This window comes from Oncorhynchus mykiss, chromosome 3, assembly GCF_013265735.2.
Source record: "Oncorhynchus mykiss isolate Arlee chromosome 3, USDA_OmykA_1.1, whole genome shotgun sequence".
NCBI lineage: Eukaryota > Metazoa > Chordata > Actinopteri > Salmoniformes > Salmonidae > Oncorhynchus > Oncorhynchus mykiss.
The window spans coordinates 73,048,817-73,288,474 of record NC_048567.1 but is presented as its reverse complement, the minus strand read 5'-3'; the positions used below and the strand labels follow the sequence as shown (position 1 = coordinate 73,288,474).

Sequence of the window (239,658 nt, the reverse complement as noted above, 5' to 3'; positions counted from 1 at the left end):
TCTTAACACAGCGCACATCCAACCCAGAAGCCAGCCGCACCAATGTGTCGGAGGAAACACCGTGCAACCTTGGTTAGCGTGCACTGCGCCCGGCCCGCCACAGGAGTCGCTGGTGCACGATGAGACAAGGACATCCTTACCGACCAAGCCCTCCCTAACCCGGATGACGCTAGGCCAATTGTGCATCGCCCCATGGACCTCCCGGTCGCGGCCGGTTACGACAGAGCCTGGGCACGAACCCAGAGTCTCTGATGGCACAGATGGCGCTGCAGTACAGCGCCCTTAACCCCTGTGCCACCCGGGAGGCCGAATGAAATATTCTTATTAAATACTTTTTTCTTTACATAGTTGAAAGTGCTGACAACAAAGTCACACAAAAATTATCAATGGAAATCAAATTTATCAACCCATAGAGGTCTGGATTTGGAGTCACACTCAAAATTAAAGTGGAAAACCACACTACAGGCTGATCCAACTTTGATGTAATGTCCTTAAAACAAGTCAAAATGAGGCTCAGTAGTGTGTGTGGCCTCCACGTGTCTATATGACCTCCTTACAACGCTTGGGCATGCTCCTGATGAGGTGGCGGATGGTCTCCCGAGGGATCTCCTCCCAGACCTGGACTAAAGCATTCGCCAACTCCTGGACAGTCTGTGGTGCAACGTGGCGTTGGTGGATGGAGCGAGACATGATGTCCCAGATGTGCTCAATTGGATTCAGGTCTGGGGAACGGGCGGGCCAATCCATAGCATCAATGCCTTCCTCTTGCAGGAACTGCTGACACACTCCAGCCACATGAGGTCTAGCATTGTCTTGCATTAGGAGGAACCCAGAGCCAACCGCACCAGCATATGGTCTCACAAGGGGTCTGAGGATCTCATCTCGGTATCTAATGGCAGTCAGGCTACCTCTGGCGAGCACACCTCTGGCGAGCACAAATAAACGCCACCCCACACCATGACTGACCCACAGCCAAACTGGTCATGCTGGAGGATGTTGCAGGCAGCAGAACGTTCTCCACGGCGTCTCCAGACTCTGTCACGTCTGTCACATGTGCTCAGTGTGAACCTGCTTTCATCTGTGAAGAGCACAGGGCGCCAGTGGCAAATTTGCCAATCTTGGTGTTCTCTGGCAAATGCCAAACGTCCTGCACGGTGTTGGGCTGTAAGCACAACCCCCACCTGTGGACGTCGGGCCCTCTTACCACCCTCATGGAGTCCGTTTCTGACCGTTTGAGCAGACACATGCACATTTGTGGCCTGCTGGAGGTCATTTTGCAGGGCTCTGGCAGTGCTCCTCCTGCTCCTCCTTGCACAAAGGTGGAGGTAGTGGTCCTGCTGCTGGGTTATTGCCCTCCTACGGCCTCCTCCACGTCTCCTGATGTACTGGCCTGTCTCCTGGTAGCGCTGACAGACACAGCAAACCTTCTTGCCACAGCTCGCATTGATGTGCCATCCTGGATGAGCTGCACTACCTGAGCCACTTGTGTGGGTTGTAGTCTCCATCTCATGCTACCACTAGAGTGAAAGCACCGCCAGCATTCAAAAGTGACCAAAACATCAGCCAGGAAGCATAGGAACTGAGAAGTGGTCTGTGGTCCCCACCTGCAGAACCACTCCTTTATTGGGGGTGTCTTGCTAATTGCCTATAATTTCCACCTGTTGTCTATTCCATTTGCACAACAGCATGTGAAATGTATTGTCAATCAGTGTTGCTTCCTAAGTGGACAGTTTGATTTCACAGAAGTGTGATTGACTTGGAGTTACATTGTGTTGTTTAAGTGTTCCTTTGAATTTTTTGAGCAGTGTACATAGTCCGCCGCCCCTTGTCTTACCAGACGCCACTGTTCTATCCTGCCAATAAAGCCTATAACCAGCCAGCTGTATGTTGATAATGTCGTCTTTCAGCCACGACTCCATGAAGCATAAGATATTACAGTTTTGAATGTCCCGTTGATATTTTAATATTCTGTGTAGGTCATCGATTTTATTTTCCAAAGATTGCATGTTTGCTGGTAGAATGGAAGGAAGTGGGGGTTTATACGATCACCTATGAATTCTCAGAAGACAGCCCGCCCCCTGGACCCTTTTTCTTCGCCTTCTGTTCACGCAAATGACGGGGATCTGGGCATTTTTTCCGGGAAAGCAGTATATTATTCATGTCGGGCTCATCGGACTCGTTAAAAAGAAAAAAAGGGTGCTGCCAGTCCATGGCGAGTAATGCATATTCTGATGTCCAGAAGTTATCTTCGGTCATAAGAGATGGTAGCAGCAACATTATGTACAAAATACGTTTAAAAAATAAGTTACAAACAATGTAAAGAAACGAACAAAAAAACACAATTGGTCAGGAATACGTAAAACGTCAGCCTTGTTCTCCGGCGCCATCTTTTATGTACAGATCAGTCAAAAGTTTGGACGAACCTACTCATTCAAGGCTTTTTACTTTGATGTGACTATTTTATATATTTTGATTTGATTAACACTTTTTTGGTTACTACATGATTCCATGTGTTATGTCATAGTTGTGATGTCTTCACTATTATTCTACAATGTAGAAAATAGTATAAATTAAGAAAAATCCTGGAATGAGTAGGTATGTCCAAACTTTTGACTGTACTGTAAGTCTCAATCCAATAATGAATTATCTTTTTCATAAGAGCCTTAGAAGAAACAGATATACGCGATCACTAAATTATACAAAATTGAGATCTCTCATATTTCTTCAGAGATTAACAAAAAACCTACTCTGAGCAAAAGGTTTTTCGTGCAGGCAGTGCTGTAGTAGTTGACCGTCTGACAGCCACATCATCCCACATAGACAGATCCCTCACTGACACACACATTTAAATAACCTTCAATTTCATTCTTTTCAATCAGTTCTTTGTTCCATGTGCAGCTGGGCTGAGCAAAATAAGAACTACATAATCAACATCATAAAAGATGAGTCACACAACAACTCATCGCACCCTCAGCCTAACATCTCACAACCAAGGGACCCTTTCTCCCTCAATCTCCCAATGGAGATATCTTAATGCCTGCACATTAGAATATCTGTGAGTAATGTCTCATCCAGTTTTCATTCCATTTTCCTCAAAGCTGAGCCGTCTGCTTGTTAGTGCTCATTAGGCATGCTCGTTTAGAATTGATTAGATGTACGTTGCATTACATTGCAAGGAGCCTAGGGGTTAAGAGTGTTGGGCCAGCGATGTGGAAAACTGCCATTCTGCCCTTGCGCAATGCAGTTAACCCCAAACAACAACTGCTCCCCGGGTGCCTTGGACATGATTAAGGTAGGCTCCTGCACTCCTCTGATTCAGAGGGGTTGGGTTAAATGCGTAAGACACATTTCAGTTGAATGCCTTCAGTTGTGCAACTGACTAGGTATCCGCCTTCCCCCAATTACAATGGGGAAATGGCACAGTGTGTGATATAAACCCCTAACCCTCTCTACTATTCATTCTTGCTGTTGTGATTGAGATGAATGTGAGAGAGAATGTGTTTTATATTCCACGTGGGAGTTGTAATGTTACATACATAGACCAGTGTTCGCTGGCGAGTCATGCTCCTATTGTACGACATGAAACATATCATAAAGTGGCCTTCATGTGCTCATACAGTGACAGGACAGCGTCAACATCCAATAGATTAGATCCGTTTATGATACCCAGAGATATAGTACACCTTTATGAGCATCATAAACGGACCTCAATGTGTTTTAATGTTATTTATCTGTGATAACAGCTGACTGAACATGTCATTCACATCAAATCACACTTGTTAATAAAGCCCTTTTTATATCAGCAGATGTCACAAAGTGCTTATACAGAAATCTAGCGTAAAACCCCAAACAGCAAGCAATGCAGATGTAGAAGCACGGTGGCTAGGAAAAACTCCCTAGAAAGGCAGGAACCTAGGAAGAAACATAGAGAGGAACCAGGGTCTAAGGGGTGATCAGTTCTCTTCTGCCTGTGCCGGGGGGAGATTATAAGAGTACACGGCCAAGATGTTCAAACGTTCATAGATTGCCAACAGGTCAGCACGCCAGGAATAAATGTAAATTGGCTTTTCATAGCCGGCGATTCAGAGGTCGAGTCAACATGTGCGGTAGAGAGAGAGAAGGGGAGGAAGGGAGAGAGAGAGAGCGTGGAAAACAATAGGTTCAGGACAATGTAGCACTTCCGGTGAACAGGTCAGTGTTCCATAGCTGTAGGCAGAACAGTTGAAACTGGATCAGCAGCACGACCAGGTGGACTGGGGACCGCCAGGAGTCATCAGGCCAGGTAGTCAAGAGACATATTCCTACTAGAGGATGAGATGGGGGGGGGACACTGTCAGGCAATACCCCCGGACAGTGCCAACCAGACAGGGCCAGCCAGGCAGGATATAACACAACCCACTTTGCTAAAACACATTCCCCACACCACTAGAGTGATATTAACAGACCACCAACTCACTACTACAAGGCTGAGTATAGCCCACGAAGATCTCCTCAACCGCTAAAACCTAGGGGGAGCTAAACCGGACAAGTCAGTGACTCAACCCACTCAAGTGATGCACCACTCCTAGGGATAGCATGGAAGAGCACTAGTAAGCCAATGACTCAGCCCCCGTAATAGAGTCAGATAAAGAGAATCCCAGGGGAGAGAGGGGAGCCGGCCAGGCAGAGGCAGCAAGTAGGGGTTCATCACTCCAGTGCCTTGCCAGTCACGTTCGCACCCCTGAGCCAGACTACACTCAATCATAGGACCTACTGAAGAGATGAGTCTTCAGTAAAGACTTAAAGGTCGAGACCGAGTCTGCATCTCTCACATGGGTAGGCAGACCATTACATAAAAAGGGAGCTCTATAGGAGAAAGCCCTGCCCCCAGATGTTTGCTTAGAAATTCTAGGGGCAATAAGGAGGCCTAAGTCTTGTGACCTTAGCGTAAGTGTAGGTATGTACAGCAGGATCAAATCAGAAAGATAGGTAGGAGCAAGTCCATGCAATGCTTTGTAGGTAAGCAGTAAAACCTTCAAATCAGCCCTAGCCTTAACAGGAAGAGGCTAGTAATGGTGTTTTTTTTATTTATTTTTTTATTTTTTTTTATTTCACCTTTATTTAACCAGGTAGGCTAGTTGAGAACAAGTTCTCATTTGCAACTGCGACCTGGCCAAGATAAGGCATAGCAGTGTGAACAGACAACACAGAGTTACACATGGAGTAAACAATTAACAAGTCAATAACACAGTAGAAAAAAGGGGAGTCTATATATACATTGTGTGCAAAAGGCATGAGAAGGTAGGCAAATAATTACAATTATGCAGATTAACACTGGAGTGATAAATGATCAGATGGTTATGTAAAGGTAGAGATAGAGATATTGGTGTGCAAAAGAGCAGAAAAATAAATAAATAAAAACAGTATGGGGATGAGGTAGGTGAAAATGGGTGGGCTATTTACCAATAGACTATGTACAGCTGCAGCGATCGGTTAGCTGCTCAGATAGCAGATGTTTGAAGTTGGTGAGGGAGATAAAAGTCTCCAACTTCAGCGATTTTTGCAATTCGTTCCAATCACAGGCAGCAGAGAACTGGAACGAAAGGCGGCCAAATGAGGTGTTGGCTTTAGGGATGATCAGTGAGATACACCTGCTGGAGCGCGTGCTACGGATGGGTGTTGCCATCGTAACCAGTGAACTGAGATAAGGCGGAGCTTTACCTAGCATGGACTTGTAGATGACCTGGAGCCAGTGGGTCTGGCGACGAATATGTAGCGAGGGCCAGCCGACTAGAGCATACAAGTCGCAGTGGTGGGTGGTATAAGGTGCTTTAGTGACAAAACGGATGGCACTGTGATAAACTGCATCCAGTTTGCTGAGTAGAGTGTTGGACGCAATTTTGTAGATGACATCGCCGAAGTCGAGGATCGGTAGGATAGTCAGTTTTACTAGGGTAAGTTTGGCGGCGTGAGTGAAGGAGGCTTTGTTGCGGAATAGAAAGCCGACTCTTGATTTGATTTTCGATTGGAGATGTTTGATATGGGTCTGGAAGGAGAGTTTAGAGTCTAGCCAGACACCTAGGTACTTATAGATGTCCACATATTCAAGGTCGGAACCATCCAGGGTGGTGATGCTGGTCAGGCGTGCGGGTGCAGGCAGCGAACGGTTGAAAAGCATGCATTTGGTTTTACTAGCGTTTAAGAGCAGTTGGAGGCCACGGAAGGAGTGCTGTATGGCATTGAAGCTCGTTTGGAGGTTAGATAGCACAGTGTCCAAGGACGGGCCGGAAGTATATAGAATGGTGTCGTCTGCGTAGAGGTGGATCAGGGAATCGCCCGCAGCATGAGAAACATCATTGATATATACAGAGAAAAGAGTCGGCCCGAGAATTGAACCCTGTGGCACCCCCATAGAGACTGCCAGAGGACCGGACAGCATGCCCTCCGATTTGACACACTGAACTCTGTCTGCAAAGTAATTGGTGAACCAGGCAAGGCAGTCATCCGAAAAACCGAGGCTACTGAGTCTGCCGATAAGAATACGGTGATTGACAGAGTCGAAAGCCTTGGCAAGGTCTATGAAGACGGCTGCACAGTACTGTCTTTTATCGATGGCGGTTATGATATCGTTTAGTACCTTGAGCGTGGCTGAAGTACACCCGTGACCGGCTCGGAAACCAGATTGCACAGCGGAGAAGGTACGGTGGGATTCAAGATGGTCAGTGATCTGTTTGTTGACTTGGCTTTCGAAGACCTTAGATAGGCAGGGCAGGATGGATATTGGTCTGTAACAGTTTGGGTCCAGGGTGTCGCCCCCTTTGAAGAGGGGGATGACTGCGGCAGCTTTCCAATCCTTGGGGATCTCAGACGATATGAAAGAGAGGTTGAACAGGCTGGTAATAGGGGTTGCGACAATGGCGGCGGATAGTTTCAGGAATAGAGGGTCCAGATTGTCAAGCCCAGCTGATTTGTACGGGTCCAGGTTTTGCAGCTCTTTCAGAACATCTGCTATCTGGATTTGGGTAAAGGAGAACCTGGAGAGGCTTGGGCGAGTAGCTGCGGGGGGGGGGGAGCTGTTGGACGAGGTTGGAGTAGCCAGGCGGAAGGCATGGCCAGCCGTTGAGAAATGCTTGTTGAAGTTTTCGATAATCATGGATTTATCGGTGGTGACCGTGTTACCTAGCCTCAGTGCAGTGGGCAGCTGGGAGGAGGTGCTCTTGTTCTCCATGGACTTCACAGTGTCCCAGAACTTTTTGGAGTTGGAGCTACAAGATGCAAACTTCTGCCTGAAGAAGTTGGCTTTAGCTTTCCTGACTGACTGTGTGTATTGGTTCCTGACTTCCCTGAACAGTTGCATATCGCGGGGACTGTTCGATGTTAGTGCAGTCCGCCACAGGATGTTTTTGTGCTGGTCGAGGGCAGTCAGGTCTGGAGTGAACCAGGGGCTATATCTGTTCTTAGTTCTGCATTTTTTGAACGGAGCATGCTTATCTAAAATGGTGAGGAAGTTACTTTTAAAGAAAGACCAGGCATCCTCAACTGACGGGATGAGGTCAATGTCCTTCCAGGATACCCGGGCCAGGTCGATTAGAAAGGCCTGCTCACAGAAGTGTTTTAGGGAGCGTTTGACAGTGATGAGGTGCAATACAGTGCAATCGGAAAGTATTCAGACCCCTTCACTTTTTCTACAATGTAGAATGGAGTAAAAATAAAGAAAAAACCTGGATTGAGTAGGTGTGTCCAAACCTTTGAATGGTACTGTATATATACTGAAAAAATATATACATGTAACATGTAAAGTGTTGGTCACATGTTTCCTGTTTTGAAATAAAACATCCCATAAATGTCTCTAAAATGTTGTGCTCAAATCTGTTTACATCCCTGTTAGTGAGCATTTCTCCTTCGCCAAGATAATCATTCCACCTAATAGGTGAAGCATATCAAGAAGCTGATTAAACAACATGATAATTACACAGGTGCACCTTGTGCAAGGGACAATAAAATGCAACTCTAACATTTGCAGTTATGTCACACAACACAATGCAACAGATGGCTGAATTTCAGAAAAAAAATCTGGTTCATCCTTGGGAGCAATTTCCAAACACCTGAAGGTACCACGTTCATCTGTACAAACAATAGTACGCACGTACCATGGGACCACGCAGCCATCATACCACTCAGGAAGGAGACGCGTTCTGTCTCTGTTAAGAGAATTATGTTCTCAATGTTCATAACCCAATTCAATTATACTACTCAGTCTGCGACAAAACAGACGGAGGCCCAGCTAAAATAGTCAAAAAGGTTTATTCACGGGAACATTCTAAAGTAAAGAATACAAAACAATTCATTTTATACTGACTTCTCACGCACAGCCATTCACACCACCATACGCACACACATTCACACTAACAGAAGGTATCCTACGCACATACTGTCTCACAGCCCAGCCGACAGAGATTAGGGAGACCTTGTCCTTGAGACGTACTCCCCGTTCTCTCCCAAATCTCTAGTCAGGTCGGCACCGAGCTCAGACAGTCTGTGTTTAAAACACCATGAAGACATAAACATTAGCTACATTGTTTTACCATAATTCTGATTAGAACTACACATTTATTGATTATAATTTTGTACATTCTAATCAATTCCATACAATTATATGGTTTCAGGGTGGAATATTCTAATCATGCAATTAACAGATCAATCCCATTAACAATCCACCCTTAATGACTAAATAACACACACTGATACATCAATTGTATACAAGAATAATCCAGACCAATACATTGCTTATCATATCCTGCCATATGTTACACAATCTATTGTGAGAGATGGATGTACTTTGGTGCGAAAAGTGCAAATCAATCGCAGAACAACAGCAAAGGACCTTGTGAAGATGCTGGAGGAAACAGGTATAAAAGTATCTGTATCCACAGTAAAACGAGTCCTATATCGACATTACCTGAAAGGCCATTCAGCAAGGTAGAAGCCACTGCTCCAAAACCGACATAAAAAAGCCAGACTACGATTTCCAACTGCACATGGGGACAAAGATCGTACTTTTTGGAGAAATGTCCTCTGGTCTGATGAAACAAAAATAGACTGTTTGACCATAACGATCATCGTTATGTTTGGAGGAAAAAGGGGGAGGCTTACAAACCGAGGAACACCATCCCAACCGTGAAGCACGGGGGTGGCAGCATCATGTTGTGGGGGTGCTTTGCTGCATGAGGGACTGGTGCACTTCACAAAATAGATGGCTTCATGAGGGAGGAAAAGTATGTGGATATATTGAAGCAACATCTCAGACATCAGTCAGGAAGTTAAAGCTTGGTCACAAATGTGTCTTCCAAAAGGACAATGACCGCAAGCATACTTCCAAAGTTGTGGCAAAATAGCTTAAGGACAACAAAGTCAAGGTATTGGAGTGGCCATCACAAAGCCCTGACCTCAGTCCTATAGAAAATGTGTGGGTAGAACTGAAAAGTGTGTGCGAGCAAGGAGCCCTACAAACCTGACTGAGTTACACCAGCTCTGCCAGGAGGAATGGGCCAAAATTCTGCCAACTTATTGTGGGAAGCTTGTGGAAGGCTACACAAAACTTTTGACCCAAGTTAAACAACTTTAAGACAATGCTATCAAATACTAATTGAGTGTATGTAAACTTCTGACCCACTGGGAATGTGATGAAAGAAATAAAAGCTGAAATTAATAATTCTCTCTGCTATTATTCTGACATTTCACATTTTTAAAATAAAATACTTTTTTTTCCCTCCAGCATCGTCACAAGGTCCTTTGCTGTTGTTCTGCGATTGATTTGCACTTTTCGCACCAAAGTACGTTCATCTCTAGGACACAGTTCGCGTCTCCTTCCTATGCGGTATGATGGCTGCGTGGTCCCATGGTGTTTATACTTGAGTACTATTGTTTGTACAGATTAACGTTGTACCTTCAGGCGTTTGGAAATTGCTCCCAAGGATGAAGAAGACTTGTGGAGGTCTACAATTTTTTTCTGAGATCTTGGCTGATTTCTTTTGACTTATCCATGTAGTCAAGCAAAGAGGCACCGAGTTTGAAGGTAGGCCTTGAAATACATCCACAGGTACACCTCCAATTGACTCAAATAGTGTCAAATAGCCTATCAGAAGCTTCCAAAGCCATGACATCATTTTCTGGAATTGTCCAAGCTTTTTAAATGCACAGTCAACTTAGTGTATGTAAACTTCTGACCCACTGGAATTGTGATACAGTGAATTATAAGTTAAATAATCTGTCTGTAAACAATTGTTGGAAAAATTAAATGTGTCAAGGATAAAGTAGGACAAAGTAGATGTCCTAACCAACTTGCCAAAACTATAGTTTGTTAACAAGAAATTTGTGGAGTGGTTGAGAAACGGGCTTTAATGCCTCCAAGTGTATGTAAACTTCCGACTTCAACTGTATACAAATACAATCAGTGGTAATAGGGGCCAGGTGTTCGCAATGAAAGATCCAGAGGGATCTGTGACACCTAGAGTTGGCTACCCGGCCAAACTGAGCAATCAGGGGAGAAGGGCCTTGGTCAGCGAGGTGACCAAGAACCCTATGGTCACTCTGACAGAGCTCCAGAGTTGGACAACCATCTCTGCAGCACTCCACCAATTAGGCCTTTATGGTAGAGTGGTCAGATGGAAATCACTCCTCAGTAAAAGGCACAAGACAGCCCGCTTGGAGTTTGCCAAAAGGCCCCTAAAGACTCTCAGACCATGAGGAACAATATTCTCTGGTCTGATGAAACCAAGATTGAACTCTTTGGCCTTAATGCCAAGCTTCACATCTGGAGGAAACCTGGCTCCATCCCTATGGTGAAGCATGGTGGTGGCAGCATCATGCTGTGTGGATGTTTTTCAGAAGCAAGGACTGTGAGACTAGTCAGGATCGAGGCAAAGATGAACGGAGCAAAGTACAGAGAGATCCTTGATGAAAACCTGCTCCAGAGTGCTCAGGACCTCAGACTGGGGTGAAGGTTCACCTTCCAACAGGACAATGATCCTTAGCACACAGCCAAGACAATGCAGGAGTGGCTTCGGGACACGTCTCTAATTGTCCTTGAGTGGCCCAGCCAGAGCCCGGACTTGAACCCGATCTAACATCTGTGGAGAGACCTTAAAATAGTTGCGCAGCAACTCTCCCCATCAAATCTAACAGAGCTTGAGAGGATCTGCAGAGAAGATATGGTGTGCCAAGGTGTGTCAGATATACAGGTGTTCCAAACTTGTAGCATTATACCTAAGAAGACCTGAAGCTGCAAGGTGCTTCAACAAAGTACTGAGTAAAGGGTCTGAATAATTTTTTATAAATGTACAAAAAAATTCTAAAACCCCTTTTTTTTCTTTGTTATTAAGGAGGTTTGCGTGCATATTAACGAGGGAAAAAACGATTTAATCCATTTGAATTATGCCCGGCTCAATCTGCACAGGGCTGAGGGAGCAGGGCCTTTGGTGAAGCTCCACTTTGGTGTTATCCTGCCATTAGCAGCTGTCTACTGGTTCATTACTAACCACACAAATAGACAGATGAGCCGTTCCAGATTTAACCGATCTGATTAATGAGCCCTCTCTCCAGCACTAATGGTAACATACCAGAAAGACGAACTAGCCGGAGAGAGAGAGAGAGAGTCATGTTTTTATTTCCTTCCTCGTCCTTGGAATGTGTGTGTTTCCCCCCCCCCCCCCCCACTCTGACTTTCAGTTCATTCCTGTGATCTACTGTGGGACTCTGTGTTGAGATGGATGTAGACATAACCCTTTAATGACAACTCCTAGATGACATTGCCTGCCATTGTGCCTTTGAGCAAGGCACTTAACCCCCCCACAACAACAGCTCCCCGGGTGCACAGCAGTGGTGGAAAAAGTACAGTACCTAAAAGTAAAGATACCTTAATAGAAAATGAGAAAAGTGAAAGTCACCCAGTAAAATACTACTTGAGTAAAAGTCTAAAAGTATTTGGTTTTAAATATACCTAAGTATCAAAAGTATCAAAAGTAAATGTAATTGCTAAAATATACTTAAGTATCAAAAGTAAAATAAGAAATCATTTAAATGCGGAGGTAACATTTTGGTTGTACAATTGACCAATACATTTATATTATGATATTTAAATACACTACCGGTCGATCGTTTTAGAACACCTACTCATTCAAGGGATTTTCTTTATTTTTACTATTTTCTACATTGTAGAATAATAGTGAAGACATTAAAACCAAGAAGTAAAACATAATTTTTATTTTATTTAACCTATATTTTTTTTAAAAATTGTTCAACTGAACCTTTGTTTAATAAGGTATTTCTGTTCTTTGTTTTTAATACATTTGCAAAAATTTCTAAAAACTGTTTTAGCTTCGTTTTTATAGGGTATTGTGTATAGATTGCTGAGGAAATTGTTTCATTTAATCAACTACAGTGCCTTGCGAAAGTATTCGGCCCCCTTGAACTTTGCGACCTTTTGCCACATTTCAGGCTTCAAACATAAAGATATAAAACTGTATTTTTTTGTGAAGAATCAACAACAAGTGGGACACAATCATGAAGTGGAACGACATTTATTGGATATTTCAAACTTTTTTAACAAATCAAAAACTGAAAAATTGGGCGTGCAAAATTATTCAGCCCCCTTAAGTTAATACTTTGTAGCGCCACCTTTTGCTGCGATTACAGCTGTAAGTTGCTTGGGGTATGTCTCTATCAGTTTTGCACATCGAGAGACTGACATTTTTTCCCATTCCTCCTTGCAAAACAGCTCGAGCTCAGTGAGGTTGGATGGAGACCATTTGTGAACAGCAGTTTTCAGTTCTTTCCACAGATTCTCGATTGGATTCAGGTCTGGACTTTGACTTGGCCATTCTAACACCTGGATATGTTTATTTTTTGAACCATTCCATTGTAGATTTTGCTTTATGTTTTGGATCATTGTCTTGTTGGAAGACAAATCTCCGTCCCAGTCTCAGGTCTTTTGCAGACTCCATCAGGTTTTCCTCCAGAATGGTCCTGTATTTGGCTCCATCCATCTTCCCATCAATTTTAACCATCTTCCCTGTCCCTGCTGAAGAAAAGCAGGCCCAAACCATGATGCTGCCACCACCATGTTTGACAGTGGGGATGGTGTGTTCAGCTGTGTTGCTTTTACGCCAAACATAACGTTTTGCATTGTTGCCAAAAAGTTCAATTTTGGTTTCATCTGACCAGAGCACCTTCTTCCACATGTTTGGTGTGTCTCCCATGTGGCTTGTGGCAAACTTTAAACAACACTTTTTATGGATATCTTTAAGAAATGGCTTTCTTCTTGCCACTCTTCCATAAAGGCCATATTTGTGCAATATACGACTGATTGTTGTCCTATGGACAGAGTCTCCCACCTCAGCTGTAGATCTCTGCAGTTCATCCAGAGTGATCATGGGCCTCTTGGCTGCATCTCTGATCAGTCTTCTCCTTGTATGAGCTGAAAGTTTAGAGGGACGGCCAGGTCTTGGTAGATTTGCAGTGGTCTGACACTCCTTCCATTTCAATATTATCGTTTGCACAGTGCTGCTTGGGATGTTTAAAGCTTGGGAAATCTTTTTGTATCCAAATACGGCTTTAAACTTCTTCACAACACTATCTCGGACCTGTCTGGTGTGTTCCTTGTTTTTCATGATGCTCTCTGCGCTTTTAACTGACCTCTGAGACAATCACAGTGCAGGTGCATTTATACGGAGACTTGATTACACACAGGTGGATTGTATTTATCATCATTAGTCATTTAGGTCAACATTGGATCATTCAGAGATCCTCACTGAACTTTTGGAGAGAGTTTGCTGCACTGAAAGTAAAGGGGCTGAATAATTTTGCACGCCCAATTTTTCAGTTTTTGATTTGTTAAAAAAGTTAGAAATATCCAATAAATGTCGTTCCACTTCATGATTGTGTCCCACTTGTTGTTGATTCTTCACAAAAAAATACAGTTTTATATCTTTATGTTTGAAGCCTGAAATGTGGCAAAAGGTCGCAAAGTTCAAGGGGGCCGAATACTTTCGCAAGGCACTGTATTTAATGAATTTTAGAATAAGACTGTAACGTATCAAAACGTGGAAACGGTGGAAGGGTCTAAATACTTTCCGAGGGCACTGTATGACCTGTCCCCAGTAGAAGACTACAGCCCCTAACATGTATGACGGTACGGTAGGTTTGTTTCTGAGCTGAGGTATTGTTGTTGTCATTCATTTGGTTTTTAAATATATATATATATTGTTAAGCTATTTTCAAAGCTCTAAATTATTTCAGCTTCCTCTGCACTCATGGCAGCTGTTGTAAGTAGGAACAGGTGTCCTTCCGAACTTACAGATGCATTGGTGGCCTTTGGGCAATTCACTTGGTTGAGGACCTCTTTACTGAGTAATTGGTTGTTTTCCATGACTGTGGTTTTGTGTTTGTCTTGGTATATTTCCTGTGCTCCTATGCTGCTAAAATGAGCTTCAGTCAGACTCACATTCCAGCTCAGGCTTCATCCATGTTACGAAGGTAAATATCTTCATTGAGACAATGCTGTAGCATCAATCCATGGGCGAGTCAGTGCCACATGAACATTTTTGCCGGAATCAAAATGGAAGAGAAGTTAACCTGCAAATTGATCAGGCTATGGTGTGAAATGGGCTATTAGATAGAAGTTGAGTCTTTCTATATTCTTTCTTTAGTGTGCTTTTGTGTGCTTATCAATACAATAATTGTACACCCTTTCATTACTAACTTGTGTTGTGTGATATGTATTTGAATATTACTAGTTTTAAAACACAAGAACATTTGGTTAATAAAATATGAAGGGAGAATGAAGGGATGACAACACACTCTACCTCTTCATTCTGTGCCCATAACCAAGTGCTAAAACGGTATACGACTGGGAAACATCCACTTGAACACCCCTCTAACTGGCCATTTCTAGTGGGAAACTCGTCTATCATCCCTGAGCGCAAATGCAACAACAAAACATTATTCATAAAAAGCGGTCTAATAATATAGTTTCTGAACACTATCATTTGTTTACAGTAGATTCGTAGTACACCACTCTGAACAATGATCGAGAGAGACAGCGATGTAAAAATGTGTGTATGATGCCAGTACTTGTGTTCCAAACTGCAAATTGATGCTGTAATCCAACAGACAGTGTAAGTCAAAGCGCTAAGATAGTTGGATTTCGGAATTGATTTGCACATGGTTTGGTTAGTGGAATGAAGATAGAAGAGATGGGAATGGGGTCCGGTGGGGATGGATGCGGGAGGATGTTGCCTGCAGTAAATACAATAGCTGGATAAGGTCAATCAACTGCAGGTCACATCAAACACACAGGATCTGCTCTTTTACAGGAACAATCTGCACTCATGTAAGCTTTATATTTCTTTCTCTCTCCCTCACGCCTGACCTTTTCTTTCTTTCTCTCTTTTTCTCTCTCTTCCTCCTTCCATCTCTCTCTCTCTCTCTCTCTGGCTTTTCAGGATACGGCATGGATGAAAGGATGATTTTGTTGGTGGCCCTAACCTTCCTCTCGCCTTCACCTCACCTATTTCAAAGGCCCTTCAAAAAAAAACACTCCCTCCTTTCTGAGAGCTGAATGTGGTCAGAGGTAGATAGTGTTGTTACTGGGGTACAACAAAATGGCAGATTGAAAACCCTTTGATCACAGAGGCCTATGTTCCTACAGAGACATCTGCCTTTGATGTGTACAGGAATTATTACACTATGTAGTGCCAGTCCTGTACGACCCATAAAACCATTCATGTTAGCTAATGTCTAAATTACAACAGGTTCTAAGGTTTATGAATGGTCTATGAATGGTCATTTTAAAGTTTTATTAATTTTATTTAAAAAATATGTATATTTTGTACTGTACATTAATGTATTTAATTTAAATATGCATTTACTTCAGTGTAAACCCAGATTTTAGATCACGTACTCTTGCCTTTCTCTTGTAATTCTATGAAAAACAAGTGAAATGTATGAAGTTGGATTTAATTTGGACGAATTATGCACAATCACTGCACTGCGTATAGGAGAACATAGCTAAGTCAGTCTGTGTACAGCGTGTACTGGACCAAATACTCATCTGAAATTACAAGTCAACAGTTTTGCATCCTTAAAAGGCTAGGCATCCCACTAGTGGGACAACTTTTGGCTGAAACTTGAGGGCACGCAATTCAAATAAATAATCATAAAAAGTATGGATATTAAACATTTAGGTACATACAAGTGTCTTCTATCGGTTAAAAGCTTAAATTCTTGTTAATCTGTCCGATGTACAGAAGGCTTTACAGCGAAAACATGCCATGCGATTGTTTGAGGACGGCGCCCCAAATCAAAATGTTTTTCCACAGGCACAGGATTCATAAATTCACAAATAGCGATGAAATATTCACTTACTTTTTGAAAATCTGCCTCTGATTTGTCATCCAAAGGGTCCCAGCTATAACATGTAGTGTCGTTTTGTTAGATAAAATCCTTCATTATATCCCAAAAAGTCTGTTTAGTTGGCGCCATCGAGTTGAGTAATCCACACGTTAAACATGCCAAGATAGGAATCCGAAAATGTACCCCTAAACTTTGTTTCAACAAGTCAAAATACATTTCTATTTAATCCTCAGATACCCTCAAATGTAATTAAACTATAATATTTCATTTCGGAAAGAAGTATTTTCAATAGGAAAGCGATATTAGCAGGTGCGCGTCCTCTTCATTGCGCGCATTCATGAATTTCATAGTCTGTGTCCCTGTAGTAAAACTCATATGTCTTACTCGTTTTGAAAGAAACAAGCCTGAAACATTGAACAAAGACTACTGACACCCTGTGGAAGCCATAGGAATTGCGTACTGGGAGCTAGATGTAATTATTTCCCTATACGTTCCATTGGAAGACCATGGGCTCTCAAAAAGAAAAAATGATGGTTGGTTTTTCTTTGGAATTGTGTTATCTATTGTGTTATAGTCTCTTACATTATTTAAAAATGTATTCAAATGTTAGAGTGTTTCCTTTCCAATGGTACCAATTATATGCGTATTCTGGCTTCAGGGCCTGAGCAACAGGTTAAAGTTAACTTTGGGCAAGTCGGCCTCCCGAGTGGCACAGTGGTTAAGGGCGCTGTACTGCAGCGCCAGCTGTGCCATCAGAGTCCCTGGGTTCGTGCCGGCCGCGACCGGTAGGTCCGTGGGGCAACGCACAATTGGCCTAGCGTCGTCCGGGTTAGGGAGGGATTGGTCGGTAGGGATCTCCTTGTCTCATCGCGCACCAGTGACTCCTGTGGCGGGCCGGGCGCAGTGCGCGCTAGCCAAGGTTGCCGGGTGCACGGTGTAGCCGCCGACACATTGGTGCGGTTGGCTTCCGGGTTGGATGCGTGCTGTGTATTCAGCCTTCGTCCCTCCCGAGCCCGTACGGGAGTTGTAGCAATGAGACAAGATAGTAGCTACTACAACAATTGGATACCACGAAAATTGGGGTAAAAAATAAATAAATAAATAAATAAATAAAAACTTTGGGCAAGTCAGGTGGAAATTGAGAAAAATAGACCCTAGAATGAAGATGTTTTTAACAACATTCCTCTAATGCTCTGGAGGGCTAATTAAACAGATTATAACTCCTAACCATGATGATCAATGCACATTTAAAACTCCTCATCCTTGTTTTCAGACTGAATCACATGAAGATGTTAAGACAAATTGCTTCCACGCTTCACAGAATATTGTTCTACGTTGGAAGGCCTCACTTTATATTTCATTATTTTATTTATTTTAAAGATGCTTTTTAGATGATTTTAAGTCCTGTGGAAAGACTATTTCAAAAACGGGATTCAAGCTGCTTAGCAGGAGAAATAGATTTCCAGGGGAAATGGATGTTTGAAGCCTTTGCCATGACAGCAAGATAAACAGTATTTCACAGGATCATGATGATGATTGTCAGTATAATGGAGGTATCTTGATGGAGGCTGTTTGGTGAAGGATGTTTGACGTGACGGTGATGATGATGATGAAGATCATGATGATGATTGTCAATGTAATGGAGACTGCCCTGGTAAGCGTCACCAATAACCTCCTCATGAATGCTGACTCTGGGCTTGCGGGCATCCTCAAACTGCTTGTCTTCAGTGCAGCATTCGACATGGTCAGCCATGCCATTCTGTCCCAGACTGTTTCAGGTCCTATCTCACTGATCGCAACCAGTTTGTAGCCATCGGTTCTAGTAGGTCAGACACAGTTGTGGTCCTGGTGACACTACTGTTTTGTATCTACATGCTGCCACTGGGAAACATCTTGAGGAAACACAGACTGGGCTTTCACTTTTATGCTGACAGCACTCAGTTGTATGTCTCCACAAACACTGTCACTGCTAATAACACTGCACTCCTGGTCAGTTGCCTGCAGGACATCAAAAGCGTGGATGCAGTTGAGTTTCCTGAAGTTAAACTGCAAGAAGGCCGGAGGTCGTACTGATTGGCCCTCGCACCATCATAAACAACAGCAACAGCTACAGCCTCAATACTGATGGTGTCAAGGTCCTCCCCTCCAGGATGTTCAGCTGCTACAGCCTCAATATGGATGGTGTCAACCTGGGTGTGATATTTGACAGTCAGCTCTCGTTTGAGGCACACATCAAGAGTCAAATTTTTCCATCAACGGAACATTACCAGGTTACGACCTATGCAATCACAACCTGCAGCGGAGCCACACATCCACGCCTTTAATCTCATCTGGACTATTGTAATGGACATGTTTGTTGGCGCATCTTCAAAGTTCCTAAACAGGCTACAATATGTCCAAGAACTGTGCTGCACCTGAAGCGATGCACAATTGACCCAACGTCATCCGAGTTAGGGGAGGGTTTGTCCGGCAGGGATGTCATTGTCCCATCGCGCTCTAGCAACTCCTGTGGCGGGCTGGGCGCAGTGCATGGAGCGGGACCGGATGCCGTGCCCGAACTAGGCACCGGTGCAGAGGAAGGCTCCTGCTATGGAGCGGGACTGGACGCCGTGCCTGGACTGGGCACCGGCGCAGAAGAAGGCTCCGGCCTTGGAACTGGACTGGCCACCGGCGCAGAGGAAGGCTCCTTCCCTGGACTGGACACTTTTCCTGGAAGCTCCGGACCGTTGACCCTTGCTGGAGGTTCCCGGACCGGGGACCGTCGCAGGAGGTTCCAGACCGTTGACCATCGCAGAAGGTTCCCGACCGTTGACCGTCGCAGGAGGTTCCGGACCATGGACCGTCACAGGAGGTTCCGGACCGGGGACCATCGCAGGAGGTTCCGGACCATGGACGGTTGCAGGAGGTTCCGGACCGGGGACCGTCGCAGGAGGTTCCGGACCGGGCAACGTCGCAGGAGGTTCCGGACCGTGGACCGTCGCAGGAGGTTCCGGACCGGGGACCGTCGCAGGAGGTTCCGGACCGGGCACCGTCGCAGGAGGTTCCGGACCGGGGACAGTCGCCGGAGGTTCCGGACCGGGGACCGTCGCAGGAGGTTCCGGACCGGGGACCGTTGCCGGCGGTTCTGGACTGGGGACAGTCGCCGGAGGTTCCGGACCGGGGACCGTTGCCGGCGGTTCTGGACTGGGGACTGTTCCACAAATTTTATTCAAAAAGAAACTTAAAACAAAATACGTCAATAAACAAACAACTAAATATGACAACGTGGTGCACATGCACAAACACAAAACAATATCCCACAAACACAGGTGGGAAAAATAGCTACTTAAATATGATCCCCAATTAGAGACAACAATTACCAGCTGCCTCCAATTGGGAATCATACAAAACACCAACATAGAACATATAAACTAGAACACAACACAGCAATTATAAACTAGAATACCCCCTAGTCACGCCCTGACCTACTACACCACAGAGAAACAAGGGCTCTCTATGGTCAGGGCGTGACATTGATTTGGAAAGACACACACCTGTCTATATAAGGTCCCACAGTTGACAGTGCATGTCAGAGCAAAATCCAAGCCATGAGGTCGAAGGAATTGTCTGTAGAAATCCGAGACAGGATTGTGTCGAGGTAGAGATCTGGGGAAGGGTACCAAAACATTTCTGCAGCATTGAAGGTCTTCAGAACACAGTGGCCGCCATCATTTTTAAATGGAAGAAGTTTGGAACCACTAAGACGCTTCCTTTGGCTGCCTGGCCAAACTGAGCAATTGGGGAAGAAGGGCCTTGGTCAGGGGGGTGACAGAGAACTCGATGGTTACTCTGACAGAATCGAGAGTTTCTCTGTGGAGATGAGAGAACCTTCCAGAAAGACAACCACTTCTGCAGCACTCCATCAATTAGGCCTTTATGGTAGTGGCCAGATGGAAGCCACTACTCAGGAAAAGGCACATGACAGCCCAACTTGGAGTTTGCCAAAAGACATCTAAAGACTCTCAGACCATGAGAAACAAGATTCTCTGGTCTGAGGAAACCAAGATTGATGAACTCTTTGACCTGAATGCCAAGCGCCACGTCTGGAGGAAACCTGTCACCATCCCTACGGTGAAGCACGGTCATGGCAGCATCATTCTATTAGGATGTTTTTCAGCGGCTTGGACTAGGAGACCAGTCAGGATGGAAAGATGACTGGAGCAAAGAACGGAGATACTTGATGAAAAACTGCTCTCAGGACCTCAGACTGGGGCGACGGTTCGCCTTCCAACAGGAAAACGAGTCTAAGCACACAGCCAAGACAACGCAGGAGTGGCTTCGGGACAAGTGACTGAATGTCCTTAAGTTGCCCAGCCAGAGCCTGGATTTGAACCCGATCGAACATCTCTGGAGAGACCTGAAAATAGCTGTTCAGCAACGCTCGCCGTCCAACCTGACAGAGCTTGAGAGGATCTGCAGAGGAGAATGGGAGAAACTCCCCAAATAAAGGTGTGCTAAGCTTGCAGCATAGTACTTAAGAAGACTCAAGGCTGTAATTGCTGCCAAAGGTGCATCAACAAGTACTAAGTAAAGAGTCTGAATATTTATGTAGATGTAATATTTCAGTAAAAATAATATAATTATACATTTGCACAAATTTCAAAAAAAATATTTTTGCTTTGTGAGGTATTGAGGTATGAGGTATTGTGTGTAGACTGATGGGGGGGAAATATAATCCATTTTAGAATAAGGCTGTAATGTAACAAAATGTTTAAAAAGTGAAGGGGTCTGAATACTTTCCGAATGCATTGTAACTATAACTCTGGAGTTGAAAATATCACTGTAGGAAATAAAATGGCTTTAGTCATAGATAGGTTTAATTTTTTATCTGTTGAAATAATCGAACCACGGATCATTCATTAAGTGTTATTCTGCAAATATAAATGTACTAGATATGAAGGTTATATAAACACACAGCCTCTCTCTGTGTAGAAGTGATATTCAGAAAACACTTAATCTCATTCTGCTTTGCTGAAGATCTATTCAATGTTTTGACTTCATAGCTAGTTCCTTTTCTTTTTTATGTTCATTGCAATAGACCCAGTGTTAAAACTGGATCACTTTCCACAGAGAACATCACCACCAGACAGTAATGGCTCCTTTAAAAAAGCAGCCACCATGAACTAAAGCAGTTGGTCCCAACCAGGGGTACTAGGACCAGCGTAAGACCCTTACCAGTATAGACAGGGGAAAGAAAATATATTTTATAATGACGCATGGAACAGAGAAGCTCCTTGAATGGGTGTGGACAATTACTCAACTGTGCATAGGTTTATGAATGAGCCACTGTGCATGCGGTGAATGATTCTGTGATCGACATTCTCTGCGTGATTAACACCTAAGGTTAAAGTTCATCATACACTATCGCGATTTGTTTTTTAAATAGAGCAGTTGTAACTTTTGGGTGGTAATATTGTACATGTATAATATCATTATAAGATATGTATGTACGCAAATAAATGCAAAAAATGCCACGTCTTCACTTACAAAATCAGATGTTGAATATGTGCTATCGCGGCAGGCTGCTCAATCAAGGTCAGGAATACTCGATCACCCTGGACAGCTATCGGCCAAGTAGGGGCATAAACTCTGAATTTCGCACAATTTTATCCGGATAAGTTAAACATTAGGAAGATATTATATTTCTTCCTAACTTGTTTTGATTATAAGGTTATTATGTTTTAGAAAACTATGCGGAAGTAATGGTAATGAAAGATAGCAGGTCTCGCTCATCAAGAAATTGCTAATGTTGTGTGTGACCAGGCAGATAGCTAGCTAGCTAATATTCAGTGGTTGTACAGAAATCTACTGTGTGTATTAAGTACATTTTGAATTTAAAGCTGGCGAGGGTTTGCGGCACTGATAATGAAAGTCGTACTACGACCCAGAGAGTAGAATAGCCACAAGTGGCAGTGAGTTTAACGTAGCATACTAAGCTAACTAGCTAACAATTAGCTGTGCTTTTACAGGACAGGAGGTAGCCACGTATGAACCTCTGTCCAGTCGTAGGTGCCTAATTCCTGCTTGTAATATACTAGCTAAAAAGCGTTCCTTTAGCAGGATATATATTAGATTTTCAAAACAAGTCTTAATCTAGAAGGAGCGCGCGTTTTGGTCCATAGTTCTGAAATGTTATAAACCGGAGCCTCGCGTGCTTCCGGGTTCGATGTTGCATTGAGCAGATGATGAAGCGGATCATCTGGGTGATCTCAGGACTAAACAGAAGGATGATGAAGCTACTGGTCGCCCTCGCTTTGATCGCCTACATTGCCTGTGAGTACAGTATGTCTGCAATACTATTGTATCGGCCTACTGTGTTGCAGTTGCCCAGCTCAATCAATACCTCTTGTGTCTGGTTCTCAGTCTCTCGAATCCAACAACAGGCTTTAATGGCAAGACTAACTTTTGTTTACATTGCCAAAATGGCCTGAACAGTAGGCGGTAGTATCCCACTTATACAATAATCAGGATGACAATAATGCTGGTGATGCTAGTTTTGATGATGGTGGTGGTGACTAGTTATGGTGGTAATGACGATGAAGACAATTCAGGTCTAACGGTCTGAATATTTTCTTCCTGAGTGTCTATGCAATGGAGTATGTGTGCAGTGAGTAGGCTAATATGGGTCTCATCTCAAGTCTCTACTGCTGGAAGGTCAATGGGCAGGGTCAGAGCGCTCTCACATGAATAACAATATAGGTCTAATCAATAGAAGGCTATAGGCCTTGTTATTTCCCCTTCATAGCTCTATGACTGGGAGGGTTGTTTGAGGGTGTGAGCAGAGTACACTAGTCCATTCAGTGATAGAACTGCCAGGGATCTAAAGATGCGATATCATCACTATACTTAGGTCCCCGATATGTATTGACATTCTCACAATTCCTTAAACAGGTTAACATCCACAGAAATTAAACTCTACGTTTTAAAATCACCATTGGCCTCATAGCGAAATTCCTGAGCAGTTTCCTTCATCCCCGGCAACTGAGTTGGGAAGGACGCCTGTATCTTTGTAGTGACTGGGTGTATTGAGACACCATCCAAAGTGGAATTAATAACTTCACCATGCTTAAAGGGATATTCAATGTCTGCTTTTTTATTTTTACCCACCTACCAATATGTTCTTTGTGAGGCATTGGAAAACCTCCCTGGTCTTTGTTGTTGAATCTGTTTGAAATTCACTGCTTGACTGAGGGACCTTACCATTGACTGAGGGACCATCTGTATGTATGGGGTACAGAGTTGAGGTTGTCATTCAAAAATCAAGTTAAACACTATTATTGCACACAGAGTGAGTCCATGGAACTTATGTGACTTGTTAAGCAAATGTTTACTTCTGAACTTATTTAGGCTTGCCATAACAAAGGGTTTGAATTCTTATTTACTCAAGATATTTCAGCTTTAAATACTTAATTTAATTTGTTACCATTTAAAAAAACATAATTCCACTTTAACTTTGTATTGTAGTGTGTATAAACCGGTGGCAAAACTATCTTAATTTAATCCATTTAAAAATGAGTCTGTAACACAACAAAATGTGGAACAAGTCAAGGGGTGTGAATACTTTCTGAAGGCTCTGTATATGTACAGTTGAAGTCGTAAGTTTACATGTAATTTTTTTTTTAAATTTCACCTTTAGTTAACCAGGTAGGCTAGTTGAGAACACCTTTATTTAACCAGGTAGGCTAGTTGAGAACAAGTTCTCATTTACAATTGCGACCTGGCCAAGATAACGCATAGCAGTGTGAACAGACAACAACACAGAGTTACACATGGAGTAAACAATAAACAAGTCAATAACATAGTAGAAAAAAAGAATCTATATACATTGTGTGCAAAAGGCATGAGGAGGTAGGCAATAAATAGGCCATAGGAGTGAATAATTACAATTTAGCAGATTAACACTGGAGTGATAAATTATCAGATGGTCATGTACAGGTAGAGATACTGGTGTGCAAAAGAGCAGAAAAGTAAATAAAATAAAAACAGTATGGGGATGAGGTAGGTAAATTGGGTAGGCTGTATACCGATGGACTATGTACAGCTGCAGCGATCGGTCAGCTGCTCAGATAGCAGATGTTTGAAGTTGGTGAGGGAGATAAAAGTCTCCAACTTCAGAGATTTTTGCAATTCGTTCCAGTCGCAGGCAGCAGAGAACTGGAAGGAAAGGCGGCCAAATTAGGTTTTGGCTTTAGGGATGATCAGTGAGATACACCTGCTGGAGCGCGTGCTACGGGTGGGTGTTGCCATCGTGACCAGTGAACTGAGATAAGGCGGAGCTTTACCTAGCATAGACTTGTAGATGACCTGGAGCCAGTGGGTCTGGCGACGAACATGTAGCGAGGGCCAGCCGACTAGAGCATACAGGTCGCAGTGGTGGGTGGTACATACACCTTAGCCAAATACATTTAAACTCAGTTTTTCACAATTCCTGATATTTAATCCTATTAAAAAATTCCCTGTTTTAGGTCAGTTAGGATCACCACTTCATTTTAAGAATAATAGTAGAGAGAAGTATTTCTTTCAGCTTTTATTTCTTTCATCACATTCCCAGTGGGTCAGAAGTTCACATACAAATCGAATCAAAGTTTATTTGTCACGTGTGCCGAATACAACCTTACAGTGAAATGCTTACTTACAGGCTTACTTAAATGCTTACTTACAAAAAAGGTATTAGATGAACAATAGGTAAGTAAAGAAATAAAACAACAGTAAAAAGACAGGCTATATACAGTAGCGAGGCTACATACAGACACCGGTTAGTCAGGCTGATTGAGTTAGTATGTACATGTAGATATGGTTAAAGTGACTATGCATATATGATGAACAGAGAGTAGCAGTAGCGTAAAAGAGGGGTTGGTGGGTGACGGGACACAATGCAGATAGCCCGGTTAGCCATTTTGCGGGAGCACTGGTTGGTCGGCCCAATTGAGGTAGTATGTACATGAATGTATAGTTAAAGTGACTATGCATATATGATAAACAGAGAGTAGCAGCAGCGTAAAAAGAGGGGTTGTGGGGTTCTGAGAAGCCTTTTTATCCTAGACTTGGCACTCCGGTACCGCTTGCCATGTGGTAGTAGAGAGAACAGTCTATGACTGGGGTGACGGGGGTCTTTGACAATTTTTAGGGCCTTCCTCTGACACTGCCTGGTGTAGAGGTCCTGGATGGCAGGCAGCTTAGCCCCTGTGATGTACTGGGCCGTACACACTACCCTCTGTAGTGTCTTCGGCTTGCATGCCTCCCCCTTTTTCTCTAAACATAACGATGGTCATTATGGCCGAACAGTTCTATTTTTGTTTCATCAGACCAGAAGACATTTCTCCAAAATGTATGATTTTTGTCCCCATGTGCAGTTTCAAACCGTAGTCTGGCTTTTCTTTGGCAGTTTTGGAGTAGTGGCTTCTTCCTTGCTGTGCGGCCTTTCAGGTTATGTTGATATAGGACTCGTTTTACTGTGGATATAGATACTTTTGTACCGGTTTCCTCCAGCATCTTCACAAGGACCTTTGCTGTTGTTCTGGGATTGATTTGCACTTTTCGCACCGAAGTACGTTCATCTCTAGGAGACAGAACACGTCTCCTTTCTGAGCGGTATGACGGCTGGGTGGTCCCATGGTGTTTATACTTGCGTACTATTGTTTGTACAGATGAACGCGGTACCTTCAGGCGTTTGGAAATTGCTCCCAAGAATGAACCAGACATTTTGGATGTCTACAATTTTTTTTCTGAGTTGTTGGCTGATTTCTTTTGATTTTTCCCATGATGTCAAGCAAAGAGGCACTGCGTTTGAAGGTAGGCCTTGAAATACATCCACAGGTACACCTCCAATTGACTCAAATGATGTCAATCAGCCTATCAGAAGCTTCTAAAGCCTTACTGCTGTCCCCTGGCCATCATTTTCTGGAATTTTCCAAGCTGTTGTAAGGCACAGTCAACTTAGTGTATGTAAACTTCTGACATCTGATAGGCTGATTGACTATAGTTTGTTATCAAGAAATTTGTGGAGTGGTTGAAAAAATAGTTTTTTTTAATGACTCCAAGTGTATGTAAAGTTCCGACTTCAACTGTACTTTCCAACAAACCAGAGAGAGCGAAAATAGAGATTATAATAGACAAGTAATAAGCAGTCAATAAATACACAATGAGTGTACAACTTGGTACTGTACAGTAATGACAACTTGGCTATATAGACAGCGTACAAGTACCAAGTTGTACACTCATTGTGTATTTATTGACTGCTTATTACTTGTCTATTATATCTCTATTTTCGCTCTCTCTGGTTTGTTGGAAAGTAAGTAAGTAAGAATTTCGCTGTTAGTCTTATTTTTTTATTTTTGTATTTTTTTTTACCCCTTTTTCTCCCCAATTTCGTGGTATCCAATTGTTGTAGTAGCTACTATCTTGTCTCATCGCTACAACTCCCGTACGGGCTCGGATACCTTGGTTAGCGCACACTGCGCCCAGCCCGCCACAGGAGTTGCTGGTGCGCGATGAGACAAGGACACCCCAAGCCCTCCCTAACCCGGGCGACGCTAGGCCAATTGTGCGTCGCCCCACGGACCTCCCGGTCGCGGCCGGTTACGACAGAGCCTGGGCGCGAACCCAGGGACTCTGATGGCACAGCTGCGCCACCCGGGAGGCCCCCCGCTGTTAGTCTTCACCCGTAGTTTCACGATGGACTTGACTAATAATATTTGATTTAATTCTATATGTATTGCGATTCGATACTGCTTCTAATTTGATGTTCCAAACATATTGCTCACTATATGTCTGCTGCAGAGAGACCAAAGAGAGCACAAGGAAATGAGTTTTGATCAGTCATAGAAATGACATCACTACTGGCTGTAGTAGAACGACTTAATGGTGACTTACTATTAAGTTTTAGTTTGGGTCCTACTTTACTGTCCTTACTTAACAAGCCTTTGTCTGAGAATTCTTACTTCTGTTGTGTACTTGTTGTCATCATGCCAATCCTTTCAAGATCATTTAGGAGAGAGATTTTATTGATACTTTTTCCAGAAGTGCCCCAACTCTGTCAATTCTCTTGCCTGTCGCTGCCCTCCTACGCTCCACTCCTCCTATTGATTTTTTTATAGAGTTGACAAAAATCGACACTGACTCGGTCCTCTGCTCCATTCTCTACAAAATGTCAGATGCCAGTCACAGGGCTCTGGAGCAGAGCAGAGACATCCAGGATTGACGAGACACAATCAGGCTGGCTGCTGTCCCCTGGCCAGCTGTTCACCAGGCTGGCTGCTGTCCCCTGGCCAGCTGTTCACCAGGGTGGCTGCTGTCCCCTGGCCAGCTGTTCACCAGGCTGGCTGCTGTCCCCTGGCCAGCTGTTCACCAGGCTGGCTGCTGTCCCCTGGCCAGCTGTTCACCAGGCTGGCTGCTGTCCCCTGGCCAGCTGTTCACCAGGCTGGCTGCTGTCCCCTGGCCAGCTGTTCACCAGGCTGGCTGCTGTCCCCTTGCCAGCTGTTCACCAGGGTGGCTGCTGTCCCCTGGCCAGCTGTTCACCAGGCTGGCTGCTGTCCCCTGGCCAGCTGTTCACCAGGCTGGCTGCTGTCCCCTGGCCAGCTGTTCACCAGGCTGGCTGCTGTCCCCTGGCCAGCTGTTCACCAGGGTGTCTATCTGGTAGAGGGAAGACAGGGATGTAAAGCTAGTTATAGTTTTTCACATATTTTTAGAGATTTGTTTAGTAGCCTTGGAAGCGTAGGGATTCATATTTTGCCTAAAGTAAAAAGTGTGGCAGTATCTGGGTGTTAATTAGGCTTGTTGTTGTTACACTTGCTTTGTTTTTGCCTCTAGGCCTAATGCACGGCTTTGTTCTCCACAGCTCATGTAAAAAAACAACAACTCTGAATTAAGAGAACATTGGAACCCATCTCATTATAATCACATACCCTGGCGTTTTAAATGGATAAAATTGAAAAAACACACAGTCACATTCACAGAAGAAGATTCATTCAATTATTTTCTTTGAAGATTTATTTTCCAATTAGCCACTGAGTGTGTCCTTTGGCAAGTTGCCAGGGTTTTGGAGGGAGAGTAAAGTCCCAGCTGCTCTTAGGACTAGGGCTGGGCAATCCCTTACAAAAAAAGATTGGCATTTTGAAACTGCAGTAAAAGTGCAGTAACTGCAGTTGAGTCGACTGGTATTTTGGACGCAGTAATTTTGCAGTATAACTGCAGTTACACTGCACTCTTACTGCAAACTTTTTTCGTAAGGGTCATTAGGTTAATTTGGTGCAATGAAGCAATGTATCACAAAAATTAAGTTTGCGTTTTTATGATTGTTTAATTCTTTTTGTTCTCGTCTACTTCTGTGCTGTGCAAACTGTGCGCCTTCCCACTCATACACCGATACCAAATTCCTCCCCCTGACACACAACAACATTGACGAAAGTTCACTTCTTCTTCTCTCACAACAAGCAGTTTCAACTTGCTATTTGAGGTTTGGTCCAACAGAAACGGTGATATGGACACCGAAACACATTAAGACATTATTTTACTGTAATAGAGGAGAAGTTAACTTGTCTAACAATACCCTTTTTATGTCTCAACTCCTAAAATGTAGAACAGGGCTGATCCTACTAAAGCGAGAGTGTCAATAACCATGATTGTGGAAAATTAAGGCTCAGTTTCTGTCGCGCACGGTATTGCTGTACCACGTACTAGAGGTCTGCACTACAATGTACTTACCGCTAGCAGCATTTTAGCCACAGACTTATCTGTCTAGCTGTCTAGTCTGTGTTATATAAATGTGCAATGAGCATAAAAATACGCTTTCATATGAGGAATTGGCAATTCGTTTTCGTTCCGAGAATTAAGCATCTTCTTAATCAGGTAGGTCACTAAAATTTCAACATCTATACAAAGTGAACAGGCCGTGTTGTTCGAACAGTTGAAGATGGACAGGAGGGTGTATTCATAACAGTTAGACTGTTCTACCTTGTTAGCAAGCAAATAGATCCCAAAAAATGAAATTAAGAAATATCAGAACAAGCAATGTCAGAGACTGGAATATAAATACATATACACATGTATATAAAACACTTACTGTACAAAACATTAGGAACACCTAATAGGTGTTGGTATGACCTTAATAATTCCATATCATAGTACCCCCTCCTCCCTGTAGACTGTCTCGTCGTTGTTGGTAATCAAGCCTACTACTGTTGTCTGCAAATATGATGATTGAGTTTGAGTCGTACATGCCACGCAGTCATGGGTGAACAGGGAGTACAGGAGGGGGCTGAGCACGCACCCTTGTGGGGCCCTAGTGTTGAGGATCAGCGAAGTGGAGATGTTGTTTCCTACCTTCACAGCCTCGGTGCGGCCTGTCAGGAAGTCCAGGACCCAATTGCACAGGGGGGGTTGAGAACCAGGGCTTCAAGCTTAATGATGAGCTTGGAGGCTACTATGGTGTTGAATGCTGAGCTGTAGTTGATGAACAGCATTCTGCATAGGTATTCCTCTTGTCCAGATGGGAGAGGGCAGTGTGATGGCGATCACATAGTATATGGACCTAATGGGGCGGTAAGCAAATTGAAGTGGGTCTAGGGTGACAGGTAAGTTGGAGGTGATATGAACCTTGACTAGTCTCTCAAAGCACTTCATGATGACAGAAGTGAGTGCTGCAGGGCAATAGTCATTTAGTTCAGTTACAGTGCCTTGCGAAAGTATTCGGCCCCCTTGAACTTTGCGACCTTTTGCCACATTTCAGGCTTCAAACATAAAGATATAAAACTGTATTTTTTTGTGAAGAATCAACAACAAGTGGGACACAATCATGAAGTGGAACGACATTTATTGGATATTTCAAACTTTTTTAACAAATCAAAAACTGAAAAATTGGGCGTGCAAAATTATTCAGCCCCTTTACTTTCAGTGCAGCAAACTCTCGCCAGAAGTTCAGTGAGGATCTCTGAATGATCCAATGTTGACCTAAATGACTAATGATGATAAATACAATCCACCTGTGTGTAATCAAGTCTCCATATAAATGCACCTGCACTGTGATAGTCTCAGAGGTCCGTCAAAAGCGCAGAGAGCATCATGAAGAACAAGGAACACACCAGGCAGGTCCGAGATACTGTTGTGAAGAAGTTTAAAGCTGGATTTGGATACAAAAAGATTTCCCAAGCTTTAAACATCCCAAGGAGCACTGTGCAAGCGATAATATTGAAATGGAAGGAGTATCAGACCACTGCAAATCTACCAAGACCTGGCCGTCCCTCTAAACTTTCAGCTCATACAAGGAGAATACTGATCAGAGATGCAGCCAAGAGGCCCATGATCACTCTGGATGAACTGCAGAGATCTACAGCTGAGGTGGGAGACTCTGTCCATAGGACAACAATCAGTCGTATATTGCACAAATCTGGCCTTTATGGAAGAGTGGCAAGAAGAAAGCCATTTCTTAAAGATATCCATAAAAAGTGTTGTTTAAAGTTTGCCACAAGCCACCTGGGAGACACACCAAACATGTGGAAGAAGGTGCTCTGGTCAGATGAAACCAAAATTTAACTTTTTGGCAACAATGCAAAACGTTATGTTTGGCGTAAAAGCAACTTAGCTGAACACACCATCCCCACTGGCAAACATGGTGGTGGCAGCATCATGGTTTGGGCCTGCTTTTCTTCAGCAGGGACAGGGAAGATGGTTAAAATTGATGGGAAGATGGATGGAGCCAAATACAGGACCATTCTGGAAGAAAACCTGATGGAGTCTGCAAAAGACCTGAGACTGGGACGGAGATTTGTCTTCCAACAAGACAATGATCCAAAACATAAAGCAAAATCTACAATGGAATGGTTCAAAAATTAACATATCCAGGTGTTAGAATGGCCAAGTCAAAGTCCAGACCTGAATCCAATCGAGAATCTGTGGAAAGAACTGAAAACTGCTGTTCACAAATGGTCTCCATCCAACCTCACTGAGCTCGAGCTGTTTTGCAAGGAGGAATGGGAAAAAATGTCAGTCTCTCGATGTGCAAAACTGATAGAGACATACCCCAAGCGATTTACAGCTGTAATCGCAGCAAAAGGTGGCGCTACAAAGTATTAACTTAAGGGGGCTGAATAATTTTGCACGCCCAATTTTTCAGTTTTTGATTTGTTAAAAAAGTTTGAAATATCCAATAAATGTCGTTCCACTTCATGATTGTGTCCCACTTGTTGTTGATTCTTCACAAAAAAATACAGTTTTATATCTTTATGTTTGAAGCCTGAAATGTGGCAAAAGGTCGCAAAGTTCAAGGGGGCCGAATACTTTCGCAAGGCACTGTACCTTTTGCATTCTTGGATACAGGAACAATGGTGGCCATCTTGAAGCATGTGGGGACAACAGACTGGGATAGGGACAGATTGAATATGTCCGTAAACACACCAGCCAGCTGGTCTGCACATGCTCTGAGGACCCGGCTAAGGATGCCGTCTGGGCCGGCAGCCCTGCGAGGGTTAACACGTTTAAATGCCTTTCTCACGTCGGCCACGGAGAAGGAGAGCCCACAGTCCTTGGTAGTGGGCCGCGTCGGTGGCACTGTATTATCCTCAAAGCGGGCAAAGAAGGTGTTTAGTTTGTCTGGAAGCAAGATGTCGGTGTTCGTGATGTGGCTGGTTTTCCTTTTGTAGTCCGTGATTGTCTGAAGGCCCTGCCACATACGTGTCTGAGCCGTTGACTTGCGACTCCACTTTGTCTCTGTACTCACATTGTGCTTGCTTGATTGCCTTGCGGAGGGAATAACTACACTGTTTGTATTCGGCCATATTGCCAGTTGCCTTTCCATGGTTAAATGCGGTGGTACGCGCTTTCAGTTTTGCGCATCTATCCACGGTTTCTGGTTAAGGTAGGTTTTAATAGTCAAAGTGGGTATAACATTTCCTATACACTTTCTTATAAACTCACTCACTGAATTAGCGTATACGTCAATATGATTCCCTGAGGCTACCCGGAACATATCCCAGTCTGCGTGATCAAAACAATCTTGAAGCGTGGATTCCGATTGGTCAGACCAGCATTGACTAGTCCTTAGCACGGGTGCTTCCTATTTGAGTTTCTGCCTATAGGAGCGGAGGAGCAAAATAGAGCCGTGGTCAGATTTGCCAAAAGGAGAGCAGGGGAGGGCCTTGTATGCATCGCGGAAGTTAGAGTAACAGTGGTACAGCATTTTGCCTGCGCGAGTGCTACAGATGATATGCTGATAGAATTTAGGTAGCCTTGTTCTCAAATTAGCTTTGTTCAAGTCCCCAGCTATAGTAAATGCAGCCTCAGGATATATGGTTTCCAGTTTGCATAGACCAGTGAAGTTCCTTGAGGGCTGTTGTGGTATCGGCCTGAGGTGGGTTATACACAGCTGTGACAATAACGGAAGAGAATTCTCTTGGGAGATAATACGGTCGGTATTTGATTGTGAGGAATTCTAGGTCAGGTGAACAAAAGAACTTGAGTTCCTGTATGTTGTTACAATTACACCATGAGTCATTAATCATAAAACACACACCCCCCTCTAGCACTTTCAGAATTACTCACTCCAACAGCCACCCACCCACCCAGTCAGCCAGTGTTCGTGTGAGACAGCTTCTTACTGCCCTTGGGAGTCTCATTCAACAACCCATCGCAAAGGATTTTTCCTCTTTCAATTAAAGACATTGTATGCTTCAATCAATATTTGCTTGCACTCGTTCTGGTTGAATGGGTTGTGAATGTGTGACATCGATCACAATTGAGGGTGTTCCTAAGCCACTTTGATCCAGTTGGCACTACAATGGAAGTGTTTTGTCTTTTATTGTTTTGAGCTCTCTCATGTGCGCGCGCACACACACACACACACACACACACACACCGCTAAGACTTAGGCTAGTCAACGGCTTTGCCCCAGGGTACAAAGTGTGGATTTTCCCTTGGATATCATCTCTCTTGCTCTCTCGCCCTCTCCTACCTCTCCATGTCTCTGCCTTTCCTTTTGAGGCTCTAGTCCATTAGCGTGGAGATCCTGAAGGCCAACTGCTGCTTGTACACTAAGTGGCTGGCTGCGTCAACACATACAGCATAAGCTAGGTTAGCCGCTGGCCATGGTAGAGACTAGAGATGGAGTTAGATCAAGTTCAGGGCCAGCCACTCTACTCCAAGTAGGCCAGATAGATAAGCCCCAGTTGGACGGCAGGTTGGTTGGCAGGAGACACACTTGCCCTGGGTTGTTTATGACTGGAGAGAGAGATGGATAGATGGGTATGGCAGATAAGTATAAGTGACAGTTATTGCTACAGTTTCCTTATTACATCTGGAGTTTGGCTATTTGTAACAGTAGGCTGTTGCTATCTCTCATGTTTCCCTGTTTCCTTCGCTCTGTTTCTCTCTCTCTCTCCTCTCTCTCCCTGCCTGCCTGCCTCAGGCATGCCCTGGCACCAAGACTGGACTAGACTGTGTCTCCTGGTTTTGTGAGGCAGAGAAGCACAAGAGAAGGCTAGAATCGGAGACAGGAGGAGAGCAAACTGCAGGCGAGCTGAATACAGAGTATCCCTGTTCATACGAACAAGGCTATCAAACTGTCACAGGCCACTAGCAGGTCATACTGTAGCAAGGGTGTGTGTGTGTGTGTGCGCCTATATGATACACTCTGAAATTAACAAACCAGAGAAAGAGAGTTGGGGGAGATTTCTCCTTTTTCCTAGACATAATGATTTATTTACAGAGGATTTTGACATCTACCATCTCAGATTTCTGAAATTGTTTCTGTAGTTAGATAAGATTAGCGTTTCTGCAACAATATTTTGATGAAATGTAATTTCATCACTGAGAAATTAAGCTAATTGATTGCACCCAAATTGGCCATTTTAATGAATTGGATTCATATAATCGTAAATAAATATAGTACCTAACATCTGATTTGGACCATAATGAGTCCTAATAATGAGGACATGAGGAGTCCAATTACAGTGGGTAACAGAAGTATTTTCACCCCCCTCAGATTTTTTCACATTTTGTTTTGCGTTACAAAGTAGGATTCAATTAAATTTCATTCTGTTTTTTTTTTCTATTTCTATATATATATATTTTTTACAAAATAATACAAATGATCAAAAATATAGTTGTTGCATACGTATTCACCCCCTTTGTTTAGACAAGCCTATTTTAGTTCTGGAGTAAAATTTGGCTAAACAAATCACATAATAAGTTCCATGGACTCAGTATGAAATAATAGGGGTTAACATGACTTTTTAATGACCACCTCTTCCTCTTTCCCCCATTTATACAACAGCTGTGTAATGTTCCTCAGTCAAGTAGTGGATTTCAAGCACAGATTCAACTACCAAGACCAGGGAGCTTTTTGAAAGCCTCAGAAAGAAGGGCAGTGATTGGTAGATGGGTAACAATAACAAGTCAAGACATTGAATATCTCTTTTAAGCATGGTAAAGTTAATAATGTTGCTGTGGAGGATGTATTAAACCACTCAGATACATCAAAGATACAGTCGTCCTTCTGAACTGAGCTCAGGACTGGAAGGAAAATGCTCAGGGATGTCCATGATGATGATGATGATGATTGGTGATTTTAAAACGGCTACAGAGTTCAATGGCTGGGATGGGAGAAAACAGAATGGATCAACAACATTGTAGGGACTCCACAATAATGACCTAAAAGAGTGAAAAGAATGATAAAAATATGCAAAATCCTGTATGCAACAAGGCACTAAAGTAATACTGCAGGTGAAAAAAGCACAGCAAAGGAATACACTTTTTGCCCTAAATGCAAATTATTGTTATTTTTTTCCTTTTTTCCCTTGAACCTTTATTTAACTAGGTAAGTCAGGAAAGGAAATGCAAACAAATCCTTATGTTTGGGGCATGCTTGACATTGGCATAGAATGGGGAGTCGTTCAAGATAAAAATAAACGGAATAGGGCTAAGCACAGGCAACATCCTAGAGGAAAACCTGGTTCAGTCTGCTTTCCACCAGACACTGGGAGATGAATTCACCTTTCAACAGGACAATAACCTAAAGCACAGGCAACATCCTAGAGGAAACCCTGGTTCAGTCTGCTTTCCACCAGACACTGGGAGATGAATTCACCTTTCAACAGGACAGTAACCTAAAGCACAGGCAACATCCTAGAGGAAAACCTGGTTCAGTCTGCTTTCCACCAGACACTGGGAGATGAATTCACCTTTCAACAGGACAGTAACCTAAAGCACAGGCAACATCCTAGAGGAAAACCTGGTTCAGTCTGCTTTCCACCAGACACTGGGAGATGAATTCACCTTTCAACAGGACAGTAACCTAAAGCACAGGCAACATCCTAGAGGAAAACCTGGTTCAGTCTGCTTTCCACCAGACACTGGGAGATGAATTCACCTTTCAACAGGACAGTAACCTAAAGCACAGGCAACATCCTAGAGGAAACCCTGGTTCAGTCTGCTTTCCACCAGACACTGGGAGATGAATTCACCTTTCAACAGGACAGTAACCTAAAGCACAGGCAACATCCTAGAGGAAAACCTGGTTCAGTCTGCTTTCCACCAGACACTGGGAGATGAATTCACCTTTCAACAGGACAGTAACCTAAAGCACAGGCAACATCCTAGAGGAAACCCTGGTTCAGTCTGCTTTCCACCAGACACTGGGAGATGAATTCACCTTTCAACAGGACAGTAACCTAAAGCACAGGCAACATCCTAGAGGAAAACCTGGTTCAGTCTGCTTTCCACCAGACACTGGGAGATGAATTCACCTTTCAACAGGACAGTAACCTAAAGCACAGGCAACATCCTAGAGGAAACCCTGGTTCAGTCTGCTTTCCACCAGACACTGGGAGATGAATTCACCTTTCAACAGGACAGTAACCTAAAGCACAGGCAACATCCTAGAGGAAACCCTGGTTCAGTCTGCTTTCCACCAGACACTGGGAGATGAATTCACCTTTCAACAGGACAGTAACCTAAAGCACAGGCAACATCCTAGAGGAAACCCTGGTTCAGTCTGCTTTCCACCAGACACTGGGAGATGAATTCACCTTTCAACAGGACAATAACCTAAAGCACAGGCAACATCCTAGAGGAAACCCTGGTTCAGTCTGCTTTCCACCAGACACTGGGAGATGAATTCACCTTTCAACAGGACAGTAACCTAAAGCACAGGCAACATCCTAGAGGAAAACCTGGTTCAGTCTGCTTTCCACCAGACACTGGGAGATGAATTCACCTTTCAACAGGACAGTAACCTAAAGCACAGGCAACATCCTAGAGGAAACCCTGGTTCAGTCTGCTTTCCACCAGACACTGGGAGATGAATTCACCTTTCAACAGGACAGTAACCTAAAGCACAGGCAACATCCTAGAGGAAAACCTGGTTCAGTCTGCTTTCCACCAGACACTGGGAGATGAATTCACCTTTCAACAGGACAGTAACCTAAAGCACAGGCAACATCCTAGAGGAAACCCTGGTTCAGTCTGCTTTCCACCAGACACTGGGAGATGAATTCACCTTTCAACAGGACAGTAACCTAAAGCACAGGCAACATCCTAGAGGAAACCCTGGTTCAGTCTGCTTTCCACCAGACACTGGGAGATGAATTCACCTTTCAACAGGACAGTAACCTAAAGCACAGGCAACATCCTAGAGGAAACCCTGGTTCAGTCTGCTTTCCACCAGACACTGGGAGATGAATTCACCTTTCAACAGGACAATAACCTAAAGCACAGGCAACATCCTAGAGGAAACCCTGGTTCAGTCTGCTTTCCACCAGACACTGGGAGATGAATTCTCCTTTCAACAGGACAGTAACCTAAAGCACAGGCAACATCCTAGAGGAAACCCTGGTTCAGTCTGCTTTCCACCAGACACTGGGAGATGAATTCACCTTTCAACAGGACAGTAACCTAAAGCACAGGCAACATCCTAGAGGAAACCCTGGTTCAGTCTGCTTTCCACCAGACACTGGGAGATGAATTCACCTTTCAACAGGACAGTAACCTAAAGCACAGGCAACATCCTAGAGGAAACCCTGGTTCAGTCTGCTTTCCACCAGACACTGGGAGATGAATTCACCTTTCAACAGGACAGTAACCTAAAGCACAGGCAACATCCTAGAGGAAACCCTGGTTCAGTCTGCTTTCCACCAGACACTGGGAGATGAATTCACCTTTCAACAGGACAATAACCTAAAGCACAGGCAACATCCTAGAGGAAACCCTGGTTCAGTCTGCTTTCCACCAGACACTGGGAGATGAATTCACCTTTCAACAGGACAATAACCTAAAGCACAGGCAACATCCTAGAGGAAACCCTGGTTCAGTCTGCTTTCCACCAGACACTGGGAGATGAATTCACCTTTCAACAGGACAATAACCTAAAGCACAGGCAACATCCTAGAGGAAACCCTGGTTCAGTCTGCTTTCCACCAGACACTGGGAGATGAATTCACCTTTCAACAGGACAGTAACCTAAAGCACAGGCAACATCCTAGAGGAAACCCTGGTTCAGTCTGCTTTCCACCAGACACTGGGAGATGAATTCACCTTTCAACAGGACAGTAACCTAAAGCACAGGCAACATCCTAGAGGAAAACCTGGTTCAGTCTGCTTTCCACCAGACACTGGGAGATGAATTCACCTTTCAACAGGACAGTAACCTAAAGCACAGGCAACATCCTAGAGGAAACCCTGGTTCAGTCTGCTTTCCACCAGACACTGGGAGATGAATTCACCTTTCAACAGGACAGTAACCTAAAGCACAGGCAACATCCTAGAGGAAACCCTGGTTCAGTCTGCTTTCCACCAGACACTGGGAGATGAATTCACCTTTCAACAGGACAGTAACCTAAAGCACAGGCAACATCCTAGAGGAAACCCTGGTTCAGTCTGCTTTCCACCAGACACTGGGAGATGAATTCACCTTTCAACAGGACAATAACCTAAAGCACAGGCAACATCCTAGAGGAAACCCTGGTTCAGTCTGCTTTCCACCAGACACTGGGAGATGAATTCACCTTTCAACAGGACAATAACCTAAAGCACAGGCAACATCCTAGAGGAAACCCTGGTTCAGTCTGCTTTCCACCAGACACTGGGAGATGAATTCACCTTTCAACAGGACAGTAACCTAAAGCACAGGCAACATCCTAGAGGAAACCCTGGTTCAGTCTGCTTTCCACCAGACACTGGGAGATGAATTCACCTTTCAACAGGACAGTAACCTAAAGCACAGGCAACATCCTAGAGGAAAACCTGGTTCAGTCTGCTTTCCACCAGACACTGGGAGATGAATTCACCTTTCAACAGGACAATAACCTAAAGCACAGGCAACATCCTAGAGGAAAACCTGGTTCAGTCTGCTTTCCACCAGACACTGGGAGATGAATTCACCTTTCAACAGGACAGTAACCTAAAGCACAGGCAACATCCTAGAGGAAAACCTGGTTCAGTCTGCTTTCCACCAGACACTGGGAGATGAATTCACCTTTCAACAGGACAGTAACCTAAAGCACAGGCAACATCCTAGAGGAAACCCTGGTTCAGTCTGCTTTCCACCAGACACTGGGAGATGAATTCACCTTTCAACAGGACAGTAACCTAAAGCACAGGCAACATCCTAGAGGAAACCCTGGTTCAGTCTGCTTTCCACCAGACACTGGGAGATGAATTCACCTTTCAACAGGACAGTAATTTACAACACAAGGCCACATCCTAGAGGAAACCCTGGTTCAGTCTGCTTTCCACCAGACACTGGGAGATGAATTCACCTTTCAACAGGACAATAACCTAAAGCACAGGCAACATCCTAGAGGAAACCCTGGTTCAGTCTGCTTTCCACCAGACACTGGGAGATGAATTCACCTTTCAACAGGACAGTAACCTAAAGCACAGGCAACATCCTAGAGGAAACCCTGGTTCAGTCTGCTTTCCACCAGACACTGGGAGATGAATTCACCTTTCAACAGGACAGTAACCTAAAGCACAGGCAACATCCTAGAGGAAACCCTGGTTCAGTCTGCTTTCCACCAGACACTGGGAGATGAATTCACCTTTCAACAGGACAGTAACCTAAAGCACAGGCAACATCCTAGAGGAAACCCTGGTTCAGTCTGCTTTCCACCAGACACTGGGAGATGAATTCACCTTTCAACAGGACAGTAACCTAAAGCACAGGCAACATCCTAGAGGAAAACCTGGTTCAGTCTGCTTTCCACCAGACACTGGGAGATGAATTCACCTTTCAACAGGACAGTAATTTACAACACAAGGCCACATCCTAGAGGAAACCCTGGTTCAGTCTGCTTTCCACCAGACACTGGGAGATGAATTCACATTTCAACAGGACAATAACCTAAAGCACAGGCAACATCCTAGAGGAAACCCTGGTTCAGTCTGCTTTCCACCAGACACTGGGAGATGAATTCACCTTTCAACAGGACAGTAACCTAAAGCACAGGCAACATCCTAGAGGAAACCCTGGTTCAGTCTGCTTTCCACCAGACACTGGGAGATGAATTCACCTTTCAACAGGACAGTAACCTAAAGCACAGGCAACATCCTAGAGGAAACCCTGGTTCAGTCTGCTTTCCACCAGACACTGGGAGATGAATTCACCTTTCAACAGGACAGTAACCTAAAGCACAGGCAACATCCTAGAGGAAAACCTGGTTCAGTCTGCTTTCCACCAGACACTGGGAGATGAATTCACCTTTCAACAGGACAGTAACCTAAAGCACAGGCAACATCCTAGAGGAAACCCTGGTTCAGTCTGCTTTCCACCAGACACTGGGAGATGAATTCACCTTTCAACAGGACAGTAACCTAAAGCACAGGCAACATCCTAGAGGAAACCCTGGTTCAGTCTGCTTTCCACCAGACACTGGGAGATGAATTCACCTTTCAACAGGACAGTAACCTAAAGCACAGGCAACATCCTAGAGGAAACCCTGGTTCAGTCTGCTTTCCACCAGACACTGGGAGATGAATTCACCTTTCAACAGGACAGTCACCTAAAGCACAGGCAACATCCTAGAGGAAACCCTGGTTCAGTCTGCTTTCCACCAGACACTGGGAGATGAATTCACCTTTCAACAGGACAATAACCTAAAGCACAGGCAACATCCTAGAGGAAACCCTGGTTCAGTCTGCTTTCCACCAGACACTGGGAGATGAATTCACCTTTCAACAGGACAATAACCTAAAGCACAGGCAACATCCTAGAGGAAACCCTGGTTCAGTCTGCTTTCCACCAGACACTGGGAGATGAATTCACCTTTCAACAGGACAGTAACCTAAAGCACAGGCAACATCCTAGAGGAAACCCTGGTTCAGTCTGCTTTCCACCAGACACTGGGAGATGAATTCACCTTTCAACAGGACAGTAACCTAAAGCACAGGCAACATCCTAGAGGAAAACCTGGTTCAGTCTGCTTTCCACCAGACACTGGGAGATGAATTCACCTTTCAACAGGACAGTAACCTAAAGCACAGGCAACATCCTAGAGGAAACCCTGGTTCAGTCTGCTTTCCACCAGACACTGGGAGATGAATTCACCTTTCAACAGGACAGTAACCTAAAGCACAGGCAACATCCTAGAGGAAAACCTGGTTCAGTCTGCTTTCCACCAGACACTGGGAGATGAATTCACCTTTCAACAGGACAGTAACCTAAAGCACAGGCAACATCCTAGAGGAAACCCTGGTTCAGTCTGCTTTCCACCAGACACTGGGAGATGAATTCACCTTTCAACAGGACAGTAATTTACAACACAAGGCCACATCTACACTGGTGTTTCTTACCACCAAAGTTACAGATTTGACTTATATCTGCTTAAAAAATCTATTGCTGTCTAGCCATGATCCCCAACAGTTTAGAAACAAACAAGATCAGCATTCCTGCAACATTATCTTGTAGAAATGTATTTTGAACTCGGAGAAACTAAGCTAATTGATTGCACCTCAATTGGCCATTTTAAATGAACGGATTCATTGAATATTCAATAATTATAGTATCGAACATCCGATTTGGACCAAACTTTTTTCCAACAATGAGTAAGACATGAGGAATCCAAATAAGTGGTCAAAACACCACAAACCCCATGCCAATACTACCCCATCAACAGATATATTAGTGTCAGCTCTATATGTTTGACAAGTAGCATGGAGCTGCAGCTCCAAGTATTGTTTCTTTGTCCTATAGTGTATTCAGAGAATTTGGTGCTGGTTTGTATTCCCCTATTCAGAGAGAGTTGTAGACATCTATGTATAGTAATAGGAGAATGTGGACGTACGAAACCACTAAACCAGAACACTAAGCCAACACCATGTTATGGTGTGGAAGGTCATTTTGAAAAGCACCTTTTTTAGTTAATGTTTTCTTCCCCTTCTCTCATCCTTCATTGTAGCTGTCTGGGGAACCTACACCAATATGAGGTACAGTATGCTTTAATGACGATTTCCGTTCTTCATAAAACAAATGCATGGGTACCATGAACTTACTACACTGTCTGTCCCCTCTTTCATGCCATTCCTTTCCTATCCATTCTGTTGTAATCCATTAAACATGTTTCTCTACACGCTTTACTCCCTTCACCCTTAATTGCATTGGATAGACTCAAAACACACTCAACAACCCAGGTCTGTAAGGGAGTTATACTAAGTCTCAACAATCTTTTTTTTACATTAGATGGAATACACCAAAAGCACTTTAAATTATTTTTATCCTGGATACTAGTGTTCATGTTTTGATTCTTATAGCTTGTAATCGGGGTTGGAATTAGACTGTAAACAGAACATGAGTTGGCTTAGCTAGCCAATTAACCATGTTGCATCACTGAGTTGGCTTAGCTAGCCAATTAACCATGTTACATCACTGAGTTGGCTTAGCTAGCCAATTAACCATGTTATATCACTGAGTTGGTTGTTGATGTGAGCAACCAGGTGAGCTACTGTTTGATATATAAATGGACAAAGGAGAGAGAAGAGCAACCATGTAGGACCAGCAGTGCAGATTATATAACTAGGGGTGTAGAAAGCACACTCGGGGATGCACTCTGGGTTTCCCTGTTTTTCTGTCTTCTTATGTTCTCTCTATCTCTGTCTCACTGTGGGTCTCTCGCTCTTTCTCTTTCTCTCAGTCTCTGTCTCCTTCTCCTGATCCATGTGCGTTCATAGCCTTTGTGTGTGTGTGTGTATTATGCGTGTCTGATTCTTAGGTGTGTCTGTGGGTCGGTCCGAAGTCAGGGATGGAAAGTTGCACTGTCATGCCGAGGGGAGGGTGATGTGGGTCTTTCACTGTGATTTGACATGTGCCTGTTGCGGTGATCATCTTACCGCCACCCTGGCAGTCAAGATTCGTGACCGCAGTCAAATTCCATGTGACCGTTGAGTCACGGTGATCTCCTCTTATGCACTCTGGACTTGTGTTGGTAGCACCCAACTTGCTAACGACCGTCAGGTCGCTAATGGCCTGGTACTCAGCGCTCTATTTTCCCTCTAACCACTCTGAAATCAATGGAAATACAATGGAAAATCACATGAAACACTTATCATCAAAACAGTATAATGCTTTTAAAACCCTCACTGTGATGATCAATTTGAAGAGGTTGAAACATAGTTATTGTGGATGTTGTTTCAAAGCCTAACACAGCCGAAATAGACAGCTCTTTCAAAAGTGATGACTAATTCAAACACCCATATGCATGTTAGAGCTTCTGCATAGGCTTATACACTGGGTGTACAAAAGGAATTGTCTGAAGAGCTCCGTTCTCCAGATCTGTGCCACCGACACAATCCTGTCTCGGCGCTCTACGTACAATTCCTTCGACCTCATGGCTTGGTTTTTGCTCTGACATGCACTGTCAACTGTGGGACCTTATATAGACAGGTGTGTGCCTTTCCAAATCATGTCCAATCAATTGAATTTAACACAGGTGGAATCCAATCAAGTTGTAGAAACATCTCAAGGATGATCAATGCAAACAGGATGCACTGAGCTCAATTTGGAGTCATATCAAAGGGTCTGAATACTTACAGTGCCTTGCAAAAGTATTCACACCTTGGCTTTTTTCCTATTTTGTTGCATTACAACCTGTAATTTAAGTGTATTTTTATTTCATGGAATGGACATACACAAAATAGTCCAAACATTTAAATGTCTTGGAATGGCCTAGTCAAAGCCCAGACCTAAATCCAATTGAGAATCTGTGGTATGACTTAAAGATTGCTGTACACCAGCGGAACCCATCCAACTTGAAGGAGCTGGAGCAGTTCTGCATTGATGTGCCAAGCTTATAGAGACATACCCCAAGAGATTTGCAGCTGTAATTGCTGCAAAAGGTGGCTCTACAAACTATTGACTTTGGGGGGTGAATAGTTATGCACGCTCAAGTGTTCTGTTTTTTTGTTGTTGTCTCATTTCTTGTTTGTTTCACAATAAAACATATTTTGCGTGGTAGGCATGTTGTGTAAATCAAATGATACAAACCCCCCCAAAATTATATTTTAATTCCAGGTTGTAAGGGAACAAAATATGAAAAATGCCAAGGGGGGTGAATACTTTTGCAAGCCATTGTATGTAAATAAGTTGAGTACATCGCTTTTGTCATTATGGGGGTATAGTGTATCGATTGCTGATTATTTATGTGGCTGTAACGTAACATAATGTGGAAAAAAGGAGAGAAAGAGGGGGATTGGAGGGAGAGAGAGACGGGGATTGGAGGGAGAGAAAGAGGGGGATTGGAGGGAGAGAAAGAGGGGGATTGGAGGGAGAGAAAGAGGGGGATTGGAGGGAGAGAAAAGGGGGGGATGCAGGGCGAGGAATAAGGGGATGAGGGGGTGGAGGGAGCAAATGATGCAATATAGGGAAGGAGAGGAAGTGGAGGAGTAAAGGGGGGTGGACAGACAGACAACCAGACACAGACAGAAGGGGGAGAGGAGGTGGAGGAGTGGGGGACAGACAGACGGGGGAGAGGAGGTGGGGGACAGACAGACGGGGGAGAGGAGGTGGAGGAGTGGGGGACAGACAGACGGGGGAAAGGAGGTGGAGGAGTAGGGGACAGATAGTCAACCAGACACAGACAGAAGGGGGAGAGGAGGTGGAGGAGTGGTGGACAGACAGACGGGGGAGAGGAGGTGGAGGAGTGGGGGACAGACAGACGGGGGAGAGGAGGTGGAGGAGTGGGGGACAGACAGACGGGGGAGAGGAGGTGGAGGAGTGGGGGACAGACAGACGGGGGAGAGGAGGTGGAGGAGTAGGGGACAGACAGACGGGGGAGAGGAGGTGGAGGAGTGGGGGACAGACAGACGGGGGAGAGGAGGTGGGGGACAGACAGACGGGGGAGAGGAGGTGGAGGAGTGGGGGACAGACAGACGGGGGAGAGGAGGTGGGGGACAGACAGACGGGGGAGAGGAGGTGGAGGAGTGGGGGACAGACAGACGGGGGAAAGGAGGTGGAGGAGTAGGGGACAGATAGTCAACCAGACACAGACAGAAGGGGGAGAGGAGGTGGAGGAGTGGTGGACAGACAGACGGGGGAGAGGAGGTGGAGGAGTGGGGGACAGACAGACGGGGGAGAGGAGGTGGAGGAGTGGGGGACAGACAGACGGGGGAGAGGAGGTGGGGGACAGACAGACGGGGGAGAGGAGGTGGAGGAGTGGGGGACAGACAGACAACCAGACACAGACAGGCGGGGGAGTGGGGGACAGACAGACGGGGGAGAGGAGGTGGAGGAGTGGGGGACAGACAGACGGGGGAGAGGAGGTGGAGGAGTGGGGGACAGACAGACGGGGGAGAGGAGGTGGAGGACAGACAGACGGGGGAGAGGAGGTGGAGGAGTGGGGGACAGACAGACGGGGGAGAGGAGGTGGAGGAGTGGGGGACAGACAACCAGACACAGACAGGCGGGGGAGTGGGGGACAGACAGACGTACGGAGGCAGCGTGGGTACCTAAAAGCGGGCTTCCTGTGGTGAGCTATTGACTCTGGGCTGAAGTGATTAGAGTTTCATTCGTGCCTCACTGTATGTCTATCTCTCTAGATCCATACAGGAACATGGAGAGATGAAGATTGAGGAAAGAATTGACGAGGTGAGTTCTCTCTTCTTCACTGTTTTTCCCATCATGCAATGTATGATCAATATGAAAAATATGTCCCCAGCACAAAATCCTCCATCACAGTACACACACACACACACACACACACACACACACACACACACACACACACACACACACACACACACACACACACACACACACAGTGTACACAGTGTACACACACACAGTGAACACACACAGCACACACACACACACACACAGAGTGTACACACACACAGTGTACACACACACACTGACATGACTCTGTGTGAAGGCATTTTAATTCATACTGAGGTGTTCAAACATCTTGCTACTTTTCTCGTTGTGCTGCGAAGTTCAGTTTTTATCCTCTTTATCTGTCTCTTTGTTATATTTACCCTGAAGGCCCAAACACCCGCTGAGGTAGAGCTGTAAATGATGCCGATATAGACAGACTGACAGGCCCAATGGGAGGCATTACAAGTGATGATTTAGAGCAGGAATGGATGTCTGGAGACATCCTCCTCCTGGCAGGCCACACTGTGCTTCTGTTCCAGCTCAGCACTAAACACACCTGATTCTAGTTGTCCTGTATACTGGACACCGTGTCACCCTGGGATGTGTTTAGCAATGTGTACGGTTTGTTACGACAAGTGGATTGGCTATCACTGTGCGGGAGAGAGAGAATTATCAGTCTGTTACTGAATCAAAATGGCATCTTTATCTCTGTCAATTTCCTCATTAGAATAGGGCTCTTTTGTATCTTACGGGTTCAAAGTGGCTCTGAAGACCCATTTCTGGGTGTCTGCGCAGGCTTTTATCCAGGGTGACATTTCTCCCCAGACACACTGATCTCTGATTAGACGTCTCACGCCAATGGGGGGGGGGGTGTTGTTGTCTGGGAATGTAACAAGCAAAACTGTGTGTGCGCGCGCGCGTACAATGCAAGCTTAAGGGAATACAACAAACTAAATGATTGATGTGTCACTTAGTCTTGTCGTCGGGTGCGTTTTGTAAACCCGACAGGCAAAACAGTTCCACATGACATCACTCCTCAGCAGATGAGCATTACCTTTACACTGTGTGTGTCCTTACAGCAGGATAATACCATGGTAACACATTATCCCTGCAGGATCAGTCTAATCTGTCTTTATATTCTTCTCTCTTTCTATCTCTCTTTCTCACAGGCAGTTGCTCCCCTCAGAGAGAAGATCCGGGATCTGGAGCTGAGGTATGTCAGTTTCATCACACACCTGCAGGCAAACACACGTGCACACAAACGCAAGTAAACAAACAAACACACACACACACACACACACATTAAATCAAATGTTATTGGTCACATACACTTATTTATCAGATGTTATTGTGGGTGTAGCGAAGTGCTTGAGTTCCTAGCTCCAACAGTGAAATAATATCTAACAATTCACAACAATGCACAAATCTAAAAGTAAAAGAATGGAATAAAGAAATATATAAATATTAGGACGAGCAATGTCAGGACGGCATTGACTAGAATACAGAATAATACAGTATATACACGCACACACACACACACACACACACACACACGCACGCGCAGAGTTAATCTCCCAGCAGTGGAATGCTTATTCATAACTGGTCTGCTGTGCTGCAGATGCTCCATATCTTACACAGGCAATCTGCAGTTCCAACAATAATAATGCAGATCACCCCGCCTCAGTTTTGGTAAACAGCTATTATAATATTTCATATATAGTAATACATAAATGGAGCTATGGGTGTCTCCGAGAGAGAGGGACTGTGTCTCCGAGAGAGAGGGACTGTGTCTCCGAGAGAGAGGGACTGTGTCTCCGAGAGAGAGGGACTGTGTCTCCGAGAGAGAGGGACTGTGTGTCTCCGAGAGAGAGGGACTGTGTCTCCGAGAGAGAGGGACTGTGTCTCCGAGAGAGAGGGACTGTGTCTCCGAGAGAGAGGGACTGTGTCTCCGAGAGAGAGGGACTGTGTCTCCGAGAGAGAGGGACTGTGTCTCCGAGAGAGAGGGACTGTGTCTCCGAGAGAGGGGGACTGTGTCTCCGAGAGAGAGGGACTGTGTCTCAGAGAGAGAGGGACTGTGTCTCAGAGAGAGAGGGACTGTGTGTCTCCGAGAGAGAGGGACTGTGTGTCTCCGAGAGAGAGGGACTGTGTGTCTCCGAGAGAGAGGGACTGTGTGTCTCCGAGAGAGAGGGACTGTGTGTCTCCGAGAGAGAGGGACTGTGTGTCTCCGAGAGAGAGGGACTGTGTGTCTCCGAGAGAGAGGGACTGTGTGTCTCCGAGAGAGAGGGACTGTGTGTCTCCGAGAGAGAGGGACTGTGTGTCTCCGAGAGAGAGGGACTGTGTGTCTCCGAGAGAGAGAGACTGTGTGTCTCAGAGAGAGAGAGACTGTGTGTCTCAGAGAGAGAGGGACTGTGTGTCTCAGAGAGAGAGGGACTGTGTGTCTCAGAGAGAGAGGGACTGTGTGTCTCAGAGAGAGAGGGACTGTGTGTCTCAGAGAGAGAGGGACTGTGTGTCTCAGAGAGAGAGACTGTGTGTCTCAGAGAGAGAGGGACTGTGTCTCACAGAGAGAGAGGGACTGTGTGTCTCACAGAGAGGGTGTGTGTGTGTGTGTGTGTCAGAGAGGGTGTGTGTGTGTGTCAGAGAGGGTGTGCGTGTCAGAGGGTGTGTGTGTGTGTGTGTTTCTGAGACACTGGAGGTGGCAGAACGGAGTGGTTTGGGTGTAGGGTTTGAGCATAGCCTGAAGGTAGGGAGGGTCAGTTTCTCTTGCACCGTGGTCTTGTTGTGGATGTGAGCTTGAACTGGTAGCCAGTGGAGTGTGCAGAGTGACATGGGGGTTACTTTGTAAGGTTGAACACCAGGAAGGCTGTCGCGTTCTGGAGTTGCAGAGGTTTGATGGCACAAGGTAGCTCAGGGAGCCCAGCCAACAGAGAGCTGCAATAGTTTAGACGGGAGTTGACCAAATCTGCGCCGCTTCCTGTGTGAGGTAGGGTCCTACTCTGCGGATGTTGTAGAGCATGAACCTGCAGGAGCAAGTCACAGCTTTGATGTTTGCAGAGAATGACAGGGTGTTGCATTTCGCTACACTCGCAATAACATCTGCTAACCATGCGTATGTGTATGTGAACAATGAAATTTGATTTGTTGCCCAGAGCCCAATGTTCTGTTTCTCTAGAGAGAAATTGGATCATTCACGAGAGAAATCAAATCAAGAACTATGTAAGAGAGTTGTAGTTTTCATTAAGCAAAATATTCAACCTAGCTCATTGCAGAAATGTGGTAATTAACTACAATGACCATAATCCATTTCGCCCGTTCTTTCAGGCTCGGACAGAGACTTTTACAACTACAACGTTAGGTTTGATGCACACAGACCACATGAGAGAGGAACATGCACAACACAACAACGAGAAGTAGGGATACAGTTTTTTTAAAACTTTTTTATTTTTAAATTCCCCTTTTAATTTTGTAATAAAAAAAAAAAAAAGTTTTATTTTACTTTCATGTAAACTAGGCAAGTCAGTTAAGAACAAATTCTTATTTTCAATGATGACCTTGTCAGCTCAGGGATTCGATCTTGCAACCTTCCGGTTACTAGTCCAACGCTCTAACCACGAGGCTACCCTTCCGCCCCAATTGTACATCCTGCAAGAGCGAAATGCGTCCGTCTAGCGATGTTTCTGCTGCAGAACATGTCATCTTTGCAAAACAACGGCCACCCAACTGATACAAATAATCATGATATAGTCTTGTTCTGTCAAATAAGCCTACTTTGCTGTTTGCATTTCATTTAGAAGGTTTATGGGAAATGTGTTTCTGCCTACCCACAAGATGCCAGGTTGGAACACATGGAAAAACGCATGTACTTTCTTTCAGATTAGATTGGCAAGCTACTCACAGTGGGGATATGAGTTACTCGTAGCTCGCGTTCTACCTGTTGGAGGCCCCTGATCTAGGAGCATGAGAACAAGAGGAGAGAGGGTCAGCTTTGGCAGTGCAGGTCTCCATGATCTAGGAGCATGAGAACAAGAGGAGAGAGGGTCAGCTTTGGCAGTGCAGGTCTCCATGATCTAGGAGCATGAGAACAAGAGGAGAGAGGGTCAGCTTTGGCAGTGCAGGTCTCCATGATCTAGGAGGAGGAGAACCAGACGAGAGAGGGTCAACTTTGGCAGTGCAGGTCTCCATGAACTAGGAGGATGAGAACAAGACGAGAGAGGGTCAGCTTTGGCAGTGCAGGTCTCCATGAACTAGGAGGATGAGAACAAGAGGAGAGAGGGTCAGCTTTGGCAGTGCAGGTCTCCATGAACTAGGAGGATGAGAACAAGAGGAGAGAGGGTCAGCTTTGGCAGTGCAGGTCTCCATGATCTAGGAGGATGAGAACAAGAGGAGAGAGGGTCAGCTTTGGCAGTGCAGGTCTCCATGATCTAGGAGGATGAGAACAAGAGGAGAGAGGGTCAGCTTTGGCAGTGCATGTCTCCATGATCTAGGAGGATGAGAACAAGAGGAGAGAGGGTCAGCTTTGGCAGTGCATGTCTCCATGATCTAGGAGGAGGAGAACCAGACGAGAGAGGGTCAGCTTTGGCAGTGCAGGTCTCCATGATCTAGGAGGATGAGAACAAGAGGAGAGAGGGTCAGCTTTGGCAGTGCATGTCTCCATGATCTAGGAGGATGAGAACAAGAGGAGAGAGGGTCAGCTTTGGCAGTGCATGTCTCCATGATCTAGGAGGATGAGAACAAGAGGAGAGAGGGTCAGCTTTGGCAGTGCAGGTCTCCATGATCTAGGAGGATGAGAACAAGAGGAGAGAGGGTTAGCTTTGGCAATGCGTAGAACCTCCATGACACAGAGGAGAGTAGTCTCAGTTGAGTGACCCGTCTTGAAGCCTGACTAGTTAGGGTCAAGAAGATCATTCTGAGAGAGTTGTTCAAAGACTGAATGCTCAACTATTTTAGACAGGAAAAGAAAGGGATACCGGTCTGTTTGTGTGAATCTGCAAACTAAATCCCTGTGAGAATAGTAGGTATTCTACCCTAAATCATTCTGGACGATAGTAGGTGTAAATGTTAATATTGGGGTAAGATCATGTTGGAGTTTGGTAACAGATAGCGGTGTTGATGTATCTTTCTGTCATTGGGGTGTGTGTGCCCCCCAAGTCCCCTCTGCAGTGTAGTCTCTTGAGGCGGAGAGATCTGATTCCACTAACTAGGTTATTAGGTGTGAAGGACAAACTTGGTCTTAGCTCACACTGCTCCATCTATAAGAGCATACCTGTTCATCACAGCCCTCCAGACACATTGTCCAGTCCTTGAGTTGGGCTCTGTACCTCATTACAACCTCAATGAGATTTACCTGTGAAGTTATAGTCACTTACCTCCTTCTATTTCCTTCAGACTCACTCCACTCACTCCACTCACTCCACTCACTCACTCACTCACTCACTCACTCACTCACTCACTCACTCACTCACTCACTCACTCACTCACTCACTCACTCACTCACTCACTCACTCACTCACAAGTGAATGAATGAATGCACACACACACATACAGAGAGACACAAACACACTAGGTTTGGTCAGTATCCAGATTTTCATACCTTCATAATGACCTTGTGCCATACCGGGATATTCGGTAATAACGACACTGAACACAAAATGCGCTATTTTCAACCACCAATGAGCCTTCAAGAATCTAAAAGTTAGCAATGCTAACAAGCACTTGTAAAATCCCACAGAGAACGCTAAATGCTAACAAGCACTTGTAAAATCCCACAGAGAAGGCTAAATGCTTACAGTCTCTGGCCTAAAGTAATTGCAGGACAGGCATTCCAGGTCAAATTTATACAAGTAACTTAAAAAAAATGCTACTCACAGTTTGCTGCACGGACAAAACCAATATTAGACCGCAAGGCTCTTGATCCAGGAGGGGTTCTCTGATGATACCTTGACACTTGAGTTTAGAACATGTGTCAAACTCATTCCACAGAGGGCTGAGTGTCTGCGGTCTTCTCTCCTCCTTGGACTTAAAAAAAAAAAATACAAAATGAAATAAGGTCACTAGTTATTACGTAACTCCCCTCACCTGGTTGTCTGTCTTAATTGAAAGGAAAAAACAAAAATCCGCAGACACCAGGCTCTCCATGAAATGAGTTTGACACCCCTGTTTTAGAAGAAGCTAACCACTTAGCTAGATATCTAACTATTTACTAAATTAGCATACCAAATGCACAATTGCAGAGCATTTATCACATTTTCATACAGTTAACTTAATAGTTATAAGATATCTAGCAGGCAAACATTTAGTTGTGAACTCTATACTGTAACTAGATCACATGCCGAGTGTTGCACAACAGTGAGTGACTAGCAAGGCTCCGGCCTCTCGTTGTTGTGTGCTTGTAAACAAACACTATGTGACTGGAGACTACCAGTACGCTTCATTATGAACAATGATGTGACAGGTGAAATGAAGAACGCAATCTCATAATGTATTGCACAAGTTGACTGTAGGAATTTACTTCACATGACTGGGAATACAGATATGCATCTGTTGGTCACAGATACCTTAAAAAAAGGTAGGGAGGTGGATCAGAAACCCAGTTAGTATCTGATGTGACCACCTTTCGCCTCATGCAGCGCAACAGATCTCCTTCACATAGAGTTGATCAGGCTGTTGATTGTGCCTTGTGGAACGTTGTCCCACTTCTCTTCAATGGCTGTGTGCAGTAGCTGGATATTGGCGGGAACTGGAACACGCTTGTGGTATAAGTTGATCCAGAGCATCCCACACATGCTCAATGGGTGACTGGTGAGTGTGCAGGTCATAGAAGAACTGGGCCATTTTCAGCTTCCAGGAATTGTGTTCAGATCCTTACGACATGGGCCATGCATTATCATGCTGAAACATGAGCTGATGTTGGCAGATGAATGGCACAACATTGGGCCTCAGGATCTCGTCACGGTATCTCTACATTCAAATCGCCATTGATAAAATGCAATTGTGTTCGTTGTTCGTAGCTTATGCCTGCCCATACCATAACCCCACTGCCACCACGGGGCACTCTGTTCACACAACGCCATACACGTGGTCTGCGGTTGTGAGGTGGGTTGGACATACAGCCAAATTTTCAAAAATTATGGTAGAGAAATTAACATTAAATTCTGTGGCAACAGCTCTGGTGGACATTTCTGCAGTCAGCATGCCAATTGCACACACTCTCAACTTGAGACCTCTGGCATTGTTGTGTGACAAAACGGCACATTTTAAAGTTGCCTTTTGTTGGCCCCAGCACAAGGTGCACCTGTGTAAACAGCATGATCATTAATCAGCTTCTTAATATGCCACATTTGTCAGGTGGATGGATTATCTTGGCAAAGGAGAAATGCTCACTAACAGGGAAGTCAACACATTAGTGAAACATGGGACCAACTCTACATGTTGTGTTTATTTTGGTTCAGTGTAGTTTCAACGTTATTGACAGTTTTGAAAAACCGTGGCTATTTACAAATACCCTAGTATACGGTATACCGCCTAACTCACACGCACGCACGCACACACACACACAGAGAGAGTCATCAGAAGGTCCCCAGGCATGATTAATCATGGAACTAAATATATATTTGGATATATTGAAGCAACATCTCAAGGCTTCAGTCACGACACACACTGCTCCCTGTCACAATCACACTGCTCCCTGTCACAATCACACTGCTCCCTGTCACAATCACACTGCTCCCTGTCACAATCACACTGCTCCCTGTCACAATCACACTGCTCCCTGTCACAATCACACTGCTCCCTGTCACAATCACACTGCTCCCTGTCACAATCACACTGCTCCCTGTCACAATCACACTGCTCCCTGTCACAATCACACTGCTCCCTGTCACGACACACACTGCTCCCTGTCACGACACACACTGCTCCCTGTCACGACACACACTGCTCCCTGTCACAATCACACTGCTCCCTGTCACAGACACACTGCTCCCTGTCACAGACACACACTGCTCCCTGTCACAGACACACACTGCTCCCTGTCACAGACACACACTGCTCCCTGTCACGACACACACTGCTCCCTGTCACAGACACACACTGCTCCCTGTCACGACACACACTGCTCCCTGTCACAGACACACACTGCTCCCTGTCACAGACACACACTGCTCCCTGTCACGACACACACTGCTCCCTGTCACGACACACACTGCTCCCTGTCACAGACACACACTGCTCCCTGTCACGACACACACTGCTCCCTGTCACGACACACACTGCTCCCTGTCACGACACACACTGCTCCCTGTCACGACACACACTGCTCCCTGTTTAATTTCTGGAATGTTTATCCTGATTTCCAGTTTCTCTCAGAAATACCCCCCTGTGAAGTTCCTCTCGGAGAAGGATCGGAAAAGGATTTTGGTGAGTGTTTCAAAAATGCATGCACCCCACACACAAACACACACGTTCCTCTCTTACCTCTGAGATCACAACCCTGGACTTAAAGCATTAATCTGTTTCATGGCTCCATCTCCACCTCTTCTACTCATCCTCCTTTCCTGCTGCCCTCAGCCAGTCAGCCCTCTTAGACTTCCAATTACTTTTCAATTAAATGTTTTTTCTCTGGTCGTCATTCTTCCCTGGCTTGACACTCTTAAAAAAAATAAAATAAAAATATATATCTCTCTCGCTCTCTCTCTCGCTCTCTCGCTCTCTCGCTCTCTCTCTCTGTGTGAGGTAGACATATATTGCCCTGTGGAGAATCATACCTTTTTGATCAGATCTCTGCTCTGAAACCATGTCAGGGAACGTATGTGTGTGTACGTTACTATGTGCCTGTGGCAGTAACTTCAGTGCCTGTTGTGCTGCTCTGAGGCTGAGAGCCCCAACAGCGTCATGATTTCCTGGGCTTGCGTAAGCCACCACTCACTGGACATTTGAGTTGACTCCCCACTGAGTTGTCTGGCTGGCAAACCTAGTTCCATACTAAACACATCCTCTCGTATACATCTGATCATTTCCCACTAGGGATTACACTTTCGGACAGGTCTGTTGTGTCTGTCCAGCTGGTTGGCTGGCTGCTAGACCCGTATCCAAACATATATCACTTGCTATTTAATGGACAACCAACAGCAACTAGCTTGAAGGCAGGTCTGTCTGACTGAAATGGTGCTTTCCCAATATCAATATTCTATTAACCTCAGCCTATACTATTATTCTCTTGCTCCCCCAAGTTAGATGTCCCAAGTTGTCTCTTGTATCTGAAGTTAAGATTTTACCAGAATTCGGACACACTGAAAGTTTGCTCTCTCTCCCGTCTTCCCTCTGAAATGGTTATCCTGAACTAGATCCATGTTACTCTGTCATGGTTATCCTGAATTAGATCCATGTTACTCTGTCGTGGTTATCCTGAACTAGATCATCTTACTCTGTCGTGGTTATCCTGAACTAGATCCATGTTACTCTGTCGTGGTTATCCTGAATTAGGTCCATGTTACTCTGTCGTGGTTATCCTGAACTAGATCCATGTTACTCTGTCATGGTTATCCTGAACTAGATCCATGTTACTCTGTTGTGGTTATCCTGAACTAGATCCATGTTACTCTGTCGTGGTTATCCTGAACTAGATCCATGTTACTCTGTCGTGGTTATCCTGAATTAGATCCATGTTACTCTGTCGTGGTTATCCTGAACTAGATCCATGTTACTCTGTCGTGGTTATCCTGAATTAGATCCATGTTACTCTGTCGTGGTTATCCTGAATTAGATCCATGTTACTCTGTCGTGGTTATCCTGAATTAGATCCATGTTACTCTGTCGTGGTTATCCTGAATTAGATCCATGTTACTCTGTCGTGGTTATCCTGAATTAGATCCATGTTACTCTGTCGTGGTTATCCTGAATTAGATCCATGTTACTCTGTCGTGGTTATCCTGAATTAGATCCATGTTACTCTGTCTAGATGGTTTTGGTGCCCTCTGTCTCCTCCCCGTCTCATGGTGTGATCCTCTATGCCCCGGTCTAGATCATAGGCAGGGTGGTCTTCGTGGGGTCTCTTTCTGTCTTCCTCCCTCCAGCCCTCATGGTGTAACCCTCTATCCCCTAGATAACGGGCGGCGCAGGCTTTGTTGGCTCCCATCTGACTGATAAGCTGATGATGGACGGCCATGAGGTGACGGTGGTGGACAACTTCTTCACTGGCCGCAAGAGGAACGTGGAGCACTGGATCGGCCACGAGAACTTTGAGCTCATCAACCACGACGTGGTGGAGCCGCTCTACATCGAGGGTGAATGAAGACGCACACAGAAACACACATGCACAGAAACACACACGCGTACAATCACATATAGTGGCACATATAATAGGGACACTGAATAGACACGGATTGCCACACATTACTGTAATCTCCTGCTTCGCTTAACTTGTGTTAGAAGACCAGGTGTGAGAATATACCACTAGATAGACTGAAACCTCTCTCTCTCTCTCTCCCCCCTGTAATATTTGATCAATATTTGATCAGTCAGTCTGTCCAACAGGCTTCTGGGCTGTTCCACCAATTCTGTGACTTTCGAGATGTGTAACTTGGTGAACAAATAAGTTTGATTTCATCTAGTTTTAACATTTTGTCATAAAGAGCAAATGTTCAAGGTTTTTCCATCTCAAGAGGTTAAATAAATGACTATACTAACTGCTTATTCAGTGCCAAATTAATAGGGCCTCCTGAGTGGTGCAGAAGTCTAAGGCATTGCATCGCGGTGCTAGGGGTGTCACTACAGATCCGGTTTCAATCCCGGGCTGTGTCGCAGGCGGCAGCGACCGGGAGACCCATGAGGCAGTGCACAACTGCTGGGACTGGGAGACTATTCAGAATCGAGGGAAAGATGAACAGGGCAAAGTATAGAGAGATCCTTTATGGAAACCTGCTCCAGAGGGCTCAGGACCTCAGACTGGGGCGAAGGTTCACCTTCCAACAGGACAACAACCTTAAGCACACAGCCAAGACATCGCTCAAGTGGCTTCGGGACAAGTCTCAATGTCCTTGAGTGGCCCAGCCAGAGCCCGGAATTGAACCTGATCGAACATCTCTGGAGAGACCTGAAAATAGCTGTGCATCAATGCTCCCTTCCATCCTGACAGAGCTTGAGAGGATCTGCAGAGAAGAATGGGAGAAACTCCCGAAATACAGGTGTGCCAAGCTTGTAGCATCATACCCAAGAAGACTCCAGGCTGTAATCGCTGCCAAAGGTGCTTCAACAAAGTACTGTGTAAAGGGTCTGAATACTTATGTGTGCGCAATGATTGTTGCCAGGACCGGTGGTTAGACCAGTGACGTCGAGCGCTGGTGAGGGGGAGTAGACATGAAAGAAAGTGTTGGAATCACTGCCTTTTAGGTGGTTGTACAATTGAACATAATTAGCGTGTATCCGCCTAATTCTGCTCTGCGTGCATTATTTGGTGTTTTACATTGTACACAGAGGATATTTTTTTGCCAAATTCAGCGTGCAGTCTCAATTTGTTGTTTGTCCCATTTTGTGAATTCTTGGTTGGTGAGCGGATCCCAGACCTCACAACCATGAAGGGCAAGGTGTTCTACAACTGATTCAAGTATTTTTTTGTCATATCTTAATTGTAATGTCAAATTTTATGATCCTTTTGATGGCGTAGGAGGCCTTTCTTGCCTTGTCTCTCAGCTCGTTCACAGCTTTGTGGAAGTTACCTGTGGCACCGAGGTACAGTTGAAGTCAGAAGTTTACATACACCTTAGCCAAATACATTTAAACTCAGTTTTTCACAAATCCTGACATTTAATCCTAGTAAAAATTCCCTGTCTTAGGTCAGGTAGGATCACCACTTTTTATTTTAAGAATGTGCAGCTTTTATTTCTTTCATCACATTCCCAGTGGGTCAGAATACTCAATTAGTATTTGGTAGCATTGCCTTTAAATAGTTTATCTTGGGTCAAATGTTTCAGGTAGCCTTCCGCAAGCTTCCCACAATAAGTTGTGTAAATTTTGGCCCATTCCTCCTGACAGAGCTGGTGTAACGGGGTCAGGTTTCTATAGGATTGAGGTCAGGGCTTTGTGATGGCCACTCCAATACCTTGACTTTGTTGTCCTTAAGCCATTTTGCAACAACTTTGGAAGTATGCTTGGGGTCATTGTCCATTTTCAAGACCTGTTTGCGACCAAGCTTTCACTTCCTGACTGATGTCTTGAGATGTTGCTTCAATATATCCACATAATTTTCCTACCACATGATGCCATCTATTTTGTGAAGTGCACCAGTCCCTCCTGCAGCAAAGCACCCCCACAACATGATGCTGTCACTGTGCTTCACTCTTTCGGGATGGTGTTCTTCGGCTTGCAAGCCTCCCCCTTTTTTCTTCCACATAATGATGGTCATTATGGCCGAACAGTTCTATTTTTGTTTCATCAGACCAGAGGACATTTCTCCAAAAAGAAATAGTAGTTGGTGAACCAGGCGAGGCAGTCATTTGAGAAACCAAGGCTATTGAGTCTGCCAATAAGAATACGGTGATTGACAGTTGAAAGCCTTGGCCAGGTCAATGAAGACGGCTGCACAGTACTGTCTTTTATCGATGGCGGTTATGATATCGTTTAGTACCTTGAGCGTGGCTGAGGTGCCCCCATGACCAGCTCGGAAACCGGATTGCACAGTGGAGAAGGTACGTTGGGATTTGAAATGGTCAGTGATCTGTTTACTATCTTGGCTTTCAAAGACTTTAGAAAGGCAGGGCAGGATGGATATAGGTCTGCTTTCCAATCTTTAGGGATCTCGGACGAAACGAAAGAGAGGTTGAACAGACTGGAAATAGGGATTGCAACAATGGCGGTGGATAATTTTAGAAATAGAGGGTCCAGATTGTCTAGCCTGGTGAAGGGCAGTCAGGTCTGGAGTGAAGCAAGGGCTATATCTGTTCTTAGTTGAAAGGCGCATTCTTATTTAACATGGTGAGGAAATTACTTTTAAAGAACGACCAGGCATCCTTGACTGACGGGATGAGGTCAATATCCTTCCAGGATACCCGGGCCAGGTTGATTAGAAAGGCCTGCTCGCAGAAGTGTTTTAAGGAGCGTTTGACCGTGATGAGGGGTGGTCGTTTGACTGCAGACCCATAGAGGATGCAGGCAATGAGGCAGTGATCGCTGAGGTCCTGATTGAAAACAGCAGAGGTGTATTTGGAGGGCAAGTTGTTCAGGATAATATCTATGAGGGTGCCCATGTTTTCGGATTTAGGGTTGTACCTGGTGGTTTCCTTGATAATTTGTGTGAGATTGGGGGCATCTAGTTTAGATTGTAGGACTGCTGGGGTGTTAAGCATATCCCAGTTTAGGTCATCTAACAGAACAGAATGAACTCTGAAGATAGATTAGGGGCAATCAATTCAAATATGGTGTCCAGGGCACAGAGAGACTTATTTCTGGAGTGATTAATTAAAAAAATTAGAAGCTCGAACTGTTTGGGCATAGACCTTGAAAGTATGACAGAACTTTTCAAGCTATCTCTGCTGTAGATTGCAACTCCCCCCCCTTTGGCAGTTCTATCTTGACAGAAAATGTTGTAGTTGGGTATGGACATTTCAGAATTTTTGGTGGCCTTCCTAAGCCAGGATTCAGACACGGCTAGGACATCAGGGTTGGCAGAGTGTGCTAAAGCAGTGAGTAAAACAAACTTAGGGAGGAGGCATCTGATGTTAACATGCATGAAACCAAGGCTTTTTCGATTACAGAAGTCAGGATGGCAGGAAGCTGGGCCTCAGTGATGTACTGGGCCGTACGCACTACCCTCTGTAGTCCCTTGCGGTCGGAGGCCGAGCAGTTGCCATACCAGGCAGTAATGCAACCAGGCAGTGATGCTCTCGAAGGTGCAGCTGTAGAACCTTTTGAGGATCTGAGGACCCATGCCAAATCTTTTTAGTCTCCTGAGGGGGAATAGATTTTGTTGTGCCCTCTTCACGACTGTCTTGGTGTGCTTGGACCATGTTAGTTTGTTGGTAATGTGGACACCAAGGAACTTGAAGCTCTCGACCTGCTCCACCACAGCCCCTGTATTCCACAATCCTCTCCTTTGTCTTGATCACGTTGAGGGAGAGGTTGTTGTCCTGGCACCGGATGGCCAGGTCTCTGACCTCCTCCCTATAGACTGTCTCGCCGTCAGTGATCAGGCAACTGTTGTCATCGGCAAACTTAATGATGGTGTTGGATTCGTGCCTGGCCGTGCAGTCATAAATGAACAGGGAGTACAGTAGGGGACTGAGCACGCACACCTGAGGGGCCCCTGTGTTGAGGATCAGTGTGGCGGCTGTGTTGTTACCTACCCTTACCACCTGGGGGTGGCCGTCAGGAAGTCCAGGATCCAGTTGCAGAGGGAGGTGTTTAGTCCCAGGGTCCTTAGCTTCTTGATGAGCTTTGAGGGCACTATGGTGTTGAATGCTGAGCTGTAGTCAATGAATAACATTCTCACATAGGTGTTCCTTTTGTCCAGGTGGGAAAGGGCACAGTGGAGGCAATAGAGATTGCATCATCTGTGGATCTTTTAGGGCGGTATGCAAATTGGAGTGGGTCTAGGGTTTCTGGGATAATGGTGTTGTGAGCCATGACCAGCCTTTCAAAGCACTTTATGGCTACAGACGTGAGTGCTACGCGTAGGTAGTCATTTAGGCAGGTTACCTTAGTGTTCTTGGGCACAGGGACTATGGTGGTCTGCTTAAAACATGTTATTAGAGGCTCGGATTGGGAGAGTTTGAAAATATCAGTGAAGACACTTGCCAGTTGGTCAGCTCATGCTCTGAGTACGACTCCTGGTAACCCCTGAGGCCTTGTGAATGTTGACCTGTTTAATGGTCTCGCTCACATCGGCTGTGGAGAGCATGATCACACAGTCTTGCGGAACAGCTGGTGCTCTCATGCATGCTTCATTGTTATTAAAGCAGGAAGCACCAGTGACTCAATCAATGAAAAAGTGGTCAGATGAAGCAGATGCTAAGCTCACATCGGCTGAGCATCCTTCCAGTGCAGTAGCAGTTGATCATAACATCCTTCTGGTGCAGTAGCAGCTGATCATAGCATCCTTCTGGTGCAGTAGCAGCTGATCATAACATCCTTCACTATGATGTTATTTTCTACCAGACACCAACCACTGTTATTCATTGTGCCTTTACAATACCATGTCCTTAACGTATTCTTTCTGCAGGTGTGCAAATAATGACATTAATCTCTCTCCCCTCCTATTTTCTCTTTCCACCCTCCCCCTCGCTCTCTCTCGCTCTTTCTCTCCCCCTCGCTCTTTCTCTCTCTCTCGCTCGCTTTCTCTCTCTCTCTCTCTCGCGCGCTATTCTCCCCCTACAGTGGACCAGATCTATCACCTGGCCTCTCCTGCCTCTCCTCCCAACTACATGTACAATCCCATCAAGACCCTGAAGACTAACACTATAGGAACCCTCAACATGCTGGGTGAGTCAAGAATTACACTGACTGGGTGCAGTGCAGTCCTCTATTTTAGTCTAGTTTGGATCTATCAGTAAGGACTTTTCTTTGCATAGTTTTTGTTTTGTAATTTCTACAGATTTGAATGGTAGTTCTGATTATATCTCCAAAACGATGGTGAAAACCATCTTCACGGAAACTCCCTTGTCACTGTTTGACAGGCAGATATGATTGGCTGATGATTATAATGAATGGACTGGTGACAAGGCAGGTTTCTCTGACAGTCAGTTGTCAGGGGGTACGGAACATGAGGGAGGAAAGTTAACAAATAACATGGAAGACTGGTCCCTCTAATTACCTTCTCTCTCCCTCCACCTACCTTTCCATTCACCTCTCTCCCTCCACCTCTGCCAATAATCTCTACACCTTTCCCTCCCTCTCTCTACACCTCTCTCCATCCCTCTCCCCCCTCCCTCTCGTTCCACCTCTCTCCATCCCTCTCCCCCCTCCCTCTCGTTCCACCTCTCTCCCTCTCTCATTGGCCCCCTCCTCCCCAGAGTGCAGCTGATCCTCCTCCTCCTCTGTCTAGTGTGTGATAGTGGTTGTATTAAGCTCACATCCCTCCATCACATAGCAGAGTAAAGGCATGAGATCAGCTCAAGGCCACCAGTTAGCTTACAGTCCCACATACCTTCCACAGTGAAGACTGAGCAGGCTTGTAGATCTCTTACTCTCTCTGCCATGACACACATATAGACGCGCACACTGCCTGAGAAGAGCATGATCAGCTGCAGTGTGTGTGTGTGTGTGTGTGTGTTACCGCCATATATTAACCAATCGCTCTTCACCTAATCTGCTTCAAGAACAAGATGATGTGTTTCGGATCTGTTAGTGCTAGTATGGAACAAAACCCTGCAGACCCTGCAGTACCATTGCTGACAGACAGACAGACAGACCGGACGCACACACACACACATCTTTATGGTCCACACTGGTAATAAAGAGACTACAAGAGCCATCTCTTCGTGAGAGTGTGTAGTAATTTCACATGCGATTGCCACGTTGAGAGTGAAGAGGCATTCAAAGGAATTGTCTGCACTGTGTGGCACCTTCATGTGCATTTACAGGTGTCATTCATCCTTGGACAATTACTGACCACAACTGTCTGGTAAGGATCTTAGTAGAAACATTTATGGCACAGAAAACTATGAAATGCATTGCGTGCGAGAGGTTGGAGGCGCCGGGATGTATTTGTCACCATCATGGCATTTTTATCACATGCATTTTCACTTTGAACATCTCATGCCATCACCCCCACACCAATTTACTGTACATTTAGTTTTCAGTGTTTTTAGAGGTTGTTGGGTAATTGGGGTGTGATATACAGCAGGTTAATAGGACATATGAGGGGCCTAGATTCCTCTCTCCACAGACTTGGATGTCTTCCTTGCCAAGTGAAAGCCTGGTCCCAGATCTGGGCTGGGAAGTGGTTTGCCAACATGTATAGTCAGAGGAGTTGGCTTAAACACGTACAGATCCGGGACCAGGCTGGCGAAGTTGAACTCTTTGATTAGATACACTATGCTGGATTGTCCTTTTCCCGCTGTCTGTAAGTGTATCTGGTTCCAGTCCCATTGCTTTGGTTGGATTTACCCCTCCCAGATTCTCCTTCTATACTAATCCTGCTCTCATCAACAACAACCTCTCCCTGCTCTGCTCTGTCCCGCTGCTGGATCCACTCTGAGTTGGATTGATCTTGTCTGCCTCTCCACAGGTGTGATGCCTGGCTTTATTACTCTTGCCTGACTCTCCCCAGGCTCTACTCTGGCTTTGATTGATCTAGTCTGTGGCTCTCCCCAGGACAGGCTCTGGGCTTGTTTGATCTGGTCTGCCTCTCCATGGTTTTTGGCTCTGGGTCTTATTGCTCTTGTCTTGTATGTTTCCAGGGTTGGCGAAGCGTGTTGGAGCTCGTCTGCTGCTGGCGTCTACGTCTGAGGTGTACGGAGGTAACACACACACACACACACACACACACACTGTTTAACCAGCGTGGACATTTTATTACGACATCATCTTTCTCTCCCTGACTGACAACGGGTGTTCTGTGTACAGACAACTGGTGTTCTGTGTACAGACAACTGGTGAGACAGTGTCTGCTGTTGTTGTGGCTAATTGAGGTTCAGCCACAGGTCAGCGGGATGTCTCTGGGGGAGGGAGGATAATGCGTCTGGGCTGGGCTGCTATCCACTCCTGGCCGGATCAAGTTCCTCAGGGTCTCCAAGCTACCAGCTATCTCCATAAACACCCCGAATTCATACGCATGTACGCACCAATGAGCATACAGTACACGCACACACAAAGGCAATGATCGCTTTAGTCAATCTTCCGATGAACTCTCTTTCTCACTCTATTTCCTTCTCCCTCTGTCTACCACCCGAAGTCGACTACGCGAGTGGCTGACATGAGCCCATTGCCTAGATAGTTAACTGCTAATTGCCAGAGCCTTCAGCCTGCCCCCTTTATTGATCTCTAGGCTTAGGTACACTGCCGAACCCCTTTATTAATGATTTATGTGAAGCTAGAGGTGATAGGCTACCCTAGCGAGACAGACCTTTATCGCACCACCACTACAGTAGCCTCCTCTACTGGTGCCAACTGTTGACAGAAAGCGCTAACAGCAATGCTAGGCCTGGAAGACTGGGTGTTTCATGGAGTTATGACTGTGAATCCCCTCAAACCTTAGTTTAAGCTTGCCAACATGTCGCTTTCTTATGCAAATGAGAGTTGTTTTGTTTTCCTACAGTTCAGTAGTTTTAGCCACAGCAGTAACAGGAAAGAAGAAGCTGTTGCAGCTGTTATTGTTTGTTTGCGTGGTATTCCTTTGTAACTGTCCTCAACTCCGCTCACCACGTCTCTAGATAAAGACAACAGTGCTCTGAGGAACCAATAACCTCATTGCACGCATGCATGCGTCCGTGTGAGCCTTCCCTTGGGTACCAGAGTTATAATAATAAATTATGATATCTAGCTGGCAAACATGAAGTTGTGAACTCAATACTGTAACTAGATCACATGCCGAGTGTTGCACAACAGTGACAGCAAGGCTCCGGTCTCTCGTTGTTGTGTGCTTGTAAACAAACACTATGTGACTGGAGACTACCAGTACGCTTCATTATGAACAATGATGTGACGGGTGAAATGAAGAATGCAATCTTCTTCGTCTCCTAACGTATTGCACAGTTTACTGCAGGTATTTACTTAAAAGGTGGCTACAAATATTCATATCTATAAAATAGTTTTGATGGTATTGAAAAACCTTCCCGTGGCTATTTCCAAATACCCCAGTATATGGTAAGTATGGTGTGTTGGGTTTTGTTGTAATGAGAAAGGTCAGCTGTGTACAGCACATGCTCCCCACAGTGTTGAACTAATGAACAGGCCAGCTGTAGGGCTGCTGTCAAAGCCAGAGAGCACAACACACTCGACCACGCCCACTTAACTTTGTGTATGTACAGTAGAAGTCGGAAGTTTACATACGCTTAGGTTGGACTCATTTAAACTCGTTTTTCAACCACTCCACACATTTTTTGTTGGGACCACGCAGCCATCATACCGCTCAGGAAGGAGAAGCATTCTTTCTCCTGGAGATGAACGTACTTTGGTGCGAAAAGTGCAAATCAGTCCCAGAACAACAGCAAAGGACCTTGTGAAGATGCTGGAGGAAACCGGTACAAAAGTATCTATATCCACTGTAAAACGAGTCCTATATCGACAGCAAGGAAGAAGCCACCGCTCGAAATCCTCCATAAAAAAGCCAGACTGTGGTTTGCAACTGCACATGGGGACTAAGATCGTACTTTTTGGAGAAATGTCCTCTGGTCTGATGAAACAAAAATAGAACTGTTCGCCCATAATGACCATTCTGTTCGGAGGAAAAAGGGGGAGGCTTGCAAGCCGAGGAACATCATCCCAACCGCGAAGCACGGGGGTGGCAGCATCATGTTGTCGGGGTGCGGACTGGTGCACTTCACAAAATAGATGGCATCATGAGGTAGAAAAATTATGTGGATATATTGAAGCAACATCTCAAGACATCAGTCAGGAAGTTAAAGCTTGGTTGCAAATGGGTCTTCCAAATGGACAATGACACCAAGCATACTTCCAAAGTTGTGGCAAAATGGCCTAAGGACAACAAAGTCCAGGTATTGGAGTGGCCTTCACAAAGCCCTGACCTAAATTCTTTAGAAAATATGTGGGCAGAACTGAAAAGGGTGTGCGAGCAAGGAGGCCTACAAACCTGACTCAGTTACACTAGCTCTGTCAGGAGGAATGGGCCAAAATTCACCCAACTTATTGTGGGAAGCTTGTGGAAGGCTACCCGAAAGGTTTGACAGAAGTTAAACAATTTAAAGGCAATGCTACCAAATACTAATTGAGTGTATGTGAACTTCTGCCCCACTGGGAATGTGATGAAAGAAATAAAAGCTGAAAGAAATACTTCTCTCTACTATTATTCTGACATTTTACATTCTTAAAATAAAGTGGTGATCCTAACTGACGTAAGACAGGGACATTTTATTAGGGTTAAATGTCAGTAATTGTGAGAAACCGAGTTTAAATGTACTTGGCTAAGGTGTATGTAAACGTCCGACTTCAACTGTATGTATACATGCTTGCGTACGTGTGAGTGTCTGCAACTTCTCACAAGATTACTTTTCCCTAAGCGTGTCCTTCAATCAAATAGATCCTGTTTACTGTTTATGTCGGATACATTTGAGCTTGTTGCAAGAATTATTTCTTTATTTTTCATCCTGAACAACGACTACTAATGGGAGGATTGTGTTTCAGTGGATTTGACATCATAAATAACAGGTGACTGTATTCCTGGTGACTTACACCTGTATTTATGTCTGTCCCCCCCCAGACCCAGAAGTGCACCCCCAGAATGAGGAGTATTGGGGTCATGTGAACCCCATCGGCCCCCGGGCCTGCTACGACGAGGGCAAACGCGTCGCTGAGACCATGTGCTACGCCTACATGAAGCAGGTACCGGAGACACTCCCACTTCTGAGTATGATCTGTGTGCTATAACAAATATATGTAGTGCAGAACTACGAGAAGGTAGACTGGCACTGGTAGCTAAGTATTATAGGTTGTGTGTGTGTGTGTGTGTGTGTGTAATAGAATACTAGACCTATGAAATAGCCTTGTGTAATATTCCATCACTTTGCTGTGATTAATTTAACTAATAAACTTTTCATAACAGTTCTGGCTTTCTTACTCGCTTTTCCTCGCTCTCTTTTTTTTCTCTTTTTTTCTCTTGATGTTATCCTACGGCTGGTATGACTGTAGTGTTCTAATTGATGTTATCCTACGGCTGGTATTACTGTAGTGTTCTAATTGATGTTATCCTACGACTGGTATGACTGTAGTGTTCTAATTGATGTTATCCTACGACTGGTATGACTGTAGTGTTCTAATTGATGTTATCCTACGGCTGGTATGACTGTAGTGTTCTAATTGATGTTATCCTACGGCTGGTATGACTGTAGTGTTCTAATTGATGTTATCCTACGGCTGATATGACTGTAGTGTTCTAATTGATGTTATCCTACGGCTGGTATTACTGTAGTGTTCTAATTGATGTTATCCTACGGCTGGTATTACTGTAGTGTTCTAATTGATGTTATCCTACGACTGGTATGACTGTAGTGTTCTAATTGATGTTATCCTACGGCTGGTACTACTGTAGTGTTCTAATTGATGTTATCCTACGGCTGGTATTACTGTAGTGTTCTAATTGATGTTATCCTACGGCTGGTATGACTGTAGTGTTCTAATTGATGTTATCCTACGGCTGGTATGACTGTAGTGTTCTAATTGATGTTATCCTACGGCTGGTATGACTGTAGTGTTCTAATTGATGTTATCCTACGACTGGTATGACTGTAGTGTTCTAATTGATGTTATCCTACGACTGGTATGACTGTAGTGTTCTAATTGATGTTATCCTACGGCTGGTATGACTGTAGTGTTCTAATTGATGTTATCCTACGACTGGTACTACTGTAGTGTTCTAATTGATGTTATCCTACGACTGGTATGACTGTAGTGTTCTAATTGATGTTATCCTACGGCTGGTATGACTGTAGTGTTCTAATTGATGTTATCCTACGGCTGGTATGACTGTAGTGTTCTAATTGATGTTATCCTACGGCTGGTATGACTGTAGTGTTCTAATTGATGTTATCCTACGGCTGGTATGACTGTAGTGTTCTAATTGATGTTATCCTACGGCTGGTATGACTGTAGTGTTCTAATTGATGTTATCCTACGGCTGGTATGACTGTAGTGTTCTAATTGATGTTATCCTACGGCTGGTATGACTGTAGTGTTCTAATTGATGTTATCCTACGGCTGGTATGACTGTAGTGTTCTAATTGATGTTATCCTACGGCTGGTATGACTGTAGTGTTCTAATTGATGTTATCCTACGGCTGGTATTACTGTAGTGTTCTAATTGATGTTATCCTACGGCTGGTATGACTGTAGTGTTCTAATTGATGTTATCCTACGGCTGGTACTACTGTAGTGTTCTAATTGATGTTATCCTACGGCTGGTATTACTGTAGTGTTCTAATTGATGTTATCCTACGGCTGGTATGACTGTAGTGTTCTAATTGATGTTATCCTACGGCTGGTACTACTGTAGTGTTCTAATTGATGTTATCCTACGGCTGGTATGACTGTAGTGTTCTAATTTATGTGTTATCCTACGGCTGGTATTACTGTAGTGTTCTAATTGATGTTATCCTACGGCTGGTATGACTGTAGTGTTCTAATTGATGTTATCCTACGGCTGGTATGACTGTAGTGTTCTAATTGATGTTATCCTACGACTGGTATGACTGTAGTGTTCTAATTGATGTTATCCTACGGCTGATATGACTGTAGTGTTCTAATTGATGTTATCCTACGGCTGGTATTACTGTAGTGTTCTAATTGATGTTATCCTACGACTGGTATGACTGTAGTGTTCTAATTGATGTTATCCTACGGCTGGTATTACTGTAGTGTTCTAATTGATGTTATCCTACGGCTGGTATGACTGTAGTGTTCTAATTGATGTTATCCTACGGCTGGTATTACTGTAGTGTTCTAATTGATGTTATCCTACGGCTGGTATGACTGTAGTGTTCTAATTGATGTTATCCTACGGCTGGTACTACTGTAGTGTTCTAATTGATGTTATCCTACGGCTGGTATTACTGTAGTGTTCTAATTGATGTTATCCTACGGCTGGTATGACTGTAGTGTTCTAATTTATGTGTTATCCTACGGCTGGTATTACTGTAGTGTTCTAATTGATGTTATCCTACGGCTGGTATGACTGTAGTGTTCTAATTGATGTTATCCTACGGCTGGTATGACTGTAGTGTTCTAATTGATGTTATCCTACGGCTGGTATTACTGTAGTGTTCTAATTGATGTTATCCTACGGCTGGTATGACTGTAGTGTTCTAATTTATGTGTTATCCTACGGCTGGTATTACTGTAGTGTTCTAATTGATGTTATCCTACGGCTGGTATGACTGTAGTGTTCTAATTGATGTTATCCTACGGCTGGTATGACTGTAGTGTTCTAATTGATGTTATCCTACGGCTGGTATTACTGTAGTGTTCTAATTGATGTTATCCTACGGCTGGTATGACTAGTGTTCTAATTTATGTGTTATCCTACGGCTGGTATGACTGTAGTGTTCTAATTGATGTTATCCTACGGCTGGTATGACTGTAGTGTTCTAATTGATGTTATCCTACGGCTGGTATTACTGTAGTGTTCTAATTGATGTTATCCTACGGCTGGTATGACTGTAGTGTTCTAATTGATGTTATCCTACGGCTGGTATGACTGTAGTGTTCTAATTGATGTTATCCTACGGCTGGTATTACTGTAGTGTTCTAATTGATGTTATCCTACGGCTGGTATGACTGTAGTGTTCTAATTGATGTTATCCTACGGCTGGTATGACTGTAGTGTTCTAATTGATGTTATCCTACGGCTGGTATGACTGTAGTGTTCTAATTGATGTTATCCTACGGCTGATATGACTGTAGTGTTCTAATTGATGTTATCCTACGGCTGGTATGACTGTAGTGTTCTAATTGATGTTATCCTACGACTGGTATGACTGTAGTGTTCTAATTGATGTTATCCTACGGCTGATATGACTGTAGTGTTCTAATTGATGTGTTATCCTACGGCTGGTATGACTGTAGTGTTCTAATTGATGTTTTCCTACGGCTGGTATGACTGTAGTGTTCTAATTGATGTTATCCTACGGCTGGTATGACTGTAGTGTTCTAATTGATGTTATCCTACGGCTGGTATGACTGTAGTGTTCTAATTGATGTTATCCTACGACTGGTATGACTGTAGTGTTCTAATTGATGTTATCCTACGGCTGGTATGACTGTAGTGTTCTAATTGATGTTATCCTACGACTGGTATGACTGTAGTGTTCTAATTGATGTTATCCTACGGCTGGTATTACTGTAGTGTTCTAATTGATGTTATCCTACGGCTGGTATGACTGTAGTGTTCTAATTGATGTTATCCTACGGCTGGTATGACTGTAGTGTTCTAATTGATGTTATCCTACGGCTGGTATGACTGCAGTGTTCTAATTGATGTTATCCTACGGCTGGTATGACTGTAGTGTTCTAATTGATGTTTTCCTACGGCTGGTATTACTGTAGTGTTCTAATTGATGTTATCCTACGGCTGGTATGACTGTAGTGTTCTAATTGATGTTATCCTACGACTGGTATGACTGTAGTGTTCTAATTGATGTTATCCTACGGCTGGTATGACTGTAGTGTTCTAATTGATGTTATCCTACGGCTGGTATGACTGTAGTGTTCTAATTGATGTTATCCTACGGCTGGTATTACTGTAGTGTTCTAATTGATGTTATCCTACGACTGGTATGACTGTAGTGTTCTAATTGATGTTATCCTACGGCTGGTATGACTGTAGTGTTCTAATTGATGTTATCCTACGGCTGGTATGACTGTAGTGTTCTAATTGATGTTATCCTACGACTGGTATTACTGTAGTGTTCTAATTGATGTTATCCTACGACTGGTATGACTGTAGTGTTCTAATTGATGTTATCCTACGACTGGTATGACTGTAGTGTTCTAATTGATGTTATCCTACGACTGGTATGACTGTAGTGTTCTAATTGATGTTTTCCTACGGCTGGTATGACTGTAGTGTTCTAATTGATGTTATCCTACGGCTGGTATGACTGTAGTGTTCTAATTGATGTTATCCTACGACTGGTATGACTGTAGTGTTCTAATTGATGTTATCCTACGGCTGGTATGACTGTAGTGTTCTAATTGATGTTATCCTACGGCTGGTATGACTGTAGTGTTCTAATTGATGTTATCCTACGACTGGTATGACTGTAGTGTTCTAATTGATGTTATCCTACGGCTGGTATGACTGTAGTGTTCTAATTGATGTTATCCTACGGCTGGTATTACTGTAGTGTTCTAATTGATGTTATCCTACGGCTGGTATGACTGTAGTGTTCTAATTGATGTTATCCTACGGCTGGTATGACTGTAGTGTTCTAATTGATGTTATCCTACGACTGGTATTACTGTAGTGTTCTAATTGATGTTATCCTACGACTGGTATTACTGTAGTGTTCTAATTGATGTTATCCTACGGCTGGTATGACTGTAGTGTTCTAATTGATGTTATCCTACGGCTGGTATGACTGTAGTGTTCTAATTGATGTTATCCTACGACTGGTATGACTGTAGTGTTCTAATTGATGTTATCCTACGACTGGTATTACTGTAGTGTTCTAATTGATGTTATCCTACGACTGGTATGACTGTAGTGTTCTAATTGATGTTATCCTACGGCTGGTATGACTGTAGTGTTCTAATTGATGTTATCCTACGACTGGTATGACTGTAGTGTTCTAATTGATGTTATCCTACGGCTGGTATGACTAGTGTTCTAATTTATGTGTTATCCTACGGCTGGTATGACTGTAGTGTTCTAATTGATGTTATCCTACGGCTGGTATTACTGTAGTGTTCTAATTGATGTTATCCTACGGCTGGTATTACTGTAGTGTTCTAATTGATGTTATCCTACGACTGGTATGACTGTAGTGTTCTAATTGATGTTATCCTACGGCTGGTATGACTGTAGTGTTCTAATTGATGTTTTCCTACGGCTGGTATTACTGTAGTGTTCTAATTGATGTTATCCTACGGCTGGTATGACTGTAGTGTTCTAATTGATGTTATCCTACGGCTGGTATGACTGTAGTGTTCTAATTGATGTTATCCTACGGCTGGTATGACTGTAGTGTTCTAATTGATGTGTTATCCTATGGCTGGTATGACTGTAGTGTTCTAATTGATGTGTTATCCTACGGCTGGTATGACTGTAGTGTTCTAATTGATGTGTTATCCTATGGCTGGTACTACTGCACAGAGGAGAATATATCAAACCTGTAACACCTCTGTCATTGTGCCTGGATGTGACACACACACACACATACACATACGTACATACACACACACACACAGTCCCACACACACACACATGTTCACATGCACACATGTGGGGACACACAAACCTACACTGAACAACTGCTGTCCAGACTTCTACTGTGGTTTCTCATGACATAGAGTGGGCAGTAAACCCAGGTACGTCTAGAGAAAGATAACATCCACCCAGGCTATGAAATTGGTATTTCTATGTTTATTACCCAGGCTATGAAATTGGTATTTCTATGTTTATTACCCAGGCTATGAAATTGGTATTTCTATGTTTATTACCCAGGCTATGAAATTGGTATTTCTATGTTTATTACCCAGGCTATGAAATATATGGATATTTGTATATGCATTTGAATGACCCTTCAGAACACTCGGCTATGATTGAATTGTGATTGGAGTGTATTATTGTACTGTTCTTTGAGCTGACAAACTGGCAGAAGGCAATCATTTTCTGTTATTTCCTTTTTTCCCCCCAGACAAAGTTCTGTCTTTGCATGACCATTACATTTCTGATTGCCATTTAGATGGGTGGTTTGCTTCACTGAGTAGGATTTAATTTGGAGTTCCCTGCAGAGCTGAAGTGTGGCATAGAGCACTGTATCTGAAGAGCTGGACAAATCAAATAAAAATATTTATAAAGCCAATCAAATTGATTTATAAAGCCCTTTTTACATCAGCAGATGTCACAAAGTGCTATACAGAAACCCAGCCTAAAACCCCAAACAGAGGGCAATGCAGATGTAGAAGCTGTATTGTTTTAGAAACACTGTAGGAACTATACTGTAGGATGAGAAGGCTGTAATGCCATCGTCCTCCTCTACACTCCTCTCTGAATGCTACTGCTCTCTTCCATTTCCTAGTCCTCCTCCCTCTGTGATTGTCAGATCTGTGATTGACAGATCTCTCGGTCTCATCTCTCTGTCTCATCTGTTTGGACCCGGGAACATCTCAAGCCTGTATCAAAGATCAATCAGAAATGTCTCAAATGTTGCAATAAAACAGTAAGGGAATGGAACTGCTGTAGTATGATATGGATTTATCAAATATCCTTTTTAACTTGCACAAATGTTCAATGTGGAAACAAAGCGCTCTCAACTGGCGGGAGAGCGTGCACGTGGAGACACGTGCCAGTGCATCTTCGCCACAGTGTGGGATTGTGTGAGATGTATGCTGACTGTGGTCAGTTGCTCAGTTCTGTCTTGGTGACTTGACACAAATGCAGTGTTTCCCCTATATGCATTTAGCAGCGGCTCAAATGTTTTCAGTGTAAACTTACATGACTGAAACCAGATATAAAGTATGTAGAAAAGATAATGGAGTATTTAAAAAAAAAATATATATAAATAAGATCACCTTTAAGAACTAACAATCACCAAATAAAAACTAAACAGTCGGGGAGAATCAAAAATGTCCAAAAATGTCATGTTTTATTCCAGATAGATCATGTTTTATTCCAGATAGATCATGTTTTATTCTAGATAGATCATGTTTTATTCTAGATAGATCATGTTTTATTCTAGATAGATCATGTTTTATTCTAGATAGACAGATCGATGGATTATTGTCACGCCGAGCTTAATGTTACATTTAAATCTCCCTACCATCATATCTAAGCCAATACAGTGCATCCGGAAAGTATTCAGACCCCTTGACTTTTTCCATATTTTGTTACATTTACAGCCTTATTCTAAAATTGATTAAATAAAACATTTTAGACCACTGCGCCACCCGGGAGGCCGAAGGCACTGCATCGCAGATTCTGGGTTCGAGTCCAGGTTCGAGTCCTGGGTTCGAGTCCAGCCAGCCGTGACCGGGAGACCCCATGGGGCGGTGCACAATAGGCCCAGCATCGTCCGAGTTAGGGGGAGGGTTTGTCCGGCAGGGATGTCATTGTCCCATCGCGTGCTAGCAACTCCTGTGGCGGGCTGGGCGCAATGCATGCTGACACAGTCACCAGGTCTACTGTGTTTCCTCCAACACATTGATGTGGCTGGCTTCTGGGTTAAGCGGGCATTGTGTCAAGAAGCATTGCGGCTTGGTTGGGTTGTGATTCGGAGGACGCACGGCTCTCGACCTTCGCCCCTCCCGAGTCCGTACAGGAGGTGCAGCGATGAGACAAGACTGTAACTACCAATTTGGAAACCATGAAATTGGGGAGAAAAAGGGCAAATAAAATATTCCTACACACAATACCCCATTATGACAGAGAGAACTTAAAAAAATAAAAATAAATACATTTTTGCAAGTTTATAAAAAAATAAAAAACCTTATTTACATAACTATTCAGACCCTTTGCTATGAGACTCAAAATTGAGCTTAGGTGCATTCTGTTTCCATTGATCATCCTTGAGATGTTTCTACAACTTGATTGGAGTTCACTTGTAAATTCATTTGATTGGACATGATTTGGAAAGGCACACACCTGTCTATATAAGGTCCCACAGTTGACAGTGCATGTCAGAGCAAAATTCAAGCCAATGTTGTCGAAGGAATTGTCTGTAGAGCTCCGAGACAGGATTGTGTCAAGGCATAGATCTGGGGAAGGGTACCAAAAAGGTCTGCAGCATTGAAGGTCCTCAAAACCTTAAATGGAAGAAGTTTGGAACCACCAAGGGCCTTGGTCAGGGAGGTGACCAAGAACCCGGTGGTCACTCTGACAGAGCTCTAGAGTTCCTCTGTGGAGATGGTTATACTTCTGGAAGGTTCTTCCATCTTTGCAGCACTCCAACAATTAGGCTTTTATGGTAGAGTGGCAAGATGGAAGCCCCTCCTCAGTAAAAGGCACATGACAGCCCGCTTGGAGTTTGCCAAAAGGCACCTAAAGACTCTCAGACCATGTGAAACAAGATTCTCTGGTCTGATGAAGCTAAGATTTAACTATTTGGCCTGAATGCCATGCACCACGACTGGAGGAACCCCGGCACAATCCCTACGGTGAAGCATGGTTGTGGCAGCATCACGCTGTGGGGATGTTTTTCAGCAGCAAGGACTGGATGACTAGTCAGGATCGAGAGAAAGATGAGTGAAGCAAAGTACAGAGATCATTGATGAAAACCTGTTCCAGAGTGCTCAGGACCTCAGACTGGGGTGTCCTTCCAACAGGACAACAACCCTAAGCACACAGACAAGACAATGCAGGAGTGGCTTCGGGACAAGTCTCTGAATGTCCTTGAGTGGCCCAGCCAGAGCCTGGAATTTAACCAGATCAAACATCTCTGGAGAGACCTGAAAATAGTTGTGCAGCAACGCACCCCATCCAACCTGACAGAGCTGCTTGAGAGGATCTGCAGAGAAGAATGGGAGAAACTCCCCAAATACATGTGTGCCAAGCTTGTAGCATCATACCCAAGAAGACCTGAGGCTGTAATCACAGCCAAAAGTGCTTCAACAAAGTACTGAGTAAAGGGTCTGAGTACTTATGTAAATGTGATATTTCAGTTGTTTTTTTAAATACATGTGCAAAAATGTCTGAACCTGTTTTTTCTTGTCATTATGGGCTATTTTGTGTAGATTGCCGAGGAAAAAAATCGAATCCATTTTAGAATAAGGCTGTGATATAACAAATTGCGGAAAAAGTCAAGGGGTCTGAATACCTTCCGAATGCACTGTATGACACCAATGTCGATGAAAATTCACAAATCACCTTGATTGGAGATACACGTCACACTCTGCTTCTCATCCTGAGCCATCCGGCTATTACGGAGAACCACACCAGATTTTGAACAGGGTCGTTAGCATTAGGAAAAAATACTGTTTTTTGCCCCGACCTAGCTCTAATATTTAGGCTTTGGATGTGAACGAGACTACAGCGTCCATAACGTGACCATTAGACTTTATAACCGAATACATTTGTAGGGACAGGGTTTTATAACAGTTTTTATAAATTGTATAATGTTTTGCTCTCACCTGCCAATAAAGAGCCAACGAGGTACTAACATATTTTTCAGCTGAATATCAGAGTTATATGTAAAACCAGGCTCAGCAACACAGTTGCTCAGCAACTCAATAACACATCTGGCTGCCTGCACAAACCATAAGAAGTGTTTTTAGAACACAGCTAGGCTACTGTAGCTATATTATGGTATTCAAGCTGAGGTTAATCAGTAAATGCATACAGTCCGACATTAATAAATGAGTTGGTGGTTATTTGTGAGCTGTTTATGGTCTGATAATCCAGTGAATGTGCTTATGTTATGATTAACTAGGTAGCTACGTATTGATATATTAGTCAGAAAGCTAAAGTTGGCCAAGTAGCAAACCAACACGCAAGGAAAGCAAGCTATATTTTGCCAAGGAAGGCTTTTCATATATGTCTGAAGTCATCTATGTAAACTGCTGACCTAGGTGTGTGTGTGTGTGTGTAATCACAGCACAAACAAATATGCTCAAATAAGCTAGCGAATGTCCTTGGCTGCTATGATAGCCAGTTTGCTAGATGGCTAGGTAACATTAGCTGACTTTACAGTCTTACGTTGGATAGCTAACATTAGCTTGCTTATCCAAAGTCCAGCAACTAGCCTCTGTGGTTAGCTAACACCAGTCAACTGAAAAACAAACAGGGAAAGAAAGTAACTACCTATATTTGGTTATGGAAGGTTTTTATACAAATTACTTCAGCCATTAGCAGGCTAGCTAGCTAGAACCAGACAACAACAGCTGACCTTGACAGAGAAGCTAGCTAACATTAGCTAGCTCACATCCAAATGCCAGTCCTAAGTTGTTGTTTTTTTCTCCACAAAACGTAGCTAGCAACGTCGATTCAAAACCAACCCCAAACTATGTGAAAATTGTCACTCTGCTACCTTTTCAATGTATGCAATGGGCTTTTGCAACACTAGCTAGCTAGTTACTAAATAGTCCAAGCTACAGTAATTTCCCTCAATCGTTTCTAACATACATAATAAATTCCAGTACACTCTCCTGTCTTCAAGACATTTTAATCCAAATGTGTGCTGACCAACAGTTCCAAACTAACAGCCATTTGACCATCTTGATAGTATTTACAGCTCCGATCTTGATGCCGAACTAGCCCATGTGTTGGATATTTGTCAATATCGCGGCTGGGGACGACGACGACATACTGCTCGACCAGGACCTAATCCCCTAGACTCAGAATATAAAAAGTTGTCGACATGCAGGCACCCTGACAAAACTATGTCGACGAGTACGTAAACTGCCCCTTCCCTCCGTTCCGTTGGGGAACGCACAATCACTGGAGAACAAACTGGACGCGCTCTGTTCAAGACTATCCTATCAACAGGACCTGAAAAAACGGTAATATCCTATGTTTCTCAGAGTCGTTGCTGAAAAAGGACATGGATAGTAGTAGAGGTCGACCGACTATGATTTTTCAACGCCGATACTGATTATTGGAGTACCAAAAAAAGCAGATACCGATTAATTGGCCGATTTTTTTATTTATTTTATTTTTTAAATATGTATTTGTAATAATGACAATTACAACAATACTGAATGAACAATGAACACTTTTATTTTAACTTATATAATACATAAATAAAATCAATTTAGTCTCAAATAAATAATGAAACATGTTCAATTTGGTTTAAATAATGCAAAAACAAAGTGTTGGAGAAGAAAGTAAAAGTGCAATATGTGCCATGTAAAAAAGATTACGTTTAAGTTCCTTGCTCAGAACATGAGAACATATGAAAGCTGGTGGTTCCTTTTAACATGAGTCGTCAATATTCCCAGAAGCATTGCGAAGAGCTGTTGGCAAATGCAGTAACGTGCTGTTTGAATGAATGCTTATGAGCCTACTGCTGCCTACCACTGCTCAGTCAGACTGCTCTATCAAATCATAGACTTAATTATAATATAATATAATAACACACAGAAATACGAGCCTTAGTTTCCGGATTTGACCATATTATTGACCTATCATCTCGAAAACAAAACGTTTATTCTTTCAGTGAAATACAGAACCGTTTCATATTTTATCTAACGGGTGGCATCCATAAGTCTAACTATTGCTGTTACATTGCGCAACCTTCAATGTTATGTCACTATTACGTAAATTCTGGCAAATTAGTTTGTAACGAGCCAGGCGGGCCAAACTGTTGCATATACCCTGACTCTGCGTGCAATGAACGCAAGAGAAGTGACACAATTTCACTAGTTTAATATTGCCTGGTAACATGAATTTCTTTTAACTAAATAGGCAGGTTTAAAAAAAATATACTTCTGTGTATTGATTTTAAGAAAGGCATTGATGTCTTTGTTAGGAAGAAATGGTTTTCACACAGTTCGCAAAGAGCCAACCTGCCCAAACTGCTGCATATACCCTGACTCTGTTGCACAGAACACAAGAGAAGTGACACAATTTCCCTAGTTAAAATAAATTCATGTTAGCAGGCAATATGAACTAAATCTGCAGGTTTAAAAATATATACTTGTGTATTGATTTTAAGCAATGTGTTGATGTTTATGGTTAGGTACACGTTGGAGCAACGACGGCTGTGATTCAATGATAAAAAGGCACCGTATCAAATACACTGCTCAAAAAAATAAAGGGAACACTAAAATAACACATTCTAGATCTGAATGAATGAAATATTCTTATTAAATACTTTTTTCTTTACATAGTTGAATGTGCTGACAACAAAATCACACAAATTATCAATGGAAATCAAATTTATCAACCCACGGAATTCTGGATTTGGAGTCACACTCAAAATTAAAGTGGAAAACCACACTACAGGCTGATCCGACTTTGATGTAATGTCCTTAAAACAAGTCAGAATGAGGCTCAGTAGTGTGTGTGTGGCCTCCACATGCCTGTATGACCTCCCTACAACGCCTGCGCATGCTCCTGATGAGGTGGCGGATGGTCTCCTGAGGGATCTCTTCCCAGACCTGGACTAAAGCATCCGCCAACTCCTGGACAGTCTGTGGTGCAACGTGGCGTTGGTGGATGGAGCGAGACATGATGTCCCAGATGTGCTCAATTGGATTCAGGTCTGGGGAACGGACGGGCCAGTCCATAGCATCAATGCCTTCCTCTTGCAGGAACTGCTGACACACTCCAGCCACATGAGGTCTAGCATTGTCTTGCATTAGGAGGAACCCAGGGCCAACCGCACCAGCATATGGTCTCACAAGGGGTCTGAGGATCTCATCTCGGTACCTAATGGCAGTCAGGCTACATCTGGCGAGCACATGGAGGGCTGTGAAGAAAGAAATGCCACCCCACACCATGACTGACCCACCACCAAACTGGTCATGCTGGAGGATGTTGCAGGCAGCAGAACGTTCTCCACGGGGCGTCTCCAGACTCTGTCACGTCTGTCACATGTGCTCAGTGTGAATCTGCTTTCATCTGTGGAGAGCACAGGGCGCCAGTGGCGAATTTGCCAATCTTGGTGTTCTCTGGCAAATGCCAAACATCCTGCACGGTGTTGGGCTGTAAGCACAACCCCCAACTGTGGACGTCGGGCCCTCATGGAGTCTGTTTCTGACCGTTTGAGCAGACACATGCACATTTGTGGCCTGCTGGAGGTCATTTTGCAGGGCTCTGGCAGTGCTCCTCCTTGCACAAAGGCGGAGGTAGCGGTCCTGCTGCTGGGTTGTTGCCCTCCTACGGCCTCCTCCACGTCTCCTGATATACTGGCCTGTCTCCTGGTAGCGCTTCCATGCTCACATGGACACTACGCTGACAGACACAGCAAACCTTCTTGCCACAGCTCGCATTGATGTGCCATCCTGGATGAGCTGTGGTACCTGAGCCACTTGTGTGGGTTGTAGACTCCGTCTCATGCTACCACTAGATTGAAAGCACCGCCAGCATTCAAAGTGAACAAAACATCAGCCAGGAAGCATAGGAACTGAGAAGTGGCCTGTGGTCACCACCTGCAGAACCACTCCTTTATTGGGGGTGTCTTGCTAATTGTCTATAATTTCCACCTGTTGTCCATTCCATTTGCACAACAGCATATGACATTTATTGTCAATCAGTGTTGCTTCCTAAGTGGACAGTTTGATTTCACAGAAGTGTGATTGACTTGGAGTTACATTGTGTTGTTTAAGTGTTCCCTTTATTTTTTTGAGCAGTGTATATGCAACGCAGGACAAGCTAGATGAACTAGTAATATCATCAACCATGTGTAACTGGTGATTATGTTAAGATTGATTGTTTTTTATAAGATACGTTAAATACTAGCTAGCACCTTACCTTGGGTCCTTGCTGCACTCACATAACAGTTAGTCAGTCTGCCACGCATTCTCCTCGTGGAGTGCAATTTAATCGGCCATGATCGGTGTCCATCAATGCCAATTACCGATTGTTATGAAAACTTGAAATCGGCTCTAATTAATCGGCCATTCTGATTAATTGGTCGACCTCTAGATAGTATTCATGTACACTATATATACAAATGTATGTGTTTCAGCATGACAATTCCCTAATGCACAAAGCAAGATCCATACAGAAATGGTTTGTCGGGATCGGCAGCAATATTTCAACATCAAGTGAAAAGCCTTCCCAGAAGAGTCGAGGATATTATAGCAGCAAAGGGGGAACCAACTCCATATTAATGCCCGTGATTTTGGAATGAGATCTTCGACGAGCAGTTGTCCTTATACTTTTGGTCATGTAGTGTAGCTGTTTTTTCTATAGATCGTCAGGACAGAGCACCAGCATCGGGTAAAGCTCAAGGGGGGAGGTGTGTGTCTCTTTGTTAACAGCTGGTGCTCGATCTCTAATATTAAAGGAGTAATGAGGTTCTGCTCGCCTGAGTTAGAATACCTCATCATACGCTGTAGTTCATACTATTTACAAAGAGCTTTCATCTATATTTTTCGTAGCTGTCTATTTACCACCACAAACTGATGCTGGCACTAAGACCACACTCAACGAGCTGTATAAGGCCATAAGCAAACAAGAAAATGTTCATCCAGAGGCTGTAATCCTAGTGGCAGGTGATTTTAATGCAGGGAATCTGCACCTCCGTTTTTCCTATCCCAGCAATTAATTAAACTATGTAACTATTTTAAAGTCACTATTGTCCTCATTGTTTCCCTCCTCTGGCAACTGAGTTAGGAAGGACGCCTGTATTGTTGGAGTGACTGGGTGTATTGATGCACCATCCAAAGTGGAATTAATAACTTTGTTCAGAGAGATTTTCAATGCCTGCTTTTATTAAAAAATGTACCCATCTACCAATAGGTGGCTTTCTTTGGGCACCCTGGTCTTTGTGGTTTAATCTTTGTTTGAAATTCTCTGCTCGACGAAGGTACCTTACAATTATCTGTATGTGTGGGGTACAGAGATGAGGTAGTCATTCAAAAATCATGTTCAACACTCAACTTATTATGTGACTTGTTAAAATAATCCCAAAACATTCATTTTTCATACATTTTTTTTAAAACATTTCTAAAACATATAATTCCACTTTGACATTATGGGATATTGTGTGGAGTCCATTGACCCAAAAATCTTGGGCTGTAACACAACAAAATGTAGCACTGTAAGTGCATCAATGTCGTCTTCCCCACTGTTAGCCGTATGTAGATGTCTGTTTCAGGATGACTGTGTGACCATGCACTATGCATGCACTATGCATGCACTCTGTAGTTCACGTGAGTAAGACCGCTAAATAGTTTAACATTCACAAGGCCACAGGGCCAGACAGATTACCAGGACGTGTACTCAGAGCTCTAACCAGCTGGCAAGTGTTTTCTAGGCCTGTTTACGAATCATGTGACGAATACAATTGTGTTTGATGGCTGAGTTAAACGGCCTTCAAAAGTAAATTACTTAAAACAATGTTCAATGGGAATTTCAAACTCTATGCGCACACACAGTTTCTAGTGGTTTAAGTATTGCATTGCAGCCAGGCAAGTAGTCTAGTATTTTGTGCAGATGGGGGTTAAGATGGACACGTTTGTTCATATCAAATAACAGGTTAATAACAAAATGCAATTGTTTGCCATAGTGAGAAGAGAGAACATCACTTTATTTTCTTTGTATTCTAAAATAATTAGAAATAGGCATCTATTTCCTAGGCTGTTATTTAAGTTCCATCATTGCAGAATAATCTTTCACGCGAGGTAGCCTATAGGCCTTCAACAAGTTCAGATACCATTCTTCCCGTCTCTCATTTCATTGTACCCACTTCACAGTAGTAAATAGTAAAGTTTTTCAAGCGTTTTGCTCTAGGCCGTCCGATCTGGACCGCAGTTTATTAACGATAGAACGGATGATTGTAGACTGTTTCTTTCTGTATGTCAGAATACTGTCATTTCTCATTTCTTGAGTAGAAAATATTTCATTTGTTAACATAATACATATTTTCATAACCTTTTCAGAATAAATTCCTAATATGTTCTGGCATATTCCCAATATATACTACAACAAATTACCAGACACATCTACCATTTAATTAGGCCTATTAGATTAAAGTATTTATTTAAAGTATTTTTCTCTATAAATAAGATGGGTAGCGTGGTTTATAACGGAGTAGAATTTTACAGGTGAACAGACAGTTGATATTTTGCATTGAAGTGTGTAGGTTACCACTGTAAATGGACAATGTTTCAGAATTCCTGGGCAGTGTGCGAAAAAGTAAATGCGAAACATTAGGCCCTTACAAACGATCAAACCGTCTGTTCACAGGTCCACAGCCATTTGCAATTGTTTTTCAGACGTTTTTTTTATCTGTCAGATAACCTAGGCCAACCGCAAATGTCCCGGCAAAAGTTTAACATTCTGCCATCAAACCTCCAAAGACATTTGATCAAGTTCGCCATTGCTATTTCTTTTAGAAACTGCCTCGGCCTATTTCCAATGCTTTCAAAGTATATAGCAAATAAGGGTGTGATTGTCATCATAAATGGGGAATGATGTGGAGTAATAATGATTGTTCACACACACACCGTTTCAGGGCGGATCTGATTTTATAATGGGAAACATGCGTATGTATGGCATGCGCCAAGTTTTTATAAATCTCAATATTTTTGCAAGTGCGCAGTGTTTTTCAGAAATGCACACGCAGATATTTAGTGGAAAATTTACACAACAGTTATAAATGGGGCCCCAGACCTTTTGACAGAGGCTGAAGTAAATGTTACAATACAGACCTTTTGACAGAGGCTGAAGTAGAGGTTTATACAGACCTTTTGACAGAGGCTGATGTAAAGGTTACAACACAGACCTTTTGACAGAAGCTGAAGTAGAGGTTACAACACAGACCTTTTGACAGAAGCTGAAGTAGAGGTTTATACAGACCTTTTGACAGAGGCTGAAGTAGAGGTTACAACACAGACCTTTTGACAGAAGCTGAAGTAGAGGTTACAACACAGACCTTTTGACAGAAGCTGAAGTAGAGGTTTATACAGACCTTTTGACAGAGGCTGAAGTAGAGGTTACAACACAGACCTTTTGACAGAGGCTGAAGTAGAGGTTACAACAGCACTGCCAAGGACAGACTTTTGGATGCTAAAACAAAGTCAGCCTACGCATGTGGAAATGTTGTATAATGCACCTTTCAACAGAAAATCACAGTCCGGGGTAAAAACCGTGGACATTTTAAAATAAAATAAAAACAAAGTTTTAAGTGAGAAGAAGGCATTGGTCTGAAGCCAAAAAACAATGTGTATGCAGGTTGCTTAGGACTCAAACTTTCTTAACCATAGTATAGACCAGCGTTTCCCAAACTCAGTCCTCAGGACACCAAGGGCTAGCACTACCCAGCTGATTCAAATGACCAAAGCTTGATGATTAGTTGATTATCTGAATCATTTTTGTAGTGCAAAGGGCAAAACCAAAAACGTTCACCCCTGTGGGACCCGAGGACTGAGTTTGGGAAAGCCTGACATAGACCAACATAGCTACTGTAGTAAGTCAAAGCAGTGTGCTAAAAACACACCTTGAAAGAGCATGGATGGAGTAGTCATTGTGGGGCTCGTGGATTTCCTTTCCTTTTTGGCTTCAGACCAATGCCTACTTCTCACTTAATGTTTTTTGTTTTTGATAGATGGACGGATGTATTGATAGATGGATAATTAGACCCTCACTTTTCCTCTGCTATTAGCACACCATCTTTTGGACAGATTTATGAATATTCCCCTTTCTCTCTGCCTCCTGATTGACACCAGCCTTTGACTATCTTATTCCATTGATGCTGCTGGCCTTTCATGTGGGCCAGGTGATATTTATTTATCTCTTCCTTCCATCCCTCTCCTCATCCCTGGCATGGGAGGATTCCAAGAAAAAGCCTGCCTCCCATTATGTTGTCTTCCTTCTCGGAGGCAGGTGGAATTTGAATATGGCAAATTACATCTGTCAGCCGGCCCCCTTTTAATTTAAATGCGTTGACATTTTAGACGAGATGAGTATAGGTTGGGAAGAGGGGGGGGGGCATGTTTCTCTACCTCCGTGGACAGAAGGTTATCAGTGATAATATATGCCGTTTAGCAGATGGTTTTATCCAAAGCGACTTACCGCGTGCTTACCCAGGATCCTTGGCGTTGCAAGCGCCATGTTCTACCAACTGAGCCAGTGGTAGTGGATGATTGGACAGACGTGTCGCCGAGTGGTCTCTTTTTGGTTATATGGTAGATGGTGGTTAGTTAGACTCTGACCAGACCAGACATTCACGAAGGGTGTTGACTTTTATTGGTTGGACCCCCAGGGTTTCAAAACCTCACTTCTCAGTCACCTCTGTAATTGGCACTAATAGATAGCATGAGATGAAAGCATTAGTGTCAGGTTGGTGTAATGTAAATATTATGTAATGTGTGATATTACAGGAGAGTATGCGTTAGGCTTGGTGATATACTGTATACTGATGTATTTTGAAATAGAGTCGGTATGATTTTCAATACCGGGAAAAAAAATACAATGTTGTAGGTGCGTGTTACGCCACTGCTTATACAGTGCCTTCGGAAAGTATTCAGAACCTTAACTTTTCCCACATTTTGTTATGTAACAGCCTTATTCCAAATATATGGATGATTATTATTTATTTTTTAAATCGTCATGAATCTATACACAAAACACCATAATCACAAAGTGAAAACAGCTTTTTATAATTTTTTGCAAATGTATTAAAAATAAAAACCTGAAATACCATATTTATATAAGTATTCAGACCCTTTGCTTTGAGACTCAAAATTGAGCTCAGTGCATCCTGTTTGCATTGATCATCCTTGAGATGTCCACCTGTGGTAAATTGAATTGATTGGATATGATTTGGAAAGGCACACACCTGTCTTTATAAGATCCCACAGTTGAAAGTGTATGTCAGAGCAAAAATCAAGCCATGAGTTTGAAGTAATTGTCCGTAGCGCTCCGAGACAGGATTGTGTCGAGGCATAGATCTGGGGAAGGGTACCAAAACATTTCTGCAGCATTGAAGGTCCCCAAGAACACAGTGACCTTTAATGCCGGGCGGCCAGACTCTTCCTAGATCTGGCCGCCCGGCCAAGCTGAGCAACTCAATGGTGACTCTGACAGAGCTTCAGAGTTCCTCTGTGGAGATGGGAGAACCTTCCAGAAGGACAACCATCTCTGCAGCACTCCACCAATCAGGCCTTTATGGTAGATTGGCCAGACGGAAGACCCTCCTCAGTAAAAGGCACTACAGTATGCCAAAAGGCACCTAAAGGACTCTCAGACCATGAGAAACAAGATTCTCTGATCTGAGGAAACCAATATTGAACTATTTGGTCTGACTGCCAAGCGTCACGTCTGGAGGAAACCTGGCATCATCCCTACGGTGAAGCATGGTGGTGGCAGCATCATGCTGTGGGAATGTTTTTCAGCGGCAGGGACTGGAAGACTAGTCAGGATCGAGGGAAAGATGAGCCAAGGACAGAGATCCTTGATGAAAACCTGATCCAGAGCGCTCAGGACCTCAGACTGGGGCAAAGGTTCACCTTCCAACAGGACAACAACCCTAAGCACAGCCAAGACAAGGTTGGAATGACTTCGGGACTTCTCTGAATGTTCTTGAGTGGCCTGGCCAGATCCCGTTACTTGAAGCCAATCGAACATCTTTGTAGAGACCTGAAAATAGCTGTGCCGCAACACTTCCCATCCAACCTGACAGAGCTTGAGAGGATCTGCAGAGAAGAATGGGAGAAACTCACTAAATACAGGAGACTCGAGGCTGTAATCGCTGTCACAGATTCTTCAACAAAGGGCTGAATAAAGGGTCTGAATACTTATGCAAATGTGATATTTCCGTTATTTTTTGTTGTTGTTGATACAATTTCAAAAATGCTGTTTTGTCCTTATGGGGTATTGTGTGTAGATTGATGAGGGGAACAACTATTTAATCAATTTTAGAACAAGGCTGTAACTTAACAAAATTTGGAAAAAGTCATGGTGTCTGAATACTTTCCAAATGGACTGTACATAAAATGTGTAAACAGTATGTAAGTGTTATTAAAGTGACCAGTGTTCAATGACTCTATGTACATAGGGCAAAGCAATCGCTATAGTGCATGGTAGAGTACCAGGTGGTAGCCGGCTAGTAACAGTGATTAAGGTTCAGGGCAGGGAACTGTGTGGAGGCTGGCTAGCGGTGACTGTTTCACAGTCTAATGCCCTGGAGGTAGAAGCTGTTTAGTCTCTGGGTCCCAGCTTTGACCTGTACTGTCACCTCCTCCTACTTGTCTTCTCCACTGTCCATCACACCTCCCAGAATTCCTTGGTCTAGCCTCTTCGGTGAGATGCCTGGGAGTCCTACCGGAGAGTTTACCTTACAAGATTTCTCAGGGATTATTATCGCCACGGCTGTGTACATCACTCCCCAAGCTGAAACCAAAAATGCTCTCAAACATCTTCATTGGACCCTGAACAAACTAGAGACAACGTACCCGGAGGCAGCGTTAATTGTCTCTGTCTCTAACAAAAGTAATTTGAGGACTGTGCTCCTGATTTACTATCAAGGTATTGACTATCCAACTTGCGGAAACTCCACGCTTGACCACTGCTACACGTCTTTTCTACACAAGTACAAGGCCCTCTTCCGTCCTCCTTTCGGCAAATCGGACCACAACTCCATTTTGCTCCTTCCTGGCTACAAACAAATACTCGAGGGATGTTCTGGCGTCTGTACACCGCTGGTCTGACCAATCAGAATCCATGCTCCAAGACTGTTGTCATCATGTGGACTGGACCGTGTTCCGGGTCGCTCCTGGGGATAACATCAATGAATACGCCGACTCAGTCATCGGATTCATTAAAAAAAGCTTTGTTATGATGTTGGTGTCTTTTAAAACTTACCCAAATCAAAAAACATGGATTGATGGCAGCCTTGTCGGGAAGCTGAAGGAGAGAGATGCTGCTTATAAACACAATGTGTCACCGGTCACTTTGCCGTATGTTTAAACAGCACAAATACGACCTACACATATCGATCAAAGGTGGCGAGACACAAGTATAGCTAGAACAGTTCACTTCAGCAGGTCAGACACAAGGCGTATGTGGTAGGGACTTCCAACTATCACGGATTACAAAAAGAAAGCCAGTCACGTCGCGGACACCAATGCCAACCTACCGGACGAGCTAAACACCTTTTCTCTGAGCTGCCGAGGAGAGACTTTGAGGACCACGTGAGCTATGTGCTTACCGGCTCCACTTTCTTGGGGATACCTATGTAAGTCATTCAAACGTGCCAACCCTCGCAATGCTGCCAGCCAAGACAGTATCCTTAGCCGCACCCTCAGAGCATGCGCAGACCACCTAGCTGTTGTGTTTTCTGACACTTTCCATCTCTCTCTAGCTCAGGCCGTTATCAAGATATTCACTATCATCCCCGTACCCAAGAAAGGGAAAGGAACTGAACTGAATGACTACCAATCTGTAGCACTCAATTCTGTCATCATGAAGTGCTTTGAGAGACTAGTCAAAGACCACAACACCACCTCCCTCCCCAACACACTCCACCTTCCAATTAGCCTACTGCCCCAACAGATCCATGGATGACGTAATCACCATTGCGCTGCACACTGCCCTCACCCTCCTGGACAACAGGAATGTGAGGACAGATAGATAGGTTATTTATTTATTGGAGACTTTTATCTCCCTCACCAACTTCAAACATCTGCTATCTGAGCAGCTAACCGATCGCTGCAGCTGTACATAGTCTATTGGTAAATAGCCCACCCATTTTCACCTACCTCATCCCCATACTGTTTTTATTTATTTATTTTTCTGCTCTTTTGCACGCCAATATCTCTACCTGTACATAACCATCTGATCATTTATCACTCCAGTGTTAATCTGCATAATTGTAATTATTTGCCTACCTTCTCATGCCTTTTGCACACAATGTATATATAGACTCCCCTTTTTTCTACTGTGTTATTGACTTGTTAATTGTTTACTCCATGTGTAACTCTGTGTTGTCTGTTCACACTGCTATGCCTTATCTTGGCCAGGACGCAGTTGCAAATGAGAACTTGTTCTCAACTAGCCTACCTGGTTAAATAAAGGTGAAATAAAAAAATAAAAAATTTTTTTTTTACCTGGCATCACTCCACCAGGGCCCTCACCTCCTGGACAACAGGAATGTGAGAACAGATAGGTTATTTATTTACCTGGCATCACTCCACCAGGGCCCTCACCTCCTGGACAACAGGAATGTGAGAACAGATAGGTTATTTATTTACCTGGCATCACTCCACCAGGGCCCTCACCTCCTGGACAACAGGAATGTGAGAACAGATAGGTTATTTATTTACCTGGCATCACTCCACCAGGGCCCTCACCTCCTGGACAACAGGAATGTGAGAACAGATAGGTTATTTATTTACCTGGCATCACTCCACCAGGGCCCTCACCTCCTGGACAACAGGAATGTGAGAACAGATAGGTTATTTATTTACCTGGCACTTCCCTGTAGGCTGTCTCGTCGGGTCTACCACTGCTGTGTCGTCAGCAAACTTGGTGATTGATTTGGAGATGTGCGGTGCCACGCAGTCATAGGTGAACAGGGAGTATAGGAGTTGGCTGGGCACGCACTCCCGTGGAGCCCCAGTGTTGAGGATCAGCGTGGTGGGGATGTTGTTGCCTACCCACACCACTTAGGGTCTGCTTGTCAGGAGGTCCAGGACCTAGTTGCACAGTGAGGGGTTCAGACCCAGGGCCCTGAGCTTAATGATGAGCTTGGAGGGTACTATGGTGTTGAAGGCTGAGCTGAAGTCAATGAACAGCATTCTGACATAGGTATTTCTCTTGTCCAGGTGGGATAGGGCAGTGTTCAGTTCAATGGCTATTGCACTGCACACTGGATCTAGGTTGTCAGGTAAGGTAGAGTTGATATGATCCTTAACTAGCCTCTCAAATCACTTCATGATGAAGTGAGTTCTGCGGGGCGATAGTCATTTAGTACAGTTATACTTTCTTGCGTATAGGAACAATGGTGAACATCTTGAAGCAAGTGGGGACAACAGACTGGAATATGGAGAGATTTAATATGTCCAGCTGGTCTGCACATGCTCTGAAGATGTTGCTTGGGATGCCTTCTGGCCGGCAGCCTTGTGAGGGTTAATACGCTTTAATGACTTATTCTCCATGGCTGACATGAGTGAGAGTGCATAATCCTCGTGAGCGGAGGGGGCCTTGGTCGGCGGCTCAATGTTTTCCTCAAAGCGGGCGACTTAGCTTTTGCGTGGTGGTTAATGACAGATTGTACTCTTATTGTTCTCTTGTTGTTCTATTAATGTTCCCTCAGTGTCGTCCCCTTCATTTCCATTCCTCAGGTGTAAGTGCCGGTACTTTAGGATTGGTGTGTGTTTTGGAGGATGGTATTAAAACACTGCAGTTACCTCAGACCTTATTGCTGTTATTACGGTGACTTACGGTGATTACGGTGACAGAGTTTTGCCAGTGCATGTTTGTGTGTGTACACGGCACCACATCAGAGTGCAGGTTCTAAAAGCTGGGCGGAACAAAACTTGAGCAGAAGTGAAAAGAAAGTATGTTTAGAAATGTCCTGGATCCATTCTCTCTGAGAGAATGAGATTTTCCTCTCCTCCCCCGCAGAGAAAAAGGTTATATCTCCCTGCGTTGTGATAGGAAACCCAGTGCAGAGTTGCCGTACCAGACAGGTATGGTATTCAGAGATACTGGGGAAGGCAGGCTTTTAGCTCTTAGGCCACAGCATGACAGGCACCTCATTATCAGTTTGGTTCTACAAGACAATATTTCCATTTCTTTGGGTACTGTGTTCTTTTTTGCCTCTAAACGATCCGTTCCTAGCCTTTTTCCTCTCTAGACGAGTCCAAGGGGATTGTGCGGCACCTTTTAGCTGGCTTTGTACACTATAATTACCCAGAGTAGAGAGAGCAGCTAGAAATCACACATCACAATGGTACAGAGGGGTAGTGAGGGGTAGTGAGGGGTAGAGAGGGGTACAGAGGGGTACAGAGGGGTAGAGTGGAAGTAGAAAGAGTGACTAAAAATCCAATACAGGAGCAATACAACAAAAAGACAGCAGGAGCATCTACAATTGAAAGTGAATAGTGTGGATTTTATTAGCACATGAAGCCCAACTCTACCCAACCCTTTTACCACTGCAGGAGGGGTAACACTCCACATGAAGCCCAACTCTACCCAACCCTTTTACCACTGCAGGAGGGGTAACACTCCACATGAAGCCCAACTCTACCCAACCCTTTTACCACTGCAGGAGGGGTAACACTCCACATGAAGCCCAACTCTACCCAACCCTTTTACCACTGCAGGAGGGGTAACACTCCACATGAAGCCCAACTCTACCCAACCCTTTTACCACTGCAGGAGGGGTAACACTCCACATGAAGCCCAACTCTACCCAACCATTTTACCGCTGCAGGAGGGGTAACACTCCACATGAAGCCCAACTCTACCCAACCCTTTTACCACTGCAGGAGGGGTAACACTCCACATGAAGCCCAACTCTACCCAACCCTTTTACCACTGCAGGAGGGGTAACACTCCACATGAAGCCCAACTCTACCCAACCCTTTTACCACTGCAGGAGGGGTAACACTCCACAGGAAGCCCAACTCTACCCAACCATTTTACCACTGCAGGAGGGGTAACACTCCACATGAAGCCCAACTCTACCCAACCATTTTACCACTGCAGGATGGGTAACACTCCACATGAAGCCCAACTCTACCCAACGTTTTTACCACTGCAGGAGGGGTAACACTCCACATGAAGCCCAACTCTACCCAACCCTTTTACCACTGCAGGTGGGGTAACACTCCACAGGAAGCCCAACTCTACCCAACCCTTTTACCGCTGCAGGAGTTGTAACACTCCACATGAAGCCCAACTCTACCCAACCCTTTTACCGCTGCAGGAGGGGTAACACTCCACATGAAGCCCAACTCTACCCAACCATTTTACCACTGCAGGAGGGGTAACACTCCACATGAAGCCCAACTCTACCCAACCCTTTTACCGCTGCAGGAGGGGTAACACTCCACATGAAGCCCAACTCTACCCAACCCTTTTACCACTGCAGGTGGGGTAACACTCCACATGAAGCCCAACTCTACCCAACCCTTTTACCACTGCAGGAGGGGTAACACTCCACATGAAGCCCAACTCTACCCAACCATTTTACCACTGCAGGAGGGGTAACACTCCACATGAAGTGGAATGTATAGGAAAGCATTGTCCCCACTACTGTTGTGCTAAAACGCTGAGGGATGTAGAAATGTAACCACTCTAAAAATGAGTAGACCGCGCTATTGATGCCAGCGCCGACTGTCCATGATATCAAAATGATAGTTTTAACCATGTTTTGACGCTATACAGTGTTTTATTAAAATGTTTTTTGTTTACAGACATTAGAGGAAAACAAGCTTATGTTTTGGGTTCTGGTGGCGTGTGACAGTTGAACTAAGTTAATGAGGCATTTCTAAGTTATTTTCTTCAAGAATCAGTGCATACAGTACCATATCATTAATATAGAAGTCCAGAAGTTCCTGTAGCAACTGCCAATTGCCCAGCTGTTTGTAGATTCTCAGCAGTTAGTTGTGAGAGGGATACTTTTTTTCCTTCCACCATGGTGTCTTGACCATCTCCGACTGCCTGAGCACTTTTCCTTTGTATCCAGCTTGAAGAATGGCTGTGTAACAGTGATCAGCTGCCAATTTGACAGAGCTTGAAGAATTCTCCCCAAAAGGAATGTGTGTAAAGCTGTTCGATATTTACCCAGAAAGACTCACAAATCCGTAATCGCTGCCAAAGGTGATTCTAACATGTATTGACTCATGTTTTCACTTTGTCATTATGGGGCATTGTGTATAGATGGATTCAATACAAGATTGTTTCACCCATTTTGAATTCAGGCTGTAACACAACAAAATGTGGAATAAGTCAACGGTATGAATACTTTGACTACTTTCTGAAGGCACTTCAATGTCATGCAATAACTTGATGTATATCCCTATTCCCAACCCTCTCCCACCCCTCTCCCTATTCCCACCCCTCTCCCTATTCCCAACCCTCTCCCTATTCCCAACCCTCTCCCTATTCCCAACCCTATCCCTATTCCCACCCCTATCCCTATTCCCACCCCTCTCCCTATTCCCACCCCTCTCCCTATTCCCAACCCTCTCCCTATTCCCACCCCTCTCCCTATTCCCACCCCTCTCCCTATTCCCATTCCCTCCCAAACAAATGTTTGCAAGTATTGAATTCCAATGGTACAAACCGCAACACCCAGATTCTTGGTGGGTTATGGGTTGGCAATCCCCTTCAACAGTATATTCACACACTGTTCTCATATAAAGCTCACTACAGGGCTCCAGATATACAAAAGCTTGACAAGTTTCCCCTGAAGGACATAAGTCAGTGTTTCCAGAGGAAAGAACCACAACAGGTTTCTGAGCCACTAGGAATGTTTTGGTTTTGTGTCATCTATTCATGATTTGAATAATTTATCTACCAGCATTTCACATTAGAGCTACCATTTTTTTTAATAACATTTCAGTGCAGAACTAGCTGAGAGTAGACCTAGAACACAATGGAGAGGCTGTGAACCAACTGTAGAGCCCAAAATATTTGAAAGGTCCGTTTCCATCTCTTTCCAGAAATCTTTATCAATTGGACAGTACCAGATAAGATGTGCAGAAGTACCTTCTGCTGCTTCCATTTTGGACATTCCCCTGAACAGGCGGGGTCAAAATTACTTCCTACAACAGGTGTAGTTTGTAACTGATGTAAAATGTTAAACGGTAGCTCGTATTTCAAGGCCTCATTTTTTTTACCCAACTTATTGTATTGTTTTCCTCTCCAGGAAGTCTACTCAATCATGTTGTGGACAGGTGTCTTTTATACTGATAACAAGTTAAAACAGGTGCATTAATACAGGTAACGAGTGGAGGACAGAGGAGCCTCTTAAAGAAGTTACAGGTCTGTGAGAGGCAGAAATCTTGCTTGTTTGTAGGTGACCAAATACTTATTTTCCACCATAATTTGTGCAAATAAATTCATTAAAAATCCTACAATGTGATTTTCTGGATTTTTTTTTCATTTTGTCGGTCATAGTTGAAGTGTACCTAAGATGAAAATTACAGGCCTCATCTTTTTAAGTGGGAGAACTTGCACAATTGGTGGCTGACTAAATACTTTTTTGCCCCACTGTATATTACCAGCCTTTTAGCATTCCCTACATTTTTATGGTAGCCTGTTATATAAGGTCTTCATGTTTTTATTCATGTTTTGACACTAAAAATAGAACTCGTAGGTGTCGTAACTTTGGAGATGAAGAGGGGTGACTATCCTTGTTGTGATGGTGATGTAACCAGCTAGGCTACAGATAATCAATTATATGTGCGTTTTTGGTTGTGTGTGTGTTGTCTGCTTTTATTTGAATGGTTTATATAAAGTGTGTGTGTGTGGGGGGTGGTGATGAGTGTGTGTGGATCTCTGGTTTGTTTTCTCTATAGGACAGCTAGATCCCCCTCTTGGATGAGGAGTTATCTGCTTTCCATATAGAATACGTTAAGTGCACAGCTTTAGTTCCTTCCTTCTATTCTTCCCATCTAGTCTGTACTATCCAGAAGATATTTCCATACAAGCTTTTGAGGCCAAACACCTGGTTAAGGTCATCGTTTCGCTGGAGGCCAAACACCTGGGTAGCCCTTTCCACTCACAGCCCCTGTTTTCCCGTATATGGGTTGAAAATGGCAGATTTTGTCTTTGATAAGTGCCTTAATTACAGTGGCTGTGCAGTAACATACTGTACAGTACATGATGTCAGAGATCAAGCTCTGCACTTCACAGCTCTGTACTGTATGTTTTCCTTTTGTATTTTTTTATTTCACCTTTTTATATAACTAGGCAAGTCGGTTAAGAACAAATTATTATTTACAATGACAGCCAAACCCGGACGACACTGGGCCAATTGTGTACTGCCCTATGGGACTCCTAATCACGGCCGGATGTGATACAGCCTGGTTTTGACTGACAGCTGTTCTGAACTTTTACACATTTTTTGTTGCCCGAGTGAGGGACATTTTTGTAAATTAAGAGGACTTGATGTATGGGCCAATTGTGCACCGCCCTATGGGACTCCTGGTCACAGACGATTGTGACACCGCCTGGGATCGAACCCCCGTGCTGTAGTGACGCCGCAACACTGCGATGCAGTGCATTTACTGATATTGTTTGCGCAAGCCACAAACGATGCATTATAAATCGCAATCATAAGAATTACCACTGTGCCACTCGGGAGGCCTCATTTTATTATTTAACTAATCATGTTGGCAATAAAACAAACTTTAGAATTATGACCCAGATTGCGATTTATAATGCATCGTTTGTGGCTTGCGCAAACAATATCAGTAATTGTGTGATGACGGTAATGCAGGGCTGTGTTCCAAACAAAACGACAACAGGTGTGCTTGTTCTAGTTCCTCAACGACAAAAAAAAAAGTACCTTATAGTTGAAGACTCTTTGAATCATAAAAGTGCATTCAGATTACTTAGGAACTGTGCACTTTGGAGATGGGTGTGGCCACTTGGAGAAACCAGTTTGACTGAATCATTTACTGTACTTTTCACTACACTTGATGATGACTAAATCTGAAAATACCCCGAACATGATAAGAAAATTCTTGGAAAATGTGGGTTAGGTGCAACAAAATGTTTTTCTTTTTTTTGTCTTTTGTTGCACCTAACCCACATTTTCCAATGATTTTCTTATCATGTTCGTATCATGTTCTTATCTTAAGTGTAGTGAAAAGTACAGTAAATGTAAAATGCACAGAAATGTAATGTTTGGATTCAGTCTTGTCAGGTGAACTGTTGTGTCCTCACCTTTTAGTCTAGAAAATGTCCCATAATCTCCAAACTATTCCCTTTTCATTTCTACCATGGTTATGCATATGCCCTCCATATTTCTTCTGTGAGAAACGTTTCAATATAGCCCTATATCTACAGGCCAATTCACACGAATGTAAAAGGTTCAAGTTATCTTTTATTTTAATTTTTTACACAATACAATTTTCCCATCAAGAGAAATGTTCTGTAGCCTTATTATGTATTTAAGTGTTTGTGTTATAAACTCAGCAAAAGAAGAAACTTCCTCTCACTGTTAACTGCGTTTATTTCAGCACACTTAAATAACACAAAAGTAACAGTCAGTATCTGGTGTGGCCACCAGCTGCATTAAGTACTGCAGTGCATCTCCTCCTTATGGACTGCACCAGATTTGCCAGTTCTTGCACCAAGGCACCTGCAAGTTCCCGGACATTTTTGGGGGGGATTGCCCTAGCCCCCACCCTCCGATCCAACAGGTCCCAGATGTGCTCAATGGAATTGAGATCCGGGCTCTTCGCTGGCCATGGCAGAACACTGACATTCCTGTCTTGCATGAAATCACGCACAGAACGAGCAGTATGGCTGGTGGCATTGTCATGCTGGAGGGTCATGTCAGGATGAGCCTGCAGGAAGGGTACCACATGAGGGAGGAGGATGTTCTCCCTGTAACGCACAGCGTTGAGATTGACATCAATGACGACAAGCTCAGTCCGATGATGCTGTGACACAGCACCCCAGACCATGACGGACCCTCCACCTCCAAATTGATCCCGCTCCAGAGTACAGGCCTCGGTGTAACGATCATTCCTTCGATGATAAACGCAAATCCGACCATCACCCCTGGTGAGACAAAACCGTGACTCGTCAGTGAAGAGCACTTTTTGCCAGTCCTGTCTGGTCCAGTGACGGTGGGTTTGTGCCCTTAGGCGACGTTGTTGCCGGTGATGTCTTGTGAAGACCTGCCTTACAACTAGAGGTCGACCGATTATGATTTTTCAACGCCAATACCGGTACCGCTTATTGGAGGACCAAAAAAGCCGAAATCGATTAATCGGCCTATTTAAAAAAATGTAAAATAAACATGTATTTGTAATAATGACAATTACAACAATACTGAATGAACAGTTATTTTAACTTAATATAATACATCAATAAAATCAATTTAGCCTCATAGATAATGAAACATGTTCAATTTGGTTTAAATAATGCAAAAACAAAGTGTTGGAGAAGAAAGTAAAAGTGCAGTATGTGCCATGTAAGAAAGCTAACGTTTAAGTTCCTTGCTCAGAACATGAGATCATATGAAAGCTGGTGGTTCCTTTTAACAGGAGTCTTCAATATTCCCAGGTAAGAAGTTTTAGGTTGTAGTTATTATCGGAGTTATAGGACTATTTCTCTCTATACCATTTGTATTTCATATACCTTTGACTATTGGATGTTCTTATAGGCACTTTAGTATTGCCAGTGTAACAGTATAGCTTCCGTACCTCTCCTCGCTCCTACCTGGGCTCGAACCAGGAACAGCCACCCTCGACAACAGCCACCCTCGAAGCAGCGTTACCCAAATCTGTCATCTCAGATTTTCAAAATATGCGTTACAGCCAACGCTAGACAAGCATTTGTGTAAGTTTATCATGGCATAATGCTATGCTAGGCTCTGCTGGCAGCAGGCAACATTTTCACAAAAATAAGAAAAGCAACCAAATTAAACAATTTACCTTTGAAGAACTTCAGATGCTTTCACTCAAAAGACTCCCAGTTACATAGGAAATGTTCCTTTTTCCCCAAAATATTATTTTTGTAGGCGAAATAGCTCCCGTTTGTTCATCCTGCTTGGCTGAGAAATCGACCGAAAAATACTTCAACTATAACGCCAAACTTTTTTCAAAATTTGCTCCATAATATCGACAGAAACACGGCAAACGTTGTTAAGGATCCATCCTCAAGGTGTTTTTAACATATGTATTCGATAATATATCCGTCGAGGCAGTTGGTTTCTCATAAGAAGCGATTGGAAAAATGGCTACCTCAGTATTTTACGCAAGGTTTTCTGCGGGAGACACCATGTGACCATATGCCATATATGGTCCCTTACAGCCATTCTTCAAGGGAAATGTCTAAAAAAGATGTCACAATGCTGTAGACACCTTGGGGAAAACGTGGAAAACGTAAGCTCATTCGTAGCTCATTCACAGCCATATAAGGAGTCATTGGCATGAGGCGGTTTAAAAAAATGCGGCACTTCCTGATTGGATTTTTATCTGGGTTTTTCATCCAAAAATTAAAATAGTGCCCCCTATATCGAAGAGGTTAATATGGTTGAATCCAGAAACTAGCATCTCAAAAACAAGACGTTTATTCTTTCAGTGAAATACGGAACCGTTCCGTATTTGGTCTAATGGGTGGAAAATAAATATTTCTGTTACATTGCACAACCTTCAATGTTATGTCATAATTGCGTAAAATTCCAGCAAATTGGTTCGCAATGAGCCAGGCGGCCCAAACTGTTGCATATACCCTGACTCTGCGTGCAATGAACGCAAGAGAAGTGACACAAGTTCACCTGGTTAATATTGCCTGCTAACCTGGATTTGTTTTAGCTAAATATGCAGGTTTAAAAATATATACTTCTGTGTATTGATTTTATTAAGAAAGGCATTGATGGTTATGGTTAGGTACACTTTGGAGCAACGACAGTCCTTTTTCGCGAATGCGCACTGCAACGCAGGACACGCTAGATAAACTAGTAATATCATCAACCATGTGTAGTTATAACTAGTGATTATGATTGATTAACCTTTCTGATCTCCCCATCCCGGATCCGGGTTCGTGAATACAGACTCAAGCTCATTACCATAACGCAACGTTAACTATTCATGAAAATCGCAAATGAAATGAAATAAATATGCTAGCTCTCAAGCTTAGCCTTTTGTTAACAACACTGTCATCTCAGATTTTCAAAATATGCTTCTCAACCATTGCAAAACAAGCATTTGTGTAACAGTATTGATGGCTAACGTAGCATTTAGCATTAGCATTCAGCTGGCAACATTTACACAAAAAAACAGAAAAGCATTCAAATAAAATCATTTACCTTTGAAGAACTTCAGATGTTTTCAATGAGGAGACTCTCAGATAGCAAATGTTCAGTTTTTCCTGAAAGATTATTTGTTTAGGACAAATCGCTCCGTTTTCTGCGTCACGTTTAGCTATGAAAAAACCCCTGTATCCAGGATTGTGTAAATCTATCAGCAAGCTCATTAGCATAACACAACGTTAACTATTTATGAAAATCGCAAATGAAATGAAATAAATATGCCATCTCTCAAGCTTATCCTTTTGTAAACAACACTGTCATCTCAGATTTTCAAAATATGCTTCTCAACCATAGGAAAACAATAATTTGTGTAAAAGTAGCTAGCTAGAGTTAGCATTTCGCGTTAGCATTTAGCGTTAGCATTAGCGTTAGCATCCAGCACGCAACATTAACAAAAACATAAAAGCCTTCAAATAAAATCATTTACCTTTGAAGAACTTCTGATGTTTTCAATGAGGATACTCTCAGTTAGATAGCAGATGCTCAGTTTTTCCAAAAAGATTCCTTGTGTATTAGAAATAGCTCCGTTTTATACATCACATTTGGCTAAATTCAGTCTTCAAAATGAAAACTTTTTTCCAAATTAACTCCATAATATCGACTGAAAACATGGCAAACGTTGTTTAGAATCAATCATCAAGGTGTTTTTCACATATCTCTTCATTGATACATCGTTCTTGGACACATGCTTTCTCCCCTGAATCAAATGGTAAAGTAGAAGCAGCTGGCAATTGCGCACCGAATTCGACGCAGGACACCAGGCGGACACTTGGAAAATGTAGTCTCTTATGGTCAATCTTCCAATGATATGCCTACAAATACGTCACAATGCTGCTAAGACCTTGGGCGAACGACAGAAAGTGTAGGCTCATTCGTTGCGCAATCACAGCCATATAAGGAGAGAATGGAAAACAGAGCTTCAGAAATTCTGCTAATTCCTGGGTGATGCATCATCTTGGTTTCGCCTGTAGAATGAGTTCTGGGGCACTTAAAGACAAAATCTTTGCAGATTCTGAAACTTCAGAGTGTTTTCTTTCCAAAACTGTCAAGAATATGCATAGTCGAGCATCTTTTCGTGACAAAATATCGCGCTTAAAACGGGAACGTTTTTTATCCAAAAATGAAATAGCGCCCCTAGAGCTCTAACAGGTTAAGTTTAATGCTAGCTAGCAACTTACCTTGGCTTCTTACTGCATTCGCATAACAGGTAGGCTCCTCGTGAGGCAGGTGGTTAGAGCGTTGGACTAGTTAACCGTAAGGTTGCAAGATTGAATCCCTGAGCTGACAAGGTAAAACATCTGTCGTTCTGCCCCTGAACAAGGCAGTTAACCCACATTGAAGGCAGTAGCCTTCATTGAAAATAAGAATGTGATGAACAATCGGCAAAATCGGCGTCCAAAATTACCGATTTCCGATTGTTATGAAAACTTGAAATCGGCCCTAATTAATCGGCCATTCCAATTAATCGGTCGACCTCTACTTACAACAGGCCTTCAAGCCCTCAGTCCAGCCTCTCTCAGCCTATTGCGGACAGTCTGAGCACTGATGGAGGGATTGTGTGTTCCTGGTGTAACTTGCGCAATTGTTGTTGCCATTCTGTACCTGTCCCGCATTTGTGATGTTCGGATGTACCGATCCTGTGCAGGTGTTGTTACACGTGGTTTGCCACTGCGAGGACGATCAGCTGTCCGTCCTGTCTCCCTGTAGCGCTGTCTTAGGCATCTCACAGTACGAACATTTAAATTTATTCCCCTGGCCACATCTGCAGTCCTCATGCCTCCTTGCAGCATGCCTAAGGCACGTTCACGCAGATGAGCAGGGACCATGGGCATCTTTCTTTTAGTGTGTTTCAGAGTCAGTAGAAAGGCCTCTTTAGTGTCCTAAGTTTTCAGAACTGTGACCTTAATTGCCTACTGTCTGTAAGCTGTTAGTGTCTTAACAACCGTTCCACAGGTGCATGTTCGTTAATTGTTTATGGTTCATTGAACAAGCATGGGAAACGGTGTTTAAATCCTTTGCAATGAAGATCTTTGAAGTTATTTGGGTTTTACGAATTATCTTTGAAAGACAGGGTCCTGAAAAAGGGCTATTTCTTTTTTTGCTGAGTTTGTTTTCCAATAGTGTTATCTATTCTAAGTGTTTTCTCGTGCAATTTTGTATGCCATGTTTGATTGTCAATTATGTAAATGTCTTCAGTTTGTGTAAACTGTGAGGAAGAAATAATAAAGCCAAAGTCAGTCGCTCTTTTTCGCTATTTATAATATATGAATGGGACCTAAAAATTATATTACAAAGTCCTTCGTAATTGAAAAAATAAATATTGATTGTAGCCTAATGGCAGCCATGAAATAAGCTTCAAGTAGACCTACAAATATTATAAAATTAAATAATTGAACATGAAGTAGCCTAGTCTAGGCCTAGGCTACAAGTTAATTGACTTTGCCATAGACCTAATGTGTTGACCTTTAGGTTATTGGTTGAGCCACAGTGAAATGTGTGAGCTTTTAGATAATAGTAGCCTACTGGTCTAAGCGATATATTGAAGCGGCTCCCGTGTAATCTAATATCTTAAAACTAGATAGGTCTATCGATTGCACATACATGAAAGTGATGTCAATATGTAGCCTAATCTAGCTATCATATAATTTGGTTACCTCGGTTTTATTTGTTTAGAACATTAAACTATTTTTAATCAACTGACTTTTTCGGCAGTCACAGAGAGACAGATAAACATCTTCATTCTATGTTTAGTGATGAACTTAGACTTACAATGCTTTTGAGAGACCTGCCCTAGCTAATATCATGGATTTGCTGGAGGCCAAACACCTGGCTAATGTTGTGGATACGCTAGAGGCCAAACACCTGGCTAATGTCATGGATTTGCTGGAGGCCAAACACCTGGCTAATGTTGTGGATACGCTAGAGGCCAAACACCTGGTTAATGTCATGGATGAGCTAGAGGCCAAACACCTGGCTAATGTCATGGAGTTCAAACACAAGGTAAATTTTCATGAGAACAGAGGACCTCCGTTGACATCCCACATAAGGCTCTGGTCAAAAGTAATGCGCCTTATATCAGGAATAGGGTGCCATTTCATACACTGCCCTAGTTGTTCCAGACCATGCTTAGGATGGGCCAAACAGAGTTTTTAAAAACGATCAGATCAATATGTACTAATTCTGAGTGTGACCTGAGTTGTGTGATTGATTGGTTATCACTTAGGTGCAACTCAGTCTATCCATCAGGTTAGGTCAGGATTTTACATGCAGGGATAGTATGAGATTGTAGGCCGGGGGTTGTCCAGTCTCAGTCCTGAAGAGCTACTGAGTTTTGTTCCTCCCCAACACTAGTGTGTTGGAACAAAGGCTGGAGCAAAGGCATGCACTTCCAGGAGGCCAAATTTACAAACCTGTCTGAGAAATCATCCAGCACACAGAACTGACAATTCTTGTGTGTATTTTTGTTTGTGTGAGATTTTTGTAATCGTTTTGTTTGTTTGTCAGCTGGTGGACCAAGGAGCTGTGTATGTGTACCAGCGATAAAGCTTGCCCAGTCGATAGGGTTTTGTGTGTAAATGTTGCTAATCCCCCCACACACAGCAACTCCCCAGAATATAATGTTCTCTGCTTCTGCTTACATACATTAATCTGGTGTACAGATCACAACAAAACACTTTGCGTTAGATGGAGAAACAGACCGATACTAGAAGAGAAGAGATCCTGCAAAGACACTTTTTTTTCTATTGACTTTAAAAACTTTACCAAATGACGCAAGCGTGTTAGAATCAGCTTTTCGGGTAGAATTTAGCAAAATTAGCGCAACAGATGGCTTGTTGTTTTCTTAATGTAATGATCGGATTGTGTTTATCCATCTTTGATGTTCTGCGTACAGGTTTCGAAAGGGTGCCAATGTTGTGCCTGGTGATTTTAAGCCCCCAAAGATATGTATTTGTCTGTGAAACTAGTCTGAAGCCTGTAAATCATAGAGCTAGGAGCAACTCAAATCTGACTTTTTTTGGTTATGTTTGTTTACTTTATGGTTCCCTCTTCATAGAGAACACTAAATGGTAATTACATGCTAATAACTCATGAATTCCGTAATGTCCTCGACCTATGAGGTTGTTTCATCATTGCGTTAGGGTAGGTCTTTGACACAAACCATAACCCCCTTCTTTTGTCCTGTGTCACGTTAGGATTTGCGTACTTTTCTACTCACCCCTCTATTTCCTCTTCCTGTGCTCACAGGAAGGAGTGGAGGTGAGGGTGGCACGCATCTTTAACACCTTTGGGTCCCGGATGCACATGAACGACGGCCGTGTGGTCAGCAACTTCATACTGCAGGCTCTACAGGGAGAGCCCCTCACCGTACGTCCACTATAATTACCACTCTTACTATGGTTACTACTGTCACTACTACCACTGTTACTACTTCCGCTGTTACTACTACCACCACTGTTATTACTACTACCACTGTTACTACTGTTACTACTACTACCACTGTTACTACTGTTACTACTACCACTGTTACTACTACCACTGTTACTACTGTCACTACTACCACTGTTATTACTACTACCACTGTTACTACTGTCACTACTACTACCACTGTTACTACTACTACCACTGTTATTACTATTACTACTTCCACTTATACCGCTGTTACTACTACCACTGTTACTACTGTCACTACTACCACTGTTATTACTACTTCCACTGTTACCGCTGTTACTACTACCACTGTTATTACTACTACCACTGTTACTACTGTCACTACTACCACTGTTATTACTACTTCCACTGTTACTACTGTCACTACTACTACCACTGTTACTACTACTTCCACTGTTACCGCTGTTACTACTACCACTGTTACTACTGTTACCACTACTACCACTGTTACCCACTACTACCACTGTTTCTACTGTTACTACTACCACTGTTACCGCTGTTACTACTACCACTGTTACTATTGTCACTACGACCACTGTTATTACTACTACCACTGTTACTACTGTTACTACTACCACTGTTATTACTACTACCACTGTTACTACTGTTACTACTACCACTGGTATTACTACTACCACTGTTACTACTGTTACCACTACCACTGTTATTACTGTTACTACTACCACTGGTATTACTACTACCACTGTTACTACTGTTACCACTACCACTGTTATTACTGTTACTACTACCACTGGTATTACTGTTACTACTGCCACTGTTACTACTGTTATTACTACTACCACTGTTACTACGGTTACCACTACCACTGTTATTACTGTTACTACTACCACTGGTATAACTGTTACTACTACCACTGTTACTACTGTTACTACTACTTCCACTGTTATTACTGTTACTACTACTTCCACTGTTACTACTTCTGCCACTGTTATTACTGTTACTACTACTATGTTACCACTGTTACTACTACCACTGTTACTACTGCTCCTACTACCACTGTTACTACTGTTATTACTTCAACTGTTACTGCTGTAGACACTGTTACTACTGTTACTGCTGTAGACACTGTTACTACGTTACTGCTACTACTTCCACTGTTACACTGTTACCATCTGTTACTGCTTCCACTCTTACAACTATTAATGCTGACACTTTTACTACTGTTACTACTACCACTGTTGCTACTACCACTGTGATTACTACTACCACTGTTACTACTGTCACTACTACTACCACTGTTACTATTGTCACTGCGACCACTGTTATTACTACTACCACTGTTACTACTGTTACTACTACCACTGTTTCTACTGTTACTACTACCACTGTTACCACTACTACCACTGTTACCCACTACTACCACTGTTTCTACTGTTACTACTACCACTGTTACTACTACTACCACTGTTACCGCTGTTACTACTACCACTGTTACTACTGTCACTACGACCACTGTTATTACTACTACCACTGTTACTACTGTTACTACTACCACTGGTATTACTGTTACTACTACTGCCACTGTTACTACTGTTACTACTACCACTGTTATTACTACTACCACTGTTACTACTGTCACTACTACTACCACTGTTACTACTGTCACTACTACCACTGTTATTACTACTTCCACTGTTACCGCTGTTACTACTACCACTGTTATTTCTACTAGCACTGTTACTACTGTTACTACTACCACTGGTATTACTACTACCACTGTTACCACTGTTATTACTGTTACTACTACCACCTGTATTACTGTTACTACTACCACTGTTACTACTACGACCACTGTTATTACTACCACTGTTATTACTGTTACTACTACTTCCACTGTTACTACTACTACCACTGTTACTACTGTTACTACTACCACTGTTACTACTGTTACCACTACCACCTGTATTACTGTTACTACTACCACGGTTACTACTACTACCACTGTTATTACTGTTACTACTACCACTGTTACTACTACGACCACTGTTATTACTGTTACTACTTCCACTGTTACTACTACTACCACTGTTATTACTGTTACTACTTCCACTGTTACTACTACTACCACTGTTATTACTGTTACTACTACTTCCACTGTTACTACTACTACCACTTATTACTGTTACTACTACTTCCACTGTTATTACTGTTACTACTACTTCCACTGTTACTACTACTACCACTGTTATTACTGTTACTACTACTATGTTATTACTGTTACTACTACTACCACTGTTACTACTACTACCACTGTTATTACTGTTACTACTACTTCCACTGTTACTACTACTACCACTGTTATTACTGTTACTACTACTATGTTACTACTGTTACTACTACCACTGTTACTACTACTATGTTACTACCACTGTTACTACTGTTATTACTTCAACTGTTACTGCTGTAGACACTGTTACTACTGTTACTGCTACTACCAATGTTACCACTGTTACTACTACCACTGTTACTACTACAAACTGTTACTATGTTACTACTACTACTTCCAATGTTACACTGTTACCATCTGTTACTGCTTCCACTCTTACAACTATTAATGCTGTCACTTTTACTACTGTTTCTAATACCACTGTTACTATTGTCATTACTACCACTGTTACTACTGTCATTACTACCACTGTTACTACTGTCATTACTACCACTGTTACTACTGTCATTACTACCACTGTTACTGATGTTACTGCTGTTACTGCTGCCACTGTTACTACTGTCATTACTGTTTCTTTCTACCACTGTTACTTTTACCACTGTTACTTCTGCCTCTGTTACTACTGTTACCGATGTTACAACTGTTACTACTACCACTACTACCACACTTACTACTACCACTGTTACTACTGCCGCTGTTACTACTGCCGCTGTTACTACTGTTACTACTACCACTGTTACTACTGCCACTGTTACTACTGTTACCGATGTTACAACTCTTACTACTACCACTACTACCACACTTACTACTACCACTGTTACTACTACCACAATTACTACTACCACTGTTACTACTGTTACTACTACCACTGTTACTTTTACCACTGTTACTACTGTTTCTACTACCACTGTTACTACTGCCGCTGTTACTACTGTTACCACTGTTACTACTGTTTCTACTGTTACTACTACTAGCACTGTTACTACTGTTACTACTACCACTGTTTCTACTACCACTGTTACTTTTACCACTGTTACTACTGTTTCTAATACCACTGTTACTACTGTCATTACTACCACTGTTTCTACTACCACTGTTACTTTTACCACTGTTACTACTGCCACTGTTACTACTGTTACCAATGTTACCACTGTTACTACTGTTTCAACAGCCACTGTTACTATTGTTACCACTGTTACCACTGTTTCTACTACCACTGTTACTTTTACCACTGTTACTACTGTTTCTACTACCGCTGTTACTGTTACCACTGTTGCAACTGTTACCACTGTTGCAACTGTTACTACTGTTTCTACTATTACTACTACTACTACAACTGTTACTACTACCACAATTACTACTACTACTGTTACTACTGCCGCTGTTACTACTGTTACCACTGTTGCAACTGTTACTACAACCACTGTTACTACTGTTTCAACAGCCACTGCTACTACTACCACTGTTACTTTTACCACTGTTACTACTGTTTCTACTACCACTGTTACTGCTGCCGCTGTTACTACTGTTACCACTGTTGCAACTGTTACTACAACCACTGTTACTACTGTTTCAACAGCCACTGTTACTATTGTTACCACTGTTACCACTGTTTCTACTACCACTGTTACTTTTACCACTGTTACTACTGTTTCTACTACCGCTGTTACTACTGTTACCACTGTTGCAACTGTTACTACTGTTTCTACTGTTACTACTACTACCACTGTTACTACTACCACTGTTTCTAATACCACTGTTACCACTGTTACTACTGTTTCTAATACCACTGTTACTACTGTCATTACTACCATTGTTTCTACTACCACTGTTACTTATACCACTGTTACTACTGCCGCTGTTACTACCGTTACCGATGTTACAACTGTTACTACAACCATTGTTACTACTGTTTTAACAGCCACTGTTACTACTGTTTCAACAGCCACTGTTACTACTGCCACTGTTCTACAACCACTGTTACTACTGTTTCAACAGCCACTGTTACTACTGTTTCAACAGCCACTGTTACTACTGTTTCAACAGCCACTGTTACTACTGCCGCTGTTCTACAACCACTGTTACTACTGTTTCAACAGCCACTGTTACTACTGTTTCAACAGCCATTGTTACTACTGCCGCTGTTACTATTGTTACCGCTGTTACAACTGTGACTGCTGTTTCTACTACCACTGTTACTACTGTTACTAGTACCACTGTTACTACTGTTACTACTGCCACCATTACTACTGTTACTGCTCCTTCCACTCTTACCACTGTTACTATGACTACCACTGTTACTATGACTACCACTGTTACACTTTTGCCATCTGTTACTGCTACCACTGTTGCTACTGTTACTACTACCACTGTTACTACTGTTAATACTACTACTTTTTCTACGACCACTGTTACTACTGCCACTATTACTATGACTACACTGGTACTACTGCTACTACTACCACTGTTACCGCTGTTACTGCTGCCACTTACCACGGTTACTTCTGCCACTGTTACTTCTGTTACCAGTGTTATTACTTATTACTGCCACTTACTACTTTCTCTGTCATTCTCACTCTAAATTACTCTCACTCTGTCTGTCACTGACACTCTGTATCACTATCTCTCTCTGTCACTCTCGCTCTAAATCACTATCTCTCTCTCTCTCTCTGTCACTGACACTCTGTATCACTATCTCTCTCTGTCACTCTCACTCTAAATCTCTCTGTCACTGACATGCTGCATCACTATCTCTCACTCTCACTCCATCACTCTCTACCACTCTCACTGTCTCCTCACCCATACGTTTGCTCTCAATCTCACACACTCTACCAGCTGTAGTATTACCATCACTCATTCACTCAGTCAGACAGATGGACAGACAGACTTGTCTCTCTGATCCGTCATGTAGCACCTACCTGTCTTTCTCTGAATATGTCAAGAATCTGATTCTGAATAAGATTGTTTCATATCACCTTGTTTATATAGGTGTATGGTAGTGGATCCCAGACGAGGGCCTTCCAGTATGTGAGGTAAGCCTGACCGAACACATCTAAGACACTGTTCACAGAAGCTTACATTTTTATCTTGCTCTCCATTTGTTGATGTCTGCGTTGTCTGTGTATCTCTGCATGCTGTTTCTGTGAATGTGTCCGACAGATTGGATTAGAATTGTGTATTCAGGTTCTGTATTCAGTGGATACGGGCAGAAGACCGACGGCCCGCTGGGTAGCTTAAATGTCGCGCTCTCTTTAAGACACGATGTCGCTCAGTGGAAAGGGGAAGAAAAACCCCATGCCTGAGCAATATGGTTATCATCACTTTGTTTGTGTGTGTGTGTGTGTGTGTGCAGATATGGGCGTGTGTGCATGCAGGTGTCTGTCTCTCAGCAGAACATTGTGGTGGTATGTGGTAGCGTTAATATTCTATGGGCTCTGAAGGCCCAGACCATTAAGCATGCATGTTCTCTCTTCTAAGGGAAGGTTGGGTAACCAGGGAGGGAATCTTCCCAAAGATCACTAATTCTTTCTAGTAATTGAATTCAAGGAACAGTATTTCAAAGGTGGAAATGGCTTTGTTCATTTGAACGGCGGCAGTGTTTGCTTTTCACACAGACTGATAGTTGGGCTCGGTTGGAGGGTCGTAGGGGTCTGGATATATCAACTTTGTAACACTCGCAGGAATCTGGAGGCAATGGACAGGCGGCTGGCTGGACATGGGAACTCCGACCACAAGTTTTTTTAGGGGAGAGAAAGGTAATATTTGCTTTAGATTACAAAGGTGGTGGGATAAAATGCTAACACCCCTCTCTCTCTCTCTTCATCACGTACACACACACACACCGCCTCATCCTCAGTCTTCAAAGGTTTTGGCGATTGCTGTGTGCATGTCTGTCTGTGTGTGTGTGCATGTCTGTGTGTGTGTTTGAATGATCTTTGGAGAATAATTTAATCAGCCCTGCTTTCATCGACGGTGCAGTCTGATCTCACAACACAACACACACACACACACACACACACAAACATTCTGCAATTTAGAAGGAGCGAGATCAGAGGAGGATGGGTATTTGAAGCTCTCCTATCATCCTTCGGGGCAACCGTTTACCTGGAACGTGAATGTCTTTAATTAGGCTTGTATAAACAGCTTGATGCAACCTCTCCTCTAAGTTTTCTCCTCTCTCAACCAGGTCCTATGACAGCCTGACTTTGCTTAATGACTTCCATAGTCTGTGAATCAGTGGATTTGGTGGACTTAAGAGTCTCATTTCCCTACCCACGGCATTACATTGCCAAGCCAAGACTCTGGGTGACATGTTATTCTTCTGAAAGAACACAGAGCACTAAGTAGCTGTGAAATGTTAAAAAGAGCATTGCTGCAATTATTCAAAAAGACTTCTTCAATGAAATGTCACCCTCAAAGTAAAAGTCACGTTCAAACATTTGATAATGTCTAAGACCAGCAAAGCATGTTATAGTAACCCACCATTATTACACATATGACTGTCTGCCCTCAGTCTTACCTCACAGACCTCCCTTACAGGCCTCCCTCACAGACCTCCCTCACAGGCCTCCCTCACAGACCTCCCTCACAGGCCTACCTCACAGACTTATTGTGCATCGCAGACTTGCCTCGCAGACTTACCTCTGTCTAGCACGAATTCAAGACGGCAAGCCTTTCGTCACTTCCCACGATGCATTTCACCTACGTGGCTGAGGCCTCGGGAGAGCCAGAGGGAGACAATGTTGACTCCCATACTTTAGCACCTGACGATGCTGATTTGGGCGTGGTGTCACTTGGAATTGTGGGAGACATTTGGACCTTTTTATATGATGGTGGCAGGTGGAATAGGAACTGTTTTTATCACAGCACTCTTTAATTTGTTCGTTAGCGCTGTCTTTGTCTCTCCTTTCTCTGGTCTTGTTGCTTTAAGACCATTATTTATTTTAGGTGGTGCAGTAAACTAAAGCATTAGTTTATAATCCATGTATGTTGTCTTGCCTTGTAGCCCTGCAAACTAAATCTACAGAGGAGTTTTCTCATCTATACAGATCCTTACAGCATTGTCTGTGTATTTCATCAATGAACCTGAAGGTTATTTACCTGTTGTAACAATTTCTGGTTTCATCCTACCAGCGTGGATTTGTTATTGTGTTGTTATTATTCATAGGGGCTTCATTAGAACTGGCCCACAGAAAACACCTTGCATAATATCACAGGATTGTTTTGTGAATTATTTTAAAAAAAAATGTTTTATTAAAAACGATTTTATTTTAGTCAATTTAACATGAATAAAACATGTAGAGAAAAAGGAGGTCTATATTGATGGATGGCTGATGAGCAGGTAGCCAGTTGGAGCCTGTTCCCAGTGGGAGCATAGTGGTTGTTAATGTGATCAGACCAGTTTGGGCCTGTTAATATGATCAGACCAGTTTGGGCCTGTTCCCAGTAGGAGCATAGTGGTTGTTGATGTGATCAGACCAGTTTGAGCCTGTTCCCAGTAGGAGCATAGTGGTTGTTGATGCAATCAGACCAGTTTGGGCCTGTTCCCAATAGGAGCATAGGGATTGTTAATATGATCAGACCAGTTTGAGCCTGTTCCCAGTAGGAGCATAGTGGTTGTTGATGTGATCAGACCAGTTTGGGCCTGTTCCCAGTAGGAGCATAGTGGTTGTTGATGCAATCAGACCAGTTTGGGCCTGTTCCCAATAGGAGCATAGTGGTTGTTAATGTGATCAGACCAGTTTGGGCCTGTTCCCAGTAGGAGCATAGTGGTTGTTAATGTGATCAGACCAGTTTGAGCCTGTTCCCAGTGGGAACATAGTGGTTGTTAATGTGATCCGACCAGTTTGAGCCTGTTCCCAGTAGGAGCATAGTGGTTGTTAATGTGATCAGACCAGTTTGAGCCTGTTCCCAGTGGGAACATAGTGGTTGTTAATGTGATCCGACCAGTTTGAGCCTGTTCCCAGTAGGAGCATAGTGGTTGTTAGTGTGATCAAACATACAGCCTGGTAAACTTCAGTGGCTTTTTAAAGGCCACTGCATTCCTTTCCATGCAGCAAGCCACGGGGACCTACCGCCACTAATTATGCTACAGTGGCTGAGACGCAAATACAGTACCAGTCAAAAGTCTGGACCCACCTACTCATTCCAAGGTTTTTCTTTATATTTACTATTTTCTACATTGTAGAATAATAATAATAGTGAAGACATCAAAACTATGAAATAACACATATGGACTGATGTAGTAACCAAAAAAGTGTTAATGATGATGATGGACAGCTTGATGACAGCTTTGCACACTCTTGGCATTCTCTCAACCATCTTCATGAGGTAGTCACCTGGAATGCAGGTTGTGTTGCGACACGGTAGGGGTGGTATACAGAAGATAGCCCTATTTGGTAAAAGACCAAGTCCATATTATGGAAAGAACAGTACAAATAAATAAAGAGAAACGACAGTTCATCATTACTTTAAGACATGAAAGTCAGTCAATACGGAACATTTCAAGAACTTTTAAAGTTTATTCAAGTGCAGTCGCAAAAACCCTCAAGCACTATGATGAAACTGGCTCTCATTAGGACCGCCACAGGAAAGAAAGACCCAGAGTTACCTCTGCTAAAGAGGATAAGTTCATTAGAGTTACCAGCCTCAGAAATTGCAGCCCAAATAAATGCTTCACAGAGTTCAAGTAACAGACCTATCTCAACATCAACTATTCAGAGGAGACTGCGTGAATCAGGTCTCCATGGTCGAATTGCTGCATACAAACCACTACTAAAGGACACCAATAAGAAGAAGAGACTTGCTTGGGCCACAAGCAATAGACATTAGACCGGTGGAAATCTGTCCTTTGGTCCGATGAATCCAAATGTTAGATCTTTGGTTCCAACCGCCGTGTCTTTGTGAGACACAGAGTAGGTGAACAGATGATCTCCGCATGCCTTTCCCCCCGTAAAGCATGGAGGAAGAGGTGTGATGGTGTTCTGGGGCTGGTGACACTGTCTGTGATTTATTTAGAATTCAAGGCTCACTTAACCAGCATGGCTACCACAGCATTCTGCAGCAATACTCCATCCCATGTGCTTTGGGTTTAGTGGGACTATCATTTGTTTTTCAACGGGACAATGACCCAACACACCTCCAGGTTGTATCAGGGCTATTTGACCAATAAGGAGTGCTGCATCAGATGACCTGGCCTCCACAATCACCCGACCTCAACCCAATTAAGATAGTTTGGGATTAATTGGACCGCAGAGTGAAGGAAAAGCAGCCAACAAGTGCTCAGCATATGTGGGAACTCTTTCAAGATAGTTGGAAAAGCTTTTCAAGTGAAGCTGGTTGAGAGAATGCCAAGAGTGAGCAAAGCTGTCATCAAGGCAAAGGGTGGCTACTTTGAAATAATATATTTTGTTCTGTTTTACACTTTTTTGGTTACTACATGATTCCAAGTGTTATTTCGTAGTGTTGATGTCTTGACTATTATTCTACAATGTAGAAAATAGTAAAAATAATAAAAAACCATTGAATGAGTTGGTGTCCAAATGTTTGATTGGTACTGTATGTGCGAGCAGACATGCATGAGTGCACAGGCACGGCAACACTCTCTTGTGCAAACATGCACATACTGTACAGTGGTTCTTCCTTTAAAAGTTGCGTCACACTGCAGCGTAGCTTGCAGGGTGCTGCGGTATGGGATGGCACGACGTCATAGTATTTTACTGTCAGCCATTGTTGCCATTTAATACTAGTTTGACCACCAGAGGGCGTCTTTGAGAAGCTAAGTTATTGAAATGACATGGAGCTGTGGACCTAAGAGTCCTGTTTACTGTAGCTGTTTTGGCCTAACTTACTTATTGTCATAAAGGCCTACATCAATATACAGTATATCAATCAATCATTCATTAATTTGTGCATCACACAGCATACAAGTCATCCATGTCTTTAAATACAGTCAAGCATTTTAGTTATAAAACAAAATAACAAATGGAGCCTTGAATAATTGAGCATTTGACTTTTTAATTTTGGCTGTAATAGAGACTTTCATTTTTTTTTATATGGGATTGACTATATGGGATTGATTATAATTTGTTTGTAAATTATTATTTTATTTGTTGTGCTGGTTATACAATTAGAAATATAGCTGAATTAAATTGAATAATATTATGGTGTTTCTTTTCCAACAAAAACGCATTTTACAGTAGCCTATGTAGGCCTTAGCGTTTCCATTCGGGGGAAAATGGCGCTGTACAACGAGACCGGTCGGGAGTAGGCCTAGGCTACTAAGCAACTCCGAGTGAAGAGCAAAATAAACCTAACATTTCCACACCCTAATTGTAGGCTAACCTATACTCAAATGGAGATACAGTGAAAATAAGAATCTGATTTGATTTATCAAGACCAGTTTCCATGCTTGTCTCAAAGCAGTGTGAAACGGTGCTGAAATACAGTGCCTTGCGAAAGTATTCGGCCCCCTTGAACTTTGCGACCTTTTGCCACATTTCAGGCTTCAAACATAAAGATAGAAAACTGTATTTTTTTGTGAAGAATCAACAACAAGTGGGACACTATCATGAAGTGGAACAACATTTATTGGATATTTCAAACTTTTTTAACAAATCAAAAACTGAAAAATTGGGCGTGCAAAATTATTCAGCCCCTTTACTTTCAGTGCAGCAAACTCTCTCCAGAAGTTCAGTGAGGATCTCTGAATGATCCAATGTTGACCTAAATGACTAATGATGATAAATACAATCCACCTGTGTGTAATCAAGTCTCCGTATAAATGCACCTGCACTGTGATAGTCTCAGAGGTCCGTTAAAAGCGCAGAGAGCATCATGAAGAACAAGGAACACACCAGGCAGGTCCGAGATACTGTTGTGAAGAAGTTTAAAGCCGGATTTGGATACAAAAATATTTCCCAAGCTTTAAACATCCCAAGGAGCACTGTGCAAGCGATAATATTGAAATGGAAGGAGTATCAGACCACTGCAAATCTACCAAGACCTGGCCGTCCCTCGAAACTTTCAGCTCATACAAGGAGAAGACTGATCAGAGATGCAGCCAAGAGGCCCATGATCACTCTGGATGAACTGCAGAGATCTACAGCTGAGGTGGGAGACTCTGTCCATAGGACAACAATCAGTCGTATATTGCACAAATCTGGCCTTTATGGAAGAGTGGCAAGAAGAAAGCCATTTCTTAAAGATAGCCATAAAAAGTGTTGTTTAAAGTTTGCCACAAGCCACCTGGGAGACACACCAAACATGTGGAAGAAGGTGCTCTGGTCAGATGAAACCAAAATGTAACTTTTTGGCAACAATGCAAAACGTTATGTTTGGCGTAAAAGCAACACAGCTGAACACACCATCCCCACTGTCAAACATGGCGGTGGCAGCATCATGGTTTGGGCCTGCTTTTCTTCAGCAGGGACAGGGAAGATGGTTAAAATTGATGGGAAGATGGATGGAGCCAAATACAGGACCATTCTGGAAGAAAACCTGATGGAGTCTGCAAAAGACCTGAGACTGGGACGGAGATTTGTCTTCCAACAAGACAATGATCCAAAACATAAAGCAAAATCTACAATGGAATGGTTCAAAAATAAACATATCCAGGTGTTAGAATGACCAAGTCAAAGTCCAGACCTGAATCCAATCGAGAATCTGTGGAAAGAACTGAAAACTGCTGTTCACAAATGCTCTCCATCCAACCTCACTGAGCTCGAGCTGTTTTGCAAGGAGGAATGGGAAAAAATTTCAGTCTCTCGATGTGCAAAACTGATAGAGACATACCCCAAGCGACTTACAGCTGTAATCGCAGCAAAAGGTGGCGCTACAAAGGATTAACTTAAGGGGGCTGAATAATTTTGCATGCCCAATTTTTCAGTTTTTGATTTGTTAAAAAAGTTTGAAATATCCAATAAATGTCGTTCCTCTTCATGATTGTGTCCCACTTGTTGTTGATTCTTCACAAAAAAATACAGTTTTATATCTTTATGTTTGAAGCCTGAAATGTGGCAAAAGGTCACAAAGTTCAAGGGGGCCGAATACTTTCGCAAGGCACTGTATGCATAGTCACTTTAACCATATCCACATGTACATACTACCTCAATCAGCCTGACTAACCGGTGTCTGTATCTACTCTATATAGCCTGTGTTTTTACTGTTGTTTTATTTCTTTACTTACCTATTGTTCACCTAATACCTTTTTTGGACTATTGGTTAGAGCCTGTAAGTAAGCATTTCACTGTAAGGTGAATGGGTAACACCTGTCGTATTCGGCGCACGGGACAAATAAATAAACTTTGATTTGATCTCCAAGGTGTTATGGTGTATTGTCTGGTGTTGGTTCTTCCTCCAGCTCCAAGGTGTTATAGCATATCGTGAGCTTTGTTTCCAGACAGTACTTTTCTTGCCCTGGGATCAAGAAGCAGACAAAAGGTAAATGTTGTCTAGATTGCGTGTTGCTGGGTGTGTTTTTATCTCCCGTCGACAGAGTGTGTGTTCCCTGAGTTCTAATTCCACCCAAAGCCTCTTGGTGCTTTAGGGGCCTGTCTGCCACCTGGGTGTTCTAACTCACTGACACAACACCATGTGTTTGGCCACGTGTGATATCTGAAGCAGGCCTTGGGCGCATATATATACATACACACACAAACAGTGACATAACACTCAAACACATCTACACACACAAGCATTTATAGATCCACACACTTCTCACACCCATGGTCCTTTGGTACTTTCGTCTGTGTGTGTTTGTGTTGGATCTCTCTGATGGACGTGTCTGTGTTGTGTTGGATCCCTGTGATGGACGTGTTTGTGTTGGATCTCTCTGATGGATGTGTGTGTTGTGTTGGATCTCTGTGATGGACTTGTCTGTGTTGTGTTGGTTCTCTGTGATGGACGTGTCTGTTTATTATCTCTGTATTTTGTTAGCTTCTCTGGTCCATCCTGTTTTATATCTCTCAGTAGACCTTCACAAATCAGACTAATAAATCTCGCTTTAATGACAGATATTTGTATTCAAAACTGTCCCCTCAGAGGATGTCCACATTTTTCCCCATGTGTTGGAAGAGAGACTGAGTGTGCGTGCATGCGTTTTATTAATTTATCACATGCACAAGTACAGTGAAATTCTTAACTTGCTGATTATGACTCTGAGATGTGATTGTCCCACCTAGCTAGCTTATGATGAATACACTAACTGTAAGTCTCTGGATAAGAGCGTCTGCTAAATGACTAACGTGTGTGTGCATTGTGAACTTGTGTGTTAGCACATGCTTGCACTTGTGTGGGTCACTGTGTCTGTGTGTGTTCTAGAATGGTGTAAGTGTCAACTAAATTAAGAGAGTGTGTTATAGAGTGCAGTAATAAGCCTGAGTTACTTCCCCCTGATGCACTCAGCTCATCTCGTGACTCTTCTGGCATAACAGCCAGTGGACTGCTGTGTTGTTGGACCACTGAAGCCCCAGATACCAGACCCAGATACCTGAGCCAGACCTAGACAGGTTCGCTGACCCGTGAGAGCTGAGAGGAGGAGAAGACAGAAGCAGCTTAGTTTAAAAAGAATCACATGACTCCTGTGCACGGACACACACACACACACACAAACACACACACACACACACTAAAGAACACACACACTATCATCGGAGGTTAGCTGTCTGGGTCTGGAGAGGCAGAGAGATAGAGACACAATCAGTGTGTCAATATGCCGAAACAGCATCACAGCTCCCCTAGGCCGCCTCTGTCACCACTGTCAACGATGTCACACTATGACAAACTGCACCTGGAGCAGGGGAGGAAGTCACCTAATGAATAAAGGAGTGATGGAGGGGAAGTGAGGGGTCACCATAATCTGCTCTATCCATATGCAAACCAGTGTCCTTAACGAGCTGTGCCTAATGCGTTCATCAATCTTAATTACTCTGAGACGTGTGTTAAACTCGCGTTGGTTTCCACTTCCGTCTCTTCGTCATGTCAGTTACCTCATCACCAGTCCGTTCAGGATAATCGGTACACACACACACACGCGCGCAAACACACACACAACGTGAAGGAATGTAAAGCAGTTATTCTGAGTCGCCATAGTTGTAGTAATCAATATGTGTGATCTACGCAAAGAGGGAGAGAGGCGGGACTGTCCAGGCCTCAGGGAAAGAGGCAGGGCTGTCCAGGCCTCAGGGAAAGAGGCGGGGCTGGCCAGGCCTCAGGGAAAGAGGCGGGGCTGTCCAGGCCTTAAGGGAAAGAGGCGGGGCTGTCCAGGCCTCAGGGAAAGAGGCGGAGCTGTCCAGGCCTCAGGGAAAGAGGCGGGGCTGTCCAGGCCTCAGGGAAAGAGGCGGGCTGTCCAGGCCTCAGGGAAAGAGGCGGGGCTGTTCAGGCCTCAGGGAAAGAGGCGGGGACTCAGGGAAAGAGTTAAAGGGATAATCCACCCCAAACCACTAATTCCTATGATTGACAGGAGTCCACTTGTGGTAAATTCAATTGACTGGACATGATTTGAAAAGGCACTGACCTGTCTATATAAGGTCCCACAGTTGACAGTGCATGTCAGAGCAAACACCAAGCCATGAGGTCGAAGGAATTGTCCCTAGAGCTCCGCGACAGGATTGTGTCGAGGCACAGATCTGGAGAAGGATACCAAAAAATGTATGCAACATTTATGGTAAGAACTAGAGGTCGACCGATTAATCGGAATGGCCGATTCATAACAATCGGCATTCGCGAAAAAGGACTGTTGTTGCTCCAACGTGTACCTAACCATAAACACCAATGCCTTTCTTAAAATCAATACACAAGTATATATTTTTAAACCTGCATATTTAGCTAAAAGAAATCCAGGTTAGCAGGCAATATTAACCAGGTGAACTTGTGTCACTTCTCTTGCGTTCATTGCACGCAGAGTCAGGGTATATGCAACAGTTTGGGCAGCCTGGCTCGTAATTTTACGCAATTATGACATAACATTGAAGGTTGTGCAATGTAACAGGAATATTTAGACTTAGGGATGCCACCCAATGTAACAGGAATATTTAGACTTAGGGATGCCACCCAATGTAACAGGAATATTTAGACTTAGGGATGCCACCCAATGTAACAGGAATATTTAGACTTAGGGATGCCACCCAATGTAACAGGAATATTTAGACTTAGGGATGCCACCCAATGTAACAGGAATATTTAGACTTAGGGATGCCACCCAATGTAACAGGAATATTTAGACTTAGGGATGCCACCCAATGTAACAGGAATATTTAGACTTAGGGATGCCACCCAATGTAACAGGAATATTTAGACTTAGGGATGCCACCCAATGTAACAGGAATATTTAGACTTAGGGATGCCACCCAATGTAACAGGAATATTTAGACTTATGGATGCCTCCCGTTAGATAAAATACAGAACGGTTCCGTATTTCACTGAAAGAATAAACGTCTTGTTTTCGAGATGATAGTTTCCGAATGCGACCATTTCTATGTTATGTTATAACTAAGTCTATGATTTGATAGAGCAGTCTGACTGAGCGATGGTAGGCACCAGCAGGCTCGTAAGCATTCATTTTGTGCGTTTTGCCAGCAGCTCTTCTGAAGCATTGCGCTGTTTATGACTTCAAGCCTATCAACTCCCGAGATCAGGCTTGTGTAACCGATGTGAAATGGCTAGCTAGTTAGCCTGAGTCGTTCTGAGACTTGGACTAGTTGTTCCACTTGCTCTGCATGGGTAACGCTGCTTCGAGGGTGGCTGTTGTCGATGTGTTCCTGGTTCGAGCCCAGGTAGGAGCGAGGAGAGGGACGGAAGCTGAACTGTTACACTGGCAATACTAAAGTGCCTATAATAACATCCAATAGTCAAAGGTATATGAAATACAAATCGTGTAGAGAGAAGTAGTCCTATAATTCCTATAATAACTACAAACGTTAGCTTTCTTACATGGCACAAATTGCACTTTTACTTTCTTCTCCTACACTGTTTTTGCATTATTTAAACCAAATTGAACATGTTCATTATTTATTTGAGGCTAAATTGATTTTATTTATGTATTATATTAAGTTAAAATTTGTGTTCATTCAGTATTGTTGTAATTGTCATTATTACAAATTTAAAAAAACGGCTGATTAATCGTTGTCTACCTTTTTTGGTCCGCCAATAATCGGTATCGGCGTTGAAAATACATAATCGGTCGACCAATATTAAGAACACAGTGGCCTCCATCATTCTTAAATGGAAGATGTTTGGAACCACCAAGACTGTTCCTAGAGCTGGCCGCCTGGCCAAACTGAGCAATCGGGGGAGAAGGGCCTTAGTCAGGGAGGTGATCAGATGGTCACTCTAAAAGAGCTCTAGAGTTCCTCTGTGGAGATGGTTGTCCTCCTGGAAGGTTCTCCCAGTTTGCCAAAAGGCAAGTTTGCCAAAAGGCACCTAACTAAAGACTCAGACCATGAGAAACATGGTGTTTCATTTTGTCGTTTTAACAAGATTTAACAAGATTTGTACCAGCGTGAAAATCATTGGAAATCTGTTGCAGCTCAAGTCGACTGCAAAACTCAATGCAATGCTTTCTCTCTGGGCTGGCTGGCTAGCTAGTTACACACAATAATACCAAAGTCAATATCAGCATCTGAAGTAGCTAGTTAGTGCAATTTGTTTAGGCGGTTTTACAGCTATCAATTTAGGAGTCTATATCACCGAGTTCAGCTTGCAGTTCCTCTCTGCCCAAAGCCAGTGCAGACTATATTGCTATGGCAACAGTGGCCCTTTTCCACACTTGGCGCATTGCAAGATGGTACCTGTAGGAGAAACTGAACTGAATTATTCGGTACACTGTTTAGATTGAACACATCAAAGCAAAATATATACTTTGTCACAATGATATAAACTGATTTGATGTGTTCCAGACAAGTATGCCCATACCATCTATTGACTGATTTGATGTGTTCCAGACAAGTATGCCCATACCATCTATTGACTGATTTGATGTGTTCCAGACAAGTATGCCCATACCATCTATTGACTGATTTGATGTGTTCCAGACAAGTATGCCCATACCATCTATTGACTGATTTGATGTGTTCCAGACAAGTATGCCCATACCATCTATTGACTGATTTGATGTGTTCCAGACAAGTATGCCCATACCATCTATTGACTGATTTGGCAATCTGGAGTGTCGGTAATTGTTTTAAAAGCGTTATGATAATACACTATCTCCAGTAATGAAAACAATGTAGCTATGACGCATTCCTACACAATTTCCTGATTTCACAGAAGGACCATTTAGAAGTTAAATCATACGGAGACATTTTATTTTACCCACTGATAGAACATGGGCTTTCACAAAATTAACAGGAGTTTCTGATTTTAGAGGGTGGATTATCCCTTTAAGGGTGATGAGCAGCTCAGGGTGAAAATGGAACCAGACTAATGACTCTCATAAATCAATAGTGTGTCTTTGTGTCTCTTGGCTCCTCCTGACATACTGTACCACTGCACTGTCCTTGACAACACACACACTCTTTCTCAGTGTATTTCCTGTCTGTCTTTCTTTGTGCTCTTCTGCGTTTCTCTCATCTCTACTGTGGACAAAGCACAGAGACGGAGTGTGAGGGTTTTCTATAGCATCTTCCTTTATCCTTCACCGGCACAGGAACAGGGAGGTGAGAGGGGTGAGGTGAGAGAACGGAGAGGGGTGGTGGGGTAATGTTCAGACTGTACAATGTAGTAAGATGCAAAAATGTCTAAAAACATGTTTTCACTTTGTCATTATGGGGTATTTTTTTGTAGATAGTACATTCTGAACTCCGGCTGTAACACAACAACATGTGGAACAAGTCAACGGGTGTGAATATTTCTGAAGGCATTGTATCATTAGGACGCCATTGAAAGCCCAGTCCAGTCAAAATTGCTTTGTATCATATTGTACAACAGATGATGAAACAAACACTGTAAAAGTGTTGGTCAGTGTTATTTCCTGATAGTTGTTGGTTGAAAATACAATCTACACAGAACCTTCTCATCAGCAGGTTTGCATGGGCGGGAGTTTCGGCTTTCCATGGTGACATCATGGTGGTTAATAGACCAATAACAGAGAGAGTTCCAAACCTCTGCCAATAACCGCTAGTTTTCACTTTCCCCCTCCCCTCTCAGACCACTCCCAGACAGTCCAAAAGTATTTATTTTTTTGCTAAAAGGTCATTTTGACCCATTTGAATGTAAATGTATTACAGTAAGGTACTTAAATGTTACCCACAAATAGTTTAATATTGATATTTAAAAAATGATGGGCCTTTTTAATGTAGTGTTTTCATATGAGTGGTTGAATGTACTGTGTGCCATCTACATACCTGCTAATGGCTGAATGTACTGTGTGCCATCTACATACCTGCTAATGGCTGAATGTACTGTGTGCCATCTACATACCTGCTAATGGCTGTATGTACTGTGTGCCATCTACATACCTGCTAATGGCTGAATGTACTGTGTGTCATCTACATACCCGCTAATGGCTGAATGTACTGTGTGCCATCTACATACCTGCTAATGGCTGAATGTACTGTGTGCCATCTACATACCTGCTAATGGCTGAATGTACTGTGTGCCATCTACATACCTGCTAATGGCTGAATGTACTGTGTGCCATCTACATACCTGCTAATGGCTGAATGTACTGTGTGCCATCTACATACCCGCTAATGGCTGAATGTACTGTGTGCCATCTACATACCTGCTAATGGTTGAATGTACTGTGTGCCATCTACATACCCGCTAATGGCTGAATGTACTGTGTGTCATCTACATACCCGCTAATGGCTGAATGTACTGTGTGCCATCTACATACCCGCTAATGGCTGAATGTACTGTGTGCCATCTACATACCCGCTAATGGCTGAATGTACTGTGTTCCATCTACATACCTGCTAATGGCTGTATGTTTTATCTGGAGATAATTAAAAGCTCTTACCGGCCTTGTCAGATTCTTTTTGTTCAAAGCGAAGCCAATGAAGTTTAGGAGCGTTGAAACAGTACCTGGGGGTATTCATCTTGGCACCATGGCAGTTGATGTAACATTGTACTGAGCGTGATCTCTGTTTTCACACCACAGCCTGGGGGTATTCATCTTGGCACCATGGCAGTTGATGTAACATTGTACTGAGCGTGATCTCTGTTTTCACACCACAGCCTGGGGGTATTCATCTTGGCACCATGGTAGTTGATGTAACATTGTACTGAGCGTGATCTCTGTTTTCACACCACAGCCTGGGGGTATTCATCTTGGCACCATGGTAGTTGATGTAACATTGTACTGAGCGTGATCTCTGTTTTCACACCACAGCCTGGGGTATTCATCTTGGCACCATGGCAGTTGATGTAACATTGTACTGAGCGTGATCTCTGTTTTCACACCACAGCCTGGGGGTATTCATCTTGGCACCATGGCAGTTGATGTAACATTGTACTGAGCGTGATCTCTGTTTTCACACCACAGCCTGGGGGTATTCATCTTGGCACCATGGTAGTTGATGTAACATTGTACTGAGCGTGATCTCTGTTTTCACACCACAGCCTGGGGGTATTCATCTTGGCACCATGGTAGTTGATGTAACATTGTACTGAGCGTGATCTCTGTTTTCACACCACAGCCTGGGGGTATTCATCTTGGCACCATGGCAGTTGATGTAACATTGTACTGAGCGTGATCTCTGTTTTCACACCACAGCCTGGGGGTATTCATCCTTCTGTCACACCTCTCACTTCTCTCTCTCTTTTAATTCAATTTCAATTTAACAGGCTTTATTGGCATGGGAAACATATGCTTACATTGCCAAAGAAAGTGAAATAGATAATAAACACTAACAGTAAACATTACACTTACAAAAGATCCAAAAGAATAAAGACATTTGAAATGTCAAAAGGGAAAATAAATAAACATATGGGTTGAATTTACAGTGGTGTTCTTCACTGGTTGCCCTTTTCTTGTGGCAACAGGTCACAAATGTTGCTGCTGTAATTCGACACTGTGGTATTTCACCCAATAGATATGGGAGTTTATCAAAATTGAATTTGTTTCGAATTCTGTGTTTGGCCTGTGTAATTTGAGGGAAATATGTGTCTCTAATATGGTCATACATTTGGCAGGAGGTTAGGAAGTGCAGCTCAGTTTCCACCTCATTTTGTGGGCAGTGAGCACATAGCCTGTCTTCTCTTGAGAGCCAGGTCTGCCTACGGTTGACTTTCTCAATAGCAAGGCTATGCTCACTGAGTCTGAACATAGTCAAAGATTTCCTTAAGTTTGGGTCAGTCACAGTGGTCAGGTATTCTGCCACTGTGTACTCTCTGTTTAGGGCCAAATAGCATTCTAGTTTGCTCTGTTTTTTTGTTAATTACTGACACATTGGAAATAATTATCTTCTTGTTTTCTCATGATTTGGTTGGGTCTAATTGTGCTGCTGTCCTGGGGCTCTGTAGGGTGTGTTTGTGTTTGTGAACAGAGCCCCAGGACCAGCTTGCTTAGGGGACTCTTCTCCAAGTTCATCTCTCTGTAGGTGATGGCTTTGTTATGGAAGGTTTGGGAATCGCTTCCTTTTAGGTGGTTGTAGAATTTAACGGCTCTTTTTTCTGGATTTGGATCATTAGCGGATATCGGCCTAATTCTGCTCTGCATGCATTATTTGGTGTTTTGGAGAAATCTGCATGCGGAGTCTCACTTTGGTGTTTTTCCCATTTTGTGAATTCTTGGTTGGTGAGCGGACCCCAGACCTCACAACCATAAAAGGCAATGGGTTCTATAACTGATTATTACTCTCTCTCTCCCCCACTCTCTCTCTCTCTCTCTCTCTCTCTCTCTCTCCAGTGATCTAGTGAATGGTCTGGTGTCGTTGATGAACAGTAACATTAGCAGCCCAGTCAACCTGGTAAATCCAACCTACCGGTCTCCTCTGTCTATGTCATTACATGTATTTCAAATTGTCAAAAAGAACTGATACATGTCTGATGATTGGCTAAAAAAAACAATACCATATTATAGTACTACTTTTATCAATTGTTGATATTGAATACATGATATGGTAACCTAAGACCTCTCCACACACACACAACTAGCTAGGCCAGAGTATAATAGTTGTTTTCCATGCTGTAGCAGTACAACCAACCAGTTTTCTGTAGTACCTGTCTGGAAATGGAATGGGTGGAGATCTCAGAGCAGTAGGAGAGGTCTTGTAGAGGGCTGACTGACGTGCATTACTGACACACTGTGGCTCTGATCCACCACATTGTCCTGCTTTCACACACACACACACACACACACACACACACACACACACACACACACACACAAAACTCTTTTTTTTGTTTTGCAACACAGCTAAATTGCTTCTGACAGGGTGTGTGTGTACTTTCGTCTTCCTGTGTGTGTATTGATCTTCTGTGTTGGTTCATGTAATCTGCCTGTAGGGGAACCCGGAAGAACACACCATATTGGAGTTTGCTGAGCTCATCAGGAGTCTGGTCGGTGAGTGTCAGATCAACAGACCACTCATCCACTTCTTACTTTTTCACTTGTTCTTCTCCTTTCTCTTGAAATATACCATCTCGCTGCTGTTCTCTGTCTGGATTGCACCTAACTGTACCCTTTTCTGCCTCCTTTCTTCCTCCCGCCACACACTTAGTGAGCCGCAGTCAGATCCAATTCCTTCCAGAGGCGCAGGACGACCCTCGGAGACGCCGCCCCGACATTCGCAAAGCCAAGATGATGCTGGGCTGGGAACCTGTGGTCAGTATAAACACGCACACACTAGATACACACACACACAGACACAAACGCGTGTACATACACAACTTCATATTTACAGTACCACAGTATCTATATCCACAGTAAAAACGAGTCCTATATCAACATTATCTGAAAGGCCGCTCAGCAAGGAAGAAGTCACTGCTCCAAAACCGCCATTAAAAAAAGCCAGACTATGGTTTGCAACTGCACATAGGGACAAAGATCATACTTTTTGGAGAAATGTCCTCTGGTCTGATGAAACAAAAATATAACTGTTTGGGCATAGTGATCATCGTTATGTTTAGAGGGAAAATGGGAACGCTTGCAAGCTGAAGAACACCATCCCAACCGTGAAGCACGGGGGTGGCAGCATCATGTTGTGGGGGTACTTTGCTGCAGGACGGACTGGTGCACTTCACAAAAGAGATGACCTGACTTAGTTACACCAGCTCTGTCAGGAGAAATGGGTCAAAATTCATCTAACTTACTGTGGGAAGCTTGTGGAAGACTACCCGAAAAGTTTGACCCAATTTAAACAATTAAAAGGCCAAATACAATTTTTGCTGGTATTAAATGTCAGGAATTGTGTAACTGAGTTTAAATGTATTTGGCAAACGTGCCTAAACTTCCGACTTCAAATATATATATTCGGAAGTTTACATACACCTTAGCCAAATACACACGTGGCTAGACAGACACACACTCCTAATGCATTTAATCATACGTCTACTACACATACGATGATGTTCTGTAAGACGTGTGTGTTGTTGTGTTACCAGGTGCCGTTAGAGGAGGGCCTGAACAAGACCATCCAGTACTTCAGCCGGGAGCTGGAGCACCAGGCCAATAACCAGTACATCCCCAAGCCCAAGGCAGCCCGCCAGAAGAAAGGACGACCAAGACAACACAACTGAGCTCAAGGGGTCAAGGGTCACACCATCCCCAAAGGCTGCTGGGACACCGGAGGACCCAGGACCCTCAGAGAACTCTCTTGAGTTTGGAGCGAAGAAGAAATGTTCCTGTGTCTGCTGTGGTTTTTACACTCCCGCGGGGCGATGCTTTTCAGACACAAACGTGCCTGAAAGCAAGAATAGAATCACAAACGGATAATTAAAAAAACTGACAATGATCAGAACCCAGTCTTGCACTCTGGGTTTTTTTGTCAATACAGGCTGTTATTTAAGATCAGGCTTGAGAGAAGTGTTTTGTTGCGTTGTTTACACTGTGCAGTTTGTCATTTGTTTTGCTCGGTTGACGTGGTCTATTTTATTACCTGCATTGATTCCTGGCTCTTACGTAAGACTGCTTTGTATTCCAACCATTGCAACATTGGCGGAGAGGAGAAGCGAGGAGAGGAGAAGCGAGGAGGGGTGAAGGAGAGTGAGTTGGTTTGTTCAAAGCCTCAGATGGGTGTGCTAGGCCCTGCCCCCTTCTACACTTGCTCTGGTGCTGTGCAGTGAGCTGTAAGCCTGGACACACACGCGCCACTCAAGAGTGTGTTTCTGTGTCACTGTGTGTGTGTCTTGTGTAACTTTTGGGATAACCTTTGTGAAAGCTCTACTGTCAAATCGGAAATCCAGAAATCTTATATAATCAATTTTAGGTGAAAATGGTATTTTAATAAAATATTTCCAATAAATGTCTCCCGTGTGTGTGTATGTGTGTGTGTCACTTCTAAAAACCTTGGTGTTACTATTCTGGTAGTTGTTCCAATCTGGAGGTGGTGAGGTTAGTCAATAATGTGAGGCTGAGCAATGAGTCAGTCTTTATTTATACTGATCCTCGACAAACAAACAATACAAACAGAACAGCAGCTGGTGTAAAGCGATAGGAAGAGAAAAGCCAGATCTGGAGCAGGAGCCGGGGGCCATTAGATTAGACTGGGGAGAAGTGTGAGAGAGGAGACAGTTTAGTTGAATTTTTTTGCACAGAATAAACAAGTGATAGAGAAAATACAAACGGTGTGCAGGTGTTGTTGGAGGCCCCAGGGTTTATTTGAAAACCCCACCCCTACACATTGTTTTACAATACAAAATAAATATGGTTTGTTAAAACCTAACAAAACATAATTATAAATGTATAAATGAATTGTGCAGTAATCACACACAAAAAAAAGTGTTTTGTTTAAATGTGTGAGAGTTAGCATACATGGTGATTACTGTGTAGTTTGGTTCATCAGGCTGACCCCCAGTCTTCACTTGAAGTTAATGAGAGATTATGTTTTGGCAATGTAAAAATAAAAGTTTCAGAGTATGGTACCTCTGTATCTGACAGAGATGTGGCAGTGGAGGGGGTAAAGGTTATCGCAGTGTCTTGCGTTATATACAGCCATTATTATTTTAGCTGTCTACCACAACATATTGGAGTTGAAATGAAATAATGAATATGAGCTGAAAGTGTAGAAGTTCAGCTTTAATTTGAGGGTGAACGGTGTAGGAAGAACAGCGCTGCAAATATTTGCCCCCCTTTTAAAGGGACCAAAATTAATTGAACAATTGGCTGTTGCATGGCCAGATGTGTTGTTCCCTCATTAGTTAATTTACAAGTAAGCAGACAAAAGTTCTGGAGTTGATTTCAAGTGTGCATTTGGAATCTGTTGCTGTTAAGCCTCGATATGAAGTACAAAGAGCTGTCCCTGCCAGTGAAGCAAGCCATCATTAGGCTGAAAAATCAAAACAAATCCAACAGAGAGATAGCAAAAACCTTAGGTGTGGCCAAATCAATTATTTGGTACATTCTTAAAAAGAAAGAACGCACTGGTGAGCTCCGGGACACCAAAAGGCCCAGAAGACCACAGAAAACAACTGTGGTAGATGACAGAATAATTATTTCCCTGGGGAAGAAAAACCCCTTCACAACAGTTGGCCAGATCAGGAACACCATCCAGGAGGTAGGTGTATCTGTGTCAACAATCAAGAGAAGACTTGAGTAAATAAGTTTACCAGAGTAAATACAGAGGGTTTACCACAAGATGTAAACCCTTGGTAAGCCTCAAAGAACAGGAAGACCAGATTAGAGCTTGCCAAAAAACATCTAAAACACCTGTACAGTTCTGGAACAACATCCTGTGGACAGATGAGACAAAGATCAACTTGTACCAGAATGATGGGAAGAGAAGAGTGTGGAGAAGGGAAGGAACTGCTCATCATCAGAGCATACCACCTCATCTGTGAAGCATGGTGGAGGTAGTGTTATGGTGTGGGCATGTATGGCTGCCAATGGAACTTGTTCCCTTGTATATATTGATGATGGGACTGCTGACAAAAGCAGCAGGATGAATTCTGAAGTGTTTAGGGATATATTATCTGTTCAGATTCAACCAAATGCTTCAAAACTCATTGGACGGTGCTTCACAGTGCAGATGGACAATGACCCGAAGCATACTGCGAAAGCAACCCAATACCTTTTTAAGGCAAAGAAGTGGAATGTTCTGCAATGGCCAAGTCAATTGGATTCAGGTCAGGTGATTGAGCATGCATTTCACTTGCTGAAGGCAAAACGCCCCAAGAACAAGCAGGAAGTGAAGACAGCTGCAGTAAAGGCCTGGCAGAGCATCACCAGGGAAGAAACCCAGCATCTGGTGATGTCTATGGGTTCCAGACTTCAGGCAGTCATTAAAACTCACGATTTATTTTATGATTATGTTAATATGTTCAATTACTTTTGAGCCCATAAAATTGGGGGCTATGTATGAATGTTTTTTCATTCCTACACAGTTCATACAATCATTTTGACAAAACCCTTAAATTACAGATGAAAGTCTACACTTAAAGCACATATTGACTGTTTCCTATCAAATCCTTTGTGGTGGCGTACACAGCCAAAATGATGCAAAAACTTATGGACCTGACTATAGATGGATCTCAGTAATTAACCTGGAAGAATCCATTGAAGGGTTTAGATAAACTGTCCGAGCGTATTCCTCTCAAAAATGTTAGAAAAAGCTGTTGTGCAGCAACTCACTGCCTTCCTGAAGGCACAGTGTATACGAAATGCTTCAGTCTGGTTTTAGACCCCGTCATAGCACTGAGACTACACTCATGAAGTTGGTAAATTACCTTTTAATGGCGTCAGACCAAGGCTCTACATCTGTCCTCGTTCTCCTAGACCTTAGTGCTGCTTTTGACACCATTGATGATGACATTCTTTTGGAGAGATTGGAAACCCAAATTGGTCTACATGGACAAGTTCTGGCCTGGTTTAGATCTTAACTGTCGGAAAGATATCAGTTTGTCTCTGTGGATGGTTTGTCCTCTGAAAAGTCAACTGTAAGTTCTGGTGTTCCGATTTAGGACCACTATTGTTTTCACAATATATTGTACCTCTTGGTGATGTCACTCGGAAACATAATGTTAACTTTCGCTCCTATGCGGACGATGCACAGCTGTGCATTTCGATGAAACATGGTGAAGCCCCAAAATTGCCCTCGCTGGAAGCCTGTGTTTCAGACACAAGGAAGTGGATGGCTGCAAACGTTCTACTTTTAAACTCGGACAAAACAGAGATGCTAGTTCTAGATCTCAATAAACAAAGAGATCTTCTGTTGGATCTGACAATTAATATTGATGGTTGTACAGTCGTCTCAAATAAAACCGTGAAGGACCTCAGCGTTACTCTAGACCCTGATCACTCTTTTGATAAAACATATCAAGACTATTTCAAGGACAGTTTTTTTCCATCTTCGTAACATTGAAAAATCAAACTTTTTGTCAAAAAATGATGCAGAGAAGTTAATCCATGCTTTTATCACTTCTAGATTCGACTACTGCAATGCTCTACTTTCTGAATACGCGGATACAGCACTAAATAAACTTCAGTTAGTGCTAAACATGGCTGCTAGAATCTTGACTAGAACCAACAAAATGCCAGGTAATTAGAGGAGGAGGCTAGTCTTGCAAATGTATTTTGTATGATGAGTAATTTGTGTGGATAGGAGGCATATGTGCTGGCCCAGACAATATTACAGTAAATGAGATATGGTAAATTAAGCTACGGTATAGTATAGAGTTAGGAAGCAAGCCTGATGAACCAAACCACCAATCGTTCTGATGATACCAATAGATTTCATCACTTTGCTGCAGACAAACTGAAAATGACCTTTCCAGGACAACTGTTCATCAATTATAACTCAGAGGAATCTAGTGGAACTAACTGGATGTGATCTTTCCAGGACAACTGTTCATCAATTATAAGTCAGAGGAATCTAGTGGAACTAACTGGATATGATCTTTCCAGGACAACTGTTCATCAATTATAACTCACAGGAATCTAGTGGAACTAACTGGATGTGATCTTTCCAGGACAACTGTTCATCAATTATAAGTCACAGGAATCTAGTGGAACTAACTGGATGTGATCTTTCCAGGACAACTGTTCATCAATTATAAGTCAGAGGAATCTAGTGGAACTAACTGGATATGATCTTTCCAGGACAACTGTTCATCAATTATAAGTCACAGGAATCTAGTGGAACTAACTGGATGTGATCTTTCCAGGACAACTGTTCATCAATTATAACGCACAGGAATCTAGTGGAACTAACTGGATGTGATCTTTCCAGGACAACTGTTCATCAATTATAAGTCAGAGGAATCTAGTGGAACTAACTGGATATGATCTTTCCAGGACAACTGTTCATCAATTATAACTCACAGGAATCTAGTGGAACTAACTGGATGTGATCTTTCCAGGACAACTGTTCATCAATTATAAGTCACAGGAATCTAGTGGAACTAACTGGATGTGATCTTTCCAGGACAACTGTTCATCAATTATAAGTCAGAGGAATCTAGTGGAACTAACTGGATATGATCTTTCCAGGACAACTGTTCATCAATTATAAGTCACAGGAATCTAGTGGAACTAACTGGATGTGATCTTTCCAGGACAACTGTTCATCAATTATAACTCACAGGAATCTAGTGGAACTAACTGGATATGATCTTTCCAGGACAACTGTTCATCAATTATAACTCACAGGAACCTAGTGGAACTAACTGGATATGATCTTTCCAGGACAACTGTTCATCAATTATAACTCACAGGAATCTAGTGGAACTAACTTAATATGATCTTTCCAGGACAACTGTTCATCAATTATAACTCACAGGAATCTAGTGGAACTAACTGGATGTGATCTTTCCAGGACAACTGTTCATCAATTATAACTCAGAGGAATCTAGTGGAACTAACTGGATGTGATCTTTCCAGGACAACTGTTCATCAATTATAAGTCACAGGAATCTAGTGGAACTAACTGGATGTGATCTTTCCAGGACAACTGTTCATCAATTATAACTCACAGGAATCTAGTGGAACTAACTGGATGTGATCTTTCCAGGACAACTGTTCATCAATTATAAGTCACAGGAATCTAGTGGAACTAACTGGATGTGATCTTTCCAGGACAACTGTTCATCAATTATAACTCACAGGAATCTAGTGGAACTAACTGGATGTGATCTTTCCAGGACAACTGTTCATCAATTATAACTCACAGGAATCTAGTGGAACTAACTGGATGTGATCTTTCCAGGACAACTGTTCATCAATTATAACTCAGAGGAATCTAGTGGAACTAACTGAATATGATCTTTCCAGGACAACTGTTCATCAATTATAAGTCACAGGAATCTAGTGGAACTAACTGGATGTGATCTTTCCAGGACAACTGTTCATCAATTATAACTCAGAGGAATCTAGTGGAACTAACTGGATGTGATCTTTCCAGGACAACTGTTCATCAATTATAAGTCACAGGAATCTAGTGGAACTAACTGGATGTGATCTTTCCAGGACAACTGTTCATCAATTATAACTCAGAGGAATCTAGTGGAACTAACTGGATATGATCTTTCCAGGACAACTGTTCATCAATTATAACTCAGAGGAATCTAGTGGAACTAACTGGATGTGATCTTTCCAGGACAACTGTTCATCAATTATAACTCACAGGAATCTAGTGGAACTAACTGGATGTGATCTTTCCAGGACAACTGTTCATCAATTATAACTCACAGGACTCTAGTGGAACTAACTGGATATGATCTTTCCAGGACAACTGTTCATCAATTATAACTCACAGGAATCTAGTGGAACTAACTGGATATGATCTTTCCAGGACAACTGTTCATCAATTATAACTCAGAGGAATCTAGTGGAACTAACTGGATGTGATCTTTCCAGGACAACTGTTCATCAATTATAAGTCAGAGGAATCTAGTGGAACTAACTGGATGTGATCTTTCCAGGACAACTGTTCATCAATTATAACTCACAGGACTCTAGTGGAACTAACTGGATATGATCTTTCCAGGACAACTGTTCATCAATTATAACTCACAGGAATCTAGTGGAACTAACTGGATATGATCTTTCCAGGACAACTGTTCATCAATTATAACTCACAGGAATCTAGTGGATGTGACTTGTTCTATTTCATTCCCACCAATTGAGATTCTGGCTCTTTTCTTTAACAACATTTCTTATCCTTACTATTGAATAAAATAAAGTTAGATTTCTTTTTACATTTAAAGATAATGTTTATCTGGAACCATTCAGAAAATGTGTCCATGCCTGAGTTTGCTTCGTTAATTAGTGAATACAAATGATTGTGTGATAAAATCTACTTGGTATCCTCAGCAAAGAGAAGGGGAAGTACGGTAGAAGACACAGCAGCAAGGTCATTGATATAGATTAGGAATAACAAAGGTCCCATTATCCAACCCTGTGGCACGCCACAGGATGTCTTGGCCCTAAGGGATGGGTTAGAAACGAGTGAAAAGCATGAGCTGATGCACACCCAAAAATGTTTGTCCAGGTGTTGTTTAACGGAAAGTACACTGTATACAAAGAAAGAAAAGAAGTTGCACACTATATGAGGGAGAAATAGAGAGGGGGTTAGAAGTAGTGAAGGAAGACAGAGGTTAGTCTTACGTTTTGAGAGAGGGAGCGAGACAGCATGTGGAGTTAGTAGTAGTCGTAGTTGACGTCGGCTCCGTGACGGTGTGCCCCTCTGTCTCTGGGTCCAATGGGAGAGTTCTCGTCGTAATGGTGCTGGCGACCCTGATCGCTGGACCGCGCGTGGTCCATCCAGTAGGACAGGTCCGCCTCCAGTCTCTGGGGGGAAACACAACCACAACCTTTCAACTTTAGCACAACTCAAAAGATCTGAAACATTGGAAATGTGCAAAAAATATTGTAACATTTCCACTCCGCTCATTAGAGAGCAGGGTTATGCAATCAACTTGTTGCTCATACCCATTGATTCCTTTCAGATCTACTGGATTGCTTAGCGGGTAAGGGAGTACGAGCTAGGGGGTAAGGGAGTAGGAGCTAGGGTGTAAGGGGGTAGGAGCTAGGGGGTAGGAGCTAGGGGGTAAGGAGTTAGGATCTAGGGGGTAAGGCGATAGGGGGTAAGGGACTATGGGGTTGATTTGCTAGTCAGCAGATGTTTTGGAGATGACTTGAACAGGACAGCTGCTATGCATAGAGTATAGACCAACATGGTTTAAAATGCAAAGGCTGTCGGATCCAACAGCAAGAGAGGCCGGTTCAGGCAACAGGAAATCACACATACCCAGGAAGTCATTAAATCAATCCTACTGATTGACCTACAGGAGCTGTCAACTGTCTACAGGAGCTGTCAGCTGTCTACAGGAGCTGTCAACTGTCTACAGGAGCTGTCAGCTGTCTACAGGAGCTGTCAACTGTCTACAGGAGCTGTCAACTGTCTACAGGAGCTGTCAACGGGAGCTGTCAACTGTCTACAGGAGCTGTCAACTGTCTACAGGAGCTGTCAGCTGTCTACAGGAGCTGTCAACTGTCTACAGGTGCTGTCAACTGTCTACAGGAGCTGTCAACGGGAGCTGTCAACTGTCTACAAAACTGAGGAGCAAACAACTTTCTCCTTCCTTTACTTTATTCATAGCCTCTACTTCTCAATACCTCTCTCTCTCGGCCTGTCTCTCTGTTTCGTCTCCCCCACTCTCTGTCATTCTTTCTGACTTGTTTTTGCCAAAGATTTTCTCCCTGGTCCTGGTGTTTCTAAACATCTCCATTGGAATCATTGATCTGGAAGAAACATAGCTAGAGAGGAAAAAAAGTTTGAAAGTGTGTGCGTGTGTGTGTGTATTCAAGGTGTGTCAGGCCTAGTGATGTCCATAGTGGTGGAGAATAATTATCTTCTTTGAATAGAGTCTCTAGGTCCTGCTGTGACAGAAACATCCATCTGCTTTTATCTAGTCTGATAACGACAACAAATTAGCCTGGGCATTATCCCTCCCTCCCTCCCTCCCTCCCTCCCTCCCTCCCTCCCTCCCTCCCTCCCTCCCTCCCTCCCTCCCTCCCTCCCTCCCTCCCTCCCTCCCTCCCTCCCTCCCCCCCTCCCTCCTTCCTTCCCTCCCTCCCTCCCTCCCTCCCTCCCTCCCTCCCGCCCACCCTTTTTGTGTTTTGTATAGCTTGTCACGTCTGCTCCCGCTCTTCCCTCCTCCAGGCGCTTGAGGGCGCCATGTTGCCCTGCATTACGCACTCCTGCCATCCATCACGCACACCTGCCTTCCCTCGTCACGCGCATCAGCGTTATTGGACTCACCTGGACTCACTTATCACCTGTTTATTTCCTCCCATATATTTGTCAGTTCCCAGCTCTGTTCCCCACTGCTGCATTGTATTGTTGTTGTCTTTAATATTAGTTTGCTGACGCTGTTCCTGTCTCTTTCCATGTCCGTCTTTATTAAATGTTGACTGTTTCTCATAGGCCTATTCTTCTACGAATCGTAGTACTGTTTACCCTATCCCATATCTGGGGCCAGGAGTTTTTACAACCTTGTGACCTAATCATATAACATATGCAATACTATGATAATGGCCCAAAGTAGGGTTAGGTCACAGTGTCAGATTAAACTCAAGGCCTTACCCCATTCCGTGACCCCTCTCTTCGCTGTTTCAGGGGGTTGGAATATGCAAAAAAAAAACACATTCCCATTTCACACAAGTACACACTTGTACATGTGTGAAATATGGCAAATGTAAGCACCTGCCAAATGGTTATTATTATTTATTATTCAACCCTCTTGGCCCGCTCACCGTCTCGTCGAATCCCATGTACATGAACTGCATGATCCACTGCTGCACATCTGGCCTGCTGCGGTCCCAAATGTTCCTCTTGGGCCTCTGTAGCTTGGCCAGGAACTCTTTGGCCTTGGCGGGAGCAACAGCCACCCTGTACTTAGGTGAAGGGCTACCGTCACTCACCACTGGGGGGAGGCAGAGAGGAGACTTGTAATGGCAGTAGAATGTAAAGTAGGTGCAGTGTTAAATGTGTGTATGTAAAAACTATCTGTGAATATTACCATCTCTTTTCTTCAGGATCTTGTGAAGGCTGCTCTCACTGGAAACATCTGATAAAGAGAGTCAATAGAACACTTAGTGGGGTTAATGTGGGTTAATGTTTAGCCTAGAATCCCTTTAGCAAGGGAGAGGAGACTACTGTAGTCTAAGTCCATTGTGATTATAAAGTTAGATTGTGGTGTGATAAATCCCAGCTCATTCAGTAGAGGCTTAGCACACACACACGCGCGCACACACACAAACAGACAGAAGTGGAGCACATGGATGAGGTTATAGGAAATGGTTTGCAGGAGTCTAAGTTGCAAATTAGCAATTTCCCCACTAAACTTTTTTTTATCTGCCGACAGTAGTAGTCTGTCTAGAGAGGAGGAGGGGTGTTTGCTATTTGCTGCCTCACATTTACATGAATGATGAATGAGACTTTCCACTCAGAGATCTGCCTGGTCTGCTTTCTTTCCCTACCTCGCTCTCCCTCTTTCTCTCTTCTTCCCTGTCTAGGCAACCCGTCTCGCTCATTAAAATGGTGGTAAAGAGACAGCTAGAAAAGCCTTTTGAGGTGAAAGGGATTCATGGAATTTCCAAGGCCAGCTAGTTTTCAGTGACACATTAAGTCCATTGTCGCTTGTCTCCTGTTTTAGAACAAACAGTGTCTTCAGAAAGTATTCACACACTGACATTTTCCACATGTTGTTGTGTTACAGCCTGAATTTAAAATGGATTACATTTAGACTTTGTTCCACTGATCTACACACAAGGTCCCACTATGCCAAAGTGGAATTTAGTTTTTAGAATTTTTTAGAAATGAAAACAAAATGCAAAGCTGAAATGTCTTGAGTCCATAAGTATTGAACCCCTTTGATATGGCAAGCCTAAATACAGTCAGGAGTAAAAATGTGCTTAACAAGTCACAGAAGTTGCATGGACTCACTGTGTGCAATAATTGTGGTTAACATGATTTTTAAATTACTATCCCATCTCAGCACCTCACACATAAGGTCACTCAGTCGAGCTGTGAATGAAGACCAGGGAGGTTTTCAATACCTCGCAAAGAAGGGCACCTATTAGATAACAAAAAAAAGCAGACACTGAATATCCCTTTGAGCATGGTGAAGTTATCAATTACGCTTTGGATGGTGTATCAATACACCCAGTCACTACAAAATGCAGCCGTATATCCTAACTCAGTTCTGGGAGGGGAAGGAAACTGCTCACCACTATGCCAATGTTGATTTTAAAACAGTTGCAGAGTTTGATGGGAGAAAATTGAGGATGGATCAAGATTGTAGTTACTCCACGATACTAACCTAAATGACAGAGTGAAAAGGAGGAAGTCTGTACAGAATAAAAATATTCAAAAACATGCATCCTGTTTGCAACAAGACATTGAAGTAATACTGCAAAGAATTACACTTTTTTATCCTGAATACAAAGCATTATGTTTTGGGCAAATCCAACACAGCACATTACTGAGTACCACTCTTCATATCTTCAAGCATGGCGGTGGCTGCATCATGTTATGGGTATGCTCCTCATCGGCAAGGACTAGGGAGTTTGTTTAAGATAGAAAATAAATGGAATAGAGCCAAGCACAGGCAAAATCCTAGAGGAAGACCTGGTTCAGTCTGCTTTCCAACAGACACTGGGAGACAAATTCACCTTTCAGCAGGAAAGTTTATTCCCTACTGGGTCAAACAGCTGCAAAGACAAAGAAATGTTTACACAAGCACCTATATTTATACCCTCCGACTAGGAGGAGTCAACTCCTTGCACATCTAGACAGCCAATCCATCTCTGCTGCTAAGTCAGGAAATGATTTGGTTCCTCTCATTGGTGTCGTCACGGTTCTGCCTCCTATATGTGTGTCATAGGAATGTTCCTTCTCATTTCATCGGACCTGAACTCGGGATGAATTCCTCACTCCTCCCAACTCCACTGGCCGTCCTACACTATCAGTGACTGAAACCAGACTGTTGCCCTTTGCCTGCCCCCCCCCCCCCCCCCCCCCCCCCCCCCAGGAGCCATGAGATTTAACAATACCATGTAAACTAGTTCTAGTATAGTGACATGAATAGGTATTTATTTCAAGCTAGATTCCACAACCACACAAGAGAAAGAAATGTGTTAGGCATTCATGCATTATGCAAAAATAACTCACCTTAGATAATTCAAATAGCCAATAAAACTTCATAAAACACACCATCAACCTTCAAACTTGAAGTTTTTAAATAACTATATGAATAAACAATTCAGTGCTTCAGATGTTGCTTCAGAAGCTTTGTTAATCTAAGTTTGGTTCCATATGGGTGAAATCAAATGATCTAGCATAGTAGGAGGTTTGGCGGGACAGAGTGATAGATGGGAGGAGATGGAGACAGAAAGATTGTTGAAAGAAAGGAGCTAGAGAGAGAGATAGACAGGAAGAGAAAGCGAGAGTTACCTCACCTGCGAGGGCCAGCAATGTGAGCAGAGCGGTGAGCCCTACCAACCTCAGATAAAGCCGCTGAGAAGCCATGGTGTCCCCTTCGCTCTCGCGTTCTGACCCGTCTAATGGCAACACACACCAGAAACACACAGATACAGGGGGCGCAGTTGGGGCCGCGAGCCAAACGTTCCGATCGGAAACTGGCCCGTAGTGGCTTAATGTCGTTTAACCCAAAATCCAACCCACAGAAACAGGCCTGACTGAAGTAGTGTTTTTTCTTCTAATGGAATGTTAATGTGCCTGGGGTTATTTTCCATCCAGTAAGTACAGCAGCAGCAGTGAGAGAGGAACTGTAACCGTATAGCTGCTGTTCTCCCTATACAGTGTATACCAAAGGTGAACTTGCAAACTTGAGCCAACGATAAACCTCTGAATTATTACCACCCAATTAAGTCGACTGAATTAACGTTGCTGAGAGTGTCAAAATGGAGGCTGTAGTGGTGGAATGAGTAAGTGCACCCAGCAGTGTGGAAAGAGAGAGAGAGAGAGAATATCAGCACAAAGAACTAGCTATGCAACATGGAGATCTATGGATAAACCACTTCTCCATCCTTTTTGGACAAGAGCAGAAGCATATACATGACAGAGCGTGCAAAGCTGTCATCAAGGCAAATGGTGGCTATTTGAAGAATCTCAAATATAAAATATATTTTGATTTGTTTAACACTTTTTTGGTTACTACATGATTCTATATGTGTTATTTCATACTTTTGATGTCTTCACTATTATTATACAATGTAGAAAATAGTAAAAAATAAAGAAAAACCCTTGAATGAGTAGGTGTTCTAAAACATTTGACGGATCAATAACACATCTTAGAATCAGCTATTAAAGATTCTCCAAATACATTGACTGAACGACAGGACAAAATATAAACTGTCCAACCCAAAAAGCCCTGTGGTGTTGATGGTAAAAAATATACAGACCACAAATTCAACTTGGATATACTCAAACTCTTCAATATTATCCTCAGCTCTGGCATCTTGCTCAATATTTGGATCCAAGGTCTGATCACCCCAATCCAGAAAAGTCGAGACAAATTTGACCCAAATAATTACTGCAGGATCTGTGTCAAATGTAACCCCGGCAAAATCCTCTACAGTATCAACGGCAGACTCCAACATTTCCTCAGTGAAAACAATGTCCTGAGCAAATGTCAAATTGTCTTCTTACTAAAATACCGTACAACAGACCACCACCTTGCAGACTCTAACTGACAAACAAACCAAAACCAAAACAAAGTCCTCTCATGCTTTATTGATTTCAAAAAAGTATTTTGCGGAGGGCCTGCTGTTGGGGAGGAAACCTACGATATTATGAAATCTAAACAAACAATACGTGTGCAATCAGAATTGCCAATAAACACACAGATTTCTTCCCGAACGGGTGTGTGTTCCACAGGAATGCATCTTGAACCCCACCCTATTCAACATTTATATCAATGATTTGGCAAGAGCACTAGAACATTCTGCAGCACCCGGCCTCACCCTACTAGACTGAAATCAAATGTCTACCGTCTAATGTCAACCAAGGAGGGCCTACAGCAGCATCTAAATCTTCATTACAAGATTCTTTATGTCTGTTACCACTGATAACCTGAATGACCCTAGATGCTCTGGCAGTCACTGGTATACTTTTATTTACAAAGCCATTTTGGGTTTACTACCTTTTTATTTGGCCATTTTTATTGTTCAGAAATGTGGTGGGTACTCTCTTCATTCGCTGGACTTTATCCTGCTAACTGTTCCAAATGTCCAAACTGAATTTGGTAAAAGGGCTTTTATGTACTCTGCGCCATAGTCTTGGAGCGCCTGACAAAATACTTTTAAATTGGAAGAACTTGTTCCAATTGGTATTTTTAAATCACTGATGAATGATCTTGAGACTGATTCCCTGACCTGTCAATGTTTTTAATTTGCTGTTTTTGATTTTGCTATACTCTTGTGAATTCTATGGTTTTTGCTAGATTACTTGTAGTTTTTCATGTTGTTTGTAATGACTTGGTGCTGCCTATCTTGGCCAGGACACTCTTGAAAAAGAGATTTTAAATCTCAATGAGCCCTTCCTGGTTAAATAAAGGTTAAATAAAAAGGTCAAGTTGAAGTCAGAAGTTTACATACACCTTAGCCAAATACATTTAAACACAGTTTTTCACAATTCCTGACTGTCGGTCAGAGCCGCCGGTCAACCAGGAACTGCCAGAGCCGCCGGTCAGCCAGGAGCTGGGAGCTGCCAGAGCCGCCCGCCAGCCAGGAGCTGCCAGGAGCTGCCATAGCCGTCCATCAGCCAGGAGCTGCTAGAGCCGTCCGTCAGCCAGGAGCTGCCGGAATCGCCCTTCACTCCGGAGCTGCCGGAGTCTCCCGTTCGTCCAGTGTTGCCGGAATTCCGTCCATTTGGGACTCATTGCTAGGGTCCCCAGTCCGCGGTCGGCGGCGAGGGTTGCCGCTCGAAAGAGGCCACGGAGGCGGTTGAGGAGGCGGACAAAAAATATGGTGGAGTGGGGTCCACGTCCCGCACCAGAGCCGCCACCGCGGACAGACACCCACCCAGACCCTCCCCTATAGGTTCAGGTTTTGCGGCCGGAGTCCGCACCTTTGGGTGGGGTGGGGGGGTACTGTCACGTTCTGACCTTAGTTCTTTTGTTATGTCTTTGTTTTAGTATGGTCAGGGCGTGAGTTTGGTGGGTTGTCTATGTTCGTTTTTCTATGATTTGCTATTTCTGTGTTTGGCCTGGTATGGTTCTCAATCAGAGGCAGCTGTCAATCGTTGTCCTTGATTGAGAACCATATTTAGGTAGCCTGTTTTCGATTGTGTTTCGTGGGTGATTATTTTCTGTCTTTGTGTATGTGACCAGACAGGACTGTTTCGTTTCGTGTCATTGTCTTTTATCGTTTTGTTGTTTCGTTCGAGTATTCGTTTTCATTAAAAGGCATAATGAATACTTACCACGCTGCACCTTGGTCCTCCTCTCTTTCTCCCACAGACGAACGTTACACTGACATTTAATCCATATAATTCCCTATCTTCAGTTAGTTAGGATCATCTGTACAAACAATAATACGCAAGTATAAACACCATGGGACCACGCAGCCGCCATATCGCTCAGGTATGACGGAATGTCAGAATAATAGTAGTTTAGTAATAGTAATTAATAATAATTTATTTTATTTCTTTCATCACATTCCCCGTGGGTCAGAAGTTTACATACATTCAATTACTATTTGGTAGCATTGTCTTTTAAATTGTTTAGCTTTGGTCAAAGGTTTCGGGTAGCCTTCAACAAGCTTCCCACATTAAGTTGAGTGAATTTTGGCCCATTCCTCCTGACAGAGCTGGTGTAACTGAGACAGGTTTGTAGGCCTCCTTGCTCACACTGGCTTTTTCAGTTCTGACCACAAATTTTCTATAGAATTGAGGTCAGGGCTTTGTGATGGCCACTCCAATACCTTGACTTTGTTGTCCTTAGGCCATTTTGCCACAACTTTGGAAGTATGCTTGGGGTCATTGTCCATTTGGAAGACCCATTTGCAACCAAGCTTTAACTTCCTGACTGATGTCTTGAGATGTTGCTTCCATATATCAACATAATTTTCCGTTCTCATGGTGCCATCTATTTTGTGAAGTGCACCAGTGCCTCCTACAGCAAAGCACCCCGGTTGGGATGGTGTTCTTCGGCTCGCAAGCGTCCCCCTTTTTCCTCCAAACATAATGATGGTGATCATGGCCTAATAGTTCTATTTTTGTTTCATCAGACATGAGGACATTTCTCCAAAAAGTACGATCTTTGTCCCCATGTGCAGTTGTAAACCGTAGTCTGGCTTTTGTATAGCAGTTTTGGAGAAGTGGCTTCTTCCTTGCTGAGTGGCCTTTCAGGTTATGTCAATATAGGACTCGTTTTACTGTGGATATGATACTTTTGTACCTGTTTCCTCCAGCATCTTTACGTACATGTCCCTTGCTGTTGTTCTGGGATTGATTTGCACTTTTCGCACCAAAGTACGTTCATCGCTAGGAGACAGAACGCGTCTCCTTCCTGAGCGGTATGACGGCTGCGTGGTCCCATGGTGTTTATACTTGCATATTATTGTTTGTACAGATGAACGTGGTTCCTTCAGGCGTTTGGAAATTGCTCCCAAGGATGAACCAGACTCGTGGAGGTCTTCAATTTTGTTTTCTGAGATCTTGAATGATTTCTTTTGATTTTCCCATGATGTCAAGCAAAAAGGCACTGAGTTTGAAGGTAGGCCTTGAAATGCATCCACAGGTACACCTCCAATTGACTCAAATTATGTCAATTAGTCTATCAGAAGCTTCTAAAGCCATGACATCATTTTCTGGAATTGTCCAAGCTGTTTAAAGGCACAGTCAACTTAGTTTATGTAAACTTTTGACCCACTGGAATTGTGATACAGGGAATTTTAAGTGAATTAATCTCTCTGTAAACAATTGTTGGAAAAATTACTTGTGTCGTGCAGAAAGTAGATGTCCTAACCGACTTGCCAAAACTATAGTTTGCTAACAAGACATTTGTGGAGTGGTTGAAAAACTAATTTTAATGACTCCAACCTAAGTGGCTACTGGCTACAAAATGAGGTGGAAACCGAGCTTCACTTTCTAACCTCCTGCCAAATGTACGACCATATAAGAGTCACACATTTCCCTCAAATTACACAAACCCACAGAACTCAAACACAAATCTAATTTGGACAAACTCCCATGTTTGTTAGGTGAAACACAGCAGTGTATTTGTATTTATCAGGGATCCCCATTAGCCCGTCATTGTAAATAAGAATTTGATCTAAACATACTTGCCTAGTTAACTAAAGGTTTGGGGTCCAAACATATTAAAGTACTTACATTACATATAAATCAAAAGACAAAACAATACATCATATAACATTATGACACCACTACATATCTACAAAACAAAAAATGTAATACCACCAGGCTACAATATCACAATGTATGTATATGCATGTGTTTGTACCTTTGTGTGTGTCTCTTCACAGTCTCCGTTGTTCCATAAGGTGTATTTTTACCTGTTCTTTAAATCTGATTCTACTGCTTGCATCCGTCACCTGATGTGGAATAGAGTTCCATGTAGCCATGGCTCTATGTAGTACTGTGCCACTCCAATAGTCTGTTCTGGACTTGGGGACAGTGAAGAGACCTCTGGTGGCATGTCGTGTGGGGTATGCATGGGTGTCTGAGCTGTGTGCAAGTATTTTAAACAGACAGTTCAGTGCATTCAGCTTTTTACAAAAACAAGTAGTGATGAAGTCAATCTCTCTTCCACTTTCAGCCATGGGAGATTGACATGCATGTCATTAATGTTAGCTCTCTGTGTAGTTTTAAGATCCAGCTGTGGTGCCCTGTTCTGAGCCAACTGCAATTTTCCTAAGTCCCTCTTTGGCACCTGACCACACTACTGAATAGTAGTCTAGGTGCGACAAAACTAGGGCCTGTAGGACCTGCCTCGTTGATAGTGTTGTTAAGAAGGCAGAGTAGCGCTTTATTATGGACAGACTTCTCCCCATTTTAGCTACTGTTGACCATGACACTTTATAATCCAGGGTCACTACAAGCAGTTTAGTCACCTCAGCTTGCTCAATTTCAACATTATTCACTACGATATGTAGTTGAGGTTTAGGGTTTAGTGAATGATTTGTCCCAAATACAATGCTTTTAGTTTTGGAAATGTTTAGGACTAACTTATTCCTTGCTTCCCATTCCGAAACTAACTGCAGCTCTTTGTTAAGTGTTGCAGTCATTTCAGTTGCTGTAGTAGCAAGTGTAGTAGTGTTGAGTCATCCACATACATAGACACACTTTACTCAAAGCCAGTGGCATGTCATTAGTAAAGATTGAAAAAGGTAAGGGGCCTAAGCAGCTACCCTGGGGTATTCCTGACTCTACCTGGATTATGTTTGAGAGGCTTCCATTAAAGAACACCCTCTGTGTTCTATTAGACAAGTAACTCTTTATCCACATTATAGCAGGGGGTGTAAAGCAACAATACATACATTTTTCCAGCAGCAGACTATGATCAATAATGTCAAAAGCTGCACTAGTCTAACAAAACAGCCCCCACAATCATTTTATCATCAATTTCTCTCAGCCAATCATCAGTCATTTGTTTAAGTGCTGTGCTTGTTATGTGTCCTTCCCTATAAGCGTGCTGAAAGTCTGTTGTCAATTTGTTTATTGTGAAATAGCATTGTATCTGGTCAAACACAATTTTTTCCAGAAGTTTACTTAGGGTTGGTTACAGGCTGATTGGTCGGGTGTTTGAGCCAGTGAAGGGGGCTTTACTGTTCTTGGGTAGAGGAATTACTTTAGCTTGAAGATGAAGCTGAAGATGAAGCTGAAGATGAAGCTTGAAGACTTTAATTGAAGATGTGACAAATAGGCGTGGAAATATAGTCCGCTATTATCAGTAATTTTCCATCCAGATTGTCGGACCTCGGTGGCTTGTCATATTTTTTTTATTTTTTTTTTACCCCTTTTTCTCCCCAATTTCGTGGTATCCAATTGTTTTAGTAGCTACTATCTTGTCTCATCGCTACAACTTTTTCCGGATGCCCCAAACAATTGGAAAGGGGATTCAACAGAGAATATGACTTTACCCCAGTCCTCAGCAGTCCAATCCATGTACCTTTTGCAGAATATCAGTCTGTCCCTGATGTTTTTCCTGGAAAGAAGTGGCTTCTTTGCTGCCCTTCTTGACACCAGGCCATCCTCCAAAAGTCTTCGCCTCACTGTGCGTGCAGATGCACTCACACCTGCCTGCTGCCATTCCTGAGCAAGCTTTGTACTGGTAGTGCCCCAATCCCGCAGCTGAATCAACTTTAGGAGACGGTCCTGGCGCTTGCTGGACTTTCTTGGGCACCCTGAAGACTTCTTCACAACAATTGAACCGCTCTCCTTGAAGTTCTTGATGATCCGATAAATGGTTGATTTAGGTGCAATCTTACTGGCAGCAATATCCTTGCCTGTGAAACCCTTTTTGTGCAAAGCAATGATGACGGCACGTGTTTCCTTGCAGGTAACCGTGTTTGACAGAGGAAGAACAATGATTCCAAGCACCACCCTCCTTTTGAAGCTTCCAGTCTGTTATTCAAACTCAATCAGCATGACAGAGTGATCTCCAGCCTTGTCCACGTCAACACTCACACCTGTGTTAACGAGAGAATCACTGACATGATGTCAGCTGGTCCTTTTATGGCAGGGATGATATGCAGTGGACATGTTTTGGGGGATTCAGTTCATTTGCATGGCAAAGATTACTTGCAATTAATTTCAATTTATCTGATCACTCTTCATTACATTCTGGAGTATATGTAAATTGCCATCATACAAATTGAGGCAGCAGACTTTTGTGAAAATTAATATTTGTGTCATTCTCAAAACTTTTGGCCACGATTGTATACCCACCCAGCCTTTGGAACTTTTTTCCTAGATCTGGCTACTATATTGTGTGCAATCCCAGCCACAAAATGTGTAACCTGCTGACACAAGAAAAGGTCAACCAATGTAAATATAACCTATATTTATCTGCCTATTTTTTCCCCATTATTCGTACATTCTACTATTTGCATAATGTCACTTATGTAACATTTATCCGCTAATAATATAAATGTAAATGTTGTGAAACTTTTTATCTGTGTCATGTTTATTGTTATTGTCCGGTTGTTTTTGTCTTTGTTTTTATTGGATTTGCTTTGTTGTTTTTTGTTTTAGTTCTTTCACTTGCTTTGACAATGTAAACACATTTCCCATGCCAATAAAGCATTGAATTGAATGAACCCGTACGTGTAAAAAATTACTCGCTACTATGTTTAAAAAAAAACGTAAATTATATTTTTTCAACTTGAAATTTGATGACTTTTCCTAGAGTGACCCCAACATTAGAAAAAGTGAAACGTCTCCTTTGTTCATATTTCCATGAAAGCTGTACAACACCGGGGTACAAAGATTGTCTTAGGGTCATTTTTGACCCGGCAGTTATAAAATCATCTACACACCACAAAAACCACAAACACACACACACACACACACACACAATGAGAAATTGTGATTGTGTGCTACTGATTGCTCTCAGCCAGCAGCTCCTGAAGAGGAAGATCACCATGGTTGGCACAGTTAGAAAGAACAAGCCTGAGCTCCCCCCTGCACTCCTCGCAACAAGGGGGAGAGAGGCCTTCTCATCAAAGTTTGCCTTCACCCCCACCACCACTCTAGTTCCTTACCTCCCAAAGAGGAACAAGAATGTGTTCCTCCTGAGCACACTGCACAAAACAGCTGAGATCAGTGATTGCGAGGACAGGATGCCAGCCATCATCCTGGACTACAACCACAACATAGAAGGTGTGAACAAGGTGATTGGAATTTACAGCTGCAGGAGGATGACTGCCCGCTGGCCCCTGGACATCTTCCATAACATCACTGATATGTCCTCATACAATGCCTTTGTGATATGGAACAAGATCAACCCTACCTGGATGCCTGATAAGCGGAAGAAGAGGAGGGTGTTCCTGGAGCAGCTGGGAAAGGCACTTGTAACCCCACACATTGAAAGAAGGGAGCCCCTCCCCCCCACAGCAGCATCTGCCTCGCTTGTGAAAGCTGTTCAGGGGGCTGAATCTTGTCCTGATCCACCCGAGGCTGCAGCTGGGGCAGGCAAGAGGAGGAGATGCCAGTTCTGACCCCAAAGGACTGTAAAATAAATACTATGTGCTGCACATGTGTGAGATACATCTGCAAAGTCCAGGCACACACACTTACATACTGTCCTACATGTGCTAATTAGAGTTGATTCAATAAAATGCATTCAAAACTACTTTTTGCACATTTCTGCTACCTTCTTAGGCTATACAAGCGCTATCTCTTGCAAAGCAAAATGGTTTACACCTATGCAGTCCCTTTAGCAATCATAATAATAATAAACCTCTACTTTAGGAAAGAAAACAATTATGACAGGTGTTTTGTAATAAAAACGAGAGTTGCCCACTGATGAAATGCAGTCTTTCTGCATTGTGAAGAGGGAAAACTCAGATATTCACAAAGTTTGTGATGAATGACAGGTTGTTTCTTCATGCAAACAGATTCAATTAAACTGCTTTATTTTAGGGGTTTAGTGAAGGCGGGTCATTTTTGACACTTCAGACAAGGGGAGTATCCTGAATGTTAAGACTACAAGGGTTAAGAGAGAGACCAAACAGTTATGTCAGACCCATGGACAATAGTGTAGCGGACGATAAATGCACTTAAACGCACTCCATTTACACACCTTTTTTATTTTGCGCTAGCGTTTACCCACCTTTTTCGTTGAGTTTATAGGGACCATTAGGTTATTCACCACAGACTGAGATCAGCATTTACCTTGACATCACTGCCCATGAGACAGGCTGCAAGTAATTGAACAGAGACAGAAAGAGGGAGCGATATTGAATAAGTCAATGGAAAACGCAGTTGCATTAAGAAAGCGCTTTGCTGCTTTAGTTCCTAAACCTATGCAGTCTTATTGTCCTCTCCTTCTCTCTCCTCTGATAAATATTTTTCCATCCCTGTCTCTGTTCTTCTCATTAGACATGCACGCACACACACACACACACGCACGCACGCACGCACACACACACCTTCACAATGTGAAGACCCGTGCATATCGCTCTCATCTCTCCGATGAAATAACTTATTTCATTCTTACATCTTACCCAACTTTTCAAGGTGTAAACAGTACAGGGCAAGATCACAGCCACTGACTGCTAACTAATCCACGTGTCCCAGTCAACCAAGGTAACTGACACTGTTTCAGTCAGTCATAGACACCAAGCACAGCAGACACACACTAGACTGTCTGCTACCACTGTCTAGCTGAAGGGTTAATGTTAATGATAGGCCAATGGCCTGTTTAGAAGTGAGATTCAGAAGCCACGTTTATACCTGCTGCTAACATACGTCCTTTGTCCTGATTGTGTCCACATCCTGATTGTGCCCACATTTGTAGATCAGTGGTCACCAACCGGTCGATCGTGATTGACTGGTCAACCTCCAAGTCATTTCTAGTTGATCACCGAACATTTCTGTAAAAAACCAAACGATAAAGCCTTGTGTTCCTATTTTTTTAAATTCATCTTGAGCAGTTGGCTGTAGGTGCACCCGATTTAGCTGCCCTTCTCGCCAGGTAGGCGAAGTATTCCAATTTCGAACCATTTCATGTGTGTGAAGGTACAAATTCTGCCTCCCTGCAAGCCTGGAGAACTAATCAAGTGCACTATTGGCCTACTGCTGGCCAATCAGATGGCTCAGATTACCGTGTCTGCAGTAAAGTATCAGGCATAAAAGAAAGCTACAGCAAATTTGAGATTTCTAAACTTTTAAAACAATGACTAGAGAGAGACTGTCAGTTTAAAACCATGACTAGAGAGAGACTGTCAGTTTAAAACCATGACTAGAGAGAGACTGTCAGTTTAAAACCATGACTAGAGAGAGACTGTCAGTTTAAAACCATGACTAGAGAGAGACTGTCAGTTTAAAACCATGACTAGAGAGAGACTGTCAGTTTAAAACCATGACTAGAGAGAGACTGTCAGTTTAAAACCATGACTAGAGAGAGACTGTCAGTTTAAAACCATGACTAGAGAGAGACTGTCAGTTTAAAACCATGACTAGAGAGAGACTGTCAGTTTAAAACCATGACTAGAGAGAGACTGTCAGTTTAAAACCATGACTAGAGAGAGACTGTCAGTTTAAAACCATGACTAGAGAGAGACTGTCAGTTTAAAACCATGACTAGAGAGAGACTGTCAGTTTAAAACCATGACTAGAGAGACTGTCAGTTTAAAACCATGACTAGAGAGAGACTGTCAGTTTAAAACCATGACTAGAGAGAGACTGTCAGTTTAAAACCATGACTAGAGAGAGACTGTCAGTTTAAAACCATGACTAGAGAGAGACTGTCAGTTTAAAACCATGACTAGAGAGAGACTGTCAGTTTAAAACCATGACTAGAGAGAGACTGTCAGTTTAAAACCAGGACTAGAGAGAGACTGTCAGTTTAAAACCATGACTAGAGAGAGACTGTCAGTTTAAAACCATGACTAGAGAGAGACTGTCAGTTTAAAACCATGATTAGAGAGAGACTGTCAGTTTAAAACCATGACTAGAGAGAGACTGTCAGTTTAAAAGTAACAACATGAACTGCATGTGGCAGAAATGTGCGACTCGAGTTTCACCAGCTGGAAGACGGTGTCCCTTTTTGGTCAGTCAGTGGAGGAACGGTAGAGTAGAGGGACATTGAGAGGCGGACCCGCCGTCTACTGCTCTCTCTCTCCTCTGAGACTGACCATCAGCCCAGTAAAATAAAAACATATTATTTAAATGTATTCTCCACTCAGCTGAGCCTCACAAGTAATACAACAACAACTGATCCATTACCGGTGTGATCATATAACCCACCTCAAATGTAATTGGTCCAAACAACAACTGATCTATTACCGGTGTGATCATATAACCCACCTCAAATGTAATTGGTCCAAACAACAACTGATCTATTACCGGTGTGATCATATAACCCACCTCAAATGTAATTGGTCCAAACAACAACTGATCCATTACCGGTGTGATCATATAACCCACCTCAAATGTAATTGGTCCAAACAACAACTGATCCATTACCGGTGTGATCATATAACCCACCTCAAATGTAATTGGTCCAAACAACAACTGATCCATTACCGGTGTGATCATATAACCCACCTCAAATGTAATTGGTCCAAACAACAACTGATCTATTACCGGTGTGATCATATAACCCACCTCAAATGTAATTGGTCCAAACAACAACTGATCTATTACCGGTGTGATCATATAACCCACCTCAAATGTAATTGGTCCAAACAACAACGCATTGAGTTTTCATGCAAAGCCAATATGCTGTGATAATAGTATTGGGCCTATAGGTTATTGCACAAACTTCATTGCCAGTACTGTTTTTAATAGCTTAAATGTTGCATAGGATGATTAGATTTTTTAAGTCATGTTAAATCTGAACGGTAGAACCCTGCTTGCATTTTGACTCAGAAAGTGATCCTGACTCAGAAAAGGTTGGTGACCACTGATGTACATGATCCTAAAACGCATTGTGATCAGATTTTCCTGCCCACCTCCGGACGTAGTCAGGCACGCATTGCGTCTGGATATCTCACAAGTGTAAACGGATCTGGACAGTGAAACCATTTAATTCATAATTATCCCGCATTGTAATATAATTAACAGGTGGTAACATGGATGTATGACATCAATATATGGCATAAAATAAATAAATATATTTTATTTTGAAAGAATATTCGTCAAATAATTTACATACAAGGAGGCACCAGGAAATCTGGTCACAAAGTGGACACAGTGGACATGAGTGCGTTCGTCAACGTGTGTGTGTTTTGGAGAAGCAAACAGCAGCTCCTTGTCTTGCCCAAGCTGGACAGGGACACACTGGCACAGGGCTAAAGCAGAGAAGTGCTAGAGTGTGAAGAAGGGGGAAGGTGGGGGAGGAGACAGAGAGACGAGAGACAAAGCAAGCGGGACAGATAGGGAGAGAGAAAATACAGGGACTCAAAGAAAGCGAGAAAAAGAGACTGTAAGGAAGAGAGGGAATAGACAGAGGGCAGAGAGGGAGGAAGGAATGTCAGAGAGGAGAAATGGATGACCCATGAGACTTCAGACTCATGTTACAGTCTTTGTCGTTTCCTCTTCAGTAGCAGCTTAAGCGCCCCCACCTCTCTTTACAACACTGAGCCAGACATAAACCCATCATACACTCTGCCTGACTGAAGCCTACAGTAGCTGCATTCCTTCACCAGGCACTCCTTGTTCCCCCATACACACAAACTCACAGCAATTAGTCCACAAAAGAAGGATGTGCAATCAGAGGTTTGAGACCATTCCCCCTGCTGTTCTGTTTCTTTCTGCTGGCTTACCGACCTCCTTCGTAGCAGCCCCCTTACCATGCAGATCAACCTGGTCTCATAGAATAGATGTAACATAGTAAATGTAAATCTGGCACACTCAAATTAGCATGATATGTTTAGTTTGGTATGGTTACATAAGACAGATGTTTACTTAAGGCAAAAACAAAAGTAGGGTGATTGGTTGGGGCGGATGGGTTGGCGTATAACGCGAACTTCTAACAACCAAAAAGGTTTAACCCTGACACCTAACCCTTAGCCTAGCTAATGTTGCCACCTAGCTAGTATTCATAACATACCATAAGTTTAGCAAATTTGTAATATCATACGAAATGTGATGGGCATCCACAAATGAATACATACTATACAAAACGTAGGATATAATACTAAATGGAGTGTCTCGGATTTACATACAGAGTATTACGAAATGCTCTGAGACCAGGTTGTGCAGATAGAAGGCTCCAGGAGGTTTTCTACAGCTCCAGTAGAACAGCAAAGCGCAGGGGATTTCTGGACACAGCAGTTTACTCTCCAGGAGAAAGAGCATTCTGCTCCGTAAGTACACTGCACCATGAAATGAGATTCAGTGTTGTGGCAGATGAGCCATGAGCAGAGAGGATTCTTGCTGTGGTACCGTATCACAAGAGTGTTGATTAGTAATCCTCTGATGAGGGGCTCTGTTGTATGTATGAACGGAGGTCGAATAGGGCCCATTCCAGTAACACTCACTGAGCACCACTTCTTTACTTGAACTACTGATCTATCTAATGGAGCCCTGGTCCAAGGCTGGATAAAGGTGGCAGTTTTATTTCAGTTTTCCGTTCCTCTCAGAAGCTACAGATGTCTCGTAGAACGAGGACAGCCCCCCCCCCCTCTTCTGTCCACCACCATTGCTCTCTGTCCAACTCAATCAACACTGTGCAGTCTTAATCAAAATTGTTGATCAAAGCCACTCAAGATCAAGATCAAGTCAGGTTTCTGATGCAAGAATCTGAATGTATGAGAATCAAACTGTTGAAAGATAATAACTTTGTAAGCTTTCCTGCTTTGACTAGATGACAAAGAAAAGCGCAATAAGCCATCAATTTGTTCAAAGGAGATTTATAGCATTAACTGTGTGTGCATGCATGCCTGTCTGCTACTAAATATGTTCAGGGTATAGTTTGATCAATGCAATATTCAGACAATAGTTAAAAGGCAGTGATTTTAAAACTTCTCCAAAGATTTAATTTGACCCAAACTTCATTCCGGTACCCCCTTAGATTCTTCTGTGTCTTCGTCGGGGCTGTCGTAACCTAGATAACTGGCAATAGGGAAGTGGGCCCAGTAGGTTCTGGCCAGGTCCTGGATCCGGTCGTAACCAGCCTGGGCAGTCAGCTCCTGCAACCAGCCTGTGAAGTCGGACGACCACAGGGCCCAGTTGGGCATTTCACGTTTTTCCCTGCCTAGGGACAAAATCAATCAGTCAAATGATACATTTTTTTAACCCTTATTTAATTAGGCAAGTCAGTTAAGAACAGATTCTTATTTTCAATGACGGCCTAGGAACAGTTATACAGTCATAACTGCCTTGTTCAGGGGCAGGACGACAGATTTTTACCTTGTCAGCTTTGGGATTCGATTTTGCAACCTTTCGGTTACTAGTCCAAAGCTCTAACAACTAGGCTAACCTGCCGCCCCAGGGTAGCCTAGTGGTTACCCTGCCGCCCCACGGTAGCCTAGTGGTTACCTGCCGCCCCAGGGTAGCCTAGTGGTTACCCTGCCGTCCCAGGGTAGCCTAGTGGTCACCCTGCCGCCCCAGGGTAGCCTAGTGGTTACCCTGCCTCCCCAGGGTAGCCTAGTGGTTACCCTGCCGCCCCAGGGTAGCCTAGTGGTTACCCTGCCGCCCTATAATAACACATATTTATCCATCCTTCTTTCTGGCTCACCTTTGCCTTCCTTTGTGGCAGTCTCTGTCTCTTCTGCTCCTGGATAAGACACAGTGAAGGGAAACGGAAAGAGTCAGACCTAAAGTCTAGTACTTTAGGACAGTATGGGTGACCGATCAGATCCTTTGTCAATAACTGGCCAAAAGATCAGAACTGGGTTGCCTGTGAAAAACACAGCCTATGAGTGGTACACTCAAAGGTGTTCACCTACCTGTGAAACTGAGGAATCCCAGGAGTATGAAGCAGACCAACATTGAGACACGCAGGCGATGCATGCTGTCAGACAAGGCTATCCAGAGATAGACAGAGGGACACAGAAACACTATTCAGTCGAACTGAATAGGCAGAGAGGCCAAGAGACACCGAAAAAACACATGCAGGCAGATACAGTAGCAAGAAAAAATGCTCAGTTTACCTTGAACTATCAAGGACTAATTTCCTCAAACCACCCAGAGAAAATAGAAACTGGAAGAAAGTTAAAGGCAGAAATAAATACAAAGGGAAAATACCTGTCTATTGTGCTTCCAATGTTGTTACCAAGCCAACAAGTGCTCGAGGGCTAGATTCAGTCTGTAGCGCAGAAGATCCACGTTGTTGCGCAATTTAAGTGGAAAGGTAATTTCCCATTGAGCTGACATATGCAGCGTTTACCGTGAATGCGGGAACATTGCCTTCAGGAATGGCCTTTTCCTCGTTATTCAGATTACAGCCTCTCGCTTTTGGTTATTTGAAAATGAAATCTCCAAAATATCACTTTTTTTAAAACAAGCCATAGAAAATTGGTTGCGATTTCAGTTCAATCCGCCAGAAAAGAGAGAACAAATATTATGGTTCAACTCAAATATACTAATTGATTAAAAAAACTATTTTTTGGGGAGAAAAACAAACAAATTATATATTCTTTGTAAATGATATCATAAACAAGACTGGTGGAGTTATATCACACATGCAGCTAACAAAAATATATGGAAGTGTCTGCTCTATCCAAAATTACAACCAACTGATTGCAGCATTACCACAAAAATAGAAGAAGGAATTGGAAGGCGGAGAAACTAAGACAGGTGTCATTTATACTGATAACAAGTTCAAACAGGTGCCAATACAGGTAACGAGTGGAGGACAGAGGAGCCTCTTAAAGAAGAAGTTACAGGTCTGTGAGAGCCAGAAATCATTCTTGTTTGCAGGTGACCAAATACTTATTTTCCACCATAATTTGCAAATAAATTCATAAAAAATCCTACAATGTGATTTTCTGGATTTTCTTTCTCATTTTGTCTGTCATAGTTATGATGAAAATTGCAGGCCTCTCTCATCTTTTTAAGTGGGAGAACTTGCACAATTGGGGGCTGACTAAATACTTTTTTGCCCAACTGTATATTGGGGACACAACCATCCCAGCTATGCAGATTTTGCTGCAAAGAGACTCATTAGATCATTTGTTTTGGTACTGTCCATATGTAGCTGTTTTTGGTCGCAGGTTCAGGAATGGCTGAAGAATTGCAACATTTACCTGGAGTTAACTCTGCAAATCGCACTGCTGGGTGATCGGAAAAGTCATAGTCAATCGATCAATAGTATAATAATACTCTTAGTTAAAATGTTCATCTTTAATTTACAATTTGTAGAAACTATGAGAATAGAAAGGTTCAGAACTTTTGTGAAACATCACAGCACAATTGAAAAATAGATGGAAGGTCTTCATAGATAGATGGGAGGGGTTGAGGGTAGCAGAAGGCTGGGACTGGAAGGTCTTTAGAGACAGATGGGAGGGGTTAAGGGTAGCAGAAGGATGGGACTGGATGGTCTTTAGAGATAGATGGGAGGGGTTAAGGGTAGCAGAAGGATGGCACTAAAAACAAACAATAACTAATGTCAAATGCACTGTGTCTGTAAAATGTATATAGTATGAATAAGCTGGAAGTAAAAGCCTAAGTGCTGTTGTTCATTAGTTTACTCCAATTAGGGGAGGGAAAATTAATAAAGGAAAATATATTTCAAAACAATATATATATATTTAAAATAACATATATATTTCTAAAAAATATACATATATGGGGGATTGTAAAAGATGCAGACAATCACATTCATAGAAGCCACAATCTATTTGCAATATTAAAGCTGATCCACCCCCTAAAAAATATATTTAAAAAATTATACAAACATGGAGTATCCACAAATGCAGGAACATTGCCTTTAAATCTAAATTGCGCTACAGCGTAGATCTTCTACGCTACGGATTGAATCTAAGCCCTAGTCTAGAGTACACTACCTAACCAACCAATGTAGAGAAAAATACATTTGTACTAGAAATATGAAATATCAGGGAGAAAACCTTACCTGATTGAGATGACTGAGCCAAGGACTTTGTCCGTATTTGACCACAGTAAACTACAGCTACCTTCTCCTCTTTGATTGTACAGTAGTCTGCACCCGTTGAACGGTCTCTGTCCTGTGCTCTGGGGTTTCTGTCCATCCTCAGGTGAGGAGGAGACAGAAAAAGGGCAGACATATTTGTTTTTCACACTTCCTCTCTGTATGTCTGACCTCCACCACAACATACTTCACTGGATCTCTCACACACCTTACACACCCGCACACACAGTGATCTATGATACAAACTCTTTATTACCTGACTCTAGGCATAATGCTGACAACACTGCATTTGCAACGTTAGTAGACTACAGCATCAACCATGCATTACTATTAATGCTGACCAAACTGTGGTTTACCGTCAAGGAAATCTATCGTGAAGAATAAACATTTGGCACTGAGCATCAAATACAGTGTACCACCTCGGGGTTAAACATATCTGTTTGGAAAGAACAGGAAGGGAGATGGAGAGAGGGAGAAAAATGGGATCAAAATATAGACAGGCGGAAAAGGCAGCCAGGGGGGAAATAGAGACAGACATGAGAGAGAGAGAGAGAGCTGTGAGAGACCAGTACACAGCCAGTCCAGAACTCTTCACACTTTGTATCCAGACAGCAGCCGGCTGCAGTATTTTAATATTTAACAGATTTATTGTGGGGAAAGAGAAAGAGCCCACAGAGTGGATGAGACACAGAGACCAGACAGACAAACAGAGACTGGCACGGGTTATGAGAGAGCATCCTGTCATTTCTCTCTTCCATCTGTTATTCTCTTTGGGGGAGGCTAGCACCAGGATGTAAGCCTGAGACTGAGACTGAGCTACTGTTCTGATGTTTAGACCAAGGTTGGGTAAACTTCCCCTGCCAGGGCTGGTGGGTTGCTGCCTTTTACTCCAGCCAAGCAGTACTGATCAAGCAGTACTAATCAAGCAGTACTAATCAAGACGTACTAATCAAGTCTTCATTCAAGGCTTTGAGTGCTTGGCTGGTGTTTAAATTGGTGTTTAATGGCCATGTAATGTTTAATTGAATTGTTTATTCAGGCTTTGAGACACATCACAAGAGGTGTGTGTTTGTGAGAAAGTAGATAGAAAAAAAGAGCGAGATTGTGTAACTGTAAGTGTGTAAAAGAGAGAGAGTGTGTACTGTACATATGTGTAAAAGAGATGTGGAGTGTGTACTGTGTTTGTGTGTGTGTGTGTGTGTGTGTGTGTGTGTGTGTGTGTGTGTGTGTGTGTGTGTGTGTGTGTGTGTGTGTGTGTGTGTGTGTGTGTGTGTGTGTGTGTTAGTGTAAAAAGCTTTTGCATCCTTGAGAGTGGAGTGGAATTATGTACAGAGACGGAGAAACCCTTCTATATGAAGAGCGTCCTCTCACTGGCAACTTCACACGCACAATGATCTGACACCTTCACACGCACAATGATCTGACACCTTCACGCGCACAATGATCTGACACCTTCACAAACACAATGATCTGACACCTTCACACGCACAATGATCTGACACCTTCACAAACACAATGAGATGAAACAGCCTGGTCTTATAGACTAGACGTAATTAGATGTACCTAGGCAAATTAGAGTGATATGTTATGTTTGGTATGGTTACATAGGACAGATGGTTACTTAAGGCAAAAACAAAAGTAGAGTACTTGTTACTTTTAGCTCTTATTCTTATCCATATTTTTTTTTAACTGCATTGTTGGTTAGGGGCTCGTAAATAAGCACTTCACTGTAAGGTCTACCTACACCTGTGGTATTCGTCGCATGTGACTAATAACATTTGACTTGAGGTTCTCGGATTTAAGTACAGAACAATACAAAAGGCTCTGAGAGAAGGTTGCAGTGATGAAGCAGCAGAATGACAAGATGGAGGAGGAGAGAAGAGTTGTGAGTGCAGTTCAGATAGCAGTGGATCAGACCAGCGATCAATCAGCAATTTGAGGGAGTCTATTCAATCAACCACTACACAACAATATGTAGAGTACACACCAGTGGAGGCTGCTGAGAGGATGGCGGCTCTTAACTTCTTTGGGAAACACACAGAATTTTGTGGAAATGTCAATTGAATGTAGGAGAATATAACACAATAGATCTGGTAGAAGAAAATACAAGGAAATAAACAAACTTTTTCTGTTTTTTATTGTTGCTGCATCATCTTTCAAATGTCCAAGAACAGCCAAACATACAGATAGGATGCTGGGGGTGATTTGAATGAATAACAGCCAAACATACAGATAGGATGCTGGGGATGATTTGAATGAATAACAGCCAAACATACAGATAGGATGCTGGGGATGATTTGAATGAAGAACAGCCAAACATACAGATAGGATGCTGGGGATGATTTGAATGAATAACAGCCAAACATACAGATAGGATGCTGGGGATGATTTGAATGAATAACAGCCAAACATACAGATAGGATGCTGGGGATGATTTGAATGAATAACAGCCAAACATACAGATAGGATGCTGGGGATGATTTGAATGAATAACAGCCAAACATACAGATAGGATGCTGGGGATGATTTGAATGAAGAACAGCCAAACATACAGATAGGATGCTGGGGATGATTTGAATGAAGAACAGCCAAACATACAGATAGGATGCTGGGGATGATTTGAATGAAGAACAGCCAAACATACAGATAGGATGCTGGGGATGATTTGAATGAAGAACAGCCAAACATACAGATAGGATGCTGGGGATGATTTGAATGAAGAACAGCCAAACATACAGATAGGATGCTGGGGATGATTTGAATGAAGAACAGCCAAACATACAGATAGGATGCTGGGGATGATTTGAATGAAGAACAGCCAAACATACAGATAGGATGCTGGGGATGATTTGAATGAAGAACAGCCAAACATACAGATAGGATGCTGGGGATGATTTGAATGAAGAACAGCCAAACATACAGATAGGATGCTGGGGATGATTTGAATGAAGAACAGCCAAACATACAGATAGGATGCTGGGGATGATTTGAATGAAGAACAGCCAAACATACAGATAGGATGCTGGGGATGATTTGAATGAAGAACAGCCAAACATACAGATAGGATGCTGGGGATGATTTGAATGAAGAACAGCCAAACATACAGATAGGATGCTGGGGATGATTTGAATGAAGAACAGCCAAACATACAGATAGGATGCTGGGGATGATTTGAATGAAGAACAGCCAAACATACAGATAGGGTGCTGGGGATGATTTGAATGAAGAACAGCCACATGCCTGTTGATTTGGAGGATTGGTTTATGGTTCTGGGGTTTGGGAAAGGAGACAAAGCTGAACGATGAATTATGTCTATGCTGTCTGACTATGTGTTATCTTTGCTATAAAGGATCCCATTTTGCCATTGTGTGGGGACTCTCAACTTTTCATTAGAGATACTGAACTGTTGAAAGTCAAAATGCTATAGAGCTTACAGTGCCTTGCGAAAGTATTCGGCCCCCTTGAACTTTGCGACCTTTTGCCACATTTCAGGCTTCAAACATAAAGATATAAAACTGTATTTTTTTGTGAAGAATCAACAACAAGTGGGACACAATCATGAAGTGGAACGACATTTATTGGATATTTCAAACTTTTTTTTAAAATCAAAAACTGAAGAATTGGGCGTGCAAAATTATTCAGCCCCTTTACTTTCAGTGCAGCAAACTCTCTCCAAAGTTCAGTGAGGATCTCTGAATGATACAATGTTGACCTAAATGACTAATGATGATAAATACAATCCACCTGTGTGTAGTCAAGTCTCCGTATAAATGCACCTGCACTGTGATAGTCTCAGAGGTCCGTTAAAAGCGCAGAGAGCATCATGAAGAACAAGGAACACACCAGGCAGGTCCGAGATACTGTTGTGAAGAAGTTTAAAGCCGGATTTGGATACAAAAAGATTTCCCAAGCTTTAAACATCCCAAGGAGCACTGTGCAAGCGATAATATTGAAATGGAAGGAGTATCAGACCACTGCAAATCTACCAAGACCTGGCCGTCCCTCTAAACTTTCAGCTCATACAAGGAGAAGACTGATCAGAGATGCAGCCAAGAGGCCCATGATCACTCTGGATGAACTGCAGAGATCTACAGCTGAGATGGGAGACTCTGTCCATAGGACAACAATCAGTCATATATTGCACAAATCTGGCCTTTATGGAAGAGTGGCAAGAAGAAAGCCATTTCTTAAAGATATCCATAAAAAGTGTTGTTTAAAGTTTGCCACAAGCCACCTGGGAGACACACCAAACATGTGGAAGAAGGTGCTCTGGTCAGATGAAACCAGAATTGAACTTTTTGGTAACAATGCAAAACGTTATGTTTGGCGTAAAAGCAACACAGCTGAACACACCATCTCCACTGTCAAACATGGTGGTGGCAGCATCATGGTTTGGGCCTGCTTTTCTTCAGCAGGGACAGGGAAGATGGTTAAAATTGATGGGAAGATGGATGGAGCCAAATACAGGACCATTCTGGAAGAATGGAGTCTGCAAAAGATGGAGTCTGCAAAAGACCTGAGACTGGGACGGAGATTTGTCTTCCAACAAGACAATGATCCAAAACATAAAGCAAAATCTACAATGGAATGGTTCAAAAATAAACATATCCAGGTGTTAGAATGGCCAAGTCAAAGTCCAGACCTGAATCCAATCGAGAATCTGTGGAAAGAACTGAAAACTGCTGTTCACAAATGCTCTCCATCCAACCTCACTGAGCTCGAGCTGTTTTGCAAGGAGGAATGGGAAATAATTTCAGTCTCTCGATGTGCAAAACTGATAGAGACATACCCCAAGCGACTTACAGCTGTAATCGCAGCAAAAGGTGGCACTAGAAAGTATTAACTTAAGGGGGCTGAATAATTTTGCACGCCCAATTTTTCAGTTTTTGATTTGTTAAAAAAGTTTGATATATCCAATAAATGTCGTTCCACTTCATGATTGTGTCCCACTTGTTGTTGATTCTTCACAAAAAAAATACAGTTTTATATCTTTATGTTTGAAGCCTGAAATGTGGCAAAAGGTCGCAAAGTTCAAGGGGGCCGAATACTTTTGCAAGGCACTGTATCTATTTCCTCTGTAATTTGGGTTAAATCTGTATACCTAGACTTTGTTTTAGCTTTTCCTGATTTCTTCGCCATGATTTAAATGTATAAACTTGTTGAAAATGCTATTGAATATGCACTGCTATGCGTAACACCCGTGGCTCCTTCAAGTAGGATTTGCAATGGCGAATGAACCTCCTTCACGCCAGAGTTTACGACAAAGGCTGGTCTTCAAACGTATAACCATAACATATTGCCGTTTACCTCAGCTCATTGGCTATCTTCCAAGCTAGATACAGTCAATCAACGATAGACCGGTCCTACCATTGGTGAGCAATGAGGTCATTGATTGGTGTCTCCAAAACAGTTTGTTTCGGTCAATACGTCCCGGGAAAAGAACCATCAAGTATGGTTGTGTTAGTAACAACCAGAGGAGTGCAATGAAACCAACCATGACTGTTTGTTTAGTGTGTATAATTACCACATCCAAAGTTGAATGAGACGGAAATCACGTCGCAAGCTGTTTACAAATGTTTCATGTTAGGCTATAAAAATGGATTCTATCAAAACAAAACGAACATGCACTGTGTAGTTAGGACACTTGGCATTGCCACCAGAGGAAGATCTTCAATGGTAAGAGATTTATTTTATTGTTATTTCTGACTTTCATGACGCTAATGCTTGGTTGGAAAATGCTAGTAATACTTGTGTGTGCGTGGCTCCGTCCTCAGAAAATAGCTTGGTTTGCTTTCGCAGTAAGGGCTTTTTGAAATCTGACACCGCGGCTGGATTAATAAGACATTCATCTTTTACATGATGTAAGATACATGTATTTACAAGAATGTTTACTATAACACATGGTGTATTTAGAATGTTAGCACTCTGCAGTTTCACCGGACGTTGGCCTGGTGGGACGTTAGCGTCTCACCTACCCTAGAGAGGTTAATAATGGCTGGAACGGAGCGACTGGAATGGCATCAAACACATGGGAATGACGTCACTCATTCTACTCCAGCCATTACCACTAGCCTGTCAGGGTCTGTATGGTTTGTGTGTGTCCAGCCCAATCCTCCTGACCTAATCTAAAGTAACAGGTGTAAAAAGACGCCTGAGTGGAGTTTCCACATCCGGTTTTCAGCATAAAAGGAAGCTAGGTTGAAGATAGCTGTATCCTTGAAAACCAGATGAATCCGGTTGTTGGCATCTCTGCTAAGGGTTATCCTCACCAGACAGACACGGTGTGATGTTTGCCACTGGTCAATCAAAAGGCTGAAGGATTTACTCAATGTAATGTGAACAGCGTGTCTGGCCAAGCCATTCCCTGAGATAAAGCTGGAAGGACTAACACCCTCCCTTACTCAGCAGAGACCCTGCTCCACACTGCAGCAAAAACACTAGACTGCCCATTCCTCTCTGCATCATAGTCACACACATCTCCACCTCTCACAGTAAACCACGTCTGTCATTAACTCCATTAGACAGGTCCTTACCAACAGATCACACATTCATCAGGGTTATCAAAGCCTGGCTGTCTCTCAGAGACTAGAGTATAGGACTTTCTGTCATTAATGTCCTTAGTGCTTTACCCTTCACCACCACCATGTTATCTAATGCATTGGTCATGTTTCTACACCAGCAGCAAACATTAAGGTAGTAAAGTAAGATAATAGTGACGTTTAGACATATTTCATAGGCATGCATTCACAGTGCATCTCTTTGAGCTAGAGGACCAGTGCCCTCTAAAGGAGATCCGGGGGTAGGGGACAATATATCTTCCGCTCTTATTTCCTGCCTTCTACCATCTTCTCATCCAGACTCTTCTCTCTTCCCCTCTTTGTTCATCCTTCCTGCCCTCCTCCTCTCCTCTTCTCTCATCCCCTTCCATCTCACTCGTCCTCTACTTCCCTGCCCCCTATCAGCTCTCCTTCTACCATCCTCTCATCCTCTCCCCCCCTGCCCTAGCTCACATCTCTTGATTCCATCATCCTCTCCCCCACTTTCTCTTAACAGGGGGATTTACCTGCTGTAGTGATACAGTTGTTACCAGAAATATTTTGAAAGAAAGCTACAATTTCACACCATGTTATTGACTACTAACACACACTTAGGCCAAGATTCAATCAGATAAAGTGTTAACAGGTGATAGAAGACACCCACATACAAGGCTGGCCTACCCATTAGGCAAGATTAGGCCACCGCCTGTGGTTGCAGATTGACAAGGGTGGCATTTACTGAGCTAAACTGACCAAGATGCACCTCCAACAACACATAAAACCTCACATAATTCTGCCCAAAAAACAATGACAATTTCTCTCAACCTGTGGCATATGGCTTTTTAGGTGAGAGCTGATGCAGCCCTGTGATAAACAGTGCCCACCTTGTCAAAGCTAATATTTGGCTTGTCATTTCCCAGCGTGCCTCCCTATCGGAGGCACCACTGTGACGCTCCACCAACGTTCCATCAACAAAAATATCTAACATAAACCATGTAGCAGATAAAGTCAGGGTAAAACATTCACAATCATTAAAACTAGGCTGTATGTGGAAGGGTCTACAGACAATCCCGGATTACAAAGGGAAAACCAGCCATGTCGCAGACACCGACGTCTTTCTCCCGGACAAGCTAAACACCTTAATTCGCCTGCTTTGAGGATAACACAGTGCACCGATGAGGACCGCTCCTAAGGACCGTGGGCTCTCGTTCTCAGTGGCTGACGTAAGACATTCAAGCGTGTTAACCTTCGCAAGGCTGCCGGTCCAGACTATATCCCTAGCTGCGTCCTCCAAGCATGCACAGACCAACTGGCTGGAGTGTTTACTGACATATTCAATCTTTCCCTGTCCCAGTCTGTTGTCCCTACTTGCTTCAAGATGTCCACCAAGGTAACTGAACTAAATGACTATCGCCCCGTAGCACTCGCTTCTGTCATTATGAAGTGCTTTGAGAGACTAGTTAAGGATCATATCACTTCCCCCTTAACTGACACCCTAGACCCACTTCAATTTGTATACCGCCCCAATAGAGCCACAGATAATGCAATCGCCATCTCACTGCACACTGCCCTATCCTATCTGGACAAGAGGAATACCTTCATTCAAGAATGCTGTTCATTGACTACAGCTCAGCCTTCAACACCATAGTACCCTCCAAGCGTATCATTAAGCTTGGAGCACTGGATCTGAACCCCGCCCTGTGCAACTGGGTCGTGGACTTCCTGACGGGCCTCCTCCAGGTGGAGAAGGTAGGAAACAACACCTCCACTACACAGGGGCCCCACAAGGGTGCATGCTCAGTCCCCTCCTGTACTCCCTGTTCACCCATGACTGCGTGGCCATGCACGCCTCCAACTCAGTCATCAAGTTTCCAGAGGACACAACAGTAGTAGGCCTGATTACCAACAATGATGATATAGCCTACAGGGAGGTGAGGGCCCTGGCAGAGTGGTGCCAGGAAAATAACCTCTCCCTCAACAAAACGAAGGAGCTGATCGTGAACTTGAGGAGACAATGGAGAGAGCACGCCTCTATTCACATCAACAGGACCGCAGTGGAGGTGTGATAGTTCCTCGGCATACACATCACTGACAAACACGTCTCCGGTGAAAGTTGGTAACAGATTTCTCTTTCCATTCACCACTATCTGGAGGCAGGAAATATGTTTACTACATAGATTGGCACTCATAAAATTCTATTTGAGGAAACACCTCAGTTAGCACCGAATGATGCCAATGCCTTTTGGACTTTAAAAAAAAATCTGACTTTGCCTTGATTTCCACGGACGTTGGTTTTTAGTCCAACCAGGGCTTGATTTGGTCCAAAACATAGACGTCTATTCAACTTTCATTCAGAACCAAAAATGTACCGGATTTCAACATACAGAAAATACATATTTTCAACATCTTTAAAATAGGTATTTTCAGCTTTCATTCAGAACCGAAAATGAACCTTATTTCAATGTCCGGGAAAATACATATCTTCAGATTTGATTCAGAACCTAAAATGAACGTAACTTCAACGTCGTCAAAAAATACGCATTTTATTTTCAACGTAATTTTCTTACTGGGACTATTCTAGTTTTGTTGGGGGCAGCAATTTATTTTATCTTGCCTAGGGCGGTAGAACAGCTACTGCCCTGCCTACATAGCGGATGTTTTGGCGGTGTGGAAGGTATAACTGTATAACAATGAGCAGCTGCTCTTGCGATCATTGTCAAGAAGCCGTACCCACCCCATTCGTGTTAGAAGTTCAGAACGAGAATATGTAGGCTATATAGATTAATTACACTTAAATTGAAAAATCATTAAAAACAAAAATAATGATTTATATCATTCTATTGGAGGTGTAGATTACATCTCACATTCCAGTGTTCGAACTTGTAGTGCGAATCGTGCAGTCAGCTTTACGTATAATGACAGGAGCCGCTTGTGGATTTGACAGCTCTAACGCAGTTCCACCTCCGACACCATCAAAACAACCATTATGCAGATGTTGGCTAAAGCGGATCTGATTGAATCGAGTCCTTAATCCATGTCTGACAAGGTTGTCATTGTGTGTGTCAGTGTAGGACAAATCAGACGTCTGTTCAGGCTTTCGCAATCATCTGCATCATTTGTACAGACTGTCTTTGAGGGAGCTATTAATGATATACTTTGATCAGATTGAGACGAGCCAGTCGATCCAGTTCAATCAATCTGTCAAACTGCATGTTGACAGCTAGGTGTCACCAGACCTGTGGCAGATGGTGTTAACCAATGATGGATCGAGACGCCGACAGAATGAAGGAAAAGTTGGTGAAGTAACAGCTGTGCTGAAATGCGAACGCAATAGGTGTCAGTTCTGATGGTATGGAGCGGCAGAATGAGGGTCAAGGACGGGAATGGCCAGTACTGGAAAGACATAGTAAGGAGAGAGATCATGATACAGAAAGCAGTGGAGCATCTAGTAAAGAAAGCATAAAGAGAGCCAAGGTATGAATCAAGAGTAATGTGTTGGAGTGGAAATAGTGAGTGTTTGATGAGACCACAGGGCCTCACACACTGACTAACTAATGCCATAGAGAAAGAGGTAGGTGAAGTGAAATTAGCTCAGTTCATTGAAAATGGTAGATTGTTTATGTTGTGGTAGCCAGGTTCAGCAAGAGAAGATTCTGAAAATGGAAAAGCCTACACAGGGAGAAGATTAAAGGCCATGTACATGGTGATTATACTAGATTGAGGGGAGTCGTGACTGAGGTCCCAATGTCCATAGACGATAAAGAACATGTGAAGGGAGGAAGAGTGATTGAGGCCACACACTGGACACAATGAATAAAGTTGACTTCATAGCTTTTATTGGTAAGGTTATCAATACAACGACTTGGGGTCTGGAAAGCAGAATTGCTAGGTTGAAGGTTATTGTGGAGACGACAAGAGAGATATTGGGGGTAAGATGTTACTGTTGAAATTGTTGCCATGCAGAACAATCCTAAAGGTGGAGTGTTTCAGCATGATATAGATAACATTTAACAGGGTTGGGGGAGAGTTTGGTAGATGTTAGTAGGGATTTATTTGGTTTTCATTGTATTTTCATGGTAGTACAGAATTCGCCAGCTCATGATTGATCGTACATTCCAGCACAGTACTTAAACGATTGTTTGCGGACCGCCATGATGTCAAAGACGACAACGCTCAGTCATCTCCTCTGGCCTGAGTCACTCAGCAGCCAGACTGCATTTAAACAGCCAGACAGTTCTATGATTAACTATAGTGTAGAATAATAACATCCACTCCCAGAGACCAGCAGCAATTACCACTTGTCTCACGATACAGCATCAGAGACAGAAAGGGCAGACGGCTTATGATTTGAGTTATTCTGCAAAAACTTTTATTGAACATACGCATTTCAATTCTCATCACGTGATCAGCGGTACAGTACCATAGGTTGGATCAAAACGATTCATATATGCACATCTTCTGAATATATACATACAGTGGGAACAAGAATTAAATAACAATGCTCAATGACATTCAGATATATTATATCTAATAAAAGCTGAGAACCCCATGACCGATACGTAGCAAGAAGTATATAAAAACCAAAAAACATATTACTCTTGAATTAGTGTCATCCATCAGCTACATTTACATATTGAGAGTAGAACGCCTGAAGACCTGATTTCATTGGAAAACAGCACTAGGGCCAATGAATAGCAGTACAGTAAGGGCTCAATTGATATAGCGGAAGTTCAGCGTTAAAGTGTGATTTAAATTGAAAGAATATGTTCTCGCATTAGCGGAGACTGCATTCACGGTAAACACTGCATCTTGTCAGCTCAAATCAGAAATGACCTTTACATCTCTAGCGTTCAATCTGTAATGCTTCAGCCATCCAGATTGAATCGAGAACTAAGTGTAGTGTAGAGCAGTGCAATTAGTGTACAGCAGGAGCCAATCAAATAGCAGTAGTGTAGAGCTTGGGCCAATGGAAAGACAGAACAATAAATGTAGTGCCAATAGAAAAGCAATACAGTAAGCAGGTGGCACATTGACAGTATCTCTCTCGAAGTTGAGTTCCGAGGAGGACGAAGGCGGAGAAAGAGAGGGATAGACGAGGACGAAGAGAGGGATAGACGAGGACAAAGGCGGAGGAAGAGAGGGATAGACGAGGACGAAGGCAGAGGAAGAGAGGGATAGACGAGGACGAAGGCGGAGGAAGAGAGGGATAGACGAGGACGAAGGCGGAGGAAGAGAGGGATAGACGAGGACGAAGGCGGAGGAAGAGAGGGATAGACGAGGACGAAGGCGGAGGAAGAGAGGGATAGACGAGGACGAAGGCGGAGGAAGAGAGGGATAGACGAGGACGAAGGCGGAGGAAGAGAGGGATAGACGAGGACGAAGGCGGAGGAAGAGAGGGATAGACGAGGACGAAGGCGGAGGAAGAGATGGATAGACGAGGACGAAGGCGGAGGAAGAGATGGATAGACGAGGACGAAGGCGGAGGAAGAGATGGATAGACGAGGACGAAGGCGGAGGAAGAGATGGATAGACGAGGACGAAGGCGGAGGAAGAGATGGATAGACGAGGACGAAGGCGGAGGAAGAGATGGATAGACGAGGACGAAGGCGGAGGAAGAGATGGATAGACGAGGACGAAGGCGGAGGAAGAGAGGGATAGACGAGGACGAAGGCGGAGGAAGAGAGGGATAGACGAGGACGAAGGCGGAGGAAGAGAGGGATAGACGAGGACGAAGGCGGAGGAAGAGAGGGATAGACGAGGATGAAGGCGGAGGAAGAGAGGGATAGACGAGGATGAAGGCGGAGGAAGAGAGGGATAGACGAGGATGAAGGCAGAGGAAGAGATGGATAGATGAGGATGAAGGCAGAGGAAGAGATGGATAGATGAGGATGAAGGCGGAGGAAGAGAGGGATAGATGAGGATGAAGGCGGAGGAAGAGATGGATAGATGAGGATGAAGGCGGAGGAAGAGATGGATAGATGAGGATGAAGGCGGAGGAAGAGATGGATAGATGAGGATGAAGGCGGAGGAAGAGATGGATAGATGAGGATGAAGGCGGAGGAAGAGAGGGATAGACGAGGATGAAGGCGGAGGAAGAGAGGGATAGACGAGGAGGAAGAGAGGGATAGACGAGGATGAAGGCGGAGGAAGAGATAGATAGATGAGGATGAAGGCGGAGGAAGAGATGGATAGATGAGGATGAAGGCGGAGGAAGAGATAGATAGATGAGGATGAAGGCGGAGGAAGAGAGGGATAGACGAGGACGAAGGCGGAGGAAGAGAGGGATAGACGAGGATGAAGAGATGGATAGATGAGGATGAAGAGATGGATAGATGAGGATGAAGAGATGGATAGATGAGGATGAAGAGATGGATAGATGAGGATGAAGGCGGAGGAAGAGATAGATAGATGAGGATGAAGGCGGAGGAAGAGAGGGATAGATGAGGATTAGGCAAAAGGAAGAAGAACACATCTAAAGAGTGTTTACAGTGGTCCCTTAGTGAACTTATTATTTCCTTTAGAAATCATCAGAACCTCTGGAGAGGGTTTACATTTAAAAAATAAAAATAAAAAACAAAGGAAACAGAACCAATACGAACTATGTGACTGGGCTAAAACAGACAGTAAGGTCTCTCCCCAAGTTCAGCATGTTGAGGATAGCTGGGGTGCGGGCAGCGGTTTGACCAGGTAGAGCTTGTCTCCTTGTTCACTGGTGAAGATGGGGGCTTTCTTGTAGTGTTCCACCAGTTCATCTATGGAGCTGAACTTGCGCTGGCCGATACAGTAGACCTCCTCTGAACACTGCACCTTGAAGTGCTTGTTCTTTCCAGGCGCCTTCAGAGACACAGAGAAATCACTGGGCTAGAGGGAGAAGGATGGAGAGAGCGAGAGTCAGTTCACTTACACAACATAGATGAAACATCTCCAACAAACACCCTACTAACTATCCACCAGCAGAGGGCACTATGACTTCATTTATAAATCACAGGTCAATAGCTGTTCATGTGTGCAGATACTGTATATCTCCTATCCTCCAATTTAGTATTTTATCCTTGGGAAGATCTCAATTGCATACTCCTTGCGCCCTCTCTCCCCATCACCTCCTCAAAACCCATTGGAGGTGGTGGTCAGAGAGGGGCATGAGGAGTATGCAATTGAGATCTTCCCCTTCCCACAGGGCAGTGTTTGGGAAACCCTGGTCTATCTCTTCTCACACACTCCTACCTCCTTCCCTAATCCCTCCCCTTTCTTCATCCTCTCCTCCCCCACTCACCGATGACTCGCTGTCACGTATGAGGAAATCCCCCTCCTGTCCTCTCTCGTTGAGGACCAGCTCTGCTTGGTGTCTGGTCACCCCTCCGTAGTACCAGTCCCTGCCTGCAAACTTGCCCTCGCACGCCGGGGCCATGTGGCCGATCTGTGGGGAGCCGGGGGGCGACAGCGGAAGGGCGGGGAGCCCGGGAGGCCCGTTGGTGTCATTCAGCACCAGCACGTAGTTTTTGGGCACCAGGCCCACTAGACCGCGGGTGTTCCGGCAGCGCCACCACTCTGGGTCGTTCTCAGGTTTCTCAACAACCTCCATCACCTCTCCTTTCTCAAAGTTCAGCTCCTCCTCCGTCACTGAGCTGAACGGGTACAGAGTCTGGACCAGCTGGAGCGCACCACTGCCCTCGCCACCCCGGCTGCCACCACCTCCCGCCCGCCCGTTGGTCATCGTGGCCTCCCTGCCCCTCCCTGGATAACCTGGGGAGTCCCTTCCGCCTCTACCCCCTTCACCCTCTACGGGGTCCTCCAGGACATAGTTGGAGGGGAACCAGCCCACACGGCCCCCCTGGCTGCCCCGCCACCAACCGTCACTGCACTTCTCCATCACCGTGACCCGGGACCCCTTGGCTAGGGTCAGCTCATCCTCGCGCTCCGCCACGTACGAGAACTTGACCACAGCCAGGATGTTGAGGTCGTAGACCCGCTCGGCCACTCCTCCGCCACTCCCATTGGAGGGGTACTCCGCATCTGTGCTGGGCGTGGGGGAGGCGTCACTGGCACTCTGCTTCCTTCTGCCCTTACCCAGTCCTGAGACAGAGACAAAGACAGAAATCACTACATCAATATGTTAAGCTAACCTACCATGACATTTCATTGTATTTTAGAGAACCAGTCAAAGACAACATGTCTGGTGTTGCAAGTGGATTGAATAAAAAGTATTGTGGATTTCTTCTAGTTGGCAGCATTGGCAGCGACTGGTACCACAACACTTGTATAACCAGATACTAAGTAAGGAATAATTAACAAGGGGTTATGAGTCTTATGGAAAATAATAAACAACTAGGAGTTGCATTATTTTCCAGAAAACGCATAGAGCCCCAAGCTGATCATCTCTTTTATACCATGGCTATAATTGAACACAGTTGCCTCTAGAAATGTGTTCAACATCCACTGAAGTAGCTAGCAAGTTAACTAGAAAGCTACAGTAGTTGCCTTGGTAACCAAACACAGACTTGCTAGTTTAGCTAACCAAACCACAATGCCAATGTTTTCAATTTGACTTGCTTTCAAAAGCAGCTCAAACATGGAAGAATGAACTACAGACAGTGAATTCTATCGTGCGTTATAGGGAATTAAACAACGGGTGGATCTAATCCTGGATGCTGATTGGTTAAAACCGCATTTCAGCCTGTGTCTATTCCACCTGTTGTGAAATCGTTAGATTACTTGTTAGATATTGCTGCATTGTCAGAACTAGAAGCATAAGCATTTCACTACACTTGCATTAACATCTGCTAACCATGTGTATGTGACCAATACAATTTGATTTGAAGTGACAACCGGCTAAAGCTATGCCTATTTACTCTGATCCATCTCACTGTGCAATCCACTGTCTCATCAGCCCAGCCATACAATTTATAAACTTGATCTCTAATGTAAAAACCATCTAGACATTTTCTCCTATTTCTTTTAGACTAGCAATTGGTTTTCAATAGCGATTTGCATAAACCTTGCTGTCGGTCTCTCTGACATTTCCAACATTGAATTTCAATATTGAAACAAATCTCCTGCTGTCCAATAGTAATGAACGTGTAGGGGTCTGAGTTTTTCTCAGCCAGTCGAAATCATGAAAAGGCATCATTTAAGGACATATACGAAATAAATTTCAATGGAAAACAGATCAAACAAAACTAAGTGCAGCTTGTTTGCAGTCTTTCCTGCTTCAGTTTGAAGTGATCTGTTAGCTGTGTTGCTGGCTAGCTCCTCTGAACAACAGTGTCCTGCTTCAGTTTGAAGTGATTGTGTTAGCTGTGTTGTTGGCTAGCTCCTCTGAACAAGTGTCCAGCTTCAGTTTGAAGTGATTGTGTTAGCTGTGTTGCTGGCTAGCTCCTCTGAACAACAGTGTCCTGCTTCAGTTTGAAGTGATCTGTTAGCTGTGTTGTTGGCTAGCTCCTCTGAACAACAGTGTCCTGCTTCAGTTTGAAGTGATTGTGTTAGCTGTGTTGCTGGCTAGCTCCTCTGAACAACAGTGTCCTGCTTCAGTTTGAAGTGATTGTGTTAGCTGTGTTGTTGGCTAGCTCCTCTGAACAACAGTGTCCAGCTTCAGTTTGAAGTGATTGTGTTAGCTGTGTTGTTGGCTAGCTCCTCTGAACAACAGTGTCCAGCTTCAGTTTGAAGTGATCTGTTAGCTGTGTTGTTGGCTAGCTCCTCTGAACAACAGTGTCCTGCTTCAGTTTGAAGTGATTTTGTTAGCTGTGTTGTTGGCTAGCTCCTCTGAACAACAGTGTCCTGCTTCAGTTTGAAGTGATGTGTTAGCTGTGTTGTTGGCTAGCTCCTCTGAACAACAGTGTCCTGCTTCAGTTTGAAGTGATCTGTTAGCTGTGTTGTTGGCTAGCTCCTCTGAACAACAGTGTCCTGCTTCAGTTTGAAGTGATTTTGTTAGCTGTGTTGTTGGCTAGCTCCTCTGAACAACAGTGTCCTGCTTCAGTTTGAAGTGATGTGTTAGCTGTGTTGTTGGCTAGCTCCTCTGAACAACAGTGTCCTGCTTCAGTTTGAAGTGATTTTGTTAGCTGTGTTGTTGGCTAGCTCCTCTGAACAACTGTGTCCAGCTTCAGTTTGAAGTGATTGTGTTAGCTGTGTTGCTGGCTAGCTCCTCTGAACAACAGTGTCCTGCTTCAGTTTGAAGTGATTGTGTTAGCTGTGTTGTTGGCTAGCTCCTCTGAACAACAGTGTCCAGCTTCAGTTTGAAGTGATATGTTAGTTGTGTTGCTGGCTAGCTCCTCTGAACAACAGTGTCCTGACGAGAGAACACATTTTCTTTGCCATGTGAATTCACGCATCATTAGTTCATTCTTATGAATGTATCCAAATAAATGTCACTAGAAAACAGCTTAAACATGCAGATACTTTGCTGTTATTCTGGCTGCGGTGTTTAACGTGACTAAGTTAGCCGTAGTTGGGTAGCTAGCAAGCAAGGTATAAGAACGTCGCCAGCCAGTATGACAACAGAACATTTAGGATGAACGACTGGGTCACATCCATAGATGGTTTGGTTGCCAGAGACTGATAGAACGAACGACCAGCCGGCTTGGTAGCAACCCTAGATTTGTGTCAGGACGAAATAGTATGAATAAATTAATCTAAATAAAAATGTAATGAAAATATGTCAATCATTATCTGAATATGTTGGTAACCCGTTCTATTTAAGTGATAATGCCCTCGATTAACCCCATGCCAATATATCCGCCAAACACCTTCAGGCCAATCAGAAACGAGTATTCAACAATGCCATGATATAAACATCTTTCATATCCACAACCGAAAACACATAAGTTATAACTCCAGTGGTACTGAGACAGTAAATAAGGCAGGGGTTGGGGTACTAAATTGAGGCTTCAGGCTGCACTCTGGGCCCAGTTGGGGAGTAAACACTTAAGATAGAGGACAAAACTAACACATACAGGTAATAAAGGAAACACCAACAGTGTCTTATAATAGGGCACCATGAGCCAGAACAGCTTCAAACTCATGTTCACAATCACATGCACGTACATACAAGATTGCACACACATGCACTACATACAGTAATTCTCTCAAACTCGCAACCAGTAAACACACCGAAGTGACACACACACACACACACACAATCACAACTGCTGGTGTGTTTGTCACAACTCCCATCTCCTCATTAAACCAGGCATTCAGCACCACTGACATGCTCTAGCTCAGCTAACCAAGTCCCCTCAAAAAGCTGAAAATAGTACATCCGAGCTGGGGAAGAAAGTGGAGCAGACAGCCTGGCAGGTGCATGGCTCTGCTGTGGTACTGACAGGCAGGTAGGGGATCAAAGGTGCCTCCACACCTACCCATCTCCATCTCCTCTCCCTGCCTCCATCTCCTCTCCCTGCCTCCATCTCCTCTCCCTGCCTCCATCTCCTCTCCCTGCCTCCATCTCCTCTCCCTGCCTCCACACCTACCCATCTCCTCTCCCTGCCTCCACACCTACCCATCTCCTCTCCCTGCCTCCACACCTACCCATCTCCTCTCCCTGCCTCCATCTCCTGCACAACGAAGACAGCAAGCTCTCTCCCGTCTCCTCCATGTTGATTATTTACCTGTTGTAACCCATGTTGAGCGCTAGCTAGGGCCAACTAAAAGTTGTTCTGATGCTTTCAGTTGTCACACCTAGGGAGATGGGTGACTGACATACAGATGACTAATGGCTCCGGTGGTTGGATGCTGGGCAGACAGACCCCATCAGGGCAGCTCTTACTGTACAAACCAATTACATCTTAAATAAAAGTCACCAAACATACTTTAGTTCTTCTGTTAGTTATGCAGTAAGTAGAATTACATTCCACTGCAAACACACATTCCCAATGCTGTCATTTGTTTAGTCACAACACAGGGAAAAGTGACAACTGTGTGTGTCAGTGTTTGTGTTGCAGTGTAGAGCCAGGTCACAGCTCTGTAGATGACAGCTAACTCAGAAAGTTATTGGGTTCACACAGAGTGCCACTAAACTTTCCTCCTGCTTTGTTGTGCGAGAGAGAAAATGGGTGAGGAGAGGTAGGGGGAGGAGGCTCCCTTGGCAGCTGTTACTAACACACAGAAGACCAGACATCACAGGACAGAACTCACAGAAAAGAGGGGCGGAGTGAGAAAGAGAGCGAGAGAGAAAAAGCGAAAGAGAAACAGAAAAAGAGGGCAGAACAGAGGGCAAGATCGAGGGAAAAAAAGAGACAGAAGGGGATGACAAATGCAAACAAGATAGGAATATTGAACAGACCATAATGTTTAAAAGAAGAGTCAAGGTCCATGTACAACAAGCCACTGAGGAGTGGCTTCCGTCTGGCTACTCTACCATAAAGGACTGATTGGTGAAGTGCTGCAGAGATGGTTGTCCTTCTGTTCTCCAATGTCCAGAGGAAATCTGTGACCAAGGCCCTTCTAGCCTGATTGGTCAATTTGGCCGGGCGGCCAGCTGTAATTATTTTTATTTAACTAGGCAAGTCAGTTAAGAACAAATTCTTATTTACAATGACGGCCTATCCTGGACAAACCCGGACGACGCTGGGCCAATTATTTTTTTAATATATATATTTTTTTTTATTTCACCTTTATTTAACCAGGTAGGCCATTTGAGAACAAGTTCTCATTTACAACTGCGACCTGGCCAAGATAAAGCATAGCAGTGTGAACAGACAACACAGAGTTACACATGGAGTAAACAATTAACAAGTCAATAACACAGTAGAAAAAAAAGAGTCTATATACATTGTGTTCAAAAGGCATGAGGAGGTAGGCGAATAATTACAATTTTGCAGATTAACACTGGAGTGATAAATGATCAGATGGTCATGTACAGGTAGAGATATTGGTGTGCAAAAGAGCAGAAAAGTAAATAAATATAAACAGTATGGGGATGAGGTAGGTAAATTGGGTGGGCTATTTACCGATAGACTATGTACAGCTAGCAGCGATCGGTTAGCTGCTCAGATAGCAGATGTTTGAAGTTGATGAGGGAGATAAGTCTCCAACTTCAGCGATTTTTGCAATTCGTTCCAGTCACAGGCAGCAGAGAACTGGAACGAAAGGCGGCCAAATGAGGTGTTGTCTTTAGGGATGATCAGTGAGATACACCTGCTGGAGCACGTGCTACGGGTGGGTGTTGCCATCGTGACCAGTGAACTGAGATAAGGCGGAGCTTTACCTAGCATGGACTTGTAGATGACCTAGAGCCAGTGGGTCTGGCGACGAATATGTAGCGAGGGCCAGCCGACTAGAGCATACAGGTCGCAGTGGTGGGTGGTATAAGGTGATTTAGTAACAAAATGGATGGCACTGTGATAGACTGCATCCAGTTTGCTGAGTAGAGTATTGGAAGCTATTTTGTAGATGACATCGCCAAAGTCGAGGATCGGTAGGATAGTCAGTTTTACTAGGGTAAGTTTGGCGGCGTGAGTGAAGGAGGCTTTGTTGCGGAATAGAAAGCCGATTCTAGATTGGAGATGTTTGATATGAGTCTGGAATGAGAGTTTACAGTCTAGCCAGACACCTAGGTACTTATAGATGTTATGTGCCGCCCTATGGGACTCCCAGTCACGGCCGGATGTGATGCAGCTGGGATGCAGTGTCTTAGACCACTGCACAACTCTGGAGCCCACAAGAGAGTTTTGGTGGTTCCAAACTTCTTCAATTTAAGAATGATGGAGGCCACTGTGTTCTTGGGGACCTTCAATGCTGTAGAAATGTTTTTGGCACCCTTCCCCAGATCTGTACCCACGACACAATCCTGGACAATTCCTTCGACCTCATGGTTTGGTTTTTGCTCTGACATGCACTGTCAACTGTGGGACCTTATATAGACCGGTCCAACAGTTGACAGATCATGTCCAATCAATTTAATTTACTCCAGGTGGACTTCAATCAAGTTGTAGAAAGATCTCAAGGATGATCCATTTGAACAGGATGCACCAGACAGAGCTCGATTTCGAGTCTCCGTGCAAAGGGTCTGAATACTAAGTAATTAAGGTATTTCTGTATTTTATTTTTTGCTTTGTCATTATGGGTGTGTAGATTGCAGAGGATTTGTTTTTTGTTTGTTTATTTTAACCATTTTAGAAATAGGCTGTAACGTAATACAAATTTGAATACTTTCCAAGGGCACTGTATGCTAATCTGATTGGGTAACACTAGAATACGCAAAAATATCTTTCAAAGGAACACAACAGCATTTTCATTATTTATCTTACTGTACGCAATGTTATTTATGTTACTCTTCAATTTGAGAGTAAAGTGTTTTGGAAACCTCTGAGATACTATATAGAACACGTATATTTTATTAATTTTACCTTTATTTAACTAGGCAAGTCAGTTAAGAACAAATTCTTATTTTCAATGACGGCCTAGGAACAGTGTGTTAACTGCCTGTTCAGGGGCAGAACGACAGATTTGTACCTTGTCAGCTCGGGGGTTTGAACTTGCAACCTTCCAGTTACTAGTCCAACGCTCTAACCACTAGCCTACCCTGCCGCCCCATATACCAAAACGTCTTACGTGCATGTGACTCTGGAGGAGTATTTGAAAAAGTCCTTTATTGGCGCTCCAGGAAAATGTCCTCTTAAAAACTGCCTATAAACACAAATTATGTTTGTGATATGAAAATGCTAATGTTAACATGTGTTAAATACTTATTTAGGAAAAGTCAAGAATGGAGGGGGGGGCATGACATTAACAATTGCAGAGATATTTCTCTTTTAGATTCATATGCATTCAAAGTGTTTAAAAAAAAGTTTACACTCCTCAAAAGGCACTGAATGGGTGGAACAACTCATTAGTGTGTGTGTGTGTGTTGCCCCACTTGATGTGACACTACATGAAACCTCTCCTCCTGGGCCTACTTCAAGCCATCCCGTGGAGAGACTGAGCTGTCGACTGCCTCAGGGTAGAGAGCAGAGATATGCCGAGGGCAGCAGACACAATGTCCCCCGAGACCCACACAGCCCAGCTCAGCTGAAACACACACTCTCCATCTCCCTAATTTCCACTTCAAGGCTCTGGTCTGCTGGTTGGCAGCGGAACAGTCTATTCCCTCCTTCCACACTCCATCTTTCTCTCTCTCCCCCCCATCCTTATTCATTCATCACTGGAGCCTGACCCATGACAACCCTACCTCAGCATGTTTAATAACATCCCAGAGTGACGCAGAGGTTGGCATATCAACAGGGTGGGTAGGATGAGGGCTGTGGCGGTCACAATATTTAGTCAGCCGGTGATTGTCAAGCAAATAACTGTCAGTCTCACGATAATTGATCGTTAATCAACAAACACATTTAGTATCTCCTGACTTCCACTAATCACCTACAAGCCACTGATGCAGACCTTTGGAACATCTACATTTCAAAATGTCTAATAAATCCATTAAATATAGCCTACAACTTCGCAATAAATCCATTATTTATTTTAGACAGAATAGCATACTCTGAGTTGTCCTTATGTTAGGTTCTGATCTGGCTAGTTCATTTAGCAAACAAACAAGATTTGCTTAGAATGCCGTGGCATTATTTTATAGTGTGAATAATACAATGTAACAATGCTGAATAAAATAAAGGACATTTTCTCCAAACGATTTGAGGGAGTGTGACCATGCGGCTATTTTTTGTTGAGAGGTTAACAAAGAAATAGGTACTCCTATATGCTTAATTTAGAGTTATTAATGTAACTTTAGTTGTTCTGCAAATGTTGGGCTATGTTTTGTTTTTAATCCATTGTAAGGCGGCATGACGAGACAAATGATTTGAAAAGAAGTTGCTTGAAAGGCATGAGCTCCGTTTTGTTTTTTGCGGAGGCTGTACACACTTCATCAGTCTCTCATTCACAATTTGACAAGCACTTGATAATGCCTCGGATTTCACAGCGGCATCCCCTTTGTATGGCTGTAATGCACCCTAAGCACGAATGTTCCATTAGCGAAAAACACCATTATCAAGTGACCGCAAATGCGATTGTGCATATAATGCATTTATTATAAAAGGTGCATTTTTTATGGTGAAAATGATCTTCCCCAAACTTGAAACTCACGTGCTGCTTATGTATGCCAGCTAGGCTATATTTTCACCCATCAGACAATTCTTGATTTAAGCTTGTCTTCACATAAACTAAATAATGTGTGCAATTTGTTTTGATTTAGAATGGATCATTATCATGCACCCGTCTCAAAACAGGGGCAGAGATAAAAATACAGGTCATCTATGCACTTAAATAGCGAATGGAGGATGCTTTTCCTGTGGTTCATTTTCATACCAGCCTGGTAAGCTATACTCCTGTTGTAAAGATAAGTAATGTGCTTAATATTACTAAAGTTGAGAAATAAATATAGTAGGCCTAGCCTATAGAAAGCTGATGGGATCCTCCTCTTTTTAATAGAGGTCATCACTCTGTTTTCTCACGCAATTGCATAGCCTATGGAAATGTTGCGCAACATGAGCTCATGGACTCTCATGAAGTGTTTGATTAGATTTTTGATTACATTTGCATTGATGTCAGAGTGATTAGAGGTACAATAGAGTGCTGAGAACCAGGCAGTTAGCACGTTTGGTAGGCTACACTAATGACCTTCAGCAGCATCAGAGCTTGGAGAAGCCTAATTACCGTGACTACACGGTCACGTGGAATTTGACTGCCTTAAGACTCATGACTGCCGGTGTGGCGGTAATGCGGTAATACGGTCATCCTAACAGCCCTAGGTAAGAGACTTAAAATGTAATTCGTTACAGTTACTAATTACCTGTCAATTGTAATCAGTAGGGCTGACTCCAATTAGTCGACTGGTCAATTGTTTAGGCGATAGGCTGTTGGTCGACAGATTTGCGTAACAAATATTGAGTACCAGTCAGAAGTGTGGACACCTACTCATTTGAGGGTTTTCCTGTATTTTTACTATTTTCTACATTGTAGAATAATAGTGAAGACATCAAAACTATGAAATAACACATATGGAATCATGTAGTAACCAAAAAAAGTGTTAAAATCTAAATTTAGATTTAATATTTGAGATTCTTCTAAGTAGCCATCCTTTGCCTTGATGAGAGCTTTGCATACTCTTGGCATTCTCTCAACCAGCTTCATGAGGTAGGTAAATATATATTTTTTTATGGCACAGGAGACATGTCTGAGGCTATTACATCTCAGGATACTAATCCATTGCGGTGGCCATGGGGATGTGCTCTCTCCTGCCAATTTGTGAACAGTCAACTTCATTGTGTAAATTATTTGCATTTGATTGTTAGTGTCTGTCAATTCCCCATTACATATATCACCAGAAGTACATTTACCATTAATTCCTATAATTTGTAATCTATAATGTTTGTTAGAATACAGTCATTTCTGTTAATGCATTCAATATATAATTATTCCAGTCTAACGTTCTCGTTGTTGGAGTGGACACGCTGTTTGCAGAGCACACAACATATACTTGAGAGAAACCAGTTTTGATTTATTGAATTCCTTTTAGGGGTTTTTCCAATTTAGGTCTTTTGTTTGGAGCGCTTCTGTCAATGTTGAGTAAGGACACGCACCGGATTATACGTAGAAGTAGGCCTATAGGCTACCTGTCCTGCGTGCAAATGTAGGCATATAAATGTGCCCATTTGGAGATCAGATAGTGTTTCTGATTGGCTTAATGCAGCACTACTAATGAGCGATGGAGCATCTCAAAGTAACCTCAGACAGCAAGAAAACAAAGTCTGTTTTTTATATCCATTGAGAATGACAACAGTTCCTCAATGTATTGGAAACATCTTTCCAGCCCTCTCTCTTTCAATAACCACTTAGCATGAAAGAGAAAAAAATTAAATGCTCTGATCCAGTGGAAACATAGAACAGGCCTGCCTACCTGATGACCTTTTTTCCCTTGCGCAAATAGCCTACAGCTGTGTCTGTCCCAAGCTCACTGGCTCAGGAACCTCTTGAGGGCCCAGCATATTTTATACAATGTTTCAAGTTCATTGCAGATAGGCCATGCGTAGCCAATATGATATTTATTTTTATCAGGGTATTTTCTACCTGTAGGCTGCAATGTATTAATTATGTTGGCTTTATGTAGGTTATTTTTACATAGTTGGCAATGGAAATAGAAGTGAAATTACTTTTTAGGTTTGTATCCTTATCGTTTAGATATAATTTTGATGAACCACATGACAATGATTGAGATAGGAAAACAAAGTAAATTAAACTCTTCCACAGAAACATGCTTATGAAAACCATAAATGCCACGCAGATTGGTAGAAATGTTAAGATAAACCAGCATTCCACGTGAGAAAGGTTGCTGACTCCTCATGCAGCCTATAACCGGCAACTTCAGGAGAGTGAAGGCAGAATCTGGCAAAAGCCAGTAGGAGCAGATTTGTTTTGGCTGCTGTGAAGGCACACTGTGGTATATCACCCAATAGATATTGGAGTTCAACAAATTGGTTTTCAAATTATTCTTTGTGGGTCTCTCGCTCTCTCCCTCTCACTGTTCAACTATTGTCTTTCCAAGTTAACTACTAACCATACTTTATGCACGGAAGTGCTTGCTAGTTGTAGCTTTTCTTTCAGTACTAAATTCATTCTCTGATCCTTTGAGTGGACAACATGTCAGTTCATGTTGCAAGAGCTCTGATAGGTTGGAGAACGTCCTCCGGAAGTTGTAAGTAATTACTGTGGAAGGGGGTGAGAACCATGAGCCTTTTAGGTTTTGTATTGAAGTCAATGTACCCAGAGAAGGACGGAAGCTAGCGGTGTTCCGACCACACCATGGTGCTACCCTACAGAGTGCTGCTGAGGCTACTGTAGACCATTGCAGGAAAAAAAAATTGGTGACGTGAATATATTTAGTATAGTTATCTAAAAATGATAACTTTGTTTCACAATTTATATGAAATTCACTGAGGATGGCCCTCTTCCTCCTGAGGAGCCTCCACTGCCATACAGTATCGCCTGTCGGCTAAACCACTGCTGTCGTCTTTACTGCCAAGCGTTTATTCAAGTTGTATGTATGGTCTTTGGATGCCGACAGCAGTCACAGCATTGGAAGACATAGCTTGAACTGTAGCTTAAAATAAATAAATATATTAATTCCTGTGATCTATTATTGATCAAACACATTGCTGTGTCATCATGTAGTGGTCTCGGACTTGTGGTCAGACTCGCTCAGGCAGAACAAACGTAGAAACTTGCAATGCTGATTGATTTGAATGTCATTGAGAAAAGAGAAAAGGTGTCAGTTTGTTGTAAACATCCTTTATGAATATTAAAGTGAGCCTAGAAGTCATCTGTTTTTTCAGGATGATTTCTAATCTGGTAATGTAACAGATGAGTTGGTTTTTGTAACGGATGAATCCCCAACCCTGCCAATGCACAGGGCAATCGGAAGGAGTCATGATGAGTTAGTACAATGACACAGGGGAGTTAGTAGTTTTTATACTAAATACACAAGTGTGTTGAGAGGCACTGGATGTGTTCCCTTTCATAATCATTGTAGTTTCCATATTGTTAAGGGGTTTAAATTGAAAAAGTTCTTTATTAAATAAATAAATAAATAAATAAATAAATAAATATATATATACAGAGTTTGTATTTGGCAAAAGTCTATGTAAACTTCCGACTTCAACTGTGTATATACAGTGCCTTGCGAAAGTATTCGGCCCCCTTGAACTTTGCGACCTTTTGCCACATTTCAGGCTTCAAACATAAAGATATAAAACTGTATTTTTTTGTGAAGAATCAACAACAAGTGGGACACAATCATGAAGTGGAACGACATTTATTGGATATTTCAAACTTTTTTAACAAATCAAAAACTGAAAAATTGGGCTTGCAAAATTATTCAGCCCCCTTAACCTGGAGCTCTAGGGGCGCTATTTCATTTTTGGATAAAAAACGTTCCCGTTTTAAGCGCGATATTTTGTCACGAAAAGATGCTCGACTATGCATATTCTTGACAGTTTTGGAAAGAAAACACTCTGAAGTTTCAGAATCTGCAAAGATTTTGTCTGTAAGTGCCCCAGAACTCATTCTACAGGCGAAACCAAAATGATGCATCACCCAGGAATTAGCAGAATTTCTGAAGCTCTGTTTTCCATTCTCTCCTTATATGGCTGTGATTGCGCAACGAATGAGCCTACACTTTCTGTCGTTCGCCCAAGGTCTTAGCAGCATTGTGACGTATTTGTAGGCATATCATTGGAAGATTGACCATAAGAGACTACATTTTCCAAGTGTCCGCCTGGTGTCCTGCGTCGAATTCGGTGCGCAATTGCCAGCTGCTTCTACTTTACCATTTGATTCAGGGGAGAAAGCATGTGTCCAAGAACGATGTATCAATGAAGAGATATGTGAAAAACACCTTGATGATTGATTCTAAACAACGTTTGCCATGTTTTCAGTCGATATTATGGAGTTAATTTGGAAAAAAGTTTGCGTTTTGAGGACTGAATTTATGGATTTTTTTTGGTAGCCAAATGTGATGTATAAAACGGAGCTATTTCTAATACACAAGGAATCTTTTTGGAAAAAAACTGAGCATCTGCTATCTAACTGAGAGTATCCTCATTGAAAACATCAGAAGTTCTTCAAAGGTAAATGATTTTATTTGAAGGCTTTTATGTTTTTGTTAATGTTGCGTGCTGGATGCTAACGCTAATGCTAACGCTAAATGCTAACGCGAAATGCTAACGCTAGCTAGCTACTTTTACACAAATGATTGTTTTCCTATGGTTGAGAAGCATATTTTGAAAATCTGAGATGACAGTGTTGTTTACAAAAGGCTAAGCTTGAGAGATGGCATATTTATTTCATTTCATTTGCGATTTTCATAAATAGTTAACGTTGTGTTATGCTAATGAGCTTGCTGATAGATTTACACAATCCTGGATACAGGGGTTTTTTCATAGCTAAACGTGACGCAGAAAACGGAGCGATTTGTCCTAAACAAATAATCTTTCAGGAAAAACTGAACATTTGCTATCTGAGAGTCTCCTCATTGAAAACATCTGAAGTTCTTCTGAAGGTAAATGATTTTATTTGAATGCTTTTCTGTTTTTTTGTGTAAATGTTGCTAGCTGAATGCTAATGCTAAATGCTACGTTAGCCATCAATACTGTTACACAAATGCTTGTTTTGCAATGGTTGAGAAGCATATTTTGAAAATCTGAGATGACAGTGTTGTTAACAAAAGGCTAAGCTTGAGAGCTAGCATATTTATTTCATTTCATTTGCGATTTTCATGAATAGTTAACGTTGCGTTATGGTAATGAGCTTGAGTCTGTATTCACGATCCCGGATCTGGGATGGGGAGATCAGAAAGGTTAAGTTAATACTTTGTAGCGCCACCTTTTGCTGCGATTACAGCTGCAAGTCGCTTGGGGTATGTCTCTATCAGTTTTGCACATCGAGAGACTGAAATTTTTTCCATTCGTCCTTGCAAAACAGCTCGAGCTCAGTGAGGTTGGATGGAGAGCATTTGTGAACAGCAGTTTTCAGTTCTTTCCACAGATTCTCGATTGGATTCAGGTCTGGACTTTGACTTGGACATTCTAACACCTGGATATGTTTATTTTTGTACCATTCCATTGTAGATTTTGCTTTATGTTTTGGATCATTGTCTTGTTGGAAGACAAATCTCCGTCTCAGTCTCAGGTCTTTTGCAGACTCCATCAGGTTTTCTTCCAGAATGGTCCTGTATTTGGCTCCATCCATCTTCCCATCAATTTTAACCATCTTCCCTGTCCTTGCTGAAGAAAAGCAGGCCCAAACCATGATGCTGCCACCACCATGTTTGACAGTGGGGATGGTGTGTTCAGCTGTGTTGCTTTTACGCCAAACATAACGTTTTGCATTGTTGCCAAAAAGTTCAATTTTGGTTTCATCTGACCAGAGCACCTTCTTCCACATGTTTGGTGTGTCTCCCAGGTGGCTTGTGGCAAACTTTAAACAACACTTTTATGGATATCTTTAAGAAATGGCTTTCTTCTTGCCACTCTTCCATAAAGGCCAGATTTGTGCAATACACGACTGATTGTTGTCCTATGGACAGAGTCTCCCACCTCAGCTGTATATCTCTGCAGTTCATCCAGAGTGATCATGGGCCTCTTGGCTGCATCTCTGATCAGTCTTCTCCTTGTATGAGCTGAAAGTTTAGAGGGACGGCCAGGTCTTGGTAGATTTGCAGTGGTCTGATACTCCTTCCATTTCAATATTATCGCTTGCACAGTGCTCCTTGGGATGTTTAAAGCTTAGGAAATCTTTTTGTATCCAAATCCGGCTTTAAAATTCTTCACAACAGTATCTCGGACCTGCCTGGTGTGTTCCTTGTTCTTCATGATCCTCTCTGCGCTTTTGACGGACCTCTGAGACTATCACAGTGCAGGTGCATTTATACGGAGACTTGATTACACACAGGTGGATTGTATTTATCATCATTAGTCATTTAGGTCAACATTGGATCATTCAGAGATCCTCACTGAACTTCTGGAGAGAGTTTGCTGCACTGAAGTAAAGGGGCTGAATAATTTTGCACGCCCAATTTTTCAGTTTTTGATTTGTTAAAAAAGTTTGAAATGTATGTATGTATGTATGTATGTATGTATGTATGTATGTATGTATGTATGTATGTATCCACACACGCACACAGTTGAAGTCGGAAGTTTACATACACCTTTGCCAAATACAAACTGTCACGATTCCTGACATTTAATCCTGATAAAAATTCCTTGTTTTATGTCAGTTAGGATCACCACTTTATTTTAAGAATGTGAAATGTCAGAATAATAGTAGAGAGAATGATTTATTTCAGCTTTTATTTCTTTCATCACATTCCCAGTGGGTCAGAAGTTAACATTCACTCAATTAGTATTTGATAGCATTGCCTTTAAATTGTTTAACTTAGGTCAAAAGTTTCAGGTAGCCTTCCACAAGATTCCCACAATAAGTTGGGTGAATTTTGGCCCATTCTACCTGACAGAGCTGGTGCAACCGAGTCAGGTTTGTAGGCCTCCTTGCTCCCACACACTTTTTCAGTTCTGCCCACAAATGTTCTATAGGATTGAGGTCAGGTCTTTGTGATGGCGACTCCAATACCTTGTTTTTGTTGTCCTTAAGCCATTTTGCCACAACTTTGGAAGTATGCTTGGGGTCATTGTCCATTTGGAAGACCCATTTCCGACCAAGCTTTAACTTCCTGACTGATGTCTTGAGATGTTGCTTCAATATATCCACATAACTTTCCTTCCACATGTGGCCATCTATTTTGTGAAGTGCACCAGTCCCTCCTGCAGCAAAGCACCCCCACAACATGATGATGCACCCACGTGCTTCACGGTTGGAATGGTGTTCTTCGGCTTGCAAGCCTCCCCCATGTTCCTCCAAACATAACGATGGTCATTATGGCCAAACAGTTCTATTTTGGTTTCATCAGACCAGAAGACATTTCTCCAAAAAGTACAATCTTTGTCCCCATGTGCAGTTGCAAATCGTAGTCTGGCTTTTTTTAATGGTGGTTTTGGACCAGTGACTTCTTCCTTGCTCAGATGGCCTTTTAGGTTATGTCGATATAGGACTCGTTTTACTGTGGATAAAGATACTTTTGTACCCGTTTCCTCCAGCATCTTCACAAGGTCCTTTGCTGTTGTTCTGGTATTGATTTGCGCTTTTCGCACCAAAGTACATTCATCTCTAGGAGACAGAGCGCGTCTTCTTCCTGAGTGGTATGACGGCTGTGGTCCCATGGTGTTTATACTTGCATCCTATTGTTTTTACAGATGAATGTGGTACCTTCAGGTTTTTGGAAATTGCTCCCAAGGATGAACCAGACTTGTGGAGGTCTAGGCTGATTTTTTATATATTTTTTATTTTACCCCGTTTTCTCCCCAATTTCATGGCATCCAATTGTTTAGTAGCTACTATCTTGTCTCATCGCTACAACTCCCGTACGGGCTCGGGAGAGACGAAGGTTGAAAGTTATGCGTCCTCCGTTACACAACCCAACCAAGCCGCACTGCTTCTTAACACAGCGCGCATCCAACCCGGAAGCCAGCCACTCCAATTTGTCGGAGGAAACACCGTGCACCCGGCAACCTTGGTTAGCGCACACTGCGCCCGGCCCGCTACAGGAGTCGCTGTTGCGCGATGAGACAAGGATACCCCTACCGGCCAACCCCTCCCTAACCCGGACGACGCCAGAGTCTCTGGTGGCACAGCTGGCGCTGCAGTACAGCGGGCTGATTTATTTGTATTTTCCCATGATGTAAAGCAAAGAGGCACTGAGTTTGAAGGTAGGCCTTGAAATACATCCACAGGTACACCTCCAATTGACTCAAGTGATATCAATTAGCCTATCAGAAGCATTTAGAGCTGGAATTTTCCAAGCTGTTTTAATAAGGCACAGTCAACTTAGTGTATGTAAACTTCTGACCCACTGGAATTGTGATACAGTGAATTTTAATTGAAATAGTCTGTCTGTAAACAATTGTTGGAAAAATGACTTGTGTCATGCACAAAGTAGATGTCCTAACCGAGTTACCAAAACTGTAGTTTGTTAACAAGACATTTGTGGAGTGGTTGAAAAACAAGTTAATGGCTCCAACCTAAGTGTATGTAAACTTCCGACTTCAACTGTGTGTGTGTGTGTGTGAGATATATATATATATATACATATATATACACACACACACACACTATATTATTATTCTCCATTGAAAGGTTGTGGCCTGTCAAATATTTAAAACATTGCTACAGTAAAAGCATAGTGCTATTAACACACAGTGCTACTATATGTGCTCAGTCCATAACCATCCAGCGAGTTCTGTTTTCACAAACATTATGGGCAGACAGGCACGACGACAGTGTGTACTGTACACCCTATATCTGTCAGAGAGATGAGAAAAATGGGTCAAAAGTAAAAAAGAAAAGACAAGAATAAACGAGTGAGGGAGCCATTTTGGCTCAGTGTGGAGACATTTGCCCTTTATTGGCCTGCAGTAGCTGTCAATGGATGAGTGAGCGTTGCCATTTTGGCTCAGTGGGAAGATGGTTGCCCCCTGCACAGCCATTTTGTATCAATACTACTGGGCTTCTCCCTTCAGGAAGAACAACCCAGGACACAGCGAAACATGCAGTCCTGACTGGAAAAAGAGGTACCATAACTTCAAGTGCTTACTTTACTAGGCGGGCCGGCATGCATGTGCGCACACACAAAATAAGACACATTAGAAGTTACTGCCAAACCCTCACCATCCAAACATTGATTTATGATGAAATACAACATTTTGAAATGCTAGGGGTTGAAGTAGAACCTGGTCATAATGTAAAATTCAATAACAGACGCGGATAGCTAGTCGTTTATCGGTTTCACCACAGGCTGCAACACCATCAGGCTAGCGCGTCATGCCCACCCACCAACCATCAGGGCAAGTGCCTTGCTTTGTTAGAGACCTCACTCTGAAGCTGGTTTACTGGCCTGCAGACAGGACTTCAATGACTCAGCCACATCTCTTTAACGGGCATATAGAGACATCCCTTTAATTATGGATTCACTCACATTGGTGTCAGAATAACAGTGTGTAGGGGATAGCAGAGAAGGTGAGAATGTTTGTTGATGAGTGTTGGTTCAGCGCCTCTAGAATTAGTTTTCTTATTGCTAGAAATATTTTGAGATTCATGGCAAGAGAAAGAAGCTAGATCTGTGCACTTCGTGAGCACTCCCCACGCACACACAGTCCTGACTCAGTGCTGGCGAGTGACAGTGACAGGCTGTGCAGTGTTGGCCCACAGTCTGATGGAGCCGTCCCTCGGGGCAGAGGGGAATGTGTGTCTGAAACAGACTACCCATCCCCTCGCATAGCCTCCTCCCCCCCCTCTCTCTCTCTGTATGTCTGTGTGCGCCTCTCTCGATCTAAACTTCTCTCTCGCTCTCCCACAAGCAGAGAAGACGTACACTATATATGCACAAAAGTATGTAAACACCCCTTCAAAATGAGTGGATTAGTCTATTTCAAGTATGAAATCAAGTATGAAATCGAGCACACAGTCATGCAATCTCCATAGACAAACATTGGCAGTAGAATGGCCTTACTGAAGAGCTCAGTGACTTTCAATGTAGCACCGTCATAGGATGCCAACTTTCCAACAAGTCAGTTCGTCAAATTTCTGCCGAAATGGCAGAGCAGCTGCACACAAGCCTAAGATCACCATGCGCAATGCTAAGCATCGGCTGGAGTGGTGTAACGATCACCGCCATTGGTCTCTGGAACAGTGGAAACGCATTCTCTGGAGTGATGATTTGGTTGATGTCTGGAGAACACCTCCTTCCCCAATGCATAGTGCCAACTGTAAAGGGCTAGGCCCCTTAGTTTCAGTGAAGGGAAATCTTAATGCTACAGCGCCATTCTGGACGATTCTGTGCTTCCAACTTTGTGGCAAAGGTTTGGAGAAAGCCCTTTCCGGTTTCAGCATGACAATTCCGCAGAGCACAAAGCAAGGTCCATACATAAATGGTTTGTTGAGATCGGTGTGGAAGAACTTGAACGGCCTGCACAGAGACAAACGTCTCTTCAGTCTCCACCAGCCCAGAGACAGGATCACGTTTGATCATCCATGGATGTTCAGTAAACATCTTGGATAAGATTTAATCTACCATAATCCTGTAGTGTGCGGAGCAGTTTTCCTGACGTTACACGCATTATCCTGAACCCTTAACTCTAAACTAGGAATCTTTCCAACCGGAAACCTGTGAAGAGGAATGCTGACAAACCTGGGACAGGTGCACGACCTTTACACTCACAGGTCACACGTGAATGAGTGCTTGTATTATTAATGTGAGGATATACAGACACCAAGCTGTGTCAACTCAGAGAGATGGCCAACTGAACACTGAGAACATATAGACACCAAGCTGTGGCAACTCAGAGAGATGGCCAACTGAACACGGTTCCTGAGATGCTGGTGGATAGCTGCTCTGTAAAGTAAGAGGCTCACATCCAGCCCCAGTACCAGAGTGGGACACACACATACAATTCAGGAGAAGGGTTAATAATGACCTCATCAATTTCTAGCGGTTGTGTAGAGGGGATTGACAAAATAGAGGAGGAAGTTAAGGGATGGATAGCCCTCTTTTTTAACGCTGATATACTACCACGCCTGCCGCCGCCAACATACCGATAACCCTGCCGCCGTACCGATAACCCTGCCGCCGTACCGATAACCCTGCCGCCGCACCGATAACCCTGCCGCCGCCAACGCACCGATAACCCTGCCGCCGCCGCCGCACCGATAACCCTGCCGCCGCCGCCGCACCGATAACCCTGCCGCCGCACCGATAACCCTGCCGCCGCACCGATAACCCTGCCGCCGCACCGATAACCCTGCCGCCGCCAACATACCGATAACCCTGCCGCCGCCAACATACCGATAACCCTGATGCCGTACTGAAACACACTGAAACTACCACCACCTACCAACACACTGAAACTACCACCACCTACCAACACACTGAAACTACCACCACCTACCAACACACTGAAACTACCACCACACTGAAACTACCACCACACTGAAACTACCACCACCTACCAACACACTGAAACTACCACCACCTACCAACACACTGAAACTACCACCACCTACCAACACACTGAAACTACCACCCCCTACCAACACACTGAAACTACCACCACCTACCAACACACTGAAACTACCACCACCTACCAACACACTGAAACTACCACCACCAACACACTGAAACCACCACCACCAACACACTGAAACCACCACCACCAACACACTGAAACCACCACCACCAACACACTGAAACCACCACCACCAACACACTGAAACCACCACCACCAACACACTGAAACCACCACCACCAACACACTGAAACCACCACCAACACACTGAAACTACCACCAACACACTGAAACTACCACCACCAACACACTGAAACTACCACCACCAACACACTGAAACTACCACCACCAACACACTGACAAACTACCACCACCAACACACTGACAAACTACCACCAACAACACACTGACAAACTACCACCAACAACACACTGACAAACTACCACCAACAACACACTGACAAACTACCACCAACAACACACTGACAAACTACCACCAACAACACACTGACAAACTACCACCACTGTCACCAACAACATACTGATAAACCCAGCCCCAACCCTCTTACCCAGTGTGTCTTTGAGGTTCTTGACCAGAGAGGCCTTCTTCACCAGGCTGTTCTTGCGCTCTACGTAGTTGGAGGGGACGTAGCCGGTCTGGTTTGAGGCGTTCCTCACCCTCCACCAAGTCTTGCTGTCGTCCAGCAGGGTAAGCCGATCATTCTTCCGGATGTCAAGTTCCTGGTCCTGCTGGGCCGTGTAGTCCCACTTGGCTACAACTGTCACCTCCTCCGTCATCTTTCATGGAGTCCCCCTGGAAAGAGAGAGAAGAGTGGAAGTTACACATCAACCCCAAATTAGACCTAAGACCGAGAGACTGATTGTCTGCAGGGAGTATGCATGCTCCAGTTCACCATGCTGGACAGGAATCAGGTGAACAGTCACACTACAGCTGAATGTACATGGAAGGGTGTGCATGTATCCGTACATTCAGACATGTATTGTATGCGCGCCTGACTGCCTGCGTGTTGGGGAGTGTTTCTGTGTGTGTGACTGCCTGCGTGTTGGGGAGTGTTTCTGTGTGTGTGACTGCCTGCCTGTGTGTTGGGGAGTGTTTCTGTGTGGCTGACTGCCTGCGTGTTGGGGAGTGTTTCTGTGTGTGACTGAGGTGAACACCATATTAAATGTCTATATTTATGAGATGAAATGTCTATATTTATGAGGTGAACACCATATTAACCTGTTAGATCTCTAGGGGCGCTATTTCATTTTTGGATAAAAAACGTTCCCGTTTTAAGCGCAATATTTTGTCACGAAAAGATGCTCGACTATGCATATTCTTGACAGTTTTGAAAAGAAAACACTCTGAAGTTTCAGAATCTGCAAAGATTTTGTCTGTAAGTGCCCCAGAACTCATTCTACAGGCGAAACCAAGATGATGCATCAACCAGGAATTAGCAGAATTTCTGAAGAACTGTTTTCCATTGTCTCCTTATATGGCTGTGATTGCGCAAGGAATGAGCCTACACTTTCTGTCGTTCGCCCAAGGTCTTAGCAGCATTGTGACGTATTTGTAGGCATATCATTGGAAGATTGACCATAAGAGACTACATTTTCCAAGTGTCCGCCTGGTGTCCTGCGTGGAATTCGGTGCGCAATTGCCAGCTGCTCGTACTTTTCCATTTGATATAGGGGAGAAACCATGTGTACAAGAACGATGTATCAATGAAGAGATATGTGAAAAACACCTTGATGATTGATTCTAAACAACGTTTGCCATGTTTTCAGTCGATATTATGGAGCTAATTTGGAAAAAAGTTCGCGTTTTGAGGACTGAATTTTCAGATTTTTTTTGGTAGCCAAATGTGATGTATAAAACGGAGCTATTTCTAATACACAAAGAATCTTTTTGGAAAAACTGAGCATCTGCTATCTAACTGAGAGTATCCTCATTGAAAACATCAGAAGTTCTTCAAAGGTAAATTATTTTATTTGAAGGCTTTTATGTTTTTGTTGAAATGTTGCGTGCTGGATGCTAATGCTAACGCTAAATGCTAACGCTAGCTAGCTACTTTTACACAAATGATTGTTTTCCTATGGTTGAGAAGCATATTTTGAAAATCTGAGATGACAGTGTTGTTTACAAAAGGCTAAGCTTGAGAGATGGCATATTTATTTCATTTCATTTGCGCTTTTCATGAATAGTTAACGTTGTGTTATGCTAATGAGCTTGCTGATAGATTTACACAATCCTGGATACAGGGGTTTTTTCATAGCTAAACGTGACGCAGAAAACGGAGCGATTTGTCCTAAACAAATAATCTTTCAGGAAAAACTGAACATTTGCTATCTGAGAGTCTCCTCATTGAAAACATCAGAAGTTCTTCAAAGGTAAATGATTTTATTTGAATGCTTTTCTGTTTTTTGTGTAAATGTTGCCAGCTGAATGCTAATGCTAAATGCTACGTTAGCCATCAATACTGTTACACAAATGCTTGTTTTGCAATGGTTGAGAAGCATATTTTGAAAATCTGAGATGACAGTGTTGTTAACAAAAGGCTAAGCTTGAGAGCTAGCATATTTATTTCATTTAATTTGCGATTTGCATGAATAGTTAACGTTGCGTTATGGTAATGAGCTTGAGTCTGTATTCACGATCCCGGATCCGGGATGGGGAGATCAGAAAGGTTAAATGTCTATATTTATGAACACAACACTATATTAAATGTCTATATTTATGAGGTGAAATGTCTATATTTATGAGGTGAACATCATTACATGTCTATATTTATGAACACCATACTAAATGTCTATATTTATGAGGTGAACACTATATTAAATGTCTATATTTATGAGGTGAACACCATATTAAATGTCTATATTTATGAGGTGAAATGTCTATATTTATGAACACCATACTAAATGTCTATATTTATGAGGTGAACACCATATTAAATGTCTATATTTATGAGGTGAAATGTCTATATTTATGAGGTGAACATCATATTAAATGTCTATATTTATGAGGTGAACACCATATTAAATGTCTATATTTATGAGGTGAAATGTCTATATTTATGAGGTGAACATCATATTAAATGTCTATATTTATGAGGTGAAATGTCTATATTTATGAGGTGAACATCATATTAAATGTCTATATTTATGAGGTGAAATGTCTATATTTATGAGGTGAACATCATATTAAATGTCTATATTTATGAGGTGAACATCATATTAAATGTCTATATTTATGAAGGTGAACACCATATAAAATGTCTATATTTATGAGGTGAACATCATATTAAATGTCTATATTTATGAGGTGAACATCATATTAAATGTCTATATTTATGAGGTGAACATCATATTAAATGTCTATATTTATGAGGTGAACACCATACTAAATGTCTATATTTATGAGGTGAACATCATATTAAATGTCTATATTTATGGAGGTGAACACCATACTAAATGTCTATATTTATGAGGTGAACATCATATTAAATGTCTATATTTATGAGGTGAACACCATACTAAATGTCTATATTTATGAGGTGAACATCATATTAAATGTCTATATTTATGGAGGTGAACACCATATTAAATGTCTATATTTATGGAGGTGAACACCATACTAAATGTCTATATTTATGAGGTGAACATCATATTAAATGTCTATATTTATGGAGGTGAACACCATTAAAATGTCTATATTTATGAGGTGAAATGTCTATATTTATGAGGTGAACACCATACTAAATGTCTATATTTATGGAGGTGAACACCATTAAAATGTCTATATTTATGAGGTGAAATGTCTATATTTATGGAGGTGAACACCATATTAAATGTCTATATTTATGAGAGCCGGTCAGGTGTGCTCAGTCCATCAGTGTTCTGTTCCATCAAGTCTTCCCATAACAGCCTAATGAAATTCTCTGGGTCCCACACGCCAGTGGAATGAAACAAATCCTAATTTAGCATCTATGTTTAGAACGCTCCGCCAGAGTTCAACCACTGCTGCTGGGAAACAACTGTCAAATAAAACAACGGAAGCGCCGCCTTGTAAACACGAAACGGAGATGATCGCATAGAAGAACAAGAGGGAGAGAAGTAATTCACACAATAACACTAATGTTCTACAATAGTCAACCTCGTCTCCAAATGTTATCATTTTTTAAAAGTGAAATACTAAAAACAGTCTACTTTTGATGCATTAGATCTTGTGTTGAGACAGCCCAGGTCTACCTCTTTCAATCCAAACCTGGAGGAGCAATAAACAAGTGCCCGAATCAATCACAGCCTCCCTTCTGTTGAAGTCCTGACCTGCAGGTAAATAGTATAGTAACACTATTCTACTGTGAGGAGGTAGTCGTTGTTTAAAAATGCACGTTGCATAGTAATGGCCTGATTACATATTCATGGTGAAAGGGTGCGAGAGCGACAGAGAGCGAGACAGACCGAGACAAACTGCTAAACCCTTGCTGTGTGAAACTTAGCTAACGGCCGGCCGGCCGGCCGGCCGGCCGGCCGGCCGGCGGTTAAACATAGGACTGGGCTGGCTGGGCTGGGCTGGCAGGCAGTCAAGTCAGTCAGTCAAAACACTGGAGTGTTCTAGAGACAGACCCACAGGGGGAAAGACACTTGGGATCACACATTCCCTTTCTCATATCGTCTTCAAGACTATTCTTTAATGAGGGCAATTCACTGATGAAGCTCTGCCACACAGGACCGTATAACTCAAGAGAAGCTCTGCCACACAGGACCGTACAACTCAAGAGAAGCGGAGCCACACGATTACGCCACATAAAAGATCCCATTACAGCTGGAAAGATTTAGATCTTCGGATATATCCCACTGTATTTCATAAATGGTGTTTAAACTATCCACGACAGGCTCATTTCTTAATGCACCGTCAAGTATCTGGATGTTTTAGCACAGTGCCACTCATGTCTAGTACATCAGACACTTTACTGTCCCATTAGTCTCTTCTCACAGTCACTGGAGAGACAAGACAGACTACTGCCACACCAGCATCTGTGTAGCATCAGAACCATTGTAATATAGTGAATGTGCCCCTGCTTGCATGCACTAAAGCTACCTAACAGGATTCCCCAACAGGCCCGGACAGGGTTAGACTTGAAAGAAAGGAGGTAGAGCAGGTAGGAGGAGGTAGAGCGGGTAGGAGAGGAGCAGGCCAAATCTTGCCTGTGAGCCTGTCCTTGCCTTGGGAACAATGCAGAAGGTTGAGTGAGGAGGGGTGAGGTGTTACCAATGTGGCTTACAGAACAGCTGTATACACAGTTACACACACGTTTAACCTCGACCACAAGCGATCATTGGGCAGTAGTGTCTGCTATCAAAATGATAGATGACGCTCGTTCTCCCTCAGAGTGTGATGGCCCCGCTACCTCTGTATCCATGGTGATTATTCAGTCTCCCCCGACGACCGTGCTCATTAGGGAGAGTGATGGGGATGCTACTTCTAATAAGATCAATCCTCCACTCTGGGCATTCACACACACAGGCCGACAGTCTCACTAAACACACAGGCCGACAGTCTCAATAAACACACGCGCCAACAGTCTCACTAAACACACACGCCGACAGTCTCACATTTTGACTAAAACGGTATAGATCCCCTCCATCACTACTCTCACTATACACACACTACTGTGCCTCACACACTATCAGCTTACCTCAGTTCTATGTGTTACAGTGCCGACGCACCTCAGTTCTATGTGTTACAGTGCCGACGCACCTCAGTTCTATGTGTTACAGTGCCGACGCACCTCAGTTCTATGTGTTACAGTGCCGACGCACCTCAGTTCTATGTGTTACAGTGCCGACGCACCTCAGTTCTATGTGTTACAGTGCCGACGCACCTCAGTTCTATGTGTTACAGTGCCGACGCACCTCAGTTCTATGTGTTACAGTGCCGACGCACCTCAGTTCTATGTGTTACAGTGCCGACGCACCTCAGTTCTATGTGTTACAGTGCCGACGCACCTCAGTTCTATGTGTTACAGTGCCGACGCACCTCAGTTCTATGTGTTACAGTGCCGACGCACCTCAGTTCTATGTGTTACAGTGCCGACGCACCTCAGTTCTATGTGTTACAGTGCCGACGCACCTCAGTTCTATGTGTTACAGTGCCGACGCACCTCAGTTCTATGTGTTACAGTGCCGACGCACCTCAGTTCTATGTGTTACAGTGCCGACGCACCTCAGTTCTATGTGTTACAGTGCCGACGCACCTCAGTTCTATGTGTTACAGTGCCGACGCACCTCAGTTCTATGTGTTACAGTGCCGACGCACCTCAGTTCTATGTGTTACAGTGCCGACGCACCTCAGTTCTATGTGTTACAGTGCCGACGCACCTCAGTTCTATGTGTTACAGTGCCGACGCACCTCAGTTCTATGTGTTACAGTGCCGACGCACCTCAGTTCTATGTGTTACAGTGCCGACGCACCTCAGTTCTATGTGTTACAGTGCCGACGCACCTCAGTTCTATGTGTTACAGTGCCGACGCACCTCAGTTCTATGTGTTACAGTGCCGACGCACCTCAGTTCTGGTCTAGATGTGTTACAGTGCCGACGCACCTCAGTTCTGGTCTAGATGTGTTACAGTGCCGACGCACCTCAGTTCTGGTCTAGATGTGTTACAGTGCCGACGCACCTCAGTTCTGGTCTAGATGTGTTACAGTGCCGACGCACCTCAGTTCTGGTCTAGATGTGTGGTAGTGCCGACGCACCTCAGTTCTGGTCTAGATGTGGTAGTGCCGACGCACCTCAGTTCTGGTCTAGATGTGGTAGTGCCGACGCACCTCAGTTCTGGTCTAGATGTGGTAGTGCCGACGCACCTCAGTTCTGGTCTAGATGTGGTAGTGCCGACGCACCTCAGTTCTGGTCTAGATGTGGTAGTGCCGACGCACCTCAGTTCTGGTCTAGATGTGGTAGTGCCGACGCACCTCAGTTCTGGTCTAGATGTGGTAGTGCCGACGCACCTCAGTTCTGGTCTAGATGTGTTACAGTGCCGACGCACCTCAGTTCTGGTCTAGATGTGTTACAGTGCCGACGCACCTCAGTTCTGGTCTAGATGTGTTACAGTGCCGACGCACCTCAGTTCTGGTCTAGATGTGTTACAGTGCCGACGCACCTCAGTTCTGGTCTAGATGTGTTACAGTGCCGACGCACCTCAGTTCTGGTCTAGATGTGTTACAGTGCCGACGCACCTCAGTTCTGGTCTAGATGTGTTACAGTGCCGACGCACCTCAGTTCTGGTCTAGATGTGTTACAGTGCCGACGCACCTCAGTTCTGGTCTAGATGTGTTACAGTGCCGACGCACCTCAGTTCTGGTCTAGATGTGGTAGTGCCGACGCACCTCAGTTCTGGTCTAGATGTGGTAGTGCCGACGCACCTCAGTTCTGGTCTAGATGTGGTAGTGCCGACGCACCTCAGTTCTGGTCTAGATGTGGTAGTGCCGACGCACCTCAGTTCTGGTCTAGATGTGGTAGTGCCGACGCACCTCAGTTCTGGTCTAGATGTGGTAGTGCCGACGCACCTCAGTTCTGGTCTAGATGTGGTAGTGCCGACGCACCTCAGTTCTGGTCTAGATGTGGTAGTGCCGACGCACCTCAGTTCTGGTCTAGATGTGGTAGTGCCGACGCACCTCAGTTCTGGTCTAGATGTGTTAGTGCCGACGCACCTCAGTTCTGGTCTAGATGTGTTAGTGCCGACGCACCTCAGTTCTGGTCTAGATGTGGTAGTGCCGACGCACCTCAGTTCTGGTCTAGATGTGGTAGTGCCGACGCACCTCAGTTCTGGTCTAGATGTGGTAGTGCCGACGCACCTCAGTTCTGGTCTAGATGTGGTAGTGCCGACGCACCTCAGTTCTGGTCTAGATGTGGTAGTGCCGACGCACCTCAGTTCTGGTCTAGATGTGGTAGTGCCGACGCACCTCAGTTCTGGTCTAGATGTGTTACAGCTGACGTCCGCCCTCCAGGCAAAGCTTTAATATCTAACTAAATGTATTTCATTACTCTTTCCCTACAGCCATCAAGTTTCAGCTGCATTGTCATTTATGCCTGCCTGCTATTGTCAGATTGTCTTTAAAGGATAAAATTGGGAAGAAACAGGGAAGACTTGGTTAAAAATAAGGGAGAATATGAGAAAGAGAGGGAGACTGCTCCCCCCTGACCCTCCATCCCTCTATTGAGAGTGGAAAGACGAAGAGAAGTGACAGAGTGCTGAATTGAACTACTCCAGCACTTCACAGTTCTTCACTGACAGGGAGAGAAAAACAACTCAGGCCTTTTCATCACAACACAGAGAGATAGTAAAAGAGGATTAAAACATAGTTTTAAAAAAAAAACAAGACTGGCACAGCCCTCCACATTTGGCATTCAGGTCAAAAACACAGTCAGAGGAAGACCCAGGGGAACAAACTGTTCTCCCCTTTTCCCAACACTTTGATTTGTTTGGTGGTGTTTTCTTTGGGTCATTTCTAAAACTGAGGTAGAGGGAACTGGTTGATCTCCAGCCAGTGACCAGCTCCTAGCACTGAGGAATCGGGGTGGCTGGGGCCTTTGAAGCATCCTGAATGAATACACCGCAGTATAAGGAAACAGCTCCTGGTACTCCTATAGACCCATCGGTTCACTGTGGAGGGGCCTACTAGCAGCACCCACAACAGACTGCTTTGGCGGGTTGACAATGGGTGCTGAAAGCAGGTCAAAGCCCTCGTCATCGTGGCCAAATTCATTGGAACACTGTCAATGTTAATGATGTGTTTTATAGTGAGCCCATTGCCACAGTCATGCCCTACCACTCCGTTCACGCCTAGCCTGAAACACTAAACGGTGACACGTGTGTGTGTGTGTGTGTGTGTGTGTGTGTGTGTGTGTGTGTACACACACACACACATCAGGGGTGTGGTATGTAATGCAGTTGGCTAGACCCATCTCTCTCTCTGAGGTTGGTGCTCCTCTTCATTTTGAGCGGCAGAAAATTACTATCGTGTTTGATGTCATCAAAGAGGACAGGCTAAAAACTGTCAACAGACCCAAGACTTTGATGGCTCAGGGAGGTCCCAAAGGGAAGACGTCATGCCGTCCTTTCAAGTGCCTGCTCAAAATAGACCCCAAGGAGTTAGCTTGAGCTACTGACAGAATTCTCAGACCACAGAACGAGGCCCAGGCCTGCAGTCATTCTGCCGGCTACATCATGGGGATAAAATACAGCAGGAAGAGGGACTTATTGAATTAAGCTATTGTAAGTCCTGATCAAAGCTACTGTGATTAAACCATATCGCTGACAAAAGCCTGTACAGCAAAATGGACTGAGAGCATAAGTAAGCGCTAAGACTGAAATAACCACTCTATGCCAGGTGTTTCTTAATCGTGGTCCTGGGGACAAACATCTGATATCACTAATTAAAGGTTTGAGGAGTTGATTAATGGATTCAGGTGGGAAGTGCTATGGAAAAACCATGCACCCGTTGGTTCCCCAGGACCAGGTTTAAGAAACACCTGCTCTACATGTCCTTCTCTTCAGCACCAGAAAATGGCATTTCTACAAATGTTATACACCAAAGCTAAAACGACTATATTTGAATGTGCAATGTAAAAAGTTTCTAAAGTATATATAGTTGACAGTGCTTCAGAAAGCAGGGAGGTCATTATTTTCAGACAGTATCACTGTCCTCTCCATCATCTTCTCCACCCATAGAGAAGAGTAGGCAGCGTCTTGGGTCCACCCAGTCCCGGTCAGCTGCCTTGGCCAACGCTTTCACACGTGCAGCTTCACTAAAACAAACTGAATTCCTATCTTTCTCCATTCAGTCTTTACTCCATTCACTCCCAAATTTTCAAGCAATTTCTCACTTTCACTCTGGTTCTGTCATTTCTTTCCCTTCCCCCGAGTGGGAGAGACATCGTTTAGTGAGTTTCCATGGTTACGGTTGGCGTGGTGGTCACACACACCTACCTCTACTCACAGGTCAGACTGCAACAAAGTGAGGTAAAATTGTGTAGTAGAATAAAATGCCTGGACACTCACATAGTACAAGATGGAGTTGGCTTGAAATCTGTCTAGATTTAAAAATGTTGTCAAGCAATAGGTACAGGCGTTGGAGTAAGTGTCCTATTTTATTTTAATGTAGTCCGTCCCAGGACCATCTTAACTCCTCCCTCTTCTTGGGCTAACTTACTCAAATCAAATGTATTTAGAAAGCCCTTCTTACATCAGCTGATATCTCAAAGTGCTGTACAGAAACCCAGCCTAAAAACTCCAAAACAGCAAGCAGGTGTAGAAGTACGGTGGCTAGGAAAAACTCCCTAGAAAGGCCAAAACCTAGGAAGAAACCTAGAGAGGAACCAGGCTATGTGGGGTGGCCAGTCCTCTTCTGGCTGTGCCAGGTGAAGATAACAGAACATGGCTAAGATGTTCAAATGTTCATAAATGACCAGCAGGGTCAAATAATAATATTAATAACAACATTGGTTGTAGAGGGTGCAACAGGTCAGCACCTCAGGAGTAAATGTCAGTTGGCTTTTTATAGCCGATCATTAAGAGTATCTCTACTGCACCTGCAGTCTCTAGATGTGACCTTTGACTCGCTCAGGTTCCTGCTGTACTACCATCGTTGTGTGACTGGCATGTTTTTTCTTCCCTTTGTTTATCTCTCACCACTTCAACGGTAGTGCACCAGACTACTGTGTTAATCATGTATTCTCTATGTTACCCCAGGAGAGACGACAGCATGGTCGCTTCCTCCATGTCCCTGGGCACACAATACCAAGCACAGAAAACAAGAGCTTTGACGTACAGCTCAGTTTGTTTAGCACCGTCTGGAAGAGTGAGGGTAATGCTGAGGTGAACACGTACGTGTGTGTGTGTGTGTCAGAGTGCCAATGTAAATCAGCCATATTGTCAACCAAAGGGTGAAATACAACACACATGGCTGTGGGCTAAAGCAGTGTACTGAACATCATCATTGATTATTGTACTACACTCTCTCCACCCAGGCAAATCCAAGACAATCCTCATTCACAATGACTGTACTTCTGCAAACTGTCCTTTATGTTGTCAGTTACAGTACTGGAGAGGGTTCTGTGGCACAACCAGCTGGGGCCAACATGGCTCCTGGAGCATCCGCATTGCCTAAGCCGGGTGCTAGCATGTTTCCTTTGACGGGCCGGGTTCACGCACGCTGACACGGTCTCCAGTTGTACGGTGTTTCCCCCGACACATTAGTGAGTCTGGCTTCCGGGTTGTGTCAAGAAGCAGTGCGGCTTGGCAGGGTTGTTTCGGAGGACGCATGGCTCGACCTTTGCCTCTCCCAAGTCCGTATGGGAGTTGCAGCGATGGGACCAATTGGATATCACAAAAAAAGGGGTAGCGTAAAATATTTTGGGTTCTCCCCAACTCAAATACATCTGCCACTGTCCCACCAGATGCCCATTTCCTTAGGTTGCTTAAGGTCATGTGTTTGAATGTAACTTCAAGTAATGGACATCTGAAGTGTATCAATGGCACACAGACATAAACACACCAACAATCATAGTGCCTCCCACAAGCAGGGATGATAACTAGTGACAGTCCAGAAAGGTAATACAGTTGCATATAACAACAAGTACATAATACATATTTGAATCATCTCAATACTCAGGAAACATGGTATGCTGACATTGCTTAAATTCATTACGTGGGTCAAATTTAAATCCACTGAAGTGTAGGGTGGCAGGATTTTCCATGTCTGAAGAGGACCTATAGGCCTATTTGTTTGGAAAGACAGCTGGTCATGGCTGCATCTCACTGTAGCAGGCTGTGTTTTCATGATTTGGATCTCCATTCAACTTTAGTTTACGGTTAATATCACTGGTCTAAATATAGAGATTGTGTCATGCCTATCCATCTGATAGTGTGTTTACTGTTAATACCACTGGTCTAAATATGGATTGTCATGCCTATCCATCTGATAGTGTTTACTGTTAATACCACTGGTCTAAATATAGATTGTGACATGTCTTTATCCATCTGATAGTGTTTACTGAGCCTACTTGGTACCACTGTTTTGTTCTGTTCACATTCATTTGTTTGCGTTCGCAGTCGTGTCAGTATTCTAAGCCAAACTGCTATTGTGTTTTTGTTAAGAGCGCGTGATGACACAGCCGCCAGAGAAGGTAAGGTTAGTGAGCATATAGTGGGAGAATATCAACGGCATACTCCTTTGCGTCCTCTCTCCTCAAAACCCATTGGATGAGAAAACCAGAGTTCTGTCCCCTCTGACCTTCTCCTCCAATGGGTTTTGAGAAGGTGTGGAGGACACGAGTATTGAGATTGTCCCAGGAAGAGAATCCGTTTGCACCTCTTATATAGCTCAATGGGGTGATACACTCTGCGTCTGTGTTCTTTGTCAGACCCCACACACGTTTTTTATGGATCTGCACAATTCACATGGATGACCAATTGTGATCAAAACGGCGAATATCACCGAAAAGTTTTCATCCCTGCACAAGGCACCATGTCACCACAGGATTAGCCCTGAGACTATTCTGATGAGATACCCTGAGTTAAAGACAAACACATACCCAGAAGAGAATGATGGAAACATGGGAGGAAATCATGCCCTATGGATAACCCATCCCTTGAACATCGAGAAGATTACTGGCCATGTTGATCACACACGCTGCACACCCCTCAGGTATATAGGAATGGAAAAGAAACCGTGGAGTAGAACAGAGATCTGCTGGTGTAAGCACCACCGTTAGTTAGCTCAGAGGACTAAGCTCAGGGGGGCTGCAGACTGCTCATACTGTACACACTCAGCACACAGAGGAAATGTGATGCCACTGGTCTGCAGTTGCCTGCAGGTTCCCCTCAGCTAACGTTTAACCTCCAATTCCCTACAGGTCAGGATGTGTCCTTTTCACAGTGACTGGCTGCGAAAACACCCGTCAAAACAAACGTGATGCATGGATCTCTGATTTAGCAGTAGAGCTCCTAACTATGTCACTCAACACAAATGACACCCACAATGCCAGGTGAATTGAACACACACACACACACACACACACACACACACACCTGTGTATGGAAGGCAGAAACCATAGTCTGAACCCCAGAATCAATGTGGATTTAGATTTAGCTTCAGATGCAACAAACAAACTCTCGTTCACTCATCACACAAGCAAACAGAAACGCACAAACCTCCAGGATACTCGTGATTGAACTTCTCCTGTTTCTCTCACTAGTCCCAGTGCTGTGCACACCTGGGAGACCAGATGCAGCAGTGTGTGTGTGTGGTGATTTTAAGCGGTGGGGGAGGATAGACGGGAGAGGGTTGAAGAGGTCTCTAGGGCTGGTACTATGATAGGCGAGGGTTGAAGAGGTCTCTAGGGATGGTACTATGATAGGCGAGGGTTGAAGAGGTCTCTAGGGCTGGTACTATGATAGGCGAGGGTTGAAGAGGTCTCTAGGGCTGGTACTATGATAGGCGAGGGTTGAAGAGGTCTCTAGGGCTGGTACTATGATAGGCGAGGGTTGAAGAGGTCTCTAGGGCTGGTACTATGATAGGCGAGGGTTGAAAATGTCTCTAGGGCTGGTACTATGATAGGCGAGGGTTGGTATTTGATTAGCATCCCCATTGGGTGTTGCGAAAGCAGCAGCTACTCTTTCTGGGGTCCACACAAAACATGAAACATAATACAGAACATTAATAGACAAGAATAGAAGTTAATTTGACAAGAACAGCTCAAGGACAGAGCTACGTCAATTTAAAAAAGGCACACGTAGCCTACATACCAACATGTACACACACACCATCTAGGTCAAATAGGGGAGAGGCGTTGTGCCTTGAGTTGTTGCTTTATCTGTTTGTTTTTTTAAACCAGGTTTGCTGTTCATTTGAGCAATATGAGATGGGAGTTCCATACAATAACGGCTCTATATTAGTACTGTGCGCTTTCTTGAATTTGTTCTGGATGTGAGGACTGAAAAGATGAATGTATCTTATAAAAACAAGTGATTAAGTCCCTCTCCTCAACTCTTAGCCAAGAGTCTGGCATGCATAGTATCTAAATTATCCCTTTGATTACAATGAAAAGCAAGACGTGCCACTGTTCTGGGCCACCTGTAGTTTAACTAGGTCTTTCTTTGCAGCACTCAACTGGACAATAATCAAGATGTGACAAAACTAGAGCCTGCCGGACTTGCTTGAGTGTGGTGTCCAAAGAAGCACAGCCTCACTTCTACGGACAGACTTCTAATCTTTACAACCAATAAATCTATATGTTTTGACCATGACAATTTACAATCTAAGGTAACACCAAGTAATTTAGTCTTAACTTGTTCTGCCACACCATTCATTACCAGATTCAGCCGAGGTCTAGAACTTATGGAGCGATTTGTTCCAAATACAATGCTCTTAGTTTGAGAGATGTCCAGGACCAGTTAATTATTGGCGACGCATTCCAAAACAGATTGCAACCATTTGTTAAGGGTTTCAGAGACTTCATTAGCTGTGGTTGCTGATGGGTATATGGAGTATCTTATACCGTTTTTAAAAAAAGGTACTCTTGTTGCTAATCCCACCAGTGTCCGATTTCAAATAGGCTTTACAGCGAAAGCACCACAAACGATTACGTTAGGTGACCACCAACTCACAGAAAAACCCAGCCATTCTTCTAGCCAAAGAGAGGAGTCACAAAAAGCACAAATAGAGATAAAATGTATCCCTAACCTTTGATGATCTTCATCAGATGACACTCATAGGACTTAATGTTACACAATACATGTTTTGTTTGATAAAGTTCATATTTATATTAAAAAATCTGAGTTTACATTGGCGTGTTACGTTCACTAGTTCCAAAAACATCCAGTGATTTTGCATAGCCACATCAATTCAACAGAAATACTCATCATAAATGTAGATGAAAATAGAAGTTATACACATGGAATTATTGATATACCTCTCCTAATGCAACCGCTGTATTTTTTTTTTTTACTTAACAGAAAAACCAAACGATCCAATAATCTGAGATGGCGCTCAGAAAATAAATACAATTATCCCCCATGTTGGAGTCAACAGAAATCAGAACATTATAAATATTCCCTTAACTTTGATGATCTTCATCAGAATGCACTCCCAGGAATCCTAGTTCCACAATAAATGTTTGATTTGTTCATAATGTCCATTATTTATGTCCAAGTAGCTACCTTTGTTAGCGTGTTTAGTACACAAATCCAAACGCTCGTGCAGGTCCATCCGAACGTCGGACGAAAACTTCTAAAAGTTATATTACAGGTCGAAGAAACTTGTCAAACTAAGTATAGAATCAATCTTTAGGGTATCATAAATCTTCAATAAAGTTCCAACCGGAGAATTCCTTTGTGTGTAGAGAAGCCATGGAACGCAGGTCGCTATCATGTGAATTGCGTGTGACCAGCCCTTGGCTCTCTGCCAGACACCCGGCTCGTTCAGCTCCCATTCAGGCCCACAACACAGTAGAAGCCCCATTCAAGTTTCTAAAGACGGTTTACATCTAGTGGAACCTCATCCATATCCCACGGTGAATTCAATAGGGGCTGGGTTGAAAAATCGACCAACCTGATTTCTCACTTCCCGTTTGGATTTCTTCTCAGGTTTTTGCCTGTCATATGAGTTCTGTTATACTCACAGACATCATTCAAACAGTTTTAGAAACTTCAGAGTGTTTTCTATTCAATACTAATATTAATATGCATATATTAGCAACTGGTACTGAGGAGCAGGCCGTTTACTCTGGGCACCTTTCATCCAAGCGACTCAGTACTGCCCCTGCAGCCATAAGAAGTTTTTTTTTTTTTTTTTTAATAAAAATAAAAAAATCACCTTTATTTAAATCTTGTTCCTGTAGTGTTTGTAAACACGCTGGTAAATTCATTAATAACCATATCCAGATTAAAGGCACTGGTTACAGTGAGAAGCTTCCTTTTGAGTGCACAGCTTATTCAGGTCCCCAAGAAAGTAGACCTCTGTTGTCACATACACTGTCAAGCATTTCACACATTATTTAGATACTGACGGTTAGCACTTGGTGGCCAATAGCAACATCCAAAAAGAAAACGCTTTAGATGTGCCAAGTGAACCTGCCACCACAACACTTCAATAACACTTGAAATAAGATATTCTCTAAGCATTACAGGGATATGGCTCTGAATAGATACAGCAACACCTCCCCTATAAGCATTCCTGTCTCTTCTATAGATGTTATATCCTTGTGTTGCTACTTCTGTATCATCAAATTATATGGAATTTTTTTTTAAATGTTCATACATTTAAATTATTCAAAATCGGTCTGCAACCCAGAGTTGGTAAAGTTCTGGTTTAAATGAAAAAGACAGAATTCCCAGCTTAGAAAAGTCAAATCAATGTTTATTCACGAGAGCTCTTCAGTTCATATACAAAGACATTAATTTTATACCATTCTCCTTACTTACGCACACACATGCGCACTAACATTAGGAGAGCCATCTTCTCCAGAATTCTCACCACGGTTTGACAGTTCCATCCCACCCAGATTAGGGGAACCTGGAGGGGTACTCCCTGTCCTATCGTAAATTTCTCAGAGTTCTAGCCAGGTCGGTTCAAACACAGTTTAATTGTTCTCTGTTTTCTTTAGGCACAAACATACATTTCTCTCTTCCCCAGTCCAACATAGTTACTTATGTTTAACATTTTCATTATTCCTTATATATGCTACATAACCTATAATCCCTAATGGTTACGTTTCCGGGTAGAATTCTTTAAATCATTATCTTTAACCTTATAAAGTCTTTTACCATGAAATGAATTATTTAAGTGGGTCCCTGGGGCTGGTACTATGACAGGAGAGGGTTGAAGACGTCTCTGGGGCTGGTACTATGACAGGAGAGGGTTGAAGACGTCTCTGGGGCTGGTACTATGACAGGAGAAGATTGAAGATGTCTCTGGGGCCTGTACTATGACAGGAGAGGGTTGAAGACATCTCTGGGGCCTATTCTCTACTACATAAACTATATTGTGAGTGAGTGAGGAGAGAGGAGAGCTTTGCCTACACAGACATGGTGTTGTGCAGTCACTGTAGGTGTCAAGAACCAGAGCATAGAGCATAACATGAGCATAACATGTGGATGAGATTCTCTTGGCTGTGTCTCCCAGGCTGGCTTCAGGGAATTCAGATTAGCATGTGTAACGGAGTCTGTACATCTGACAAGCCAAAGCATTCATGAGTCCTGGCACCTGTACTTCAAGGTCTCAGGAAGTAGACATCACTGCTCGATGCTAACTTAACCAAAATCGCTGCATATGCAAATGAGAGACTCCATAATGGTAAGTAAAAATTGTCTCTTGTTCTCTTACTCTGCCCCTCTTCTTTCTCCAGTAATATAAAGTGCTGTTGACTCTTTCAGCGTGTGCTTAACCTTCTCTTTGTACCTCCTGCTCTTCTCTCCTCCACAGCTGCTCTGAATAGCTGAATTATTCTCTTTGATGAAGAGCGACCCAAATGGCACCAGAGTGACAGTACAGGGAGAATGAGAAAGACAGAATGTGAAGAGAGAACTATTTGGAGTGAAAAAAGTGGGTTTACTTCATTACACTACCATACCCACCTGCTGGTCGTTGGCATGCCACAAGACTGCTTATTTTTCTCTCTCTCTCTCTCCCTCCCCCTCTACACACAGAGAGAGAGACAGTCAATGTGGCTGCCATGGCCTTTGGCCTGGTGTGCTGCAGGTATATGCTGGGGGTGAGTCACTTCTCTCCTGCTTGCCTTGCCCAAGCGTGCATGTGTTATATAAGCCCTACTCTGACTGGTGACAATGCTCCCAGCCCCAGGAAGTAAGGTTGACGCACAATCAGAGGAGAGAAACGGAAGCAGCCTGTGTGAATAGGATCATCTCTGGCCCAAGACTAAAAATCACACGGTCACGACCGGCTGACACAGCATTAACCAGTGTGTGCGTGTGTGTGAGCCTGACATTTTCTTGGTCAGGACAAACCTCCTGACACTACCAACTATGACACATTGTCACATACCAACACCAAATAAAATAGATGTTCTTTTAGAAAATGGAAGCCAAAACAACCCATCGCTAGGCAACAAAAGTGTTTATATTTTCCCAAACAGGCAGAATGCTGATGTCACTCCTTCCACACAAAACACCAACATTCAACAGGCATCTGCTTGTGCGTGGCCATGTATTTGCTTGTCCCTGGTAATCTTGTTAGGACCCCAGTCACCCTTAAGCCATCCATCTCATAAATAAAACAGTTTCATAGTGCACCCTCTGTGTTTGTGCGTGCGTGTGTGTGTGTGAGAGAATTAACACTGCGGCACACTGCAGTATTGGTGCGTACTAAGAGGGGAGAAGGGGTGAAAAGGGGTTCTTTGACACTAACCCATTGAGACCAATCCAGAGGAAATGTGATACGTGATAAATCAGTAACTGCTTTAACCAATGGCACACTATGAACTCGGATGATGAACAATTACACACAGAAGGCATATTATATTAATTGATTGACAGGTGATGTTAAATAGCACATCACAGCTCAAGGTTTCCTCTAGCTAGAGTGATGCCGAGATGGGTGATTGGGTAGTTCAGTCAGAACTGCTCAGTGTCCTAAGAGACACATTCTAAACTGTTAAAAACACAGTCTTAACTGGTGGAAATCTCTAGGGGCTCCATTGATATTATAAAGTAGTATTTTAAAACTGTAATCTAGTGCTATAGGGTAGTTCTACCAGTCTTACCAGAGAAAAGATCAGGGATAGGTTAGGATATAGCAGTAACCTCTGACTGTGAGAGCTGTGTCACCATCAGGGCTATGTGAGCCATGCATGGACAGGGGAACAGAGGATCACATCTTACACAGTAACGGGGAAGTAGTTGATTCTCTCGCTCCATACCGTTTTTTGTTTTTATCCATTTGAATATTTGTAACTACTTTTTAAGTACATACCTGCAGTCAACTTGTGCAATTCGTTAAGAGAAAGCAGATCGAAGTCCCCAGGCACACAACAACGAGACCGGAGCCTTGCTAGTAACTCACTGTTGCGCAGCACACAACATGTGATCAAGTTATTTATTTAACTAGGTAAGTCAGTTAAGAACAAATTCTTATTTACAATGACGGCCTACCAGGGAACAATGGGTTAACTGCCTTGTTCAGGGGCAGAATGACAGTTTTTTACCTTGTCAGCTGGGGATTTGATCCAGCAATTGGCTTTGGGGGAGACCAGTGAAATATACCGGCTGGAGCGCGTGCTACGGGTGGGTGCTGCCATGGTGACCAGTGAGCTGAGATAAGGCAGGGCTTTACCTAGCAAAGACTTATAGATTACCTGGAACCAGTGGGTTTGGTGACGAATATGAAGCGAGGGCCAGCCAACGAGAGCATACAGGTCGCAGTGGTGGGTAGTATATGGGGCTTTGGTGACAAAATGATGGCACTGTGATAGACTGCATCCAGTTTGCTGAGCAGAGTGTTGGAGGCTATTTTGTAAATGACATCGCCAAAGTCAAGGATCGGTAGGATAGTCAGTTTTACAAGGGTGTGATTGGCAGCATGAGTGAAGGATTCTTTGTTGCGAAATAGGAAGCCAATTCTAGATTTCATTTTGGATTGGAGATGTTTAATATGAGTCTGGAAGGAGAGTTTACAGTCTAACCAGACACCTAGGTATTTGTTGTTGTCCACATATTCTAAGTCAGAACCGTCCAGAGTAGTGATGCTGGATGGGCAGGCAGCGATCGGTTGAAGAGTATGCATTTAGTTTAACTTGCAATTAAGAGCAGTTGGAGGCCACGGAAGGAGAGTTGTCTGCCTAGAGGTGGATCAGAGAATCACCAGCAGCAAGAGCGACATCATTGATGTATACAGAGAAAAGAGCCAGCCCGAGAATTGAACACTGTGGCACCCCCATAGAGACTGTCAGAGGTCCGGACAACAGGCCCTCCAATTTGACACACTGAACTCTTTCTGAGAAGTAGTTGGTGAACTAGGCGAGGCAGTCATTTGAGAAACCAAGGCTGTTGAGTCTGCCGATAAGAATGTGGTGATTGACAGAGTTGAAAGCCTTGGCCAGGTCGATGAATACAGCTGCACAATACTGTCTTTTATCGATGGCGGTTATGATATTGTTTAGGACCTTAAGCGTGGCTGAGGTGCATGACCAGCTCAGAAACCAGATTCCATAGCGGAGAAGGTACGAAATGGTTGGTGATCTGTTTGTTAACTTGGCTATCAAAGACCCTGGGCAGGGCAGGATAGATATAGGTCTGTAACAGTTTGGGTCTAGAGTGTCACTCCCTTTGAAGAGGGGGATGACCGCGGCAGCTTTCCAATCTTTGGGGATCTCAGACGATATGAAAGAGAGGTTCAACAGGCTAGTAATAAGGTTTGCAACAATTGCGGCGGATCATTTTAGAAAGAGGGTCCAGATTGTGTAGCCCGGCTGATTTGTAGAGGTCCAGATTTTGCAGCTCTTTTAGAACATTGGCTATATGGATTTGGGTGAAGGAGAAATGGTTGAGGCTTGGGCAAGTTGCTGTGGGGGGTGCAGAACTGTTGACCAGGGTAGGGGTAGCCAGGTGGAAAGCATGGCCAGCCGTAGAAAAATGCTTATTGAAATTGTCAATTATTGTGGATTTATCGGTGGTGACAATGTTTCCTAGCCTCAGTGCAGTGGGCAGCTGGAAAGGTGCTTTTATTCTCCATGGACTTTACAGTGTCCCAGAACTTTTTGGAGTTTGTGCTACAGGATGTACATTTCTGTTTGAAAAAGCTAGCCTTTGCTTTCCTTAACTGCCTGTGTATATTGGTTCCTAACTTCCCTGAAAAGTTGAATATCGCAGGGGCTATCGATGCTAATGAAGTACGCCACAGGTTGTGCTTTGCAAGTGTGCATTTGATTAGCTAATTAAGTAGCTAGTTAACCACATAGCTAGATAACTAACTTCTTCCAAAATCAATCTTCGCAAGGTAACATCAGAGAATTCCCTCCTGGATTAAGAGCATTGCTGTCTAATATTTGTTTAGTGTGTACAGAAAACTGTGAGTAGCATTTTTTTTTAACTTGTATAACTTTGAGATGGGTTGTCTGTCCTGCAAACACTTTAGATCAGAGACTATTAAAATGTTCACAATGCACTCATTAGCGTTCTATATGGGATTTACATGTGCTTGTTAGCATTGCTAACTTTCGGATCACAGACTCCCCGGGGTTTGAAAATAATCACCCCTTTTATTCAGAGCCGGTATTATCGTATATGCCGGTAAGACAATCTAGATACCGCCCAAACCTACTTCTCTCTCCCATCCCACTCTCTCCACAATGGAAGTCCAGCTCCATGAGGGTTTAACCTCTCCTCAGAACACCCTGGCAATCTGGGTTATCTGAACATGACTGAAGCCAGGAGGCAGAGAGGGAATCACGGCGTCATGCTACTGCTGGCAACACGCCTGCTCTGTGACCGGCTGCTTTAGCCTTACACTAACATATGACTGCTGCGCCTGCCGCCTCTGGGGGCGTTACACTGGTACCCCAAGTTGACAGGAACTTTGACAACCTCACAGAACGGAAGTGTCAATGAGTTGTCAGCGAGAGTGCACAAGTAGTAGGGAATTAAATGATGCCTTTGTATTTAATTATCAACTCGCATACAGGCTAAAACTAGGACAGCAGGCAAACACACACAGAGAATCCCACCACCCACTGTATTTCCAGTGACCAGATAGCAAGCTAAGGGAATCCAAACCTTGATACAGTGATATTACTGCTTCTGTCAGATGTGTGTGTTTGTTTCAGACGAGGTCATGAACTGAGGTCTGTACCGCTCTCGTTCTCTCACTTAGAGGGGTGTTGGGTTTCACCCCTCGCCCCAAAGTGCCAATTTTCACCAGGGTAATTTGAAGCCAGCCATGCAGACTGGGAGATCACGCGGGAGTGCCATCCACCCTTAATTACTCTTTAACGAGCACTTCTGAGGGTTCTTTTGTCTGTCTGGGGGGAGAGGGTGAAGTGAAGAAGGAGAGAAAGAGGGAGAGTGGCAGTGGTGTGAACTCAGTCCCAACAGAAATCCTGCACCCTGGTCCCAGCTCCCCCTGGTCCCAGCTCCCCCCCACCCCCTGGTCCCAGCTCCCCCCCCCACCCCCTGGTCCCAGCTCCCCCCCCCACCCCCTGGTCCCAGCTCCCCCCCCACCCCCTGGTCCCAGCTCCCCCCCCCCTGGTCCCAGCTCCCCCCCCACCCCCTGGTCCCAGCTCCCCCCCCCCTGGTCCCAGCTCCACCCCCCCTGGTCCCAGCTCCACCCCCCCTGGTCCCAGCTCCACCCCCCCTGGTCCCAGCTCCACCCCCCCTGGTCCCAGCTCCACCCCCCTGGTCCCAGCTCCACCCCCCTGGTCCCAGCTCCCCCCCCCCCCCCGGTCCCAGCCCTGTGGAGTGTCTCTAAAGCTATTCACTGGAGCTGTATTTCATGTGTTGATGATGAACTGAGTTAACTGATTGGATGGGAGTCACTGAAACATACTCCCTTCTCTTTCCCACGTCCTCCATCTCCCCCAGCATCCATGGGAAAGATGGGTCTTTTAAAAGGGCCAGTTTTAAGGGCCTTATACGGAACCATATGGGGCTAGGGTCAGGGCTTGTGGACAGGGAGTGGATGGGCCATGAAAGAGACATACCAATGTACCAGTGCCATCTCCCCCTCCCCTCTATCTGTCCCCCTCTCTGTCCGTATCTGCAGCCCAGAACAGGATTAGGCTGGGTGCCCAGTGGTGACACAAGTCTGTTGGAGCTGAGCTGACAGACTGTTGGTTCAGTTGTTGGCTGCAAGCGGAGTGAGGACCTGAGAGAGAGAGGGAAGGGAGGATGGGAGCGTTGAGACAGAAGTGAGATAAACAGGTTAAAATGAGTGAGAAGGAGAAAGAGGAAAAATGGGAGAGCTGGTACACAGTGTAATGAAAAGGAGAAAGAAAAGGCTGTAGAACCATCTCTGATGAGAGAGGGCAGAAATAGAAGGGTCAGCCAGAGGAGACTGTCCTTGGACTGTCCCTGTCGGATAACTCTTAAAGAGAGTGCCAAGCTGGAAGGGACGTTTTTGATGATTATGTTCCGTGTGCCCAAAATGACATGCATCTCTTCAACATTTGCTCTCACTATAAGTAGGATTGCAATGTGTATGCGGAGATATGTGGCGGCACCCCCCCCCAATAAAGATGTCATGTCTATTCTCATCAATACGATTTCAATAGGTTTCCTATGGAGGATTGACAGTATCATTTAAAAACAGATTCACATTCAAGTCAACATTCTCTGATGTGTGAACCTCCAACCATCTTTGTGGTACCATTTTAAATGTCAGTTTTTTTCCCATTTTAGCACTTATCAGCCAAAACATGACACCCACCCTATATTCAAGAGGAAGTTGTGTCTCAACCGATGGAGGTCACACCTCAGATGATGTAAAATAAGGTCTTTATTTTTTATTTCACCTTTATTTAACCAGGTAGGCTAATTGAGAACAAGTTCTCATTTGCAACTGCGACCTGGCCAAGATAAAGCATAGCAGTGTGAACAGACAACACAGAGTTACACATGGAGTAAACAATAAACAAGTCAATAACACAGTAGAAAAAAAAAAAGAGAGTCTATATACATTGTGTGCAAAAGCCATGAGGAGGTAGGCGGATAATTACAATTTAGCAGATTAACACGAGTGATAAATGATCAAATGGTCATGTGCAGGTAGAGATATTGGTGTGCAAAAGAGCAGAAAAGTAAATAAATAAACAGTATGGGGATGAGGTAGGTAAATTGGGTGGGCTATTTACCGATAGACTATGTACAGCTTGCAGCGATCGGTTAGCTGCTCAGATAGCAGATGTTTGAAGTTGGTGAGGGTGATAAAAGTCTCCAACTTCAGCGATTTTTGCAATTCGTTCCAGTCACAGGCAGCAGAGAACTGGAACGAAAGGCGGCCAAATGAGGTGTTGGCTTTAGGGATGATCAGTGAGATACACCTGCTGGAGCACGTGCTACGGGTGGGTGTTGCCATCGTGACCAGTGAACTGAGATAAGGCGGAGCTTTACCTAGCATGGACTTGTAGATGACCTGGAGCCAGTGGGTCTGGCTACGAATATGTAGCGAGGGCCAGCCGACTAGAGCATACAGGTTGCAGTGGTGGGTGGTATAAGGTGCTTTAGTAACAAAACGGATGGCACTGTGATAAACTGCATCCAGTTTGCTGAGTAGAGTATTGGGAGCTATTTTGTAGATGACATCGCCGAAGTCGAGGATCGGTAGGATAGTCAGTTTTACTAGGGTAAGTTTGGCGGCGTGAGTGAAGGAGGCTTTGTTGCGGAATAAAAAGCCGACTCTAGATTTGATTTTAGATTGGAGGTGATTAATGTGAGTCTGAAAGAAGAGTTTACAGTCTAGCCAGACACCTAGGTACTTATAGATCTCCACATATTCTAGGTCGGAACCATCCAGGGTGGTGATGCTAGTCGGGCGTGCGGGTGCAAGCAGCGAACGGTTGAAAAGCATGCATTTGGTTTTACTAGCGTTTAAGAGCAGTTGGAGGCCACGGAAGGAGTGTTGTATGGCATTGAAGCTTGTTTGGAGGTTAGATTGCACAGTGTCCAAGGACGGGCCGGAAGTATACAGAATGGTGTCGTCTGCGTAGAGGTGGATCATGGAATCACCCGCAGCAAGAGCAACATCATTGATATATACAGAGAAAAGAGTCGGCCCGAGAATTTAACCCTGTGGCACCCCCAGGTCTAAGGTACAACATATGCATTGACCTTTAAGATAATAGAAAAAGAAAGAAAATACAATTACATTAACATTTTTTTTAAGTTTGACAACCCTGTTTTGTACGCTTTTAAATTATATCAATCTCAACTGTTTATAATTTCCAGGGATGAAGACATGAAAGTCTCATGGCATGGTGGGTTATGCTAAATAGGTTCCCTTTGAGCACCTTTATCTATTGAATGTTTTGGTATTCAGGTCCAAGAAGTCACTTTCTGACCACTTCTACAACAGGCAAATACGTATGGAAGGTTGTGTTCAAATCGAAAAGGGGTGCAGTCAAAAAGTGATTGAATTCAAATGGATTTAACCTGTAACTGCTGCCACGTGATAGAGGGAGAATAACAATGAGCTAACCTTTGGACCTACCATCCCTCATTACATAATATTATCTCCAACCGTCTGTGTCCATCTAGTCCTCTATTGGGCAGATTAACATTTTGCAGTAGGAGAAAGAGCAGAGAGTTTAGGACCAGCTACTGTGCTACCAAATCAGTAGTGTTGTGAATGGGTGGTTATACAACATGGCTTCTTTTCTCTAACAAGCACAACAGATGACTAATGATGACGTCTTGGTGATTCTGGGTCAGTTTTACACGTCACAGTGGAAGTCACTATTTATTGTGTAGCCTAGCTATAAATGTGGATGATTACACATGTTCTATTTCTACAGGATGGCCAGTCAGAAAATTGTCAAACGTATAACATATGATAAAACAATATGTTTGAGTGGAATGAGAAACCACTAAATATCAAGGGATGGGCTATGGGCTTGCAAGGCTCCACCAAGTCTTGAACACTATAATTATAGCCTTTTTAGAGAGACATTCAAGTCTATTTAGGTCAGTGTTCCAAAGAGAACAAGAAACTGTTATAGATATACAGATCTGAAACACTGAGATGGAGAGAGAAACTGTTACAGATATACAGATCTGAAACACTGATATGGAGAGAGAAACTGTTATAGATATACAGATCTGAAACACTGATATGGAGAAAGAGGGAAACATATATACAGATCTGAAACACTGATATGGAGAAAGAGAAACATATATAAAGATCTGAAACACTGAGATCAAGACAGAGAAACGTATATAGAGATCTGAAACACAGATATGAAGAGAGAGGAACTGTTAGATATATACAGTGGGGAGAACAAGTATTTGATACACTGCCGATTTAGCAGGTTTTCCTACTTACAAAGCATGTAGAGGTCTGTAATTTTTATCATAGGTACACTTCAACTGTGAGAGACGGAATCTAAAACAAAAATCCAGAAAATCATATTGTATGATTTAAGTAATTAATTTGACTGCCCATTACTGCTTATGACTTATTAATCATCAGTTATTCACATTGCTGATGACTATTTCATTCCAAGTCATCACCTCATCTCTACAGAGTCATCACCTCATCTCTACAGAGTCATCACCTCATCTCTACAGAGTCATCACCTCATCTCTACAGAGTCATCACCTCATCTCTACAGAGCTGCTGCCTTTGCTATCTGACAATACCACTATTTTAATAGTTCCTCAAAGTAAATAAGGCATACTTTTGTGACTGCTGAATACCAACTAGAAGTCACTTAGATCATGTATTATCAGGCTCACAAAGCAACTGTTTCCCATTCCTCTCAATCATGGGTTCTCTTCTCTAGTGTCTGCACCGCACAGCCCAGACAATTCCTGGTTGTCAGATAACTTAGCAGAATGAATTAGAAAGACATCTCTTGGGCTCAAGCTAGACATACAAATGCTCCTGTTAACTGGAACTCCTTCAGAGTGCTAAGAAACAAATGCACAGGTTTGATCAGGAAGTCCAAATCAGATGACTATCTAAATGCAGTCACAGAGAACCTAAACAACCCTACCAAGTTCTGGAAGCCAATCAAATCAGTGTTGGGTTCTAATGTATCCTCTGACCTTCCTGACCATTTAATGATAGATTCTAATGAAGTGAAGGATAAAGACAATATTGTAGGGGTTTTAACAAGCACTTCATATCTGCTGGTTCAGTTTTTGAAAATGGTGGGGCCCAGGACTCTAATGTCAGCTCTGTTACAGTCAACTATGATATCGTCCCCCATGTGAACCATGTGAACCTTGAGCCAGTTCTGTTTCTTATACTGAGGTCAATAAAGGCAATAGACACTAAAAAGTCTGCAGGTCCAGACAACCTGGATCCCTAGCTCTTAAAGATAGCAGCTGGTATTATTACTGAACCTGTGGCTCACACTTTCAACTTGAGTCTCTTGACCAATTCCATACCCAGCATTTGGAAATCAGCTTATGTCTTCCCACTGCTAAAGGGTGGAGAACCCTCAGATGCTAATAACTAACTATCGTCCTATCTCTAAACGCTCTATCCTGGCCAAAATCTATTAATCCCTCGTGAACTCACAATTAAAAAACTTAAATTGAAAAGAACATACTAAGCGCGGTTCAGTCTGGCTTTAGATCGGGGCACAGCACCACAACTGCAGCTATGGCAGGGACAAATTACATCATTAATGCACCTAATAAAAAGCAACATTGTGCTGCTCTGTTGGTGGATTTGACCATGAATTGTTGCTAGCGAGACTGAAACATTGGTCTCAGTGAAGGGGCAGTAAATTGTTTTAGAAACCATCTTTCTGACAGAACACAATGTGTATATACAGACAATCACAAGTCTAGCTTTCTAGAGATTAATAGAGGTGTGCCCCAGGGTTCCATTTTAGCTCCTGTGTTCTCAATTTTTTTATTAATGATTTGGGAAATGGGATGCAACCAGCAAAGCTGCGTCTATATGCAGATGATACAGTTATATATTAATGTGCTCCTTCTCTGGTTCAGGCTGTTGAAGAGCTCCACACTGCTATTCAGTCACTGCAGGCCTCCCTTTATGGTCTAAATGCATGACCTTTACCAGAACTAGAACTCTGCCAAAGGTTAGCATTGTCACATTAAGGTGGCTTATCCATTGAAAAAATGTTATCCTACAAATACCTAGGTATTTGGTTGGATGACAAGTTGTCATTTAAAGTTCATGTGGATAATCTTGTGACAAAGCTTAAATTGAAAATGTATTTTCGTAATAAGGCTTGCTTTCCGCTTAGGACTAGAAAGAAGCTTGTTCATGACACTTTTCTCTCTGTAATTGATTATGGTGACTTGTTGTATATGCATGCAGACTCCTCTGTCTTACAGAGACTGAACTCTGTTTATCATGCATCCTAGCGCTTTATTACAAATGCCAAATCACTCACCCAGCATTGCACCTTGTACCGAATGGTAGGTTGGACCTCACTTTATATGCGCAGAAAGATACAAATGTATGTGTTCATCTACAAAGCCCTTTGGGTAAACTCTCTCTTTACCTCTGTAGTCTGGTCTCCTTCACCACCAGCAGTTACCATACCCGGTGTGCTAGGTGGTTGCTACTTAAAGTCCCCAGGACATTCACAGTATTAGGCAAAACTACCTTCTCTTCTTGTGCATCAAAGGCATGGAATAGTCTACAATCCAAGCTTCATCTAGATACGTTAGTGCTAATGAATTCATTTAAAATATTGATAGAAATCTTACAGAGGAGTGTAAATGCTTTTTTTTTTTAAGGCTGGATCATGTTGTGTTGTATGTTTTAATGATGTAATGTATTGATTGTTGCTACCTTCTTGGCCAGGTCTCCCTTGAAAAAGAGACTCTGGGTCTCAGTGGGCTTTTCCTGGTTAAATAAAGGTTCAATAATGTGGAGGCTGGACACTGATCACGAGTCAGATTTAGTCTATTTGAACAGACATTTGAAGATCATGTAAGGTTAACTATTGAAATCAGTTAATTTTATATACGGATCCATAAATGATCAGATAATGACTACAGATATTCTACATGATATTATACATTTCTGAAAGTGGATTTGTTCATGCCTAAGTATAAAGGCTTAGATATGTCAGCATGTTGAAACATACCCTATTGCGATATCAAAATATTCTACATGATATTATACATTTCTGAAAGTGGATTTGTTCATGCCTAAGTATAAAGGCTTAGATATGTCAGCATGTTGAAACATACCCTATTGCGATATCAAAATATTCTACATGATATTATACATTTCTGAAAGTGGATTTGTTCATGCCTAAGTATAAAGGCTTAGATATGTCAGCATGTTGAAACATACCCTATTGCGATATCAAAATATTCTACATGATATTATACATTTCTGAAAGTGGATTTGTTCATGCCTAAGTATAAAGGCTTAGATATGTCAGCATGTTGAAACATACCCTATTGCGATATCAAAATACTCTACAAATACGTAAGGCGTTTGTCTTGAAGGGAGCTCATCCCAGATAGCTTCCCTGGACTCATAAGGTAGCAGGGAGATTTCTAAGGTCCGGATTGGATGCATGTAGAAACTGTCCCATTACGGAGAATATCCAAGCTCCATATGAAATTAAGAACATGCGTATCCGGATAAATATAGCGATCACCTGATATTGACCCTTTTCTCCCAGTGCATTTTATTTGAAATCAATGACAGCAAGGTACATAATTGTTACCCAGAAATTATTTGATATTGAGGTAAAAACAGCTGCATTGGACCTTTAACAACAAGCCTACAGAGAATGCCAAAACCTGCATTTTACATACCTATCATTGCAATGGCAGCCAACCATGTCACGTAAAAACTGGGTTGCCATGGTGACCTACCTCTCAGAGGGGTGTATCTGCTAGGTGCGGCCCAAAACTACACCTGACCCACTGTCCCAGATACAGAACATTCATCCGCATCACATAAAACTGATCTGATAAGGACAAAAAAAAGCTGATAAGCTAAATTTCCTTATGAGTCTGTTAATCAGTGGAACGGTTTCATATTACTGTCCACAGCACAGAGCTAAATGTGTTAGTTCTGGCATTTATGTGACATTTGCAGCACCGGTAAAAAAAATTGATTAATTCCTGACTGTAAAGTACAATACCTCTCGATGGTACCACTTCACACCTCTGAAAGCCTGATGGAATAACATAAGGGTGCTGTGGAGTGGTGGTGTGAGTGAGTTAATTTGCATAAAGGTCAGCCTTGGGCTGAGTGATGGTTTCTAAACAGTAGCCTAGTAGACAAAAGAGTGGTGGATTATACATTATATTTATTTAGTTGTTTCTGTCATTGCTCTTTTGTCTGGACTGTGTTTGAAAGAAGTTCATTAACCATTCTTCCAGACTGCACTACAGGTTACTACTGTATGTAATCCTTGTTGGCTATCGTAGCCTACAATGTGAAGCTCCTTTTTTTCTGGCAACAAAATATAATTTTCCTCAATGTGTGATAAAGGTTTGCAATGAAGATGGTTTAATTGTCTAAGCGAAGCTGTTGAAGCAAAATGTTCATACCAACGGATATGAGATGTGTGCGGGAATCTAGGTTTTGATTGGATTGTAGACCAATTGTGGGAAAAGGTTATTGGCTACGGGATAGCATTTAGCAGTTCTCCACTTGATGAAACCTGAAAACCACAAATAGACAAAACTGAAAGTAAGAGGAACTCTTAAAAGAAAAACAGCCTACAATGCAAACCAGACAATATTTGGTTTCAAACAGTCGAAGCAGAAGATATTCATTTGTATGAGTCGAATGTTACATTTACACGATATACTCTACTAGCATATTGCAGCCTACTTCTAATAATAAGTGCATTATTTCATGTAAAAAAAATAAATGTATTCCCGTTAACCATATTTAAACAATCCTGTAAAAACGCACATATAGCCTAACGACTGGTGTACCGCCAGTGTGTGGACACGACGACACAGTGACTGAAAGAATCAGAAAGTGACGTTTAGTTTAGTGTTCTGACAAAATGGTCCATGAATATATTGTCCACCTCTAGGCCTTGTACCAAACGATAAATAGGCTTATCTGTATAATGTTTATAACCACTGACTTGTCATGGTTCGCAATGCTACATTTGTGAAAATAAAATGCAGCGACTATAGGCTATAGTTCACGCCACAAACATCACCCGGGGCGACCACACCAACTTTACGCTCAGTTAATTATTTTCTTACCTTTGTGTTCACTCCAACGAGAACGGGGACTGACGAAGCACACACACTCGAACAAGAACGAAAATAAACCGTTTCCACAAACCAGTCGAGTCGTAAGCAAAATAATTAATTCACGTACTTTCTTTGATTTCTCAAAACAATTCCTTTCACGTAGCTGCCTCCACCTCAATTCACTCGACCTAGTGACGTCACCGCTGCCAAAGCAGGCTTGGGGGTGTTGCGTTCATGGCTAGATGGGATACTTAAAACTTGTGTCTATATATATATAAATATATAAATATATAAATATATAAATATATATATATATATATATATATATATATATATATATATATATATATATATATATATATATATATATATATAACAAAATACATTTTATATATATTTATATACAGTACCAGTCAAAAGTTTGGACACAACTACTCATTCCAGGGTTTTTCTGTATTTTTATTATTTTCTTCATTGTATAATAATAATAAAGACATCAACACTATGAAATAACACATAAGGGATCATGTAGTAACCAAAAAAGTGTTAAACAAATCAAAATATATTTTATTTATTTCATTTCAAATAGCCACCTTTTGCCTTGATGACAGCTTTGCACACTCTTGGCATTCTCTCAACCATCTTCATGAGGTAGTCACCTGGAATGCATTTCAATTAACAGGAATGCATTTCAATTAACAGGTGTTAACTGGCGCCGACAGAGAGGGCTGCCGTGCTTCTATCTCTTAGGAAACTTGGCACTATTTAATTTTTTATGTGTTATTTCTTACATTATTAGCCCAGATTTGTTTTTGGTGTTATTACATAGAGCCGAACTATTGCATATCAGAGTGACAGTAACTCACCAGCACTACCAGCATTACGACCAGGAATACAACTTTCCGGAATTGGATCCTTTGTTCGTAGGAGGTGCGCACACCACCCACTGCTTCTGAGTATATTACTCGCTAATGTCCAGTCTCTGGAAAATAAAGTTGACGAGCTCAGGGCAAGGATTTCTTTCCAGAGAGACATCAGGGATTGTAATATACTCTGTTTCACAGAAACATTGCTCTCTCGGGATATACTGTCTGAATAAGTCCAGCCAGCTGGGTTCTCAGTTCATTGCGCAGACAGGAATAAATATCTCTCCGGGAAGAAGAAGGGCAGGGGTGTATGTTTCATGATTAACGACTCGTGGTGTGATAGTGCTAACATACAGGAACTTAAGTCCTTTTGTTAACCCGACCTAGAATACCTCACAATCAAATGCTAACCGTATAACCTCCCAAGATAATTATCTTCGGTTATAGTTACAGCCGTAAATATCCCCCCTCAAGCCGATACCACGACAGCCCTCAAAGAATTTCACTGGACTTTATGCAAACCACATATCCTGAGGCCGCATTTACTGTAGCTGGGGATTTTAACAAAGTAAATTAGAGGAAAAGAATGTCGAAATTCTATCAACATATTGACTGTAGTACTCACTCTGCTAAAACACTCGACCACTGCTACTCCAACTTCCGGGATGCCTACAAGGCCCTCCTCTGCCCTCCTTTCGGCAAATCTGTTCACGTCTCAATTTTGCTCCTCCCTTCCTATAGGCAGAAACTCAAACAGGAAGTACCCGTGCTAAGAACTATTCAACGCTGGTCTGACCAATCGGAATCCACGCTTCAAGATTGTTTTGATCATGCAGACTGGGATATGTTCCGGTTAGCCTCCGAGAATAATATCGAAGTATATACTGATACGGTGACTGAGTTTATCAGGAAGTGTATAGGAGATGTTGTACCCACTGTGACTATTTAAACCTACACTATTCAGAAACTGTGTATAGATGGCAGCATTCGCGCAAAACTGAAAGTGCAAACCATCGCATTTAACCATGGCAAGGTGACTGGGAATATGGCCGAATACAAGCAGTGTAGTTATTCCCTCCATAAGACAATCAAACAGGCAAAACATCAGTATAGAGACAAAGTGGAGTCGCAATTTAACGGCTCAGACACGAAACGTATGTGGAAGGGTCTACAGACAACCACAGACTATAAAGGGAAAACCAGCCACGTCACGGACACAGATGTCTTGCTTCTGAACAAGCTAAACACCTTCTTCGCCCACTTTGAGAATAACACTGTGTCACCAACGCGGCCCACTATGAAGGACTGTGGGCTCTCGTTCTCCGTAGTCAACGTGAGTAAGACGTTTAAGCGTGTTAACCCTCACAGACAACATCCCTAGCCACGTCCTCAGAGCATGTGCACACCAGCTGGCTGGAGTGTTTACGGACATATTCAATCTCTCCCTACCCCAGTCTGCTGTCCCCACATGCTTCAAGATGTCCACCATTGTTCCTGTATCCAAGAATGCAAAGGTAACTGAACTAAATAACTTTTGCCCTGTAGCACTCACTCCTGTCATTATGAATTGCTTTGAGAGACTAGACTAAGGATGATATCACCTCTACCTTACCTGACACCCTAGACCCACTTCAATTTGCTTACCGGCCCAATAGATCCACAGACGATACAATCGCCACGGCACTGCACACTGCCCTATCCCATCTGGACAAGAGGAATAGCTATATAAGAATTCTGTTCATTGACTACAGCTCAGCCTTCAACACCATGTACTCTCCAAGCTCATCATTAAGCTCAGGACCCTGGGTCTAAACCCCACCAGGTGCAACTGGGTCCTGGACTTCCTGACGGGCCGCCCCCAGGTGGTGAAGATAGGAAAAAACACCTCCACTTCGCTGATACTCACCACTGGGGCCCCAGAAACTGAAATGGTCCACTCACACATATAGTGTGGTGAAGAAGGAGCAACAGTGCAAACTTCTACAGATGCACAATTGTGAGCATCCTGTCGGGCTGTGTCACCACCTGGTATGGCAACTGCACCTCCCACAACCGCCGGGCTCTCCAGAGGGTGGTGCGGTCTGCCCACCACAAACTACCTGCCCTCCAAGACACCTACAGGACCCAATGTCACAGGAAGGCCAAAAAGATCATCAGGGACAACAACCACCCGAGCCACTGCATTTTCACCTCGCTATCATCCAGAAGGCGAGGTCAGTACAGGTGCATCAAAGCTAAGATGAGAGACTGAAAAACAGCATCTATCTCAAGACCATCAGACTGTTCAATTCTGTTAAATAGACATCACTAGTACATTATACATAGACTTGGAATCACTGGCAACTTTAATAATGTTTACATATTTTGCATTACTCATCTCATATGTACCGTGCCTTGCGAAAGTATTCGGCCCCCTTGAACTTTGCGACCTTTTGCCACATTTCAGGCTTCAATCATAAAGATATAAAACTGTAAAAAGTGCTTTGAAGAATTGATTGAGGAGACTATTAGATTTGAAGAGTGCTTCAGATCTCTCTTTACTACCGTTACTTTCCAGACAGAATAACGATCTGTACTGGTGACTGATCAACTGGTCTCTTCACTACCGTTACTTTCCAGACAGAATAACGATCTGTACTGGTGACTGATCAACTGGTCTCTTCACTACCGTTACTTTCCAGACAGAATAACGATCTGTACTGGTGACTGATCAACTGGTCTCTTCACTACCGTTACTTTCCAGACAGAATAACGATCTGTACTGGTAACTGATCAACTGGTCTCTTTAACGGATACTTCGGGATTTTAACAATGAGGCCCTTTATCTACTTCCCTGGAGTCGGATGAACTTGTGGATACCATTTGTATGTCTTGGTGTCCAGTATGTCCAGTAAGTTGGAGGTAGTTTTGCGAACCAATGCTAACAATACCTAGCATGCTAGCAGATACCCATAGACTTCCAGTCATTGCGCTAGTGCTAGTTAGCATTGGCTCATGAAACTAGCTCTAAACTTATTTCCTTCATACTGGAGAAGTAGATAAAGGTGCCTCATTGCCAAATTCCCGAAGTATCCCTTTAAGGCATAATTTAATACAAAGGAATTTGCTGGATAAAAGCATCTGCTATGACAATGTAATGTATTCTGTGACCGTCATGCGCTGAATCTCAACCGCCTGAGAAAAACAAGTAGCAGTCAGAACCCTGCATTTTTAGCTTGTTTTTAGTAGTGGTAGTACAGTGTGTAGAAACTTGCCCTCGTCAAGAAAAATCCTATAGGATTTCTTAATTTAATCCATTAAATTATAGTTTGTTGTCATTTGTTCCAGTACAATACAGTAACATTAATTAGAACATTTACATTGATTGGAAACAACAGTTCTATATTATTGTCGGTTTTATTCCACCACAATATGCAAGGCTGCTAGTTAATTTGCAGTACGACCACCAATACAGTACATATTTTTTCAACAAAACACTCACTTGAGTTATTTGATCTGATTTTTTTGGGGTGGGGGGGGGGGGGGGGGGGGCTTTCCCCTTAGAATTCACAGCATCTTTGCAAATTAAATTGTTAGGAACAGTAGCGCAAAGATATTAACATTTATTTAATTTAATATACAGCGCATTTGGAACGTTTTCAGACCCCTTGACATTTTCCATTTTGTTACGTTACAGCCTTATTCTAAAATGGATTAAATACAACATTTTCCTCATCCATCTATAAACAATACCCCATAATGAAAAAGCGAAAACAAATGTATAAAAACAAAAAACAGAAATACCTTAATTACATAAGTATTCAGACTCTTTGCTATGAGACTCAAAATTGAGCTCAGGTGTTCCCTGTTTCCATTGATCGTCCTTGAGATGTTTCTACAACTTGATTGGAGTCCACCTGTGGTAAATTCAATTGATTGGACATGATTTGGAAAGGCTGTTTATATAAGGTCCCATAGTTGACAGTGCATGTCAGAGCAAAAACCAAGCTGTGAGGTAGAGGGAATTGTCCGTAGAGCTCCGAGACAGGATTGTGTTGAGGCACAGATCTTGGGAAGGGTACCAAAACATTTATGTAGCATTGAAGGTTCCCAAGAGCACAGTGGCCTCCATCATTCTTAAATGTAAGAAGTTTGGAATCTCCAAGACTCTTCCTAGAGCTGGCCAACCTGAGCAATTGGGGGAGAAGGGCCTTGGTCAGGGAGGTGACCAAGAACCCGATGTTGTCTCTGACAGAGCTACAGAGTTCCTCTGTGGAGATGGGAGAACGTTCTAGAAAGACAACCATTTCTGCAGCACTCTACCAATCAGGCCTTTATGGTAGAGTGGCCAGACGGAAGTCACTCCTCAGTAAAAGGAACATGACGCTGGGAGTTTGCCAAAAGGCCCCTAAAGACTCTCACACCATGAGAAACAAGATTCTCTTGGCTGATGAATCCAAGATTGAAGTCTTTGGCCTGATTGCCAAGCGTCACGTCTGGAGGAAACCTGGCACCATCCCTACAGTGAAGCATGATGGTGGCAGCATCATTCTGTGGGATTACCTTCATAGGTAATTATCTAAGAGGTTTGGAGGATGGGTGCTCCATATGTTAAGTAGCCAAGTTAACTACACCCTTAGAAAAAAGGAAAACCCTTTTTGGTTCCATGTAGAATCCTCGGTGGAAAGGATTCTACCTGGAACCCAAAACTGTTCTACCTGGAACCCAAAAAAATGTCTACAAAGGGTGGAAAAATCCTTTAGAATGTAATGTAAATATCTACAAGATTCCAATACAAGGATCCATTTCGAATCCAATAGAAAAATCATATCAGATTTGGATTCCCCATTGGAATCATATGGGATTCTATGCTACAGTGTTGTATCTTATAGGATTCTATATGATTCTAATACATGATTCCAATAGAAAAATCCTATCAGATGTTGGAACCAATCTGATTGGGCTCCTATAGGATTCTATCCTATATGATTTTATATACAAGAATATAGAACAAATCGTATCAGTGTCCTGGTCTAAGCACCCAACTCCTCATCACATATGCCCCCTCATATGCCCCCTCGGATTCTATCCTATATATCCTATATAATGCTGTCCTATATGATGCTATCCTATATGATTCTATTCTATATGATTCTATCCTATAGGATGCTATCCTATATGATGCTATCCTATATGATTCTATCCTATATGATGCTATCCTATATGGTCTTATCATATATGATTCTATCCTATATGATTCTATCCTGTATGGTCCTATCCTATGTGATTCTATCCTATATGATTTTATCCTATATGGTCTTATCCTACATGATTCTATCCTATATGATGCTATGCTATATGGTCTTATCCTATATGATTATATCCTTTATGGTCCTATCCTATATGATTCTATCCTATATGGTCCTATCCTATATGGTCCTATCCTATATGATTATATCCTATAGAATACAATCCTAAAGGATAGGCTCCAAAATCTGATAGGATTTTTTGGGGGATTCTAATTAGATTTTTATTTGATCCTATAGGATTTTTTGACTAGGGTGACATGCCACTTTAGTTGTTCTGAGGAGTTATTCTAATTATAGCATTATCACCAAATCTAATACAATAACACTGCAGTAGCCTACATTGAAAGAGAGGTGAGTTTTCAACCCTTGCTCCTCACCTACCGATATATTTATTGTCCAAAAGCGGCCCCATGTGTTTGTAATAAATACTCACACTCATCCCCCCTTCCCACCTTCCTGCAGTGATGCTCGCCGTCTCCTTTTTCGAGTCCCTTGCCTCTTCTTAAAAAAATTAAAAAACTTGCAGTTTTCGCAGGTCAGGTCATGTGATCAGGAAAAACTCAAGACCCTACTTGTAATCCATCTTTACACCAGCGATGGCTGGAGATGTACCAGAACCTGCTATATTCACATAATCAAATGATTCGAAAACATCACAACACTTTTTCAGTTTCTATTGAACCTCAATGCAATTAACTCAGCACCTTTGAAACATACTGATGCCTTTTTGAATTATTCAGTCTCTGCAGAATACACTAATAATACATACACACACTAGAAAGAGCATTTACAATATTTGGTATAATTTAAACCAATGGCTTCAGAGTGCACTGTACTCTTAACTCTAAACAGAGATTTTATTTGTTGAGGGTGGGGTATAAAAAAAGAAAAGAGAAAGAGTAAACCTAATTACAGCATAACAAAGCAAAGTTGGGACCAGCTCACTCTGTACACAATACATCACTGACAGGTATACCAGAATCACTGACAGGTATACCAGAATCACCAACAGGTATACCAGAATCACCGACAGGTATAACAGAATCACCGACAGGTATACTAGAATCACCAACAGGTATACCAGAATCACCGACAGGTATACTAGAATCACCGACAGGTATACCAGAATCACTGACAGGTATACCAGAATCACCAACAGGTATACCAGAATCACCGACAGGTATACTAGAATCACCGACAGGTATACCAGAATCACCGACAGGTATACCAGAATCACCGACAGGTATACCAGAATCACCGACAGGTATACCAGAATCACCGACAGGTATACCAGAATCACTGACAGGTATACCAGAATCACCGACAGGTATACCAGAATCACTGACAGGTATACCAGAATCACTGACAGGTATACCAGAATCACCGACAGGTATACCAGAATCACCGACAGGTATACCAGAATCACCGACAGGTATACCAGAATCACCGACAGGTATACCAGAATCACTGACAGGTATACCAGAATCACCGACAGGTATACCATAATCACCGACAGGTATACCAGAATCACTGACAGGTATACCAGAATCATCGACAGGTATACCAGAATCACCGACAGGTATACCAGAATCACCGACAGGTATACCAGAATCACCGACAGGTATACCAGAATCACTGACAGGTATACCAGAATCACCGACAGGTATACCAGAATCACCGACAGGTATACCAGAATCACTGACAGGTATACCAGAATCACCGACAGGTATACCAGAATCACCGACAGGTATACCAGAATCACCGACAGGTATACCAGAATCACCGACAGGTATACCAGAATCACTGACAGGTATACCAGAATCATCGACAGGTATAACAGAATCACCGACAGGTATACCAGAATCACCGACAGGTATACCAGAATCACCGACAGGTATACCAGAATCACTGACAGGTATACCAGAATCATCGACAGGTATAACAGAATCACCGACAGGTATACCAGAATCACCGACAGGTATACCAGAATCACCGACAGGTATACCAGAATCACCGACAGGTATACCAGAATCACCGACAGGTATACCAGAATCACTGACAGGGAAGGCTAGGAGGATTAGATCTTGTTGTTACAGTGCCTTGCGAAAGTATTCGGCCCCTTTGAACTTTGCGACCTTTTGCCACATTTCAGGCTTCAAACATAAAGATATAAAACTGTATTGTTTTGTGAAGAATCAACAACAAGTGGGACACAATCATGAAGTGGAACGACATTTATTGGATATTTCAAACTTTTTTAACAAATCAAAAACTGAAAAATTGGGCGTGCAAAATTATTCAGCCCCTTTACTTTCAGTGCAGCAAACTCTCTCCAGAAGTTCAGTGAGGATCTCTGAATGATCCAATGTTGACCTAAATGACTAATGATGATAAATACAATCCACCTGTGTGTAATCAAGTCTCTGTATAAATGCACCTGCACTGTGATAGTCTCAGAGGTCCGTCAAAAGCGCAGAGAGCATCATGAAGAACAAGGAACACACCAGGCAGGTCCGAGATACTGTTGTGAAGAAGTTTGGATACAAAAAGATTTCCCAAGCTTTAAACATCCCAAGGAGCACTGTGCAAGCGATAATATTGAAATGGAAGGAGTATCAGACCACTGCAAATCTACCAAGACCTGGCCGTCCCTCTAAACTTTCAGCTCATACAAGGAGAAGACTGATCAGAGATGCAGCCAAGAGGCCCATGATCACTCTGGATGAACTGCAGAGATCTACAGCTGAGGTGGGAGACTCTGTCCATAGGACAACAATCAGTCGTATATTGCACAAATCTGGCCTTTATGGAAGAGTGGCAAGAAGAAAGCCATTTCTTAAAGATATCCATAAAAAAGTGTCGTTTAAAGTTTGCCACAAGCCACCTGGGAGACACACCAAACATGTGGAAGAAGGTGCTCTGGTCAGATGAAACCAAAATTGAACTTTTTGGCAATAATGCAAAACGTTATGTTTGGCGTAAAAGCAACACAGCTGAACACACCATCCCCACTGTCAAACATGGTGGTGGCAGCATCATGGTTTGGGCCTGCTTTTCTTCAGCATGGACAGGGAAGATGGTTAAAATTGATGGGAAGATGGATGGAGCCAAATACAGGACCATTCTGGAAGAAAACCTGATGGAGTCTGCAAAAGACCTGAGACTGGGACGGAGATTTGTCTTCCAACAAGACAATGATCCAAAACATAAAGCAAAATCTACAATGGAATGGTTCAAAAATTAACATATCCAGGTGTTAGAATGGCCAAGTCAAAGTCCAGACCTGAATCCAATCGAGAATCTGTGGAAAGAACTGAAAACTGCTGTTCACAAATGCTCTCCATCCAACCTCACTGAGCTCGAGCTGTTTTGCAAGGAGGAATGGGAAAAAATGTCAGTCTCTCGATGTGCAGAACTGATAGAGACATACCCCAAGCGACTTACAGCTGTAATCGCAGCAAAAGGTGGCGCTACAAAGTATTAACTTAAGGGGGCTGAATAATTTTGCACGCCCAATTTTTCAGTTTTTGATTTGTTAAAAAAGTTTGAAATATCCAATAAATGTCGTTCCACTTCATGATTGTGTCCCACTTGTTGTTGATTCTTCACAAAAAAATACAGTTTTATATCTTTATGTTTGAAGCCTGAAATGTGGCAAAAGGTCGCAAAGTTCAAGGGGGCCGAATACTTTCGCAAGGCACTGTATCATTGGGCTATTTCTATGTTCTTCAATTTCCATGTCCTATTGCATATTTTCTAGAGGTAATGAGGCATAATTACAAAACCTTGTACTACAATAGTTTCATAGAGCGACAACTAAAGAAAATAATTGGTTGATTTATCAAACTAATACTGATGTAGCTGTATAGCCGCGGGAAGTAAGGGTGCAGAGGTTGCTACAGCACCCCCTGAAAAATCAAACAAATCTAAATTTATATTTTTTTCACAAAAGTAGTGCACTGGCCCTTTAATAGTCCTGTATTTGTAGACAGATACAACTGTCTGCAGTGCAGGCAAAACTATTTTTCCAGTCGTCCTCCCCCCCAGACTAAAATAATCGCAGCACCTCCACCTCCAAACTACTACCCTGTGTAGTTGGTGTGTGTGTTGGTGTGTGTGCTTACATGATGACTAGACCGGGCACGCCATAGCACACCTGTTGATTCTGTCCATCCACCCCAGACACGATCAGGACACGCAGGTTGAAATGTCCAAACAAGCTCTGAACCAGCTATGTTCATTTTGGGAAAGGTCGAAACACATGAAACATTCATGAACATAAATTAATATTGATGTAATTGGTGTGTGTGTGTGAGTCATAAAGGTGCTCTCACCCCCCTCAGCCCTCTATCTTGAGGAACCTGTCAGGGATCAACCAATTAATCATAGCTAAATAACTAATTTGGCCCATGTCAACACCTGCTTTCCCATGACTGTATTCTAGTAGGATGTCTTCCATTTCAGACCAACGATCCATCACTGTCAGCAGCTTTTCCAAATCACCTCACTGACTTCTGGGAGTCCAGTGGTTAACTACAGCTAGACATATTGCTTTGGCAGGCTGGGCACCTGTTTTGGCACCAAGGCACCCATATGTCTTTGGGTGGTGACACCCTGTTCCGATGGGAATGACTGACTGAATATGATAGGATTTACTGGACTGGAGGAGGATCCTTCTCCAGTTCCCAGTAATGACAAACGACACATGGCAGAATATTTGAGGTAAAACATTTGAGCAATGGACTGACAAAGGCCACAAAGTGTCCAGTAAGAAGTTAAAATACAGAAAAAAAAGTTAGATTTCAGTTAATTATAACATCCTGTCATAAAGAGCACATGTTCAACTTCATAAAAAAAACAAGTTTCCCAATCTCAATGGGTTATAATTAAATAGAAAATTAAAGGGGCACTGGGATATATATTTTTAGACCAGAGGAAAGAGTGCCTCCTACTGGCCCTCCAACATCCCTTCCAGCAGCATCTGGTCTCCCATCCAGAACCAATCCTGGTAAGCTTCTGAGGCAAGCCAGCAGTGGGATGCAGGGTGGTAGGCTGGGTGGTATGCTGGGTTGTATGCTGGGTGGTATGCTGGGTGGTTTGCAGGGTGGTATGCTGGGTGGTATGCAGGGTGGTATGCTGGGTGGTATGAAGGGTCGTATGCAGGGTGGTATGCAGGGTGGTATGCTGGGTGGTATGCAGGGTGGTATGCTGCTGCCTACAACAAAACTAGAGTTTTACAATGATGGTGAGAACTTGGTTTAAGTGGGTTAAAAAGTTCCTAAAAGTCACAGAGGGTGTAAGGAGGGACATGTATTTTAGCAAGTCTTTATTCATATTTAACATGTATTTAATTCTCCATGTGGTACTAATTGACACTTCCATTTAATATAACAGGCTTTTATAATGCAGTATTTATTGGTGTACAATTTCTACTTAACGTTAACTGCAGTGGGGTGAATCGGGATCTCACAGAGTGTTTCTTGGGAGTCTTAAACAAATGTACTTTGAAACAAAAGTATACACCTCACACACATGGTTATGGTTAACAAAAAATAAGAGACCTGTACCATGTCAGATATAGAGAAGACATGTATTACATTGAGTTTGCATCCCAATATTACACTTTATTTACATCACAGAAAACTGAAATATAACAAAACTGTTTGACATAGAAACACCAAATTTGGGGTATTTATTTGTAAAAAAATAATCTAATAATGAAATAATTAATTCTGAATAACGTTACACCCATGAGGCCACTAGAGGGCGATTTGGTCATTTGACTGCAGGAAAGGACTACAATATCGAAGTGATGCAAAAGGCAGGCATTTCCTGGAACAACCCTTCTCACAATTACTTGGTACTGCAGTTCTCTGAATCATTTGTTTTGGGAAGGACTGGGTGGAATTAAATTTAGCTCAAGATTTAATTTGGTAATTGAATAGTGTTCCAACTAAAGAATGTCTTGTGGCAGGTCACCAAGTGAATGCTCCTGGATAAGGTATCATACCACATCAACTCAGGAAACAAAACCATAGGACTGATATCTGATAGGTACTTCCAATTGATGAAAGGGGGTACTTCCAATCCCTCAACAACAAAAACATTACTGGGCGAAGTTTAGACTAGTAACATACTGTACTTGATTGCTCTGATTCAGAGATTTAGAGTTGACTCGTGATCAATGCAACGTCTCGGGACTGTCCGGATATGTGATAGTGTGCACTAAATTGGAGCGTGCCACTATTAGGAGCAGATAAAGTTTATGTAATTCAAATGGAACTGAAAAACTGCACTTAAACAGAGTTTGCCTACATACAGTCAACAGTTTGGAACTATAAGAGTGTTTCATTCTGTCATGAGATAGGTGAGGATCATTAGTGTGGCCCTATGTGACAGCCTGGACTTTGACTACAATATCCACTATGAGCTACACATCAAAACAGACCAGAATATTCTGTAACTCCATACCTACCCTCAGACCTGTCATCACTCCACTTATATGTACAGCGAGATGGAGAATGGGGATTAATATGAAGGAGAATAAAATGGTGTGAAATACCTCTTTGAGTAAAACATCAACCACTCTCCCCCCTATCTCAGACTCCTCTTCTATATCTTACAATACCACCATTGCAAGGGATTTCTGAGGTCAATGTGTCTACCCTGGTCCTATTCCTGTTCTGAGGTCTATGGGTCTACCCTGGTCCTATTCCTGTTCTGAGGTCTATGGGTCTACACTGGTCCTATTCCTGTTCTGAGGTCTATGGGTCTACCCCAGTCCTAGTCCTGTTCTGAGGTCTATGGGTCTACCCCAGTCTTATTCATTTTCTTGGGTCTATGGGTCTACCCCTGTCTTATTCCTGTTCTGAGGACTACGGGTCTAACCCAGTCTTATTCCTGTTCTGAGGACTATGGGTCTACCCCAGTCTTATTCCTGTTCTGAGGACTACGGGTCTACCCCAGTCGTATTCCTGTTCTTAGGACTATGGGCCTACCCCAGTCTTATTCCTGTTCTTAGGACTATGGGTCTACCCCTGTCTTATTCCTATTCTTAGGACTATGGTTCTACCCCAGTCTTATTCTTGTTCTGACATCTATGGTTCTACCCCAGTCCTATTCCTGCTCTGGGGAACTCTTAATAAGATCGTCTTAGAAAGGTACTCCAATATGAAACCACAACCCTCCAAATCCCATCCATCAGCACCCCACTAACCCCATTCTGTAACCCACATCTCCAGGGATGGCCTCAAATGATCACCTCCTGTCTCCATCCCCTCTGTGGGTTATCAGGAGGGGATCCCATGGCTGTCCTTGTGCAGATGGAAAATACCGGTTCATTTTGAGCTCTAACGTCAGTGAGCTCCTCTGGTTGCAGAGGCTCTACGCCAATATAGTGTGGCTGTGTACACATATGAAGCAACCAATAGGATCATGTGAATGTCCGTTTCAGGACGTCATTGTAAATAAGAATGTGTTCTTAATTGACTCGCCTTGATAAATAAAATGTAAATAAAAGTATGTAGGAATTTGGAATCTAGAGTGCACTGTAAAAGGCTCTGTTGAAAGTCTAGTTGCTCACACAAAACACTCATTCATGGAGGTCTTTATGTAAAATTGGTCCCCGAGAATGGATAATATTGCATATCTGACTACACCAAGTCCAATATTATCAACTACAGTAATTGAACAATTTCTGCAAAGAACATTAAATCGAGAAGGGACTGACTGGAGTCAATCAATGGAAAAGAAGGGAAGTTGATATACTTCACTGGCTGTGCATGTGTCTGTTTTGATTCTGGCCCACTTACATAATGTTAAGGTGGTTGTCTTTTCTATGTCCAAACCGTATCTGTCCATCACACATGACGATATGCCTAGTTAAACAAAATAAAAAAAGTAATGTTATTGCGAGAACAGGTCAAATAAGCCAAGAGGAACGACAGTACATCATTACTTTAACACATGAAGGTCAGTCAAGAACTTTGAAAGTTTCTTCAAGTGCAGTCGCAAAATTCAAGCACTATATTTTGATTTGTTTAACATTTTTATGGTTACTACATGATTCCATATGTGTTATTTCATAGTTTTGATGTCTATCCTATTATTCTATGATGTAGAAAATAGTAAAAAGAAAGAAAAACCCTTGAATGAGTAGGTGTGTCCAAAAGTTTGACTGCTACTGTATATGAGAAGCACATGAGACCTGTAATATAATTATCAAGACCAGGCCTTTCTTCAAGACTCTGAAAAGCATGAAATCAAAGTGAGTGGAACTCAGTAGGAAAGTTACTTAGTTAGGAAAAGCATTGTCAGTCAGACAGCTGTTGTTATGTTCCTGGGGGCTGATTCTGACTTTCTTGGAAATCATTCATCAACATCTATGGGAGACTTAAGAAAATTGGAGTCAGAATACTGCCCCTAGTCAGTGAGTGAGTGCTTCCCATCAAAACAAGTAAACAAACAACTAGATCACCGAACAAAGAGACCATCAAATAGACAATCATCTAAATAGGCCACCAATAGGGCATTGAACAAAGTAGGCATCACGCAAACAAAGACACATGACTTCAGAACATAAATTGTCACACGCTTGTGGCCACCTTTTCTTCAAAAGTGATAAGGCATTGGTAAAATGTGACCGTGTTTTAGCTCCAAGAAAACAAGACTAATTAGCTGATGAGAGTTAGGTGGTAGGGTTATTTTTCAGCAAACCTGTCTAGACCTTGAATTAGTTTGGGCCCCTGAAGGAACTGGATTCAGATGCACTTGCTCAGTAAATGTGGCGTTCTGAGGAGGGGAACAATAGTAACATCCTACTGGGCACAGACGTCAGTTCAGCGTCTAGTTTTGATTTACATTTGGTTTGAGTTTTCAACTATTGTGAATTCAACAAAGAATGTCCCCATGTCACAGGATTTAGGTTGGAAGTTAGGTGAAAAAAAGGTGATATCACAGATTGTTTTGGGTTGAAATGACCCATTTGTGGTCAAGGGGATAGTCAGCAGATTCAGTCTGAAATGTCTTCCCCTGAACGTGCTCAAATCTATTTTCATGGAACAACAAAAGTTCTAGAAGCCAAGGATTGACCATACAAGGTCCACAACTACTGTCATGAACACTATGTATTGGAACCCCTGCTACAACTATTCAATCATGTTGGACCAGTAACAACCAGGAGGGGAGCAAGAAAAATGACTTCTGAATGTACTGAAACATGGCTGAAGACTGTCGATGGTCCATACATGAATACACCACAACAGACCCTACACTGAATCAATCAGTCATGCACCAAGACGTGAAGTCCACACAATGTTCTGAAGCGTGGTGTCTGTTTGGTGAGAGGGGGATGGGGATAGGGTATGGACTTGAGGAAAAGGGAAATGCTATGCTACTGTATGTGACTTTTCCATTTGAGCTCTCCCCCACGACTGACCAATAATTAGGGTGGTGATCCTAATCAATGGTGACCTTCATGGTGGTGTTTTTACCTCCAATGCAGAGGAAGACTTAATGTGATCAGCAGCAGACCTCCCCGACCACAGTATCTCATCTGTCATTGATTTTCTGTTGGGTAAGACTCTCAAGCAACAACAATACAGTGTTTCAGTCTCCAATGACGTGCTGTTATCACACCACAAGAACACAAAGAAACATTATAATAATGAGGGGTGGTCTGAGGCCAAAACTGTCCCCCCAGACTATCTTCCACACCCTCCACTAAAATAGCAGGGGAGTTGAGAGGGGTAGTCGTTCGCTGACAGGCACAAGAAATGGCACCCCTCACCCCCTGTCCAGTTCCCTGCCCCTCTCTCTCATCCACCCCTCCTCCTCCTTCTCTAATCACTGCCATAGCTTTGGGGGATCCATATCCTCCGCGTTGGACCCCGTTCCCACGTGTCACCGCACCAGCTGTCCTCGCCCTCCAGCAGACAGAATTAGTTAGATAAACGCAGGCCTAAGCGAAGGGGCCTGGTTACCCTCTGGACCAGACAGATGGGTCAGATGGGACGGCAGTGCTGTAGTCCTGCTGGCCCAGACAGAGGGACTGGGGCAGGGGTGAGAGAGAGAAGGACTGGGGGAGAGAGAGAAGGACTGGGTGAGAGAGAGAAGGACTGGGGCAGGGGAAAGGGGTGAGAGAGGAGGACTGGGGGAGAGAGAGAAGGACTGGGGGAGAGAGAGAAGGACTGGGGGAGAGAGAGGAGGACTGGGGGAGAGAGAGGAGGACTGGGGGAGAGAGAGAAGGACTGGGAGAGAGAGAGAAGGACTGGGAGAGAGAGAGGAGGACTGGGGCAGGGGTGAGAGAGAGGAGGACTGGGGGAGAGAGAGGAGGACTGGGGGAGAGAGAGGAGGACTGGGGCAGGGGTGAAAGAGAGAAGGACTGGGGGAGAGAGAGGAGGACTGGGGGAGAGAGAGAAGAACTGGGAGAGAGAGAGAAGGACTGGGAGAGAGAGAGGAGGACTGGGGCAGGGGTGAGAGAGAGGAGGACTGGGGGAGAGAGAGGAGGACTGGGGGAGAGAGAGAAGGACTGGGGCAGGGGTGAAAGAGAGAAGGACTGGGGGAGAGAGAGGAGGACTGGGGGAGAGAGAGGAGGACTGGGGCAGGGGTGAGAGAGAGAAGGACTGGGGGAGAGAGAGGACTGGGGGAGAGAGAGGAGGACTGGGGGAGAGAGAGGAGGACTGAGGGAGAGAGAGAAGGACTGGGGAGAGAGAGAAGGACTGGGGGAGAGAGAGGAGGACTGGGGGAGAGAGGAGGACTGGGGGAGAGAGAGGAGGACTGGGGCAGGGGTGAGAGAGAGGAGGACTGGGGGAGAGAGAGGAGGACTGGGGCAGGGGTGAAAGAGAGGAGGACTGGGGGAGAGAGAGGAGGACTGGGGCAGGGGTGAGAGAGAGAAGGACTGGGGGAGAGAGAGGACTGGGGGAGAGAGAGGAGGACTGGGGGAGAGAGAGGAGGACTGAGGGAGAGAGAGGAGGACTGAGGGAGAGAGAGGAGGACTGAGGGAGAGAGAGAAGGACTGGGGAGAGAGAGGAGGACTGGGGGAGAGAGAGGAGGACTGGGGGAGAGAGAGGAGGACTGGGGGAGAGAGGAGGACTGGGGCAGGGGTGAGAGAGAGAAGGACTGGGGGAGAGAGAGAGGAGGACTGGGGGAGAGAGAAGAGGACTGGGGGAGAGAGAGGAGGACTGGGGGAGAGAGAGGAGGACTGGGGGAGAGAGAGGAGGACTGGGGGAGAGAGAGGAGGACTGGGGGAGAGAGAGGAGGACTGGGGGAGAGAGAGAAGGACTGGGGGAGAGAGAGAAGGACTGGGGGAGAGAGAGAAGGACTGGGGGAGAGAGAGAAGGACTGGGGGAGAGAGAGAAGGACTGGTGGAGAGAGAGAAGGACTGGGGGAGAGAGAGGAGGACTGGGGGAGAGAGAGGAGGACTGGGGGAGAGAGAGAAGGACTGGGGGAGAGAGAGAAGGACTGGGGCAGGGGAAAGGGGAGAGAGGAGGACTGGAGGAGAGAGGAGGACTGGGGGAGAGAGAAGAGGACTGGGGGAGAGAGAGGAGGACTGGGGCAAGGGTGAGAGAGAAGGACTGGGGGAGAGAGAGAAGGACTGGGGCAGGGGAAAGGGGAGAGAGGACTGGAGGAGAGAGAGGATGACTGGGGCAAGGGTGAGAGAGAGAAGGACTGGGGAGAGAGAGGAGGACTGGGGCAGGGGAAAGGGGAGAGAGAGGAGGACTGGGGCAGGGGAAAGAGGAGAGAGAGAAGTACTGGGGCAGGGGAAAGAGGAGAGAGAGGAGGACTGGGGCAGGGGAAAGGGGACAGAGGAGGACTGGGGCAGGGGAAAGGGGACAGAGAGGAGGACTGGATGAGAGAGAGAATGACTGGGGCAGAGGAAAGGGGAGAGAGAGGAGGACTGGGGCAGAGGAGGACTGGGGGAGAGAGAGAAGGACTGGGGCAGGGGAAAGAGGAGAGAGAGGAGGACTGGGGGAGAGAGAGAAGGACTGGGGCAGGGGAAAGGGGAGAGAGAGGAGGACTGGGGCAGGGGAAAGGGGAGAGAGAGGAGGACTGGGGGAGAGAGACAAGGACTGGGGCAGGGGAGAGAGAGAAGGACTGGGGCAGAGGAAAGGGGACAGAGAGGAGGACTGGATGAGAGAGAGAAGGACTGGGGCAGAGGAAAGGGGAGAGAGGAGGACTGGATGAGAGAGCGAAGGACTGGGGCAGAGGAAAGGGGAGAGAGGAGGACTGGATGAGAGAGAGAAGGACTGGGGCAGAGGAAAGAGGAGAGAGAGGAGGACTGGGAGAGAGAGAGAAGGACTGGGGCAGGGGAGAGAGAGAAGGACTGGGGCAGAGGAAAGGGGAGAGAGAGGAGGACTGGATGAGAGAGAAAAGGACTGGGGGAAAGGGGAGAGAGAGAAGGACTGGGGCAGAGGAATGGGGAGAGAGAGGAAGACGATGAGAGAGAAAAGGACTGGGGGAAAGGGGAGAGAGAGAAGGACTGGGGCAGAGGAAAGGGGAGAGAGGAGGACTGGATGAGAGAGAGAAGGACTGGGGCAGAGGAAAGAGGAGAGAGAGGAGGACTGGGAGAGAGAGAGAAGGACTGGGGCAGGGGAGAGAGAGAAGGACTGGGGCAGAGGAAAGGGGAGAGAGAGGAGGACTGAATGAGAGAGAAAAGGACTGGGGGAAAGGGGAGAGAGAGAAGGACTGGGGCAGAGGAATGGGGAGAGAGAGGAAGACGATGAGAGAGAAAAGGACTGGGGGAAAGGGGAGAGAGAGAAGGACTGGGGCAGAGGAAAGGGGACAGAGAGGAGGACTGGATGAGAGAGAGAAGGACTGGGGGAAAGGGGAGAGAGAGGAGGACTGGGGCAGGGAAAAGGGGAGAGAGAGACGGACTGGGAAAGGGGAGAGGGAGAAGGACTGGGAAAGGGGAGAGAGAGGAGGACTGGATGAGAGAGAAAAGGACTGGGGGAAAGGGGAGAGAGAGAAGGACTGGGGCAGAGGAAAGGGGACAAAGAGGAGGACTGGATGAGAGAGAGAAGGACTGGGGGAAAGGGGAGAGAGGAGGACTGGGGCAGGGAAAAGGGGAGAGAGACGGACTGGGAAAGAGGAGAGGGAGAAGGACTGGGAAAGGGGAGAGAGAGGAGGACTGGATGAGAGAGGAAATTAAGGGAGAAAGGGAAGAGGAGAAATGAGAGGAGAGGCGATACAGGGAGATAGACAGAGGAGAGAGAGATGTCCTAATACACGTGGACCTCTTTCTTGAGTCTGACAAAGGGAACAAACCTACAGTGATTAGCAGCCCTGTGGTTTCCAAATAAAGCACCCAAACCAACGATAGAAGGCTGGGGGAACCATTCCACCAACCTGTCCAGGGATTTAAGACAGGAAACAACACTGGGTTAAATGACCAGGGCTTTGCTGCCTCATAGACCTACATCACGTTACTGCATCGTCACAACAACAGGTTGACTAGAAAAGAGATATGGAGATGTGTGTATATGATATATGAGTATCCTCTTGGGTATACCCATTTCAACCTTGAGAGCAGTTTATTTACAGCATACATACATTCAATGATGAGGGCTATCATTCAAATCTAGTGTTAGAGAATGTCTAGGGACATTTAGAGGAAGTTCCATAATACATTCATTCATTGTCACATTAGTTTGTGTTATATTTGTAAGATGATTAGGAGTTCTACTTGGAAACAAGGTGATTCAATTGTTTATATATGGCACACATTCTTACAGATAAAAGTAAATCAAGTTACATTCAATGAAGGCAGTCATATGAGGTGCCCATATTGACTGCTTCCAACGTGACAAAAAACATAAACTCAACATTCAACCATTTCAATGATTTTACAGAGTTACAGTTCATAGAAGGAAATCAGTCAATTGAAATAGATTTATTAGGCCCTAATCTTTAGATCTCACATGACTGGGAATACAGATAATGCATCTGTTAGTCACAGATTTCTTAAAAAAAAAGATAGGGGCGTGGATCAGAAAACCAGTCTGTATCTGGT

General features: G+C 43.3%; 4 protein-coding genes across 6 annotated transcripts; 1 reads left to right on the top strand and 3 right to left on the bottom strand.

The window, feature by feature from the left end:
• Nucleotides 1-21,864: 21,864 nt before the first annotated feature.
• uxs1 (UDP-glucuronate decarboxylase 1) lies at nucleotides 21,865-125,959 on the top strand. Its single transcript, XM_036975115.1, has 15 exons — nucleotides 21,865-22,701; nucleotides 41,808-41,835; nucleotides 45,439-45,487; nucleotides 46,663-46,706; nucleotides 53,845-53,905; nucleotides 55,590-55,770; nucleotides 60,854-60,958; nucleotides 62,878-62,937; nucleotides 65,856-65,977; nucleotides 102,160-102,279; nucleotides 107,540-107,583; nucleotides 123,399-123,459; nucleotides 123,998-124,055; nucleotides 124,213-124,316; nucleotides 125,096-125,959. Exons 1-15 carry the CDS (start codon nucleotides 22,611-22,613, stop codon nucleotides 125,228-125,230), a joined length of 1,263 nt encoding a protein of 420 aa, XP_036831010.1. The 5' UTR covers nucleotides 21,865-22,610; the 3' UTR covers nucleotides 125,231-125,959.
• A 110-nt stretch (nucleotides 125,960-126,069) lies between these two features.
• On the bottom strand, nucleotides 126,070-137,358 carry ecrg4a (ECRG4 augurin precursor a). Of its 2 annotated transcripts, XM_021597938.2 has the most exons (5): nucleotides 137,109-137,357; nucleotides 134,669-134,716; nucleotides 134,403-134,572; nucleotides 132,252-132,434; nucleotides 126,070-126,196 (listed from the first exon to the last, which is right to left on the bottom strand). In XM_021597938.2, the coding sequence occupies exons 1-4, from the start codon at nucleotides 137,176-137,178 to the stop codon at nucleotides 132,285-132,287; spliced, it is 438 nt and encodes a 145-aa protein (XP_021453613.2). In that variant the 5' UTR covers nucleotides 137,179-137,357; the 3' UTR covers nucleotides 126,070-126,196; nucleotides 132,252-132,284. The 2 variants fall into 2 exon arrangements, with proteins under 2 accessions (XP_021453613.2, XP_036831009.1); XM_036975114.1 differs by having other exon boundaries at nucleotides 126,070-132,434; nucleotides 137,109-137,358.
• Nucleotides 137,359-149,455: 12,097 nt separating this feature from the next.
• On the bottom strand, nucleotides 149,456-154,605 carry LOC110520546 (otospiralin). The gene is made up of 4 exons (XM_021597936.2): nucleotides 154,379-154,605; nucleotides 152,253-152,330; nucleotides 152,042-152,080; nucleotides 149,456-151,558 (listed from the first exon to the last, which is right to left on the bottom strand). The coding sequence occupies exons 1-4, from the start codon at nucleotides 154,548-154,550 to the stop codon at nucleotides 151,356-151,358; spliced, it is 492 nt and encodes a 163-aa protein (XP_021453611.1). The 5' UTR covers nucleotides 154,551-154,605; the 3' UTR covers nucleotides 149,456-151,355.
• Nucleotides 154,606-167,291: 12,686 nt separating this feature from the next.
• nck2a (NCK adaptor protein 2a) lies at nucleotides 167,292-219,730 on the bottom strand. 2 transcript variants are annotated; one of them, XM_036975113.1, is made up of 4 exons: nucleotides 219,624-219,730; nucleotides 189,169-189,413; nucleotides 168,224-169,023; nucleotides 167,292-167,811 (listed from the first exon to the last, which is right to left on the bottom strand). In XM_036975113.1, the coding sequence occupies exons 2-4, from the start codon at nucleotides 189,395-189,397 to the stop codon at nucleotides 167,593-167,595; spliced, it is 1,248 nt and encodes a 415-aa protein (XP_036831008.1). In that variant the 5' UTR covers nucleotides 189,398-189,413; nucleotides 219,624-219,730; the 3' UTR covers nucleotides 167,292-167,592. The 2 variants fall into 2 exon arrangements, with proteins under 2 accessions (XP_036831008.1, XP_021453610.1); XM_021597935.2 differs by having other exon boundaries at nucleotides 219,506-219,725.
• Between the last annotated feature and the right edge of the window lie 19,928 nt (nucleotides 219,731-239,658).

Bases quoted from the DNA above. Each gene is read 5' to 3' on its own strand.
- LOC110520546 (XM_021597936.2), bottom strand. From the start codon at position 154,550: ATGTCTGCCCTTTTTCTGTCTCCTCCTCACCTGAGGATGGACAGAAAC. The intron at 152,081-152,252 runs GTAGGTGAACAC...TGTCTTATCCAG, and splicing joins GGGATTCCTCAGTTTCACAG to GAGCAGAAGAGACAGAGACT. The intron at 151,559-152,041 runs GTGAGCCAGAAA...TTTTGTCCCTAG, and splicing joins TGCCACAAAGGAAGGCAAAG to GCAGGGAAAAACGTGAAATG.
- ecrg4a (XM_036975114.1), bottom strand. From the start codon at position 137,178: ATGGCTTCTCAGCGGCTTTATCTGAGGTTGGTAGGGCTCACCGCTCTG. The intron at 134,717-137,108 runs GTGAGGTAACTC...TCTCTTTATCAG, and splicing joins CACATTGCTGGCCCTCGCAG to ATGTTTCCAGTGAGAGCAGC. The intron at 132,435-134,402 runs GTGAGCGGGCCA...GTTTCCCCCCAG, and splicing joins ACATGGGATTCGACGAGACG to AGACTGGAGGCGGACCTGTC.
- uxs1 (XM_036975115.1), top strand. From the start codon at position 22,611: ATGATGAAGCGGATCATCTGGGTGATCTCAGGACTAAACAGAAGGATG. The intron at 123,460-123,997 runs GTAAATCCAACC...ATCTGCCTGTAG, and splicing joins TTAGCAGCCCAGTCAACCTG to GGGAACCCGGAAGAACACAC. The intron at 124,317-125,095 runs GTCAGTATAAAC...TTGTGTTACCAG, and splicing joins TGCTGGGCTGGGAACCTGTG to GTGCCGTTAGAGGAGGGCCT.
- nck2a (XM_036975113.1), bottom strand. From the start codon at position 189,397: ATGACGGAGGAGGTGACAGTTGTAGCCAAGTGGGACTACACGGCCCAG. The intron at 169,024-189,168 runs GTAAGAGGGTTG...TCTCTGTCTCAG, and splicing joins GAACCTCAAAGACACACTGG to GACTGGGTAAGGGCAGAAGG. The intron at 167,812-168,223 runs GTGAGTGGGGGA...TTCTCCCTCTAG, and splicing joins TACGTGACAGCGAGTCATCG to CCCAGTGATTTCTCTGTGTC.